This window comes from Dipodomys spectabilis, unplaced genomic scaffold, assembly GCF_019054845.1.
Source record: "Dipodomys spectabilis isolate Male_0828 unplaced genomic scaffold, ASM1905484v1 ptg000069l, whole genome shotgun sequence".
In the NCBI taxonomy this organism is placed as follows: domain Eukaryota; kingdom Metazoa; phylum Chordata; class Mammalia; order Rodentia; family Heteromyidae; genus Dipodomys; species Dipodomys spectabilis.
Genome location: NW_024870746.1, coordinates 11668064 through 11956421, shown reverse-complemented (window position 1 = coordinate 11956421; position 288358 = coordinate 11668064). Strand labels below are relative to the sequence as shown.

At 40.9% G+C, this 288358-nt stretch overlaps 7 protein-coding genes across 13 annotated transcripts; 4 read left to right on the top strand and 3 right to left on the bottom strand.

The window, feature by feature from the left end:
• Positions 1-12186: 12186 nt before the first annotated feature.
• Positions 12187-12702, top strand: LOC122109520 (translation machinery-associated protein 7-like). The gene has a single exon (XM_042681963.1). The coding sequence runs from the start codon at positions 12187-12189 to the stop codon at positions 12379-12381; it is 195 nt and encodes a 64-aa protein (XP_042537897.1). The 3' UTR covers positions 12382-12702.
• Positions 12703-80206: 67504 nt separating this feature from the next.
• Hhipl2 (HHIP like 2) lies at positions 80207-96404 on the bottom strand. The gene is made up of 9 exons (XM_042681528.1): positions 96084-96404; positions 90810-91462; positions 89810-89953; positions 86670-87001; positions 85380-85506; positions 84581-84726; positions 82978-83059; positions 81513-81595; positions 80207-80487 (listed from the first exon to the last, which is right to left on the bottom strand). Exons 1-9 carry the CDS (start codon positions 96402-96404, stop codon positions 80207-80209), a joined length of 2169 nt encoding a protein of 722 aa, XP_042537462.1.
• A 5174-nt stretch (positions 96405-101578) lies between these two features.
• On the top strand, positions 101579-105274 carry LOC122109279 (alpha-1,3-mannosyl-glycoprotein 4-beta-N-acetylglucosaminyltransferase-like protein MGAT4E). Its single transcript, XM_042681527.1, has 2 exons — positions 101579-101717; positions 104118-105274. Exons 1-2 carry the CDS (start codon positions 101579-101581, stop codon positions 105272-105274), a joined length of 1296 nt encoding a protein of 431 aa, XP_042537461.1.
• An 11352-nt stretch (positions 105275-116626) lies between these two features.
• Taf1a (TATA-box binding protein associated factor, RNA polymerase I subunit A) lies at positions 116627-148973 on the bottom strand. Its single transcript, XM_042682334.1, has 11 exons — positions 148891-148973; positions 146949-147084; positions 143801-143970; positions 142716-142829; positions 139375-139573; positions 134363-134493; positions 132959-133117; positions 123116-123182; positions 122335-122458; positions 119681-119835; positions 116627-116890 (listed from the first exon to the last, which is right to left on the bottom strand). The coding sequence occupies exons 2-11, from the start codon at positions 147070-147072 to the stop codon at positions 116778-116780; spliced, it is 1356 nt and encodes a 451-aa protein (XP_042538268.1). The 5' UTR covers positions 147073-147084; positions 148891-148973; the 3' UTR covers positions 116627-116777.
• A 10369-nt stretch (positions 148974-159342) lies between these two features.
• Positions 159343-208513, top strand: Mia3 (MIA SH3 domain ER export factor 3). 6 transcript variants are annotated; one of them, XM_042681342.1, is made up of 29 exons: positions 159343-159497; positions 162618-162751; positions 167978-168064; positions 170788-173569; positions 175552-175710; positions 179059-179204; positions 185747-185878; positions 191530-191551; positions 192265-192353; positions 192604-192681; positions 192994-193104; positions 194743-194814; positions 194979-195083; positions 195663-195785; positions 195886-195997; positions 196829-196884; positions 196972-197062; positions 197226-197364; positions 200501-200602; positions 201282-201342; positions 201822-201857; positions 201937-202004; positions 202115-202215; positions 202362-202499; positions 203802-203870; positions 203963-204042; positions 204210-204281; positions 205878-206028; positions 207200-208513. In XM_042681342.1, the coding sequence occupies exons 1-29, from the start codon at positions 159359-159361 to the stop codon at positions 207511-207513; spliced, it is 5769 nt and encodes a 1922-aa protein (XP_042537276.1). In that variant the 5' UTR covers positions 159343-159358; the 3' UTR covers positions 207514-208513. The 6 variants fall into 6 exon arrangements, with proteins under 6 accessions (XP_042537276.1, XP_042537275.1, XP_042537278.1 ...); XM_042681341.1 differs by having other exon boundaries at positions 179053-179204; XM_042681344.1 differs by lacking the exon at positions 204210-204281.
• A 1870-nt stretch (positions 208514-210383) lies between these two features.
• On the bottom strand, positions 210384-244897 carry Aida (axin interactor, dorsalization associated). The gene is made up of 10 exons (XM_042682272.1): positions 244502-244897; positions 236463-236532; positions 227755-227808; positions 227325-227379; positions 223135-223198; positions 222785-222891; positions 217640-217762; positions 215699-215821; positions 212279-212396; positions 210384-212157 (listed from the first exon to the last, which is right to left on the bottom strand). The coding sequence occupies exons 1-10, from the start codon at positions 244609-244611 to the stop codon at positions 212061-212063; spliced, it is 921 nt and encodes a 306-aa protein (XP_042538206.1). The 5' UTR covers positions 244612-244897; the 3' UTR covers positions 210384-212060.
• A 269-nt stretch (positions 244898-245166) lies between these two features.
• Brox (BRO1 domain and CAAX motif containing) lies at positions 245167-265037 on the top strand. 2 transcript variants are annotated; one of them, XM_042682270.1, is made up of 13 exons: positions 245167-245266; positions 247654-247770; positions 248416-248522; positions 248861-248957; positions 252985-253080; positions 254283-254355; positions 255563-255668; positions 257369-257458; positions 258894-258979; positions 259927-260008; positions 260272-260422; positions 261993-262152; positions 263080-265037. In XM_042682270.1, the coding sequence occupies exons 2-13, from the start codon at positions 247670-247672 to the stop codon at positions 263164-263166; spliced, it is 1236 nt and encodes a 411-aa protein (XP_042538204.1). In that variant the 5' UTR covers positions 245167-245266; positions 247654-247669; the 3' UTR covers positions 263167-265037. The 2 variants fall into 2 exon arrangements, with proteins under 2 accessions (XP_042538204.1, XP_042538205.1); XM_042682271.1 differs by having other exon boundaries at positions 245199-245270.
• The last annotated feature ends 23321 nt before the right edge of the window (positions 265038-288358 follow it).

Sequence of the window (288358 nt, the reverse complement as noted above, 5' to 3'; positions counted from 1 at the left end):
TGTAATAACTAGAATGTGCCTATAATCTACAAGTAAACCCAATGGACAATAAACAACAAATAATTATACCTAGACATGATTAATGAAACAGCACTCTAAACATTCACATGGTGAAAATAAAGGAGGATATTCTTAGGAGAGGATTGCAAGGGCTCAATAGCTATGTGGGTAAGATCATATAAAATGATGTGTATTGAAATGAACTTCAAGATATGGAAGAGGTTTTTATTATACTATTTGCAGTTCTTTTTCTTTTCTTTTTTCTTTCCTTTTTCTTGGGTTAATTCCCTTCCATCTCTGTTTTTTTTTTATTTCTGTACCCTTTGTCATATATAAGTTTATCTGATTTGGGGAGGGGAAGGGGAAGCACAGAAATGGTTGAACAAAGGGTAAAACAATTCAACAGTAAAATTCACTAGACACTATGCTGGAAATGAACTATAAAACTTTGCAGGGAGATCAATAGAAAGCCCACAGATTGAGAGACATACCACAGACAACCTGGAACTCAAAAAATTAAATCCCCAACAACAAATCCTCAAAGAAACAACTGCCCAATAAATAAGTGTCTGAAGAGGAAAGAAGGATGGCCAATAGACACAAGAAGAAATGCTCAACCACCCTAGCCATAAAAGAAATGCAAATCAAAACAACATTGAGATATCACCTCACTCCAGTTAGAATGGCTATAATCAAGAACTCTAATAACAACAGATGGTGGAGGGGATGTGGAAGAAGGGAACCCTACTGCATTGTTGGTGGGAGTTTAAACTTGTTCAATCACTTTGAAAAGTAGTATGGAGGTTCCTCAAAAGACTCCACATAGAGCTCCCCTATGACCCAGTAATCCTACTTTTGGGCATTTACCCAAATGATCACAAACAAGACCATACTAAAGCTACCAGCACAACTATGTTTATTGCAGCATTATTAACCATAGCTAAGATATGGAACCAACCCAGATGCCCCTCCGTAGATGAATGGATCAAGAAAATGTGATACACACACACACACACACACACACACACATATGAATTCTATGCCTCCATCAGAAAGAATGCCATTGCCCCATTTGTTAGGAAATGAAAAGACTTGGAAAAAAATATATTAAGTGAAGTAAGCCAGGCCCAAAGAAACATAGGTCCCATGGTTTCCCTTATTTGCAATAACTAATATATGTCTGAGACAAGCAGAAACGGTCAGATAAGTTGATGTTAGGCTAAATGAACCTCAAGATAAGGACTCAAATGGTTTTTCTTTCTTGCTATTATTTCTAACATATTTATAAGATGATTTCTTTGCTGCTTTGTATGTCCCTCCCCCACAGTATAACCTGTTTTCACAGTATTTGATGTTGGTATAATTTGGGGAGGGGAAGGGAAAAAACAAATTGTTTAAATAGGGATACAGGTGGACCCATTGGAACAATGAGATGTACAAGACATTATGTCGAAAAACGAACTTTACAACTTTGGCTCAGGGAGGGGAGGGGAAAATGGGAAGGGACGGGAAGGGGAAACAAAGGAGGAGGCAACAACTTGATAAAAAAAAAAATGCACTCATTACCTTGCCCATGTAATTGTAACCTCTCTGTACGGTATTTTCACAGTAAAAATAATAATAAAAAACTTTGCGAGAAGGGAAGTCTAGAGGGGAAAAACTCGGCGAGAATGAGGGAGGGGTAACACTATTCAAAAGGAAATGTACTCATTACCTGACTTCTGTAACTTTAACCCCTCTTTATATCACCTTTACAATATTTTTTAATTTGTAACTATTAAACATCTACTATGTACCAGGCTCCCTAAGTGTCAGTTGGAAAATTTGAAAATGGATATCTTGACTGTCAGGTGAAGATACTATTCAGCAGTTTAAAAAAGATGTATGAGATACATGTTTTATCAGCATAAGGAGAGATGTAAAAGAATGAATAGATAGAACACTTCAATGACATATGTTTCAAAGTCTTGAGAAAAGTTCTGTCCAAACTGTAAAATTCATAACACTCCTAGAGGCCCCATGAGGATCTCAAGAATTGAATAATGGATTGTTTGCTTCCTTCTGAGGAAAGATGGGAAAATGAAGACAGGGAAGTAAGATATTTCTTCAAGAAACACAAAGTAATTCCAGTTAACACTTGGTCCCCTGGTACCATCTTGCCTCCCAGCAACTTGAAACTCACCCTCTCTGATTCTTCTCTGACCACCAAGGTCAACCTCATTTATCTATAGTCAATTTTCCTGTACCATTAACTCTTCCATTCTTATTTCACTGGGGTACTGAGATCTTTATCCCCAAAATCCAGATTATTAGCATTCAAATTTACTATGCTCAAAATCAATGTTTTAGAACATATGCCATATGTAGCCTAACTTACATCAACCTATATTTAACTTTTACCAAGCCTGGCTAAGCACATATATCAGAATCTCTAATTAGTCCTTACATATACCCAGAGATGGGCTCTATTCTTATCATTTCAATTTTATTCATAAGGAAATAGAAACCGAGTGTTCAGGTTATCTGTTGCTACATGAAAAACCATCTTCAAGCCATGGTGGCCTAAAATATCAATTTATTTTCACTTCTCATTCCGATTTGAGTGGATTGGGCAGTGGCCTCTTGGAGTCTTTCAAGCAGTTATGGCCAGATATCAAGCTGGGGTTATGGTTCAATGATGCCTCATCCAGGCCAGATATCCAAGATGGCATCTTTACTCACAAGTCTGTTGCTCCAGGATATCTCCACATGGCCTTTTTCTCCAGCTGAGAACCAAACTTTATATATGGCAACTCAGGGCCCCAAAAGACCAGGGCAGAGCTGCCAATGCTCTTGAAAGCCAGACCTAGAACAGTGGTGCATTGTAATGACCAAACTTACAATGATCCTAAACATTCTCTCAATACAAAACAGGAAATGGAAGTTGAGGTTGCATGGAAATAGAACCAAAAAAGAATGGGGAAAGAAAGATGCATGTTACAAAGGCATGAGACTATAGAGAAAACAGTCTCTAAGAAGAGGCAAAGGGACAGAATATCCTGAGTCAACCTGACCCAACTGGCCCTAATCATTCTTCCCCCCTCCCCCGCAAAGAAAAGATTCTAAGTCTATGGTATCCACCAGATTCCTTGGTGTTACACCTATGATGGGGCACACCTTTTCAAGCACCATTCCTTTCCTCCAACCTGCATTATCATTCTTCCTTATCTCTTTAGAGCCAACATCTTGGTCACACTGCTTTTCATTAATCATTTTTCAGCTCTCCTTGTTCTGCTGAGGGACATCACTGCCTTCTATAAGAGCCCTCTGCCCACCCATGGTCATTACTAGCAACCCACAAACTGCCACACACATTTTCATTTGCTCAAGGCAGTTGTTTTTATGAACAGTGGTGAAAACAAAATTCCATTATGTCAAAGCTAATTCCTCTGCAGTACATCGAGAGATGTTCCTTGGAGGCAGTACATTAGTCCAGCTGCAGCCAGTAGCTTAGAGGGCTGATGAAATTAAAATTTCTGGGAGGCATTCACGGTTAGAATCACAATAATATCCAGTTCTTTCCATTTATCTGGGGCTGCCTCATTTCAATGAATCCCAAAACACGTCACTACCTACCTGTGTATCACTCATCCATCAGATAAAATGGAGAACCCATTAGCTAACCCCAGCCAATGTGCTCATTCCTCCATTTAAGACCAAAGCAGTATGACCTAGGGGATAACTAACACAGAACTAATCAGCTCTGACTCGCCTTCCTCTTGCCTGTCAGTGCATTCTCATAGGAATACTATTTAGCCATCTCACAGCTGCTTCCCACAGGCAGCTGGTATGGTTACACAAAGCCCTGCAAAAGAGGGTAGCAGGTGTGGATTCTGCTGTGCAGCTGATGGGCTTCCTATAAGGTAAGCGTTTGAGAGGAACAGTGCCTGTGTGTTTTCTATCTCCATGGGAAAGAAAACTGGGAATCTGATGAGAGACGAAGAGAGAAACAACACAGAGGAAAAGAGAAATGATAGGACACTAATACCTCATCCATTCACAGTGGAGAAAGATGCTTCTATTGGTCAAAGAATACGGGGTAGCTCCGAGATTAAAGTATCCTTGCCTCCCTTCACCATCAGTTTGCTCTATAAATTCATTCTGAAAAGATCATTTCAACCCAACCATATCCATGACTGTTTCTCATAGAGCCACCTAAGGAGATCCCAATGTCACTATTTTATTACACTGCTAGAATCAAGAATACGAATAACATTTGTCAAGGAAGAATGACCTCCACTCATTAAAAGGCAAAACAATTTACTCCTGTGAGGAAAGGAAGATTGCTTACTATGTTCAAGTCATCCTGATTGGCAAGCAACAGTGGAAAAAGTTATTCCATCATTTCTTACCTCTATGTGTCCCTTTTCCTCATAAACTTGAACAAGGTTGCATTCCGTAAATATCTGTAGCCCAGTAGCCCGAGAATAGTAAAAATTAAGAATGATAGTTTAGAAGCTGGGGCTTTGACTGAGTCTAAGAGATGGCTATGTATGCACAAGAATCTGTGGACCAGTAAGAAAAACAAACATTTGTATAGGGCCAGCTGCTATGTGGTAGCTGACAGGTTATGCTATGGCCTTGAGAAATTAGGTTGGGAAAAGTCAGCTCTAGAGAGTTAGAGGGATTCTTTTGCAGATACTGAAATAGTTGAAATTCACCACCCAGTCTATCTATGGTCATTTATTGCCATACTGAAAAGCAATTGAATGTGATTAACTGAAGGTAACCTGAATTCAAAAAGCTAACAAAGGAAAAGGAATGCTTCCCAGAAATTGTGGGAGTTACAAAACTATTTAGATTACCCTTTCCTGCTAGAATTCTGAATAGGAGAGTACTCAGAACAAAATACAGTTTTGTTCAGAACTCTGAATACAACTTAAGATCACCAAAATGCAGGAAAGGCCAAATTAAAGCATATGGTGCAAGACAAAAGACTTCAGTAGGACTGCCCACCTCCTTCCAATGTCCTGCTTGAGTCTTACATGCTCCAGGAATAAGAACTATGGAAGAAATATACAAGAAGTCTGGGAGTTGTTGAAAGAGACTGGATAGTAGTATGCCTGGCTGACAGACCCAGTGGATGCCCTGCACACTGGCAATCCCTTCCTTGCCAGGGGTTAGAAGACGGATGTAGAGCTATGGTGGGGATGAAGAGAATGTGAATGTGTCATTAGTTCTTGCCCAAAATAAGGAGAGGGCTTCCATCTGTTGCCTTCTATTAAGAAATATTGAAAGGTGAGGGAGGGGGGAAAGCCAAAACAAATGTCCTATAAATTAAAATGTCAAGAAAGTCTCAGTCTCTCTTTGCAGTAGAGAGGGCCTGTGAGGACATAATTGACCAATAAGCCATAAGATGCCTGATAGGCCTGCCCAGAACAGCCCCGCCCCTCTTCCTCTTCACCTGCCTGAAACCCGTAATCACCTAGCTGTCAATCACCTGATTGTGAGTCAGCAAAGGACTCCAGACTCTGAGGTCACTTCCTCAGACTCTGAGGTCACTTCCTCATCCGTTGAGGCCATTTCCTGAATGGCCGTGGTCATGTTTCCCTCAGACAGTAAGAGGTTCCTCAGGCTCTGAGGTCACTTCCACATCTCCTGTGATCCAGACACCCGTCTTTCCTTATATAATCTGGTTCAACACTAGTCCCCTCCTCTTTTCTTCCTTTTCTTTCTCCTCTGTCTCTGCACACCTCCATCTTGTCCAAGCCTGCAGTTGGCTCTCCCCCACCCCCACTCCCAATAAACTCTTTGCTGCCTGAACCATGTGGCAGTTTTCCTTTTGGCAAACCTTACGATGCCTTCCCCAATTGCATAAGAAAACACCAGAGCTCAAGTTAAGGTAATATCTAGTAAGTGCAGGGAACAAAAAAAACAACCAAATGAAGACTGGTAAGAAATGATTTAATTGTGGACTAAAAGGGCTGTGTCTAGACATTTAGCAACTGAACACAAATCCTCAAGACTTAAACATATTATTCCAACTGGATGATGGCAAGCAGATGTTTAATGCACACCTAGCCCATGTATAGTTGGGGAACCTTCAGCCATGCTTTAGTGCTTTTTGCCACTGACACAGGAGAATTTGATGCTCATGAGATATGCTGACTACCTAGGATAGGCTCAGGGCTTGGTTCACTGACCAGCTAACCTGAGAGTGGGGATGTCCTTATGTGTTCTGGCCATAAAATAGCAAACAGTGGAGTAGCACAGAGACTACTCATCTACCTACCAGATAGGTGACAGAACTCAGGAGGAGGTAAAGAGAAGGAGGAATAAAACCTCTTTGCCCCAAACTTCTATCCTCAGTTCTCTAAGATATCTCGATACTACTTTGGGAGCAAAAGAAGATGGAGCAGTAAAGTTCCATATATTCTTTCAATCACAGACACCGATTTTATTTCACTTGGCCAAAGGAAGAAGTCTTCTGAGCAGCCCTGTTTTAGAGAGAATAGGCATTCCTGATGTAACATGAAACAAAACTCTTGGTCTCCACTTCTACAGATTAACGCAATCATCATTGGCATTAAAACTGTTATCTCTGACTTCTTACTTGCCCTCTTATCTTCTGTCTATAATCCCAAGATTATAGACAGAATCCCAATCGCAAGATTTTTATACCACCAATCCCACCAATCCCAAGATTTTGTGGTATAAAGGAAAGAATGCTAGCCTCAGGTATAAGAGATGTGATGGGAAGCTTTGCTTCTTTTGTTTGATAGGCTGTGTGCAAATAACCCAATTTCCCTAAGCCCCCACTTTTTCTTAACCATAAGAGCATATTAGGATTCATGCTCTTCATGCCTTCCAAAGTTATGTACATAATTCATGTGAAAGAACTTTTTCCTCTGATTTTCTTAGAAGAAGATCACAAAGGTTTAATAGCTATGGGATATGATCATATAAAATCATGTTTATTGAAATGAACTCCAAGGAATGGAAACAAGAGGTTATATGTTATTTTGCTTCTTGTTTTGTTGCTGTTGTTGTTTTCTCCTTTATCAGTTTTTTTTTTATTTCTGTACCTTTTGTATGGAAGTTTATGGTTTGGGGGAAGGTAAGGGGAGCACAGGAATGATGGAACCAAGGATGAACAAATGCAGAAGTCATACTCACTAGACACTAGGTTGAAAATGAACTATGAAACTTGTGGGGGAGGGGAGTCAGAAGGGGAAAACTGGGAGAAAATGAGAGAAGAGGTGACACTGTTCAAAAAGAAAAAGAAATATACTCATTTCCTGATTCACGTAACCGTAATCCCTCTGTAAATCACCTTTACAATAACAACAAAGTTTTTAAATACCATTTTTCCTCTGAAAGCACGCTTTACAAATTCTGTTTATTATCATCAGAATATTTTGTAGCACCAATGCATTTTCCATGGGATCGGTACATTCTAGTATATAATCCAGCCATAAAAATCATTTACTCAGATGAACCCAAATCCCTGCCACCTGCAGATGAGCATGAGTATGTGGATGCACTAGAACCCTAAGTGCAGGGAATTGGTACTAGGGAAGTCACAGGATAAAGAATTCAGAGATCCTTATTTCTTCCACTGCTCTTATGAGAGTCCTATGTGATCTGAAGATCACATAAGCAAGAATTAGAAGAGGCGCACCCCAACTGCCTGTTGAAGAGGACCTGGCCAAGAATCCCGCCCTTCCTTGGCTCCCATGAGCAGCAATCACACTAATTACTATGCTCAGGGACTGCCCCCAGAGCCTCTGACAGCCACAGAGCTTCTTGTACCCTATCCAGGCAAGCTCACGGCTCTGTGCCTTAACAGCCAAGACAGTGCATATGGAAGGCAGGAGAGCCCAGTGACTGGGAGGAAGTTGACGACCACATTCACTTATTGATCCTCATTCAGTTCTCTCTGGAACCAGAGCAATGGCTGTGAGGTTCAAGCAGAAAAACAAGTGACTGCTTCCAGCTAGAGCCAGACAGAAAAGAAAGAAGCTGCCCTGTTGCTAGGAAAATATCCCTAAGTCATTCTCAGATATGCAGATCCCAGGACTACAAATGATCTGTATTAGCAGATGGCAACAGTGCCTGCCTAAAGCCTCAGAGATTCTTAAGCAAAAGAAACCCCAGCATCAAACTATCAAATCCACTTGCCCATGAGTGCTCCTGACTGCTCTTCTGTCCACAGCAGCTGCAGATTTAAACATAAAAATGCCATTGAGTGCTGCAAACCGTCTGTTTTCACACTACAAATTAAACCCTGGCCCAGAGGCAAGGACCTTACCTTAAAGTGGAGAAATAGATGTGGCACTTTTAAATGCTTTGTCTCAGGCAAATGTATATCTTACAAATCATTGTACTCATCTTCATTAATGACATTGAGAAGTAAACGTGTTCACCGAAAGAACCAGTCTCTAGGGTGTAAAATTGAAACCAGATCACTGAACAGCAAGCTGGATAACAAAAACCAAAATAAGTCAAAAAAAAATAAAATAAAACAAACAAGCTGCACAGGAAAGCATGCTGCTGTCCACTGCATAAAAGGCAAAGGTTGATGAGATAAATGGCTGCCTGAAATCATGAAAAAAAGTTTAAAGGAAACTGAATTTATTTATGATCATAGTAGACCTTTAAATATTGCCTTGCCATTTTCTTTCACATGCTACTTACAAAAAAAATATTTTGTATGCCCCAGTCCAGGGGCTTAAATTCAGGGCCTGGACAATATCCCTGGGCTCTTTTTTGCTCAGGGTTAGGGTTCTACTTCTTAAGCCACAACTCCACTTCTGGCTTTTTTTGGTGATTAATTGGAGATAAGAATCTCACAGACTTTCCTGTCTGGCCTGGCTTCAAACCATGATCATCAAATCTCAGCCCCCTGAGTAACTAGGGTTACAGGTGTGAGTCATTAGCACCCAGCTACTTACAAAATTTTGAAAACAGGTTATATACAGGTGCAGTTCCCATTTGATAGATGAGCAAACAAAAGTCCAAGATGTTTTATGACTCTCCTGTGGTCACACAGCTGTGAAGTGGCAGGGTTGAGCCATGAACCCAGGACTTTGAGCTTTATCTTGGTGCTTTCCTGTTTGTAAAACCTGAGAGCTAAGTAAAAGCAAATGGACATCTTAGAGGACACATCAGATTGGCAAACTTCTCTGAGCAACATGTCAGAGACAAACAGACCCAAGATGAGGGTGGAAAAGTGAGTCACGGTGCCAGAAGGCAATTTCTCAACGTCTCAGTGTTTCAAATCCACACAGTCTCTATTCTCATTGAATTGTTTCCCATGTGACATATAGATGCATAGGGTTACAGAAAGACAGGTTTGGTATCACTTTAGTCCAGAATAAACTGAGAAGATGCCAAGGTTTTCCCAGTCCCATGTTAAACGCCAATCTGCTACATCACTAAATACCCATTGGACGCAAAGACCTAAGAAAGAAGGAAGGAGGACCCACAAATTAAGCAGAAAACAGTCCTACCCTGGGCTAGCCAGCTGAAACAACTCTCCCAAAGCAAATAAAACAGGTTGACAGAGCCAATGTCAACCAATATGGAGTTCTTCCTCATCTCGTTGAAAACAGATCTATCTCTTATTGAGTCCTCATTCTCTCTTTGACTAATTTCACAACCCACTTCACCATTTTCTTTAATGGATGATAAGGAACCATTTTTATAAGGCTTTGAACCAAATTTTAGAATGACTATTTGCCAAGTTCCCTCAAGTTACCTACCTTCTGGGTCAGAAGGTCCCATGTCCTTGCATGGATGCACAATGCCACTAAAATATTCACACTCCTAAAATGAAGCAAACCCCACAAAATTCAAGCAAGAAACACTATTTTTACAATTATTGTCCAAATTATTACCCTAGAATACAAGGAAATCAGTGCCTGAGCTCAACAAAATCTACACTCATTAATAAAGATTTCTACCCAAAGGCATGAATTAGCTATCTAGGCAATGAAATGATATATATTTACCAAATAATGAACCAGTAAATTGCACTTGTGGCTTTTTGCTTTGAGCAAGATTTCTCTGCCCAATACTTTACTTTTCTGATTACAACCTTGTGGAATGTTTTTCTTTCTAATTCTTGTGAAATACTACTTTTTGGTTCAGGGTAAAATACAGTCCTGAGCCATGTGAAGTAAATGGAAACTAACAAAATAGAATGTGACATTGCTGGGGAAGCTTCAGACTACCCAGCCAATGACTGGAATCCAGAGATGTTCAGAAGGCTTGGAAGAGACCTTATGAAAACGACATGGTGATCCATCAGCATGGCTCCAGCAGCTTCCTCTCACTCCCTTGGCATATCAAGGCTAATTAAGCTGCCAGATGAACTAACCATGTTAAACATTTTAAGAGACAGATTTCTACCCTCTGAAACAGCTTGCGCTGCTAACCCCTGTACTGTAGAAATGAAGGCATAACTACTTCCAACTTTCCCAAGCATGTCAAAACTCTTTGCCAAGCGTAGGGAAGCATGGTAGTCTCTTCATGCAGGGCTTCTCAACAATTACACTATGAACATGTGGAAAGCGGTAATTCTCTACTGTGAGATGTATTGGCTTGCTAGCATGGCCATAACTAAGCACCACAAACTGAGTGGCTTCAAACACTAGAAATTTCTTCTCTCATAATTCTGAGGGATAGAGGTCTGAAGTCAAGCGATCTTTAGGGTTGGTTCTTCCTGACGGTTCTGAGGGAAAATGGGGTCCTGGACTCTCCCCCTTTCTAGCAGTTTACTAGCAATTCTTGGCATTCCTTGGCTTTTCGAGGCATCATCCCAGTCCTTGCTTTCATTTTCTCCTGGTGCACCTGAGTCTCTATGTCACCACAATATTGTCTTCTTCTAAGGACACCAGTCATATAGGATTAGAGGCCCACTTCTATAATACTTAATGCATAAAATCTACAACATACCTACTTCCAGTCAAGGTCAATTCTGAAATACCAAGGTCTAGGATTTCAGTATAACTCTTGAGAGGGACACAATTCAACCCCTGTGCACACATATCCTGAGCAATGAATGTAGACTGTTTAACATCATCTCTGGTTTATACCCACTTGATGTCAGTATATTCCCTGTTATGACAACAAAAACAGTTCCAAACATTGTCAGATGACCCTTTCAGACAGAATGGGTGGCTAATCAGCATCTTTAGTCTTTGGGTCAGTAAGATGAGAGTTTGGCTCTATAATTACTGGTGCTATGACCTTAGAAAGCTGGTTAGACTCTCTAATCTTCACCTTTCCTTACTTATCTCATGGAGTAACAAAGTTGTTGAGATTTAAATGAGATGGGAGGGCTAGGAAGGTGGCTCAGTGGTAGAGCACTTGCCTTGCATGCCTGAGGCCCTGGGTTCGATTCCTCAGCACCACATAAGAAAAAAGAAAAAAGCCGGAAGTGGCACGGTGGCTCAAGTGGTAGAGCACTAGCCTTGAACTGAAGAGCTGAGGGACAGCGCCCAGGCCCAGAGTTTAGGCCCCATGACCGGACCCCCCCCCCAAAAAAATGAGATGGGATAGGAAAAGTCATTGCTGAGTAATAGTACCCAGTAACTACTATACTTCCTATAACAGGAAAATTTTCTTTGCAGAATTTATCATGGATATTGGTATACACTGTCTCTGGTCCTTGTCTCTGAGACCATCAGAAGAAACAGATATCTAGTTCATCTCTAGATCCACTGCTAGGGGCAGGGAGTCTCTTTACACCCTAGCTAAAGTCTTGCCAGTATCTGTGGCTGTGACACCAAAGCTGAAGATAGCCATATATTATATCCAAGGAAGTGGAACCTCTGATGTGATCAGAATGCTAATATAGTTGCCTTGCACGATGAGTAGTATCATCCCAAGTGAATGCTGCAAAAAATCAACTAGAGAAGATGAAGAAATCTGGACCTTCGATTCTGATTATGGTATCTCTGAGAAGACCTTGCTGCCCTTGCCATGACAAGACAACCTATGCTCTGATGCTCGGTATTCATTTTAAAACATCGTAATGAACTCTTACTAGTGAGTTACTTGTTAGTTGCCACACCAGAGGTGTGGAGGAAGATCTTTCTCCAGAGGTGGAGAAAGATCAGAACATCATCTTATAGACCTGTCTACCTTGTATGCTCAAAAATGTACCTATTAGAGGGTCTGGGCGAAGGCACGGCTGGCATCATGTCCGGCTGCAAAGGTGGCAAGAAGAAGCCCGTGAAGCAGCCCAAGAAGCAGGCCAAGGAGATGGATGAGGAAGACAAGGCCTTCAAGCAGAAACAGAAAGAGGAGCAGAAGAAACTCGAGGAGCTGAAAGCGAAGGCCGCAGAGAAGGGGCCCCTCGCCACAGGTGGAATTAAGAAATCTGGCAAAAAGTAAGCTGTTCCTTGTCCCTGAGATGATGATGACCCTTGATTCCATTCCCATTCAACATCTGGATTTCCTGTCGTAACATTTCTGCCACCTATAGGTAGAATGAAGTTTTGTCTAGGACTCTGAACATTAAGAACAACCTTTAAAAAAAAAATCCTACAGTGGCTCAGTCTCTAGTTTGTCAGCCATTGTGTCAGCCATTGCTACCTCAGCTGTAAATTTCAAGTAAACCCAGCCTAGGTTCCTGCCAGAGTCTGCTCTTTGTTCTACTCTTGCATTCTGTATCATCTTGAAAGTAAACCAACTCATTTAAAAGGCAAAAAAAAATGTACCTCTTAGCTGGGCATCTGTGGCTCACGCCTGTGATTGTAGCGACTCAGGAGACTGAGATCTAAGGATCATGGTTTGAAGCCAGCCAGGACAGGAAAGTCCATAAGATTCTTATCTCCAGTAAACAACTCAGAAAAAGCTAGAAGTGGTGCTGTGGCTCAAGTGAGAGAGCACTACCCTTGAGCAAAAAGAACCTCAAGGACAGAGCCCAGGCCCTGAGTTCAAGCCTCAGAACCAGAAAAAAAAAATGTACATATTGTCAGGGACCAATAGCTCTTGCCTGTAATCCCTAATCCGGAGGCTGAGATCTGAGGATCAGAGCTCAGAGCCAGCCTGGGAAGGAAAGTCCATGAAACTCTTACCTGCAATTAACCACACACAAAAAAAAAAAAGAAAAAGAAAATGGAAGTGGAGCTGTGATTCAAGTGGTAGAGCGGTAGCCTTGAGCAAATATGCTCAGGGATAGTGTCCAGGCACTGAACTCAAGACCCAGAACCAACACACACACACACACACACACACACACAAAGTGCCTGTCACACATAAAAGAAACAATGAAAGCATGGGGGTTGATGAATGTGCCACTATTGTGTCCCCACGCTCTTTAGTCATTATGACAGCACTTTTCTATAGAACTTCTATACAACTAATCCAAGCAAATATCCCATGGAGCTGGATAATTTCCTTACTTTTCAGATTTCCACTCATCAAGTCATTTCTGAGCCTTCTTAAGGAATGCTAAGATTTCCCACCATTCTGTCTGGTTGACACATATCACTTGCACCAGAAATCCTCAAGGTTACTTATCATCTTTTTATTGGCTTTTGAGGCTCACTCTAAATAATTCCAAGTGAAGCATGGATCCTCACTTCCACCACAATTCCTCAATGTACTGTTAAGAGCAGATGCATAGCACTCAGCAGATCCCTTACTAGAAAACTAGGAGGTAACCAAGGAGAGTATTTGTTCACAGAAATGTGTGACATGAAGTTCTACACTTGTGTTAAAAGGCCATGAATTTGTGAACTTCTAGCTAGGATTTTTCCATAATTTTTATCCACATTCATAGCTTAGACTTTTGTCACATAGAGCACATTTTAAGTATAAAAATATAGGTGCAGAAATGATTATAATGGCAATATAGAACACCATCTTCTAAATAAAATTTTTAGCTTAAAAAAAACACTAATCTCTTACCAAAGACTCCAGTAAAACAAATGCCAACACAAGTTGTTTCCATCTGCTATTTCCTATGGGTATTCTCAAAGTTGTTTGCCTCTATTTGACTTATTATTACTTCCTATTTCCTCACAGACTACATTTGGTGGTATGTGGGGATTCCATATCACCCATGGGAATCTCTAGGCCTTCCTCTTCACAAGAGTATGGCTCTATCCTAGTTTTGGCCCAGAAAATGGCACAAAGTTCTCCTTCTCCATCTCATATCCTGTCTAAGGATGACAGAAATGGTATCTCCTTCAGAAACGAGTGATACTCTGATCCCATGGTCCCAGAAAATAATCCATTACATTTATCAACATTTTTGTAACATTACTAGGGCTTGAATATAAGTGCCATACCCTTGCTTGACATACCTCCACTTCTACCTCTTTGCTTGTTAATTAGAGATAAGAATCTCAGATATCTGCCTGCCTGTGTTGGTTCTGAAGTATAATCCTCAAATCTCAGTGTCCTAAGTAGCTAGGACTCCATGTAGGAACAACCAGAACCCAGCTATCAGTCATTTTTAATGTGGACTTATTCCATCTTAAATCAGACCAATGCCATTCTCAGCCAAATTCTTTTTTTTTTAGGGGGGGGGGGGGTCCAGTCGTGGGGCCTGAACTCTGGGCCTGGGCACTGTCCCTCAGCTCTTCAGCTCAAGGCTAGCGTTCTACCACTTGATCCACAGCGCCACTTCCGGCTTTTTTCTTTTTGCTTATGTGGTGCTGAGGAATCGAACCCAGGGCCTCATGCATGCAAGGCAAGCGCACTACCACTGAGCCACCTTCCCAGCCCTCAGCCAAATTCTTATGCCTATCATAATCATCCTTCTATATTGAGGCAAAGAAAACATTGGGCCATTGCCATCTGTCTTGACACAGTCTGGTTCTGGGAATAAACCTAAGTTATAAAAATACTTAAATCACCCAAGGAAAAAGACAAGTCTTCCAACGTGAGAATTTTCCATTTCTACAACAAAACAGAGGACTTACCATCTCAGTCTTTAGCACTTCTTCCTATCTTAGCTAATACAGGTTTACCTCATTGTACTGGGTATATTTACATCTCAAGTTGGCCTAGAGAAAGGTTCTTAAACTGTAGATGTATATTAAGCCTTTTTATTTGCTCACTAACCATGATGAGAGGTTGCTTCCCAGACTTCCTTTGTGAAGATCTACAGAAGCTAAATATAGGTGGTTCTCATTCATTCCACAACTTAGGAAGAAAACCATTTGTACACTCAAGGCCACACTGTGGCTGTGCTTATTTTTACAGTGTTCACCACTATGCCATACACATGTGGCCACCCTTTGACTTGTACACTTACTACAACAATATTCCAGTTGATGAGACTAAAATGTCTGGAAGGATGTCTTTCTATAGTTGGCATAAAGGCTCTAGTTGGCCTCCTGGTGGTCCTGGTTCAGTTTCATCCAATACTATAAATCATAAGCAAGTGATATAAAAACCAAAGTTTAGGGAGATTAGCTTTGCACTGGCTATGATAGTTGAATAGTTCTGGGTCCTTGTCTAGAAATTGTAATGCCTAGCTGTGACAGCATCAGAACTGTATATCAGTACATACTTATTCTGCTGAGCATCAATTGGTCATGCTCTATATCCACACCTGGTTTTCCAGCCTCCCCACTGATTCTGTGAGAGCCAAGACTTTCCAACTCCACAATTGCACTGAGCAGACACAGCTGAAGAAAGACTTAACTTTGCAAAACTGCCTGGCAATCAGTGTTCCCATGGTAAATTTACTTCACCACTCATTGAGATACTATTTCATATTTTTTTCTTTCTCCTCAATGACTGTGAAATCTCCTTTCATGTCTCCTTTCTCCATGCCAATCTGATAACTCCATGCTTCATTTCACTAAAAGAATAACAACAATAATAATAGTGATGGAAAAATTCTACCTCACTCTTCCAGTCTTGTTAAAATGACTGGACCAGCCATGGTCCTTAGCCAGCCCTTCATTTGTTTACTACAGTTCATTTCTGTTCACCTACTGAAAGGATTACAATCCTGTAGTCACAACCTCTCTCCCCTACATTGTCAATTCTCCCTATCTACAAAATATCATCATCATAACCTGCTGTTAGAGATAAATAGTCCCATGACATCAAACACAAAAACAGAACCTCCTTCAGCTCACCAGCAATACCCTACTCAGAATCCTCCCAGGGTCAGTGGAACAATCTATAGATTTTGCTTATATTGGAGCTTTCTCATTATGAGCGGCACCAACTTGTTCTCACGACAAGTGATGCTTACTTTTTTGCCAGTTGTAGGGCTTGAACCCTGGGTCTGGGCTCTTTCCCTCAGCTCTTCAACTCAAGGCTAGCGCTCTACCTCTTGAGCCACAGTGCCACTTCTGGCTTTTTCTGCTTATGGGGTGCTGAGGAATCAAACCTAGGGCCTCATACATACAAAGCAAGCACTCTACCACTGAGCCATCTTCCCAGCTCCAATGCTTACTTTTGAACATGGATTTGCTTTGTCTACCTCATCCATGATGACTCTGTGAGTATATCCACTGGTGACTTTCTGTATACCTCACTCACCATGAGGTGTCACAAGAGTTTTACTGATGACAGATACAGGAAAATAAATGACCTGGTTGATGTTCTTGACACTTAATGGTATTCTAATGGTACCCCATTGCCTTGAATGGTATGAGCTTAGAAACACTACTGTAATACAGTAGTGCCATTCTACATGGTAGTATACATGATCTGAACTAGCAGTTAAAATGTAGTGTTATGTCCACTTCAGTCAAAGACACAAAGCAATGAATTGCCAAGGAGTAAAAGATTTAGCAAAAGCATCAATGTCCAGTAGTTGTGGGTATATCCCGTAGCAGCTGAGTTCAGAAACAGTAATATCACCAACTATAACAGTATCTCTACTCAACTGGTTAGGTCTGCTCCCTTGCCACCCTTGCTTCTTTCCAAAAAGAAAAAATTATCTTTCAGCCTAAACTATTTAGACTTGGTTTCTATTTCTTGAAACCAAACACCTACAGCGTCATGGAATGCATTACACAAAGATAATACAGAAGCTGCTTGCAATCCCCAAAATGGTAGTTTTCCAGCTTTAAAAAATTGATACCATCAGGTACCACAGTACAAATGAATGAATGGGAAATGAATGAACTCCAGCTTTCATCTCCTCAGTGTAGAAAGCAGTGTGTTCAAAGCCCCATACTGTAAAGCTGAGCATCCCACTTCCTTACACTGCTTGGCCTGTTAGTCTTGCCAGCAACCAAAGTGATTCATGGGACCAATCAGTAACCCAACAATGTAAGGGATTTGGATTTACTGGGGGAGGGGAGGATTGCCCTCTGAAGATGGAAAATACCCGAACACAGGCCCTAAACCATTACCAATTATAAGAAATTCTTGGATTAAAATTAGTATTATTTTTGAGATATAAATTGATGTAATGCCTTTCTACCATGCCAGTCTCCTCAGAGAACTTCCAGGATTTAAAAAAAAAAAAAAAAACAGAATCACTAAACTTGTCTATCACCACTTTTGCCTATTTAGAACTTCCTTCACATCTGTACCCCCACTACCAGAAAATAAAAGCCAAAATGCTTTTCGTCAGAGGCTCTCAGCTATCATTATGAATTACATTATAGCAATCATGGCAAGATAAATGGCTCTGGTGCTCTGTTCACTCACAGACTTAGGACAAAAACATTGAGCAACATACACTTTCAATGTGCCTCTACCAGATAAAAACAAGTCTTTCTGACATCTACCATACACAGCATCCTGTGATAGATTCATGGCAGTATTTGTAACTTATTACTCAGGCATGGCAAACCAACAGATCAGGAGATGGAAGCTATCAAAACAAATAATTGTTAATAAGGATTCCTAAGAAAAAGAGGCATCCCCCAGAAGCCCAAGGATGAAAGAGAAAGAAAGAGCATTGGGAAAGGGTGAGGAGGAGCCTTCAGAGTCTCTTTAACAGAAAAGGTAGGTTGGGATAAAAAAGCTTAGAGTCAACTAATACAAGCAATTTCAGGGGGGATCTGAGTTATAGGGGTCATTTGGTTGTGTAGTACTTACGCTTTGGGTGACCAGGACAGAGGAAATGGCTTCCTCAAACAGAGGACACGGCTCAGGATTAGTTCCAATTGTATGTGGAAGACATACACTATTCTTGGCAAGTCAGTTGCTGTCTCAAAAAGTTTGTTTTCCCAGGAAGGGGCGGTCTCTCCCCTCAGCAATGAGAGTCCAGCTGTTAAAGTATCGTGGGGAACTCCCACCATCAGAAAATGGTGTCCCATGGAAGGGATGACATTAACCAAGTTGGATTGCACTCATAAGTTGAAGCGAAACTCCTCTGTACAACTCCTTAAAGCTGATCATTTAAAAATTAAAAGAAAATGACAATGTAAGCCATGACACTTCAACTTCCTGAAGGCTCTTCTGACTCAACAAACTATAGCCTAACTCTTATTTTTTTAATTAAGTTTTTTATTGTGAAAATACGGTACAGAGGGGTTACAGTTACATGAGAAAGGTAATGAGTACATTTCTTATCCAGCATTGTTGCCTCCTCCTTTGTTTTTCCCCTACTATCCCTTCCCTCCCACCGCCTCAACTAAATTGTGAAGTTTGTTTTTCGACATAGCGTCTTGTACATCTCATTGTTGCAATGGGTCAATCTGTATCCCTATTTAAACAATTTGTTTTTTCCTTTTCCCTGCCCAAATTATACCAACATCAAATACAGTGAAAACGGGTTATACTGTGTGGGAGGGACATACAAAGCAACACAAAAATCAGATGGTACCTTATAAATATGTTAGAAACGATAGCATGGAAGAAAAAAACCACTTGTGTCCCTATCTTGGGGTTCATTTCACTTAACATTATCTTATCTGACCTTTTCTGCTTGTCCCAGACATATACTAGTTATTGCAAATAATGGAAACTATCATCATGGTTATAAGACCTTTGACTTTTAGTATCCCTAAACATTACAATGAGTTACAAATAACCATAAAACATCAGTAATTTAGAGAGGGGATGTATTTGCTCATGAATCTTAAGCTTAGGAGTAAGGATGGCATCTGGCATATTTGATCCAAGAATCAGGCCTAGATTTTCATCTCTATCTCTCGTTTTCAAGACCCATCATTCCTGGGCTTCAATAACAATAGGAATTTCAAACTTACATCTCCCCTTTCTACTGCTGAATTCAGAGGAAGAGAAAGAAGTTCATCTTCTCAGAAGTCCCAGCACATGTCCTTTTGATTCCCATTGGGTCTGGTTAGAGCGCTTCACCATCTTTAAACTTCATCACTGTGACAGAAAAGGCAAACTACGTGCTGGCTGAATCACTCAGGATACACTTCCCTAGAGCTAAAGGCAATGTGACCCAAATGAAACTCCATGGCTGGGAATGAAAATGATGCTTTACTAAAGGAAATATGAACTGCTACCAGAAATAGAGAAAATTCGTTTGTAATCTCAGATATATTTCTGTTAAAACATGCTTCTTTGTATTGCATATCTTTCAGTGATATATATTATATATACATATATGTGCAATTTACTAAAAGGAGAAGAAAGGGGAGGAAGAGAAGTGGGAGGAAGAAAAGTAGGAGGAGGAAAAGGGAGAAAATAAAAAGGTTAAGAATCCAAGGTCCTAGGGGAAGGGGGAAAAAAATTGTTTAACTAGGGATACAGGTGGACTCATTGCAACAAAGAGATGTACAAGTCGTTATGTCCAAAAACGAACTTAACAACTTTGGTTGGGGGGGGGGGGGGAGAACATGTTGGGGGAGGGGAGGAGTATGGGAAGGGATGGGAAGGGGAAACAAGGAGGAGGCAACAATGCTTGATAAGAAATGTACTCGTTATCTTGCCCATGTAATTGTAACTCCTCTGAATGGTATTCTCACAATTTAAAAAAAAAAAAAAAAAAGAATCCAAGGTCCTTTGGCATAATCCTGGTCACTCTACTTGCATCCCAGCATTAAATTTTCTATTGTTAGTGGCTGTCTAATTTGAACAATAAATCTTCAGTATTTAAAACTTGGTATCTGGGGCTGGGAAGGTGGCTCAGTGGTAGAGCGGTTGCCTTGCATGCCTGAGGCCCTGGGTTTGATTCCTCAGCACCACATAAGCAAAAAGAAAAAAGCTGGAAGTGGTGCTGTGGCTCAAGTGGTAGAGTGCTAGCCTTGAGCTGAAGAGCTGAGGGACAGTGCCCAGGCCCAGAGTTCAAGCCCCATGACTGGACCAAAAAAATAAAATAAAATAAAATAAAACTTGGTATCTATTATTATAATGTTATATTATATTTATATATATTAGTATATACTATTAGTGAAGATTCAAAAAATAATTTATACAAGTATTGCAAATTCAAGTTATACAAACTCATTTTGCAGTGCAAACCTAATATTATGTTAAATAAAAACCAACAGAAATTGTTAAACTGGAAATTTTACCCCAACCCATAATAGCTATACTTGATATCTGCTTTCCTCTTAGAACTTAACAACACTAGTTCTCTTGCTGTATATTAAGGGAATGTTGAGGCATTTGTGGAAAGAAATGATCAAAATGAAATCAAACAAATCTAGAGCTAGGTATCAGTGGCTCATGACTATAGTCCTAGCTACTCAGGAGTCTGTGATCTGAGGATCACAGTTCAAAGCCAGCCCAGGGAGGAAAGTCAATGAGACTCTTATCTCCAATTAACCATCAAAAAAGCCAGAAGTGGAGCTGTGGCTCAAGTGGTAGAGTGCTAGCCTTGAGCAAAATGAGGCTCAGAGAGAGCACCCAAGCCCTGAGTGCAAGCCCCAAGACCAGGATAAAAATAAAAATAAAACCATCTCACCCCTCCTCCCCCCAGCCTTAAGAGATCCTCTACCTCAAAATCTGGCAAATAGTAGGCACTGCCAGGTACAGGGCCCTCCTCATTGCCTCTGCCCATGTCCCTTCAGCCATATCAAGAAAAAAAATAAAGTATTGTGGATTTGTATTTGTCTGCCCTTCTGACCAGAATTGATTACTCTAAGTTTCAGATTCTAACCATCAGCAGTGTTAATATGGTTTGGTAAAGATAAAAGTAAGGATAATTGAAACCCACAGATACCATTCCTTTGTCTAGAAACATCCAAACCCATTCTGGGTTTGATCAGTTACAGAAAGGAATAGTCATTACTGTAATTTTTTTTTGGGGGGGGGTCCGGTCTTGGGGCCTGAACTCTGGGCCTGGGCACTGTCCCTCAGCTCTTCAGCTCAAGGCTAGCGCTCTACCACTTAAGCCACAGCGCCACTTCCAGCTTTTTTCTTTTTGCTTATGTGGTGCTGAGGAATCGAACCCAGGGCCTCATGCATGCAAGGCAAGCGCTCTACCACTGAGCCACCTTCCCAGCCCCTCATTACTGTAAATTTAAAAGTCAGATACATTTTCTTTCTTCTTTTTTTTTTTTTTTTTTGGTCAGTTGTGGGGCTTGAACTCTGGGCCTGGGCTCTGTCCCTCAGCTCTTCAGCTCAAGGCGAGAGCTTTACCACTTGAACCAAGTGCCACTTCCAGGTTTTTCTGCTTATATGGTGCTGAGGAATCGAACCCAAGGCCTCATGCCTGCTAGGCAAGCATTTTACCACTGAGCCATCTTCCCTGCCCCATTTTCTTTCTTCTTAAGTAATACCTCAGAAGTATGAATTAAAGAAAATTAACATATATTACCTGTAACCCAGGAACCAAAAAGTATATTAAATTATATCATAAAAGTTTTTTTTTTAAAAAGTCTGGCCTCTCATCAGAATTGGAGATTGGAGTGGAGATCAGATGAGAGCATGCTAACATAAGAAAACTATGTTTTTTTTCTTTCAGGTGATTGTTTCTAACACATTTATAAGATTATTTCTTTGTTGCTTTGTATGTCCCTCCCCCATGGTATAACCCCTGCTTTCACTGTATTTGAGGTTGGTATAATTTGTGGAGGGGAAGGGAAAAGAACAAATCGTTTAAATAGGGATACAGGTGGATCCATTGCAACAATGAGATGTACAAGTCGTTTTGTGGAAAAACGAACTTTACAACTTTGGTGGGGGGAGGAGGATTGGGTGGGGATGGGGGAGATTGGAAGGGATGGGAAGGGGAAACAAAGGAGGAGGCTACTATGCTTGATAAGAAATGTACTCATTATCTTGCCCATGTAATTATAACCCCTCTGTACAGTATTTTCACAATAAAAATTTTAAAAAAAGAAAACTATGTGATTCTTCATGCAATTCTTCAATTGTATAGATGTATTTAATTAATGAAAAACATAAAATACAATGTATGATTTAATGTTGAATGCTATTGCTATATAGCACTCATCCATCAAACCACACAGAGGACCTATTAAACCCCAGTGCCTGAGCCCCTTCCCCCAGACCTCCTGATTCCATAGGTTTGGGTCCAACCTGTGACTCTGCATTAGCAGATGTTAGCATTCAGGGAATCACACTTGGAAAATCACTGGTGTCCAGTGCATGTTTCTTATTACTGCTAGTCATTCACTATTAAAGACCATGCCATTCTAGCTTATAGAATTCTAAATCTGGCCTTTTGGATTGCTAGTGGAGAGCTTTACTATCAAGTAAAGCTTTGTATGAAAATAAAATGTTGCCAGTTCATGAGACACTGGGTGAGGAATGTGGAGAAATCTACATTTGCTCCTAGTCCAAGATGCTCAATCAAGAAAAACCTTCCACACATCATGATTTTAAGGATTGAAGCAGCAAGCATAAGAATGTAGACACAGATATTGCTCCAGGAAAGAAGTGGGTAGAGAAAGGACTTTCTCCAATGATTATATCATCATCACTATAGTCATTGTTGCTGAACTTAAAGCCGTGAGAACTCCAGTTTACAATTATACCAACAGGGGAAAAAAATGAACATAGTAAAAATGTCAATACATTCTTCTTGGTTTGGGCCATGAACCTTCTAGGACTGTTCTATATTCCTGGCTCATTAGTGATCAGTGGGTTCCTAAATGCCATTGGTTTACAAAGGGACTGTTGTTGGAAAAGTCCACAAATTATTCCTGACCTGAACCCCTCTAACCTTAACCATGACCACCACCCACAACCTTCAAACTCCATTTTGGCTGGATTTGTGCTGTTAGGAAAGTAACTCTCTCCAGAAGTGTCACAGTGTTTCCCAACTAGGAAAGACTCCAAGGAAAAGGGCAGCACATTTTGCCAGCCATGGGAGGAAAAGAAGGTAATACATTTTGCACACATCTGGTTTCTATAAAAGTGTTGTTTTTTTAACATTGGGTTTGACCCAGCTCTCTGACTAAGGATGACAGGTCCCGAGAACCTACCTTTGTCCCAAGCAGCAACTTCCCTGGGCTTGATTTGTGGCTCTTAATGGAGACCTGTGCTGTGTGTGGTAATTTTTATACTCTTACTTTGCTGACTTCTCCCAAGCTATTCTCTCCACACACAAACTAGCTTCGAGGGCTTGCAAGCTGGGTGGTAATCTGGAATCCATAAATAATAAGCATCTTACCTCCCTAACATAGAAAGAAACATGGCTCACAAGATTGGAACTGTTCCAGAGGTTTGTGGTCTCTCTCTCTGAGACAACATGGCTGCCACGGAAAACTTCACAGCCAGGAGGCCACATGTCCAAATCGGACAAATAGAGCTTATGAAAAGTAATTCAGAAGAGTTGAGTACATCTCCCTATGCCTACTGAACCTGCAGTGGAAAACTGAGCTAGGACAAAGTAGTCTCTACACATCTGAGGTAAAGTGGGTCCAAACCTACCTTACCTTGCCCAGCTATCCCTCTGAGAACTCTGGCTCACTGCCACACAAAAGCTCTTTTGCCTCTAGGAGCCCAATGGAAAGGACTATTAATACCGCAAAATAATCACAGGAACATTTGGCAGGAGATACTTTTTTATTGTGCTTTTGACTGACAATAATTGGATCTTTATGTGGCATGGTGTGATGCTTATATCTATGTGGAGTGTGTAGAATGATTAACTAGGAAATTCAACACATATATTGGGCTGGCAAGGTAGGTCAGTGGCAGATCACTCAATAGCATATATACAGATTTGGGTTCAATCCCTCACATTGAAAAAAGAAAAAAGAAAGAAAAGGAGCCAATCATCTCAAATACTAATTTGTCATGAAAAATAATAGTTGAGGAAGTGGAGTTCAAGTGGTAGAGCACTAGCCTTGAATAAGAAATGCTCAGGACAGCACCCAGGCCCTGCCTGAGCTCAAGCTCAGAACTGGCAATAATAATAATAATAGAAATCTATTCTTTAACAATTTTAGAAAATATATGCATTATAACTTTTAATAGTCATTAGTGTTTGCAACTGATCACTAAACTTATTCCCCTTAACTGAGGCTTTGCACTCTTTGACCAACATCTAAGGTTACCCTGTCCCCTCCTCCCCACCATGTTGCTGCTCATTGGTACTAGGAGAAGGCAAAAAAGTATAAAGATGAAACTCAAACCCATAGATGTAATTGGGTCCAGAAAAACTGGGATAGAACAAAAAGTCTCTCCAAGCCAGAACCTCCTTCAAATACATCTCTTATGACCCTTGTTTCGGATACCATTTTGCCATCACTCAAGTAGTGAACAGGGATATAAATGATAAGGAAGGTGGCCTACAGACACCTCTCAAAGATGATGTGGTTCTCTGACCATAAAGGAAATGCAAATCTAAACAACAATGAGATCCTCTCACCCCAATAAGAATGGACATCATCACGAATACAAACAACAAATCAATAGAAAGATAGGAAAGAGAGAAAGATTAGAATTGTACTTATCCGTTAAGAAGGATAACATTATATCATTTGCAGGGAAATGGATGGACCTAGAAAAGATTATGTTAAGTGAAGCAAATCAGGCTCAGAGAGTCAAAAGGCACATGTTTTCTCTCATGGTTGGATCTAAATTATAAACACATATGAAAACATACACAGGGCCATATGCCAATATGTAGAAAAAACTGACTAAAATATGATATACACAAGAGTAGATCCCAATAGTATAATTACTTTGTAACTTACAGCTGAACAAAATGAATATCAGGAACTTGAAACAAACTTTGGTAAGGAAAGGAGGGAGCAGGCAATGGAGCCAGGAAGGGTGGACAAATACAGTCACAATATTCAATGTACAGATGTGAAAAACAGAACAAGGAGGTAACGTGAGGGGATGGTTGGGTTGGAGAAAGATGAGGAAGAATGATGGAAGGAGTGACACTCATCAAAATGAATTGTGCTCATAAACTGGCAAGTTAAATTGACATCCTTTTGTACTACTTAAAGATATATTTCCTTTAGAAAACCATGTGGTAGATGAGACTTCTCATGACTTGCCCCATTTGTATTCTCAATACCAGGTGGTTAGCTCCTAGGGCCAAAATTCTGTCCTATTGTGTCACAATATATATGATACCATGTGACAAAACCAACCTAGCACAAACTAAAAGCATAAAGCAATTTCAAGAGTTTCTTCTTTCCTGGTTCCTAAGTTCTCCCCCACGCCCTTCATATCACCTCAACCTCCTTCTTTGTGTTAGCTTTTCCTGACCCTGAAGATGGGAAGCACTTCACTGCCAAACCTCCTTGCTTAGCCTCTAGGCTAAAAGTATTCTTTTCACAGGCATTGACCTTCATAGCTAACTTGGGCAAGATTTCCCATCTCTGAACATCCCTGGATAGGATTCTCTACCTCTTCTAAACTCAGACAGAATACTCTGTTTCCTCTTGATCTCTAAACTCACATTTCTACCATCATAATACACCCTCAAATGCCTCCTTGTTCTTCCTTCCTCCATTCTCCCCTGTTCCCTCAACACTCACTCTGGTACATTTGTGGGTAAAGGATTCAGATGCCCTTTTTTAAGACTATGTACATTAACCAGGCCTCTATATCTCCCTAGATCCAACTGATCAGCTAGACCCATGTTTTCTATGGGGGATCTTTTGGTGCCTTTCCTTTACCATATTTATTTGGGAGATTTCCTTAGTGAATTGTAGGGAAAAGGTAAAACAAGGATGAGAAGAACTCTGCACACTATGGTGAAGATTCAGGGGTAGTCTTTGCTCACTAGCCATCTTATGGTTCAGTGGGAAACCCTCCATCAAAATAACTTTGTCTCATAGCTGACAGTTGCCATTCTCCGTCACATTCATATCACCAAGAACTAGAGACAATAAACTAGATTTCAGTCCAGTGATTTTGACCTTTTCTATGTATCTGGTTTCTAGGGGTAGTCAGTGAGCTCATTCTGTTTGGGTTGAATTTTGTCTTCATTCGCAACTTTTTAGAAAATGGTTTAAAAAAATTAACTTCTTCCCCAAGATTATTTTCTTTTCTCATCAGTTCCTCTGGACATAGGAGAAGAAACTGAATGTAACAGCTAAGGAAAAAAGACTCACTCAGCAAGGGAAAAGCCAAGAGTCGCTTCCATCTCCCACAGAGATCATCAAAGGAGACTGTACCAACTGAAGGGGAGCTCATTGTGATATTCCACTTCTACTTCAGAGTGGTCACACCTGCCCCATTATCTCCCTCTCTGCTAAACTTAACTCTGGGAACACTTTCTGCTGGGCATGCTCTTTTCCTCACCCTACCATGTTTCTCTCAGCTCAGCAGTTTGATGCTCCCTGAGCAGGTCCTTCTCTATTGAGACTTTGGCTCTAGAATTAAAAGGTCCTTTTCTTTACTGCCATCTGTGCTGCCCTCTGCTCTCAGTCAGACAGATATATGCCCAGATTTCAGAGATATGCACAGAGAGAGAGAGAGATGCACGAGAGAGAGAGTAAAGATTTACTACTCTGAAAATTTATTTCCACTTATATAGATTTATTCTTTGAAAAGTGAGAGCATCTCCTCCTAGAATGGATCTGGAAAGAGTTGAGGGGGATTGAAAAGGCTACATATTCTGGCAGCCCACCCAAGCTGGAGGCCTCTGGTTGAGCCTACAAAGAAAAGGAAGACTAATAGAAGTGGGAGGAGCAGCTATAAATCACAGAGACATCTCCAGGACAGGAAATAACCACTCATCCTCAGAGAGGTCTAACATTTAAGAGCTACTGCAAAGATTCAGATGCATTCAGAAGATTTATAATAACTACATCTGGCCTATCTGCAGGTGTATTAGCACCTAGATAGGAAAGCTCCCGTTTCTAGAAGCAAATGCTACACAGCAGTGAATTAACTGCTTACTAAATTACCTGAGGAGCATGTACAAACTATATATGCCCACACCTGGGGATCTACGAGGTACAACAGAATTCCCCTGAGTCCACTTGCATAGTTTTAAAAAGCTCCCAGTGATTCTAGGAAGACATCACTATATCTTAGATGTTTAAGACTGAATAAAGCAGCCATAGTTCCTGTCTCCTAATGCTCACAGTGGGGCCACATTCACATGGAACACGCCAGAAAAGATGATCACAATAAGAATTTATTAATAGTTTCTATGTATAAACTTCCTTTCGAACATTTTTCATGAATTAATCCATTTAAGCCTCCCACCAAATCTGTAAGGTAGGTACTAATCACATCCTTCATTTACAGGTGAATGAACCAAGACCCAGGCAAGCTAAAGATCACGAAGCTAGTAAATGGCAAGAACCAGGCCTGAGCCCCACCATTGTGCACAGTGCTGCCTCAATGTGGTGGACAATGACAGGGCAGAAATCATGAGTATCCAAATCCTGTTTGCATTGAACAGCATTAGTTGAAAAGAGAGAAATGACTCTGTTTAACGTATGCACCATCACTAAGTCCAGGCTTCACATGTCCCTAATGAGAGCATCCACAGCCCTTGCCAACCCAGGCACAGACATGGATCAGAACATAGCAATGCCTCTGTCTGGATCTGATTCTTCTGTTCCTCTGCCCTTCTGCTGAGACTTTCCTATCCACCAATGACCACACGCCTCCATGACCCTACCCCCAGCCATTCAAAAAGAGACTGTGTCTGTACAGAGTGATCATGGCTCTGAAGACTATGAATTACACTTATAGGCCACATAATAAGTTTTGGTCAACTATGGTGGTTCCATATGATAATGCCATCTAGGAAAGTTTATCTAATTGTACTTTATGGCGTTGGCACAATGGTGAATCATCCAACAATGCACCTCTGAATACATATCCCTGTGATACATGGCCATATTGATGTTCTGATGGAGACTGGCAGGTGAGATCTTAACTCTAAGGGGGAAAAATCATTATGCAAGGCAGAATAGTTCTGGAGATTCTTCTTCCTTCAGCAGCACCTGCCTAAGTTCTTCATAAGGGAATGACATGGTTCAGTTCATAAGTGTAGATATTTGGTTTCAGATTGAGGCTAATCTGATCCTGATAAAGATCAAAAGACCCCTCTTTAAATTCGTGGTCAAAATGAAGATAAGATTGTGAACTTTGCTTATCTGAAAGCCTTAGGTATGAAGGGGAGCCATCCAAGAAATTGGCTTTGAAAGTTTGTCCACTTTGTCCTGTTGCCCTCTAGTGAAATGGCTCCAAAATGACTCTAGAGTAATACAAAAGTGGTGATGTATTTTTTAAAGATCCAGAAAAAAAAAAGAAGAAGAAAGAACACACTATATAGATTTTAGTGACACGATTCTACCCTTCGGACAGCATTCATATCAAACAAGAAGCATAGCACAGGGCTAAGTATGAGTGCAGAGCAGTAACCGCAGCTATGCCAGAGGCACAAGGAAGAGGAAGAGAAGATGGCCTGAGGTTGGGTCAGGCTAAAACAGGAGACCCTACCTGAAAAATAAAAGAGTGACACCCCTCTCCCCAGGAGGAAAACAGGCCATTTGATCATGACCTGGCGGAAGACAAAGATTCATAGAACCTTGTGTCCTTTTTAAGGTGTGGAGACAAGAATTATCTAGCTACGCTTTGTGGAAATCAGCTTAAATAGAACAGCGGTCACTCACACAACCATCCTCCCATGAAACAGCCTTACTTCTCCCTGCAGGAGAGCAGTCAGAGGCTTGATGGATTAAACTATACCTTGTGACAGCCATCAAGGAGTCAGCCCTGCATACAGAGCACAGGAGCAGTGTGACCAGCATACAACATCGATATGGCTGCACTGGACACTCTTCCAGTGAGCATGAATTACAACGATGCTCTTCACAGTGTCTTTGCTTCTACAATCTCCAAAATCAAATGCAACTCAAAGGTGAAGTATTGAAGGAGAGCTTAATGACTATGTGGAATGAGTGGCAACGCTCCATCTGTTTTTAAAAAGCATAGGAGAGAAGTACATACATTGTGAAAGTCCATAATTGAGGGTTAATTTTTGGAGGAGAAGCCAACTTTGATGTGCAATGTCAGTTCTGGATTCTACGTGAAAATGAAGATTTAATGAGAATAAGGCCCCTGGCTGGAAAAAAATATTTAAAATAACAACACTGGTTTGAAAGAAAAAGACAATAGTCATCTCCCTCTCCCGAGGTTTGGCATTGCCACAGGCTGGCTGTGGGAAAGCCAGAGCTCCACGTGTATTCAATGAGATGGGGAGCAGCATCTTCCTAAAATCCATGCAAAAAAAAAAAATCCATGCAGATTTATCAGACTTTCCAAACAGACTCTGTCAATTTCTAAGTCTTCTGACTCCTAATCCTGTTTTCAACTTGGTAAGGTCACTCAGAAAAGTGAAGGATACTCTTTTTGGGAGATTCTCACTTCATAGAAAAGGCACCCATGTGGTCAGCCATAAACAGGTGTCCCTTACACACAAACTCCTCCTCCTTACACATAGGCAATACATGCATCCCCACTGTGGGGGAGGAATTTTAGCTTCAACACAGGCCGCTCATACAACACATATTTACACACATACACACACACACACAAATTACAGTCAAAAACAAAGACATGAGGCTTAGTTCACTCAGGAGAGGGACTCCCCAATCACGGCTGACAAATATATCTTAAGGTTTTTGGTTTGTTTGTTTTGTAATCTTGCAAAATCACAACCCTGGCCAAGAATAGTGGTGTGTGCCTATAACTCCAGTTACTCTAATGGTAGAGATAGGAAAATCATAGTCCAAGGTCAGACTAGGCAAAAGCATGTGTCTCTGATACTGGAACAAAAAAAACAACTAAAAGCCAAAAAGGACAGGGAACATGGTAGAGAAATTGCAGTGTTTCTTGCTTGTGAATTGGGAGTAATGATGTCTGCCTTAGCTACTTCACTGAATCCTCATGTAAACCACAAAGACAATGATTTGAGTGATTCTTTATTCTTCTTAAGGAATACATAGGACACTAACATGCAAGAAGATACTACCGTATAATTGTCATATGTAATGTATATGTATGTGAAGGAGTATAAATTGTCTCCTTTAGGACATTATGACTGACTGGGTTTCCAGTTGAGTAGAGTAACAAGAATGCAACAAATGAAATTACATGATGCGTACAACATAAATGCAACTAAAAAGCAAGATTTTCTCTTATCCAACTTTCATTTTTCTTAATTCCATATACAAAGCCCTTACCTGGATCATGCAGGGTGTGATTCTAACTGTAAAGATAAAGTGAGGTAACACCAGGCCTGTGAGGACAGGCTGGGTATCGTGTGGAGAACTGAGTCTGGCCACCATTCTAGTCAAGCTTTCATCTGTCTTCATTCTCCTCAAATCTACTCTTTTCCATCAAGAACTTAGGTCATAAAAACCAAATGAGATTGAGATTGGGAGGATAAAGGAAGTTGTAGGTCATGGAGTTCCACTCCTGAGACTATTAGATGAGCTGTCTCTGATAGTCCTTATGTGAGTATGATTTCTGAAAAGACTAGAATGATAATATTATTATTTATTATTGATGTCCCCATAGTGTCTGTTTCTGTGCTGAGCACTTTACCTATGCAATCTCATTGGATACTTGGAATCAACTGGAGATATAGATATTAAATAGCTACTTTATAAATAAAAGAAACAGACTCAGGATGGGTAAGCCCTTGCTCATGCCATACTACTAGCTCTCTGCTTTTCAGTGGCTTTGGCCACAGCAAGCTGCAACTCCAGGATCTCTCTGTGAATGCTTCCTCTGGAGGTGACGGTGAGCTTCATGCTCTCTGGAACAGTGTGGTTGACTGAAGAAAGACAGAAATGATATATGAAGCCAGCCTTGACCCTAAGTCTCATGCTAAACTGTTGTGGCACAAGCTGTGTCTTGAACATGAAGAGCTGGTGCTCCGAGGTGGGTGCTGTGCTAGTGGGTAGGACTTACTTTCTCTATCTCCCTAATACATGTGTGATCTATACTTGGAACATGGGGACAGCTGGTTCTGAGTTAATAAGGAGATTTGGACCATAGCTAGGGAGGTGGTATGTGTTTGTGTGCTATGCGTATGTGTCCTGTGTGTATATATAACTGTGTTTACTGCTTTTAACAAAATCTCACTATGTAGCTCAGTTGGATCTATAACTATAGATCCTTCCTCAGTCTCCCAAGTTTTGGGATTATGAGTGAGCACTACCTGACTCACATTGTAATTGTGTGTGTGTGTGTGTGTGTGTGTGTGTGTGTGTGTACGCGTGCATGCACACCAGTACTAGGGCCCAGAGCTTGGGCACCATCCCTTAGCATTTTTACTCAAGGGTGATGCTCTACTACTTGAGCCACAGACTCTACTTCCAGCTTTACAAATACATGTATATATCAAAGGAAGTCCACTGATTAGAGCTTGACCTGCAAGCAAAATCTACAGTGGTAAATCACAATGCTTGAATTTTCAACTGTCATACTTCATACTTTTTGCATTAAGATATCTTTCAAAGGGGCTAGGAAGGTGGCTTAGTGGTAGAGTGCTTGCCTTGCATGCATGAGGCCCTGGGTTCGATTCCTCAGCACCACATAAGCAGAAAAAGCCAGAAGTGGTGCTGTGGCTCAAGTGGCAGAGCATTAGCCTTGAGGTGAAGAGCTGAGTGACAGTGTCCAGGCCCAGATTTCAGGCTCCACAACTGGCAAAAACAAAAAAGAAAAGATATCTTTTATATTATTATCTTTAAGTAGTTCTACAAAGGGATTTCCATTCAACATGTCAGTTTGTGAGTACAATTTGGATGTTTTGTTTATTCCGTGTACAGTTATACATTTAAATAGTTATGCTTTATACAAATGCATTTGAGCATATATATATATATATATATATATATATATATATATATATATATATATATATATATATATATGAGACCTAATATGTACATTGGTAAGGCTTAAAGCATTTTTCATCAGAGGTCCACTCACAAATGCTTAGATTTTATCCTACTCTAATATTTTATTTGCATAAAATTCTATTATTGATGCTATAATAACTCTGCAATATATATGCATGCTATTTGAATCATTTCCAAATGTTTGGTGATTACTAGACTCAAGGTTTAGTCTTCTGAATTGAGTAATCATTATAATTATCAAAATATACTTGATCAAAATAGCATGAAGATGCTAAATTTTGACAGTTATTAAGCAAAACATAAGATTTTAAAATAAAACTGCATCTGTTAAGATTAAGGGAATTGCATTGTTTCTCTTTCATTTCAATTTATTCATGTCTTTGGATTAAATATTACTTTTTTGCTAAAACACACAGAGTTTAGGATTTTGAAAAAGATGTTGAGAAAGCTTACTGAATGTCTTTGAAATAAAAATTATAGTACTGTCTAACAAGACCCCACTCCATCTTGGAAGGTGTATAGGATTATGTGCTTTGGATGGACTTTGCCAGTTAATGTTAGAATTCTGTCAACTCTAGTAAATTTAAAGAAATAGTTCCTGTGCATGGAAATAGGAGCTAATGTGTCTACAATTGATTCTGCCCTTTAGAAAGCATAGGTCTGTGCATTAGATTTTATTGACATACAATTTCACATCTATTGGCCAACTCCTGTCAGTGTGGGTGATTATCTATATATGTGTGAGAGATTAATTCACAATTTGACCAGCTGTCCTCCAGATCAACAAAACTGCAGGCTATAGTAAATAGCTCATGATACGTAGAGGATGCAGAGATCATGCTTTCTTTTATTATTTTGTGTATGTGTTTTATTGCAAAAATGCTATACAGAGGGGTTACAGTTACATGAGCAAGGTAATGAGTACACTTCCTATTGAGCATTGTTGCCTCCTCCTTTGTTTTCCCCCTACCATCCCTTCCCACCCACCTCCACTACTGCCCCACCCACCCCCACCGAGTGTTTTATACATCTCATTGTTACAATGGATCAACCTGTATCCTTATTTAAGCATTTTGTTTTTTCCCTTCCCCTCCCTGAATTCGAGAAGTGTATATACAAGATGCAGGGCACTGACTTCTCCCTTATTTGCAACAACTAGTACAATTAGTAGGACATGCAGAAAAGGCCAAAAGCCATGTACCTATGACCATATAAGATGATGTTAAGCGAAATGAACCCCAAGATAGGGACACAAATACCTTTTTTTCTTCCTTGCTATTGTTTCTAACGTATTTATAATGTACCATGTGATTTTTTTGTAGCTTTGTATGTTCCTCCCCCACGGTATAACCCCTATTTTTACTGTATTAGAGATCATGCTTTCATTGAGACTTGTCGGCAGGGAAAGAAAAGTCAGCCCTCCTTTGAAATAACAGCTTCCCTCTGAGCTTTGCTTTGAGAGCCCCTGAGTCAGCAGAGCTCTGAGGAAGACTATCTGTTTTGGAAGTGGTACGAGAAACACAGCGTCTTCCTCATCAGACGGGACAATGTCTTTCATTCCTTTTTATCAGAAACAAGAACCATATGTTCCCTCTGTTCCTGGTTTCAGAAGGAGAAATAAAAACAGCCTGTTATTTTCATACCTCCTCTGCATAATGAGAAAAAGTAACAGCCCCAAAGAGAATGAACATTCTCTTCCAGGTCTTGGAATGATGCAATTGGCAATATCCTCACAGTTCAGCAGCAGAACAGCACCTGACCCACAGGTTTATTTGCTCTTGCTTTCATGGATTAGAAAAGTCAGTACTATTGAAATACCCATATAACTCATACATTCAAAGTTTCTGTTTATTTATGTATATCTTTGGTAATACTGGGTTTTGAACTCAGGACCTCATACCTGCTAGGCAGGTGCTCTACCCCTTGAGCCACCTTCCCCAGCCTTCCTGTACAACTCACACAATACCTATATACATGCAACATGGTTTCTAACAAAATCTCACAGGTATCTCTCATGGAAGCAGATAAAAGAATTCTTACCTTTATATAAAACAAAACAAAACTGAGTAACCAAAGTAATCTTGAGAAAGAAAAGGTTAGTGATATCACATCTCCTGATTTCAAATCATACTAAAAAATAATAATCAAACAAAAGGCTGGCATCTGCATAAAAACAGATTCGAAATATGAACTGATGGGCTAGTTCTTGGATACTGAAAGGACATTAAAAAGCAAAATTTTGGAGCTGGGCACCAATGGCTCACACCTGCCATCCTAGCTACTCAGGAGGCTGAGATCTGAGGATCACAGTTAAAAGCCAGCCTAAGAAGAAAAGTTCCCGTGAGACTTTTATCTCCAATTAACCACTCAAAAACTGGCTCAAGTGGTAGAGCACTAGCCTTGAGCACAAAGAGGCTCAGGGACAGTGTACAAGCCCTGAGTTCAAGCCCCACAATGGATTAAAAAAAAAAGTTTGGCGGATTGGGAGAAGATCTTTACTAGCCATACAACGGACAAGGGTCTCATATCTAAAATATACTTGGAACTCAAAAAATTAAACCACCCAACAACAAATCCTCAAAGAAACAACTGCCCAATAAGTAAGTGGGCGAAAGACTTAAAGAGAAGCTTCTCTGAAGAAGAAAGAAGGATGGCCAATAGACACATGAAGAAATGTTCAACATCCCTAGCCATAAAAGAAATGCAAATCAAAACAACATTGAGATATCACCTCACTCCAGTTAGAACAGCAAAAATCAAGAACTCTAACAACAACAGATACTGGAGAGGATGTGGACAGAAAGGAACCTTACTTCATTGTTGGTGGGAATGTAAACTTGTTCAACCACTTTGGAAAGCAGTATGGAGGTTCCTCAAAAGACTCCACATAGAGCTCCCCAATGACCCAGCAATCCCACTTTTGGGCATTTACCCAAATGATCACAAACAAGGCCACACTAAAGCTACCAGCACAACTATGTTTATTGCAGCATTATTTACCATAGCTAAGATATGGAACCAACCCAGATGCCCCTCAGTAGATGAATGGATCAAGAAGATGTGGTATATATACACAATGGAATTCTATGCCTCCATCAGAAAGAATGACATTGCCCCATTTGTTAGGAAATGGAAAGGCTTGGAAAAAATTATATTAAGTGAAGTAAGCCAGGCCCAAAGAAACATAGGTCCCATGGTTTCCCTTATTTGCAATATCTAGTATAGGTATGAGTCAAGCGGAAAAAGTCAGAGAATGTGATGTTAGGAAAACGAACCCTCAAATATGTATTTTAATGTTTTTGTTTCTTTCATGCATGTATTTCTAACGCATTTATAATATTATTTCTTTGTTGCTTTGTATGTCCCTCCCCCACAGTGTAACCCCCGCTTTCACTATATTTGATGTCAGTATAACATGTGGAGGAGACGGGGACAAACAAGTCGTTTAAGGATTCAGGTGGACCTGTTGCAACAATGAGAAGTACAAAATGTCATGTCAAAACCAGCTTTACAATGTCGGTGGGGGGGGGGGGGGAGGGGGGGTATGATTGGGTGGGGGGGAGGGGGGAGGCTGGGAAGGGAGGTGAAGGGTAAACAAAGGAGGAGGCTGCAATGCTTGGTAAGAAATGTATGCATTTTCCTGCCCATGTAATTGTAACCCCTCTGTACAGTATGTTCTCAAATAAAATAAAATAAAATTAAAAAAAAAAAAAAAAAGATCCACACAAAAGATGTAACTAGTTTCTTAAAAGATGGAAATGTAATAGAGACAGATTCAAGCCTATCCTAGCCCTTATCACAAGATATTCTGTAACTATTAACATATTGTTTTCCTCCTTGAAAAAAAAAAAAAAAAAAAAGTTTGGAAAATTACTTTGAAATTAGTGGAATAAGTGATTGAATGTAGTTAGGTAATTTAGTTTGAAACCTAATAGGGATAAAATTCTTACAGAGCCAGGCCCAAACCCATTTTCACACTGTTAGCCACAGTGCTACAAGCAAGGTGGCTGATATTAGTTCACTTGTGTATTCAGCAAACATTGGACACCTTTTATCTTTTAGTGAAATCAATGATTATGTATTATTATAGTACAAATATAGAGAATAAAAGACCATTCTTGGCCTTGGCTCTACCACTTCTTACTGTGTCTTTGCTATATTTACTTACTAGCCATCATTTATGACTTTCCTAGGGAAATATGTGCATTTACCTTGTCTTCATGGTGTCTGGATATAGTTCCTGACCCCATCAATTTGGTCTTGGCCACATGACACAAGCAACAGCTCTAGTTTCTGCCATGGCTATGAGAAGAGCTGAGAAGAGCTTTTCCCCAAGAGATATCCTGACCCTTCAACATAAATACAAGAGTGAACATATGGAGAGCCAATTATAGATTCTGCCATCCCCTTTCACTTATCAAATCCAGACCTAGAGCTGCCAGTCTACACTCCTGTAACCTGAAGAAGAGCCACTGAAAATCAGCAAGAAATAGGGGCCATTGTTATATGCCCCCAGGACTTGTTTGTGTTTCTTTGTTATACAGCAATGAATGATTAATACACTAGATCCCAAGGCCTTTCCTAAGCAAACCTCAATCGACATTTCCAATCTCACATCCAGTTCTCTCTTACACATATTTTAAAGTTGAAACAAAGTAGACTCTTCACTGTGCCCACACGCAGCCTGGTTTTCCCATTTGTGTTAGCTTCTAGGCACTGTAACAAATGCCTTAGAAAGGAAAGAGGTTTGTTTGACTCACAGTTTTGGAGTCTTTGGGCCATGCTTTGCTTGTCTCACTTTTTGGTCCAGTAGCAATGCATCATTGTGGGAGTACATGGCAGAGAGAAACTGTTCATTTCATGGCAGAAAGAAAGAAGGAAAGACAGGAAGGAAGGAAGGAAGGAAGGAAGGAAGGAAGGAAGGAAGGAAGGAAGGAAGGAAGGAAGGAAGGAAGGGAGGAAGGGAGGGAGGGAGGGAGGGAGGGAGGGAGGGAGGGAGGGAGGGAGGGAGGGAGGGAAGGAAGGAAGGAGGAAGGAAGGAAGGAAGGAAGGAAGGAATGAGAGGAGAGAAAGAGAGAGGGAGGGAGGGAAGGAAGGAAGGAAGGAAGGAGGGAGGGAGGGAGGGAGGGAGAGAGAGAGGGGGAGGGAAGGAAAGAGATTAGGGTCCCCTAGTCACCTCCAGCATACTCCTCAATCACTGGGAAACCTTCCACTAGACTCCATCACTCAAAGTTCCCCCCACCTCTCAGAAATATCTCATTAGAACCATTCGTCTAACGAGAGACCAAGCCATTAACATATGGGTCTTCGGGAGACATTTAAGATCTAAACTGTAGCATCGCCTTCCTGTCTGTATTTCAATTTATCAACATCCCTCTTTCAATACCCTACCCATCATTTCTACTAAGAGATACTACTTATAAATGCACTGGGGTTTGGTGCGATTATGTCCGTACATGTACACAGCACGCACTGATTGGACCTTATCCAACCTCCCCTTTTCCACACATTCTTTCCATCCAGCCAACCTCTACTAACCACGATTCTACATTCAAGTAGATGTTTCTAAGTCCCCACAGGAGAGAGAACATTCAGTGCTTGTCTTTTCTGTGTATGGCTTTTGTACTTCGAATAACGTCCTCCAACTCTATTCATTTTGCTGCCTATGATAGGATTCTGTTCTTTATGGTTGAATGATGTTCTATGGTACATACATACCATATTTTCTCTGTCCACCAATCTGTTGAGGGGTAACAAGGCTGGTTCCACAGGTTTGCTATTGTGTCATGCCCATTCATCATTCTAAGTGGCATCCCTTGTGCTAGCTTCTCAATAAACCTTTTCCTCATCCTAACTGCATAGATGTGGACCACCTTGGATTTACTGAAACCTGACTGTTCCTTCATTCTTATTATTATTTGTCTCATTTTCTGGCCAGAATGGCCTTAGGGACGGCTAATATTGCTTCACCAATCATACAACCCAAGCATTATGACCACCACTTACTATGAACACTGGACAGAGTGGACCTGTGGAATTTCCGGCCTCCCCCAGTGAGGGCGAAGTAACACAGTTCACAGCTGTGAGGACGTTAGCATCACTGGAACACACTCTGACTTAATGGGAAACAGGAAAGATGCAAGAATCAGCAAATACATCCTCCCTCTTTCCTCTACAATCAGACATACTTAGGTCTGAGAGCATGGCTCAACGGATAAGAGTACTTGCCTAGCATGCTCAGGCCCTGGATCTAATCTCTAGTACTCAAGAAAGAAAAAAGAGAAAAAGAAAGAAGAGAGAGAGAGAGAGAGAGATAGAAAGGAAGAAACAAGGATCAGGAGGAGAGAGGAAGAGGAAGGGAGGGAGGGAGGGAGGATGAGGGGAAGGGAGATGGAGAAAGAAGAACCTGGTTTAGCATTTCTCCATGAAATCTCTCTGGAGGTGACCTATGTGGCTGAGTAGTCCTCAGCTTGCTATAATCCGCTATCCTGCATTTCTTCTCCCTTCTCACCTGACTTCACTCTTTCTCATCACTCTTTCTTCCCTCCAGTAAGGTAATACAGTTTTGTTACAGACTCTTTGCTCTAGAGAATACCATTGACACACAAAAATCGCTATGAGGTAACATCTCTTTTTGGTAGTACTTAACTTCATTCTGGTTTGCGTGAAAGCTATTTCTGATGAGTCCACCCATGCCACCTGTTCTGTGCTATGTGCTTTATACATAGTTGGCATTCATTAAACACTTCCATTAAGCATAACTACTGCCTCATTAGATGCAAATCCGTAAGTAAAGACAATCATTCCAAGGATCAAAATGTATTTGGCCCCTCGGTTCCATGAAATATATTACTACAAAAATCTTGATTTCAATTTGTGCTTTTCACATGAGCATTGACATAAAACAGCCTTTCTTCCTACTGTATCTCACCACCAGTAGAAGATGAATACTGCAGTAATTCCCAGTAGATTCATAAGGCAAAGGAAAAACAAGTGGTTCCTGAAGGATACAGGGATTCAGTCTGTATTTCTAAGGCTTTAATAGAATACCACCCTCTGGCTACCATCACTACAACTTCCTTCTCCCATGCCTGGGGAAAGAGGACACAGTTTCAGACCCTACCAAATGCATTGTGTCCTCATAAGTTACAGTGGCATTACTCAATCTACTTAACTCACAATATATCCCCATAGGGGAAAATATTACAAGATCCTTCTTGTACGTTATTGATGTACTCCATAACAAATGCCCATTCAGTAATTACACTCATTCCTATTTAAGATGCAGAAACATATGTGTGACCAGAATGGAAATGTTTCTTAGCAGCAGAAATAAATGTGAAGATTTTCTGACTTGAATGTGTTATGGTTGTAGTTGGAGATATTTACCCATGGATACTTACAAGCACCAATACCTTTGCATAAATGGTACCCATATCCCAATTGCTCTTACCATCTCTCTATAACCTACTTTCCACACCCCCACCAAATTCTTTCTTTGGGCCACACTCATGCACGGGATTCCCCTCCTACAGCTAGAGTCTTAGAACATGATAAAGTGAGCAATGATCAAGTCAGACTTTCAAATAGGAGTAAAACAGGGAAGACTTGCAGAATACTATCTTATCTTTTCAGCAGAGCCTTACCTAGAACTGCGGTAGTTAGACAACTGCTGTTTATCTGAAAATTCCCCCCTCCAACTCCCCTCCCTCCTTGCCCAGCTGCCAAAAGTTGCCCATGAGATTCTTTCCTAAATTTTGTCTGTTCTAAGACCATCAGAATGATTGTTTATAAGGGGAAGTTCCAGGAAAAATTTATAAGCAAGATTTTTCACCTATAAGGTTTTTTAATTCCATATGGTCTTCACAAATATGGTTTGCCATTGCCCCAATCTGACCCTTGAGGAAAGTCATATGAGCAAATGTAATTGGAAACTATGTATACTCTGAAAAACTTGTACCTGTTTGGCCCCAAGGTGCTTGTGCATTAGATATATGTGTTAACCTATTTGCATTTCTGATTTGGTCTCTTTATACTGGAAGTAGAGTGTGTCTGAATTTTCAAAGTCCACACCAATTTATTTTGACAAGAGGAAATGTTGGAATATGTTACTGGTAATAGAAAATTGTGCCTGGTTTACAGATGGATCATCAATTTTAAATTACAAAACAAAATCACCCTTCTGCATCAGGAGACAAGAAAGCAAGGCTCTGATTCCTACAGGATGCTCTTTAATCCATGGTTAGAGAGCTTGTATGTCTTGCTCCAATAGTTATCTAAAACCTGTCAAGACAATTCTTGGCACATTTTTGGTTGCTTTTTCTAGCTTTGAAATAAAATGCTATTTGCATTCCTTAAAATATCGAGGGAATGAGGAAGAGTAACATGTCTCACAATTAATGAGTTGCATTCAAATGCAAGGCTTGCATGAGCTCCAAGTCTTGTAAATGAGATTGCTATTCAACAAGCATGTGTCCTTGTTGGTCCCTAGTTGATAAAAGTCAATGGGAGAAAAAGTGCAATAAAAACCAACTATTGAAACTTGTACACTAGGGAAGACTACATTCAGTCAATGTGCAGATTTTCCTAGTACAAATGAAAAGAAGGCATTCAAATGGTTTAGTTTGCCACTCTTTTTACTGATGACTTCTTGCAAGCATCAAAGGACAGTGTGAGAACAATAAGAGGACTTGTGGTCACAGCCAGATTATTTCCAACCTCTGATTTAAATTACTTTGTCTCAGCATTACTGTGGCAAAACAGTACTCTCTAGTAATTGGAGTAAGAATGCTGAGTCCTGTTTCTCAACGGGGTATAAGATAACTCAGTTCTGATCCTGCCTATCCAGGTAGCAAGTGAATTTCACAGGTTAAAAGGTTCAGTTCTTTACAAGACTGCTCTTACTTCCAGTGGTAGCCACAAGTTCTGGGGATCTCTAAGGTCCCTCACACTTCTGATGAACTGGCTACAAACTCAGGGGTTACTATGATCTCTGCATGTCTGACAATTTGCTTTTATTCACAGTTGGGTACAAGGTGGGGCCTGGGAAGAAGGAAGTACAGGGCTGCTGTGCCCCTCACTTGCATACACACACACACACACACACACACACACACACACACACTTCTATGGAAGCAAGGCATATTGCCCTCTGTTCACCAACAAGGAAGCTCCACTGAACTTCGGTGTCCAGAGTTTTACTGGATTTTCATTACGTAGTGATGATTGGTTAAGCCTACAGCCCCATGATTGAACTCAGTCTCCTTCTGCTCTCCCTCCCACAAAAGTTAGGCCAACCCTTTTATCAGGTGCTTGGCCTTTCTGCAGTCCCAATCCTGTTACCCAAGAGTCCACTAGTGAGTCACTTCATTAGCACAACAAGGACACTTCTATCACCCAGGAAATTCAGTGCATTTCTGGAGCTCTGCACCAGGAACAAAGAGTAGATATATTCTTTATTATATTGTATTCACTTTTTCCTTACTCTGACATGAACACTTTGGAAATGCCCTCCTTACCTTCACAACCTGTTCTACCTTTCTATAAGCAAGGGCACAGTAGCAAAGGGGAAAGGGACGGAAGATTGAGCTGGAGTCTGTCTTCTCCTCTCACTTAGGATCAAAGGAGGACAGACATCGTAATAAAGACCTTAGTTTATCCTATTGGTAGACATGTAGTTCTGGCAGGGTTTTAATGTAAGTAGGCAATCCTGTTTATCAGTAATGCTAAAAAGAACAGCTACCATTTATTGAGCATTTAGTATGTGCTAGGCAGTATCTTAATGTGTGTGTGTGAGAGAGAGAGAGTGTGTAATCTAGCTGCTCAAAAAACCTTTGGGAGGGGTTGGGAAGGTGACTCAGTGGTAGAGTGCTTGCCTTGAGCTGAATAGCTGAGGGACAGCACCCAGGCTGAGTTCAGACCCCATGATCAGAAAAAAAAAACAAAAAAACTTTTCTGAAATTAACCTACCCCTGCCTCTTGATGGACATCTAAATTATTTTCTTTTTTTCTTCATAAAACACTACTACAATGAATGACAAAGACAAATCAAAAGGTTCAAATGTCATAAACCAACATTCCATTTTCTCCTCATCTCTCACCTAAAGACGGGATTAGAGTCACAGGATGCAGTGTTGTCAATGAGATAGCTTTAGTGTGTGCTCTCATTAGTGTTAATCATAGTATGCAGGAAGCGTATTGCATTTCTGTCCAGTGCAGAGGCTCAGACCTCAGTCAGGGAGCTGCTTCTCCCACCAAAAATATTATGAGTAGAAGATAAACCTCCCCAATACCAGAGGGCAGCAGAGAGATAAGCACACAAACAGCCACTGTAGTAAAATCCAAGACCTATCCTGGGCTGTTAGGGAGGGGGTATTTCATCATCAGAAGTCATAAGCAACTTTGCCTTTGAACAGTGATACCGACTGAGCAAAACCTCCACCTGCTGATGTACAAAATGCACAAGGTATAACAGTCAGGAAGTAAAAGAAAGACATAGGAAAAAATGCTTAATAAATCAAATGTCCACCTATTAATACCTTGTGAATCTTTCCACTCACATTCCCAAGTGATTAGTGAGGGTGTTTTTTTATCTTATCTCTATAAATATTTCATTCTGGTAAGCATCATTCACCTCTTCATAGGGAATGAGGTTTAGGCAAAGCAACGTACCCTAGCTCATGGTTTGCCAGGCACCATATCTAAAAGCAGCAGGCTTTCTGTCAGAACAAATTAGCTCCTGTCGTTGAAATCCAGAGTAGGACTAAGGCATGCTTAGGGCTGGCCTCCCTCTCTGGGGCATCACTTTACCTGGTCAGCAGGTAAAGAGATCATCATGGTGAATGCTCCTTAGGTACTTAGTATGGGCACTGATCAGCCTTCTAAAGCTCTTGGCAGGACCTTTGCATTGTTACCATATATATTTTGGTTAGGGGATTTTTTGGGGGGTTGGGGGTTGCCAGTCCTGTGGCTTGAACTCAGGGCCTGGGTTCTGTCCCTGAGCTTCTTTTGCTCACGGCTAGCACTTGAGCCATAGTGCTATTTCCAGCTTTTCTGTTTACATGGTACTGAGGAATCCAACCCAGGGTTGCATACATGCTAGGCAAGCACTCTACCACTAAGCCACATTCCCAGTTTTACCATATGTTTTCAATAAAGGCACAGGGGCTGGGAAGGTGGCTCAGTGGTAGAGTGCTTGCCTTACATGCATGAGGCCCTGAGTTTGATTCCTCAGCACCACATAAGCAGAAAAAGTTGGAAGTGGCGCTGTGGCTCAAGTGGTAGAGCACTAGCCTTGAACTGAAGAGCTGAGGGACAGAGCCCAGACACACAGTTCAGGCCACACAACTGACCAAAAAATAAATAAAAATTAAAGAAAGGCACAGCAGATTCAAGACATGCTTGCCTAACAAGCCCGAGGCCCTGAATTCAAACCTCAGTACCACACAAAAAGAAAGAGGACTATTACTAGATCAGGACAAATCCAACACCTCTTACTGATACTGTCTTGTGAATTGTTAGCAAGGATTTGCCAGTATGCACCAGATTCACTTTAGTGAATTAAAAGGAGAAAAATACTTTGTTACATCTCTCCAAAAATCAGTTCATCTAAATATTATTTGTAATACTGTGCTTAAAGTTTAGGGCTAGATATGGCAGTTCATGTTTGTAATCCCAGCTACTGGGAGGCACAGGTAAGAAGAGGGTGGTCTGAGTCCAGTTTAGGCAAATATATATATATATATATATGGCACCCTACCTGAAAAAGCAGAAAGGACTTGGTGTGTGGCTCAAATGGTAGACTTCCTTCCTAGCAGATACGATGCCCTGAGTTCAACCCCAGTACCACAAAAATAAAATAAACGCATGAAATTAATATATGCAAATATATTCCTTAGCATGAGATCAAAACGTCCAGTGTGGGACTGACTAGTAGATACCTAATCAACCCCCTGCCTTTAGACAGCCCTTCATTTAGTGTAAATAAATAATGACCTCTCCTCAGGGAATCCAATGACCACAAGCCCACGACTTTCCCCAGAAATTTCCAGTGTTGACTGAGAGCAAAAACCAACAAACAGAATGGATCAAGAAAATGTGGTATATATACACAATGGAATTCTATGCCTCCATCAGAAAGAATGACATTGCCCCATTTGTTAGGAAATGGAAAGACTTGGAAAAATTATATTAAGTGAAGTAAGCCAAGCCCAAAGAAACATAGGTCCCATGGTTTCCCTTATTTGCAATATCTAGTATATGTATGAGTCAAGCAGAAAAGGTCAGATAAGGTGATGTTAGGAAAATAAACCCTAAGATATGTATTTAAATGTTTTTTTCTTTCATGCATTTGTTTCTAACGCATATATAAGATTATTTCTTTGTTGCTTTGTATGTCCCTCCCCCACGGTATAACCCCTGCTTCCACTGTATTTGATGTCGGTATAATTTGTGGAGGAGAAGGGGAAAAACAAGTCGTTTAAATAAGGATACAGGTGGACCCGTTGCAGCAATGAGAAGTACAAGTTGTCAAAAACAAACTTTACAACTTTGGTGGGGGCGGGGAGGATTGGGGTAGGGGGTGGAGGCTGGGAAGGGATGGGAAGGGGAAACAAAGGAGGAGGCTACAATGCTTGATAAGAAATGTACTCATTATCTTGCCCATCTAAGTGTAACCCCTCTGTACAGTATTTTCACAATAAAAAACAAACAAAAATTCCTCTTTCTGGGAATTGTTCTCAGTTTGAAAACGATCACTCCCCCACCCCATGCAGCCTCCCTCCTCCGTTCAGCCCGGATCCCTAGACAGCATCCTAATGTCACTCCCCTGAAGTACATCTTCTTTTCAAGGGCATCAAAGCAGGGACTGTATGTTTAAAGATGTTTGCATTGGAGGTCATGCAAACAGCCAACTCTAAACCTTACTTAATTCATCAAACAGGACGCTCCCAGCATCTACTTAGAATGAACACACAACTGGAACTGAACAAAACCTATATTAAACAGTCCCGTCGAACACATGGTCTGGGTTAAACAAAGAGGTGAAGAGTAGAGTCCAGGAGAGCTTGCACCATACCACCAGTGGCAAAGACACTCAGCACTTACTCTCTCCTCTGCTGTGAGTCCATAAACCAACCACACCAATGCTACTGAACCCATCCCCAAAGACAGCGCTGGGGATACAGCCACTCTCTCCCCTGGAAAATGGATCCCCACAGCATTTGTGCATTGCTACTAGATCTGCATTCTTCCTTAAGTCAGTTTGAGGAAAGTGCTAGACTTGTAGATTATATTTAGAGGAAGGAACCTGCTCCCAATCTCCCCAAACATCCAGTCCTCACAAATTTGCATGCACTCAGAAGCTCAGAGATGAACTTTTCTGTCCATACTTTTCTGGACTACAGAGGTCCAGACTGCATTTTGAATACATTTGTAAAGCAAGAATCTATTAATTGTATAGCATGCACACCAGCACCAGTGGCTCACGTCTGTAAATTCTAGCTACTCAGGAGACAGATCTGAAGATCACAGTTTGAAGCCAGCCCTGAGAAAAGTCTGTGAGACTCTTAACTCCAACTAACCACTAAAAACCAGAAATGGAAGTGTAGCGTGATAGAGTGTCTGCCTTGAGCAAAAAGCCAAGGAAAAGTGCCCTGGTCCTGAGTTCAATCCCCAGTGCCTGCACAAAACAAACAAACAAAAAGATATCGCATGCATATTACCATATTTCCCTTACAGGCATTTCTTCTATGCAGATTCATTTACTCAACAGAGAACTAGTGGTGGTAGCTAATAGTCACACTCCCTGGATGCCTCCTGTGTGTTATATATTGTTGTAAGGATTTGGCACATAATTTCTGACTCTTACATCTACTTTTTGGCTGAAGGTTTGCTTTTTCTTCTTCTAATGCTAAAATGGAGGCTCAGAGATGCCTGGACAATACTCAAGGTCGAGCTGTTCTCCGGCTTCGTGACAGAGCCAGGATGCAGGCACGGGTCCATCTTGGTCCAGAGCCTGGACTCTTCGCACTGCGCCACAGTGAGAACAAAGTGGAGAAAGAAACACGGCTTCCAAGTCCACCGTGGCAGTTAGCTAATCGCCTTGGAAATAATTTATGACCCAGGGTATTTAGTTGAAATAGAGTTGGCTTCGTTTATGACTTTTTTCTCCCTTGCAGACATTCTGGCTGTCTTCTCTGAATGCTTTTCTCTTTGCTTAATCCACAGTTAGCATGTGAACATTGTACATAGTAATCATGCCTCTTCATTTGTACCTCACCAAGACAGGAGTCAAAATGCTCTCAAGTACACTGCCTGACTTCCAGTTTGCTCTCCTCTGCTGGGCCAGCTCAATGGCTGGTTGTTTTTTCAACTTGGTTGTAGCAAATAAAAAATGCACTTGCTCGCTAATGGAAAACGGATCTGGAGAGAAGTTAAGTCAAGCAGTATGTGAGGAGTACAGGGTTCCTGGAGAACATTATCTCTTCAAACCCTGCACTAATTGATTTCACAATCTGTTCTAAATATGAAGATGTCAGTTAACAGCCCCCCCAGGAACCTGAGCTCATTCTAAAAACTTTCAATTAAAAAAATAACAAAATAGGGGCTATTATAAGTAGTGAGAAGCTAGGCGCTGTAATCCTAGCTACACAGGAAGCTGAGATTTGAGGATCTTGGTTCTTCACCAGCCCAGGCAGAAAAGTCTATGAGAATCTTATCTCCAGTAAACAACCAGAAAAACAAAGAAAGAAAGAAAGAAAAACAAAGACAGAAGTAGAGCTGTGGCTTAAGTGGTAGAGCTCTAGCCTTGAGAGAAAGAATCATAGGGGACAGCACCCAAACCTAAAGTTCCATAACCAGCACATACAAAAAAAAAAGTGGTAAGACTGACCAAGCTATAGGCCATGCTATTTTAGTAATACATTCTGTATTTCCAGATTCTTTCTTTTTTGCTTCTTTCATGTGTGTGTCTGTATAGGAGCTTGAACTCAGAACCTTACACTCTATTTTTTCCCTCTATCTCTTGAACCATACCTCTACTTTGAGGTTTTTGCTAGTTCATTGGAGATAAGAGTCTCAAGGACTTTTCTGCCAAGGCTGGCTCTGAACAATGATCCTCAGATCTCAGCCTCCTAATGAGTTAGAATTATAGGTACCACCAGTGCCTGGCTAGCTTTCACTTTACAAACCCAGAGACTTTATAAAACATGGATCTGTTCATCAGTCTACATACTCTACCTGTAACAATTTTCCCTTCCCTTCATTCTCTTCCCTCCTCTGCTTCTCCCCTCTCCTTTATCTTTGAGGGCACATGTCACCTACCACTTACCCCAAAAAGCTGATCTGACTCTACTATTCTAGATTCAAAGACTCACCTCTGATTCTCCAAAGCACTGAGGCTTCACCACCCACCATCACTGTTTGAGCCCTCCCTCATAGTGATCTTTTTGTTTGTTTGTTTTGGTGCTGACACTGGTGCTTGAACTCAGGGCTTGGGTGCTACTATCCCTTGCTTCTCACTCACAGCTGGTATTCTACCACTTAGGCTACAACTTCACTTCCAGCTTTTTGGTGGTTAATTGGAGATTAAGTTTTACAGATTTTCCTTCCGTGGCTGGCTTTGAACAGTGATTCCCAAATCTTAGCCTCCTAAGTAGCTAGGATTACAGGCGTCAGCCACCAGCACCTGGCTTTCACAGTCCTTTCTTTTTTTTTTCTTCCTTTCTCCTCTTACTACTGAGCAAAGCCTGGTAGACACATGCCTGTGGTGGCATACGGCTTATGGAATTGTTGTACCATAAATTAGATACAACTCCAGTCATGAGAAAACAGAGAAGCCACATTTTGAGAAGTCGAATTTAGAGTCTTTATTGGAGCACCAGTGGTCTGCAGGCCAATTGTCACAAAAACCTGAAGACAGCAAATACACTTACGAAACTGAGCCCTGAGGACTGGGGAGAAAAACATTAATACCAACAAACTAATTGAGCTACAATGGAGAGCTGAAGTGGGACGCCATGTAGACTAGAGGACCAGGAGACAGGACTAAAGCAGACAGGAGACACAATAGCACTTGAACTGGCTTCAGCCTAAATAGTATGACAGGCAGGGGGCAGGGTCTCAGGAAACTTGAGTCCCAGGTTTAGTAAGCTATCATCTAAGTCCCCTCCCCTGAGTCCAGGGATTCAGGCATGCCTGGGAGGTAGGGGCTTCACCTTCCCCCACCATGAAGACAAGATACCAGACTCTATCATCCACCATGTAGCCAAGATGGCGCCTGCCAGACCCAATCTCCCCACTTTATAATAAGCCATCCAACCAAGAGATCTTGAAATCTACCAGTCTCCCTAACACTACTCACAGTACTACTCACAGTTAATCCACCATACAGAGCCCAGCCATCCTTACAAGTCATACTCGGGGTTCTGTCATTCAAAACCCTTGTGCCCTGATAGTCAATTCTGCTGGTGATATTCTACTACCTTCTGATTCTCTCATCTCTTAATTCCTATTACACTTGATCCCTGTGCCCATCACCTACATGCTGCAGATAAAACCCAGCAGCTCACAGGATTGGCTCCCCTACATAAGTTTGGCTTCTAGATTCATCTGAAACCTACCCGGCTACTTGTCCTTGGTCATCACTCACTACCATGTCCTGCCAAAAGTATTCCAAATTTGTCTTGCTGGTTCCTTCTCGTCCCTTAGATTTCTTTCAGTGGATGAAAGTTCTTTTGCCTCCTCCTTTATTAATGACCCTGGGGTCATGAAATGTGTGTCTGTCACCCTTGCTAATTAGTCACTCATGCCTAATTATTCAAGTACAGTATATTAGACTGCTAGGGGTGCCATAATAACATGGCCTTCACGATTTCAATACCAGACATGCATTTTTTTTTATCATTTGTGGAGAATAGAAAGTCCAAGACCAAGATTCTGGTGGAGTTTGCCTTCCAGTGAGGGCCTGATTCTTGGCTATCAGACAGCTGCCTTCTCACTATACCCTCACATGGCCTTTCTTCGATGTGTGTGCGCAGAGAAAATGAGCAATTGGAGGGGTTTCCTGGTGTTACTTGTTATCATAACACTAATCTTAATGGGTTAGGGACCCAGGCTATGATCTCATTTAACCTTAATCACTTCCTCATTCCAAATCCAGCCACATAGGGTTGGTACTACAACAGATGAAGGCAGAAGTAGGGGCACACAACACACAGCCACAACAGTATTCATTCTTCTCTGCTTGCATCCCTCATCAATAACCAACCTTCCACCTGGGACCTTGTCCCCAGGAACCCCTCGAATCTCATTCCAATGCTTCTGCCCACTTCCTCTCCCCTCCATGGAGAACAGGAAAGAAGCACAAGGCAGAATCACAGAATCTGTGTGGAGAAACAAAATGAACACACATCAGACCAAGTATTAAAGTAAATGGCAAGCCAGGTAAAATCCCCAGGCTTGTAAGTCTCATGAATCTACCACCTAGACATAAATAAAACAGGGCTGGATATGTGGCTTCATGGTAGAGTGCTTGCCTAGCATGCATGAAGCCCTGGGTTTGATTCCTCAATACCACATAAACAGAAAAGGCTGGAAGTGGCGCTGTGGCTCAAGTGGCACAGAGTTAGTCTTGAGCATAGAGAGGTTCAGGGACAGCACCCAGGCCCTGAGTTCAAGCCCCAGGACCAGCAAAAAGAAAAAAACAAAAAAAAAAAACAGCATTGGAAGCTTTCAGATGAATACAAGGTCATCTAATACTCCTTTTCCAGGCAGACATCCAACTAAATGGACCAAGAAAGATGGTCATCTAGCCTCTCATTAAAACAGAAATTCCAACAAGTTTCCATCCTGAATTGGCAGGTGCCCTGCCCATAGGAGTGTTCAAAAGGGTTATAAGTTGATGGTAAGCCAACCCTTTCTATTTTTCTTCTATCGCTTAAAATGTCTCATACAGAAAGACATAAGACAATTGACTAAAATGACTTTCTGGAAATGAGTAATGTGAAACCCAGGGGAAGTACAGTGAGCTCCAGCTCTATCAGAGTTCCAGTAATTCAGTTAGTCTTTAGAGGACTAGCTGGCTCTCTGGGTTATACCTGAAAGGAATAAAGTACCTTTTGCGTGGCAGCCTAGAGTAAGCTAAATGTTTCTGGAGGGTAAGACACACATACACACACATAAAACACACACTCTAACACACTACAAGTTGTTCTCCACCAGAATTTTTGATGTCTCTTCCTGCATCTGCTTTTACCTTTTTCCCTATGAGGCTCAGTCTAGAACTGTAAAATAGGCATGGTTAGTGTAATGGAAATCATCCAACCCTGTCTCAGGGACTGACAAGCTTTGCAGCAAGGTCATTAATCTTGGAAATCAATCTAGTCAGATCCAGGAACCACCAGATTGATGGTATCCATTGGCCACAGAGCATCTCCACTTTTCCTCATCCCAAGTAAATCCTGGAACCCAAGAATAGGGACCACTTCACGGGGGCAACCAAAATCCCCAAAAGAAAACCCCTGACAATGGATGTGAAATTGTCTTCAACAGTTATTAGTACAGCTCCTGCTTATAAGTGTGTCCCTATAATATCACCAAACTTTATGTCCAAGATTTATAGCCCTCAGATTTTCTACTCATAAATTTGTTTTCCTTTTGGGGACAATTTAGTCACTTCAAATGTATGAAGGAGGCTTGAAGCTGTTAGAAAACAGCACAAAAATATATTTTAAAGGCAAACATGGACAAGACTGAAAGTGTAGATATGCCACCAACACTACTGATGCAACAAGGAGCAAACCCAACTCTTGAGTATCCATGATGACAGCACAGAGGGACGTCACAGGCTAGCAGCACAATGCAGCTCTTTGGAATGGTTGGGATGGCTATTGATGACATTGCTTCTATCGCATTATTTATAAAAATGGACTTCACTTTTGTGTGTGTGCTCATCCTAGATTGTGAACTCTAGATTGTGAACTCAGGGCCTGGGCATTGTCCCTGAACTTTTTTGCTCAAGGCTAATGCTCTACCACTTGAGCCACATTTCCACTTTGAGCCCTTTTGGTGTTTAACTGGAGATAAGAGTCTCAGACTTTCCTGCCCAAACTGCTATTCTCAGATCTCAGCCTCCCAAGTAGCTGGGATTATAGGCCTGAGCCACCAGCACCCAGATGACTGCACTTTTAATAAAAGAAAATACAATAACTGAATGACTTACTTAAAATCATCAGCTTCCCAAAGCTCAAGAAACATATGGCATAGCAGGAAAGGAAAATTCTATGAACTTAAAGGAAGTCATTTCTCTTCACCAAGTGAGAAATCAAGGCTAAGCAATTTTCCCAGGCTCTCACAACTTTTAAACAGCTAAGATCAAACTCCCACTCAGTTCCACTTGACTCCCCTTCAAAAATGGCTTAATATTCATGGGCATGTAGCTTATCTGTGAGACTTACAAGTGTACTGTCCTTTCTGTAATATTCTTCCAAATTAAAATATCATATATATATATAATGGAATTCTATGCCTTCATCAGAAAGAATAACACCACCCATTTGTTAGGAAATGGAAAGATTGGGGGGAAAATCATATTAAGAGAAGAAAGCCAGACCCAAAGAAATATAGGTTCCATGGTTTCCCTCATTTGCAATAATTAGTATACATCTAGGATAATCTTATCAAGTGAGCAAAAAGCTCAAAAGCCATATGACCATATAAGATGAGGCTGAGCAAAAAGAACCCCAAGATATGGACAGAAGAGGTTTTTCTTTGTTGTTGTTCTTTTTAATGTACTGTGGATTTTTTCTTTCGTATGTTCTTCCTCCTATAGTATATCCCCTGTTGTCACTGTATTTGATTTTGGTACCCTGCATCTTGTATATACATTTATCTAATTTGGGGAGGGGAAGAGAATAACAAAATGCTGAAACAAGGACACAGGGTGACCCATCGCAACAATGGTACTCACAAGACACTATGTTAGAAAGGAACTTTACAACTTTGCGGTGGGAGGAGGAGTAGGGAAGGTGGGGAAAGGGAAGGAATAGTAGGAGAAAAACAAAGCAGGGAGTAACAATGCTCAACAAGAAATGTACTCATTACCTTATTCATGTAACTGCATTCCCTCTGTACAGCATCTTTACAATAAAATAAAGTTTAAAAAAAAAGAATGGTATTAAAGCCAAGCACTGGTGACTCACACCTGTAATCCTAGCTACTCAGGAGGCTGAGAACTAAGGACTGCAGTTCAATGCCAGCCTAGGCAGGAAAGTCTGTGAGACTCTTATCTCCAATTACTAGAAAAAAAATGGGTGGAGCTGTGGCTCAAAGTAGTAGAGTGCTAGCCTGAAGCAAAAGTACTCAGGGATAGCACCCAGGCCCCAAGTTCAAGCCCCATGACCAACAAAAAAAGAATGTTATTGAAGACTGGAAGTGGGGCTCTAATATTTAGAACACAAACCTAGGACTACTAGGCACCAAGTTCAAACCCCAGTATCACCAAGGAGAAGAGGGATGAAGAATGGGTTAAAACTAGTATTGTCCAATACAAACATAGCATAAGGAACTTCAAATCTTTTAACCATTTATTAAACGAAGAAATAGCTAATATATTTTAACACTATAACAAATGCAATTCAATAGAGGTAGAAATAGTGATATTTATTTTGATTTACAATAAACATAGACTTTTGTTTATTTGGTTGGTTATGGGGCTTCAACTCAGGGCTTGAGTGCTGTCTCCAAGCTCTTTTGCTCAAGGCTAATGCTCTACTACTTTAAGCCACAGCTCCACTTCCATTTTTCTATGGTTAATTCAAGATAAGAGTCTTACAGACTTTCCTGTCTGGGCTGGCTTTGAACAGTGATTCTCAGGTCTCAGCCTCAATAGCTAGGATTACAGATATAAGCCACCAGCACCTGGCCATAGAAATGATTAATAAGACAGTTTACATTCTTTTTATATTAAGACCAAGACTTAGAGATATAGACTAGCCTCGTTTCAAATGCTAAAAAAAAAAAACAGCAGGTTTTAAGACATCTACTCACTCCATGATGCAATTTTAGGAGGTAAAATGCAAATAAAGGGCATTACATATTAAATCTCATAATTGGGCATTAACAGGTCAGCAAAATGAGTCCTTAGAATTTTATTTTAGAAGAGAAATTCAGTTGATTTAACAGTCAAAGCACAAGCTTTTAGGATAAAGAAAATGTTTATATTTTATTCACCTTACATAAAGACAAAACAAATTTGGGGAATAAGTTATTATTCAAATCTTATGGTTAAAGAATATTAGCAAATCAGAACCCACTTCCTCTCCTCCCTCATCTAAAGAAGCTTCCATCACACCTTGCCTCCTGTCTTTCCAGATATAACAGATACTCACAGGTCAGTCTTTCCCCAGGAGTTTCATTCCATCCCTACTGCATGTCTTCATGGAACATTTTATATAAAAGCATCAGAATTTAAATAGTGGATTAACAGCAGGGCTAAAGTAAGAAGACACAGGCTTGTTGAAGTCAAGCCCCCAGGCTACTCAGTAATAGGCAGCAGAGTGACTGATAGATATGGTTCTCAGTCTGATAAGTGAGGCCCATTAAGCCACACCCATTCAAGTCAGAGAGCAGACAGGAGCAGAAATTGTGCAGGAAAATAAGGTACCATTTGATTCTTAGGATGAAAGAATATTAGAGGATTGAAATCACTTGCTCTCCAACCTCACCTAAGGAAAGAAGAAAGTCCAAGGAAGTCTCCTGCAAGGTCCTTGGGTTCACTCTGACATCCTATGCCTTCACACCTGCAACTCACCAAATGATGGTGTAATCTTTGCTTAGCACAAGTGGCATGGAAGACCATGTTCACAATCCTAAAAACACTAATATGTCCTAAAACAAAAGTCACCTGGGAAATTTATGGAAATGAATTAGAAAGAAGAGTTGGCTGAGTAGCTAGTTCTGCATTCCATGTCAGGGAGGAAAGCAGCTCCCTGACACCTTCCCTTAAAAAAAGGTAGTTGTACTCCACTCAGAATCTTTTTTTCTAGAAAAGTATACTGCTGTAGGCAATGTAAGAAACTTCCATAAGCAAATCAGTCCATTCAACAGCTATGCCAACTTTTACTTCTAGCTGACTTTCAAACTAACATACATGAGAGTGGGCTACTATATATAATACTGTCTGACTGGACTCGGACAGTAGTCAATCAGCAGGTTGATTTTAGGTAAAGGCAACTGTATATAATTGAAGTCAAAGTAAAATGAGCAAGGTAAAAAGAAGAGTAGAGACTGACAAGTAACATCTCCTCCTACTAGAGACTGATAGGTAACATCTCCTACTAGAGACTGACAGGTAACATCTCCTCCTACTAGAGACTGACAGGTAACATCTCCTCCTACTGAGACAGGGGCACTGCCTGCTGTTGGTTGTGTGCTGTCAGCTCTGGGCCTTTCTTCCAGAAAGAGAAATAGAGACCAATCCAGAGAGGCAGAAATACAGAGATAGAAAAGGAAACACAGAAGAGAGTTTATACAAATACAAGCATGTGATTTAAGAAACCCACTGAGAGAAAAAGCATTATTTTTTTTTCATTTGGGATCTTCTGGTGTCTCCCTGTGGTAGTACCACTGAGACATGTTAAATCCAGTGATAAGTGTCACTCAAAATCTGGGGCTGGGAAGGTGGCTCAGTGGTAGAATGCTTGTCTTGTATGCATGAGGCCCTGGGTTTGATTCCTTAGCACCACATAAGCAGAAAAAAGCCAGAAGTGGTTCTGTGGTTCAAGTGGTAGCGCTCTCCTTGAGCTGAAGAGCTGAGGAACAGCGCCCAGGCCCAGAGTTCAGGCCCCACGACTGAAAAAAAGAGAGTCACTAAAAATCATCCTTGACTCACTTAAGAGTTTATTTTGAATCCATCATTCATTCATTTGCCTGAGGTCTTGAACTTTTCTTGCATTTCATTCTGTGCTACATTTTAGAAAATTAATGTCCTACAAAATAGATTGGATGGAGGCTTTCCTCCTGTTTACTCTTATGCTGCCCATCTCAAGCTTCAAGGAATGCCTATAAACTCTGTGATGATGAGATCTGAGATCAAGTGTACATTCATGCCAAGTCTGTCCTAATCTTCTAAACTTCTAATTTACTTTCTTAACCTCTATGGACAGGAAAGCCAGAAAACAAGCAAGACTGAACTAACTCTTATTGTCTCTGCCTAGGAGGTTATACTCATTCTTTGTTGTTACTCCTATACCAACAAACTCATAGTTTGGTCAGTTAAGGCCAAGATCAAGGCACCAGTAAATATGACCTCTACTGAGGGCCTACCTCCCGAGTTCAGAGATGGCCACCCTCTTCCTGTGTACTCACATGGTGAAAATGGGCAAACAATCTCATCTCATTTATGAGGGATCCACCCTCATGACCTACTCACCTCCTAAAGCTCCTCCTCCTAATATTGTTATTTTAGAGTTGAGGGATTAACTAAGAATTTGGGAGACACACCAACTTTTAACCCAGTGAGTTATTTTCCACTAGAAGTGACTTTAAGAATGTTAACCTCGCTGACTTCACTGTCAAGTAGGTCTATAAGACACTTCCAACAAGAAAAATGGAATGCAAAAGTGTTGACCAGAAGTGAAAGTGTGGTTCAAGTGGTAGAGCATCAGTTTTGAAGGGGGGAGCGGAGGAAGAACAGCAACATGTCCCTAGGAAAATAGCGCCTATCCAAAAAATTCTTCACTAAACCCTAAGTTCTTTGTCTTCTCCCTATTCATCATTTAATTTAAAAGCAAGTATTGCTTTTGGCAGAAAGCTCCATGACCCTCCAGGTTTGGGTTATATGCCTTTTTAACCACACACCATAATTGCCTTTGTTCCCCAAACCAGATCTTAACTCCTACGGCAGCCTTGCTCTTGAATATGTGCCCAATACCTAGCACAGAACCCAGAATAGCACAATAAATATGCAAAGAATGTACAGATGAGCTACATAAATAACATTTTTCACTGACAAACCAAAAATATATAATACGCAACCTAGTGATTTTATCGTCTATTTGTGACTCAATCCCATAGAAACCTCCATCCTACCACAGTGGTAGCAGGACTTGCCACTTCCTACACCCCAGAAATCAATTCATCCCACTTCATAGTCATTCGGAAAAAAAGAAAGAAAAAATACTGAATTGATGATGTTATGGAAAAGCAAGGAAGTTTATATTCTTGCAAAACTCTGCTGTATACTTTGTTCTTCCCCATGAAATGTTCCCTCTTCTCCCATCACAACCCTCTCTCTGTAGCCTTGGAGCCCCCTGAACACAGTCCCTCCTTCCCACAGGCCTTCCCTACCTCTTTCCAGTCTCACATCCTATGGAGAGATATTTCACTCTCCCTTAATCTGTCCTTCTTCATCCAGTCCTATAAACTCTTCTGCTTGTATTTGCCCTTGTCAAATCTGCTCTTGTCCAAAAACAAAACTCTATATCTAAAATAAGAAAGTAGTCCATGATATATTAAGTGAGGGTAAAGGTCATGTCCACTTAACAAGCCAGACCAATTCCATAGGCAGTCTACTTTCTGATCTTCCAATCCTAAAGGATTAACTTTAAAAGATTTCATTTTATTCTGAGAGTTCTCTATCACCTATTTCCTCAGAAATGGAGGTGGGAGGGCAATAGTTTGAGCAAATATTATTTTAAAGCATGTTTCATAAGAAAAGAACCAACCCTCTGGAGGTATGGCCCAGTTGATAGAGCACTAGCCAGTGAGTGAAAGTGGCAGGTACTGAGTTTGAGTCCCAGTCTCGAACCTAAAACAAAAACAAAACATGTTTGAGTCACCTTGAAATACCTCCTGCCATGTGGATATAAATAGTAGGCACTCTCATCGTCTTAGTAAAGACTCAACCAAGGGAGCAGAAGTAATAGGGAAGGGGTTGGGAAGGTGGCTCAGTGGTAGAGCGCTTGCCTTGCATGCCAGAGGCCCTGGGTTCCATTCCTCAGCACCACATAAGCAAAAAGAAAAAAGCCGGAAGTGGCACGGTGGCTCAAGTGGTAGAGCACTGGCCTTGAACTGCAGAGCTGAGGGACAGCACCCAGGCACAGAGTTCAGGCCCCACGACTGGACCCAAAAAAAAAAAAAAAAAAAAAAAAAGTAATAGGGAAACATTTTGAAGGGGATTTATAATACAGAAATTGCTTGTACACTTGTGGAGGGAGCTAAACACAACTGACATTGCTAGGACAAGGGATTAGCAAGGAAAGATCTTGATCAGATTGGAACCCTAGATCAAAATCAAAGGTTGGTGCTACTATCTGATCTGGAATGTTCCCCAAAAGTTCATATGTTAAAGACTTGGTTCCATCTTAGCACTTTGGGGATGTATTATGACATTTAAGAGATGGCACCAAATGAGAGATTGGTCATTGGGCCTTGCCTTTGGAGGGATTTATGGGACTTTATCTCTTCCTGTTACCTCATACTATGAGGTTAGCAGGGTGGTTGTTTGTTCTGCCATGTTTTTTCCTATCATGCACTACTGCCTCACTATAGGCCCAAAAGAATGGGGCCATTCACTTATTGACCCAACCCTCCAAGACAAAGCCAAAAGAAACCTTTCCTCTTCGTAAGTCAATTATCTCCAGTCTTTGCTGCAGTAAAGGAAAGCTGCCTTATCATCTATGACCTGAATTCCTCCTTTTCACCTAAGGGAGCCTCAACCCAGTACTCAAGGTTCCCATCTGTTTCAGGCTATTCATCATTCTCTCTTCCCTGAAATTGCCTAACTATCGGCACCAAGTATAGTTGCAATATACTGGCAAGACTTAGCTGAGCACTTGATTAAACAACTGAGTCAAGAGCCTAAGCAAGTTAATACATCAAAAGTACATAATGCTGAGTAAAAAAAAAAAACATAAGGTAAAGAAGCACTTAGGAGTCTTCCATGCTAAATGATCGCTTATGTCGATTCCTTGGCTTGTCATGATCATTGGCTGAATATTATATGATGATCACCACTGTATACATTTCTTCAGGTTTTGTTGCTTTTGTTTTTCTTTGTTAAAGTACTATTTGAAGTAACCCCTCTGTACAGTATTTTCACAATAAAAAAGTACTATTTGAAGCAGTAGCTTCTATCTTAACCCATTTTAGTCATTAACCAACTGTTCTATATGAATATCTAGAGGACCATGAATGGAGAAGAGAAAAATCTATACTCTAATACCTAGCAAGCATAGCTGAAAAAATAGACTGTGACTGGGGCCTCCTTATCCCATCCAGCCCAGGAGGATGTACCTCTCCCTTCCTCCCGAAATGCTCACCCAAGGACTCCAGAAGCCACACATTCGGTAGAAATATAGTGCAGGCAAGCATTTCTCAGTAGCACCATTGACATTCAGGGTAAATAATCCTTTGTCATCAAGAGCTGACTTGTGCATTGCTAAGATAGTTAACAAAAAAAAAATTCCCAACTGGTACCAACTAGATGCCAGCTACACGCCCAACCCTTCAGATGTAGATATTGCCCAATTCCCTAGGAAAGAGGTGGGGGTGAGCAAAACGCTCCAGTTGGGAACCACTGGTATAGATTAAAGAGTTCAACAAATTATTTCTAAAGAAAATGATCAGGACTTACAGAAAGGTCATTTAGAAACTGAGGACCAGTGGTCTCCCTCCAGTGGCCTCCCTCCAGTGGCCTCCCTCCAGTGGTCCCCCTCCAGTGGTCTCCCTCCAGTGGCCTCCCTCCAGTGGTCTCCCTCCAGTGGCCTCCCTCCAGTGTTCTCCCTCCAGTGGTCTCCCTCCAGTGGCCTCCCTCCAGTGGTCCCCCTCCAGTGGCCTCCCTCCAGTGGCCTCCCTCCAGTGGTCTCCCTCCAGTGGCCTCCCTCCAGTGGCCTCCCTCCAGTGGTCTCCCTCCAGTGGCCTCCCTCCAGTGGCCTCCCTCCAGTGGTCCCCCTCCAGTGGCCTCCCTCCAGTGGCCTCCCTCCAGTGGCCTCCCTCCAGTGGTCCCCCTCCAGTGGCATCCCCCCAGTGGCCTCCCTCCAGTGGTCCCCCTCCAGTGGCATCCCTCCAGTGGCCTCCCTCCAGTGGTCTCCCTCCAGTGGCCTCCCTCCAGTGGCCTCCCTCCAGTGGTCTCCCTCCAGTGGCCTCCCTCCAGTGGTCCCCCTCCAGTGGCATCCCTCCAGTGGCCTCCCTCCAGTGGTCCCCCTCCAGTGGCATCCCTCCAGTGGCCTCCCTCCAGTGGTCTCCCTCCAGTGGCCTCCCTCCAGTGGCCTCCCTCCAGTGGTCTCCCTCCAGTGGCCTCCCTCCAGTGGTCTCCCTCCAGTGGCCTCCCTCCAGTGGCCTCCCTCCAGTGGTCTCCCTCCAGTGGCTCCCTCCAGTGGCCTCCCTCCAGTGGCCTCCCTCCAGTGGTCCCCCTCCAGTGGCCTCCCTCCAGTGGTCCCCCTCCAGTGGCATCCCTCCAGTGGCCTCCCTCCAGTGGCCTCCCTCCAGTGGTCTCCCTCCAGTGGCCTCCCTCCAGTGGCCTCCCTCCAGTGGTCTCCCTCCAGTGGCCTCCCTCCAGTGGTCTCCCTCCAGTGGCCTCCCTCCAGTGGCCTCCCTCCAGTGGCCTCCCTCCAGTGGTCTCCCTCCAGTGGCCTCCCTCCAGTGGCCTCCCTCCAGTGGTCCCCCTCCAGTGGCCTCCCTCCAGTGGCCTCCCTCCAGTGGTCTCCCTCCAGTGGCCTCCCTCCAGTGGCCTCCCTCCAGTGGTCTCCCTCCAGTGGCCTCCCTCCAGTGGTCTCCCTCCAGTGGCCTCCCTCCAGTGGCTCCCTCCAGTGGTCTCTGTTGGGATATGGTGTTCTCTTTTTCAACTTCAGGCATGTGAGCTTCTCTCCTTTCCCTTCCTCTTGGCCTGGATAATATCTGTTTATCCTTTGGCTCCCCTGACCCTCTCCAGTCTGGGAAACGCTCTCTTCCTATGTCTTCTGAGGAATCCAGAGCATGACTTCCCTGCCTATACCCACCACCTGATGTCAGTTCCACAGCAGAGCGAGCTGCAGCCTACCTTGCACTCTACTTTCTGCATCTCTTCCAGCACCTAAGGCTCTTGCTCACTGTGTGTGCTTTCTAAAATAATAAAAATCTAATTTATATTTGATACGTACCATTTACCAGGCATCGGGTTAAGAGTGAAAATATAAACGATGACTATTGAGTGAAAACATCAATTAAGCTATATATTATCCATTATGTCCAGAATTGCACTAATATTCTTGATATCAAAAGTATTATGAAATGCATATGCAAACACCAGAAAATTTTTAATGTTATTGTATGGAATGCATTTTACATTACAACTTTCATGAGCGTCATGTGTACATCTGTGATCTACAGGGGCCCCTGTAAGACATTTCTACCTTTAGGAGTCATTTGGAGAATCGACTTGCACATCATAGATAGAGGAAAGATAGCTTGACATTCAGTACTTGACACAGAAGCAGATACCCATGCCTTTTCTGTGGCATAGACATGGTTTTAACATACAAGGAGTCACTTTCAAAGCCGCAGACCATAGTGTAAAGGTTTCATTCCCGCGGGATTGGACTACAGTGAGTCCAGACAGTCATTTTTTTGTTACTTAGGTTGGATTTGTAACCCCAGGGATTAAAATATTGTGGTATTTGAGTCAAATCCAACCTAACTAATGAGCCCTTTGCACTTTATGGCCATCATAGGCTATGACCAATGACCCTAGGAGCCCTCCCAATTCCAGGGCTGCCCAGGGGCTCGGCCACCCACTCATGCTTCCTTAACTTTCTGCAAACAGCTCTTCATTTCTATGCAGATTCCCAGGCTGGAGTCAGTTCATCAGATGGCTTCCCAGAGCAATCTGGAGAGGGGAAAACAATCCCAAGCACAATTTCTTCAGCACCCTCTGTTCATCGTCAGCCCAGTCCTTTGGTGGTAAAGAACTGACCTAGAAGAAGGGAGCCAGGCTGGATTGCATTCAGTCCTCAGTGGCTATTTTGAAACCACAGAAGGAGAACAGATGGAAAAGTAACCTCACATGAATATTCATAAAGAGAAAATCAATTATCTACCTTCTGTGCCACCTGCCCTTTCAACCCAACTTAGCCCACAGCTCTGAGAGGCAGGGAGGGAGGGAGGAAAATACACCCCAATCACCTCCAAGGCATTCAGAGGCCAAGAGTTCAATGCCAAAGCTAGAATTTGGGCACTCTTGACTTGAGAAGGTGGAATGTTTTGTGCCTGTGACCTTTAAAAAAAAAAGAAGAAAGAAAAAAGAACTAATACCACCGAAAATGGCATGGGGTGGTAGAATTAACAAAGCTTTCCAAGTTGTGCTGGCCTGGGCTCAAATCACAGCCTTTACCCTTGCTTGACTCTTTAGCTCTGATGGCAATGGGCCAGTCACTCCACTCAGAGCTCATTCTACTTTACCAAACTCAGGAAGAATAAGACTTGGGTGTATAAGGGTTCTAGGACCTTAACAAAGGAACTGGGACTGCACATAGATAGCACTTACACATGGGGCAAATGAAGATTTGTTCCTCCTACCTCCACAGACGAAGTGTCAAAGGGAAGAAACCACACGTACAAAAACCAAGTCTTTTTCAAGAAATTGCCTAGTGACAGACAAAGATTTGTGATTCCTAGGGCCTTGCCTTTAACCTTCTCCCTCTCTTTCCAGGGTCGCAGTTGCATTCATAAGAAAATCCTCTGGGGTGGGGGAATTTATGACCTGATCCTAAGCTGAGGCTCCAATCCCATACTATCCCCAGGCCTTGGAGCCAAGAGAAACTATCACCTAGACCTTATGACACTGGATATTTATCTGCAGCCACCCCTCTAGGTTTTAGAGTCGGAGTGTGGATTCATCGTTAGGAAGCTAGAGCAACCTTGATTCGGTTTTAATGAGTCCAACCCTAGATCTACCTCTCAAACAGCTATCTTGATGTGAGCAGAACTTGATATCCTTCCAGGGTGGGATCAAGTTCTTTATCTTTCTCCCAGGTACTCTCTCTCTCTCTCTCTCTGTCTCTCTCTCTCTCTGTCTGTCTGTCTGTCTCTCTCTCTCTCTCTCTCTCTCTCTCTCTCTCTCTCTCTCTCTCTCTCTCGTGTGTGTGTGTGTGTGTGTGTGTGTGTGTGTGTGTGTACACATGCGCCAGTTCTGGGGCTTGAACTCAGGAACTAGGCACCATCCCTTAGCTTTTGTGCTCAAGGCCAGTGCTCTGCCATTTGAGCCACAGTGTACTCTGGCTATTTTGGTATGGGAGATGAGTCTCACAGGCTTTCCTGCCCAGCTATCATCCACATGAAATTTGGTTAACCCTGGAAGGATTATGTACTGGGTCTTTCCTCTCCTCTGCTTTCTTTAGGCTTAGGAGTTTACAGCTCCCCCTCACTGACTTGGAGACACCTATCCAAAAAAAATGCCTGGAAGAGTTAGTCACTGGTGGCTCACAAGTGTAATCCTAGCTACTCAGGAGGCTGAGATCTGAGGACTGCTGTTCAAAGCCAGCCCAGGTAGGAAAGTCCATGGGATTCATCTCCAACTCATTACCAAAGAGCCAGAAATAGAGCTCTGGTACACGTGGTAGAACACTAGCCTTGAGCAAAAAAGCTCAGAGACAGCACCCAGGCCCTGAGTTCAAGCCCCAGGACTGGCATGTTCATAGACACAAAACAAATTAGTGGACCATTCACTCACACACACACACACACACACACACACACACACACACACACACACACACACACACAAACAGAGGTATCCACATGCGTGCATAATAAAGTTTTCATTTAGACATGTAAAGTGTATCTAAAAAGTGAGAAAAATCAAAATCAGCAGTTACTAAGTTAGAGTACTCTCAGACATGTACCTCAACATTCTCTCCAACAAACGCTATGGAGACTGCCTCCTTACCTCCCCGTCTCAGTTTCCCTAGGCCTAGAATTCTTGTCCATTTTCAGCAGGTCTCTGTGACTAAGTTTTCCTATGTACTCAACACCCTCCCCGATTACAGGTTTTTGTGCACCATATTATACTGAACCCTCTCCCATACTGGAGATCCTTTGCACTATCCAATATCGCTTCCTCCATCTCCAGTGTTTCATTCTTGAGAGAACACAACTGGATGGGGACTCTGCTCTCACTCCACATCTAGGACACATCTCAGTCACATACGCACACACTTGACCCACTAGAAAACACCCAACCACCACCAATACAGTACTGAGAGCCTGATTTTTCCTCCCTTGGCCCATGAATGAAGTTACCTGGTTTATTGGGGTACCTGCTTGGGCCCCTTCCCGTCATTGCTCACTAACCTTCGATTTTGAATCTCTTGTCTGCCTCAAGGGAATGCAGGTTTAGTCCAACCTGAAGGGCTGATGTAACAGGGCAGCAGAAAGTACCTCCTCCTGGGGGGCTGGAGGTGACGTAAATGATTCCAGATGATTTCTCCAAGCGACTGGAAATGTCTCAGGAAATTGGGGTGTCCGGTAGGGAGAAGAACACCAACTTGAAAAGAACTCAACAAGCAAAGTTTACTTGTACAGAAGAGCATGCTACTGACAGGAAGCCAAGTAAGCAAGTACACAGGTGGTGTGCCTCAGTTTTAATCCCTAACCACATTACTGCTCGTCCTCTGATTGGTCAGAGTCCCAGTCCTGCATGTTTGTCTAATTTGAAAGGGATTTCGCCTGAGCAATCAACTAAAACCATGACACCTTTCCGAAGCATGAACTCAGGAAAACAGTTCTTCAGCTGATGCTCTACCACTTGAGCCACACCTACGGCCCCTAGAAAAATAATTCTCATAGTAGGATGTGGCTTAAAACAGCTTCTTGTAAGATGGTGCTACCCTTAACGTGGAGGTGCTTGTGTCAAGCAACTACTTGGACAGAATGGATTCTAACTTCTACAAACAGCAGAGCCAAGATCAAGCACAAGGCCCCTGATTCGCACACAGGCCTACTCTCTGTGGCTACACACTTAGTCATACACTGATGTATCTGCCATTTTTTACCTTAGAGCCCCAGGCCCAGTGAGAGACAATGGAACCAGTTTCCACTTTGCTTCCCCAGGCTTATATTCCTTGGCCCAACCATTTCATAAACCCATCCCAAAAGCTGGACTACAGCTTGCTACGATGAACTCAGGTTTTCAACCTAGTCCTCTTCCTGTGGGAAGGGGGCAGAGGTGGCGAGAGTGGCAGTTTAAAAATTGGGGTCCTCTTCTTTGGAAGAAAACCATTTCTATTCTTGAGTGCTCCTGATTTTCCTCTAGGCTATCTCCTTTTTTCTGTCTATTTTCTTTTCTTTGTAACTCTGAGTGTGTGTTTGAAAAGCAGAAGGTAAATGGAAAAGGAGGAAACATGTATGTGATTGACTGTCCCATCAGATAAACACTGGGGCCAAGGCCTCTTGATTTAATTGTGCAGAGAGAGAATTGAAATATTCTAACCAAGGGCTATAAAACAGATTCCCTAGCCAAACTGCAAGCAGGAAGCAAATATTGGAGTCACCCAGGTCCCTTTCTACCTTTCAATCAGGTGGCCATCTACAAGCAAGGACATGACCTAACATTCCAGAGCCATCTGCCATGGGGGGGGGGGGGGGGGGTTCTGCTTCAACATCACAAGATCTCTCCTTCACAGGCTATGGGACAAAGCTTGACGGTATTGCAAGCAACGTACCTGTTTTCCCTCCTAGCCAGTCTACCATCACACTCCACACTGCCTCACAACCCTCAGGCAGACCCAGCCCTCTATAAGTAGAGACTGATGTCTTGGAAGAGAAAAGACAGACAGGAAAATCAGGAAGCCATTCCCACAAGCCTCCCTAACCCCAGGGAAGAAGTCCACACACAGACACATCATCAGAACTCTGAAGCTCTATATCAAAACCTCAGCTTCCAATCACCAAAAGTCATGTTGGAGATGAGAATCAAGGGCCCAATTTTCACTAATTCCTGGAGTAATGTGGGGGTGCCAGAAGGGGCGGGCACAGCCGAGAAAAGGAGCAGAAGAAAGAGGTAGGAAAGGAAAGAACGCTGCTGCTTCTGGGAAAGCCCCCAGCACATCTTTCCCTTTATGCTCATGACTTCTTCTAGGGTTTGAGTTTTGTTTTGTGATGGTGGCCATGACCCTGGGGTGTGAACTCAGGGCCTGGGCATTGTCCTTGAGCTTTTGTGCTCCAGGCTAGCAATTCTACCACTGGAGCCACAGCTCCACTTGAGCCTTTTGGGTAGGTAACTGGAAACAAGAGTCTTACAGGCTTTCCTGCCTGGGCTGTTTTGGATCACAATCCTCAGATCCCTGCTTCCCAAGTATCTAGGATTAGAGGCGTGTGAGCCACCAGCACCTGGCATCTTCTAGGGTTTTTGAAAAGAGTCCTACCCAAACAAACTCTCCTTGCCCAGAGTCCCCGAGAAGCCTCCCTTCATCTCTCCCCAGCCTGACCTCCAGGCCTCACCTGGAATGTGCACTTTTCCCTTTCCTTCCTCCTTTCGGCCAAGCCCCCTTAGGGTCCCTCTTCAATCCTCCCTCTTTCTCACTCTCCAATCTACTCAATGCCACCTCCATCAATTACATGCCCCCATTTCACCTATCAGAAACACCTGCCCGACCCAACACATTCAAAAATTCCCTCCTTAGCAGTCTTGAGAATGACCTCTAGACAAAGCCCAAGGACAAATCCATTAGGCTGCCAAGCTGGTGTTTGTCAGCATCACACCTGGGTCTCTTCCATCGAAACCACCCTAAGGAAAGCCATAGAGTACTTAAGACAAATAGGGGAAAAAATGAAAATAAAGGCAAACAAGGTGCTGGGGGATGCTAGTCAGAGTCCTTGGAAGGCTTTTCCTGTGCCCCACTGACTCAGGCCCAGTATTTCTCAGCAGCACTGGCCCCGCTGGAGTGTCAATGAGAGACTGGAGGATTATACAAGGGCGAGATAGATTGCCCCCTGAGAGCCGTACAGAGGTCAGCGAGTCACTTTGTCCAGCTTTAAATCTATGGGGTGTGACATCTTGGCAGACAGAGAGATCTCCCTTATTTTCTTTTTGATAGCAACCCTGGACATATTACAGCCTGGCTCACTGTATGTATTCAGGCCTCGACAGCTCTGCAGAATGTCTCTCTCCACACAACTAGGGCATTCTCCCTTGCAGCAGGCAACCTGAAGCTGGACACAGCTCGCATTCAGGCTCCAAGAGAAAGGCCCCTTAACCACAGCTGGGGGGGCGGGGGGGGAAGAGTTCATTTTTCTGCTTGTGAAGATTCTAGAAGTTGGGTGGGGGGGAGGGGGGAGGCTAGGAAGGGAGGTGAAGGGCAAACAAAGGAGGAGGCTGCAATGCTTGGTAAGAAATGTATGCATTATCTTGCCCATGTAATTGTAACCCCTCTGTACAGTATGTTCACAAATAAAATAAAATTTAAAAAAAAAAAAGATTCTAGAAGTAAGGACTCTACCCACCCCCTCCCCCCCACATCTACAGAGTGACTGGTTAAGAGGGTGAGCAATTGTGTTCATGTCCAACGTCAGAGGCTGGCACTTGGCTTTGACCGAGGTGACCAGGGACCCCATCAGCCTGTCCCTAGACTGTCATTCAGGGAAAACAGATTGAGGAATTGAATTAGTAATCCAGCCCAGGGTGCTCTCCCTGCAGAGCTCGTCTGCAGGGCGACTGAAGGAAACATGTACAATTCCCAAGGTAGTCAAGCCTGCAGAAGTGTTTCTCCCAAGCTTCTGTACTGGCCTCAAGGCTTCCTTTCTCCTTTTCCTCCCCTCCCATCAGCCAAATGGAGAGCCTAGTGATTTCCCTCTGATGGGAAGTTCCTCCCTACCTCTCACTAGCTATGGAAATCTCATAATTGCTTTTGCACGCACTATTACCTCTGCTTGGAATGTCCTCTTCCTCGCTGCCCTTCTGTCCAAAAAGACATTCTCAATTCTGTGCTCAGTTACCAGGCCTCTCAGGCCTCCAAGGTCCTGTGGAACCCACTGCCCCACCCCACCCTGCCCACCCTACCCAGTAAGTCCTTCTCACGAAGCCTTTACTGCACTTATTTGCAACCACACAGTCATATGAGTCCCCCCAAGAGACCAACCCTATTCATTTCTGGAGTATTCCGTTCTATTCATCTTGATTTTTATGAGTCTCTGAACCTCGGCCAGTATAAGCATTTCAGCTGAACTGAAGGCACTAACCAAGGCCATATTCTCTCCACTGAATTCAAATCTCTCCAGAGTCCAGTATCTTTCAGCCAGAGGGATGTTCCTACCCCTGCTTGTCAGCATGGAGCTCATGAAGGGTGTCCATAACCCCTACTGGTTTCCTGTCAGACCTCTCTCTTAGTTAAATGTCTTGAATAGGCCACATAAAGAAAACTTTTTTAAATCATGCTGTGAGGCCAGGATTTGGTGGCAAAGCCCTTTGTAACACTGGGAATGCTGAGAACATGCTGGAAGAGAGTCAGAAGATTCGGCAGGTCAGCCTCGGGGTTGACCTCTTGGTAAGTGATGTCCTCAATTCTCTAAGCATCAGCCTGGCATCCCCATCTTCAGATGCTACCATGAAGCCTAGGTCGGCCCTAGCCTCCGACATCTCCTGGGCAGAAGTATTTCTCATGAAGGGAACTGGGAGGGAGGAGCAGAGATTGCCGAGGAAGTAGGGTGCTTCATCAGACATTTTCCCCTTGTGGGATTCTATTGGCAAAGTATTTTCTGGCAGAACTTGGGGTACAATTTATAGCCCTCCAGAGTATCAACTGATAGAAAAGAGGCAGGAGAATTGCCTAAAAGGGGAGTACTAAGCTGGGCATTGGTGGCTCATGCCTGTAATCCTAGCTACTCAGAAAGCTGAGATCTGAGGATTGAGGTTCAAAGCCAGCCCAGGCAGGAAAGTCCTTGAGACTCTTATCTCCAATAAACCACCAGAAAACCGGAAGTGGCGCTGTAGCTCAAGTGGTAGAATGCTTGCCTTGAGCTGAAGAGCTGAGGAACAATGCCCAGGCCTAGAGTTCAAGCCCCACGACCAGCAAAAAAAAAAAGGGGGGGGAGAACCATAATAAAGACTAGGGGATTCCGTTACTCCATCTAAACGGCACTGGACTTCAAGCCTAAGGACAGTCAGCTCTTCCTCACAATCCTCCCAGAATGTATAGGGTCTGGCCACTTTTCAAGCATTTCTCTTGGCAAAGATCCCTACAAGGTAGATGATCTTGAGTGTATCTACAGGAGAGAAAAAGAATATTCAACTTGCACCTGACTTAACTAAGTCCCAGCCCAGCCCTTCTATGCCTCCTTGGTTAAAAATGAGAGAGGCATTATGAAGTGTGAAAGAGAAATCTGACCTGTAGTTACACGGATCTGAACCAAGTTTCAAATCTCAGCCCCACTATTGACTAGCTGTGTGACCTTGAGCAAGGTCAGGGAGTTTGTTTAAGCCTCAGTCTCTTCATCTGTACGATGAACAGGGGGAAAAAGGCATAGTTCAGGAAGCTCACATAAGAAAGAGTTCAGATCATGTATACAAAGCCTCTAGAGAGGTTCAATGTATGACTCTTCAAAGGTGTTATAGTCTAATAAGCCTAGAAAGTCCTTAATTAAGCAAATTTAAGTCTCCTCCTTCTTACAGTACTTCTCAGAGGCTTTAACGTGCTAACATGATCTAGAAACTTTCATGAAGTAATTAAGTCTTCAGGTTTCCCAGACCAGTGTGACCACAGACTCCTCAGCATGAGCAATACATAGGGGCCAAGTTCCTTGTTTTTTAGGAAATGATGCTTCACCTGAAGAAGAATATGACATCTCGGATGATGCCCTTATGTGGAGTTTCTGTGCACATTGTTCCCATTTAGGAAAACTATAAGCAAAAGGAGACTCCAACTCAATTTCCTTTTCCAAAATTAAAACCCTCTGATCATAGATCAGAATCAACTCCAGGAAATGAAAACAAGAGGCTTTTTTTTTCTTGCTTATTGCTTTTTTTCCTTTCTTTTTTGTTCTGTTTACTTGTTTATATGTTTTGGGGAGTGTAAGGGGGTGCAGAAATGGAGGGACAAAGGGTGAGCAAATGAAGTGAAAGTACTCACTGGACACTAGGTTAAAAATGAACTACACAACTTCTGTGTGGGAATGGGAGGGGAAAACTGGGAGAGAACAAGGGAAAGGGTGACATTGTCCAAAAAGAAATGTACTCTTTACCTGACTTATGTAACTGTCACCCCCCTGTATATCGGCTTTAGAATAACAACAAAAACATTAAGCCCCATTAAGACATGCAGCATCCAGCATTACCCCTGCCTCAGTCTCCACAGTTCACCTCCCTGCTGATGGGCTCAGCACTTGCTGCTCCGGAAAGAACTAAAGTGGAAAGCAGGGAATTGTAAGGCCTTGGTTTAGTCTGTGTCTGAGTTTACCTCCTACCTACCTGGGCAGGAACACCTGGGACCATTTGTGGCTGCAAGGCATTAACTAACTGATTAACTCTGCACAGCCCTGGAGAGGAAGCAAATTAAAGATGCTACCACCAACCAGCTAAGAAAGGAATCAAGAACCAGAAGGGTTAAGCGAGACAGGAAGCTACCATCAGAAAAGGGCCCAGGATCCTGAACCTGAAAGTTCACCCCACAAAATGAATTCTGTGAGCATCACTCTGACTCATCAGCTCTGGGTCCTAGCATGTAGAGAAGACACCCGACAGAGTTGTCTCCAAGGCGATGTCAGTTCACAGAGGAAGGGGACCCGGAGGCTCATTGGTCCTCTCATCACTATCAGGAATGAAGAGCCACTTTTGTCCAAAAAATTAAAAAAGGCCTGCCTAGAGTCTTGCCTAATCCCTTTCTGCCTTAGTTTTTGGATTAGAGTCAAGGACAGTTTATCCCTGAATGCAGATGACAGTACCAGCCATCTCACCTTTACCACTGAATACAGGGCCACATTTAATCCTGTTACTAAGTCAGATGCAAAGCACAAGAGCATTGACCTGCGGAGACAGGGGAATTGGGGGAAAGGAATTATAAGAAGCAAGGTCAAGGTCACCAAGGTTGGGACTCAAAATGTTGCACCCTACCCCCACCCTTGCCCTCACTCCCACATCTCTGTTTGCCTCTCCCTGTTCCCACCAGCTTTTAATAATGTTCACCTCCTTGCCCTGGACAGCCCTGGCCCCCAATAAGGCCAACGATCATTAATTCAGAGTGAAGACCCTTCTGCGAACGTCACTTGAGAAACCCTGAGAAGGATCTTAGCCTCACACCAATTCCTCAACTAGCTCTCCATGGCCAGATGATTCAGTCAAGGTTCAGACTGGTCAAACCCTATGGAAGAATGTCCAGGAAGCATGCATCTCCTGCGTGAGGCTAAAAGTACCTGGGACAATGTAGCTAACCTACCTTTGTTGCTGGCATCTGCCTCAGCCATTGTCATGTTGTCCTCCAAGAATCTTTTCATTAGCACTGGGCACGTCAAATGTCAAGCTCCTGTGACAAATGCTTCCCATTTGCCAGGAAGCGCTTTACAAACAGGGAACTACCATCGCAAGACTACTGCATCACAACACAACTCCATCTGAGAACACAGCCTGTGGGTCTGTGCAACCTCTGGCTCCACCCACATCAGCATCATCCTCGAGGTTCAAGAATAACTCAACTTCCCACCTGCTCCATGACCCTCTCCTTACCTCCCAAATGCTCATTCCTGAACTGAAGGACACACACCATCTCCTCCTACTGGACAAGATGACATTGGTGACTCTTTCTTCATGTCATTCAATGACATCTGTCTGCAGAAGTCTTCCAGACTCAATGGTTTTATAATTGGACAAAAAGCAAGGATCATGGGCTACACTTCCGTGCATCGTCATTGGTTTCAGCACTTCTTATAGAAATGATTGCTAAAATAACTATTCATTAAGACCTAACGATCTCTAGTAAGTCACACTAGGAAGAGCCTGGATCTGAGCTTAAAACCCTAGGCGCACCTTTTTCATGCCACATGATTAGAGACAAGCCGTCCTTGAAAGTGGCTCTGAATCAAGACTAATTTCAGCCACCTGATGGAGGTTGTAAGTAATGAGATCAAATGTATAACGCACCTAATCAGTACCTGAAACATAATGTGCCCGCAACAGATATTAGTTCCCAATCACCCTATCTGAAACTGATGACCCAGAATGACAAGGGACAAACTTGTCAGGACATAGACAAAGTTGTACAATACACCTTCCATTGTAAAACTCAGCGGTCCCATTCCAAGTGTTACACTGGACAAGGTGTGCCAAAACTAGAAAAGGGACTGGGGGACAGTGCGGTGCTAACAAATTACGTCAGGTAGCATGTCCAGTCGATGTCTGACCTCAGAAAGTACAGGAAACTAACTGACTGCCCCTCTGATGCTTCAAAAACAGGAGAGTTCAGTCCTAAAGAGTCGCTGGTCCAGAAAGCTCTGTTTATTTACCCCATGTTTAAGGGGGATGTGGGGGAGCTAATCTGATCTAAACCAAATGGGGAAAGATTGAGGGTTACTCAGGTCTGGACCTGCAGGCTCACATCTGCCACGGATGTTGGCTAATTTAATAACTCACCATTAGGAGAGGCACCACGTGGCACACACGGTCAATCCCTGCTTTTTATAAGCTGATGAACACGTACAACTCAGCATAAAAATAACGCTGCATCTTCTTGAAGGAGAGAGAGCACAGAGAGAGAATCCAGCAAGGCATATAGGTCCTTTGAAGTATCCTTAGGGACTGAGTGAGAACTCATAGTCCATTCTTTACAGAACAACCCCAGGTTCTCATAGGGTTCATTTCCTGCCACCTGCTTTATCCAGTTGAACCTGAATTCGCCTCCTGATTCTCACCCCGCTATCCGTGGATTTTGAGGGGAATGTGCCTTTGCTTTCTCATACGCACCTCATTGTCTTGACACCTTGCCAAGGGCTGTAACCGCTACCCGGAGGAAGTTCTGTTCCCCGAATACGGGGGCCAGACCAGCTGCTCCACTATGATGGCCATCCTTACCTTATTCCAAGCCAAAGGACTGAAGAGCAGGAGGGTAGACGTTTGTAACCATCCACTAAGCATGCGGAGTAGGGAGCAAGTAAGAGCACACATTTGCAAAAGTGAAGAAGTGATTTAAATACTGGAGTGGGCATCGCCCATCCCCACCTTGGAGATATATTCTCCCTTTCTCTCTCCCTCTCCCCCCTCTCTCCATTTAACAGCAATTTGAGGGTCACAATGGCACATGGCTGTGTGTGTCAGCCTTCTTCATTTCCAGAGGTGTGGGCTCATTTGAAGCAGTTCATGGGCAGCCTTCCTTCCCCTTGTACCTAAAGTGACAGCTTCCAGAAACTGAGATTTCCGGGCTCACAGGGCTCAAGGGTGGCCCGGCCAGGCTGCAAAACTATTCATTCTGAAGGTGCCATCCACGCCCTGTCTCACCCCACGCTGGTGGGTACCACGTGGGAAAAGCCAGCCCATCAGAATCCAGCAAGAGTCAGTGGGATCCTGAACACAGGGTCCTCAGGTTACAGCCGCACCTTGACACAAGTCACCACACAGTGGCCAAAGCCCAGCCCCAGCACTGACAGGAAAGCTACCTGAGTGACAGGTCCCTGCACTCTCTGCACGTGTCACGACAGAGGACGCTCAGTGGCAGATTCCAGACACCTACAACTGAGCCCCAGCTGGTTCACATTTGCTGGGGAGGCCAGGCCTGCTGTGAGACTTCATTTACTCATGCATTTTTAATCATTTGGTATCTGTCGCCAGAAGCCTGCCGGCAGTAAATGCCCTTTTTCCATCAGTTCAAGCAAGACGATGTTACCTGCCATGGTCATGTTTGCTTCTACTTATTGTAAGGTCTAAATCTTTTCCTGTATTTTTCACTTCCCAGGGTGTCTGTACTCTTCCCAACACTGACAGGAATCATTTGCAGGAGGGACAGGAGCATCCTCTTATGTGATGACCTAGCGCCACCTAGTGACCATGCTCTCAACAGCAACCAAATCGAATAATGTGCCTCCTGAGCAAAAATACTGTGTGCTCTTCAGCAGAGGTTTTACATGCATTCTTCTCACCTAACAGAGCTTGCCAAGAACCATTGTTTTTGTTTTCTTTTTTTTTTGTAATATATCAACTAAGACACAAGGCATCAGCAAGAAAGCTGAGGGAGGGTTTCACATGCCAACCCTCTTTCGTACTTTCCCAACTTGGGTGGCTGTCATTTATAAATGATGAGCTCATGAGAGACGAGTTAATGCAGCCACCAGGTGCCCAAGGCTCAGCCGTGGAGAAAGATGGCTTTCCTGCAGGATATGATGCAGTCATCCTGTCTTTATTTAACCTTGCAGACCAACATCTCTAAACTTGGGGTGCAAGGTTGTCCCCACAGCATCTTTATGCTATGGTCTGCAGGTTAGCACAGCACGCACCAGCACATGACCGAGATGGGCTTTTCACAGCCCCCCAAATTCATTGCACCTTTTCTCACTAGTTCTAGGAGCAAACCTTGTCACCCTGGCTCCACACAACAGCTCTAAACCTCCAAACTCCCCATCCTGAGTAGGTTTTTAGACTGGGATTTCTTGGCCTTGGCATCACTGGGTAAAATTAGATAGTGTCTTGGAAGTTACATGTTCACTGTGACATTTTGACAGCACCTATGACCTCTGTCCCAGCCCCCCAACCCCACTCCTGTTATAACTATTGAAATAGCTCTAGACATCGACACACTGTCTCCAGGCGGGGGTGCAAAATCACCCCTGAAAATCACTCAGATACCTGGGCTATCTCCAAACAGTGATCCTCAGATCTCCGCCTCTCAAGTAGCTAGGATTACAAGCATGAGCCACCAGTGCCTGGCACGTGACATTTTTATTCAAGTAGCCGGTAACACTACCCAGTAGCCAGAATTGAGGCCTTTGGGACTAGTGAACCCTGAGTCTCAAACTCCTGTTTCTATCCTAGGAGCCCACTCTCCTGGACACAAGGCCATATCTTCTTCCTTATGAGGTCACTGGGATCTTGGGGACACAGAGCTATTCTGGGGAGGAGTGGTTAGTTTCTTTGTGTCATGCGATTGTACACACACACACACACACACACACATCTTGGAGACTTCCCAGCCTCTCATTTTCCACCACAAAAAGGCCCTGGCGCATAACCCATGTGCTGTGGTCCATTGGGTGTGGAAACCTGAGGGAACATGACAGAAGACAGCTGCGTGCCCCTGAAAGGCGATCTTCGTGGCCTGGTTGAACACTTGCTGTCTGACTTTAATAAGGTTAATTCTAATCCACAGTCTGACAGGAGGTGAGCGAGCCCGCCCCCCTCCCCCACCCTGCTTTCTGAATGCGACTTCTATTTCAGGCCTTCTATTTCAGGTCTCAAGGAGAGTGCTAACGTCTCACTCAGCAGGTGTCTCTGGGCGCAACTTTGGCCACATCTATGGGACTCTGAACAGGAGTCCCCTGGTCTTCATTCTAACCCTGTCAGCAGCCTTCACTGCTTCTGCCAGTGACCTGCCTGTCCCGGGACAGCTTCACAGGGCATTCCCAGATACCTCCGACAATAAAAGCTGTGAGGGCATTAGACAGAGGGGCCAGCAGAATGAGGGGAGCGAGGAGCAGAAGTGGGGGCACCACACAGAAGCAAGGGAGAGCTTGTCTCTTATCATTTTATTTCTTCTTGGTAGACACTTAAATATGTCCAAAACTGATGGGAGGGACTCCGTTGAGAGAAATAAGCTGGACACCCAAAGGACAAAGGATGTTAATGGCCTTTGGAGAAAGATTAGGTAAAATCATGAGCGTAGAGCCCCCAGGATCATGAGAGAGAAATACGCACTCACTCCCACCGTGATGCGATGCTGTCAGGAAAACCCTCACAAAAGCCTCAGCCGTGATGTTTGCACTTCCAGCCTACAAAACCATGAGCTGGATAAACCTCTTTTGTTTACAAAATTAGCCTACCTAAAGTGTTTCATTCAAGTCATGGAAAGCCAACTCATTCACTAAGGCCTACCCGATCCTGAAGCCCCAAATCTTCCCATTGCCTTTGCCTCCCCTGGGCAAACTTGACTTCACTGTCTCAGAGCTCATAAACAAGCAAAAGGTTCCAGAGAACCCATCCAATGAAACATTATCTGATAGAGTTAACTCTGCCTGTCAGGTGTCAAGGTGGTGGAGCCAAAGGTGTGCGTTCTCAATGCTTTTCAATCTTCAGTCACTGACCCCTCTCAGAACAACTTACACACAGCAGCTCCCATGACTCTGCCCACTGGCCCAACCCCCAGCCCCAATGACACCCTACCATGTCGGTTGCACAGCTATCTCCAGACTCAAAACTAAAGTCCATCCATCAATCCCATCTAAAAGTCTAACAGTCTGGTTAAAAACACATCCAGAAGAGGGTTCTTTGGTGTGGAATAGAATCAAAGACCAAGAGGAAATTTTTGTCGGTCATTTTAGTGAGTGGGTAATTCTTCGGGGCCCAAATAATGCAGGGGGAAGTCACCATGGAGGTGTCCACAAGACACTGATCATCGCTTCTTGCAAGGACATCCATCTGGAGACAAGACCACTGGGGTGGAGAGAAGGGCTGCGTGCCAAGTCTTTCTGGAGGCTCCTGCAGTCCCTGCCACTAAGGATCTAGGCCAACAGAATTGAGAACCAACTGGGACCAGAACTCCTGACCTGGGAATCCCAGCTTCCAAGAGTCCCAGGTGCTTTGGGTTTATGTAGCCTCTCTGCCAAGCTCTGGAGCCAACAGAATAAGCCATAAGACACCTGGACCAGGCAGCCAACTTTACTGGATACTAAAACCAGTGACTGATTTTTGTCTTCATTCATCCCCTCTAAAGCCAAATGAAAACCTTCAAGTCCAGGATCATACACAACTTGTTCTTGAACATCCATGACACCATGCCTGATCACATGCATGTTCTATGCTGCTGGAAACACACGGATACCTCCCTAATCCTACTACCTCCCTGGGTTTGGAGTTTAAAAAGAAAGAAAAAATGAAGTGTCCTCTACTTCCTGCCTTTCCTCTTCTTTGTCCATTGTCCCTCCTGCCCTTTGGGCCATCTGTTCTGGGTGAGCTCCCTGGCATCGGGCTGAACATCTAGCTGGGTTGTAGGAGGTCTTAAGAAGGTATTAAATTCCCTCCAATCCTAATACATTTTGGAAGTACTGAAATGCAAGGGGAAAGAAGTGCTGCTGGCAGCCAGGGCATCTCTCAGAGCACAGGAATGAGATCCTGGGGTTCTAAGGATCATTTCTAACCCTTTCCCTGAGGTGTATCTGTGGCATTAAAAGCATGAACTTAACTCTGGGCAAGGTCCAGTGGGGGGTGAACCTGCAGTTGCACTTTGAGACCAGTGTGGGGCGCTGTGGCACCACTCCCAGTCTCTGCTGCCTGCAGCAGCTGGTGCAAGTCCCACTCCCTGCGCAGGCCTGCGTGTGGCCAGCCAGGCTTGGACACCTGCCCACCCTGTGGCTGACACGTGTCAGCCCGGACCTATGAGCCCAGCTTAAGTACAAGGTCCTGCCCTTCAAAAAGATGGGGGAGAATCACAAAAAAAAAAGGCCTAGCTACTTGGGGAGTTTGCAACCTCTCCTTCTTCTGCCTGGATTCCAGACAGAATGACAGTCACTGAAGGAGAGATGGAAAACGCAGAAACAGGAAGAAAAAGAATGCAAATTACCCCCACGAAATGATTTTTGATTGATTACATGTTGAAGCCATAAAATTCTTCAACATATTGGATTAAATAAAATACATAATAAATAATTGAGCCTTTTTTGTGTGTGCTGGTCCTGGAGCTTGGATACAGGGTCTGGCTCTTTCCCTAAGCTGCTTTTGTGCACAGCTAGCACTCTATTGCTTGAGCCACAGCTCTACTTCCAGCTTTTTTGGTAATTTAGTAGAGCTAAGAGTCTCAACCAGGAGGATGGGAAGGTGGCTCAGTGCTAGAGTGCTTGCCTTGTATTCATGAGGCCCTGGGTTTGATTCCTCAGCACCACCTAAGCAGAGAAAGCCAGACGTGGCGCTGTGGCTCAAGTAGAACATTAGACTTGAGCTGAAGAGCTGAGGGACAGTGCCCAGGCACAGAGTTCAGGTCCCACGACCTGACTCTCAAACGTTTTCCTGCCCCAGCTGGCTTTGAACTGCAGTCCTCAGATCTCAGCCTCCTGAGTAGCTAGGATTCCAGGCATGAGCCATCTGGACCAGGCTGAACCTATTTTTAATGTGGCTATTAGTAACCTTCTAACTACCTCTGTGTTTCTCCTTGAGCCAGAATTATCTTTCTGTTGTGTGGTACAAGTTAGGGAATCGGAGTCCTGTGACCTTGTCTTCAAGTTAATTCTTAACCCATGTTCACTCAGTAAACAATGATAAGCAGAGAGTGTGCAAGAGTTCATACAGGGCCAAGCAAGCAGTAAGTACTACCTTAGTTGAGATGAAATTCAATATTTCCTCAACATAATCTTCAGTTCTCCAAAGAGCCAAGATATCTCTTGAATATGACTGAGCTTGGACAGAGAGATGTAGCTGGAAGGCTTACAAGACTACCCTGACCCGCAAGGTCTGAAGAGCACACTCTACAGGGCCCTATGTTGCAGGTTATTTGGCACCTTCCGTGGTCAGGCGACCTGCTAGGAGTGCTGTGGAGTGATGTGTTCAGAATGCCTCAAGGAAGTGAACAAAAATGATCCAAGAATCTATGATGACCGCAGGGGAAGGCTAGCGCTCCAGTGAGTACCTTTCTACCAAGCCATCCTAGATCTTCCAATACCTGAAGGCCAAGACCACCTACCTTCGGCCATGAAGCAAGAGAGTTCGTAATTGTGAGATGGCTTAGAAGCCTTCCAAGTCCTTGCCATTTCTTCCCCATTCCTCCAACACCAGAGCAAACGCCTGCACACCTGTATTTTTTAACTTTCTGAACTTTGCAACACCATAGGCTATCTGGAACTGAACTCTACACGTTGGCTATGCTATGCTGTAAAGTTTTTCTGACAGTCCTATCTCCATCCATGGCATCATTAGCCAGCCATCTTCCAGAATATAAAGCCACTTTGCCAGAGAGAACGCTGTCTCTTGCCCAGATTCCTAACATGTCAGAAACACCCATTCATTTCCCTTCTCTAGACCCACTGTCCTCCTGTTCAAAACCTGTGTGAAAATGGCTTGGGTTTGGTGAAGAGGGCCTTTTATTTGATACTTGAATTTTGAACCCTTAGCCCCCCCTTGAAGTCTTTCAAACCAGACCCTACCTTTGCTGTATGTGTTTGAAGAAAGACTAAATGGGCAAAGTAAACCAGAATGGATGAATGAAGCAGAGTGAGTGCAAATATTTGGTCCAGAGGAGAGAGCCGATCTCTCTGAACCAGCACAATTTTCAGACATCTTTCAATAAAGTGACCCAGGATTGAATCTCCCCCACCTTTTTGATAATATCTTCATCTGAGAAGAGCTAAAAGTGGGAAATATTACAGCTGGTCATTAATCAATTTCTATCCTGAGAGCACTCCTAAGGGCTACAAAGGATCTGGGTGCCAGTAACTCATATCTATAATCCTAGCTACTCAGGAAGTCGAGATATGAGAATACAGGTTTGAAGCCAGGAAAATCCATGAGATTCTTATCTCTGATTAAGCACCAAAAACCTGGAAGTACAGCTGTGACTTAATTTGTACAGTACCAGCCTTCAGCAAAAAAGCTAATAGAGAACATCTGAGCCTTAAGTTCAAGCCCCAGTACCAGCCCAAAGAGGGAGGGAGGGAGGGAGGGAGGGAAGGCAAGGGAAGGGAAGGCAGAGGAAGGGAACAGAAGGGATAGAGAGAAAGAGGGATAAAGAAAGAGAGAGAAAAGGAAAGAAGAGAGAAAGAAACAGAGATAAAGAGAGAAACAAAGAAAGAGAAAAGGAAAGGAAAGAAAAGGCCAAAACAAAGATGGACAAAGTAAAGAAAAACTATGAGGAAAAAGAATAAAATATGTAAAAAATGATTTGCAAAAAAAAAAAAAAAAGTAGTGCTGGTGAACAGCACTACTTCTTTTAGAACACAGGAGAGAAAAAGAGTCAGAGTCTTCCCAGGTGTGGGCTAGACAAGATTAGGCAACCTAAGGGGGAAAAAATGCAATCTGCTTCTAGAGAAGTCTTTAAAGAAAAAAAGGTCTATCTGGAGTATGTCAAGCCCTATCCAAAACAGTGCTCAGGGAAATCCAAAGTCCTTAACCCGCTGGTCCCACAGGCTTTTCTCTGAAGCCTGATAACCAGCACTGGACTGGTCGCTCTACATGAAGGGAAGAAGCTCAGGAAGACAGACGTTTCCTCTCCTACTTCCTACTTCCTCCAAACCCTGCAACAAAAGCTATCATCCTTCACCAAAAGGCTGATGAAGGGGCCCAGGTTCCAGTCCAGCTGATCTGTTCCCAGTGACCTGGGTACTGTGGCCAGTCAGAGAACCTCAAGTAGCCTCATCTACATCTGCAGTCATACAGCAACAGTTAGGGAGCAAGGTTTGGAGGTTTCAAGATAAAGCAGCAGAATAGAAGGCATCTCTGTTTATGGGAAAGCCAACTAGGACCCGGAGGCTCAGAATTGAACCTCCTTTTTTATTCTCTTCCTGAGTTTCAGACTGAAGGAAAGGAAGTGACCATTTCAGGGGGACTTTCCTGAGAAGGCTGACACGCATGGGCCTGCTCCCAAACTCTGCATTAGGCAGCAGAGGGCAATATGATCCTTAGGTAGCTATGAGGAGACCTGCTAGCTTCCCTGATGCCAGAAAATCATCCAGGAGCATAAAGAAAATGCATGGCTTAAGCAAATGTGGTTTATTATCTCGGGCTGTAGGACTTTGCAGGACAGATGGAGACACTCTGGTAGAATTTCCAGGAGGTGTACAAACTACGGCATGGATGGCGCACAGGCCCTGAGGGAGGCTCGGCCTGCCCCATCTCCAGCCAGCCTTCCCAGACGCCATGTTTAGAGCAGTTTTCATTTTCCAGGCAGTCTGCCTCTTTCGGGTCACTGTCGATCCACTGGCCTCTGCTGTGCCAACTCCTTCAGCTCACCACTGTGTGTTTTCAGCCTCTGCTTCCTCTTGCCCTGGGGACGTGGGGACCACACTCTGGCTTTCTTCCTTGTTCCTGATCCTTGCAGTGTTTTCTTGCTGCTCGTGGCTGAAGCTGGCTTCTTGGAGGAGCCTTTCCTGGGTAAGGCCCAGGCTGGGCTGGAAGGTAAGGTTGCATTTGACGATGGTCTAGCTGCTTTGTCTGACTGCTCCTTCAGCAAGTCCAGGACTGTCTCTGAGAGATACACACTTACTTAGGAAGTGAGTTAAGTCTGAGAAAGAAGTTACAGAAAATGCACCACCCAGGAAACCTTTGAATATTATAACCTTTTTTTTTTAAGAGACAAGAGTCTTGCTGTGTTGTCCAGGGTGACCTCAAACCCCAAGGCTCAAGGATCCTTCTGCCTCAAGTCATCCAGTTAGCTGATACAACAGGCACAAGCCATTGTGTCCAGAATTGCATGAGGGCTTGTCCATACCAATTATCTGTATTAACATTTGTAATTCCCTTCTCTGACCTACATCTAAATATTTCCCTTTTTTGATGGGGTTTCTCTGGACAGATCCATCAAGATGGATCTTATGGAATCTTATAGAAGAGAGTTCCCTCTTTATAAGTCGTGTGTGTATGTGTGAATTTGCTGGTACTGGGGCTGGAACTCGGGGCTTCCCTTGAATTCTCACTTGGCTTATTCACTCAAGGCTAGCACACTACCACTTGAGCCGTGCCTTTTCATCCCATTTTTTTTGCTAGCTACTTGGACTTTCACAGACAATTCTGTCTGGGCTGACCTCAAACCTAGATCTTCAGATCTCAGCCTCCTGAGTAGCTGGGATTACAGGCATGAGCCCCCCAACACCTGATTCACCCACCTCTGTACATCTTTCCTGATTCCCTACCCTACCCTACTCAAGGGTGAAATCTTCACCCCAGGGTCCCCTAAAGTGCCCTGGTCACCCTTTTTTTTTTTTATAATATCCTCAAGGCTATATTTGTTTCTTTGCCATCTCTCCTCCTGTTTGATTTTGTGCCACTACAGGTCAGAGATTTTAAGTAGTCAGTTTAGCAGAGTACTAGCCACAAATTCAGTACTAATAAATACTTGATGCCAAATGAATGAATATATGGATGAATGGATGGATGGATGGATGACTAGAGGACAAAGGTCAAAGTAGAAGTAGGTGTCACTATCATTTACTCTGGCAACAGAGGAGGAGATACAACAAGTAATCGCTGGTCCTCCCCAGACTAAGACTCACTGGTGAATGGCCTGAACTGGATCCTCTTACTCTTGGTTTTCACCGGCACTGGCTTGTATTTGCACTTGCCCGGGGGTGCTCTCCTAAAAACCAGACAGGAAGAATGAGAACACAAGACTCTGAAAATCAAGGCCACTAGAAGGCACACATTTGCAAGAAGTGAGGTCAGACCTCAGATGGCAAGGAGAAAAGCGTGGATGCCTTGGGGCCCTCCAGGTCCTTGGGAGACAGTGACGGGCTATGGGATCGGAGGGTGGGGGAACCGGTGACACATGCCATCAGGTTCAAACTCAGGTGCCCCAGGCCAGGAAATCTTACCAAGTGTGAAATCCTACATCTACAAAGTTGAAGTACAAAGTAGGAATGCGTATTCTATTTTACGGAATGAAGTAGTGGCCAATTCTGGGATCAAAAATAAAACCGAAGGTGGGGGGAAATAACCAGCCCTTTCAACATGAATGGGGAAAAGAGGGAGAATGAAGTCAAGAATTCTTTGTTTATAACACAATATTAAGAAAAGTAAGAAAGCTGGGCGCCAATGGCTCATGCCTGTTATCCCAACTACTCAGGAGGCTGAGATCTGAGGATCACAGTTCAAAAGCCAGCCCAGCAGGAAAGTCCATGAGACTCTATCTCCAATTAACCACCAGGAAACCAGAACTGGCACTGTGGCTCAAGTGGTAGAACGCTAGCTCTGAGCTGAAGAGCTGAGAGACAGCGCCCAGGCCCAGAGTTCAGGCCCCACGACTGACAAAAAAAAGAAAAAGAAAAGTAGGTCGAGCTGAGCATGTTGAAAGGGTGGCACTGATCAAGATGCGTTGTACTCATACACTTTGTTAAATGGCACCTCCTTTGTACAACTACTTAAAGATAATAAAAATAAATGAATACATACATGCATACAACCAGGAGCTGGTGGTGCAGCTCAGTGGTAGCGCTCAGACATGAAGCCCTAGATTCCATCTCCAGCCCCCCCCAAAAAAAAAATCAAAGAAATAAATAAAATGTGAAATAATACTAACAAATAATAGTACCTATCTTTCAGAGAGATGGGAAAGACTAAATGGGGTCTGTGTGCCTAATACCCAACCAGAGACTGATGAAGAATGAGGAGCCAGGCATGGAGGTACCAGCTATGATCCCAGCACTCAGGAAGCTGAAACAGGAGGATCAAGAAAGATTTCCCCTCCCCTTTTTTTTCTTAAAGAACATAGGAACTCCAGGGGCTGAACTAATACGGGTTGTGAAAAGAGTCTCGTTCCAATTGTAAAGACACTATGTTCCAAATAGCCCATCATTTCTACTGACACATTGTTCTACACAATGTGTTTGCCCAGATCCCTTTTCATCTGGTGCCTGGAAGTTTTGGTAATTCTGGGGGACTGATTACTGTTTTTATGACCTGCCATGGAGAGAAGAATTAAGAAAATACACCAAATGGGAAGAAAATGACCCCAAATCTCACCTTGAAGGGTCCACGAACTTGTAAATAGATCCATGTGGCGCATAGGCACTTGGGTAGGTGGTGGCCAAGAAGTACAGCTCCCCTAAGGAAACAGGAATCACACAGCTGGAGGACCAGAAAACAACCCAAACCAGGCTGCAGGACACCCCACCCCTGGGGCTCTGGACCCCTGACTAGCAAGATACCCCACCCACGGCACTCTGGACCCCTGGTTGGAAGCCAGGCCTTAATTGGCTGTAAATTCCTTGGGGGGAAATTCTACATGTGAAGTCCAGACTACCAGCTCACAGGCTTACGAGCTCAAATACAAAAACAAACAATAATAAAGGCAGAGTTTGAGGGTTCCATTAAAAAGTAATTTCATCTAAAGCCTGTGGCTCTTATATAAAATAATGAAGGAATGCTCAGATCTAAAAGATGCCTCTGCTTGGGAAAGAACAGGTTACGTGCAGAACGTGCAGATTCATTCATGAACCACAGGAAAGCAAACACCTCTAGAAGGGGAAAAAGAAAAACAAAACACTTGCCTAAGGAGCAACTGTACTGGCTCCAGCCCTGCCTTGGGCTCAGCCTGGCTTGAGAACACCTTGGCAAGTCTCCTTCTCAGAATTCAACCAAGGACACTGGGTCCTGTTTGCCCAAGTGTACTGACTGGTTTCAAAAGTGTCCTGTTTTGTGAAAAGCCTACAGGCACAAGCCAGGGCCACCAGAGCTGGAGTTCTGGGGCCTCCAAGAGAAGAGCAAGTCACAGAAGACAGCAGCCGGCATCTCTGGGCAGGCCTACCTCTGGGCTCCACTGTCCAGAGGGCTTCACCTTCTGAGAAGATTCTACAGAAGAGAGTCTCACCTTGGTGCTAACTTCACAGGATCCATCCGCTCTCCTGAACAGCACCCTGCCAACCTGTGGTTTTGCTGTATTTTTTGTACGTTTGAACTTAGTTGAAACTCGCCTAGACTTTTTTTCTCTATTAAAATGGTTTGGATTTTCCAAAATACCCTCTGTTCTTATACAACTAAATAAATAAAACATTCTCCTCAACCTATCTATGCATCAGCTGGCTGAGCAGGAAGATGCAGTAGCTGGCTGGATCTCTTTATAGCCCACCAACTGAAGGTCCCCAAAGCTGAGAACGGAAGGAAAATAAAGACCTAGGAGTTCTTCCAGGCCTGACTTTACACCTACAGAGAATCTGAGGACCGAAGGGATTCTGGGAGATCATTTTATTTTATTTTTTGGCATGGCTAGGGCCAACTATTGACTCTGTAAAGAGCTCTGTATACACCTGTGTAAAACAAAATGGAATTTATTTCAAATTGGAATGTTTTAATTTTAATCTTCAAAACGTAAACATAACTTTTTGGGACCAGCGGTTCACACCCATAATCCTAGCTACTCAGGACGCTGAGATGTAAGGATGGTAGCTCAAAACCAACGCCGGGCAGGAAAGTCTTGGAGACTCTTGTTTCCAATTCACCACCGAAAAAGTCAGAAGTAGAGTTGTGGCTCAACTGATAAAGGTCCCCATGGCTAAGGAAACCTTTTCTTGCCTATGATTACTGAAGTTCAAGTGAGCAGAAATCAAGTGCTGTGTGCATGTGTTACCTGCTTCATCTTCAGCGAAGGAGATGATGAACTTGCTGTAGGTGCTGCTCAGCCCTGGGAAGGCGCAGGACGCGCTGCTGCCCAAGCAGATGTCCCGCTTCTTCCATTTCTTGGTTTTCCTATCTTCCTGCAACGCCATAAGTCGACTAGATGAAAAACAAAACCTTGTGTTTTAGGAATCCATTTGCACTCTGCAAGATCTTTCTCCAATGAGAGCCAGAGAGTCTTGAGGACCAGGACTGGTTCTTTCATAAAGACATCAATAGCCAGCTGCCCTACACACATACCCCACACACACAGCTGCTTCACGGATATTTTAGACACACCCTTGTCCTGGAAGGGAAGCTCTTTTGCTTTTATTTTCATATTTTTGTTGGTATAATTAAGAGAAAAATTCGATATAATTTTACAAACGTACACACTATTACCACTAACCATCTCAGGGTATAGAACATTGGCTTCATTCTTTCTTTGCCTATTGCCTGTAAAGTTCCCCCTGTCCCTGTAGAGCTAAAGGTGGCCACTCATGGCAAATTAGTGACAAGGGGGGAAAACGGGGAGGGGAGGGAGATGGGAAGGGATGGGAAGGGATGGGAAAGGGAAACAAAGGAGGAGGCAACAATGCTTGATAAGAAATGTACTCATTACCTTGCCCATGTAATGGTAACCCCTCTGTATGGTATTTCCACAATAAAAAGAAATGGACGCCTTACCTGACTGACGTAACTGTACCCTCTGTACGTCACCTTTATAGTAACAGTAATTTTTAAAAGGGAAAATAATGTCGGCACTTCCTTACCCACTCATGAAGTCCCCAAAGATGTAGAGGCCATGAAGGTTTGGGGACTCACACCCACGGTAGACAAAACCGCCAGTAACTGACTTCCCCACTGCATGGCCATACGCATAGATGGGCAGAACATCATCTGTCCAGAAACAAGGAACGAGAATGAGCATCAGGGCCCAAAACTGGGAATCTTTCCCAAAACTGGGAAAGAAGAAAGAGGGAGATGGTTAGTGTCATTGCCTGGTGGGCAAATAAATGATGTTAATTTTTCTCAGCAGAACAGCTACAATCTTTATACCTCCATGATTGTTGGCTAAGCCAAATCTCTCTCCTCCACGTCTCGATCTACCCATCCCCCACTCTCTCTTGCTCATGCACACCACACACACACACACACACACACACACACCTTAATTAGCTTTATCTTCTATTGTAAAATCAGGCAGCAGCGACTCAGAATTACACCAGCCTAAAAAGCATGAGGCCTTGAGTTCAAACACCAGTACCATCAAAAAATAATAAAATGAAACAAAATGGTAACCCCTTCATATAACTAAAGATAATAAAAATATAATAAAATAATCAGGCAACATAGCATTGCATAGAATAAATGTTCCAATGGTCTGAACAGAGGAGGTTGATTTTATAGAAAGGGAAGGGCTTTAAAAAAGCTGAAACATGAAGGAACAACGGGTGAACAAATGGACACCAAGTTGAAAAGGAACTATACAACTTGTATGTGGGATGGGAGGGGAAAACTGGGGGAGAGAAAGGGAAGGGGTGACATTGTCCAAAACGAAATGTACTCTTTACCTGATTTATGTAACTGCAACCCCCCAGTATATCACCTTTATCATAACAACTTAAAAAGAAAGCTGAAACAAAAACAAAATGCAAAGCAGCAATTTGAAAGTTACTCTTCTTTTGTGTGTGTGCAGGTGCGTGTATGTGCACCAGTAATGGGGCTTGAACTCCAGGCCTCACACTCTCACAAGTCACAAGGTTTTTTCCCTCAAAGCTGGCACACTTGAACCACTTAGGGCTTTTTGCTGGCTAATTGGAGATAAAAGTCTCACAGACTTTTCTGCCCTGCTGGCTTCAAACCTTGATCCTCAGATCTCAGCCTCCTGAGTAGCTAGGATTTCAGGTGTGAGCCACCATAGTAGTCATTTCTGATGAGTATCTCCAAGGTGTCTGGGGTTAGAGAAGCACATTCACAAACACCCTCAGGTCTTACTCCCCTCCCTCCACCTCCAACCCATTCATTCATCCAAGAAATCACGCAGATGGCTTCTTCCTTACCCAAAGAGGCGTTGTGACAGAGTTTTTTGTCATAACATTCAAATCCTTCCTTGGCCCTCCAGCCGTAATTCCCGCCTTTAACAATGAGGTCAACCTCTTCGAACTTGTTCTGGCCGACATCCCCACAGAAGATCCGGCCTCGGCCCTGGCGGGAGACTGGGTCCCCTCGATCCACAGAACAGCGCCACATATTTCTGACCCCATACGCATAGATGGCAGGGTTGGCCCCTGGCTCAGAAACAAAGGGGTTGTCCCGAGGGATGCGGTACTGCTTGCCGTGGGAGCCAGCCCCGTTCACATCGATCCTTAATACTTTTCCCAACAAGGAACTTCTGAAAGACAGATGGCCAAGAAACAGGTTCAAGTAAGCAAGGACACCATATCACAGGAGACTCCCTGCAGCTTACCTGCTGGGAATCGGATGGGAAAATGCAACTTTTTGTTTGTTTGTTTAATATTCGCAAGATATAGCTGGATGCCAGTGGCTTGCCAGCCTGGGCAGGATAATTTATGAGAACACTATCTCCAAAAGAGCCAACAAAAAGCAGGACTGCAGTCATAGATCAAGTGGTAAGAGCACCAGCAATGGATCCTGGGGGCCCATGCCTCCGCCGTTTCCTTAAGAATTAACTTGAGATAACCAGGTAAACAGGAGCTGAGCTTCCATGAACAGCACTGAGATGGCTTACTTCTGAGATTTCCTCTCATGAAAATGTCTCCCTCTTCCCACTTCCCTCTTGCATGAGTTTTTTGGGTTTTTTTGTTTGATTTGGTTTGTTTTTTTGTAGGTCTTGGGGTTTGAACTCTGGGCCTGGGCTCTGTCCCTCAGCGCTTCAGCTCAAGGCTAGTGCTCTACCACTTGAGCCACAGTACCACTTCCAGTTTCTAGTGGTTTATTGGAGATGAGTCTCAAGGACTTTTCTGCCCAGGCAAGCTTTGAACAGTGATCCTCAGCTCAGCCTCCTCAATAACGAGGATTACAGGCGTGAGCCACCCGCACCTGGCTTCTTTTTTTTTTCATATATTTTTTTTTTTGTAAAAATACTGTAGAGAGAGGTTACAGTTACATGAGTAGGCTAATGAGTACACTTCCTATGGAGCATGGTTACCCCCTCCTTTGTTTTTCTCCTACCATTCCTTTCCACCCCACCTCCCCAACTCCTCCCTCCCCCCCTACCAAGTTGTAAGGTTTGTTTTCAACATACTGTCTTGTATATCTCATTGTTACAATCGGTCAGCCCGTATCCTTGTTTCAGCATTTTGTTATTTCCCTTCCCCTCCCCAAATTAGAAAAAATGTATATACAAGATGCAGGGCACCAACATCAAATACAGTGAAAACAGGGATTATACCATGGGGGAAGAACATACGAAAGAAACAAAAAAAAAATCACGTGGTACATTATAAATACATTAAAAACAACAGCAAGAAGGATAAACCACTTGTGTCCCTATCTTGGGGTTCATTTTGGTTGGCATCATCTTATATGGTCACATGTATCATCTTATATGGTCATATTGTACATAGCTTTTGAGCTTTTCTGCTTGTCCTAGGCATATACTAGTTATTGCAAATAAAGGAAACCATGGGACCTATGTTTCTTTGGGTCTGGCTTACTTCACTTAATTTTTTCCAAGTCTCTCCATTTCCTAATAAATGGGGAGGTTGTCATTCTTTCTGGTGGAAGCATAGAATTCCTGTGTGTGTGTGTGTGTGTGTGTGTGTGTGTGTGTGTATCACATTTTTTTGATCCATTCATCTACTGAGGGCATCTGAGTTGGTTCCATATCTTAGCTATGGTGGATAATGCTGCAATAAACATAGCTGTGCTGGTAGCTTTAGTATGATCTTGTTTGTGATTGTTTGGGTAAATGCCCAAAAGTGGGATTGCTGGGTCATAGGGGAGCTCTATGTGGAGTCTTTTGAGGAACCTCCATACTGCTTTCCAAAGTAGTTGAACAAGTTTACACTCCCACCAACAATGCAGTAGAGTTCCCTTTAGCATCTAGCTTCTTGCATAAGTTTTTATGTATTTATTAATGTGTGTGTGTGTGTGTGAGAGAGAGAGAGAGAGAGAATGTGTGTGTGTGTGTGTGTGTGTGTGTGTGTGTGTGTGTTTGTAGGATAATGGCTTCCCCATTTGAGGCTCAAGAACTACTAGGCAAAGTTGGATGTGGTCCTGTTCTAAGTAACCCTGTCCACTTTTTTAACTATGAGGATGGTTGCGTCCAACCTGGTCTAATATGACTTCTTTGTAAATTAAAAAGCTGATCTTATTCTTCTTCAGATAGCCATGTAGCCAGAAGGAACAGAAGATTTGAAAGCTCTGCCAATAGCTCTGGCCTCTGGGCTTCCATCTCCTCATCGATGAAGCAGATGATAGAAACGCTGCATTGTGGTGTGATTGGGATCCTAGGGATGGGTGTAGAATTTCATGCACTTCCTAACTCATAGTAGGCATTGGACAAATGTTAGCTTAGTGGGAGTTTTGTTGTTGTTGTTCTTTGGTTTTATGTTGGTCCTGGGACCTGGACACACACTTCACACTCAGTACTTTTTTGGTGGTGGTGGTGGTGGTCATGGGGCTTGAACTCTGGGCCACTTGAGCCCTGGATGGGTATCTGTACATATACCACTTGAGCCACAGTACCACTTCCGGTTTTCTGATGATTAACTAGAGATAAGAATCTCAAGGACTTTCCTGCCCGGGTTGGCTTTGAACTGTGATCCTTAGATCACAAGCATGAGCCACTGGCTCCTGGCCATACTCAGTACTCTTGACCTCTCATGTGTTTCCTAGGCCTGATACACCCAGCTCAATGCCACTGTTGAGTTGAACTGAACTGAGGGCTTGGTGTCATATATACTGTTTTATTTAAAATTTTGAATTCTTCTCTGCATGGCACTATGAAAGTCACAGTGAGCATTCATGTAACAGTAACTACCAAAATATACTGTGTCCATTCATTAGAGGACAAAACCACAAAGTCTTCTCCTCACACTTGCCTCAATGCAGGAATGACATTATTGCCCTGAATGATTTGGGTTTGACTCCCATCTTGGGAAAAATACTGTACCTGGGGCTCGTTCTCAAAGAGCAGAGGCCCAAGCCTCCCCAACACCATCCCCATCCAGCTTACTTGTTCTGAGCATTCCCAAACTTGCCAAAGGGATCTCCAGCCTGCCCTCCATCCCCAGTGAATATGTACAGATACCCGTCCAGGCCAAAAAGAAGTTGTCCACCATTGTGGTTTGAAGCTGGTTCTTCTATTTCCAAGATGAGCCTAGAAAAGAAAATAAAACTAGGCATTAGGCTCTGGCACAAACTAATGCTGTCTCTTCTTGGAATGTCCAGAAGTGCTGGGACACACCAATAAGACCAAGCCAGCCAGGATCTAAAGGTCCCACCCAAAGCTGTAGCTTTTGGCTCTTATGTCCTTGTGTAACTTTCTTGGGCCATTTTTCTTTCATATCATGACTTCATGAGCTTAGACTTGGCCAAGATTAACAATCACCCCTTTCTAGAACATGTACCTTACCCTCTGTTCTACCACAATTCTCCATCCCTTCCTTTGAGAAAGTTATCCTGGCTTCGTCTATCACTTCTTCATGCTCTTTCCAATCTGTCAACCTGTCTGTGATAGACAAGCCAGAAGGAATATTGGGGGGAGGGGGGGCGTGTAGCATGGTGGAGTACATTGAGCATGCATTTAGGGTCAGCCAAGTCCCTGTCTAACTTGCATTAGTAGCTTTACGGCCATGCACTACTGTTACTATAAGAGTGAGAAATACCACATTGGAGGTAAAGGGACTGGAATCTGGGCCCACATAATAATCAAAAACTGTTACTGTGTTCAACGTGTTAATATTATCTACAGCCATTTCTACAGCCTTATGGTGGCTGGCCATGGCTTATCTCCTGGAAAGGCAAGCAAGCACGGTTCTAATTAGAGTACTTCACACTGATGGCCACATCTCATGAAATGCTTTGACTCAACCATCTAACTTGGGCTGTCCTCCTTTCTCAGCATCTTAAGCCAGTGCTCCAAAATCAGTCAAGCCCCCTCTCTGTTCTCTCGTAAGACAGGCGTGGCATCATGTACACAGCACAGCATTTGAGATTCTCCCAAGATGTCTCACCTTTCTGACTTGGGGTCAGCTCTGTTGGGATCTGTCTGAGAAACCTTCATCTCACTAATCCGGATCCTTTCTACCTTGTTCTTGCCCAGGCGTGAATAATAAATATAGAACTTGTGGTTGCGGCGGAACTGGGGATGGAAAGCCAATCCCAAGAAGCCTCTCTCATCCCCAATCCAGGGTGTGGTGAGCACGATGCTCTTGAGGTCCAAGAAGGGCTGGAGCAGGCGACTCCCATCCGGCAGGTACACCCATACCACCCCCACCTGCTCGGCCACAAAGAAGCGGTGGGTGCCATCTCCTGCATGCACCATAGAGACTGGGTTCCTCAGCCCATTGGCTACCTCGGCCAGACAGAGCTGCAGGCAGCCCTGTCGGTCCTCAGCCACCACACCTAGGTTGCGGTTGAGATGGTCATTCCTCAGGACATTGGGGAAGCAGTAGTCCTGGTCAGGGAGGTTGAGGAGGTGACAGAAGCGGGCACCATCTTTGTCATGGGAATCCTGGAGGCCATAGTCACCGGTGAGCAGGGAGATGGCAGAGTGGCAGTTAGAATGGAAGGCAGAGCAGTAGTCAGAGCAGAGACCTGGCAGGTTCCGAAGGGGCGTCTTGGGGTTCTCAGCGTCGTAGAGGTGGGCTGCATAAGGCGAGCATTCCTAGGGAAGAAAGGGAAGATTGGTCTCAGTTTGAGCAAGCAAAAGAAGAGAGAAAGAGGGGGGAGGGAGGGAGGGAGGGAGGGAGGGAGGGAAGGAGGGAGGGAGAGAGGGAAAGAAATAGCCTGGAGAAAAGAAAAGAAATGGCCTAAAGAATATCAGGATTCTTCAGATTTTGTTACCAATTACTGGCAAATCACTTCTCTGGGACCCAAATTCTCTATTCAGTTAATATTTATGGAAGGAGAAAAAAAGTCAAAAGCCTCTTAATTGTCCCAATGAAATCCTCTTGGATTCCTCAGGTATGCTAGTTAAAAAACTACTACATTCACTATATTGTCTAGCCTTTCAGCTAAGCTCTTAACACTTAAGATTATAGGAAATGATGAATATTTTTAAATGACAATATCGTCAAGTTCTGGAAGCCTATAATCCTACTCAGGAGGCTGAAATTAAGATTATGTGAAATGATAATGATGAATAAATACTTTTAAAAGAAGAGTTCATGTGGCTCAAGAGGTAGAGCGCTAGCCTTGAGCTGAAGAGCTGAGGGACAGCGCCCAGGCCCAGAGTTCAGGCCCCACAACCGGACCCCCCCCCCCAAAAAAAAAAGAAAGAAAGAAAAAGAAGCGCTCACCAGGCACAAGTGGCTCACCCCTGTCATCCTAGCTACTTGGGAGACTAAAACCTGAAGGTTGAGATTATCATCCCAGGCAGACAGATCCTCAGATTCTTATGTCCAGTTTACCAGCAAAAAAGACAGGAAAGGCATGGAGGCATAACTCAAATGATAGAGTGACAGCTTTGACCAGAAAGAAAGAAAGAAAGAAAGAAAGAAAGAAAGAAAGAAAGAAAGAAAGAAAGAAAGAAAGAAAGAAAGAAAGAAAGAAAGAAAGAAAGAAAGAAAGAAAGAAAGAAAGAAAGGAAGGAAAGAAGAAAGAAAGGAAGGAAAGAAGGAAGGAAGGAAGGAAAGAAGGAAGGAAGGAAGGAAGGAAGGAAGGAAGGAAGGAAGGAAGGAAGGAAGGAAGGAAGGAAAGAAGAAAGAAAGGAAGGAAGGAAGGAAGGAAAGAAGGAAGGAAGGAAGGAAGGAAGGAAGGAAGGAAGGAAGGAAGGAAGGAAAAGAACAGGCACTTATGTTCAAGCTCTAGTACCAGCACAAACTAAATGAAAGATTATAAAATTTCTTAGTGTTTCTCTTTGTCACAAATGAAACAATGTGACAAAAGTTTCATCTTATTAAATCGAGACACTGTATATGCATTTCAGTTATTTCATTTTCCACCTTTTCCCATGTTTGAACTATTTCATGAGTAAAACAATTTCAATAAACATTTGCTATATCACTCCCAGAGACTGAATTCTAGTACATTTTTCATATATTAATTTTTGTAGACTTTGTATTTAATATATGTAAAACATTCTGCTGGTAATAAAACATATTTATTGGTTGGTGCTAGTCCTGGGACTTGAATTGAGGGCCTGGGAGCTTTTTTACTCAAGATTAACACTCTACCACTTGAGCCACTGCGCCACTTCTGGCATTTTTTGGTGATTCATTGGAGATAAGAGCCTCACAGACTTTCCAACCTGGACTGGCTTCAAACCGTGATCCTCAGATCTCAGCCTCCTGGGTAGCTAGGATTACAGGCGTGAGCCACCAGTGCCCAGCTGAATTAAACATATTTGAATAGTGGCTTTGGGTGAATGCAATTGCTTTGAACAAAAATTGCAAGGACCAAGGGCTATTTGGCCCTCCCTTGATGATAGCAATTTGTAAGCAGTTTAAAGGGCAGCGTTTGGGGCTATGCAGTGGAGGCAAGCCCACCAGCCCTACAGCCCCTGATAACAGCAGCGGTTCCTGCAAGCCGGGGGCCTGTGCAGACCTAACTCACTTATAGTAAAATGATGACACTTCCTTCTGAGTTTTTCTTCTGTTCTTACTTCCCCCTGACTGAATGTCTCAGAGCCAGCCCTTGGTTTCCCAAGCAGAACCCAGAGACACCCCACACCACCCCACATACACATCACGACTCTCCATGGGCTGTCTGCTTCAACTGAAAATACTTGTGTGCTCTGTTAGTACGAAGTCAAAGAACTTGCTCTTGAATCCATCTGAATCCATGCTTTCTGGAGAGACAAGCAGACTGAAGCAAGGAGGAAATAATGACAAACTAGGGGACAGAGGAAGGCTGTGAAATCTCATGACACTTTTGGACAGCCATTTGGAGCATGCAAAGTTGCTTCTACACGATTAGCTCAACAGTGAAATGTTTTTCTCACAAGGCAAGAAAACTCATTATTTAACTCAACTCTTTTTTTTTTTTCTTTCATGTGTGTTCTGGGACTGGAGCTTGAACTCAGAACTCAGGGCTGTCCCTTAGCATTTTCACTCGAGCCTTTTACACTTTACCACTTGAGCCACACTGCCACTCCCAGTTTCTTTGCTGATCCACTGAAGACAACAGTTTCCCAAATTTATCTACCTGGGCTGACCTCAATCCTCAGCATCCTGAGTAGGTACAATTACAGGCATGAGCTACCAGCACCTGGCTTCTAATAGAGTTCATAGGAAACTGCCAAGTAAATTGGCCAGGGCTGCTGTTACTCCACTAGTTAAATGAAGGGAGGACTCGGGGCCTGCTGGACAAGCACTCTACCACTTGAGCCATGTCCCCAGCACTTTTTTTTATTTAGTTTATTTTTTGGGGGGGGGTCTGGTCGTGGGGCCTGAACTCTGGGCCTGGGCGCTGTCCCTTGGCTCTTCAGCTCAAGGCTAGCGCTCTACTACTTGAGCCACAGCGCCACTTCCGGCTTTTTTCTTTTTGCTTATGTGGTGCTGAGGAATCGAACCCAGGGCCTCATGCATTCAAGGCAAGCGCTCTACCACTGAACCACCTTCCTAGCCACTTAGTTTATTTTTTTGATAGGATCTCAGTCTTGTCTGGCAATGGCCTCACACCACGATCACACTACCTCTGCCTACCATATAATTGGTATTACAGGCATACACCACTACCTCCATCCCCTAAAATGATTGTTATTCCTCAGGTACCTAAAACAAGAGGGCTGCTGAATGTAGCTTTCTAAAACCTCACCCACATTGATCAAGATGCATTGTATTCATAAACTGTTTCATTGAATGGCTCTCCTTTGTCTTAAAGTTAATAAAAATTAATCATTATAATAATTATAATTATAATAAAAATTAAAAATAAAAGTTCACGTAGCTGTAAAAGACTACAGCTAATAAAAATACAAATGATCTGGGTACTGGTGGCTTGTGCCTGTAATCTTAACTACTCAAGAGGCTGAGATCTGAGAATCACAGTTCGAAGCCAACCTGGGCAAAAAAGTCCCCAAGATTCTTATCTCCAATGAACCACTCAAAAACTAGAAGTGGAGCCATGGCTCAAAGTGGTAGAGCACTAGCCTTGAGCAAAAGAGCTCAGGGACAGTGCTCAGGCCCTGAATTTAAACCTCACAATCTCTTTCTCTCTCCCTCCCTTCCCCCCTTTCTCTCTTTCTTTCTCTCTCTTTCTCTCTGTCTGTCTGTCTGTCTGTCTGTCTGTCTGTCTCTCTCTCTCTCTCTCTCTCTCTCTCTCTCTCTCTCTCTCACACACACACACACACACACACACACGCAAATTAATAAATAAGTTAAACTTCACCCAAGAGGGAAGGGGAAGAGGGAAACATTTGTACCAGAAGCCATCTCAGAAGTAAGTAATCTCAGTGCTGTTCCTGAAAGCCCAGCTTCTGTTTTCCTGGTTATCTCAAGTTAATTCTCCAGGAAACAGCAGAGGGATGGGCCCCTGGGCCTGTATTCTATGTAAGGAGTCAGGATGGCCAGTGCACTGTGGAATAATGACAATAGTGGTAGAGGAAGAAACAGGGACATGAAGAGATACCCATGGACAGTTGCATAATTGCACTGATGTTCAAGAAGGTCTCATGCACAGATCAGAGACCTGCTTATATCCCAACCTTTCCCATAGTCGTTTCTTTCATCCACTCTCTGCACCCCTAAACATCTGCTTCCCACAAAAACAGTGTGTGCAGCCTCACCCTGTTACGTTTCTCAGCCCAGTTCAGCTAAGTCAATGCCTCCCAGAGATGTGGATTTTGGCTCCTGGTGAACCCAGGAAATTGGAAAGCCTGAGTCATCACCAAGCCGTGGCTTAAAGCTTTCTCCATCCAGTTCTGTAGTACTGGGTAGACAGAACCCAGAGGAACCCCTCCAACCCCACCAACTTCCACTACCACCACCATAATACTAAAGTGCCCCTGAGAACTGGACCCTTTAAGGTGCCATGTCCCCTTCCCTGAGGTGCTTGGCCAATGCCACAGATGTGCCAAGCCTGGCTCTCCTCTCTAGGCAGGAAGGATACAGCCCATAGCTGCTCCAATAACTCCATGAATACCCTCAGCTCTGGCACCTGGAGAAAAACCCTGAGGCAGAGCCTTGGGGAACCCGTGGCCGCCAAAGGGTTGACCATGGCCTCGCTGTCCCTGTCTAGAGCCTGCAGCTTAAAGGTGAGACACCAACAGGCGAGCTTCTCAAAGGCTCCATGTCCAAAGCTACTTCTCCAAACCCTCTCCCTCCTGGGCACTCACTCGGGCCTACCTGGCAAAGGATGTCTTTAATGTACCCTCCACACAGCTCATGGCCTCTCAGGTCAAAGTAGTTCATGATATCCCAGTACCGGGCAGCGATGCGGTGGTCCTTGTGCTGGTCACAGCAGCCGAAGGACTGGTAGTCAGAACAAAATTCAAGATGCTGGGAGGGCCGGAAAGGGGGCCCATAATCCAGGCACTGGGGATGTCCCAGCAGCAAACCCACCTGACCCAACAAGAATGCAAGGTAGAGGCAGAAAATGCCAGGAAAGAGCCAGGGGGACCAGCAACTCAGACCCCCATACCAGCTAGGAGGGGACTTGCTCGGCATGTTGGCCTTGGCACACTCCGGGGGTGGCTGTGTTTGCTCAGAATGTCTTCCCTGCTCTGCCCAAGTTCCCTCCTCTTCTTCCCCTCCCTATCCTTCCTTCTCTTCCTTTCCCTGCCACCCCCGCCCCAGTCCCTCAGCTCCGCCCTAAGTTCCCTGAGGTGGTTTCTGAGTAGTGTCTGTCCTATGGGAAGGTGGCCATCTCAGTCCCATCTAAACACAAAGCTGGTGCCAAGTCTCAAGGCCAGCACCCAGTCCCTGGGGCTGCTGGGCCAAAAGGAGCAGTGGTGTCAGTAGAAGGGGTGCTGTGATCCTCAGCACTGTGCAGAATTCCTGCCATATTGCCGGAGGGGGAGGTCAAGAAGTTCCCACTTGTTTACTGTCTTTTCACAGGCTGAGCAGCACACAGCACAACACACCCCAGAGGACAGGCTTTGGAAGGCAAACACCTAGCATTCCTGCAGTGATGAGGGCAACCACAAGGGGGCAGTGTGGAGCTAAGAAAATGGAAGGGGAGCATGATGGGAGGCCAGGTGTGCTATCCAGTGTGTATTTGGAGAAGAGAGGAACGTCTGGTGAATTCCAAGGCACAGTGCAGGAGAGGGGAGAGGAGAAAGTGCAGGAGAGGCAGGACGGTCTTAGCTCATACTGCGGTCATTCATTCTGCAGACTCTGCTCCTCAGCTTGTTGGTGCATCCTTACCTGGTAGAAGGAACAGAAGGGAAACAAATATACTCCCTCCACCTCCTAAAGGTCACACACACACGTGTGTGTGTGTGTGTGTGTGTGTGTGTGTGTGTGTGTGTGCTGGAAATTGAACCCAGATCCCTCTCCACACCCATTGCACCCAGCCCACCCCCACCTACCCAGGTACCACCTCCCTTCTGCCAGACCTGGGGTTTGACTTTGGTTTCCCTGGTGCCCAGGCTAATCCATCTGAACTTCCCTCCAGTTCAATGCTATCATCTCAACTAGCCACCTCTAGTGCTTTGGAATGCTCCCTGTATGGTGGCCCCTGGGAAAACACACAAACCACTGGACTTGTGTCCTTGCTTTTTGTGTATTGTTACAGCGTCTGGTTACTACTGCATGTCACCAATTATCACTGTGCTTTTGGCTTGGTATTTATTTATCTTTTCCCCCTGCTTTCTCCCCATCCATAAGCCTCCCCTCATTCCTTCCCCCCTTCCCAGTGGTGGGCTGTGGCTAGAGGGAGGAGCAATCTCTTGTGCCTAGCACCACGTAACCGATTGATAACTCACCAGTATTGGTTAAAAGGGAGTGACACCACCACCCAAGCCCAAATTCTTGGAGTCTCGTGTTTCAGGTCCAGCCACAGGTCCCCATTTGCCAAATAATGAGACATGGTCAAGGCAGGGAAAGATTTATTACATGGTATGAATAGGCCTTGGAAAGAACTCTTATCAGTACATTCTCAGCAGGAAGAATTAGGAAAGAGAATGAGAAAGGTATACATAATTAAAACACCCACAGCTAGATCACACAGGCATAGCCTGGTTGACCATGATCTTAGTCTTGGTTTCTGGGGGCCGTTCTGAGGACCTTCCCTTTTCACCACTTAAAAGAGGTTGGAGCAAATCATTCACTGTTGCTGGCAGATAACAGGTGGCAGGTGGTAGGTGGACTGACCTGGGCTTTTGTTTTCTTTGTAGCAGTTCTACTGTTTGACACAAGGTGTTTATTCCTGATCAACCCTGCCTTTCCTGGAGCCCAGAGGGGATTGTAAAGTCACTACAAGAAGGAATGGCTTCCATCAAAGGGCACGGGTGCAAAGGAGAGGGGGCTGCCTGGGTGCCCAGCTTTTATCCTCCTTTTACATAACTCATGGGTCCAGTGAAAGCAGCTTCTAAGTTGTCTCTTACTGGTGGGAAATTGTATACTGGTGGAGCTTGTATGATTCCAAATGACTGAGGATAGAGCTTTAGGCAGGAGGAGAAGCAGAAAGGAATCTCACCACAGATCAGAGGTAGGGTTCAGGGGGAGTCCACACCGTGGGTGAACATCACAGCTCACATAAACTGTCCTCCCTCATTCCTCTGCTCAGAGTGATTCCTGGGAACCATGAGCCCTTCCTTTGTTCTCATCCTGGTTGGTTATTTCTGAGGGACTTCGAAGCTTCCCAGTTCCCTCTCACTTCCACCTGGGGGCGCTGCAGCCCAGGAAACCAGTTTTGGTCCTCAGGGAGAAGGGCATTCAAAACCCTGTCTCAAACAGACAAAACCGACCCCAATGCCAGCAAGGGCCAAACACAAGAGCGAAGTCAGCCAGAAGAAATCTATGGAGAAAGAGAGAATGCATGTCCAATTTCTGGGGCCATCAAGACTCAGACCAGACTTGCAGCAAATTTCAGTTTTCCAAGAGAAACCCATTATTTTAGGCTTTTTAATGAATGCTCTCCCAACTTTTAGACATTCAGTCTCCAGTCACAATTTTCAAACAGGGTGTAGGCCAATTGGATACAGCTGTGTCAGATGGCTTTAACTCAGGGCCTGGGTGCTATCCCTGAGCCTCTTTGTGATCAAGGCTAATGCTCTACCATTTGAACCACAGTACCACTTCCAGCTTTTTTTTTAGTTGTTTATTGGAGATAAGCATCTCATGGGAACTTTTCTGCCCAAGGTGGCTTTGAACCATGATCCTCAGATCTCAGCCTCCTGAGATCTTAAATTTATTACTATCCATAAAATATATTTGAGGAAAAAAGTGTATATATTTGGGGGCAATAGTTATGCATATTATTTACCTTTTTTATCTTAAAGAGCCAATATTTAAATTTTAAGTGTATTTTTTATGTAGCCCCAGCTGGTAGTTTACACCTATAATCACAGCTACAAGGGAAGCATAGTAGGAGGATTGTGGTCTGAGTCCAGTCCTGGGCAAAAGGCTGAGAACCTATCTAAAAAAAAAAACCTAAAGCAAAAGAGCTGGAGGCTTGGCTCAAGTGGTAGAGCATTTTTCTGGCAAGCATAAGGTCCTAATTTCAGAGAAGGAAGAAGAAGAGGAAAGAAGAGGAGGAGGGGGGGGGAGGAGGAGGAGGAGGAGGAGGGGGAGGAGAAAGAGGGAGAGGAGGAGAAGATACAGTATTTGCTGATAGATAGATAGATAGATAGATAGATAGATAGATAGATAGATAGATAGATAGATAGATAGATATTTCAAGCCAGGCAGTGGTGGCTCATGCCTGTAATCCTGTCTGAGATTTAGTTCTAAGCAAGCCCAGGCAGGAAAGTCCATGAGAGTCTTTATCTCCAATTAATCACCAAAGAAGCTGGAAGTAGTACCGTGGTTCAAATGGTAGAGTGCTAACCTTGAGCACAAAAGCCCAAGGACAGCACCAAGGCCCTAAGTTCAAGCCCAGGACAAGCGCGCGCGCGCGCGCGCACACACACGCGCGCACACACACACACACACACACACGCGCGCACGCGCGAGACAGTATTTCAGAACTAGAGGCATGGCTCAAGTGGTAGCGCAACAGCAGGGGGATGGGGAGCAGTGAGAGCACAGGCCCTACGCTCGGGCTCCAGCACATACAGCACTGCTGCTGGGCTGCAGGGTGAATGATCATTACTAGGCACTGATTGTGAAGCATGCACGTATCACAGGGGGGTCCTGGACATGGGTCCCTCTGATGCTAGGGCCAGAGGTGACTGGGACATAAGAGGGACATCACAGAGGGAGCCAAGTTCAAGGGGCCTCAGAGTGCTGTGCCCAGACTCACTCATCCTCTGTTCAAGACTTGTAAGGTAACTAGCCCTGATCAGCCCAGCTTCTCTTATCCATTCACTCCCTTTCCCTCTCCTTCTCCCTCCCTCCCTCGTCCAGGAGCCTGTCAAATTCAGAGCTGAATCAAAACAATTGGTCAATAACACAGGAGAGTCAAAGGGGGACAGAGTTATATTCCAGGTTTATAAAAATCAGTGTGACTTGCCAGGTGCCAGTGGCTCACACCTATAATCCTAGCTACTCAGGAGGCTGAGATCTGAGGATCGCAGTTCAAAGCCAGCCCGGGCAGGAAAGTCTGTGAGACTCTTATCTCCAATAAACCATTAGAAAACCGGAAGTGGAGCTGTGGCTCAAGCAGTAGAGCGCTCGCCTTGAGTTGAAGAGCACAGGGACAGCACCCAAGCCCAGAGTTCAAGCCCCACAACCGACCAAATAAAAAAAAAAAAATCAGTGTGACTGGGATTGCAAAGCCTTTTCATTCAGGGTTGGCATCTATATGTTCCTGGTCTAGAGAAAGCTATTTCCTTTCAATACAGGCTTGTTCCTGAATTGTTCCTGACAATTCCTGAATTACCTATGTGACAAAACATCTCTGCTTAAGGAAGCCAGGTAAGAAAAGGTTTAATCTGTAAAGTCCTATTACTATCAATAAGTATGTTTTATGTCTTATTTAAAAATTATGACTTGAGAAGAAAAGTAGGTTCACCTCTATCAAACCATTTACTGGGAAGGCAACCGTGAAAATGCACTCAAGCTGGGGTCAGGGCAGAGGTCTTGACTACGGCAGTTTTCCTAGATGAGAGTCGTGCCAAGGAAGCAGGTGATGTGTCCGTTTCCCTGTCACACGTCAGTCTTGGGGGCACAGGTGAGGTGATCACTTCTGATGTGATCCATAAGCTCCTGAGTCCAGTGTGTCTCACATGATCTGATGCACTTGTGGCTATCATTCTTTATCGATGCAAATAAAGTACATTTAAGTTTGTGTTGCATGATGTGCTGGCAGATGGTGGTACTTGGATGGACAAGTACCCTCCTGCTCCAGAAGTGCCATTCTGACTTGGCACTTCTATTTAACATAGAGGAATTTAGGTCGAAAGTGTTGCTCTATAAGATGATGTCACTTGAAGCTAAGCATAGCCTTGAAGGTTCTGTCATAATAACAACATGGAGAAATGCTAAGCAAACCTAGCTTTCTCCTCAGTGGCCCTCTTTCTTTAGGTAGAGAATAAGACTTAACATTTCATCTGATTCCTAAACCAGATAAAGGGCAAGTTTAGGCCTAAGTGAATCATGATCATGCTCTCAGATAGACTATTAGGGGAAAGGGTGGGTGAGGATGGAAGAGAAATTCTAGGCATCAGCAAGAGGACAAAAGTCCTCCAGTTGTATGTGTTGACTTCTTGTTCTAGGAACCCTATCCCAAAGCAGCCATGACGTGGTATCCCAACAGACACAGCTTCCTAACTGCAGTGGGCTTCCTACTCCTGTGGCTCTTCATCACTTTGAAACTCTTTGACGAAATTGAGCATAGTCAAAACCTGGTGATTATTAAAGACCAAGTTGCAATGTGTACTGTAGTTTGCAAACTGGGAATGGAGGGAGGGTAGGAATGTAGAGGCCAGGAAGATCCACCCAATGCACTTTGGCTCTCCTTCTTTTACTTTTCTGCCTGAGAGGAGGAAGCTCTAGGGTGGATGGGAGTGTGGACTTGAACCCCTTAGTCCATAAAGAAGCTGCATTTATTTCTCATGTGTTTAAGGTAAGGGAGAGAATGAATACTGCTTGAGCCCTGGGTCCCTTGGCCAATGGCCAGGCATCCTCAGACTGGCTTCACTTTGGGAAGAATAATTCAATCTTTTCCCCCTAGAGAAACTTATGGGATGACACTGGGGCATCAATTCTGTTCTTTTGTGAAAAGAGGTACATATTTTCCTTTTCTATCATCCCAGGAGGACAGCTATAACAGTAAGAAGAGCCTACGGCCACTGGAAGACTGGCACACCATCACCTTGAAATATTTAAGAAAAAACCAAAAGAGAAGAAAGAGTGAGTGCTAAGGAGGGGAAGGAGTGGAGTATCTCAGGGAAGTAGGGTAATATAGCTGGGAAAGAATGAAAAGAAAGGGAAAAGAAAAGGCAGAACCATGCCCAGCAGTATTTGAATCTGATGAACAGTTCTTTCCCCTTTCCCCAAGATGTTCACATGTCAGAAGTTTGAGGAAGAAAGGAAAAAATTGTTTGTTGTAGTAAGAAAATGAAATCCAAGTTAACCACTTCTGAACACTTGTTAGTGTCATCCACAGAACATAGTTGTATTGGGTAAACAAAGAGCATGACTCATCTTACTTTATGTAACTTAATATTTGGGGCTGCAATGATAATTGATTCCCTGGACATAGAAGACTGTAGCTTTATGGCATAGAATTGTAAAAGGAAAAGTAGTAAGTAAACCCTGTAAAAGGAAGAGCTGTGGTTGAAGTTGTTTATGTACACGTTTAAGTAAGGGAAATCAAACAATAAATAAAATGTGTAACTAAGGAAAAAGAATCATTGAATTATTGAAGGGTAAAGAGTAATTAAGAAGGTGCAGACAGCCAGGCACCAGTGGCTGTAATCCTAGCTACTTAGGAGGCTGAGATCTGAGGATCACAGATCAAAGCCAGCCCAGGTAGAAGAGTCCATAAGACTCTTATCTCCACTGAACCAACCAGAAAACTGGAAGTGGCTCAAGTGGTAGAGCACTAGCCTTTAGCTGAGGGACAGTGCCCAGGCCCAGAGTTCAAGCCCCACAACCAACAAAGAAGAAGAAGAAGAGGAAGAGGAAGAAGAAGAAGAAGAAGAAGAGGAAGAGGAAGAGGAAGAGGAAGAGGAAGAGGAAGAAGAAGAAGAAGAAGAAGAAGAAGAAGAAAGAAAGAAAGAAAGAAGGTGGTGCAGACATTAGGTTCGATAGAGGAGAACATTTGTATAAGAGGGTCTTGGAGTTGCATCGTCCAACTCCCTTAGCTTTATGTATTTAGACCCAAACCCTGCAATAGAAGTATCTGCTCAAGATTACGCATCCAGTGACAGAATTGAGTAGAACTGTAGGCTCCTGCACTGAGGGCATAACTCAGTGGTAGAACACTTGCCTAGTGTGCTTGCCAGGTTCAATTCCCCAGCACTACAAAAACAAAAAAGCTTAGGCTCCTGATTTCTAGGTGAATCCCCTCTTAAGATCTTTCTTCAAAGGAAACCTTTTGGAAGGTGAGCTGAGTAGAAAAGAAAAAGAAGTATACTCACTACAATAATAGTGCTTATTGAGTACTTAAACTATGTGCTTCAAAGTTTGAGGTTCAAATACTCCAAGAAACCCACAAGGACTCAGCATCATGTAGCTAGTACTTCTCCAACTCTAATATGCATACAATTCTCCTGATTTCATTAAAATGCTGGGGTTGGCTGAGAATGTGGCTTAGAGGTAGAGTGCTTGCCTAACATGCATGAAGCCCTGGGTTCGATTCCTCGTACACATAAACAGAAAAAGCCAGAAGTGGCGCTGTGGCTCAAGTGGTAGAATGCTGGAATTGAGCAAAAGAAGCTCAGGGACAGGGCTCAGGCCATGGGTTCAAGCCCTAGGGCTAGCAGGAAAAAAAATTCTGGGGTTGAGATTCTACACATCTAATAAGCTTGAAGTCGAGGATGATGTTGCTAAGTTATGGGGCACGCTTAAGAGAAGCAAGGATGCAAAAATTCCTTCAGCCAAAGAACAAATGAGAAATGGGAGAGGGTTGAGAGGGGGTCCCAAATAACACCTCCCTCTCTATAATCCATTTTTGTCTAGAGAGTCTCTTTTGAAGCCCAAACTTGTAACCCTCCTGCCTTAGCTTCCACAGTGCTAGAATGACAAGCCTCCTCCACCGTGCCAGAACCCTATAACAATCCTCACCACTACTGCCCGCTGACAACTGTACCTGCTTTCCCCTCTTCTTAGCATGGCTGACAGTGGGGATCTCCTCAGTGTCACAACAAAATCAAGGCCACCTGTTGGACACCTTGGCTTCACTATATCGCACCTGTTCCCCAGCTGAGAAGAAGCATCTCACAGTGCTGCTCCACCTAGCAGATGCCAACTTCACCTGGCTCCGACAAATGGTCTCCCACATTTCAAGACTCTACAGCTCACAGATCTTGGCAGGGAAGTTGCTAGTGATCCATGCTCCCCCTGACGCCTACCCCACTGTGGATGGCACCCAGAACGAGACCTCACAAGGGCAATTCTACTCCAAGCAGAACACAGACCATGCCTTCCTCATGAGCTTCGCCCAAAACCTCTCTCCTTACTTCCTGCTACTAGAGGACAACGTCTTTTGTGCCCCCAACTTTGTCACCCATATTTATTCAACAGTGGCCACCATGAAACCCAACCCATGGGTACTCTTGGAGTTCTCTAACATGGGACTCGTTGGCAAGCTCTTCCACAGCAGGGATCTTCCGTTCTTGGCCCAGTTCCTGCTCCTATTCCACAAGGAAAACCCCCTCGACAGGCTGATCCTTCACTTCCGTACCCTCCTGGGGCAGAAAACCCCTCTGCTCTACAGACCATTCCTCTTCTATCACAGGTTGTACCGTCACCCCTTTGGTGACAAAAATGCCGTGAACATTCAGGAGAATCCTTACGGTCCACACATCCTCCCTGCCGCTGTTTTCACAGACATGAAGGTTTCTGATGTTCATGTGCCCTGGGAGGCTTACACACTGGATGAGTCATTTTTTTGGACCTACAACGTTAGCACAGGGAACCACTTGACGGTGCTTTTGAACCATCCAGCAAACCTGAGAAGAGTGCAAGTGATAACAGGAGCCATCGTGGATGGAAAGTATGCCCTACGGAAGGGACAGGTGGAGATAGGCTACCACCCTGATGGAATGCCTCGGTCCTGTACCGACTTTGTCCTGCTGGGCCGTCTCCAGCAAGGGCTGATAGATCGGGAGATTCTTGGGGACAGTCTGGGGAAGCACGTGAGCTGTGTGAGGGTGGTGGCAAATGCTAACCAGGCTGGTGGTCTCATAATTAGACACATTTACCTCTGGAAGGAAAATGCCAATGAAAGAAAAAGGATGCTGAAAGTTAATGATAAAGCAGTATGACAATTTAAAAGTGCCAAGCCATTTTGTTCTAAGCTTGTAAGAGTGACGGGGGCGGGGGGGGGGGAGAGAGGGGGGGACAGGGGCTGTGGGGAGAAACATACAGTGAATGAAAGGTAGAAAGAGAAGAATTCATCTTTCTTTTGGTACCACTGAAACTCATTCCTCCCTTTTTCTATCTAAATGGATAACTCTTTAAGAAAGCTTTTGCTAGGCAAAAGCAGCTTAATCTAATTTGGGGAAGGATCTTGGTTAGGCCCAGAGATTTTACATTCCTGGGATGTTTCCTTCAGCTAAAATAGTGTATGTGCATGTGTGTATACTTTCGTGTTTGTATGTTCACAGATAGAGATGAGGATGTAATATGGTAAAAGGATAAATGGGGGAATCCTTTTAGAGGGTTTGGGGGAACAAACTCAGGGCCTTGCACATGCTAGGCAAATCTCCTCCACCAAGGTACATCCTCAGCCCATAGAGAGAGCAGAAGGGTCTTTTCTCTTTTTTATAAGACAAGGTAGCCTCCTGGGTGGTGTGATTACAGGCATGAGCCACCTTTCCAATACAAAGTATATATAATATTTATACAGAATATATAGATATGCATGCATGAGAAAGAGATTACATGAAACTGTATAGGTCCAGGGGACTGTTCAACCTTATCCTACCTAAAGTCAATGATTCCTGCTGCACTACCGCGTGCAACCAAAGGTGGCGCACCAGCAAGAAGCTTCCTCCAGCTGTGCAACGTGAGTTCCGAGAGTTCTGGAGTCACCACGAAGCTGCTAGCAGGACTCAGCCCCTCCTCTGCTCATGATCTCTGTCATCACACCTGATTTCTGACCTTCCACCCTCAGATCAACCCTTCTGGGTGTATAGCCTTCCCTCACCCAGGTGGAAGACTAAGGTCATCTCAGACAGCTGTGGAGGCTCAAGTGTTCTGTTACCAGCCACTTAACCCTGGCCAATTTGAATGGTAGCTCCTGTGGGAATGGAGACAGTGAAGGGAGAGTACAAGCCCCTTCTCAGGCTGGTCCAGTAGCTGTCTTCCCCAATGGGCCTCCTCTCTCTCTCTCTCTCTCTCTCTCTCTCTCTCTCTCTCTCTCTCTCTCTCTCTCTCTCTCTCTCTCTGTGCTAGTTACATCCTTTGTTCAAAGTAAATGCTTTGTATTCCCCTGGCTTGCCTTTTTTTTGGTGGGGAGAGGGAGTATTTGTGCCCCTTGGTAGTCAGTTCCTGCTGAAAGACAATGCTAGGAAGTCCATCTCTCCTAGATACCGAGGAGCCCACATAGCTGCTGGGTACCACCATGAGACCATAGACCCCTTGCCCTACCTCCTGAGACCCAGCAGTAACCCCTTTTTTTGTAACCCTTTTCCTTCCAGGTTTTTCATTCACCAGATTGCTGAGTTCCAAATCTGTACCAACGCCCTCGGAGGGAGGATCTCCAGGTCTCCTCTGTAAACCCCGAGGCTCTCAGGGGGTATAAGTAGGCACTTCTTTGGTGACTGAGGTACAGTGGGAAATACAAAGGTTCTGGTGCCTCTCAAACTGGAATTTCAACCCTGGCTCTATTTATTAGCTGGATGACCTTAAAATGGTATTTAACCTCTCTGAGCCAGTATCCCATACCTGTAAAACAAGGATTGCACCTACCACACCAGGTTGACACATGAATTCAAGACACTCAGGGGACCCTAGCACAAGTGTTAAGTCTTCAATGTTTGCCAAGTATGGCACCCTCCCACCACCCACCTCTCCAAGGGAACCTCTTGAAAGGACCCACTACCCCAGGATCTTTGTTGCTCCCTGTGATGCCTCCTGAGGCTCCAGGGCAAATGCACACCTGGCCTGGGGATTTGGACTGCCCTGGATCTGAATGGGTCTGAATGGAGAGCCCCAGACAAGTCCAGGCAGGTTAGGTATCTCTATAGATGCCCCTGCCCTAGGAGAGAGGCCCGTTTGTCTCCCTCACTGACAGGTCTGCAGGATTCTCCCCTTTTCTGGTTGGGCTACTGTAGGAATCCTGAGCATACAATGTTGTGACCACAGGATTAAGAGATGGGACAGAGACAGAAGTCTGGGTTTCTGGGGTTTTCCATGAGCAGTATCACCCCCGCTCAGGGAGGTAATGCCTGGTAGAGGAAGTCCAAGGGGTAGGGTGATGTGTTCTAGATGTGTGAAACCATTGCCCTTCTAGGATTCCAGATGTTCTTATTCATGAGATGTCTCCACAGGGTTGCTGTGGCAAACAAATGAAATTATAGCTCTAGTGGTAGAGCGCCACCATTAGCAACAATGCTCAGAGACAGTGCCCAGACCCTAAGTTCAAGCCCTAGGACCAGCACCAAAAAAAAAAAAATGCTGAGCTTGAGTTTGGCTTTTGATACGAGAGTCTCCACACTCATATACCTACTGCTTTGGTTCCTTCTACCTGAATGGAAGAGTGCTGTGAAATTTCCCAAAATGCCGTAATAATGTACACTTGACCTTGTCTGAAACACTGTTTTCTCACTTTCTATTGGTGTTCATTTGGGTTCTGAGTGGGGAAGGAAACACCACCTCTCTAGTTAGTAAGCTGCTGCCACACTGTGCACAAGGCCCGCACTTAGTGGGGGCCCTTCCATGCTAGAGATGCTAAAGAAGGAAGTTTGGATGATAAAGTTTAGTTAGTCCTCTCTTGGATTTTAGGCCTCCAGAGGAAGGGATGCTGGGAGGATCCGTGGCACCTGGTTATAGCGATTCCCTCTGGGATGGTAGGTCACTGAGAAGTGACCTGGCCCACCCATGGAAATCATGTCAAAAACTCCAATAAGTTTGTTCTTAAGAGCCACAGAAATTCAAGCATTTTGGTGGGGGGAAAAAGTTTGTATTTTGAGTTATTATCAAGATTTCAGTGGAACCAAAGCTCTGAGTCTTGGTTTACTGAATATGGCTATATATTCATAAATGGTAATTGTGTGTGTGTGTGTGTGTGTGTGTGTGTGTGTGTGTGTATCTTTCCTTGAGCCAGGCACCCATGGCTCACGCTTTTACTCCTAGCCACTCAGAAGGCTGAGATCTGAGGATTCCTATTTGAAGCCAGCTCAGGTAGTAAAGTCCATGAAACTCTTATCTCTAATAAAACTACTCAGAAAAAGCCAGAAGTGGCACTGTGGCTCAAGTGGTAGAGTGCTAGCCTTGAGCACAAAGAGGCTTAGAGACAGAGCCCCAGCCCTGAGTTCATGCCCCAGGACCAACAAGAAATAAAATAAAAAGTCTTTCATAAGAAGAAAGGAAAGGGGGAGAGGGGATAGGAGTGTGGGAGCTGAGGGAGGGAAGGGATGGTGACAATAACAAGGAAGGGAAGGGGTAACAATGATCCACAAGTAATGTTCTCATCGCCTTACTCATGCAACTGTAACCCCTCCATACAACATCTTAATAAAATAAAATTCAAAAAAAAGAAATGAAGAAAGTTACCTCTCCAGATAAGATGAGCTCTAAACACAGGTATAATTTGGCAAAGGTCTATATCCTTCGTATATTCTGATATATAGCCTAGTAAACAATTAGGGCTGATTTTCCTTTGGGGTTTACAATCTGATGTTTGATGTCCAAGCTGTAGCAGGGAGGAACTAATAAAGAGAAATTACATCAAAATATGAAGGGAAGAAGGGCCACATTCATCTTCACACTAAATGTCGATATCAACCCAGAGCAAAGGCTCTCAAACATGCTATCTGAGATGCATCCAAAGTAATCCAAGGAGTGGGTTAACTTCTGTAACTTTTTTTTTTTTTTTTTTTTTTGGTTGTGGGGCTTGAACTCTGGGCCTAGGCACTTCTTCCTAAACTCTTCAGCTCAGAGCTAGCACTCTACCACTTGAGCCATAGCATCACTTCCAGTTTTCAAGTGGTTCATTGGAAATAAGAGTATCACGGATTTTCTTTCCCTGCCTGGCTTTGAACTGTGATCCTCCTAAGTAGCTAGGATTACAGGTGTGAGCCACCAGCGCCCAGCAACTTCTGTAACTTGAACAAAGAAGAAATTACTGTGGATAATTAGGTGAGCCATGCAACCAAGCCCCTCTTGGGTACTTATATACGTTCTTGAATTAGAGAAACAGATAGCTTCAATGATCAGCGTGAGCATCTGTGGTCCTGTGTCACCACGGTGGATATTGCCCTGGTAGAGAAAGAAGGGAAGAAAGGGAGCCTTAGGTAGGAAAGAACCTAGGCAGAATGCCAAAGAGGAAGAAATATGGTACTGTAAAGCTGGGAGGAGTAGAAGGTAGGGCATGGATGCACCATGGAGTAGGCAAGAGGCACACTGAGGTATGAGGGGAGCAGCACTAGCCCTCTGCATGTCCTGGGACACATGATGATGCTCATACCTGTATTAGCACAGAGAAGGCAGCACAACAGTCACACCCCGCCAAGGCTGGTTCTCGTGGGAGAGCTTTTATAGTTGGGGTGCAGCAGTTACTCATGGGAAACCTGTTCCAAAGCTACTTAGCAACTGTTCTTATCATCTAAGCAATGCCAGCCAATGGGTCCAATCTCACCCTCTAGACAGACCAGAAACTTTGATGTTGCTCACGTCTTTGGTGAAGTGCACATTCTCCAAGATGAACATGCCAGTCACTAGCCAGTGCTCTGCAGGAGACTGCCGGCAGGGTCGGCATGGCTGCCAGCAGCCAGCACTGGCTTCTTTCTCTTGGAGGGAAGGAAACACTGCAGAGGAAAAGATCACAGGAATGTCAAAGCTGAGCCAGCTCACACACTTTATCATGCTCATTCTACAGATGCTTCCCACTGCTCCCTGGCAGCTTTCTATAATGGGAAAAGGAAAGAAGCTGGCCATCTGAATAGGGTATAGATAAGGATGTAGGCTGCCTCTTCTGATGCCTGCCCTGATGCTTCGATATTGAAAGCAGCACTATGGCTGACGGCTTCCCCGCTGCTCTTATCAGACTGCAGACCTGACACGCTGGTAACCATGCCTCCTCAGCCAATGTGAATCTGTTCTGTCCTCATTTCAACATGGCAGTCCCACCATGGGTATTTAGCTTTGAGGTGATCTTCTCAGGAAGTCTTCCCTAACCAAAAAATCTGAGTTAGCTTTCCATACTTCCTACTGTATCTATTTTTTTTAAAGAACTGAGTATAAATGATATATAAACCATGCATATATAAATTGTATGGCTTAATATGTTTTAGCACACGTATATGCTGGTGAAACCACTACCCTAATGAAGAATATGAACACATCTATCACTTCTAGAAGGCTCTGTATATGCCACTCCTGCTTTTTAACTTATCATTTTCTGAAATTTTCTTAATTACTGTTTCCCTCTGTTACTGTATCTCCATTCACAGGACAGTAATTGTTATAGAGCAGGAACTCAGTCATTTGTTAAAAGAATGGCCAGGAGGAGATCTGGCTTTGATCTGTTCTGCCATTGTGATAAATAACACTATATTTACCTTATAAAAAGGAAAATCCAATGTGGTTTATATATACAACGGATTTCTATGCCTCCCTCAAAAAGAATGACATTGCCCCATTTGTTAGGAAATGGAAAGACTTGGAAAAATTATATTAAGTGAAGTAAGCCAGGCCCAAAGAAACATAGGACCCATGGTTTCCCTTATTTGCAATAACTAGTATATGTCTGAGTCAAGCAGAAAAGGTCAGATAAGTTGATGTTAGGCAAAATGAACCCCAAGATAAGGATTCAAATGTTTTTTTCTTTCTTGCGATTGTTTCTAACACATTTATAAGATTATTTCTTTGTTGCTTTCTATGTCCCTCCTCCACGATATAACCCCTGTTTTCACTGTATTTGATGTTGGTATACTTTGTGGAGGGGAAGGGAAAAAACAAATCATTTAACTAGGGATACAGGTGGACCCATTGCAACAATGAGATGTACAAGATGTTATATCAAAAAAAGAACTTTGGGGGGGGGGTGTAGAAGCGGGAAGGGGGGGCTGGGGGGGAGAATGGGAAGGGATGGGAAGGGAAAACAAAGGAGGCAACAATGCTTGATACAAAATGTACTCATTATCTTGCCCATGTAATTGTAACCCCTCTGTATGGTATTTTCACAATTTAAAAAAAAAAAAGAGGAAAAAGCTAAAAAAAAAAAAAAAGGAAAATCCACCTCTAGATCCTCAGGATCTTGTCACGTCCAATCTACATGAGTTTTCTTGATCACTGGGAGAAAGCCCCAGTGTGCGGCACATGCTCACAACACAGACTGCTGTAATTTCCTCCGTGTGAGGTGTTGGCACACTTGTAACAGCCCCAGTGACTGGGAATCATACAGCTGCTGTCCTATCACTTCTCCCCACCCACCTTACACTCTGAAAAACTCAGCTGGGCACCAGCGATTCATGCCTGTAATGCTAACTACTCAGGAGGCTGAGATCTGAGGATCACAATTCAAACCCAGCCAGAGCAGAAAAGTCTGTGAAACTCTTATCTCCAATTAAGCACCAAAAGCCAGAAGTGGAGCTGTGGCTCAGCTGGGTTGAGCACTAGCCTTGAGAAAGGAAGAAAAAAAAAAAGCTCAGGGACAGCGCTTCATGCATTTCTCCAGACTTATTTCATGGCTGGAGCAATCCTTTGGTCCCTGCAGAGATGAGTAAGTTCTAGCCTTCTGTGATGAGCTGCCAGGAAGCTTTATGGGCTTCAGTTAAGGAGTCTGATGCCCTTCAAGTTGAAAACGTTTGTTCTCTGTAAGGGCAGGAACTTGCTTTGGGTTTTGGTTATTTTTTTTTCCTTGAAGTATATGATACACAGCAAGGGAGATGGAATAGTAACTGGTTATGTCTCATGAGATTTTTTTTAACTTCCTGTCCACATCATATTTAGAAATTATGTTTTCCTAGATTTAGTATTCAGGGAAGTAAGGTGAAACATGGCTGGGAATGTGGCTTAGTGGTTAGAGTGCTTGCCTAACATGCATAAAGTCCTGGGTTTGATTCCTTAGTACCACATAAACAGAAAAAGCCAAAAGTGGTGCTATGGCTTAAGTGGTAGAGTGTTAGCCTTGAGCAAAAAGAAATTCAGGGACAGGGCCTAGGCCTTGAGTTTATCAAGCCCAGGACTAGCAAACAAACAAACAAAACAGTAAGGCAAAACACAATGACTGAAATAAAAGGAAAACTGGGTTTAATTAGTTGAGTTGATAAAATCCAGAGGGAAGAACATGATTGTTTCCAGTATCCTTGTCAAACAACAGGAAATTTCCAGAAACATTGCAGTCATGGGAAAACACCCTCCCCCCCACCCCCACCCCCACCCCAGACACACACACACACACACACACATGAAAAAGAAAAAGGAAGAAAATCTCTTCACACTGTTTTAAAAGAGAGGAGGGACAAACATGCATAAACACAATCCCTAGGCTCCTTTCTAGAACAGTAGCTACTCTTTTCAGAAGCATGAAGATTGATATATAACATGAAGACTTTAATTTGCTCATGGTTCTTGGCAACACCAATTTGAAATATGGTATACAAAAAATTAAGAATTTAAAGATCAACTATAAATTCCTCTAAGAAATCTCTTAGAGGAATCTGTTCATTTATAAAGGTAGACAATTTTGTCATGGGAGGGGTCCAGGAAGCCACCTCCATTATATAATTGGCACAGTGCTAAATGTTTTCACAGAAAGGTTTTCCTCTCTGTTCTTCATTTTTTCAGAATAAGCAACCTGAAGCTCACAGAGGTGAAATAATTCTTGCACTGTTAATGAGGGATAAAATCACAATTCGATGCCAAGTATGTGTTAATTCCAGGAACTGTGTTCTTTCCACCATTCCATGATTCCCCTAACTTGGTAAAACAAACTTGACTGGGAGGCAGAGGCAGGAAGATCCACTGTTTGAGGACACACAGCCAAACCCTGTCTCAAAGCAAAACAAAATGAACAAAACCCTTGGAGAGCTATATTCCACTCGTTGGAACTCTTACCAAGAGAACTGGGGAGCACCATCTTCTCTAGACTGGAAGTCACCAAAACCTCACAGAACAAGGACAAGAATAGTCCTCTTCCTTCATTTCTCTTTATTTCTTTTTTTTGTTTGTTTGTTTCTTTCATAAAAGGAATCAGCTTTTGGAGGAATAGGTGCTTCTTGCTCCTGGACTGTACACTTCACCATCACTTCAACAACACAAAATAATAAAATCATCTGTATACTTTTAGAAATCATTTTAAACAACAAGTGGATATGATTATTGTTAGGTTTTTAAAAAGAGGTAGCCAAGTAAGAACAGCACCAGCACGCACGTGGTATTCAGGTAAGGGGTAGGTTTATTCAGTAGACCTGCTGGGACCATGCAAGGTTGGCACTCCATGCGGCTGGGAAAGGCCAAGGAAAGAGAGAGCTGGGAAAGAGAGGAAAGAGAGAAAAGAGATTGAGAAGAGCTAGACAAGAGCAGAGAGAGAGGTAGCCGAGTAAGAACAGCAGCACTCACGTGGTATTCATGCAAGGAGTAGGTTTATTAAGTAGACCTGCTGGGATCAGGCAAGGTTGGCACTCCACGTGGCTGGGAAAGGCCTGGGAATGAGAGAGCTGGGCAAGAGAAAGAGAGAGGAAAGAGCTAGAAAAGAGCAGAGAGAGCAGAGGGAGAGCAGAGAGAGCTAGAAGAGAGCAGCAAGAGAGCAGGGAGAGCTAGAAAAGAACAGAGAGAGAGATAGCCGAGTAAGAACAGCAGGGAGAGCTAGAGAAGAACAGAGAGCACAGAGAGAGAGAGCCGAGAGCAGAGAGAGCTAGAAAAGAACAGAGAGAGAGCAGAGAGAGCTAGAAAAGAGCAGCGAGAGCCTCTGGGCCTGGGCTAGGCCTTATCTAGGGTATGGGCGGAGAAGGGTGTGGCCACATCAAATTCAGATGTGACCTCAGCGGATGCAGATGTGACCTCTTCCAGGTGTCCCAGTTGCCTAGGTGATGCAGGTACTGAGTGGAGACTTTGCTGTGAGGAGGGTGGAGTCTGCTAGCCATCTGGGAGCAGACCTTACAATTATATGTTCTAGCTGGGCACAGATGGCCTATAATCCTAGCTACTCAGGAGACTGAGAGTTGAGGAACACAGTTCAAAGCCAGTCAGGGTAGAAAAGTCCATGAGACTCTTATCTCCAATAAGCTATTCAGAAAAAGCTGGAAGTGGTGCTGTGGTTCAAGTGGTAGGGCACTAGCCTTGAGCATAAAGAGGCTCAGGGACAGCGCCCAGGCCCTGAGTTCAAGTCCCAGAACTGGCTATATACATATATATATATATATATAATTTATATTATATTTATTTTGATAAAACTTAAGTTTTATTTTAATAAGTTTTAATTTTAATAAGTTTATTTTAATAAGTTTACCAAAAGAAAAATTTTAGCTTTCTCACTTGTAGGAATGGTGGCAGGCTCCACCTTTAGCTACTTGGAAAGCTGAGAATAGGACTGTGGTTAGACGTCAGTTAGGGTGCACATGGAAAACTTCTCAACCTATAACTGGGTGCAGTGGAGTGCACTTATCATCCCAAGTTACGTGGGACGCTGAGATCAGAGGCCTGCAGTCCCTGCCAGCCTCGGTAGACTCAGTCTTCACAGAGGAAAGCTCGCAGGGCCTGTAAAGGAGTGGGAAGCACCTCTGTGGGGGGAAGGGCGTGGCCCCATCAGGCTGGCAAGCGGCAGGTGATAGCACCCCCTCCCTTCAATAAAAAAGACTAACTTGAAGAAAAAAATGTCTCAGAGATCTTTTTCCAGGATTTCAGATATCTAGCCTACATGAAATATGACTCATCTTGAACTGATCTTGAATTCGCTGGCTGTGTACCCTGGAAAAGTGTGCACCAGGAGTTTCCTCCTCCTGCTGACGCACGCCCCTACTTGTGAGTAGGGGCGAGGCCTTAGGAAAGCTAGGACGTTTGGCACCGCCTCCCCTGCGGTTGGGTATTCGCGTAGGCAACCTCCCACCTGCCTTACCGGTCTGCCTGAGAACAGAGCGGTCCCTGGCCACAGCACCAGTAGACACAAGCTCTTCCTGCTGCTCTGCCAATTCCATCCCCTCCCCCCTCCCCCTTCCCCCCTCCCCCCCTCCCCCCTCCCCCGCCGCAGCCTCCTTGGCCAGCACTGCGCACGCCCAGTCTGTCAGCGCACTCTTTCCGGCTCCTGCGCCTGCGCCTGAGCCCAGCGGGTGCGGGATGCAACCTGTGAGCACTGGACACTGCTCAGCCTGGAGTGGCTGGCCCTGGACCCTGCTGCTCCATGATCAAGACACTCATCACTCAAGGATGGCCATGCCTTTGGCGTTTTTTGAGACTCAGCAGTCTTAGGAATAAATGGGGGTGGGAGGTAGTGCGGCGGGATCTGGGTCCCACATTACCTTGGTCTATAGGTCGCAAAAAGGGAAGGCCAAAGATGTGTGAAAGACTTAAGTGCTAATCTCTGTTCTAATCTTAGTGGCCATTTATGATGAAGAAAGCTTTGGGGAATTTGCCAAATCGTAATTTTCCTTACAGGATTTACATTCATGCTATTCTTAGTTACTTTCAATGGTCTATGGATCCAGACCAACTCTAAAGCCACTGCTCTTATTTACTCTATATTCTCTTTGCACCACATCTCCAGCTATGAGTTCTGGTGCAGCTGGCCATAGGGTTCCTGAAATGGGGAGGAGGAACCGAATGAGCCAAGACACCTGTACTGAATGTCTCACCTACTCAACATCTCCTGCACAGTTTTGTTCTTCATCTCTCATTAGGTCCACATTTGGTAACAATGTATCACACATTATGCTATATCCTGAGAATTCAGTGACAGGCCCTTTGTGTATGAGATTATAGCCTAAAATAGGAAGCCAGAGCCAAAGCCAGTGGCATGTGTTTTAAAAAACAATTATCACATTACATGCTGTAACTTTAGTTGTGATGTACTAACCCTGTCACCCTACAAGAGTACCACAGGAACCCACTGGGCCTCCAAAGTTCTGACAGGGTTCCGCCTTTGTTTTCCTCTAGACTGGAACTGGTGCCCCCAGTAACCTATAGATTAGAAAACATATTTGTTCAAATTTGGATTTTACTCTGCTTACCCAAGAGTAAGGCCTAATAAACTTGCCAAGACACTGCTTTAGCATTGTGCCTTGTGGTGCTAAATCTAACATAGGCCAATTAGAATCTAAAAGAAGAATACAAATTTGTTTTACAGCAACACAAAATTTTATTACAGAACACTAAAAAGACAATCAGAAAATAATTATTTCTATAGTTACATTATCTAACAAACTTTGTCCTTTGAAGAATCATTCCTTTAAAAAAATGCTACCTGTAACATTACCAAATATATATGTGTGTGTATATATATATATATCAAAGAGCAATCAGCTGTAACTAATAAAAAAGGAAATATAAAAATACAAAAATAATTATTTATACTCATATAAACAATATCCAAACAGCAAATAAATACATTCAATATCCACCTAGTGAGCTACTACACTTAGCTCCGACTATGAAATAAATGTAGTATCAGATGCTCAGATTCACAATACTGTATTTTTTCACCGATTTCTTCATTTGCTTAATTTTCTTCCTTAACACTTGATGATCTTGTTTTAAAATATACCGAAAATATCTACAACCTAAAAAATAAGCAAATTAATACTCAATAAATACTTAAGTGAATAAATTAATGAATTAATACTTAAAATTTTAAAGAATATGTCTTCATCTCAAAACTTACGCTTCAACTTTGGCATACTGATTATGAAATACTTATTTATATTGTCTATAACACAATAGCATAGGCCTTAGCATTTTCTAAGAGCTGTCACCAATAAAATGTATTATTTCCTACATGTTCTGATCCATCATAATTAAAGCATATACTTTAGCTTGTGTCCTACTCCTCCCCTAATATGTTGATATGCCTTATACATACATAAGTATATATACAGTATATACCTTATGCTATACTATATACTATAAAATGTATACATATACATTCATATATGAGCCTCTCTAAAGGCAAATTAGCTTCTATCTCAATGTTAGCTTGTAACTCAGTCACAATGACATCTATCATAATGTTCTTGGTTCTAGGGTTTTACTAGTAATTTATGGGGTTTTGATTATTTTTTAGACAGTCTTACTATGTTGCCCAGATTAGCTTTGAATATTGCTAAAGCGATATTCCACCTCAGCCTCCTGAATAGGAAGGAGTTACATACTAATTCTTATTTCTAAACATATCACTTTAGTTATAACAAAGAATTTCATCATATCCACATTTCAGCTTACACTTACATAGAAAGCTGGAAAGAATGTCACTCCTACCTTAACAAAAAAGAAAAGCTAAGCAGTGTGCCAGTGACTCATGCCTATAATCCTATCTACTTAAGAGGCTGAGATCTGAGGATCATGGTTCAAAGGCAGCCTAGGCAGGAAAGTCCGTGAGACTCATCTCTAATGAGCCACCAACAAACTGTAAGTGGAGCTGTGGCTCAAAAGCTCAGGAACAGTGATAGACCCTGAGATCAAACCCCAGGACTGGCACAAAAAAAACAAAAATCTAAATAAACTATAAAATTTTAATAATTTTTTAACTCAGTATACTGAGAGCTAAAAGTAGCAAGGTGTCTCTGCTAGGAGAAAGGGACCTTGTTTGTTTTTCACATGAAACAGAAACAGCTACTACATCCCCTGCTAAGAGCAAAGCAAAAGTAGACCACCACAACTAGAATTTGCATCTTATGGTATAAATAATTATAGTCAAAGCAAGAAGAAACCCAATTCAACTCCCAAAAAGGCTATTCACTCCACACTAACACCTGGACAGAAGAAGAGGTATGCCTATTTTCAAGCAGGAGATGTCTTTCTTATATTCCTAGAACAGTTTATAATTGATGCAGACGGTACTGTGATGAGATGGTTACTTGGTATTTAAAACAATCCCATTAGCAAATATGGAAGAAACAGTTTACAATGCTCACTTCACACAGAAAGCTGCCAAAGGTCAACTGCTTGACCTAAGTATGTGACAAGTGAGTGACAGTAATGGAAAAATTAGTGCAAATACAGATACCCCCAAATATGTGCACTACCCTAGAAAGCATAGAAAATGACAATTCAAACCACAGTTCTGTCCCTAGCCATTTTCCATAACATTCTTATTTGTTAATCCCTCTCTTGCATAAAACCAACATTTTATTAATCTTAGTAACTATCTGAAATATATGCTGAATACTAATTCCAAAATAAAATAAGCCATCAGTATATTAAAGAATCTCTTTAGGACACCTTAAATTTCCTAGCAACATGTGTCTTAATTGTATCTTCATTTCTGAACATATTTTGTGGCAATTCTATTCCAGTACTGGCCACTGTTTCATATTCAGTGGCAGTGAAAAGTTGTACTGGCTAAACACTTCTGGACCGTATGGGTAAGAGCAAGTGAAAAGTTTTATCAAAGAAAAATCAATTTTCCTTTCTTCTTTTTAGGGGACTTTTTTATATGCTAACAGGAAGTATTTTTTCTCTTCAGGAGAGAAAATGTTCCCTCCTTATAGAAACAAATAATTACAACATGCAGCTATTAAAGAATAGTGAGGTCATTAAAGAACACTTTTGTTGTTGTTGTTGTTGTTGTTGGTCATAGGGTTTTAACTCAGGGCCTGGGCTCTATCCCTGAGCTCTTTTCTTCAAGGCTAGCACTCTGCCACTTTGACATCTCTTCTGGTTTTTGAGTGGTTAATAGGAGGTAAGAGTCTCACGAGGACTTTCCTGCCCTGGCTGGCTTTGAACATTGACCCTCAGATTTCAGCCTCCTGAGTGGCTAGAATTATGGGTGTGATTACTGGCACCTAGCTAAAGAACAATTTTGTCCTTTTACATCTCAGTAACCTTTCTACAGAACAGGCCAAAAACCCAATTATTATTATTATTATTTAGAGTAAGCACTGTGCATCTTAATGACCCCAAACAACACTCAGTCAGAGCATGAAAACCAATCATAAGCAACAACTAGAAATCACTGTTTCCAATGCATAGGAGCCTTCACATGCACATCACCTGGGCCCAACTCAAGATTCATTCTTCCATTCACCAATTATTTCTCAAGCACACAGAAGCTTTAGGCACTATATTTGATAACCTCTAAATAAATCAATTATACTGTGGAATTTCAACATTCGCCAAAAGCCATGTTAATTTTTTTTCCCCCCAGTCCTGGAGCTAGCTCATGGCCTGGGCACTGTCCTTGAGCTTCTTTTTGCTCAAGGCTAGCACTCTACCACTAGAGCCACAGCGCCACTTCTGGCTTTTTCTGTTATATGGTACTGAGGAATTAAACCCAGGGCTTCAGGCATGCTAGGCAAGCACTCTACCACTAAGCTACATTCCCAGCCCTAATTTTTTTTTAAATGTAAATGTACCTTTTCCTAACAATATCCCAGCCACAAAAGCTTTCTCACAAGCCAAATCTGTGTCTTCTTTCCAATCACATTTTGCCCAAAAGTAGCTGAAGTGAAAGGCTGGCCACCAGGTTTTCCTGGAGTTCCATTGTTCTTGAACCCATGTAGGATGATTTCTGGGAAAGAGAAATATCACAAAGGGAAGGTCAATGATGCAATGAGGGGACAAATCTGCAGAGTCAGAATTAGAGAATCTGTGACGAGTCTGAGGAAAGATGACAAGGAAGACGTTTCCACACGAACTTCTGAGTACACACATGGCTTGGCACATGACTGGCAGTAGCATGAAGGCAAATCCTTTTGTGTTCTCTTTACTCTCCAGATCCTATTTCAATTCATTAACAGTGTAAAATTCTGGATTCAAAGCTCAGATCATTCATTTACCAACTGTGTAATCCTAAGTAAATTGCTTAATATTTCTGAATCTAAGTTTCCTTGAGGATAAAAATGGTACTGATTCAGTAGCACCACATGCTTCACATAAAGCTTCTTACAGTGTCTGATACACAGTAAATGATTTAAAAAAAAGTTAGCAGTCACAATTACTTAATTACATATCATGTAATTACTTTAGCCAGGCCCTAGTGGCTCATGTCTGTAATTCCAGCTATTCAGGAGGCTGATATCTAAGGATCATGGTTCAAAACCAGCCCAGACAAGAAAGTCAGTGAAACTCTTATCTTCAACAAGCTTCCAAAAAGTAAGAAGTAGAACTGGTGGCTCAAGTGGCAGAGTGCTAGCCTTGAACAAAAAGGCTCAGAGACAATGCTCAGGCCCTGAGTTCAAGCCCAAGGACCAGCAAACCTCTGTCTCCCCTCCCCCCCCCTCCCCCGCCCCGCCCCAGGAAGAGTTACTTTAGAACCTTCCATAAAGTTATATACACTACTGAGAATTGCAATACAAATTCAGATACCATTTTCATACAAATGCTTGAGTACATGATTATGATAGCAGCACTGAGGCAAGCTAAACGTTGATCAATACCTTGATTAAATGCTTATTTAGCACCTACATGCTCTCTGTGGTAAAACTTCTAGAGATTAGAAAAATGCACAGTATATTTCCTGGCTATCAAGAACCCTATGGTCACATACAAGAAAGATTACGTGTAAAGAACAATGATAAATTTTATTATATAAAATTTAAGCTAAAGAAGTGGGCTAGAGTTCAATCAAACTAGCTAAGTTACTTTTAATACAAAGAAAGAAGTAAATATAAACTCTATTTACTAGAAAATTAGTTCTTTTCCTCTCCACTAAAAGTCTTTTTTTTTTTCTTTAAAGAAAAGGAAAAAGAGAGTCTATAGTGTAGTCAGTGGTGAAACAGTATGTTAGAATTGGAAAGTGGTTAACAATAAATGTACCAACATATCACAATGCAATGTTTCCCTTCTCCCAAATTCACATGTGAAACCTACAGGCCATTATGTTGATACAAGGAGGTAAGGAAATGGGAAACTCTAGAATGTGAGCTTAGTCATGAACTAGATTAGTGCTGTCAGGAAAAGCCCCAGAGCATTCATTGCCTTGCTCCCTTCCACACATCAAGAAGGCACTCGATATGAACCAGGAAGATCGCCCTCATCAGGCACCAAATATGCTAGCACCTTCACTTTGGACTTTGGACTTCTCAGCCCCTAGAATTTTTAAGAATAAATTTGTTCTCCACTTGCATGTTTTCTTATAAACTCTCAAATAGAGTAAGACATACAAATAGAGTAAGACATGTTTATAAAAACATTTTATAATCAGCATGTACTATTTCCAGCATCTAGTCAGTTCTGAAGTTTGACACAACAATTAAAATGGACAAAATATAAAACTAAAACTTAACATTGTGATATTCTTTCTTCTCATATAAAAAATAAAAACCAGCTCCTTGGGGTTGGGAAGGTGGCTCAGTGGTAGTGTTTGCCTCACATGCATGAGGCCCTGGGTTCAACTCCTCGGCACCACATCAACAGAAAAAGCTGGAAGTGGTGCTTTGGCTCAAGTGGTAGAGCACTAGCCTTGAGCTGAAAAGCTGAGGAACAAGAATTTCTTTTTAAAGCAAAAAAAAAAAAAAAAAAAATTAAAAATTGAAAGATATTGCAGGATGCCAGCAACTTACACCTATAATCCTAGATACATGGAAGGCTGAGAAATCTGAGGGAGGCTTGTGGATGGAGCCTAGCCAAGACAGAATCACTAGACCCCTTCCGAACCCATTGTCGGAAGCAGTAGTGCATGCCTGTCATTCTAAACTACTTGGGAGGCTGAGATTGGGAAGATCATGGAGCCATGCCAGCTTGGGCAGAAAGGTTCCCAAGACTCCATCTAAGTGGAGAGAAGCTAGATGAGAAGGCACCCGCCTGTCACCCAACAATGACAGAAAGCCTGGAATAAGCAGATTCCTGTCCAGGTGGACACCTGGGTAAGACCCAAGACCTTTTCTCAAAAATAACCAGTGAAAAGCAGAGCTCGGGGCATGGTTCAATGATAGCAAGTGTGTAGCTCTGAATTCAAACCCTAGTACCATAAATTAAACAAGAAAAAAAACCAAGTGAAAGACATTAGCTAAAACATCCATTAGTATTATTTACAATGTTCTGGTAATGAATGTTATTTCTTACTTACTGTATTAATATTTGTTTCAGATATTTTGCCAAATATTTCCAAGCAGTTATGTTCTTTGTGCATCCAGCAAAATCCAAAAGCCCAAATAACACTTCCAAACCCAGTTTACGGTGTTCTTCTTTTTCTGCAATATTGGTAAGTCCAAGTTTACATACATTACTGAATTAGTGCACAAAGCTAAAAAGATATAAAGTTGATCAAGTATTACTGAATCACAAGCTTCTGTCTGATTAAATGTTTAAAACAATTTACCATGCTCATTCTCCTGTGATGAATCAGAAGAATTCATGCTAATGAGAACAAGACAGTAAGTCTGATCCAAATACACTCTTCTACTTATATACTAAGAACCTGCCCTATTTAGGCTTTTTTGTCATATTCTCTTCTCTTAAGGAGAGGGATTTGCATAGTTTTGGTATAATTACCTTAGCAAGTTGACTTCCTTCTAGTAAGTATGTACTTTTCTATACCTAGCTGAAGCTCTACAGGAATTAAAATGAAGTGAATTATATAAATGGAAGTCATTTCTCTTTTGCTACCCATTGCCCAATGTTCTATCAGAGCAGACAAACTTTTTCTGTAAAGGAAGAGTCAGAAAACGCTTAGTGAGGCATGTAGCCTCTGCACAATTCTGCCATTGAAGTGCAAAACCTAAAGGAATGGGATCCTGTTGAGCTTAATTACAAAACAGGGGATGGGGAGAGTGGCCCTTCCATCACTGCTTACTAATTTCCTAGTATATAGAATATCTACATAAAGATATATTAAAAAAATTATTTACCTGATTTTCTAAGTAATACATGGAATTCTAACATCAGTTGATGAGATGGAACAATCTCATATAAAATCTAGAAGAAACAACAACTGGTAATTTACACATAATGGTGACATTTCTCAAATTTCAGCTCAGTTTCAAATAAAATTTAAGGGTGTGTGTACCTAAGTGTATTATTTAGTATGCAACTCAGATTGGCCTTAATTCAGTCTTCCTGTTTCTGTCTTCTAAGTACAGTGAAAAATAAAGTCAGGGCTACTGGGGAAGATAAATGAAGACTTTTCATTTTCATCTTATACATATTTCTGCTTAACATACTTAAAAACTTAAAATATTTTATTTTTGCCCACCATAAAATCTTAATTATCTGAGATAGGCAAATGATTCTTATTCTAAGAATAAAATATTTTATTTATTCTAAGAATAAAACCCATCAAAATTAGAAATGTCTGCTCTTCAAAAGACACTATTAAGAAAAAAGGGGTTGGAGTATAGTTTATTAGTACACATGCTTAGCATACTCAAGGCTTGAGTTCAATCATCCCCAACACCTGTAACATAGAAAAGAAACCAAAAAAAGAGAAGCAATCCTCTGTGGGGAAAAATTCCCAATCCATGGAATTTTATTCAGAGTATACAAATTCTTTTAAATTGGGAAGATAATACTGCTTAAAAAAAATTAAAGATGGGCTGGGAAGGTGGCTCAGTGGTAGAGTGCTTGCCTTGCATGCATGAGGCCCTGGGTTCAATTCCTCAGCACCACATAAGCAAAAAGGAAAAAGCCGGAAGTGGTGCTGTGGCTCAAGTGGTAGAGCGCTAGCCTTGAGCTGAAGAGCTGAGGGACAGCGCCCAGGCCCAGAGTTCAAGGCCCACGACCAGACCCAAAAAAAAAAAAAAAAAAATTAAAGATAAAATATCTGGATACTACAAAAAAGAAAAGAGAAGTAGAGGACACAAGATGGCCAAGTCATATTAAAAAATAGTCAACATTAGCCTTTAGATAAATGCAAATAAAAGCTATGATTAGATTTATCCTAATGTTGACACTGTAATGGTTGCAAGCCACTCAGTATTAAATGTTGGCACAGATGGGGAAATTGAAGTTTCACACATAGATGGTAGGAATGTCAATAGTACAGTCATTTCAGAAATAGCTGAGTAGTTTCCTAAGAAGTTAAATATGTTTTCCTTATCCAGCAATTCCACTCTTAGTTTCCCAGTGAAAAATAAAACTACATGTGAACACTAAGACTTACACATGTATCGTCTTAGTAGCATTATACACAATAGTGAAAAAGTAAAAATAAGTGCTGGAGAGATATATCAGTGTTACAGGTTTTGTCTAGCATGAACAAAGCCCTGGGTTTGCTCCATAGGACACACCCTTAAAAAAAAAGCCCATCAAGAAATGTATGCATAGTTGTGCTGGTAGCTTTAGTATGGCCTTGTTTGTGATCATTTGGGTAAATGCCCAGAAATGGGATTGCTGGGTCATAGGGGAGCTCTATGTGTAGTCTTTTGGAGAACCTCCATACTTCTTTCCAGAGTGATAGAATAAGTTTATATTCCCACCAATAGTGCAGTAGGGTTCCCTTTTGGCCACATCCCCTCCAGCATCTGTTGTTATTAGATTTCTTGATTATAGCTGTTCTAACTGGGGTGGAACCAACCCAGATGCCCCTCAGTAGATGAGTAGATCAAGAAAATGTGGGATATATATAGAGAGAGATATAGATATAGATATATATATAATGAAATTTTATGCTTCCATCAGAAAGAATGACAGTGCCCCAATTTGTTAGGAAATGGAAACACTTAGAAAAAAATCATACTAAGTGAAGTAAGCCAGACCCAAATAACAATCCCATGGGTTCTCTCATTTGCAATAATTAGTATATGCCTAGGATAATTTTATCATATGAGTAGAAAATCTCAAAAGCTATGTACATATGACCATATAAGATGATGCTAAGCAAAACAAGCCCCAAGATATGGACACAAGAGGTTTTTCTTTGTTGTTGTTGTTTTTAATGTACTATGTGATTGTTCTGTTTCCTTTGTATGTTCTTCCTACTATGGTATATCCCCCTGTTGTCACTGTACTTGATTTTGGTACCTTGCATCTTGTATATATATTTGTCTAATTTGGGGAGGGGAAGGAAGAGGAAGGGTAATAACAAAACGCTGAAAGGACACAGGATGACCCACTGCAACAACGATACCCACAAGACACTATATTGGAAATGAACTTTACAACTTTGGTCGGGGAGAGGAGTTGGGGGGAGTGGGAAGAGATAGTGGGAGAACAACAAAGGAGGGAATAACAATCCCTTGCTCAACAAGAAATGTACTCATTACCTCACTCATGTAAGTGTAACCGCTCTGTACAGCATCTTTACAATAAAATAAAATGTTTTTAAAAACCAACCAAAAAATGTATACATAAAAACTCAGCTATAATAAGTTACAAATATACATGCAGCAGCATGGGAGAAATTAGAAAACATTATTCTGAACAAGACAAACCATACCATAAAAAGCAAAAACTGTTCAAATACTGGAATAAAAATTCTATACCTAATGGTATATTGAAAATGAACTATACAACTTGCAGGTGGGAGAGGGAAAAATTGGGAGAGTGAGTGAGGGAAGGGGTGACAATGTCCAAAAGGAAATGTACTCTTTACCTGACTTATTTTAACTGTACCCTCTGTACATCATCTTTACAATAACAATTTTTAAAAAAAAATTCTATACCTGGGGAGTTCTCAAGATGGCGACGGGGCAGTAGGGAAACGCCACAGCTCTCTCCAACCAAAAAGAGAGTTCGAGTTCCAACCTTTAATCTCCCCAAGAGACCGACAACAACAAAAAGACGAACACTCAGAGAAAAACCAGAGGTGGAAAATAACAAAAAAAGAAAGAGAGGAAAAGAAGAATTTCAGAACAGAGAAGAGCGAAGACCCCTCCCCCAACCTTTACTGGCCGCGCGGCAGTGCGCCAAGCCGCCGGCCAGCCGGCCCGGCGGGGGCTGCCTGAGCCACAGAGACACAGGGGGCTGCTTGCAGATCACCAGGTACCGGATTGCAGAACAGCGGATCGCCAGGAACAGAGAAACCTACCAGCCGGGAGTCTCCAGGAGGATCCCACCCCACCCATCACTCTCCACCGGAGCGGAGAGGCTCCATCCCGCCAAAGCCGCCCGGCACCAGCAGCACCACAAAGGGACCTGTCGCGATCGCAACGACCCGGCGGGGGGCCGCCCAACCCAGCCCGCAACCACCCCAACTGAACTCGGACTGCAACAACAACTGACGGACTGCAACAACAACTGACGACCTACAGGGTGAGTACCCATCAGGGGACAGGGAATCCATCAAGGGAGACCAGAGCTGGAGGGAATCCCCAGACCCTGACCTAGACTCCCTACCCCAACACCCGGACCACAGGACCCACTAAAACTGGGAACTGTTCGAGAGCCCCACCAGCCGGTGGAGCACACTCTGCTGGCCAGGCCAGAGCAAGAGCGCCCCGGGAAGGGAGCTTAAATGCTCAAGCCAGGAACAGTGCCCCTGGGTCAAGACTACCAACAGTAGAAGAAATTTGAACTGTGTCCTCCAGGCTGCATAACCAAGGTGGTATACACATTAGCACAGGCCTAACGAGCGCGCTCCAGGCTGGGGCCGGAACCAGGCCAGGGGACCGGCGCCTGAACAAAGCAAAAAGGGTCAGAAGTGGGGCTGTGGCTCAAATGGTAGGGTGCCAGCCCTGAGCTGAAGAGCTGAGGGACAGCACCCAAACCTAGAGTTCAAGCCCACAACCAGCCCAAAACAAACAAAAACACATCAGGAGCCCATAGCAGACTCCAGTATTTGGGAGAGTGCATCCAGAGCATCTGATCTTCCCAAGAGCACCCGCAGGAGCAAACACAAGCAGTCTAGGCTGCTCAACCCTTCCAAAGGCGGGAATTGCTACAGCAGAGAGCTGAGAATCCTAAGTGAATAGCAGCTGGAAATAGGCTCCCAACAGAATCCAGATCAGACACAGACTCTCTCTACCAATAGAGAATCAGCAACCAAGCAAAGACAGGCACACCAAAACAAGATTGAAGAGCAGTCTCCTGAACCCCCATGCGAAAATCACAGAGAAAAATCACAAGGTTTACCACTACCCAGGACAGCAAGCTCACCTCAAAAGCCAGCAGCCACGCAGGGGAGAGCCCCAGTGGGAGCAAAGCAGGAATGGAAGACAAAAACTACATCCAAGGGTTGCTGGAGGCAATGACTCAAGAAATAAAGCGAGAAATGGATCAGAAATTGAAAGAGCACAAGGATGAACTATCAAAAGATATACAGGATATCAAACAAAAATTGGATGCAAAAATAGAAGCTGCACAAACCTCAGTAAGAAGTGAGATAAACGCCAAATTAGAGGTAATGCATACTGATATCACCTCATTGAGAGGTGAGATCAGTACTCTGAGAACCAACATTGAATCCATAAAGGGATCCATTTCCATCATGCAAACCACAATAGAAGCCACGGTCAACAGAGTGAATGAAATGGAAGGTAGAGTGTCAGATACAGAAGACAGAATACACCAACTGGACCAAAAAGTGACAGATATGGAAAAATCACTCAAATTAAACCAAAGGGAAATTCAAGAGCAAGCAGATAATGCTAAAAAATTTAACCTTCGCATAATCGGAGTGGACGAAGGTGAGGAATTCCAGAGCAAGGGAATGCAACACCTATTTAACAAGATAGTCAATGAAAATTTTCCCCACCTCAAAAACGACCATCTTAACTACATCACAAAAGCTTATCGAACACCCAACAAGCAAGATCCCAGGAGAAACACTTCTAGGCACATAATAGTAACAATGATGGATCTGAATAATAAGGAAACAATCCTGCATGCAGCAAAAATGAAGAAGGAGCTATACTACAACGGGAAAAAAATTAGAATCACTGCAGATCTCTCCACACAAACAATGAATGCAAGAAAAGCCTGGGAAAGCACCATACGAGCCCTGAGAGCCAATAACTGCCAACCCAGACTGATATACCCGGCAAAGCTAGCATTCACATTCGATGGAGAACTGAAAACTTTTAATAGCAAAGAAAAACTAAATGAATACATAAACATTAAGCCAGCATTACAAAGAATTCTAAGAGGGGGGACACAACCTGAAGAAAGCAACCAGGAACTGGGACCTGCTCCAAACAGGCATTACTCAAAGTCTAACTGAGCAAGCACAGGAGGAAAGGAAAGAAGAAAAACTTAGGAAAACGGAATGGCAGGGACAACAATGCATCTCTCTATACTTTCTCTTAATATAAATGGGCTGAATTCGCCAATTAAAAGAAAACGAACTGAGGACTGGATCAGAAAACAAGACCCATCCATCTGTTGCCTTCAGGAGACCCACCTCTCAGCCAAACATACAAACAAACTCAGAGTGAAGGGGTGGAAAAGGATCTACCAATCAAATTCCCCCAATAAGAAAGCAGGTGTAGCTATCCTGATATCTGACAAAATAAACTTTTCATTAAAATCAGTACAGAAAGACAAGGACGGACATTACATATTAATAAAGGGAACAATCCAAGAGGAGGATATAACCATCATCAACTTATATGCCCCAAATATCGGTGCACCCAGATATGTTAAACAAATGCTCTCAAACTTACAGAATAAAATAGATCCCAATACGATAATACTAGGAGACTTTAACACGCCACTCTCACCAAAGGACAGGTCTACCAACCAGAGGATTGGCAAAGAAGCTACCGAATTAAGTGAGGCCATACTTCAAGCGGAATTAACTGACATCTACCGAGTATTTCACCCTAAAACAACACAGTACACATTCTTCTCAGCAGCTCATGGAACTTTCTCCAAAATAGACCATATCATAGTTCATGCAAGGAACTTAAGCAAATACAAAGGGATCGACATAATCCCCTGTATCCTATCTGACCACAGTGGAATCAAGCTAGCTCTCAATAACAAAGCATACCGCAGAAATTTCTCTAATACATGGAAATTGAACAGCACACTCCTTAACAAGGCCTGGGTAACAGAAGAGATCAGAGAAGAAATAAAGCATTTCCTAGAACTCAATGAAAATGAAAACACCTCACAAAGAAACTTGTGGGACACAGCAAAAGCAGTCCTGAGGGGCAAATTTATTGCCCTCAGTGCCCACATCAAGAGAATGGAGACAGACCAAGTAAATAATCTCATGTTGCAACTAAAACAGCTAGAAAAACAAGAAAAAATGGGACCTAAAGCTACTAGACGAAGCCAGATAACCAAATTGAGAGCAGAGATTAACCAATTAGAAAATCAGAAAACCATAACCAAAATAAACCAAACAAAAAGCTGGTTCTTTGAAAAAATAAACAAAATTGATGGCCCGTTGGCAAGATTAATTAAAAAAAGAAGAGAGGAAACCCATATTAATAGGATTAGGGATGCCACGGGAAACATCACAACACGTACCCAAGATATCCAAACAATTCTAACAGACTACTTTCAAAAGCTATACTCTCTAAAGGAAGAAAATCTGGCGGAAATGGATGCATTTTTAGAGAAATACAAGTTACCCAAACTGAGCAAAGAAGAAGTTAACCAATTAAATAAGCCAATATCCTATAATGAGATACAGGAAGCTATCAAAAGTCTTCCAACAAAAAAAAGCCCAGGACCAGATGGATTCACAGCAGAATTCTATAAGACCTTTAAAGAAGAACTAATACCCATACTCCTCAAGCTCTTCAGAGAAACAGAGAAGGAGGGAGCTATCCCAAACTCATTCTACGAAGCCAATATCACACTCATCCCCAAACCAGGCAAAGACCCAACCAAAAAGGAGAATTACAGGCCAATCTCCTTGATGAACACAGATGCAAAGATCCTTAACAAGATTCTAGCTAACAGAATCCAGAAACACATAAAAAAAATAATACACTATGATCAGGTAGGCTTCATCCCAGAGACACAGGGATGGTTTAACATACGTAAGTCAATAAATGTAATCCAGCATATCAACAGAGCCAAGGTCAAGAATCACATGATTATCGCTACAGATGCAGAAAAGGCCTTTGATAAAATTCAACATTCATTCATGCTAAAAGCTCTGGAGAAAATAGGAATAGAAGGAACATTTCTAAAAACAATAAAAGCCATTTATGACAGACCAATAGCCAATATTATACTTAATGGGGAAAAGCTACAACCAATCCTCCTAAAAACAGGAACAAGGCAAGGATGTCCACTGTCTCCACTCCTCTTCAACATAGTCCTAGAACCCTTAGCCAGGGCAATAAGGCAAGAAAAAGACATTAAAGGGATCCGCATAGGGAAAGAAGAAGTGAAACTATCCCTTTTTGCAGACGACATGATACTATACCTCCACGATCCCAAAAACTCCATCCCCAAACTTTTAGAAATCATAAGTCACTTCGGCAAAATAGCAGGATACAAAATAAACCCACAAAAATCAGTTGCCTTCCTATACACTGATAACGCACAGGAAGAGAGGGAAATAAAGGGAGCAACCCCATTCACAATAACCTCCCAAAAAATAAAATATTTAGGAATTAACCTAACCAAAGATGTAAAAGAACTATTTAATGAGAACTATAAAAAGTTAAAGAAAGAAATTGCAGAAGACACTAGGAAATGGAAAGACCTCCCATGCTCCTGGATAGGCCGACTTAATATAGTAAAGATGGTGATACTTCCAAAATTAATATACAAATTCAATGCAATTCCTATTAAAATCCCAATGACGTACATCACTGAAATACAGAAAACAGTCCAAAAATTTATATGGAACAACAAAAGACCTAGAATAGCCAAAACAATTCTAGGGGATAAAGACAATATGGGAGGGCTATCCATGCCGAACTTCAAACTCTACTACAGAGCTATAATCACAAAGACAGCATGGTACTGGCACAAAAACAGACCCGAAGACCAATGGAACAGAATAGAAGATCCAGATATAAATCCACAGGCCTACAGCCAGCTGATATTCGACAAAGGAGCCAAAGACATACAATGGAAGAAACACAGCCTCTTCAACCGCTGGTGCTGGGAAAACTGGGCAGCCACATGCAGAAAACTAAAAGTGGACCCCAGCCTATCACCATGCACCAACATCAACTCAAAATGGATTAAAGACCTTAACATTAAACCTGAATCTCTGAAACTACTGCAGGACAGAGTAGGAGAGACACTTGAACTAATAGGCACAGGAAGGAACTTCCTGAACAGAGTCCCAGGGTCACAACAAGTTGGAGAGAGACTCGACAAATGGGACTACCTTAAAATAAAAAGCTTCTGCACAGCTAAATCTATCGCAACTAAGCTAGAAAGACAACCAACTAATTGGGAAAAAATATTTACCAGCAATATATCAGACAAGGGGTTAACATCCTGTATATACAGGGAACTCAAGAAACTAATCCCTCCCAAACCTAACAAACCAATTACTAAATGGGCAAGGGAACTAAAGAGGGACTTCTCAAATGAAGAAATAAAAATGGCAAAGAAACACATGAGGAAATGTTCATCATCCCTGGTGGTGAAGGAAATGCAAATAAAGACAACCCTGAGATACCACCTTACCCCAGTCAGAATGTCCCACATCCACAAATCAGCCAACGACAAATGCTGGAGGGGATGTGGAGAAAGAGGAACCCTATTACACTGCTGGTGGGAATGTACACTTATACAACCACTTTGGAAAGCAGTCTGGAGGGTCCTTAGAAAGCTAAAGATTGACCTCCCTTACGACCCAGTCATACCACTTCTAGGCATCTACCCTGAACAACAGGAACCAATATACAAGGACACGTGCACCTCCATGTTTATTGCAGCACTGTTCGCAATAGCTAGGATATGGAAACAACCTAGGTGCCCCACCACAGATGAATGGATCCAAAAATTGTGGTATCTATACACAATGGAATATTATGCAGCCATTAGAAATGGCAAAATAATGGCATTTGCAGGGAAATGGATGGAGCTAGAAGGAATCATGTTGAGCGAGGTAAGCCAAGAACGAAGAGACAAACGGTACATGGTCTCCCTCATAAGTGGATGCTAAATCCAAAAGGTTAGTGATACGACAAAACTAACAGGACTTAAGAAACAAAGAACTCCCGCTCATCTGGTTGAACCACTACTAAATATCCTCATGCTGCTGATCACAAATATGGTATATAACATGTGAACACTGTTATATATTACAGACTGTGGTAGACAATTTGCTCCAGGGAAGTTAGAATGAACTTGTGACTTTGAAATTATGTAATCATTTAATCACAATCAAAAAAAAAAAAAAAAAAAAAAGAACCTCGGGGAAGGGAGGGAGGGAGGGGATGGTAGGGGGAAAACAATGGAGGGGGTAACAATGTTCAAGAGGAAGTGTACTCATAACCTCACTCATGTAACTGTGACCCTCTGTATAGTAGCTTTACAATAAAAAAAAAAAATAAATAAATAAATAAATAAATAAATAGGCAGGTGCCGATGGCTCATGCCTGTAATCCTAGCTACTTAGGAGGCTGAGATCTGAGGATCAAGGCTCAAAGGTAGCCCGGGCAGGAAAGTCCACGAGACTCTTATCTTCAATTAACCACCAGATAACCAGAAGTGGTGCTGTGACTCAAGTGGTAGAGTGCTTGCCTTGAGCTGAAGAGCTCAGGGACAGCACCCAGGCCCAGAGTTCAAGCCCCATGACCAACCAAAAAAATTAAATTAAAATTAAAATAAATAAAATTGCCTAATTATTGCAAAAAAAAAAAAAAAAAAAAAAAAAAAAAATTCTATACCTTAAGCACACTTAGAAGTTTTGCTTTTGGTGCCTTCTCTCGCTTTAGAAAGTTGTATAAGTATATGTGAGCATTGGGATTTGATGGGAACTTTGCATCATAGGCATAATTGGTGAGAACCTTTCTGGCTCCATCATGATCACCATAGAATTCCAGCATCTAAAAAAAGTAAAGTCATGATGTCTTAGCTGATTCTTTCAGATGTCTCTAAAAAGGTAAGATACAACTTTACCACTGGAAAGCAACAATAACTACAACAAAGCATCAAAAAATGAACAAATAGTAACTGTTTAAGGAATAACAGTTATTATTCTTTGTTTTCACTGTCACTGTTACAACTTGTAGACAGACAAGATCACTTAAGATAGAGGTCTAGGCCAGGCACCTGTGGCTCATGCCTGTAATCCTAGCTACTCAGGAGGCTAAGACCTGAGGATCACATTTCAAAGCCAGCCCAGACAGAAAAGTCCATGAGACTCTAATCTCCAATAAACCACTCAGAAAACTGGAATTGGAGCAGTGGCTCTGAGCGCTAGCCTTGAGCTGAAGAGCTGAGGAACAGCGTTTAGGCCCAGAGTTCAAGCCCCATGACTGACCAAAAAAAAAAAAAGAGGTCTGTGGACTCCCATTTAAAATTGGTATTTTGTTGCTAAAACTTTAAAAACCATTCCTACCAGAAACAAGTCCTCAGGCTGAATTTGGAGGATCATAGTCCGAAGCCAGCCCAGGCAAGAAAGTCCTTAAGACTCTTATCTCCAATTAACCACCAGAAAATCAGAAGTGGTGCTGTGGTTCAAAGTATTAGAGCACTAGCAATACTAATGTTCATGAATAAGATGTACTTCAGTGTCCTACCACAAAATGTGCTATAAATCTGCTCCCATCCTTACACAGGAATTCAGAGTAGGATATAGTTTTGGAGACTATCTTCATAAAGTACTCAAATTCTTAAAAGAGCAAATATATTCCTATAGAACAGTGCCAGGCTGTCTGTCTCCTTTTACAATGACATGATAGGACACCTTATAAACTTTCTGAAAGCTACTAATCATCTTCTCATACATTGGGATCCATATAACCAATATGCAGATTTTTCCATTTCCCTATTACACCCCACCCAATCTTCCTACTTTTCTTTTAAGCTCAATAAGAATAACAAGAATTGATATATACAATCACATGCTATTTCTATTGTAGGTATTTGATGTGAAAGGTTACGCAGTGATAAAAATAAACAAAAATAACTTTGATAGCACATTAATAAAGACCAAAAAAAGAAACATCCTGTTTTTCTTTTTTAAAAAACTATCTTCTTCCTTAGTTTCCATCTGAACATGGGGCAAGCTATCTTTGCACAGGCTTAATACAAAATAAAACTAACAATTTTCTGAAAAGTCGACTTACCTCTACATAACTCTTCACAAAAGGATCCCAAACTCCTGGAATTTTAATCAATGCACCAATATGTGTAGATGTCTTCCAGCTCTGGTTAAGTATATTTCGGGATTTTGTGCTGTAAGCATAATCATTCTTATCTGTCCAAAGATAAATGATTTTCATTTTTTTTATTTTTTGTGGTCATGGGGCTTGAACTCGGGGTCTGAGTGCTGTCCTTGAGCTCTTCAGCTCAAGGCTAGCACTCTACTACTTAAGCCACAGCGCCACTTCCAGCCTTTTCTGCTTATGTGGTGCTACCAAAAAGCTGTAAGTGGGAGCTGTGGCTCATGTGGGAGAGCTTAGAGCAAAGGGAGCTTAGGAGCAACACCCAGGCCCTGAATTCAAGCCCCAGGGCCTGCACAAGAAGAAAAACAGAAAACAAAAATTTGACAAAAGGTATCTATGAAACACTCACAGCTAACATTGAACTTAATCATGAAAGATTATATAGTTTCCCCCTAAAGGAACAAGACAAGGATGTTTTCTCTGACCACATCTATTCATTATGCTGAAGGTTTTACTCAGGGCGAAATAACAGAAAAGATGACCAAATTAAAAAGAAAGTAAATTTTATCTCTTTTTGTAGATAATATGATCATGTACATAGATACTCTGAAAACTTATTAGAACTAAAAAATGAGATTGTCAAGGATGGAGGGTACCAGATAAATACACAAAAATCAAATGTATGCATACACTTGCAAGAGACAATAAGAAAATAACACTGTGAAAAGAAAGCCATGTACAAAAGCAACAAAAACAATACTTAGATATTATCTTTAATACTTAAGAATCATCTGTATATCTATAATCAATTATCTATATTTACCTTAACTCTAATTAAAACCCCAGATGATCTTCACATGAAAACCCAAGATCCTGAAAATAGTATATCTACATCCAGATAGAGAGAGAGAGAAAGAGAAAGAGAGAGAGACAGACAGACAGACAGACAGATATAATTGTTATGAACAAGGGGCTGGTAGCTCACGCCTTATAATACTAGCTACTCAAGAGGCTGAGATCTGAGGACTGCAGTTCAAAGCCAGCCAGACAGAAAAGTCCATGAGAATTTTATATCCAATTAAACACCCCAAAAAAATCCAGAAGTAAGCTGTGGCTAAAGTGGTAGAGCACTAGCCTTAGCTCAAGGACAGTGGCTACACCCTGAGTTCAAGCTCCATGACCAAAAAAACAAAAAACTGTTACAATACTTCTGACTAGATTTTATAAAGAACTCTTACAATTCAATCATTAAAAGACAAATAATTTGCTGGTGTGATTATAACATTACCTACTTGGGAGGCAGAGATCAAGAGGATCTGTTTGAGGCCAGCTTGAACAAAAAGTTAGCAAGATCACTCCATCTCAACTAGAAAGCTGGATGTGCTAGTATGAGCCTCTGATCCCAACGATAAGAGTGGAACAGGTAGTAGGATTGCAGTCCAAGGCCAACCAGGATAAAAGCATAAGACCCTATAATAATAATTAATAACAGCAACTAAAGCAACACAAATGGGTGGGGATGTGGTTCAAGGGGTAGAGTACTTGCCTAGCAAACTTGGAAGCCCTGAGTTCAAATCTCAGTATGCCAGGAAAAAAAAAAGGTATTCAATTAAAATTCAAACAGAAGATCCAAACATAAATTTTTCCAAAGAAGACATATAAATGGCCCACAGGGACATGAAAAAATGCTCCACAAAATGATAAGACTGCTAGCCTTGAGCTCAGGGAAAATATCAAGGCCCCAGAGGCAAGCCCTGAAACCACCACCACCAACAAGAATAATTAACAGATTAACACCAGGAAGTAAACCTGAAAATACCAGAGCAGTTAGCCCCCTCCTGCCATCTAACTTTAGATATTGTTATAAGAATAGGAGACAGAAAAGGACTATCTAACTTTTCACAAATGGGAAAAGTTAACTCTGGTGGCTCATGCCTGTAAGCCTAGCTACTCAGGAGGCTGAGATCTGAGAATCAGGGTTCAAAGACAGCCCAGGCAGGAAAGGTCCTTAAGACTGTTGTCTCCGATTAATCACCAGAAAACCAGAGGTAGAACTGTGGCTCAAAGAGGCAGAGTGCTAGTCTTGAGCAAAAAGAGCTCTCATGGACAGCAACCAGGCCTTGAGTTCAAGCCTCATGACCAATAAAAAACAAAAAACAAAAACAAAGAGGTTAATTTCAAAAAGCATTATTTATAATACTACAAATGATATATTCTAAATAGCCATCAATAGTACAGGAATAAATTTGTGTGAATGTCATACAATGAAATGTCTTACAACTACAAAAATGAATAAACCATGGCTACATTTAACAATGTATGTCTTAAAAATCAATGGTAAACAAAATGTGTAAGGTCCAAAAGAATGCACAAAGTATGAATCCAAATATAAAAAACTTGGCTTGGGCTGGGAAGATAGCTCAGTGGTAGAGCGTTTGCCTTGCGTGCATGAGGCTCTGGGTTCGATTCCTCAGCACCACATAAGCAGAAAAAAAAAAGCCAGAAGTGGCGCGGTGGCTCAAGTGGTACAGTGCTAGCCTTGAGCTGAAGAGCTGAGGGACAGTGCCCAGACCCAGAGTTCAGGCCCCACGACCGGACCAAAAAAACAAAAACAAAAACAAAAAAAACAACTTGGCTTGTAAAAGGGAGGAGACAAACATAGTGGAGGGGGTTAACTTGCTCAAAGTACACTGTTTGCATGCATGGAAATACTGCAATGAAACATCCTATTATAAATAAAACTAAAAACTGATATAACCCCAAATTAAAACATTAAAAAATGTATTACAGAAAAAAAGTATAAAAACTCAGATATAGCCAGGCGCTGGTAGCTCACAGCTATAATCTTAGCTACTCAGGAGGATGAGATCTGAGGATCACAGTTCAGAGCCAGCCTGAGCAGGAAAGTCTGTGAGACTCTTATCTCCAATTAACCACCAGAAAACTGGGTTCAATTCCTCAGTACCACACAAATGGAAAAAGCCAGAAGTGGTGCTGTGGCTCAAGTAGTAAAGTGCTAGCCTTGAGTAAATGAAGCTCATAGATAGTGCCCAGGGCCTGAGTTCAAGCCCCAGGACTGGCAAAAACCAAAAACAACAACAATAAAAAATTCAGATACATACTAACGTTATTTATCTGGAACACATGGATTTTCAATCTATTTTAACTAGTTTTATTGCTATCTTTTATAAAGGAAAGAAACTGTTTTCATACATTATTGAAAAAATTTCAGATACAGACAAAACAAAACTACAGTTATGTATACAAAAAGGAGGAGTATAAAGAAAAGCAAGGAAGGGATTATCATAAAAGTCCATAGGTTACTATGGACTTATTACTTATTAACAAGGCTTATGAAAGCTAGACATCTATTCTCCCATAGAACCTGGGTGTCAGGGACCCTGCCTTCTGGCATTGACCAGAACAGAAAATTCTTAGTAGCTATTTTAAGGGGAACAGATCATATGGGGAATACAACCTTGAGCTGTTAGAAATTACCTTAGGAGCTACAGGATTCGCTGCACTTTTCCTTTCTTTGTATAGTTTTCCTCCAGGTTCTTTGGGATAAACCCTTTCTTCTTTACATCTTCATCCAATTTTGTCCTCATACTTACTCGTAGGTAAGGACTACTTCTGTATTATTCATATTTAACAAGTAGTATTTCTGAGGACCAATTTATTTCCTTTCTTCTTTAAGTCTTCCCTTTCTTTGCTTCCCAATACACTAGAGAATTGCTTTATTTATGTTAATCTTGTGAGTATCTTGCTGGCTCCATATCTGGAATGTCCTTTGCCCTTTAAGACTCACTGGTCTTTGCCTAACAACTCCTGGTAATACCTTAGGCAGTCAGTGGCAGGTTTAGCCTTTAACTCTTGTCTTTTATTCTGGACATTTTCAGGTGTATTTTATGCTGTCTTCTCATTAAGCAATCTTTTGATATTACTTTTGTACTTTCTATTTTCTTTGCCATAATTTCTGATAAAATTTCCCGTTTTAAAAAATGGCTTATGAAGCACCCGGTGTGGTTTGTGGCTGCACTCGCCACATTCGGGAGGCTGAGGTGAGGGGTTCATGAGTTTGGGGCCAGTTTGAACAATGTATTGAGGCTTCATCTCAAAAAGCCAAAGTGACCCAAAAAAAACAGATATATGGATATTAATTGACGAGGTGAAATTCTGAAAGAAATCATTTGGTGACTTACACATGTGGAAGCTGGCATTTAGACTACCACTCCCATGAATAAATACTTCTGTACTTTTCTGTAGTTTGTATTTTTTTCTATAGCAATGATAGATGCAGACTGGATCACATGTGTAGCTTTCTAAATGATCTTTAATGAGAAAAACTTAGGATTAGATCTATATAGCCAAACTCATGAGATCTTCACATGGGAGCATGTACCTGTTCCCTATAATATCTAATGTCACTAGGATTACTAGATGATTCTGAAGACTCCTTCTAAGAGAAATTTGTTTCTTTTTTTGTTGGTCATGTAGCTTGAACTCAGGGCCTGGGCACTGTCCCTGAGCTCTTTTACTCAAGGCTAATGCTCTACCATTTTTAGCCACAGTACCACTTCCAGTTTTCTGGTGGTTAACTAGAGATCAGAGTCTCAAGGACTTTCCTTCCCAGGCTGGCTTTGAACTGAAATCCTCAGATCTCAGCTTCCTGAGTAGCTAGGATTACAGGTGTGAGCCACTGGCACCAGGCTAAAAGTTTATTTTTTACAAAAACAGTAATTATATACTTTAAAAAAAAGTTTATTCAGCTGGGAATGTGGCTTCGTGGTAGACTGCTTAGCATGCATGAAGCCTTGGGTTTGATTACTCAGTACCACATAAGTGGTGCTGTGGCTCAAGTGGTAGGGTGCTAGCCTTGAGCAAAAAGCAGCTCAGGAACAGTGCCCAAGCCCTGGGTTCAAGCCCCAGGACTGGCAAAAAAAAAAAAAAAAAGTTTATTAATATTCACTCACCAAGCTTTGACAATTCCATCTTCTTTTTAGACCATGTATAGTATTGCAAAAGCCCTTTGTAGGCCTGAACAAGGTTCATTATTATTTCCTGGGAAGCTGACTTTTCACCGTATCTCCATGTTTCTGCCTGACTTAGATTTCTGTTTGCATCTTCAAGCATTCCATGATGTAGAAGGTACAATGCATGTTGTAAGGAGATCTGCACCAATTTAAAAAAAGCCAATTGTCACATAAGTCACTAAATAAACATTAGTCAAAAAGCTCAGCAAATATATAACATATGCAAAGCTGAGTCTTGGTAGGATACAAAGGACATGATACTGCCCCTATCATCAACATGAAACTATTAATGCTATGTAAATGCGAGCTAAGTTATATAGACTCACAAACAGAAGATAATGTGATATAAGGGGTGGGAGGACAGGTTGGGAACGGCCTTAAGATCAAGTGTTCTGGTTCAACTAAGCTCAGGAAAACATGTTGAGGAGTGTTGAAGAGTAATGAAAAGTATATCCCTGATACATTCAATTAAAATAAAAAAAGAAGGAACATTTCAAATATTGAGGACACTAAAGAGAAATGCAATTACAATCATGGGAAATACAACTAAAGCATAGGCAGATCAAAAAGTTCAAGACCAAAAAAAAAAAAAAAAGTTCAAGACCTTCCTCTCAAACTCTTGCAATGATTTCTCAACTGGTCCCTCCATTTTTGCCTCCCACAATCAATCTTCCATGTGGCTACCAAAGAAATTACCTCATTTGGCAAAACCCTGTACAGGAATCTCCCACTACCTACAGGATCAAACTCAAGAGTCTCCTACTACCTACAGGATCAAACTCAAGCTCCTTAGGTACAGAACACAGGGCCAGGTTTATTTCCCCTGATTTCTACCTAAGTGATTTTTAAAGTAACAAAAGCACTGAATGCAAGGCTATCAAATTATTACCCTCTGATATACCAGGCTACCCTTTCCTCTAGTTTTCCTAGAGAAACAGCAATGGTGTCCTTCATAGTAATAGTAACCAAAAATGTTTTACTGCTTGTCCTAGCTACTGGCCTCAGACTCTGGAGTGGAAATGAGGTTCCTCCGTTCACTCACTGCATGTCTGGGCCACCAGAGGATAAGTCTATAAGGAAACACCTAGCACCTAAATACACATTCAGGAAAATTTTCCTAAAGTTACAAGTAACAGGTAAAAATAATTCTAAACCGAAAAACATCTGTTCACAAAATTAAAAACAGATGTGACACAGTGTAACCACTATGGCAAAGAGTTTAATATATCCTAAAAGCCTTAAGCAGAATTTGGGGTATAGAGTGCATAAACGACTTAGCAATTCTTCTCCTAGGTATATACCAAAGAAACTGAACACCGAGACACAAATGGATACTTGTATACCAATGCCCACTGAAACATGATTCAAAAGCCAAAACACGAAAATAATTCAGCAGCAGATAATAGATACTGAACATGTAAATACACAGCTATACAAAGACATAAGAGTTCTGATACATGCCAGATAGAGTTCTGATATATGCCACAACATAAATAAAGCTTAAAAACATACTAAGTGAAAAAAACAGACATAAATGGACACATGGATATTGTGATGTATATATTATCACAATAAAAATTGAGTACAGATGGGAGAGGGAAACTGGGAGAGAGCAAGAGAAGGGGAGACGTTGTCCAAAAAGAAATATACTCATTACCTGACTTATGCAACTGTAACCCCTCTTTACATCACCTTTATAGTAATTTTTTTTTTAATTGAGGAACAGAGAAAGTAAAAACAAAGCCAGAGAGTAGTTCAGGCTTTGCAGGCTATGTGGTATCATCACAATTACTTTAACTCCACCACTATCATTCACTCAAAACCAGCTATTGACAAAATGGAGACCAATGAATGTGGCTATATTACAATAAAATGTTATAATCATGCAACATTAAAAACAATTTATACAACATAATTGAACAAATGTTCTTTTAGTTAAAAATATACCACAGAAAGTAAGATCTAATATTTGGGAATGTCTCAATTATCTTGGGTAAGACTTTTTTTTTTCTTTTTTCTTTTGGCCAGTCCTGGGGCTTGAACTCAGGGCCTGGGCACTGTCCCTTAACTTCTTTTGCTCAAGACTAGCACTTGACCACTTGAGCAACAGTGCCACTTCCAGCTTTTTCTGTTTATGTAGTACTAAGGAATCAAACCCAGGGCTTCATGCAAGCACACTACCACTAAGCCACATTCCCAGCCCAGTAAAACTATTCCTAAAAGACATATAAATTTGGACAGAAGATTCCACACAAGCATGAGGAGAACCAAGACATTTTCTTTCTGAAGGACTCATTTGAACAGCCAGACAAGACAAATGTGTTTGCTCAGCTTCCTTTCTTCCAGTCAGTTTTTTGCCAGTGTATTTTGGTAATGAAGTGTTTGTAGACTTTTCTGCATAGACCAACTTCAAACTGTGATGTTCTAGATCTCAGCCTCCTAAACAACTAGGATTTTATTTTCAATTAGAAAAGTTACAAGCCAACAAATGAAGGTTCTCACAATACTGCTCACTTTTTTTTCATATAAAGAGAAAATTTCCTTATTAAAAGTAACAATTAGGAAATGCTCAGTTATTATTTAGCTTATTATTTTGAAGTTCATTCTGCATATTTTCAAAAACTTCATTTTATTTATTTAATATACTTTATTATTATTGCAGAGGTGATGTATAAAGGGGCTACAGTCAGGTAATGAGTGGAATTCTTTTTGAGCCATGTTTCCCCTTCCCTCACTCTCTCCCAGTTCTTCTCTCCAGACTCTACCTACAAAATATATTGTATTTTACACATAGTGTCTAGTGAGTACCCCTGTTGTTCAACTTTTGTTCCATCTTTTCTATGCCCCTCTCTTACCGTCTCAAAGACAGATGTACTAAAACAAACAAGACAAAAGGCAAAGACAACAAAAACAGCAACAACAAAAATCTTGTTTCCTTTTCTTGGAGTTCATTTTGTAAAATATTATTTTATATGATCACGTGCACATATTATCATATAAAATATTGAGGCTTTGACAACACTGCTTTCAGTTTCTCTTATTTGTCTGGATATCTTATTCATTTTTCATTATTGTCTACCTTACCACTCATATAAACAATTTTTTAAAAAAGCTAGGCACTGTGGCATATGCCAGAAAACCCAGCCCTAGGAAGGCCTCAGGACTTGATAGCCTGGGCTACATAGAGAGATCCTATCACAAAAAACAAAAAAATGAAATTCAAAACAAAACCAAAAGTAAATGCTGTGCATTTAAGTTTGCCTACAGAGCTACATACTCACCTTTAGATAATTCAAGACACCAATGTTTTTCATCCGGTCAGCAAAGGTATTGAAAGTCTCCACATTGCTTTTGGGATGATAAAATAGAATTTCACTTCCAAGCTTCCAAATAATCTGTCAAAGCACAAATTACTACCAAAATATAAAGATTTTGCCTTATACAATTTCTGCCTATAATTTTTTTTTTCTGATTACAACATGTAAAAACAACCTAGAATTCCCTTTTCAGTATACTGAAAGATACTTTTCAATATGCTGAAAGTATCTTATTCCACTTTACCCAGTAAAGTTAGTACTACATATTAGGTGATAGACTTTTCACTCATTTAAATTACTAGGAAAGTATAACAGTACTATTATTAATTTCATAGGCTAAATAAGTAAGCAGTTAAGATATTAATATATTACATGTTTCATATATTTAGCTGTACTTTAAATGAGAATTTTATATATTTAGTACATATTAAACATATTTAATAATATTTAATATACTTTAAATATACAAATTTACTAGCATAGGAAGAGTAAGTCAGAATAGGTTCTGTTGCAGTCAGCAGTTAACCTTGTATTCAGATTTTTGTTTCACCCCATTAGATATGTTTGCTATGTTAGTAAAAGCTATCTGAGATAGTTTAAGTGAAATTATCTATGGATAAATTGTCTTTTCTGAGCAAGTTTAACTGTACATGCTAGGCATTTTTTCACCCCTGCCCTCTGAAATGGACTTTCTGTTTGGACTTGTAGAGACAGTTAACAAGAACCAATGATTAAGTTGGCATACATTCTGGAAAAAGATATGGAGTTGAGGAGTACTGTCCAAACACAGAGATAAGGCAGTAAGAAATGTACATCACCACTGTAAAATAAGATAGAATTCATAGACCTTGCTGAACAGGTGTTCACAGGAGGGTGGCCAAAGTGATAGCCAAAGACAGACCCTTCCCAGGAAAGGTAATAGATAAGGCAAAGCACCCAGGTAGGCACTCCTGCCCTATCCTAGTAAGAGAAAAGCCAATGAGGCTGGAGAAGAAAAGCCAGAAACACTCAGGAATCTGCTTTTCTTCCAGCAAACTCACACTATTTACCTCAGGTGCAGCCTGTCTTTTGTGGCTGTCTAAATCTTCCAAGACCTGCAAATAACTGTGCATGAACTCTGCAGCTCGCTGCCACTGGTGCTTCAGCAGAGCTTCTTGGATAAAACTTAAACAAGCACTTGTTGTCTGAGCAAAATCCTTCTTCTTTTTCCCTCCAGTCACTATGAAGATAAAAGAGCCTTTTACCAACCATGACTCCTATCGAGCTATTCAAAAAAGCTTACTTCTGCTAAGTACAAGTTTTAATATGGAGAACAGTAGGTATTACTTAACCTAGCCCATCGCCAGTATCAAAGCTAGTCTCATTTCAAACAATATCTGCCATACTACATTATTTTTAGTGAATAAAAGATATCCAAGTTGGTACGATGGTACAACCCTGTACACTGGAAGGCTGAGACAGGAGTATCACAAGTTTGAGACCAGATTGAGCTATAAAGTGAGAAGCTGTCTCAAAAACCAAGTAAGAGGTAGGTATAAATTTATTTTGATTCAATCATCATTTTCTCTTCCCACTAAGATATTTGGGGAGAATCTTTCAAAGAGGTTCTCTAAAGAATAAGCCCCACTACTCAGGAGGCTAAGATCTGGGGATCATGGTTCAAAGCCAGCCCGGTTAAGAAAGTCGATCAGACTCTTCTCTCCAATAAACTACCCAGAAAATGCCGGAAGTGGCAGTACGGCTCAAGTAGTAGAGTGCTAGCCTTGAGCACAAAGAAGCTCAGAGATAGCACCCAGGCCCTGAGTTCAAGGCCCCAGAACTTGCAATAATAATAATAATAATGATGATGATGATGATGAATAAGACTCAATATTTTAGATATTTTAGATGGGTATAAAAAAAATCCTCAAGGTCATCCTAGGCAAGCCTGGCCTTGGTTACCTAACACTGTTTTGAAAACTTCAGGCCAGCTTCCATTTTTTTAAGGACCAAATTCTCAGTAACTCAGTGGCTGACATATTAAATGCATGTAAAATTAAAACAGTTATAGACATCAGCATTTTATCTCTATAAAATATGGACAATGCCCACATTAAGGCAGGTATTAGGGCTTATTTACAGCTCTATTATGTGAGTGAGGGGCTCCACTGTTATCTTCTCGTCTTTCTACCACAACCACCAGGTCCTGGGCTCAGACTTCCAGCTAGGTATCCTTATGCTAGGCACCAATACCCTTCAAAGATACTTTTAAACACCCTGAAGGTTTTCTACTTTCTTAAAATTTGTCTTCTAGAGAATTGTGCCTATAGCCAAAACTTTATAACTGAAATCTACATATTGTCTACATGTACAAAGACAACAAGTGTTGAAAGTGAAAGATTCTAAAATCTTCGTTTGCAATTGATTTTCAATTCGTTGCTCATCAAAACTGCAGAAATACCTAATTTTTTGGGGGGGAGGGGGGGCCCAGTTGTGGGGCCTTAACTCTGGGCCTGGGCACTGTCCCTCAGCTCTTCAGCTCAAGGCTAGCGCTCTACCTCTTGAGCCACAGCGCCACTTCCGGCTTTTTCTGTTTATGTGGTGCTGAGGAATCGAACCCAGGGCCTCAGGCATGCAAGGCAAGCACTCTAGCACTGAGCCACCTTCCCAGCCCCTAATCATTTTAAAATAGATCATTATGTAACTTTTTCCACAAATTAGGAGTCAAAGACCTAAAACACTTCCATCTAATTCCTCATTCCTAAGGTAATGCACTTCAGAATTTACATCTCTTAAAACAGAATTTAAGAGCTTACATGGTAATTTGTTAAGCATGCGCAAGTTCCTGAGCTCAAACCCCAGTACTTCCTCCAAAGAAAATCCAAAAATGATGCTAAATCTTTTCTCATTCTAGAAATATATTAACAGTCCAGTTAAGCCAGCCATAGTGCCAGATGTGTGTAATCCCAGCACCCAGAAGGATGAGGCAGGAGGATCCCAAGTTCAAGACCAGCCTGGGCTACCTGGTGAAACTTTGTCTTGTTTTCATCCTAGCTGCTCAGGAAGCTGAGATCTGAGGACTGTGATTCAAAGCCAGCCCAGGCAGGAAAATCCATGAGACTCTTATCTCCAATTAACCACCAGAAAATCAAAAGTGGCACTGTGGCTCAAGCTTTGAGTTGAATAGCTCAGGGATAGTGCCCATGCCCAGAGTTCAAGCCCCATGACCGACAAAAAAAAAAAAAAGTAATATATAATAGTCATTACAAAAAAGTGATACAAGGTTCTCCACTCCTGGCTTGGGCTTGCTAGGCAAGTATTCTACCACTTGAACCAGATTTCTTGCTTTTCTGTCCTTAAGTTACTTTTCAGATAGGGTCTTGTGATTTATTTTGCACCGGCCAGCTTCAGACTGAGATCTTCCTACCTATACCTCCCACATAGCTGGGACTAAAGGTGGGTACTATCGTACTCAACTTACCTGTTGAGTAGGGTTTTGCTAACTTTTGCCTGGGCTGGCCTCAAACCATGATCCTCCTGATCTCTAGTCTTCCAAGTAGACAGTATTACTGTGCCCAGCTAAAATTTACATAAAATTTTCTTTGACTTTGATCACCTGTGTAGACTTATTAGATATAACCATGGATCAACTTAGAAGAAATTTTAGTATTTAAAACTTATAGGATGCTTCATTGGTGTGGTAAGCCATGCCTGTCATATCAACTACTTGGGAGGCAGACATATAAGAACTGTGGTTTGAGGCCAACCAGGACAAAAAAAGTTAACCAGCTATTTAGATTTCACTATATGTCTTTCTAAAGTAATATAATTTCATTTTAAAATTCCACCAAATGCTAAAAACTGTACATGGCACTTTAAAACTGTATAAGAGAGCACACAATTTGGGGTAAAAATGAACTAGGAGATATATAAGCAAATAAGATACTAGAGATGAAACGTGCTCAGTAAACACTGCCAAAATATACATGGATCCACTATAGTGCTGGCTGTTTTATTTCTTATATTAATTCAAAGCCAAAGGTTTCAGAAAAAAAAAAATCAACTTCTTACGATTTCATTTTTACTGACAACCTAAAAAGAAAGACTCACTGAACATTACTATTTTGGGGGAAAAAAAGCAGCACGGGTCATTCACTTTGCATCCATGTTGAATCTTACCATTTCCTTGCGTTAAAATGGTTCTACTGTTTCACTTACCTACAGTTTCTAATTTGTTTTGAAGCCAAGGAAAATGCATTCCTGCACTAGAGACAACTGAAGTTTCCATCTCGTCATCATCTTCTGTTGCAGGCCTCGTCAATTCTTCACTGCAATCACTCATATCTGCTCCAAACTGAGAACATAGGTTCCTTTTTACCACATTTTAAACCATAGGCTTCTGAGTTGTCCAGAAAAAGTTACCTTTTCATCTAAGACATATCATGTGACCAGCAAAATCATTGTGCCTGACAGCTTTTTAAAAAAAATTTTGTGGGGCTTGAACTCAGAGTCTGGGCGCTATCCCTGAGATTCTTTGTGCTCAAGGTTAGTGCTCTACCTCTGGGCCACAGCTCCACTTCCCACTTTTCCTGAGTAGTTTATTAGAGATAAAGAGTCTCATAGACTTTCCTGCCCAAGCTGGCTTCGAACCACCACCCTCAGATCTGAGCCTCCTCAGTAGCTAGGATTATAGGGGTGAGCCAGACACCCAGCCTTACAACATTTTTAAATTTTAAAAATGGATTTAAGGCTAGCAACAGCCAAAATCATTAATCCATTTTTAAAGGCAACTAACAAATACAAACACAAAGCTAAGTAAAAACCCTTAATTAAAAAGTAAAAGCCTCAGGGGGCTGGGAAGGTGGCTCAGTGGTAGAGCGCTTGCCTTGCAAGCCTGAGGCCCTGGGTTCAATTCCTCAGCACCATATAAGAAAAAAGAAAAAAGCTGGAAGTGGCGCTGTGGCTCAAGTGGTAGAGCGCTAGCCTTGAGCTGAAGAGCTGAGGGACAGCGCCCAGGCCCAGAGTTCAGGCCCCACAACCGGACCCAAAAAAAAAAAAAAAGTAAAAGCCTCAGAAGAGGGGCCAGGCCTGTAATTCTAGCTATTAAGGAGGCTGAAACCTGAGAAAGTTTTGAAAACAGGCAGGAAAGCCTGTGAGCCTATTATTTCCAATTAGCCACCAAAAAGCTGGAAATGGAGCTCAAGTTGGTAGTAACCGCTTTGAGCAAAAAAACTAAGGGACAGTGCCCAAGACCTGAGTTCAAGACCCAGTACCAGCACATACACAAACACACACACACACACACACACACCTCAAATATAGAGAAATAGCAAATTGTATAACAAGAATAATCAGAATAGTAGTAGCTGCTACTATTTATTAGACCCTTCCTATAAAGCTAGTGTACTGATTAGCTAATTTAATCATCAGATCAATCCTGAGGTAAGAACTATTATTTTCATTGATGCTAATGTTGAAAAAAAAAAAAACAGACTTAAAGGATGTCAAGTTTTCTAAGGTCTCACACACACACACACACACACACACACACACACACACAAAGGTGAAGACAAGAGTGGAGGGACAGCGAGAGCACCAACTACAGGCTTGACCAGAATAAAGCGGAATGACTGTCTGTGGGAAAGGAACCCGCCAAGCCCACCCTGAGTGTAAGCGCCGAATCCACCCTCCAGATGGCTCAGCGTCCCTCACCCCGGGACTCCCCTCTCCCCACAACAAATCGAGTGACACTTCAGGTTCTCCTCGATTCCTTCCCCATGTTCCGCCTTGCTGCAGAGCTGCGAGCAGGACCCCAGTTCCGAGCCGTCTCCAAACTGCCTGGATGCGCTCCTCAGCTTTCTTAGTTTTAGCCCCAACTTCTGCCGGGCTAACACCTCTCCAGATCGAGTTTAGTGGCTAAGCCAGCGCGTCTGAGGAGTCGTAAGCCTCACACACAAAGCCTTTGCTTCCTAAACCCCCAGGCCCAGCCGGCCTGCTTGGTCTCCCGCGGTTGCCAGGGTAACCACGCTTGGCCGTTGGGGGAACCCCGAGGTTTTAGCACCGTGGGAGAAAGTATCTGCGGGCCAACACGGTGGACCGTACACACCTCTTCTGGCTCCTCTGTAATCTCAGCGATCAGGAACGGACGCGCGGCACTTACCTTCCTAACCCCCGGGGTAGCTCCAAGCCCCGACGGCGCCTCCCGCCTCCGGAACGGCGCAGAGGAACTCCCGCCGGAAGTAGGGTCCGCGAGCTTTGGCTTCGCCGGAAATGGAGTGCGCTATTTAGCGGTCGCTGTGGGCATGCGCACAGCCTGCCGTGGGCGTTCTAGCGGCGCGCAGACGTAGCCCCGCCAATAGCGCCGCGTGAGCACTCCAGCCCGGAAGTGATCGTGATGTGGTGGCTTCTACCTCCTTTGCGTTGGTTTCTGCCTTGGATTTCCACCCTTCTCAGAACACTTGCATTGCAAATGGAGTGTGCGCCCAGGGGATGATGGCCCAGCGAAGGTATCAAGTATCCAGTGGCCGCACGGCTTCCCTTCTGCTTGCAGACAAGCTACACAAACGGACGAGGGCTGTGCCTGGTGACAGGAAAAACCCACATACATCCTCTTGTTTCCTTGAAATTTCTTTTCTGTTTTTAGCTTTCGATGTACGTGACTTACTGCCTTCACAATTTGGTCAGGAGTCTTTTACCTTCTGAACAGGGATCCTCATGTAGTCAACTTTCAAGAGGGCCATTGAACACCATCTAGGAAAAACAAGCTCGAAAGTAGGATGATTAAATCAAAATGAAGGGCAAGGCCTCTTGAGTCAGAGGTGCAGTACAAAATGCTGGGAGAGCCAGACTACCAGAAAAGAACCAGCCGTAAGCGAGTGAGAGTTAAAGGGAGGCATGTTAAAGTCATCGCAAGAAAGAATTTTATTCATAACAAAAGCTGCACAGATAATGGCCTAGACCCCACCACAAGTCTCTGAATTTTCCCTAACCATGAACCACTTGAGAATCTGAGTATTAAAGATTAAGGTCCAGTATCTAGATTTCTTTAAGTGCCACAAATAATTGATGCTGTTTACTTCATAAACAATATACGATCATTGGCTTGAAAGGAAAGGTCTTTCTGCTGATCTTTGTGTAATTAGTTCTCACCTTCTACCTGTGCTCTAATTATGCAGGCTAGACTAACCTAAGTGCCACACACACACACACATACACACACGTCATTAGCTCCTAAGCAAAGGCTCATTCATGGCTGGTTCTCTACCATTTGAACCAAGCCTCCAGCCTTTTTTTTTCTGCTGGTTAATTGGAGATGAAGTCTCACAGCATTTAACCCAGGCTGGCATTAAACTATGAACTATGATCCTCCAGATCTCAGCCTCCTGTGCATGTAGGATTAGAGACATGAGCCAATGCTACCTGACTTACTCTGGTTACATTTGAGATAAAGTCACCCAGTTTTTTGTTTTGTTCTGCTTTGCTTTTGCCATCCTCCACCACCCCACTAGATTATGATCCTCCTACTTACACTTTCTGCCACAGCTGAGATGACAGATATGTACCACCATGCCCAACTTTTTCTGTTGAGATGGGAGATTGTGTGTGTGTGTGTGTGTGTGTCTGTCTGTCTGTCTTTCTGTCCTGGGGCTTGAACTTGGGGCCTGGCTTCTGTCTCTGAGCTTTTTGCTCACAGCTAGTGCTCTACCATTTGCATCACATCTCTTCTTCTGGCTTAAAAAAAAAAGTTAATTGGAGATGAGTCTTATGGACTTTCTTGTTCAGACTGGCTTTGCACCAAGAACCTCAAATCCCAGGCTCCTGAGGAGCTAGGATTACAGGCATGTAGCTACTGGCACCCAGCTTTGAGATGGGATTTAAAGAACTATTTGCGCCCCACCTCCAGCCTGGAACTGTGATCTTCTCAATCTGAGCCTCATATGTAGCTGGGATGACAGGCATATGTCACCATACCCAGCTACTAGTTGAGATGGGAGTCTCACAAACTTTTTGCCTGGGCTGGTCACAACTGTTATCCTCCAAATCTCTGCTTCCTAGTTAGCTAGGATTTTAGGCATAAGGCAAAATAACCAGTTTAAAAATTACATTTCTGTAATTCCAGAAGCTGGGAGCCCATGCCTATATTACTAACTATACAGAGGGCTCAGATTTGATTAATGAAATTAGAAGCCCATTAGAACAGACAAATCTGAAAGACTCTTACCTCCGATTAACAATTAAAAAGCTGGAAGTGGAAGTGTAGCTCAAGTGGTAGACCACCAGCCCTGAGTTCAAGCCCCAGTACCAGCACACCCAATAAAAAATTACATTCCCTAGACATCCTCCAAATATACTCACCAGGTGTTTTTTTGTTTTTTTTTTTGGGGGGGGGGGGTCCAGTCATGGGGCCTGAACTCTGGGCCTGGGCGCTGTCCCTCAGCTCTTCAGCTCAAGGCTAGCACTCTACCACTTGAGCCACAGCACCACTTCCAGCTTTTTTCTTTTTGCTTATGTGTTGCTGATGAATCGAACACAGGGCTTCATGCATGCAAGGCAAGCACTCTACCACTGAGCCACCTTCCCAGCCCTATTCACCAGGTTTTATTTGGTTTGAGTTTTTAATTTTTTGTTTGTTTTTGTTTTTGTCAGTCCTGGAGCTTGAACTCAGGGCCAGGCAATATCCCTATGCTTCTCTTGCTTAAGGCTAGAATTCTGCTACTTAAACCATAGCACCACTTGTGGCTTTTTCTGTCTATGTGGTACTGCGGAATCGAACCCAGGGCTTCATACGTGCTAGGCAAACACTCTATCACTAAGCCACATTCCTAGCCCTCATGAGTTGTTTATAACCTTTGACAAAATACAGTACCAAGGTTTTTTGGTGTTGCACACTCACTTTCTACAGGAAAGAGACATTTTTCTTGACAACAGACCCCTGAGCCACACAACCCATGCTAGACATAAAAATGGAAAAAAAAAAAACAATGTCTGTGTTTTTATTCTGCTGACTTTTAATTTGCAGTCTCGAGTCAGCAAACATGTTCTGTAAAGAGAAAAGTAAATACTTTGGACTTTGGAGAGTATACAGTCTCTGTTGCAATTCCTCAATGATGCTACTGTAGCCCAAATAGCAGCTGAAAACAATATGTAAAAAGATGAACAGGTATTCTATGAAAACTTTGTTTATGACAGGAAGTGTTATTACTCGACATAGTGGTGTACACCTAGAGTCTCGGCTACTTAGAAATCAGAGGCAGGGAGTATCCTTGAGCCCAGGAATTTGGGGCAACATGAAAAGCCACTATGTCTTACAAAAGGAAAAAAAAGTAGTCTTCTGCCATGTGAGAAACAGCTATCTATGAGTAGGCCTCCTTAGCACCAATCTGCTGGCATCTTGCTCTTTGATTTTCCAGCCCCCAGAACTTGATTGTTACAGCAACCTGGGGGAACTAAGACATTTCAGGAGGTAAGGGGGGGGGGTGACTCAGTGGCAGAGTGCTTGTTTAGCATTTGTGAGGCCCTGGGTTTGATCTCTAGGACTAGGGAGGAATATATAAAAGACATTCTAGATGAAAAGATATGCTAGATCCCCAAGGGCTTACTTTTGGGTGAGCAAACAAATCAAGGGAGATTGGTAGTTCTTGTTCTCTCCTGCTAATAACTCTCATAGCCTCACAGAGTCTCCTGCTTATTATATTTACTTCCTCACAGATCACTGTGGAAGGCAGTCTGCGCTGTCTGGTTACTCTTTATGATATTGCTTAGGGCATAGATCCTCATGTTAATGCTGGAGAAGAGAAAGGTTTAATTTCTTTTGCACTCTCTTTAGTTGGCTTGCAGAAGCCACCTTCTGGTGATCATCTTCCCACTATTCAAGGACACAAATGGAAATGTTCTATGGGTATGGTTTTAACCTTCCATGACAGCTATGCAAAGGAATCTGTTGCTAAGAAATGGCTGCATTATGGATGAAAGGAAACTTCTCCATCCCATTTGCTTTTGGCTAATGCAGAAGAACATACTTTTATATTGCAAGTAAGTTCTGGATTCTTTGGTTTTGAATATATGTGCACATTCTTTGTTTCAGGATGTACCTAAAACATGGCAGCCCAGTTAAAATGTGAGGGATTACAATGCAGTTCTCACAAAGGATATATGCCAGAGTGAAGTAATGGCTTATTCCTTACAAAAGACTTTGATGCTCTTCTTTTGGGCTCCATCAAAGACATTTTGTCCCAATTTGGAAGGGAAATTGTTACCCTATAAACATCATCAATACTTTAAAAAATGAATTATTATCTACCATCCCCAAATAGAAGTTATCCTGGAGCTTACCTGAACTCTGCCTGCTTTGGTGTGGTATCATGGGAATGGGCCATCTGCAAATCCTGTAGGTATGTGCACAGGCCATGGTAATGGTCCTCTGGCAATAGTGCTGAAAATCTGAGAGCCAGATGTCATTGATGGCCTGTACAAGGCTCTCCCTTCCTTCTGATTATCTATTAACTATGTAAAACACTGAAAAATCACAGAAGAAATTAATACTTTTTATATTGATTGCAAGCTGGTAGCTTTTTTGATATTCCTGAGTTAAGTAAAAATACATCAGTAAAAAGTAGGTTTATTTGTTGCACTTTTAAAAAATGTGGCATCTAGAAAATTTAAATTATATTTATAGCTGATATTATATTTCTATTGGACAGCATGGTTTAATAAATCAACAAGAGAGAGGAGGGAAAGGCCAGGTGATGTTTAAAAGCTCTGCTTAATTTGGGTTTGATTCTCTCACATATTCTGCGCTATCACATACCACATAAATTCAGATTGGAATGGCTTTTCATATTACATAGAACTCTTATTTTTCCTGGTTATAATAACTTCACATGAACTTTTATTCATTGACCATATATTGCCTATAGCAGCCTAAGATTTCCTTACATAAACAACATTACTGAGCAATGCTTTCCTATTATCTAATATTATAGGTTTTAATTTGGCCTTTTTTATTATTGAGGAATTTTGCAACTCAATGGCTAGTCATACGATTAGATCTCTGATTCCTGTTTCATTTGTTGCGCTACATTTCCATTCTCCACTGTTGTTCTGATAAGGGGGTAATTCATATCTGAACTAAATTCATATCTGAGCTAAATTCAAATTGAGCTGTACAGGACATATCCTGAAATCTGTTCTGCATTTGTTTCAAAATATCAAATATTTAAGTTCTGTGAAAGCAGGGCCAAAGTCAATTAGGCAGCACCGGAAGCAGGAACACATAGATACACCTGTATATTAGTCGTAATTGCAGCTCTTTGTATAATAGGTGGAATAATATTTGCCAGAGTTAGACAAACAGAACATGCTGGCGGAAGACCTTGCCTTGCATATGACTCATTCCCTGTAGAACATACACGTTGACAGCTTTTTAATTATAGAAAGGGAGTTAACCCTTTTTGTTAAACACAAATCTCCTTCTCCCTGCTTTCACAACAGGATGCTTGCTTAAGTTCCACTAAGTTATATGACCCATGTACCTTAAGTCTGATATAGTTCTACATTTTTTTTTAATTCTGGTAAGTCTAAATTTTTATGCTTGGTTTTCAATGATTTTCACAATCTGCCCTATATCCGCCACCCAAATTTGTCCTCTCAAATCCTACCACTCAACCTTACTTTCCTCTCAGAATGCTCAGAATTTTTACCAAAATAAATGTTAGTGCTTATTGTATGACAATATAAGGTCCTCCTTCAACCCTCCCAGCTGCCCTTATTCTTACTAGCAAGATAATTAGCAAAGGAGGCCTTTTATCTTGGATGAGTGTATTCTATAAAGAATATAATCTGTCTTTGAGGGAGCCAATGTTGGGGTTCCTTAGGCACAGCTGTAAAGGTGGACTCACCTCCTAAACACTAGTATATGAGATATATTGGACACAAAAGAAGCCAAAACTCAGGGAAGAAGGAAGAAAGGAGACCTCAGGATATCCGAGCAGGGAGTGATATTGTGTAGCTTGACCTGATAAACATATCCTTGCCATTTCCTGACTTATCAATCATAGTGTTTGCATTTGGCCTAAGTCCTTTGCTAGGTTTTTGCCTGGTTTACAACTCATTGGCTACTTTTATTTTGATTTGTTTCATTTTGTTTGTTTTGTGTTTTTGAGGTTGGATCTCACTAGGTAGCCAAGGCTAGCTGGGAATTCATGATTCTCCTGCCTTTTGCATTCTGACCTGAGCGCTGGGTTTACAGGTGTTGCTTTCAGCTTTTTTTCAGTTATGTTTAAAGACAGGAGTCTGGTCTCTTTCTATTTAATATTATGCATTTCCTCCATGTAACTGTGTATTTAGGTATTAGTGGTACTAAAATGTTTAAATTATACCATTTTATAAGTTTAGGCACAGGCAGAAACACATGAACTCAGACAAACCATGTCACATACCCATCACCCCAAGTTTCTTTGTGTCCATTTCACCCCTGCCTGGCCTCCATGCCCCATTACCAGGCAACGCCTGATTTGTGTTCTGTCATCACAGATGTTTGAATGTTGTAGCACCTTATGCAAATGAAACCAATATGACCATTTTTATTCAAGTGTTAATATACACACACGTATACTTTTGTTTCCCTAGGGTAAATACTATGAAGTACAAAAACTGAGTGTCTGTAGTAAATGTGTTTTAATTTTGAAAGAAACTACGAGACTGTATCCCAATGGTTTGGATTGCTGATGGTCTCATGATCTCATTTTAAACCAGAGCTGGAGATGCTAGGAGAGATCCGGTAGGCTTCATATTTGTCAACAGCCTGTTCTGTGGACAGACATTTAACTGTTAGCCATTCTGGTTGCTTTGATTTACATTTCACTATTGACTCAACAATGTCGAGTATCATTTCATGTACAAATTGCCATGTGTATATATACTTTCCATTTTTGTAACAATGAGTGTAGAAGACAGAGCCTGTCTTTATTTTGAGACAGTGAGTGTCCCTGTGAGAACCATGACAAGGGTTAGGGATCCATGGAGGCTGCAGATCAAGATGCAGGAGTTTATGTGGTTGGTGCTGATGGCCAAGGATGCCCTGGTAGCCAGGAAGCCCAGGTAGTGCAGAGGAGATGGGTATCCACAGGCAACCAGACATCACAGGTGGCATGAGCCCTTGATATTTCTAGCCCTGGGAAAGATTCCCTGCCAAGACTGAGATGACAAACTGTCCAGAACCCAGTGGACATCCTGTATCAGGCGGAACACTATAGAAAGTGATTAGATGGTTGCTCTCAGCTCACATTTGAAGATCTAGGAAGCCAATCACTCCTTTTCATCCTCATAGAATTAGAGATGGCTTTCCAGTTTCTGTCTCCACATGCCAAGTCACTCAAAGTTTCAATATAGAAACAATACAGTATATGTCAATATATCTACCAGCTATCTGACTATTGAAGGCTGGGGACAACTCTTATTTCCTTTATCTCATGTCTGCATCAGCTTTTCTGGTTGGTGTATACTATGTAATGCTTTATGTCTCTTTTTTTTTTTTCTCCTTGGGCTCAACCAGCAATAGGAGGCTAAGCTTAACATCCTGTCCTTTCCTAAGTCATGCATTCTTCCCTAGAAAATCAGCTATGACAGGAGCTTCCACTTTATTAAGGGGACCTAGTTGTTTATTGTTGAGTATTCTAGGCCCTGTTGTCTCCTTGTTGGAGGAGGGGTGTGCTTAAATATTTGTTACAAAGGAAATGAAACTAGTCTGCATCTGGGTTTCTGTTAAGCATCTGTGCCTCCATAGTTTCTTGCCTATGCCCTGTGTTGGAGGTAAGGTTCTCAAATTCATGTTTTCTAGAGTGTCCAAGAAGACAATCCAGAAAAAGGATGAAATGTGAATTGATTGTGTCCTGTCCTATAGCATTGATTACAGTCATTGCTATAGAATTACTATAATTCAAATTCTAAAACTATTTAACATGAGTATTTAAGAAATTCTTTAAAAACTCAGTTGATTTGAACATATTTATAATTCATGAAGGGATTATAAAGTTTTGTTATCTTGTCTGACTTATCAATTTTTTGGGGTGTTTGTACTTTTTATGTAGTTTTTTTTTTTTTTTTTAGTTTGGTTTTTTGTTGGTCATGGGGCTTGAACTTGGTGCCTGGGCTCAAGGGTCTACCATTTTGAGCCACAGTACTACTGGATTTCTGGTGGTTAATTGGAGACAAGAGTCTCATCAATTTTCTTCCAAGGCTGGCTTTGAAACGTGATCCTCAGGTCTTAGCCTCCTGAGTAGCTAGGATTACAAACGTGAGCCACCAGTCCCCCCCCCCCCCCCCCCCCGTGTGTGTGTGTGTGTGTGTGTGCGTGCGCGCACACACACTCGGGCGCGTGTGTGCCAGTTCTGGGACTTGAATTCAGGTCCTGGGTGCTGACCCTGACCTTTTTTTTCTTCTTTCTTTCTTTCTTTCTTTTTTGCTTAAGGCTAGCACTCTACACTTGCACCACAGTACCACTTCCAGCTTTTTGGTAGTTTATTGGAGATAAAAGTTTCACAAGCTTTCCTGCCAGGGCTGGCTTTGAACTGCAATCCTCAGATTTTCAGCCTCTTGAGTAGCTAGGATTATGGTGTGAGCCACCAGATCCCAGTCCCACCTTTTTCTTTACTCAACACTAGGGATTGCCTTGTGGATGATGTTCTTTTCCCTTTGCCTTTAAAGAATCCAGTCAGTTTGTCAACCCAACAGATAATATTGTTTCTCAAAGTTAAAATATTAATATATCACTCAATACAAAAAATTAAAATATAATTCCTTAGCAGAGACAGCAGTGAGAAGCTGCTGGTCTCATACAAGAGCAAATACTCCTACAAGTATTGGAGTGTCTGAGCTACTCTTCCTTGGGTTGACCTGCCAGTGTGTTTTACACACACAGATATTTCAGTTAAATTATGATTGAAATGAGATGTTGTTCCCCTAGTCAGTAAGATAGCACACAAAAAATAGCTTGTTGGTTGAAGAAGGCTTTAGAGTTGTGATTAAAACAGAGAATTATTGTCTAGGCACACCTGTAATCCTAGCTACTCAGGAGGCTGAGATCTGAGTATCAGTGTTGAAAGCCAGCCTGGGAAGGAAAATCTATGAGACTCTTATTTCCAGTTAACCACAGAAAACTCGAAGTGGTGCTGTGGCTCAAGTGGTAGAGTGCTCACCTTGAGCTGAAGAGCTCAGGGACAGTACCCAGGCCCAGAGTTCAAGCCTTGCAATAGAGAGAGAGAGAGAGAGAGAGAGAGAGAGAGAGAGAGAGAGAGAGAGAGAGAGAGAGAGAGAGAGAGAGAGGAGAGATTATCTGGGTTTGAATCTTAGCTCCATCACTATGCATCTGTAGCCTGAGGACCATAATGGAATCTACTATTGTTAGTTACTTCTGTTGTGTAGATTACATAAGTGATCTACATAAAGACCCCGAGCAATAGAGAGAGCACTCTGTAAATGTTAATTAACTACCATTGACCAGCTTCCTTTCTCTGACTTTTACTCTTTATTCTTTTCTAATTTTTATTATTTTTTTTATTGCTGGGGCTGGGGCTTGAACTCAGGGCCTGGGCACTGGCCCTGAGGCTTTTCACTCAAGGCTAGCACTCTATCCCTTGAGCCACAACTCCGTTTTTGGCTTTTTGGCAGTCCATTGGAGACAATGTGGGTCATTCGTTTTCCTGCTTCAAGCTGGCTTGGAACCGCGATCCTCAGATCTCATCCTCCTAGTAGTCGTTTGTAAGCCTGTTGGTTTCCACTTTGAAGACAAGGCTTTTGACTTTTAACTTCTGACTTTTTTGACCTCAGCCCTATCCCACACCACCATGCCAGGTGCATTGTCCAGCGTCTGGCAGGAATAGAAGCACAAAACGCAAATCCAACCCACTGGGGTTGAATGAGATGGGAATCTCATTCTCTTTCTGAGGAAGTCCCAAGCCCACGTCCACCTGGAAGACTAAACAGGCCTCTGTCTCTCAAGTACATCCTCGCCCATCCCTCGATTCCGCGTCCCTAATCAAAGAAGATTCTGGGATGAGGGCTCCAGGAACCCTCGAGTGTCTGAAGTGGGAGGTCGGGTAGTTGGGAACCCTGGACGAGCTGTGGCAAAAATCTTAGATGGCATTTGGTAGGTAGCTCAGAACCGAGAACCAGGGGACTTGGAGGATGGTGGCCAAGTGGAAGATAGCCTGATATCAGAAGCTACCAAGGAAGGAGCCAGAAGGGACCTGTTGGGCTGGCGCGGGGTGGGGGTGAGGGGGTGAGGGACGGTCGGAGTCACGCGGGGGAGTCGCCCGTGAGGGGACGGGCGCCAAGACAGGCGACTGGATCAGGGAGAAGAAACAGAATCTCGGTTGCCAAGGCAGCAAGCAGAGGGGAACGCCTGGGGAAGAAGGACGCAGGGCTCTGGCCTCCTCAGTGTCCCGGTGCATCCCTCCAGAGCCCGGGGCTGACGTGTCACTCGGGAACTGCTGAACCCATCCGAGGGCGCCGCCCCTCCGCGCCACGCTCCCCGCCGCCGCCCCCTGCGCTCCGCCTCCCGGCACCGCCCGCCCGGCGGCCGCCTCCTCCTCCTCCTCCTCCGCGTCACCGGCTCCCGAGGTGACCACAACATGGCTGCGGCGGCGGCGCCGGGGCTGCTCTTCTGGCTGCTGGTGTACGGGCCGCCCTGGTGGGCGGAGGGGCAGCTAGACCCCAGCCCCGGCCGGCGCTTCTCCGAGTACAAACTCTGCGCGGACGACGAATGCAGCAGTGAGTGCACTGCAGGCCGAGGGGTTGGGGGGGGGGGGGTCCCGGGTCACCGACTGCGCCGCGCGGGGCGCCAGAGCCCCGCCGCCGGGCCGTTGGCCTAAGGGGGTCTCCAGCCCCTCGGGTGGAGCGCGGGGCGGGGCGGGGGGGACCAGCGATCCTCAGGCTCGTTAGACCCCCCTCCCGCTCTGCCGACGCGTGGCCGGCTGGCCCTGGTCGTGGAGAGGGGGAACTGCACCTCCCACTTGTTGCCAGCGTTGTCTTTCTTTCTTTCTTTTTTCCTCTGCTGGCTGAAGCCGGGGTCTGGGCTGGGGACACTGCGCCCCCCTCCCCCCGCCTCCACCTCCCCGGTGACAGTTCCCTCCCCGATCCGCCTCGGTTCCCTGGATGCTGGGGTTGCGCGCCGCGCGCCCTGGGCTCCCCGGGCTCCCCGGGCTCCCCACGCTGCAGCCTAGCGCTTTCTCGCTCCCTCCGCGGGAATCTGGGTGGGCGCGGGAGCGAGAACTCGGTGGGCGTAATTCCAGTTGACGGTGTGGGGTTCCTTTGGAAGGGCGCCCTTGGGAGCTGGCCCCTTAGCCCTTCTGGCTGCACTGAGATTTGGGCTCCTCTATCTGCCTTTTGAACGGGGATTGGAGGTTGCTTTTTAGGATAAGCCCAGTGTTTTGCAAGGTCTCCGCCCCGACTCTGAAACGAAACCTGTCATTTCTGTGCATGGAAGCCTCCTTGCCAAACTGCCAGGTTAGGGCAGCGGGAAGGCCCAAATCATTGAAAGAGGCCAAGATCTGCACCGGCCACCTCGGATCCGCATCCTCAGTCTTCGGTGCGCAGGAAACGGAATTGAGCCTCAGTCCCGGCTTAGAGGTGGCGATGGGAAGGACATAGACCTTCAAATGCTGAAGAGGGTTATTACAGTAATAATAAATACTCCAAGGGTCTTGTAAGCCATTCCACCTTTAGCCCAGCTGCTTGGGTTGATGGAATATCTTCCTGGGTGTTTGGCCACCCAAGAATAATTCTTCTGGCTTTCAGGGTAGGTGGTCTGCAGTAACCTTGTAACTTGCTGACAGTGTTATTCATGATGATGAATAGATGTAGAAAAATATTCTAAAAAGGCCAAAATGCCAACAGTTTTAAGTCATCTATATTCCAATTGGTGTTATCAAAGACAAAGTTCACAACCCTAATTATTTATAAACACTACAATATCTGTAAAGAAAATGGAAGGTGGCATCTTTCAGCGATTTCCAGAGAAAACCCTAAGGCCCATGCAAGAAAACACTGCACACACAGAGCAAACGCCACGAATTTTTCCCAGGCTATTCTTTTACCATTGAACAGGGCAGGATGTTTGTTGTTCTTTGCTGTGGCACACTGCCCTTGGATGCCTCAAAACAAGTTACCTGGTGTCTCAAATGACTGATACTTTCTTAGAATTTACACACTGTTGGAACGGCTGGGGGTTGTAACATAACATGAGAAATAGCCTGTGTCCAAACAGAAGCAACTAAACAATGAGCAAAAGGAGGAACACGGCTTGGGTCTGTGTTGTAGAAGTGTTTGGTCAAGTGTGTGTGTGTGTGTGTGTGTGTGTGTGTGTGTGTGTGTGTGTGTGTGTGTGTGTGTGTGTTGTCCTTGAATCCTTTTCGTATAGGTGTTCCACAGTGTGCTTTATGTTGTCATTGGATACATTACTACCAAACCTTAAGAATCTCCATGGAAACAAGAGAAACATGCCATTTTCAGTTCTTACAGAATTCTCAGCCTTGAATTCCTTCAACCTGGCCTCTTACTCAATTATGTCTGTATTAGGATGCTGACATGTCTGAAAATAATCTGATCTTAGTTTCAAAAATCAAGATATCTCTCCAAATCAGTACAGATTCCTAATACATTTTTTTCCTAATGCACTTTTTTTTAGCTATTGTGTGTTATTGATAACCAGCATTTATTTATTTATTTATTTATTATGTTGGCTGTGGGGCCTGAACTCTGGGCCTGGGCATTGTCCCTCAGTTCTTCAGCTCAATGCTAGCGCTCTACCACTTGAGTCACAGCGCCACTTCCAGCTTTTTCTGCTTATGTGGTGCTGAGGAATTGAACCCAGGGCCTCATGCATGCAAGGCAAGCACTCTACCATTGAGCTACCTTCCCAGCCCTTTAACTGGCTTTTAGAAACAAGTTTTATTTCCATTTCTCCCTTGTGTCTACTACTTAAATGCATCTATTGTCCATTTCATCTTACATCAGAACTGTGTATTTGGTCAACTAAATGGAAAATACAACTTCTACTAGTTTATAGATTGAGTGTGATTCAAGGCCTGCATTTTAAGCATGAAGATAATTCCTGACCTGTTCTCATGGATTTGCTTGGTCCCTGGCACATAGAATGTCCACTTTTGGTATTTTTTTCTTTTGTTTTGAATTCTTAATGTTGAAAACACCCACTATTATTTGCTTTGAGAACATATTGCTTTGTGATGGATTGCTTTGGATTCTTATTATAATGTGGTATCTTCTTAATTTACCCAGATACTGTGCAGAGGCAGCAACTTGGCTCCATGAAATTGAGTGTTTACTGATACATAGTAGCAGTTGCAGACACTTAAAGATAGAGCTTTTTAGTGGTTAGATCAAGTTAATTGACCCCTTGGGGGATCCTGGAGGTTTGCAAATCCCAGTTCCTTATTATCTTCCCAGTAGCTGCCGTTAAGCCAGTCAGTGTCTGCACTTATCCATCTGCAAAGTGAGGTTTTTTTATGATTATGAAACATTGAAAAATTGTGGCCTAAAAGATTTTAGATGGAACCAAGAGTTTGACTGGAGATCATCCACATGCTGCTGGTGGTGGTAGACATATTGTTCTTTGCTTCCCAGTATTAGCCACACACACAAAAGAGGTTTTCCTTGTCTAATTGTGGAAGTTGGTAAGATTTCTAGCAATAAAGCTCTAAGGATTGCAAATTCTTTGAGAATGTGAGTTAAAAGCAATTTCAGAAAGTACTGGGGAAAATATTGTTTATAGTGGGATTAGTATTTCAATGATAAATGTATGGGACTGTGAACAATATCAAATCCTATTATCTGGTTACTTATTAGTTTTTTTTTTCCTGTGTTTATGTGCAGTGTTAATGTTCCGAGGTGAGGCTCTGGAAGATTTCACAGGCCCTGATTGTCGCTTTGTGAATTTTAAAAAAGGTGATCCTGTATATGTTTACTATAAGCTGGCAGGGGGATCCCCTGAAGTTTGGGCCGGAAGTGTAAGTAAAAACTTAACTAAACTTTATTTTCTTACATAGATAGGATTGCTTATTTAGTATACTACAATGGCTGTTTCCTTAGGGTCTTTGATGGATGTAACCTATCCTCTCTACTAAACTGAATAAAGATGGTCCTATGGGTTCAAAGCCAGCCCCGGCAGAAAAGTTCCTGAGATTCCTATCTTCAAGAAGCTGGAAGTGGAGGTGTGGCTCAAGTGGTACAGTGCCAGCTAAAGGAGAATACTGAGTTAAAAAAAAATATGGTTCTGATCATAGCAGAACTTCTCAGAATGGGGACTCAGCAGAGATTTTTGAAACAAAATCAAACTGATCTGGCCACTGCCCCTCAGTATCAACTTCCAGGAAGGTTGCCCATCCTGGGGCTTGAACTCAGGGCCTGGGCACTGTCCCTGAGCTTCTTTTGCTCAAGGCTAGCACTCTACCACTTGAGCCACAGCACTACTTCTGGCATTTTCTGTGTATATGGTACTGAGGATTCGAACCCAGGGTTTCATGCATGCTTGGCAAGCACTCTACCACTAAGCCACATTCCCAGCCTTTCTCTCTCTCTCTTTTTATATATATGCAGTGTATCTTAAAGATGCAATGGACATTAGACTTAATCTTGTAAACTTTATGAGAGATACTGTTTCAGATATGTAAGTTTAAAGTTGACTTTAGTTTTGACTTTTCTATGTTATTACACTTTGCGAAAAAAGAAAAGGTGTCTGTCCTGAGAAGAGTTACCTAACATTTGTATAGTTCTTAGTCTGTTTAACAGCAAACTGCTGTGTTCCCTGTATGCTTTTTTGCTTTTTGTTTGTAACTTCTGGGTCATCCTTTTCCTGCTTTTCTAATATTTAGTGTCTGGGAGTTTCCCCAGGGATTCTGTTCCCAGCCATTTTCCTGGATGTCCTGATTGCCATCATATGTGGCAGTCAATGTTTTTAATCAGGAGATTCATTAGCAGTAATTTGACTGAGAGCCTGAGTGTGATGTGGACTATTGGTTTATTTACAGTAGTAGTCCTTGATGACTTTAGGATTATTTCAGTTTAGAAGTATTCCCAGTCCCAAATGTGAAAATTCTCACCCTCAATATAACACTTAACAAACAATAGAAAATAAGTCTCCAGAAAGCCCCATGGGGAAAATAAGTTTATTTTGTTGTCATTCCAAATACTCTTCTATTTTAGACAAATCTGGTTGTATTAATTCATATTAAAAAAGCTATTTATTCTTTTCATTTAATTAAATAGAATGTCTTGATAACCTTTACATTTGGAACTGTCTTATGTAGACCTCTGCTTCATTTTTCTTATAGCAGTCAATGTCTTTCTTCATTCTTTGTCTTTAAGCTTTATTTTTTTTTTTTTGGTCGGTGGGGCTTGAACTCTGGGCCTGGACGCTGTCTCTCAGCTCTTCAGCTCAAGGCTAGCACTCTACCACTTGAGCCACAGTACCACTTCTGTCTTTAAGCTTGTGGATACAGTTGCACTTAGTTTTCCTCTGACTACTCTTACTCATTACCATACCCACATCTAGAAATTTTGTCATTATTTCTGGGTCACAGCTCTCCTCTGCCTTCTCTAGGCACTCACCTTTAATACTCAACTGGCAGAGATCTCTCCTGGCAGTGGACTGTGTTCATGGGATATTCATTTTACTGCTTTACATTGCACTCAGTTTATGTACTATCTTAGTTCAAATAAAGTAAAAAAAAAAAAAACAACTCTGTAAAGGAAGCCTTATCTTTTTTCCTTTTGGTATTTTGTTACAGGATAGTGACCTTAATTATATTTGTTCTGATTGTAGCATATGTAGAATTTGTTCTTTCCTTCCCTACCCTCAAATCAAATCAACAGTACCTTGGTGGGGATGATCTGTGGAAACAAAATTAGACATAACCATTACTTCTAGTCACGAGGCTCAGTGGTTCTGCACCACTTTTTGTCAGATAATAAGAAATGGGATATCACCCAGTGTATAATTTTGGAGCTTTATATAACCTATGGTCTCAGTGGACAAAGATTAGGCAAAGAATTTGTCTTTCCTTTCTGCGTGTATCTCTGGTTTCTTTGTTCTTTCTAGAGTTAAGCTTAATAGAATCTTCCTCAGAAAGAATACCCCTCAGATTTCCCTCCCACTTTATGAAACTTATACTTAGGAAATTAAAAACTCTCCAGAGTTTTCAAAATGACTCTTATTTCTGATTCTTAGTTCTCATTCTGCAATCTGTGTGTGTGTGTGTGTGTGTGTGTGTGTGTGTGTGTGTGTGGTTTCTTAAAGTTTCAGACTTTATCAATAATGCAGCTTTTAGTTGTCCTGTCTTATCTTATTCTATTATCCACACTGGCTTTCAGATGGTTTGCAGGTATAACAAGAGCATTCACAAATGAGGATATTTTAGAGCTAGTGATAAGATGTCCCTTTTATCTTTTTGTGCACTTGATTTGCAGATCAGGCACTTTTAATGGTGTGGAAGAAACTTACTACTGCTTCCTTTTAGATAATAGCTAGTAAAAGGCATGTGTTTCTTAAGGGAACTTTTATGTACCCCATATATACTTTATATGGCATAGCTGTTGGTGCTGAAAATTGTTTTTTGTTTTTGGTGGTGGTGGGGCTTGAACTCTGGGCCTGGGCACTGTCCCTCAGCTCTTCAGCTCAAGGCAAGTACTCTACCACTTAAGCCACAGCACCACTTCTGGTTTTCTGGTGGTTTATTGGAGATTAAAGTCTCACGGACTTTCCTGCCTGAGCTGGCTTTGAACCACAATCCTCAGATCTCAGCCTCCTGAATCGCTAAGGTTACAGGCATGGCTTTAAAAATTTTTTTTTTAATGATGTTATTTTCTGTAGAGAATTTATTTTACCTGGAACCAAGGCTTGGTATGAAGATAAGCACTGTAATATTTTTTTAATTCTTTATTGTGATTAAGTGATTACCTAATTTGCCAAATTTCACAGTATTGTGGGATAGTGATGCTTAGTTAAAGTCACAAAAACATTCTAACTTTCATGGGACAAATTGTCTATTGTGGTCTATAACATTTATGAGTTTTATGAGCTTTGCAATACAGTTATTTCTTCCGCATTGGGTGGTATGTACATTTCTTTTGTTTTGCATAGCATCAGCTGTTCCCTCTTTCCCACTTGTTCCCTCCCTCCCATCACTGCCATTGAGTTGCTTAGTTCATTTTGATCAATGTCCAGTGCAGCTGATGGGTACTGCTGTTGTATGTTTTTCCCTGATTCCCTCTAGTTCTGTGTCCTCCTGGTTTCCCTCCAGTAGTGTGCACATATATACCATATATGTGATCATCAGCATGGGTTATTTAGTAGTGATTTGACCACATGAGTGGAAGTCCTTTGTTTCTTAAGTCTTGTTAATTTTGTCGTATCACCTTACATTTTGGATTTAACATCTACTTATCAGGGAGACCATGTGCTGTTTGTCTCTTTGCTCTTGGCTTACCTCGCTCAACATGATTTCTTCTAGCTCCACCCACTTCTCTGCAAATGCTATTATTTTATTCTTTCTAATGGCTCCATAGTATTCCATTGTGTATAGATAGCACAATTTTTGGATCCATTTATCTGTGGTGGGACAGCTGGGTTGTTTCCATATCCTGGCTATTGTGAACAGTGCTGCAATAAACATGGAGGAAACACAGTAATTTTATTTTCAAAGAATTTTCAATGTAAAGTTGTTGGTTTTTGGGGGAGGATGGGCTTTGAATGCAGGGCATTGTGCTCTCACTTGGCTTTTTTGTTCAAGGCTGGTATGCTGTGCCACTTAATCTACACCACCACTTTCAGTTTTTTGTTGGCTAGTAGGAGATAAGAGCCTTATAGACTTTTCTGGCTTTGGCTTTAAACTATGATCCTCAGATCTCAGCCTCATGAATAGTTAGGATTAGAGGAATGATCCACTAGTGTTGTATTCAGTGTCATTTTTGAAAAACTTGGTACAGGGGCTATGAAGGTGGCTCAGCAGTAGAGTGCTTACCCCTCATGCATGAGGCCCTGGGTTCAATTCCTCAGCACCACATAAACTGAAAAGGCTGGATGTGGCACTGTGTCTCAAGTGGTAGAGCACTAACCTTGAGCTGAAGAGCTTAGGGACAGTGCCCAGGGCTAGAGTTCAAGCCCATGACTGATCAAAACCCCCAAAAAACAAAACTTGGTACAGCATATAATATCAATAAATATTTGCTATTTGTTATAGTGGCCATATATTTCAGAAACTGTATACTCTTTTTACTTTTTGATTTTCACAATTATTATTTGTTGTTCCCATTTCCTGGAGTTTACTTTGATAAGTATTATATGATCAGAGACACATTCACACTTTTTTTTTAAAGGAAGGTGAGCATTGTTCATAAGTACTTACATATGTACTTTTTTTTTTTCCTGTGCTGAGGCTTGAACTCAGGGCCTGGGCATTGGCCCTGAATTTTTTTGCTGAAGACTAGCATTCTACCACTTAAGTCACAGCTTGGTTTCCAGCTTTTTTTTTTTTTTTTTTTAGTTATTTGAAGAGTCTTACAGATTTTCCTGTCCCAACTGGCTTTGAACTGTGAGGATTACAGGTGTGAACCACTGGTTCCCAGCTCCTATGCACATTTTATTTGCACAGTTAATGCTTGCTGGAGATCATTTGGAGGTTTTGTTTTTTTATTTTTTTGCTGGTCGTGGGGCATGAACTCTGGGTCTGGTCACTGTCCCTCAGCTCCTCAGCTCAAGCCTAGCGCTCTACCACTTGAGTCACAGTGCCACTTCTGGCTTTTTCTGCTTATATGGTGCTGAGGAATTGAACCCAGAGCCTCATGCATGCAAGGCAAGCACTCTACCACTGAACCACTTTCCCCTGGAGGTGTTTTTCTAATCAGCTTTGATTGACATAGTTTTACTTATATAGTACACAATATTCTTCTGTTATGCAGATCTCTCATTTACTTCCAAATCAAACTTAATGTGCCCAGTGTTTAGAAGTAAAATGGATATGTAAAAGAAAAAAAATGAATGGTTTTGGAAATGTTGGTTAATTCTTACTGGAATAATAATATCAATGTAATTGCAATAGCAAATATATATCAACCTATTCACTTCTTCTACCTACTTACTTCTTTGTGTATTTCCCTTCACTGCTAAGAAATAGCTCATTTATATTCCTTGTTTGGAATTTGATTGATGTTGTTCTTTTGCCTATTCTTTCATATAGGTTGGGCGTATCTTTGGATATTTTCCAAAGGATTTAATCAAGGTACTCCATGAATATACAAAAGAAGAGTTACAGGTTCCAGCTGATGTAAGTTGTTGAGTTCTTTTTTGTTCTCAGTTATAAATTGGCTTATCAGTTAATCAGCTGTAGTCAGTCAACTGTTTGTGGCAGTCCTTGAGTATGTTTTAGTCAGGGAAATAAAACATTCAAACATTTATCAGATTTAATTTGGACTCTAACTGTAAGAAAAGTTTGAAAAGCATTGAAAGGGGATTATAACCTAACAGTTACCTAACATGTTTAAACAGATATTTTTAAAGAACCTATATACTCGTATAAAGGTTTTCCTTTATTGTTTTATATGTGAAAATTTGAGATGTTTGTATTTTAAAACAAAAAGATGTGTCCCAGTATGAAAACTACTCATTTAATAGGCATTAGACATTTTAAATATATAGAAATGAAGTCAACTAGGTGCAGGTGGCTCACACCTATAATCTTATCTATTCAGGAGGTTAAGGTCCGAGGATAATGGTTTGAAACCAGCCACGGCAAAAAAGCTGGAAGTATAGCTGTGGCACAAGTGGCAAAGTGCTAGCCTTGAGTGAAAAAAGCTAAGGAATAGCACCCAGGACTTCAGTTCAAGCCCTAGTACTGGCACGCACACGCGCGCACACACACACACACACACACACACACACACACACACACACACACACACCACATGCAGAAACAAAAAACACAAGGAGAAGAAAAGAAAAGAAATGAGGTTAAATGAATCCTACTCTAAATTACATATAGGTCTAGAAAAGCAAATGAATAGGGGTTTTCTTATTGCCTATAGTGCTTTGAGAAATCATAATAGGTTATAAATTCAGAAAATGGACCTAAGGTTTTTGGGTGGGGTCTAGGCTCAAGTCCGTAAAGGCATCAGGCATACCTCTGAAGCAGTCATCTGTGCTGCATGAACTGACAATGTTGTCATGGCCAGAAAGGCTTTATGTTCTAGACTCCTTATTCCAACTGATAGTTTTCTGGTGTTTAAGCCTTACAGGAATTGATGTTCACCTCCATTGAAGCATCTGTGGTCAGCATATTGTGTGTGTGTGTGTGTGTGTGTGTGTGTGTGTGTGTGTGTGTGTGTGTGCGCGCGCGCGCGCGCGCGCACATGTGTAGGCCAGTCCTGTAGCTTGAACTCAGGGCTTGGGCTCTGTCCCTGAGTTTATTTTTGCTCAAGGCTAGCATTCTACCATTTGAGTCACAACACCACTTCTGGCTTTTTCTGTGTATGTGGTACTGAGGACTCGAACTCAGGGATTCATGCATGCTAGGCAAGCACTTTACCATTAAGCCACATTCCTAGTTCCCTGTGGTCAGCATCTTTGGAACAAGCTCCCAAGCTAAAAGATGGATAAAATGGATAAAGTCACAGAGCTATTGCTGCTCTTAAAAATTTCTTGATAATCTCAAGTACCATAACATCAGTGCTGTTAGTGACTGATGGTGATTCTCTGTTGATAAAGATACTGGGCAGGATTTAAGTGACTGCTAGCAGTTCATTAGTTGCAGAGAATGGATTCTGCCTTCTCATTATACTTCCCTTGAGATATGTTGTATGTGTTAAGAAATACATATATGTGTATGTGTGTATATTAAAAATATACTACCCTCAGAAATGCATGTGATGGATAGAAGAAATCAAGATATTATTCATCACTTCTACACTGCAAGGGTATCACTAGAATATTGTAAAGGTTTGCTTAAGAGATTAAAATTATCTTTTTTTAGTTATTCACTCTGTAGGATTCTTTTTATACCAGTTTGCTTACTAGCACAGAAAAGATGAATATAGATTTGAGTAGCCCTGAAGGCAGATCGTAATGACTGACTGAAACCTTGTTTTAGAGAAAGGCACATTCACTGTGCTGACTCTTGTTTTCGAGTCATTCTTATGATAGTAATAAGAGTAGACTGCCCTTGTTACATTATCTTTCGCTCTCTAGGTTTTTTTTTTTCTGCTTAGCCCCTGTATCCCAGTAAGATTCTTGTTAATCTGATTTATCTTCATCAGTCCAAGGAGAATATGTGTCAAAAATAGAGTGTCAGCAAAGTGGTTCTGCCTATTTCCAGCTGAGGGAGAGGAGAGGATAGCATAGATGATATAGGAATGGAGAAGCTACCTGACCTTCTGGCTGCTCCAACACAGATCCTTACAAGAGGAATTGCCAAAATATCAAGTGCAGATACAGTGATATCCCACTTTCCTCCCTCTTTTGCTCAGAACAAATGGAGAGACATAGAGCCAGGAAGATGGACCCAAATCACTACTACTTGCTCATTAAACCGTTTAAAGAATATGACCTATGTGTTTTGTCTTGTTTTAATTAAAAATGCAGAAATAATAAGCTTTCTAACTTTGCAGTCTAGAGTAAGACTGGCAGACCCAACTGGGAGTCTACTCAGGGAATTCCGTTCATATAAATCTCACAGCATGGAGGAACAGTATTTGTTTACTGTATGGCTGTCCCAGTTAGTAAACAGAAAAGAGGGATGGGACTCAACAAACTCACCAGCCACATCATGAATCATTCTTTTCAGGAAGAGAGGATGAGGGTAAGTTAGGAGTATTTCTTGGGTGTTAGCCTCCCATCTCCCAATGATCAAGAACCATCATAACTCAAGGTTGGCCAGAAGTTGGCTCCTCTAGAGCTAGGCATCAATTTGGGATTCTCTCTGTTATTAGCATAAACATGAGATGCTCTCATGACACTTGCTTGTTAAAATAATGAATGTTTTTCTTTTCCTGACAGGAGACAGACTTTGTCTGTTTTGATGGAGGAAGAGATGATTTTGATAATTATAATGTAGAAGAACTCTTAGGGTATTTGGAATTGTATGATTCTGCAACTGATGCTTCTGAGAAGGATGTAGCAAAGGTTTCTCAGACTGAATTATCTAAGGAAAGTGAACCTGAACCTGAACCAGTAGAAGCCAATGCAGAAGAAAGTAAAAGTGCATTTCCAGAAAGCACTGAGGATCTAGAGGAACAGTTTTTGGCTCAGAAGAGTCACCCACATGCAAATAGTCAAACAGATAATGCTCAGGGACAAAAATCATCATTTGACTCTTTCGAAGAAATGCTGAAAGATAAACTAAAAGTACCAGAAAATGAAAACAAAAGCAGCCATAGTTCTCAGGTCATAAATGAACAGGAGAAGATGGATGCATATAAACTTTTGAAGACAGAAATGACTCTAGACTTGAAAACCAAATTTGGCTCAACTGCTGATGCTCTTGTATCGGATGATGAGACAACTAGACTGGTTACTTCATTAGAAGATGATTTTGACGAGGAATTGGATGCTGAGTATTACACAGGAGATAATGAAGAAGAGGAGAATACAGACAACTTTGATGAATTACCATTGCTAACTTTCACAGAAGGAGAAGATGAGGAAACATCAATAAAGTCCAGAATGGAAAAACATTTAACTGATAGAGAACAAAGTCTGAACAAAGAGGGTAAGGTTGAGATGACTATGCCACCTGGCATCAGCAATGATGACAAAAATGTACTGACAACCTGGGGGGATAGTTTCATCTCTATTGTCACAGGTACTGAACAAAAAGCAGGTGTGATGACTTCAGAGAGTTCTAATTCAGAAGAAGAAAAGGAAAATGGTGACACTCGAGTACCAGAGAGCAAACAGGGCAAACTGCAATCAGCTGTTGATGACATTGACCCTGAACATACAGAAGATGGTCTTCTTGTAGAAGCCTCTAAAACAAATGATAAAGATGACTCAGAGGTTCACATTAAAGAAAAAAGGGAGGATGTCCAGAAGCCCAAGATGGACCTAGTGCCAGACCAGTCAGAATTAGAAGATGTGAAGCAAGAGGGGGTGACTATTCACAGTTCTGAAAACAATGAGCTCAACTCTTTGCCAGCTGCTGAAAAGGGTAAAGATGTTTGGAAATCAGTGTTCAAAACCAAAGAAAATGACCTAAAAGAAACAATCATTCATGTCTCAAAAGAAATGTTCAATGAAGAAAAACCTGGAGAGAAGATTTTGGGGGATGGCCCAGAGATCAATCAAGCTGTGGAAAATCAGATGACTGAAGGAAAGAGTGAGCAGAAATCCATGGATATCATACCACTCTTGGGAGATAATCAGCAAAATACATCAAAACATAGTATGGAAGAAGTAGATTTTTCAGTGAATGGACCAAGTGTGCACACACATTCAGTGGAACATCAACATAAAGAGGAAGAAGATGCTCCTAAAACTGAAAGTCAACCAAGGTTCTCCTCTCCAGAGAAAATTGGTTTGCCAAGTGAACTGAAAGAAAAGATTCCTACTTTGGGAAGAAATCTTTCTTGGCATCAAGACAAAGACATGACCACTACAGTCAGTAAGCAAGTGAATGAGAAGTTAGGGCTCTCTGAGCAAGAGGACAAGGAGGACCCCACAACTGCACAATTGGTTCATCAAAAGGCAACACAGGGAACTCAGGAAGTTGAAACACCCGAGCAAGATGATCTGGTGGAAGTACCAGGTTTCCATACTGAAAAACCAGATGCAGACGAGGATGATATTCTCCCTGAAGAACTACTAGAGGATGAAAATGCTCAAAGTGCAAAACAATCTAAAGAGACACACCCTAACATTTGGGAAGGGAAGTCAGATGTTAATTTACAAGTTAATGAAAAAGTAACTTCAGGGACCATGAATCCTGATCCAGAAACTGACGGACATAAACCTTCAAGTATGGTTTTGGAGATGAAGAATAGTGATAGTGCAGTCTCAGGGGTAGACAAATTAGGCAGGGAGCCAGGTACTGTGGTGGTGGGCAGAACAGACAGCTCTCTGGAAGATGAGAAAGCCCAGAGATCATCAAAAGAAGGTGACTTTCTTGACAAGAAAAAGACTCAGCTTCCAGGGTTAGAAGAAATATTTCTGAATAAAGATGCTGACAACCTGGAAAAAGGCAATCTTGAAGAAAACCTAAACACCCCAGGACTTGTAGAGATGACTGATGGAGAAGAAATCTCAGAAGAGGAGCCTAAGAACATAGAGAAACTCATGGACTCAGAAAGCCAGGGGCCTGGTTCTGTAGACCTTGACCATGACTTGTTCCCTGGAAGCTCACACACAGCTCTGGAGCCAGAGCTCAGCACCTTCAAGGAGACTTTGCCCATCATAACCAGCTTCTGCAGAGAAGTTCAATCTCTGCAGCGGTTCCTGAAGTACTTAGATGTCACTGAGTTAGAAGCTATGCTACGTGAGATGTCATTAAAGCTGAAGTCAGCACAGCAGGAGAGCCTGCCCTACAATGTGGAAAAAGCCCTGGATAAAGTCTTCCGGGCTTCAGAGTCACACATTCTGAATGTGGCAGAGAAAATGCTCGATACTCGAGTGGCTAAAAATAAAGATCTGGGAATGAAGGAAAATAACGTATTTGAAGAGGCTGCGGTGATGGATGACGTTCAAGACCTGGTCTATTTTGTTAGGTACCAGCACTCCATGGTGGAGACGGCCCCACTCATCACTCCCCCTCCTCTAGAGGAAGGCTGGGCTGGACCAACGGAAGGTAAAGTTCCTGCCTGTGGCCTTGTCTGGGTTGGGCTGGAGAAAGCAGGTGGTGGTACTGGTCACCGAAGTGCATATGTATAAGGTTCCTAGATCTAGTTTCCATGTGTTTAATAAAGAAGGCTCTTCTTTCAGTCTAGAACATAAAAGGGAGATTTTTTTCTTATTGTTTCCCTTAAGGTAGATTAGTCAATATTTCAAAAGGAAACTTTATAAAAAGCTAAAGAGGAAGCTACAACCAGAAACTTAATGTACTAAGTAGATTTCTTAACAAAGCACAGATCTCAGATAAGATTAGGGAAAGTCTTATGGAACCCAATTTCTCCATCATAAAGTAACTGCTCCCTAACCAACGACTGACAGCATAACTTTGTGTGTGTGTGTGTGTGTGTGTGTGTGTGTGTGTGTGTGTTGTGTGTGTGTGTGTGTGCATGCGCACGTGCGTGCTACTGCGGTTTGAACTCAAGGGTTTCTGCATGTTAGTGCATGTACTCTTATCTACTACTTGATCTATGTCCCCAATTCTTAAGTTATTTTTAAAATTGGGTCTCATGTTTTTTGCTTGGGCTAGGCTTGGACCATGGTTTTCCTACCTATGATGCTCACATAACTGGGATTATGTTTGTACCATCATGTTTATCCTGTAGAGATTGGGGGAAGACTGTGTCTTACTTTTTTTTTTTTGCCAGGACTGGCCTCAAAACAATCTACCAATTTCCACCCCCCTGGTGGTTGGGATTGTAGGCATGAGCCACTGATCCTGGCCCTTAGCATAACTTTCCCCCGCCAGGTTCTAGGATTGGACTCAGGGCTTAGGCATCATCCCTGAGCTTTCTTGATCAAGACTAGCACTCTATCACCTGAGCCACAATCTGCTTCCCATTTTTGGGTGGTTATTTGGAGATAAGAGTCTCCCAGACTTTCCTGTCCAGGCTGAGTTTGGTCCTCAGATCTCAGCCTCCTGATTAGCTAGGATTATAACTGTTCGCCACTGGCCCCCCAGTGGCATAATACAGTTATATTCTATGGGTCCTTGGTTTTTAAATTTTAGATTAATTAAGGATGATTAGCATATGCAATGTTTGGGTTATCCCAGTACTGCAAACAAGCAAACAGATTAATCAAGGATGGAATCAGGATGAGGAGCTTTCTAATAACATACACTTGACAAATGAAAGCCAGTCAGTGAATATTTGCTAACCAATATGGCCAATATCCTGATATAAGCTTTTTATTTCCTAGTCCCATGTTTTATCCTGTGTACCTGTGCTTTTCAGACTGAAGCATATAGTAGAGGACATAAAGCCACAGGAAAATTTATCTGCAGAGAATGCTAACTTTTCTTGAGAATTGGAGGAAGAGAACATTTTTACATTTAACCAAACCAGCTATAGTTTGGATAAGAGTGAAAAAGCCAAAAGAATTTTCAAGTTACAATATGTGAATACAAAGAAATAATCTTTGTTGTGGATGACAGTGGACAATGCTTTGAACTTCTTAGGGAAAGAGATATGTTTCTTCTTTGGCCATTAGAGGATCTAATGTTTGAAAGGCACTTGGGCAAGCTATTCACTTGACACTGGCTCTGAGACACAAGCTCGCCTGTGAATAGAGGAGAGAGTTTGTGTTGTTTCTAAGTAGAATAGGCTTTTCATATTTCTTGACTGGAGTTCTTTACTGTACATTTATTTGTGTGGGTATACATTGATTTGCCAAGAGAAGTTAGGCTGCTGAAGTCCTTTCCATAAATGTATGGAATTTATTTATGAAATACTTTGGAATAAGGCTCCCTTTGTAAATTTGACAATGCAGCTCAGTCATATTTCAATGGTGTAAGAGAAATGGAAACTCTTTATCTCTCTGCCTGGTTATACTCAGGGGGCATCTGGACATAGGGGCCAGTGCCCTGGAACTGTGTGCCATGGGATGGGCTGAGTGGATGGTATCAATCAAAGTGGCTCACTGCATTCTTTTCTCCTGAAGAGATACAGCCACCCCATGAAGATAATTTCCCACAGGAGAACACAGAGCTTAATATACAACTTCCTGAAGAGCACAGTCTCTTGGATCAACCTGTGACTGGAGACATAGATTCCTCACAAGTGTCCCAAAAGCTGGATACTGAGAAAGATATAGTCCCAGGTAAAGCTTTTACTTTTTCTATACAAAGTAGAGGCTTATAGAAATAGTTGTCACTAAAGGTAAGATCAAGAACTAGGTGCAGTTGCTCACTCCTGAAATCCGAACTACTTGATAGCAATCAGAAAGATTGTGGTTTGAAGTCAGTCTTGGGGAAAAAGTGAGATCCCTTTTCAATGAACAGGCCTGGAATGGGGTATTCACCTGTCATCTTGGCTATGCATAAGGCCATATATAAGAAGATTTCAGCCAGAGACCTGTCCCAGACAAAAACATTGAGGCTCTACCTGAAAATTAACTAAATAAAAAAGGGGAGAAAGGGGCTAATGCTAGAGCACCTACCTGCCTAGAAAGTATGAAGTCTTGAGTTTCAACCTTAATACTTCCAAAACAAAAAGCAAAAGTAAAATAAAACAAGGTAGGAAAGAGAAGAGAAGAGAACAATCTAGATGCGTATGAGTTAAAAACAAAACAAAGCAATCCCAGAGTAATTGAGAGAAAAGTGTGATAGAGACCCAAAATAAGAAAGAGACCAGAGGCTATAAGTAACCTACAAACCAGTTTGCCTATATCTGGGTTTTTAATCTAAAATATCATTCTTCAAAGGCTGAAGGTGCAAACACTTTTCAACTAGACCAAGAGCATCAGGAACTTTGGGGGTGGGGACAGTAATTTGTGGTTAAGGAACCCTCTAAGTAAGTCTGGCCCCACACAAGTTTAGAGTTTCATGTCCTAAAAACACATATTTTGTGGTGGTTTTTTGTTTTGTTTTATTTTTGTCCTGGGGCTTGAACTCAAGGACTGGGCTCTGTCCCTGAGCTTCTTTTTGCTCAAGGCTAACACTCTACCACTTGAGCCATAGCGCCACTTCTGACTTTTTCTGTTTATGTGGTACTGAGGAATCGAACCCAGGGCTTCATGCATGCTAGGCAGGCACTCTACCACTAAGCCACATTCTCAATTCTATGTTTTTCACTTCTTTATTTCCTTCAATTGGATGAAATTATAATGTAGCTCAGATTCTTTTTTTTGATTTGCTGATTCAGCAAAACAGCACTTTTTAGGATACAGTGAATAGCCCAGATATCTTTAATTCTGTATCCTTATAGGAAACAATACAGAATTTTGAAGTCCAATATAGACTGCCACTTGTCAATAGTCCTTGAGATGGATATTTTCTTTAAAAAAAAAACCAAAACCCAGTAAGCTGTGGCTCATGCCTGTATTCCTAGCTTCTCAGGAGGCAGAGATCTGAGGATTACAGTTTGAAGCCAGTGCAGGCAGGAAAGTCCATGAGATCCTTGACTCCAATGAAGCACCAAGAATGTCAGAAGTGGAGCTGTGGTTCAAGTGGTAGTGCTAGCCTTGACCAGAAAAGGCTCAGGGACAGCATCTAGACCATGACTTCAAGCCTCAGGACCAGCAAGAAAACAAACAAGAACAAACAAAACAAATAAACAAAAACACCAAAAATCCTCAGTAATAGAAATTTTCTAATTCTGTGAAGCCTCTCATAAATTTATTCTCATAAATCAGAATAATATGATGACATGATTACAGTTTTGTGTTATTAGTAGTAGTAGTAGTAGTAGTAATAGTAGTAGTAATAGTACTGTGGGTCAAACACAGTCTTGTGTATGCTAAGTGGCAGCTCTTTTACTGAGCTGTATCCTCAGCCATTTTTGTGTGTGTATGTGTGTAAAGATTCTGGTCCATAAGAACAGTTATAATATTAGTGTGAAGAACTGTAGTCCTTATAACACTGGGCCCCAACCACCACTGCTATGGAAACATGCACAAGTATAGGGAAATTAATAGTGAGAGAAATTTGAGAAGGAATGACATATCAAAGGTCTCCCATGCCCCAGAAGATAATAGTCCAATATATTACCTTCTGTTACTGAATCCTGTTTGAGCTCAGAAAGGTTCTGTGCACTGAAAATGATTCCTCTACCATTAAGATTTGTTAGTATCTTGTTCAAAAAAAATTTTTTTTATAACAGGAACAATTCTGCTTATAGAATTAAGAGCAACACAGAATGTTATCAGTCTTTTTTTTTTTTTTGGCCAGTCCTGGGGCTTGAACTCTGGGCCTGGGCACTGTTCCTGAGTTCCTTTTTGTTCAAGGCAAGTGCTCTACCATTTGAGCCACAGCGTTACTTCTGGCTTTTTCTGTGATTAATTGGAGATAAGGGTATGATGTACTTTTCTGCCTGGGCTGGCTTCCAGCTGTGATCCTCAGATCTCAGCCCCCTTAGTAGCTAGGATTACAGGTGTGAGCCACTGGCTCAAATCTTTCCAAATGTCATATCATGCATCTCAACATTTGACAGGCGGGGATACTTACCACTATACTAACGAGGACAACCCCTCATCTCAACATTTGAGAAGCTGACCCAATTGGAAAATTCTCTCCAGATGTGAAATTCATAGACCTATAACAAGAGAGCCACTAGAGATTCTCAACTTCTCACTAGTCTCATGTTGGACTCTCGGCTGTTTAACCAAATGCATCTAGCTCATGTAACTCATACTGAAATCCCATCCCTCCCTTCTCCTGTGAAAATCCTCTCAGGTAGACTGGAATTCAAACTCTTTCCCAGAGCCTTTATGGCAGGATCCGGACTCTTATCTCCAATTAATCACAGAAGAAGCCAGAAGTAACGCTGTGGCTCAAATGGTAGCGCACTTGCCTTGAACAAAAAGGAACTCAGGTACAGTGTGCAGGCCCAGAGTTCAAGCCCCAGGACTGGCAAAAAAAAAAAAAAAGACTGATAACATTCTGTGTTTCTCTTAATTCTGTAAGCAGAATTGTCATTCACCTTAGATTCTCTTGGCAGTCATTTACCACATTCTCTTATATGTTAGGGTCACATGTCCATTCAGTAAGTAATTACTGAGTACCTGCCAGGTGTCAGGTCAGAGGTTGTGCTAATCCTTGGTGAGTTCTACCTGCAAGTCTATGGAACAAGTCTCATTCTGTCAACTCTTCTGAAGTTTCTAATACAGTGCTTTTCAGCACAGAATCTTTGCTGAATGAAACTATGGCTGTATAATGAAAGCGTAAATTTCAGTTGCTCTCCTCCCATTTAGCATGAGTAAATATTGTTTTAATGGCAGTTACATGGACAGGGGAGCGCTGGGAGGCTAGGGAGGGCAGTAGAGTAGCTGGAGAACTGTTTATTTTATAAACCGAAGGGTCTGATGGCTCTTATTAAGATTCTGAAGTTTCTTTTCTCTGTAGTTTCTTTAGGAGAACCACATATCCTTTGCATTCTGACTAATATTTAGCAAACTGTCAAATGAACTTAAAGCATACAATAAAGTATTTGTTTTCTCCCTCAATTTTAGGGCTACTTACAACTGAAGTTACTCCTGTTGATTCTGTTGACACAAAAAAGCAACTAGAGACAATTGTGGAAGAGCCAGCAAGTGTCTCACCTTTGGAGAATGCAATCCTTTTAATATATTCAGTCATCCTTTATTTAACCAAGATGGTAAGTTTGATACAGTTTCTTAAGCTACAATGTTCCTTAAAACTATTTTTAATTTGGTTTTGAACATGCATGTAATGAAGGCTTTCATATGTCTTTATAATAGCAGCTCCTGGTCCTCTGAAGACAATCCTAAAATGAATCTTAGGTAGAAGGCTTTAGTTAAGGATTCTTTTGTGTGTGTGTGTGTGTGTGTGTGTGTGTGTGTGCTTGCACATGTGTAGTTTCTGGGGCTTGAACCTATGGCCTGGGCTAGCTTTAAAGATTCTTTGTGTGTGTGTGTGTGTGTGTGTGTGTGTGTGTGTGTGTGTGTAGGTGTATGTTGGTCCTGGGACTTGAACTCAGAGCCTGAGCATTGTCCCTGAGCCTTTTTTCCTTAAGGCTAGCACTCTACCACTTGAGCCCATGGCTCTACTTCTGGATTATTTTGGTGGTTAATTGGAGATAAGAATGTCATGGATTTTCCTGCCAGCTTTGAACCGTGATCCTCAGATCTCAGCCTCCTGAATAACTAGGATTACAGCTATGAGACACTGGTGTCTAGCTCAAGTTAAGGATTCTTGATTTAGTATGTGAGGAGGATTTGCTCCCTGCCAGGGTTGGGCAGATACACATCTATAAAACATGGTTCTTTTCATCAGGACATTTCAGTCTATAGCAGGGAGATAAAGGCATTCACAGGAAAACACGATACGACAGGGGCAAGAATAGAAGTGTGTATCTGATCATGGGATAGTTTATTATGATTTGAAGATGATAAGATTAGAATTAGCTGAGAGATACATTTTAAGAGATTCAAAGGACAAGTGGGAGTTGTCATTTGGTTTGTTGTTGAATAGAAGAGCTCAGGTGGAGATGGAGGCAGTGGGCAATCAGAACAGGAGACATGGGCTGGAAAGGTGGCTCAGTGGTAAAGTGCTTGCATTGCATGCATGAGGCCCTGGGTTCGATTACTCAGCACCACATAAGCAGATATAACCGAAAGTGGCGCTGTGGCTCAAGTGGTTGAGCGCTAGCCTTGAGCTGGAGAGCTGAGGGACAGTGCCCAGGCTCAGAGTTCTGGCCCCACAACTGACCAAAACAACAACAACAACAACAACAAAATAAATAGGTAACACATTCTGAGAGATGGAGGCTGAAGGAAAGATGGAGAGATTAGGGAAGTTGTAAGGTGAATGGTAGCTATTGGAAGAGGGCAAATAATGAAGAAAGTTATGTGCAATGATGTGTGATATTAAGCTGTTCATGGAGGGAATCTTTTCAAGATTTCGGCAGGAATCAGATCTGTTTCTTCGAAAGAGTCATTGATGACAGATGATTTATTCGGACTGATCTTTTGAGAAAGTGAGTCAGGATCCAAATGAGACATTTAATATGTTTAGAAGCTTATCTAAAGCTTTTTTTTAGGAATTGGCTCCCTCTTCTGGTATTTGTTGATATTGGACACTTTTTTTCTGGTTCAATTGGAATGAGCAAGCTTTCAGAAGTTGAAGGCTAAGGACAGCAGGACTGCAGAGCTAGTGGTTTTTCCAGCCAAAGTAGTTTCTTGAAGGTGCTGTTATTTCAATGCTTGTATAGGAAAGAGGGTTATTGTCTTCTCTGTAAATGAGTTGTGACTCAGAGTGATCTGGTTTCTGGTCCCAAAGTTATAATTTAGAAGTTTGGGCAAACTACTGAACTTTCGTTGTTGTTGTTGTTATTGTTTTTAAATTGGACTTAATATTTTTACATTTGAACATTAGCATAATTCAATATATGTATACATTGTTTAATGATCAAATTAGTGCAATTAGCACTTCAGTCTCTTCAAGCATTACCCTTTTTTGTGTGTGTTTGGAATTTTGTACTCTACTAGTTATTTCAAATTATACCATAGGCTTTTTTTTTTTTTTTTTGCAGGGCTGGGTATTACACTCACTGTTTTGTGCTTGCTAAGCAAATATTCTACCAATTGAGCTATACCCCCAGTCCTTTTACTTTTAAGTTCACTTTACAGATAAGGTCTCACTTTTGCCTAGTCTAGCCTCAAACTGTGATCTTCCTGTGAAAACCTGCCTGCTAGTTAGCTGAGATTACATATATGTACCACTGTACCTGGCCTTATAAGTTGTTTTAACCAATGGTTATCTTACTGTACTATAGAAAACCTAGAACTTACTCCTTTCTTAATTGTGTTTTGGTGCCTCTCTTCTAACTTCTTTCTGTCCTTCCTACCATCCTTCCAGGTCTCTACTGACTGCTATTCTATTCTGTTCTCTACAAGATTGATATATTACAAATTACTAAACTTTAAATCCCAGCTTCTTTATCTGAAAAAAAGATGAAAATATTCATATTTTTCTTTTTTTTTTTTTGGTCAGTTGTAGGGCTTGAACTCGGGGCCTGGGCACTGTTCCTCAGTTCTTCAGCTCAAGGCTAGTGCTTTACCACTTGAACCATTGTGCCACTTCCAGTTTTCTCTAGGGGGGGGGTGTTATTGGAAATAAGAGTCTCACAGAATTTGAACTGTGATCCTCAGATTTCAGCTTCAGCCTCTTTAGTAGCTAGGATTACAGGTGTGGGCCACTGGTGCCCACTACTCCTCTAATTTTTTGGGTTTTTTTTGGTCGGTTGTGTGGCTTAAACTCTAGGCCTGGGCACTGTCCCTGAGCCCTTCAGCTCAAGGCTAGCACTCTACCACTTGAGCCACAGTGCCACTTCAGGCCTTTTCTGTTTATGTGGTGCAGAGGAATCGAGCCCAGGGCCTCATGCATGCGAGGCAAGCACTCTACCGCTGAGCCATCTTCCCAGCCCCATCCTCTAATTTTTTTTAAGGAATCAAATGATTTGATAAATGTAAACTGTCTGGTGATGCACCTGACAGTTTAATCTTCCTCCTTATTTTTATTTTGATCATCACATTAAGCCAGCTAGAGAAGTCATACTTTATCAGAATGAGCCATCACTTGAAAAATTTAACAGCCTCCAGATGTGGGAGGAATTCTTCATCATATATTTCTAGGTATATGCAGCTTTCTCCTCTAGGTCTAGATTAGGAACACACATGTGAGATAACAGAGGGAGAAACAGACATAAATAGCAAAAAGAGGCCCAGTATTACAACATTACCAAAAATGCATTTTGATGGCTTAATACGTTCAGGACACAGTGGTAGTAATATCTAAGACAGACAAAGCATAATTCTGATTTTTGGAAGGCTTAAGAGCTTATTAAATATAGATGGTAACTGGAGAAGTGGAGGCTATGTGAATTAGTTAATGTGAAGTTTCAAAGAAGTAGTTTTAGTTATCTTTCAAAGAAGTAGTTTTAGTTATCTCGTAGGACTTGGGAGAAATGGACGCTGGCTTGACTGAATGAACTGCACCAGAGGTCAGATTCATAGGTCAATTGCTGATCACTACTCAGAGTCTTAGGGTTAGGAGAGATGTTGGCAGGACTACGTCATTGACAAGAAGTTATGAGACCTGTGCATCTATCTGTTGTTCCCAGTACAAAGTCACTGATCTTGGCTGGGTAATTCATTCTTATATTGACCCATATTTCCCTCTGTGTGATATCCCTTATAAAATCTAATTCAACCTAGCTACTTGGGAGGCAGGGTCAAGAAGTTCAAGTTTTGAAGCCAGGCTGGGCTAAAGTTACCAGTGAGACCCTACCTGAACAAACAAACAAAATCCCCCCAAACTAAAAGTAAAATGATGGGGGGAGGGTGTTAATGGCTTATGTGGTAGAGCACTTGTCTAACAAGAGGCCCTGGGTTCAACTCTAAGTAACACACACACACAAACACACACACACACACACATACACACACACACACACACACACACACACACACACGCAGATTTCTACAATGTAATCCTTTAAATATTTGAAGTTATATCTTAATTCTAATTTTTTTTTTAGTATTTACCATGGAAAATGTTCAAACCACCACAACAAAAAAGCAGAGAGAATAAGGTGACTCTAAATAATAATAACAACAACAACAACAACAATAATAATGTGGTGTACATTTCCAAAAGCTGGAAGAAAGGATTTCAAAAGTATTTGGCCCAGTCATGGCTCACGGATGTAATCCTCCCCCCCCCTCCCCATCTCAGTCTTCTGTGTAGTTTGGGATGAAAGGCGTGCATCACTGCAGCCAGTTGAGAAAAGGGTCTTGAGAAGAGGGTGTCAACTTTTTTTCTCTCCAGGCTGGCCTCCAACTGCAGCGCTCCAGGTCCTCAGCCTGCCAGGTAGCTATGGTTACAGACCTAAACCACTGGCATGGGGCTAAGGCTTTTTAAAAGAGTGACCAAGTGGAGGTCAAGAAGGGAGAAGTAAGCAGAGGGCTCAAGTGGGCTGGGAAGGAAGGTTTGGTCCATTCTGGCTGGTGGTCCTTCAGAATGGGGCAGGAGAATCGTCTCCGGTGTGGACATTTGGGGGCACGCTGTGGCATAAAAACAATCCATTCTCAAAGGGCCCGAGCCCCAGCGCATCTCCCCGGCTCCCAGCCTTTGACCTCTGGGTAGCTCGCTGGCTGCCTCAACGCCCTTTAAAATCACAGGTTGTCAATCCTCACTGCCTCTGCCCCACCCCGCCCCTCAGCTCCCACCCCCGCGCCAGGAGTTGGTTGGTTTCACCCAGGCCCCGCCCCCCGCCGCCCTGGCTCCGCCCCCCAGAAGCAGGCGCCTCGACGTCCGCCCTGGGCATTATTTGATGACGCATTATCCTGGTGGCGGAAGGCGGAAGGTGCCGGCTTCTGGGGAAGGCGAAGTTCATTCCCGGTGCCCGCCCCCCCTGGCCGGCTCCCTCCGGAGGAGGAAACGGGAAAAGTGGAGGTCCCGGGCCGATCCGCAGGGACGCGTCGCCTCTGCCCCGCCGTCCCCGCACGATGGACGCGGTACCAGCCACCGTGCCGTCTGTCACTGCCTCTGCGGGGGATCCGGAGCTTCTGGGCCCCCTGTCGGTGCTCTACGCCGCCCTCATAGCCAAGCTCCTGGAGGTGATGGTCCCCGCACCCGGGGGGCGGGGGGACACCCCCGGCTCGGGCGGGCAGGCGGAGGGCGGAAGGACGGACGGGCCGACCGACGGACAGGCGAACGAGATGGCCCCCCCCCCCCCGATCGAGAGGGCGAAGAAGCGGCGGGCAGGATGTTTCTGGGCTCTTTAACGAGGGCTGGTACCTGTAATTTGAGAAGCTTATTTATTTATTTATTTATTTAGTAACGGAGCACAGCGTCCGGCGCTGTGTCAGGTTCTAGAATGCAGTCGCAATCCAAACAGCGTAATGTCCTGTGGGGGGGGGGGATGGGCCAGTCTGACAGTTAGCAGGGCACGACAAACCGGCTGGGTGATTAACCGGCTAGGTGCTGTTGTAACGCACTGTCTCTGAGGAAACAGTTAAGGCACTGAGTTTTACCTAGGACAGTTACCTTCGGAGCAGTCCAGCTGGACCAAGTTATCAAAAGTTGGCTGACAAAATTCTTGTCCACTTATCCAATGTTTATATAGGTTAAGAGCCCCCTAACCAATGTTTAAGAACAAAACGCCTGGAGGTCTTTCGTGCACATTTTATACATTGAAGACATGTCATGGTGCTTCACGTGTGAATGTAGCATGAGAAGAGCTTTGTATAGACAGGTAGCATTTCTATTTCTCAGTGATGAAATGTGATGACACCTCTTCCATCTAACTAGAAGTCAAACCTATCAGATTTTATTTTTTTAAAATAATTTATGGAAGGTCAAGTTTAGGTACTGGCAGACTTCTAATTGGCTTCTTCGGATCCATTGATTTAAATGTAACCAGTCTGTTGGAATTTTATTGTTGAAATTCTATTTGTATATATACCTGTTAACTAATCCGTAAATTGTAATAAATATATTTGCAATCATTAAAAAAAAGTTGAGTGAACTTACTCAGCACTTGTTTATATAAGAGTAGAATGGAATGAAGATATAAACTCTTAGAGGAATGACACATTAATTGGGCTTTTCAGCATCATGTTGATTTTTGGTTTTATTTGTACCCATAAATAATATCTATTATACATTAAAATGTGTGTGTGTGCATGCGCGCGCACCCTTGCTTGCTTGCTTCCATTCCCTCCCATCTCTTCACCCCACCTCCACTCCCTTTTTCTATTGGAGTTTTCTGCCCAGACTGGGGCCTTTGAACTGTGATCCTTAGATCTCAGCCTCCCCAGTAGCTCTTAAGAGGTGCAAACCACCAACACTTGCTTGTATGTCTCCCCCTTCCCTTCCTTTCCTCTCCTCTCACTTTTTTGTAATAATAATGAATCTAAGAGCAAAGTACAATTCAAGGCATTTCGGCCATCTATTAGCTTATTTCGAACTGGAAATATAACTTAAAAGATGTTTAGATTTATTATACTTCAAAACAATGCAAGCCAAACAGGACAGGGCCTTGCTCTTTATTGAAACAGGAACTATTTGAGAAGATTTTTGAAGTGGTGGTTTTCTGAGTTTGGTTTAGAATGTAGAAGGCTTTGTTGTAAATGTAAGGTTCCCCATTTATTTTGTCTAACATGTCTATTTCAGCTAGTTGCCACTTTGCCTGATGATGTTCAGCCTGGTCCTGATTTCTATGGACTACCATGGAAGCCTGTGGTTCTCACTGCCCTCCTGGGAATAGTTTCATTTGCCATTTTCTTCTGGAGAACTGTTCTTGTCGTGAGTAAATTAAGTGAATATATACTTTGACTCATAAATACATGGAATATTTTGTAATCAGACCTTTTCACTGATATTTTAAGTTACTGACATAAAAACATAAAATGGCTAAATTCAGATTAACCTTGTAAAATAATTTACTGTAGTTTTTGTGTTGATAAACACCTATGAGAACAGTGGATATATAATCTCAATAGAAAAGCCAATTTATAAATCTCTTCTATTAAAATTTAAAGGATTAAGTAAGATGAATATGCACATGTTAGTGCTTTGGGGGATTTTTTTTTTTTTTTTTTTGGTGTGGGTCCTGGAGCTTGAACTCAGGGACTTTGGCACTGTCCCTGAGCTTTTGTAGCTAAGCTAGCCACTCAACCACTTAAGCAACAGCTCCAGTTCTAGCTTTTTTGGTAGTTAATTAGAAATAAGGAGGTTCATGGGCTTTCTTGCCCCTACTGGCTTCAAACTGTGGTCCTCATATATCAGCCTCCTGAGTAGCTAGGATTACAGGTGCCCTGTAGCTTTGGGAATTTTTATAGCCATTCTGAAGAGTAGTTTAATACTATCTATCAGAAACCTTGAAAATGGGATAGGATATATAAAAGCAATGCATATTATCCTGTCTAGTAATCTATCTTAAAAAGAGATGAGTAATCTTACATTTAAAAACCTTGTATAAGAATGTTCAGTATAACAGTGTTTATTAGAGTGAGAACTTGACACAACATAAATAACCCCCAGTAGGGATTATTGTACATCCATACAATGGGGTATTATTAGACAACTTTTTATGTTTCAAAGTCATGGAGACACAGAAAATGCTCATAACAAAGTGAAGTAAAAAAAAAGTAATGTAATTAGGAAAATGTAATTAGGGAAAATTATTGTGTATAAATGAACTTTGTAGACAAAAAGCTTTCAGGTTGAAACTTTGTGTCTCAGCATTAGATGAAAAGTATTCATTTCTAACAGTATTTTTTTTTTTGCTTATGTGGTGCTGAGGAATCGAACCCAGGGCCTCATGCATGCAAGCCAAGCGCTCTATCACTGAGCCACTTTCCCAGCCCCTTCTAACACTATTTTTTCCTATTTTATCAGACCTATCATTGTTAATAAAATTTGTCTCCTATACAATTGACTGTAAATATTACTTAAAAAGAAGGGCCTTTGTGGCTCAAGTGGTAGAGCGCTAGCCTTGAGCTGCAGAGCTGAGGGACAGTGCCCAGGCCCAGAGTTCAGGCCCCACGACCGGACCCAAAAAAAAAAAAAAAAGGTCCTTCTGTTTGGGTGTGGTATTGGTAATTCAGACCTATAATCCTAGCACCAGGCAAGCCAGGGCAGGAGTATCACAAGTTCAAGGCCAGACTAATTTCTGGGTCAGTATGTAGATAGCGAGTTTCAGGATTATATGGTGGGATCCTGCTTAAAACAACAAAAACAAGGACAAAAAAAAGGACAAAGATTTCTTTTGCCCGGATTGTCTGAGGGCTTTTCTAACCTCGTTGAACTTTTCTTCAAGTATGGCAAAAAAGAACAGAAGGGTAATTGGAAGTGGTAATTGGAGTGTATTTCTCATTCTTGTTTCTCCTACCTCAAGAACTGTAATATCCATTTCAGTCTGCACTATGCCATGTAGGCTCCGTGTCCTAACTACTCCTCCTCCAGTCTCAGCATTTCCTTGTGGTATCATGGTCCTTGCCTTGGAAGACTGCCTTTGCTTCTTTGTGTTTTCCCCTGCTTGTTAGTTTGGTGAAAGGGAGCAAAGAAAGTGTATTACTGTAGGAACATTAGTGCTAAGTGTCCAAATATACTAACATTAGAGGAATAGCCATTTCTTTCTCTATATTGGAGTTTTCTGTGAATGCATTTTCCTATGTTGATATTTATTACAAGTGGTGTCTTAGATACTTAATGCTGAAATGCCATGGTTGTGAATATTCCATCACCATTTGTAACATTGAAAGGAGAAATCTAACCAAAGTTATGAGGAAGTGTAGCAATACTTTTTAACTAGTTAATACTTAGGACTTATTATCCTAGAATTCATTGCTATCCTTGGAGATTCTGTTTTTGCCCTATCAAGATGTCAGCTGTCAATTCTCATCTATCATACTGGTATTAGTGGTATGTGAAATCATCTGATATAGATCATGTCTAAATTCAGCCAGTAGCCAACTTCTTTCCCCTTTTAAAATTAGCATATATTAATGATATAAGTGGTTTCACTGTACTATTTCCATACATGTATATAATGTACATTGGTCAAATTCATCCACTATTATTCTTTCTTACCCTCTCTCCCCCCTTTAAAAACAAATTTAATAGATAATACCTCTCTTCACCCTCTCCTTTTACCTCTTTGTTTTCTCCTCTCCTTACCACAGATAGTCCCCCCGCCCATATTGCAGTCTTGTTCAGTTTTTTAAAAAATAGGTTTATATTCCACATATGAGAAACAGTATGTAATATTTGTCTTTCTCTCTGACTTTTTTCACTTAACATGATTTCCAAATTCATCCATTTTCCTTCAAACAACATTATTTCATTCTTCTTTACGGCTGAATAACACTTCTTTGTACATAAGCACTACATTTTCTTTATCCATTCATTAGTTGATTGATACCTAGGTTGATTCAATAGCTTTGCTCTTATGAATAGCACCGCTATAAATCGGTGCGCATATAATCTCTATTTTATCCTAACCTACATTCCTTTGGATGTATGTCCGGGAATGATATAGCAGGGTCATGTAGTGGTTCTATTTTCATTTTTTTAAGGAATGTATTTACTGATATCCATAGTGGTTGTACTAATTTACATTCTCACCAGAAGTGTGTAAAGGTTCCCCATATCTTCAGTTTTTATTGTTGTTCTTGAAAATTGTCATTCTGACTAAAGTGAGATAGTATTTTAGTGTAGTTTTGATTTGTATTTCCTTTATTGTTAAGGTTGTTGAACTATTTCTTCATGTACTTCTTGGCCATTTTATACTTCTTTTGAGAACTATGTTCAAGTAGCTTGCCCATTTATTAATTGGATTTTTTGAGTGTTTAATTTTTGGAACTCTTTATATGTTGGATATTCTCTATCCAGTGGATAGGTGGCAGTTTTTTTAAAAATATTCTGTAGGTTGCCTTTTGTTTCTAGTAATTGCTTCCTTTGCTATGTAGGAGCTTTTTAATTGGGTACAATCCCATTTGTCAATTCTTGTTCTTATTTCCTATACTTTTGGAGTCCTGTCAGAAAGGTGTTACTTCTGCCTATATTTTCAAAGGTCTTCCCTCTTTCTTCCTTTAGTATTTTCATACTTTAGGTCATAAATTTAGGTGTTGATCCATTTTGAATTTATTTTTTATAGGATAAGAAATGTGTCTAGCTTCAGTCTCTCACATGGAAACATCAAATTCACATGTGACTATCCCAGCACCATTTGTTGAAGAAGCTGTCCTTTTTTCAACACATTTTTGGTGCCTTTGTAGAAAATAAGATAGCTGTAGCTATGTAGACTCATTTCTGGATTTTTAAATTCTATGCCACTGTTCTGTGTATCTGTTTTGGTGCCACTAACATGTTGTTTGTTACTATGGTTTTGTAATATAATTTGAGATTAGGAATTGTGATACTTTCAATATTACTCTTATTCCTCAACATTGTTTTGAGAACTGGCCACTGGTGGCTCATGCCTATAATCCTAGCTACTCAGGAGGCTGAGACCTGAGGATAGTGGTTTGAAGCTAGCCTGGGCAGAAAGTCTTTGAGACTCTGGTTGCCACTTAAATCACAGAAAAAGCTAGAAGTGGCACTGTGGCTCAAGTGGTAGAGTGCTAACCTTGAGCAAAAGGAGCTCAGGAATACCACTCAGGCCGAGTTCAAGGCCGAGGACTGGAATAAAAAGGTGGTTTTGATTATTCAGGGTCCATATGAATTTTAAGATTAATTTTTCAGGCTGGGAGGTGGCTAGTGGTAGAGTGGTGGAGTGCTTGTCTCACATGCATGAGGCCCTGGGTTCAATTCCTCAGCATCACATAAAAAAAGTGGGAAGTGGCACTGTGGCTCAATTAGTAAAGCACTAGCCTTGAGTTGAAGAGCTGAGGGACAGTGCCCAGGCCCAGAGTTCAAGCCCCACAACCACCACCACCACTACCAACAACAAAAAGATTAATTTTTCTATTTCTGTGAAGAATGACATTTGGATTTTTCTGCAATTGCATCGAATTTATTGATTGTTTTCAGTAGCATAGCCATTTCATAGTATTAATTTTACCAATCCATGAATATGGACGTTTTTTCCATCTTCTAATGTTTTTAGTTATCATTGTAGAGGTTTTTTATCCTTTTGTTAGGCTTATTCTTAGATACTTAATATATATATATATTTTTTTTTGGGTCCAGTTGTGGGGCCTAAACTCTGGGCCTGGGCACTGTCCCTCAGCTCTTCAGCTCAAGGCTGGCGCTCTACCACTTGAGCCACAGCGCCACTTCTGGCTTTTTTCTTTTTGCTTATATGGTGCTGAGGAATCGAACCCAGGGCCTCAGGCATGCAAGGCAAGCGCTTTACCACTGAGCCACCTTCCCAGCCCCTACTTAATATTTTTGAGGCTTTATAAATGGGATTGTTTTCCTGATTTCTTTCTCAGTCTGTTCATTATTGGCATACTGAAAAGTTACTGATTTTTTTTTTTTTTTTTTTGGTGGGTTGTGGGCTTGAACTAGTGCGCTGTCCCTCCACTATTCAGCTCAAGGCGAGCGCTCTACTGCTTGAGCCACAGTGCCACTTCCAGTTTTCTAGTGGTTTTATTAGAGATAAGAGTCTCACAGACATTCCTGCTCGGGCTGGCTTTGAACCGTGATCCTCAGATCTCAGCCTCCTGAGTAGCTAGGATTACAGGGATCTTATTTTATTTGTATTTGTTTTTTTTTTGGCCAGTAGCTGACTTTAAATATAATTTATGTTTTCTGGTGAGTGAAAGAGGAATGTTTTTGTAAAAAGATTCTGCCCTTTTGTTTTCTCAATTTTTTTTTTTTTGTTGATCGAGGGATTTGAACTCTGGACTTGGGCACTGTCCCTGGGCTCTTCAGGTCAAAGCCAGCGCTCTACCGCTTGAGCCACCATGCCACTCCAGTTTTCTAGTGGTTTATTGGAGATAAGAGTCTCATGGACGTTGCTGCCCAGGTTATCTTTGAACTGTGATCCTCAGATCTCAGCCTCCTGAGTAGCTAGGATTACAGGTGTGAGCCACCAGTACCCAGCATTCAATTTTTTTGAACAGTCATTGTTTCCAGACTTTATTCTGGCTATTGGGGGTTGACAAATAAGTGAAATTGATTAAATAAAGTGTTAATATATTTTTATGAAGATAGTAACTACTTTTTTTTATTAAAAGTTTTCATGTCATAAGATTGTAATCATTAGGTATGTCTTTAGCTGTAAAGTAAAATGTTTATGTTTTGTTTGTGTCTTGAAGCTGTCTATGGTATATCAATATCAATGAAATCTAAAATGATTTTTTATTTTTCTGTATTTTTTAATCCTCTAGATTTATTATCCTGAGCCAAATGATTATTCTTAGTTGTTATACTTTAATTGTATTAATAATAATAAACTTCTGTTTATCCAATGTTTGACATCAAATTGAATTTTATCTCTCTCCTAGGTAAAGAATAGAGTATATCAAGGTAAATTTTTAGACTTATTTTATGCTCTTATCCATTGTATTGGTTTTGATATGAATTTGAGGGGGGCAGAACTATAGTTTGAACCCAGGACCTCAAGCTTGTTAGCAGGTACTTATCACTTGAGCCATGCTTCTAGCACTGATTTTTGTGGTTTGTTTTTGAGATAAGGTTTCACTTACTGCCTAGGCATACACCTGTGTGTGAACCAGCTATGCTAGGCTTTTAATGTATCTAGGACAACAGGTGTGCACACCACATACAGCTCTCTTCATTGAACAAGTGGTCTCTCAAACTTTTCTGCTAGACTGGCCTCAAGCCAAGATTTTTCCAATCAGCTTCCAACTAGTTAGGCGTGTGTCACACCTCTGTGCCCTGTTTATAAGACGGTTTTATGTAAGCTAGAAGTAAGTAGGATTTTTTTGGGGGGACACTATTAGTTTTAACTTAACAGCCTTATACTTAAATGCTTACCACTTGAACCATACTCCCAGCTGTCTTTACTTTTTATTTATATGATTTAGTTCATATGTTTCTCTCTGATGAAGAAATTTTTATGCCCTTACTGCTATTACTAACTTGCTTTTTAAAGGCAAAATAGGTATGTTAAGATGTTCTTTTACTTCATAGTGGTAGATAACATGTGTTTGCTGTTAATATGTTTAATAATTCAATTTTATTTATCCATAATAATCTTATGGATTTTTCCCTTTTAGTCACCGAAGAACAAATTTCTGAAAAGTTGAAGACTATCATGAAAGAAAATGCAGAACTGTTACAAAAATTGTCAAATTATGAACAAAAGGTATAATTACTCTTTTAATCTTTTCCCTCTAGTTCTAACTTGAATTATTTCCATATGTCTTACAGTTTGGTTATTGTATTTTTTCAAATTGTATTTTCTCTTTCCAGTATTTCCTGTAATCCATTCTAACACTTTAAACAGTCAATAAATTTATAGAGCTCTGTTTTTTTCTATAAAGAGCCACCTACTTGGAAATAAGTTTTGGTAGCACCATAATTTTTCCTAATTCTCAATGTTTTATTTTATGTAGATCAAAGAATCAAAGAAGCATGTTCAAGAAACTAAGAAACAAAATATGATTCTTTCTGATGAAGCAATTAAATATAAGGTAAAAGTTTCTTGCCATTTGGGGATTTTTTTTTTTTTTTGTCGGTCATGGAGGCTGAACTCTGGGCCTGGGCGTGCTGTCCCTCAGCTCTTCTGCTCAAGGCTAGCACCCTACCAACTGAGCCATAGTGCCACTTCTGGCTTTTTTTCTGCTTATGTGGTGCTGAGGAATTGAACCTGGGGCTTCATACATGTGAGGCAAGCACTCTACCACTGAGCCAACTTCCCAGCACTGGGGATATGTTTTAAAAGCAAAAATAAATGTTAGTAAGTAATTTTTACTGTAATTTCAATATTTTGTTTTTTTTTAAAGGATAAAATCAAGACACTTGAACAAACCAATGAAATTCTGGATGACAGAGCCAAAAATCTCCGTGTTATGTTAGAAACAGAGAGAGAACAGAATATCAAGAATCAAGACTTGGTAAGTGTTTTACTGCTAATGGTTACTGTAATAGGGCTTTTGAATTATTTTGGAGATTAAGTTGAATTTTTCCTATGCTGTTAATTTAAAGTAATATTAGGGTATGGAAGGTGAATCTACTGCTCACCTTGTAAAATTTTAAGTACTAATTCAATGTTACTTTTTTTTTTTTTTTTTTTTGTCGGTCGTGGGGCTTGAACTCTGGGCCTGGGTGCTGTCCCTCAGCTCTTCAGCTCAAGGCGAGCGCTCTACCACTTGAGCTACAGCGCCACTTCCGGTTTTCTGGTGGTTTATTGGAGATAGGAGTCTCACGGTCTTTCTTGCCCGGGCTGGCTTTGAACCGCGATCCTCAGATCTCAGCCTCCTGAGTAGCTAGGATTACAGGCGTGAGCCACCAGCGCCCGGCTCTCAATGTTACTTTTAATGAGCCTAGAAAGTGTTTTTACATTCAACCCTCTTTTATTTTCCAATGGATCGATTCTGCCCTCTAAAGCATAGTGAACAGCTAAGAAACTACCACTTAGTTGAAGTCATTGTATTTTATTTTGTTTTATTAAAAAATATCTTTTTCTGGTAAACTTTTTAGTTTTAGAATTACATAAAAGTAGTTTATTTATTTATTTATTTTATTTTTTTTGGGTCCGGTCGTGGGGCCTGAACTCTGGGCCTGGGTGTTGTCCCTCAGCTCTTCAGCTCAAGGCTAGCGCTCTACCACTTGAGCCACAGCGCCACTTCCGGCTTTTTTTCTTTTTACTTATGTGGTGCTGAGGAATCGAACCCAGGGCCTCGAGCATGCAAGGCAAGCGCTCTACCACTGAGCCACCTTCCCAGCCCATAAAAGTAGTTTTAAAGCCGGTGGCTCACACCTGTGTACTTTGCACAGCTAAGGAGTCAAGACTTAACCTCCTTGAGGCAGTTAGTATCTTCATAAATGTTTTGGAATTCTTCTGTATGTGAGATTGTCTATTCTACTCCTGTTCTACCAATTTTAATTTAAGCAAGAGAAATGTAACGCGACTTCAGGGTTTTCTTCTATCACTAGTGGAAAAAACTAAAAACAAAGTAAAATGCAAACTAACTACTGATGTGAACTATTTTATTTGAAAGTTTTTTCATTTTCTTTTATGTTTTTGGTGTTCACCCCACTACATTATCTCCTAACCAAGAAGGTTGTAGATACTATGAAATATTTATAATCTCACTTATTTTCCTTTAACCCCTGATTTTTTTTGTGTAGACCCAAACTGGATTTCTTTCTTTCTTTCTTTCTTTTTTTTTTTTGTTGGTCTTGGGGCTTGAATTCTGGGCCTGATAGCTGTCCCTCAGCTCTTTAGCTCAAGGCGCGAGTATTCTACCACTTGAGCCACAGTGCCACTTCTGGTTTTCTGGTGGTTTAATTGGAGATAAGTGTTTCATGACTTTGCCTGCCCAGGCTGGCTTTGAACCACAATTCTCCGAACTCAGCCTCCTGAGTAGCTAGGATTATAGGCGTGAGCCACCGGCACAAGCTTGGATTTCTTTTATCTGGAATGCATGGGATGGCTCAAGATATGTTTGGTAATATTTCTTCATGTTAGCTTATATGTACATAATTTTACTGAAATTCAATGTGTTTTGTATTATATTTTCACCTGGCAGATACTGGAAAAAAAGAAATCTATCGAGAAGTTAAAAGATGTTATTTCAGTGAGTGCCTCAGAATTTTCAGAGGTAAAGCTGCCTATATTCCTGTACAATATCAATACTTTTTGTTTTGAAAAAGAGCACAGATTTCATGTGTGCCTAAATGTGCAAAGATGAAAACTGTGATGTTTGGGAAAATGTAACTTATTTTTCTTTGGAATTATCTTAGTAATTAGAGTGTTTTACATTAGGTTCAAATTGCTCTCAGTGAAGCTAAGCTCAGTGAAGAGAAAGTAAAGTCTGAATGCCATCGGGTTCAAGAAGAAAATGCTAGACTAAAGAAGAAGAAACAGCAGGTAAAGAAGAGTTCATGTCATGGATAGTATAAACTATAAAAACAGTTGTCATTATATCTCAGTGATCTTTACTCAGAATTGCTTTTAAGGAAAGATAGTATTCATGGAGGGACCTGTTCTTAGATTTTTTTCTGTCTGTTCTATGCTTTTCTGCTCTGTACAAGTTACTACAGCTCTCAGTGTTTAGTTTATGTTTTCAAACACCAATCAATATAACTTGAGTAATCTCTAAGGGATTTTTAGAACAAAGACACTCTGAGTAATTACTGCTTTTCTGGCTAAGGAAGTTATTTGACCTGGTGTCTGGATTTAGTACTCAGTAAGGGGCCAGTCATTCCTACTGGAAATAAAGTATTTGAATTAGAAACAGTTTTCTGAAGGATAAAGTAAATGGGGCCAACCTGTTTGAGAACTCTTGACTTTATTACTTTATTACTGACTCCCATAATGCAGGTCTTAGTCCCTCATTAGTGACCAAGAAGAGCTTGTTTTCCTGTTCTTCTATCTCATTTACATGATACTGATGTCTCCCATGCAAAATATCTAACCCATAGTAATTCATGTGTTTTTAATTTTCAGTTGCAGCAAGAAATTGAAGACTGGAGCAAATCACATGCTGAGCTCAGTGAGCAAATCAAATCATTTGAGAAGTCCCAGAAAGATTTAGAAGTAGCTCTTACTCATAAAGATGATAATATTAATGTAAGTTTATTCTCATTATGCATGCTTAGCATCACAGATTCTTCCAAAATATACCAAATTAAAATTCAGAAGCTCTTGCCCATTTGTGCTTCTTTTTTAGGCTTTGACTAATTGTATTACACAATTGAATCGGTTAGAGTGTGAATTTGAATCGGAGGATCAAAATAAAGGAGGAAATGAGTCAGATGAATTGGCTAATGGAGAGGTAGGAGGTAAGATCAGTCTCAGGAAGGTTGGACTCTTTTTATCCTCGTGTTTAAGTACACTGATTCTATGTGTCAGCTGGATGAATATCTTCTTAAGCTTTAAAGTTGTAGACACTATCACTGGACATATAGATACGTCTGTCTCCATTTGGCAGAAGTGGCTGCTGAGTTGTAGTGTGGCAGTTAAGCATACAGAAGGCACTGACTGTATTTTCTCATCCCATTGAGAACTAGATACCTATGCCAGAACTGCATTAGTCATGTCTTTTACCTGTAAATATTGAACACTGTTGGAGAAACTTGTTTCTTCTCATGTTTATGGAGATATTGTATTAATATTCACGTGTCTATACTTCTGTGCTTCTAAGGCCCACAACTCATTTCAAAGTCCTGGGGTTAGAATCATAATCTAATGCTATCAAAGCCGAGGTGTAGGGTGGCCAGAAGCTAGAGAGTAGTGTGTGTACTTATGAGGAAAATAACTCCCAATATTGTTTCTTGGGTTGATGAATGCTTTAAACCACACCTCGTAGAAGATTCAAGGGCAGAACAGAAAAGTGAATCTTAAGTAAAACACTTGCCCAGGTTGAGTTATGCCTGAGAGAGAAGAAAGGACTTTATTCTTACACATGTCTTCTTGCTTAGGGACAACATTTTTTATTGTACGAACAGAACTTTTTCTTCTAAGTTTGTAATTCTTTTAAAGTCAGTTTTGTTGGTTGGTTATTTTTTTCTCCAGCATTTAAACATAATCATTATTTAGTTTTAAGGAAGTCAAGAAAATATCGAGTTTAAAAAGCAAGGGAAAAAAAAGCAGTTACTACCTATGTTTTTCAGGTGGCCAGAGTGAGAAGATAAAAAATCAAATTAAGCAGATGATGGATGTTTCTCGGGTAGGTCCTTTTTATAGAGTTGAATTAGTGTCTGAATTCTTACCATGCCTCACTTGTAAGAATACATCTGTTTTCTACAATTTTTAGACACAAACTGCAATATCAGTAGCTGAAGAGGATCTAAAACTTTTACAACTTAAACTAAGAGCCTCAATGTCCACTATATATACCCTGGAAGGTAGGTTCTTCTTGAGAAGAAATTCCCACATGCTGGAGAGTTTTACTGGGAAGATATAGACTAGGTTCTTCCTTTTATGCTTCTCAACCCACCCAGCACTTAGCTCAACCAAGTTCTCCAGTCCTCTGCACACATATAAAGGTAACTGTTTTATCCTTTATAGAACAAATAAAGAAATTGGAAGATGATCGCAGTGCACTGCAGTTCACTAAAGTTGGACTGGAAGATGAGTGCAAAACTCTGAGACAGAAAGTTGAGATTCTTAATGAACTCTACCAGCAGAAGGAAATGGCTTTGCAAAAGTAAGGTTTCACTCCATGTTGTTTACATTTACATTATTGTTTACATTATCATTACCACTCAGTGGATTAGTTATTTTTGAATAGGCTCTCCAACTTATGTCTTGTCCATCCTGGACCATGATCCTTGTATTATACTTCTCCCTTAGCTGAGACAACAAATACATATGCCTAGCTAGTAGAGATTTTGAGTTGTTATGAATATAGGTGTGAGCCATACTTCATTAAGATTTTTTTACGCTCCCACCTCCATTTGTGATAGATATTGGTCTTCCTTTGTGACTTGTTTCCCATAGCTTCTTTTTTTTTTTTTTTGTCGTGGGGCTTGAACTCTGGGCCTGGGCACTGTCCCTCAGCTCTTCAGCTCAAGGTGAGCTCTCTACCACTTGAGCTACAGCGCCACTTCCGGTTTTCTGGTGGTTTATTGGAGATAGGAGTCTCACGGTCTCTCCTGCCCGGGCTGGCTTTGAACCGCGATCCTCAGATCTCAGCCTCCTGAGTAGCTAGGATTACAGGCGTGAGCCACCAGCGCCCGGCTCCCATAGCTTCTTTCTGCTCTAATCAGCAGTCAGATAATGTTTCTGTAATTTATATGCAGGGAAGTAGTTGTAGGTACTAACAGCTGGTTTATTCAACTTCTCTCTTGGAAAATCCATTCTGTTTCTTTGCTATCTTTCCTCAGCCACTCTCAGTTTAGACCCATACCATAATTAATCACCTGTCTCTAGTATCCCTTTCTTATGAAATATCTCAAACTTTAATTTTCTTTACAGTTGATTGAGTGAATTTTCTAAAGTCAACAAAGGATTTGTTGTTTGATGGCCTATTCTGTGTTCATTTTTTTTTAATCGGTCATGGGGCTTGAACCCTGGGCCTGAGCGCTGTCCCTCAGCTCTTCAGCTCAAGGTGAGTGCTCTACCACTTGAGCTACTGCGCCACTTCCGGTTTTCTGGTGGTTTATTGGAGATAAGAGTTTCATGGACTTTCCTGCCCGGGGTGGCTTTGAACTGCGATCCTCAGATCTCAGCCTCCTGAGTGGCTAGGATTACAGGCATGAGCCACCAGTGCCCAGCTCTGTGTTCATTTTTGTGTTCATTTGTATGTGTGTGTGGGAGTGATGGTAATGAGATCAAGATTACTTAGACTCAGCCTCCCAAGTGGTAGGATGAGTATGTGCACCACTGTGCTTGGCTTGCTTTCTTTTGGATTGTGGGAATATTTTTAGTTACTCTGCTGATTAAGCTTGGTGAAGCCATAGATTGTTTAGCTCATCTTTTTAAAGCTCACAACATATATCCTGTACTTATTAAAATGTACCTCCCCTTAACAACCTCAATGCCACTGGTCCAAGAGGCTATTTTTAGACTCTTTATCTCTGCATTGTTGTCTTCAATATGTAGAGAAAAAGTGGCTTAAAATGTCAGCCTTGCCGGGCATCAGTCAGGAGGCTGAGATCTGAGGATCATGGTTCAAAGCCAGCCCAGGTAGGAAAGTGCATGAGACTCTTATCTCCAATAAACGACCAGAAAACTGGAAGTGGCACTGTGGCTCAAGTGGTAGAGTACTTGCTTTGAGCTGAAGAGCTGAGGGACAGCACCCAGCCCCTAAAATGACAAAAAAATTAAAATAGAAATGTCAGCCTTGCATGTGATTCTGAGATTCTTTTTTTCTATTCTTCTTGAACACAAACACATGTCTTCACTGCCTTATTAGCTCTATGCCTTCAAGGACATTCTTTTATTTTTTTCCAGATGTTCTGATTGTTCATAGTATTTTGACTTAACTTATCATCCATTATTGGAAACAAAACTCTCGGGAGTTTGAGACAGGGTCTTACTGTATACTTGGTGCTGGGATTACATGACCGTACCACCATGCCACATTTGGTCTTTTTATAAGCCTTAGTTTTTTTCATTCTTTTTTGAAAACATGTTTTATTCTTATTATAAAGGTGATGTACAGAGCAGTTACAGTTAAATAAGTCAATTAATGAGTACATTTCTGTTTGGACATTGTCTTCTCACATTCTTTCTTAAACCAGAGTCAGGGAGAGATTATTTTGTTTTTGCATGTATCTCTTATCCATAAAATTGAACTCTCAGTGCAAGAAAAATGCTTTATCTATACTTTTATCTTTAGCATCTTACAAGTTAACTAGTACGTTACAGTCACACATAAAGTATTAGCCAAAGTATTGAATGAGAAGCTATAAAAGATTGAACAATTTCTCCTTGGTGTTAGTAATTCTTTCTCTTAACTTTTAAAATTCTGCTTCTGACTCGTACAAAATTAAATTTCAAGTTATTATCTTTTGAATCGGAATTGTGTGTAAGGTAATACAAATATAAACAAAGTAGATTTTGTTTTGTTTTGAAACAGCCTCACTAGGTATCATAGGCTGCTCTAAAACTCATGACCACCTATCTCAGCCTCCCTAGTGTCAGGATTCAGAAAAGAGCATTTAAAATACATGAAATACTTCTGTCTTTACAGTCTATAAAGATTAGTAAGATAGTAGTTCACACTTGACCTTCGTGATTGGGGCTGACTAGTTTTCGGCGTGATAGATATTTCCAAGTGCTCAGATATGCCTTTTCTTAATCATAGTCCCATTGAAATAGTGTGCAAATGTTTTGTGGTTATTTTCATATTTAGAAGACATATCCTGAAAGGATTTCTTTGACTGACAATATGTTTAAAATGTACTAGTCTTGGATTGAGCAATAGTTTTTCAGTGACAAAATAAGAAAAGTATTTAGTGCCCTTCCCATGGCAGAATAAGAGAAGTAAATATTCCCTCTCCTCTCCTAGTAAAGTTCATTTGAATTACGTTGGTCAGTCCTGGCTTTCCACATTGAAATAAAGGGACTTTTCATCATCCCAAGGATAAGAGACTCACTCATGGACCACAGTAGTGTTTAATTTTTTAGATATGTTTTGTTTACTAGTGGCTAGAGAATTGTGTAGAGAGGTGACTTGTCAGAAAGCCAGAGTCCAAGTTCCGACAGAGCAAGTTTGAATTCTTTCCTATGATTTTATGTTTGCACTTTTGAGGATGGGAAGTAACATTTGGACAGAGCATTCAGAGTGACTTCTGTAAGGAAAGAGAACTTTCACTTGACAACTGGTTTTATTTTAGGAAACTGAGTCAAGAAGAGTATGAGCGGCAGGAAAGAGAGCAGCGGTTGTCAGCTGCAGATGAGAAGGTGGTTTTGGCTGCAGAGGAAGTCAAAACTTACAAGTGAGTTCAGCTTTTAAAGAGGGGCCAGTGGCTTGGGATAACTTGTGTTCACTTCATTTTAAATTACCTTTACTTTATGTAGAAGAATTAGCATAGAAGACTAAATCAATGGTAAATATACTCAGTTTATACAGGAAAAAAATACATTTTCGTTGACTGAGAAAAAGTTAACTGGAATTTACTTCGACCAATATTGGAAATACTGTAGAAACTTGGTTTATATTAACAGTTTGGAGGTTTTTGTCTACTGAGGTAATTAAAAATAATTTTTTGTTATTGTAAGTTGATGTACAGAGTTAAGGTAATATTTTAAGAAAGCAATTTAATGTGAAATATATAAAAAAAAACTATTCAAGTACTTGTGCCATTTAATAGATTCAGTAATCACAGCTTTGTGAAATTGCCTTTGGATATAGTAAAGGGAAAAATAAGGCTGTGTGGAAGAAGATATTCCTAGCAGAGTATTTGACAATAAACTGAGGAACAGTTACAAAAATAGTAATTGATAAACAAGGAAACTATGATTAGTTTTGATCATGTTATACTTTTATTGTAACTATATGAAGTACATGTCTGTTGAAATCTTTAAAAGTGCAATTGTTAAGAGTAAATGAAAAATTTGCAGATTGTTTCAAATTTTATTCAGTTGTGTTTTAACTGATAAAACCATGTATATTAGGCGGAGAATTGAAGAAATGGAGGAAGAATTACAAAAAACTGAGCGCTCATTTAAGAACCAGGTAAAAATTTTACTATACTGTAGTTTTAGAATTCTTTGATATCTAATACAGGAAATTACAAAGGCTATAATGAATTCGTGTGTGTGTGTGTGTGTGTGTGTGTGTGTGTGTGTGTGTGTGTGTGTGTGTGTGTGTGTGTGTGTACTGGAGGCTATAATGAATTCGTGTGTGTGTGTGTGTGTGTGTGTGTGTGTGTGTGTGTGTGTGTGTGTGTGTGTACTGGAACTTGGATTCAGGGCCTGGATGCTGTCTCTGAGTTTAATTGCTCAAGGCTAGTGCTTTACCACTTGAAACAGGGCTCCATTTCTGGCTAGTTGCTGGTTGGAGATGAGAGTCTCATGGACTTTCTTGCCTGGGTTGGCTTTGAACTGTTATCCTCAGATCTTAGTTTCCTGAGTAGCTAGGATTTCAGGCATGAGCTATCAGTGCCTGACTCTAAATACGTTTTTGATGTGAGTTGTTTTTTTTTTTTTTTTCAGATTGCTACTCATGAAAAAAAAGCTCATGATAACTGGGCAAGTATTTATTTTCTTCTTCTTCTTTGTTTTCTGCCTTGCTTATCACATCTGAATTTGAATACTTTCCCTTCAACAGCTCAAAGCCCGTGCTGCAGAAAGGGCTATGGCTGAAGAGAAAAGGGAAGCTGCTAACCTGCGACACAAGTATGTGATTTTGATATCTACATTTCTAGTGCTTTTAGAATGCTTTACGGCTGTGCTAAGTGATAAAGATTGATATTGTATATTTAAGTCCATTTTTTCAAATATTCAAGATTACTGGAAATGTCTCAAAAGATGGCAATGCGACAAGATGAACCTGTGATTGTAAAACCAATGCCAGGAAGACCAAATACACAGAACCCTCCACGAAGAGGTAAGGGAACTTTGCCAAGTGCTGCAGTCTGTTTTTGTTATGTCTGTAAATTACTATTTATTTCTATGCCTAGAAATAATCCAAAGAAGTTACTAAATGAAATAAAAGAAAGATGGTCTAAAAGTAGTAACAAAGCATTTTTTCAGGTCCACTGAGCCAGAATGGTTCTTTTGGCCCATCGCCTGTGAGTGGGGGAGAGTGTTCCCCTCCCCTCACTGCAGAGCCACCAGGGAGACCGCTCTCTGCCACTCTCAGTCGAAGAGATGTGCCTAGAAGTGAATTTGGTGAGCATTCTCATGGTACTTGGCAATAAACTGTTTCAAGGGTTTTCTTTCTTTTTAGCATTCACATTTTATAACTTGGGTCAATTAGGACACAGAAGAAAATGTTTTAATTTATCTTAATGAATAGATAGTTTATTGCAAGATCTACTGTACAACAGAAACTATGCATATTCCGAGAGGCCTCTTGTTTTTTAAGTTATGTACTGGGAAGTATATTTATTTTTAAATCTCTATGGGGCTGCTCAATGAATATTGTAAAAAATAGCCTTAAAACCTTATAGTTTCGAGCTGGGAAGATGGCTCAGTGGTAGAACGCTTGCCTTGCATGCATGAGGTCCTGGGTTTGATTCCTCAGCACCACATAAGCAAAAAGAAAAAAGCTGGAAGTGGCGCTGTGGCTCAAGTGGTAGAGCGCTAGCCTTGAGCTGAAGAGCTGAGGGACAGCGCCCAGGCCCAGAGTTCAGGCCCCATGACCGGACTCAAAAAAAAAACCAAAAAAAAACCCCTTATAGTTTATGTAGCATATATACTTTTGTTACTCATTACTGCAATTGAAATGCTTAATAGCTCTTAGAGCCAGAGTACATATTTTCTGCAAAAAAAAAGTGCTAGCCTGAAATATAGGATATTACTTTTTCTTCTTCAGTACTGGGGTATGAACTCAGGGCCTTGTGCCTGCTAGGCAGGTACTCTACTACTTGAGCTACATCCTTATCCCTTTTTTGCTTTCATTCTTTTTTAAATAGGGTCTTCCTTTTCCCCTGGACTGCCCTTAACATCCTATATATGCTTACTGCACAGCGGGGATGACAGGTGCATGCCACTGTACCCAGCTTTTTATTGGTTAAGAGTGGCATACCTTCTTCTCTAGGCTGATCTGGAACTGTGTGAACCTCCTAGAATCAGTCTCTTGAGCAGCTAGGGTTACAGTTGTAAGCACCCACGTCCAGCTGGTACTCTGAAATATAGGACTAGTATTATTAATATGCAGTGTTTATTATCTTTCAATCCATGGCAGTTCTTGTTTTCTTTTGAGTCTGTACAGACAACAAATTGTTACTCATCTGTATTGAGGGATACCTTCCTCCTTTTTAGAAACAGTCTTTCTGTGTAGCCCAAGTTGGTCTTGAACTTGTGATCCTGCTTCAGTCTCCTCTGAGTGCTGGGGTAATAAGCATGTACCACCATATCCAGCAGGAGATCTATTTTTAATGTTGCCTTTTCTAGTTAAGAGTTGAGCTGTGTTGTTTCCAGTTAGTTCTTAAAAACATACATGCCAGGGCTCTATATTTCTTTCTCAAGGAACAGTGGATGGGCCTTTACCTCGTCCTCGTTGGTCATCTGAGGCATCTGGGAAACCCTCAGCCTCTGGTAAGGGACCTAAGTAATTTCATGGGCACAAAATGTATTCTCATAGTATATAGATCAGAGTGAGTCTGAGTCAGTTTTCTGGCCTCCCATAGACCCAGGATCTGGTCCTGCTCCCATTATGAACAGCAGCTCCAGAAGCTCCTCTCCGGCCAAGACGATAGATGAAGGAAAGGTAAGCTCTACGCTCCTGCTAAATTACCACAGTGCCTGAACACATAGGTTTTCCCACTAGATTATAACAGTGACAGAACATGTAGGTTTTCTTATAGCATTTTCTCTTTACCTCATCTCCAGTTTGTATGTTCTATTTGTACTATCCTCTTTTGTTTTTTAAAAAAGCAAACTGCCCCCCAAGAGCTTGAAGGCCCCTCAGTTCCCAGCCTGGTCTCTTTGGCTGAGCATCCAGTCACAGTGAGTACTTAGAAGCAGAGGATTGGAGCTGGGAAGGTGGCTCAGTGGTAGAGTGCTTGCCTTGCATGCATGAGCCCTGGGTTCAATTCCTCAGCACCCCATAAGCAGCAAAAGCCGGAAGTGGCACTGTGGCTTAAGTGGTAGAGCGCTAGCCTTGAGCTGAAGAGCTGAGGGACAGCGCCCAGGCACAGAGTTCAGACCCCACAACCGACAAAAAAAAAAAAAAAAAAGAAGTTGAGGATTGAACTGGGTTTTTATTTGGTGTATTTCTGGAAAGGATACAAGAAGCATGAGATTAATCTCCATTTCTTTAACTTGCATGGCAGTATTGATATTACACTTCCCCTTAATTTGGGAGCATTGAACTGGTTGGTTGTCGGTTTCTTCTCTTGTTTTGGTTAGATGATTAATCAGGTTAGAGCATCTACTTGTAATTCACTATAGAATGTGAAAAGTCCACTCCAATTTAATATTGTGTGCTTTGTGTTGCATGCTGAGGTAAAATGAATTGATTATAAATTATATAATTCACCATTACTTTGTGTTTGGAAGTATGCTACTCAAAAATTTCTTCATTTGAATGTTAGGCAAGGCTTGAAAAGTTAGATTGTTAACAAAATGTCTGCTCAAAGTGAATATTGTATACAATTGTATTCTCTTGAAACTTGTGTAGCTATTGTAGCTGCTAAGTCTTTGGATCATACTTCTCAGTGCTACTCAGTGTTGAAATCAAGATGCTTATTAGTTTCCAACCCAGTGTCCCATAGAAAAGATGTGTCCCATACAATTTACTAGCGAGTGAAGGTATATATTTGCCTTGCTAATTCATGTGTATAACATTGTGTTGGGAAATACTTCCAAGTTCCAACTCCTGGGACATGTATGTCTTAAGAGAGCTTTTTATCCAAGTGCAGTTTGTATAAGACCCAAGATGCTTCTGTACTAAAAGGCTTTATAATAAGAGAGTAGCAACCACTTTACTAGATGCAGAAGTAGGAGGAGCATATGCTTTGAGTCAAACCTGGCATTGAGTTTCAACTCAGCCTTTTATGTGCTGTGTGAACTTGAGTTAAGGTCTTGCCTCTGTCCCTCATATTTAAAATAAGATCATCATGCTTCAGTTTCATCATGTGAGCATTTAACTAATATCTGAAAGGCCTATTGAAGGTACTCTTGAGTACTGATGGTCATAATATATAAAGAAGGGATTTTCATTCTCTTTTTTTTGCTTTCTTAACATAGAAAGAAATGAGCTATTGTGTTGATGAGAGGGACATGAAGAAACTCCTTTGGAAATCTTAGTACGCAGGGCATAGCTTTTCTTAGAAATCACCTCTTAATGAGCTGAGTTTCTCATTTTCCCTTTTCCTGTACAGACAGTAGTAATACACATTCAATGAGCCTGCTTACTTGGGTGGCATCCTTCTAACCTCTCTGAACTGACAGTGGGAACCTGGTGCTGGGAAAGGGGGTGTTTTGTTGCAGTTTTTGTTCTTTGGACGGGTTGCTGGTATCTGCTTGAACTGTGTTTTTGCTTTTCAGGTGTTGGTGCTCTGACATGTCAAAGAATTTCAAAATAGGAATGGTCTCTTGCAGGTTAATATGGCTACAAAAGGGCCCCCTCCTTTCCCGGGGGTTCCTCTGATGAGTTCTCCCATGGGAGGTCCTCTACCACCACCCATTCGATATGGACCACCTCCTCAGCTCTGTGGGCCTTTTGGGCCTCGGCTACTCCCTCCACCGTTTGGTATGATGATCTGAACAGTATTAATTTACTGTAAAGCATATTCACCTTTTCCTTTTATTCCTTGCTAAAACAGTTGCTATTGTAGGGCTTTGCAATACAAGAATAAAGCTGACTGAGTACATTTTATCTTTCCCCCAAGTTTCTTAGGATACATAGAGCATTACATAATCTTCCTATACTGAGCTGTGCAATAGTTATCTTTTGCAGACAAAACAAAGGGGTTTATATAGAAAGCAAGAAATGTTACTTCTGTAGATTTTTAATACTAATGGCTATGGACTGCAATGGATGGGAGCTGAATGACATGTGCCATAACTTAAGATGACTTTTAATTCCAGATGTGTACATCCTTTAGCATAAAGATAGAAGCACAAGCAATAAGAAGGTTAAAGTTGCTCTCCTCACCTTGAGAGTACACAGCAGTGAGCTTTTAAAAAGGACAATGTAACAGGGACCTAATGAAGGCTGCATTTATTTAGGTGTAACTAGAAGGCCTTTTCCTGCAGTGTAGGTACCTTTTGTTAGCAGATGTTAGGAGCAAGCTGAGATACTTACTATGTAAATTTACTTTTTGGGGGGTTGGTCCTGGGGCTTGAACTCTGGGCCTGGGCACTGTCCCTCAGCTCTTCTGCTCATGGAGAGTGCTCTACCACTTGAGCCACAGCAGCCCTTCCGGTTTTCTAGTGGTTTATTGGAGACAAAGAGTCTCACAGACTTTCCTGCCCGGGATGGCTTTGAACCATGATCCTTAGATCTCAGCCTCCTGAGTAGCTAGGATTACAGGTGTGAGCCACCGGTGCCTGGCTACATAAATCATTTTTATTGATAATAGTAGTAAACATTCAGATTTCCTTTATCAAAATTCATTTTTTGGAATAAACTCTTATTTCATCATCCATCATGAACAAATAGAACTGTTATTTGAGATGTAAAGCAAACAAGCTTTAGAATTGAGCCATGTTAAGTCCCATGTGTTGATTAGTGGCTGCTGGCCATATGCTGGAAGTAAGACTTGCTGAGCTTCAGAATTTTCCTCAGCTAGTGAGCATGCCCATCACTTGACTTTCTGGATTTGGGAGATCATAGAGAATATATTAATATACTTTTAGTAATTTTAGTTTTAGTATGTTCCCTGATATTTAAAAATGGCTTATGTAATTTTGTTCTGCAGTTCCTGGTATCCGTCCACCACTAGGCTTAAGAGAATATGCACCGGCCGGCGTCACACCTGGGACACGGGACCTGCCTCGTGACCCTCGGGAATTTTTACCAGGACATGCACCATTTAGACCATTAGGCTCACTTGGTCCAAGGGAGTACTTTATCCCTAGTGCCCGATTACCACCCCCAACCTATGGTCCCCAGGATTACCCACCACCACCTACTGCAAGAGACTCACTGCCTTCGGGTTCCGGAGATGAGACACCATCTGCCTCTCAGGGCAGTGGCCAGGACTGCTCTCAGGCTTTAAAACAGAGCCCGTAACTATGACCTCTGACACTTCAATCAGAGAGAGAGTGGACTGTATACTATTCACAATGATAAAGGATTTCATTGGCTATAAAATCAAAGTTTATTTTAAAAGGTTTTTAAAACTAAGCTGCCTTGGCAGTGTGCATTTTTGAGCCAAACAATTAAAAAATATTTTCCTCTCTAAAGAAAATCACCTCTTATGCTAGAGTGTCTTTCCAACTTTGAAATGTGCAATAAAGAATACCTGTGTTTAGTTAATGTAGCATATGTAATTGCTAAATGATTTACAATGTCAAAAATATGAACATTTCCTGTGGAAATGCTTTAAGAACATGTGTTTCCATTATCCTATTTTTAGTGTGTACCAGTTGAATACAGAGCAATGGTGTTTACAGCTTGATCTTATTTTTCCTCCAATATCTATCTGGTCGCAGACTGTTACGCTGAAAATGTTTACTGAAAGATCATAAACTTTATCCTCCTTGTTGCTGAAGTTCTTTGTAGTAATAGTTCATAAAAAATTTGTTTATTAATATTTCCCCAGTGTCTGTTCATTCACTGGATTGTCATGAGATGTGTGCCATTTGGGAAACATGTAAGGCAGGCGCTCAGAACTGAAGACCGGTGACTTGGCAACAGCTCAGTGTTGCTCGCTGCTATGGAGGTTCAACCTCAAAATCACTTGTGAACACTGTAAGGAATTTCTTCCTTCAGTTCACAGAAATCAGTCACTCTACTGGCCTGGCATTCATGTGGTTTCTTATGATTCTCACTGCTTATTTAAGGATGGTTTTATGAGGATGAATTCATATTAGCAAGAATTATCTGACCAGATGTCTTAATTGCTTTTAACTTTATTGCAATGAAGGGTACTTAGCAGCAACATGAAAATGACGTGTTATGACCCCACAGTAAGGAAATTCCTTTTAAAAATGTTAACAGTCTATTCTTCTTCCACTACCTTGCCACTCCTTTTCAAGGAATATTAAAATGTGTCAACAATCATAGACTAAATTCTATTCTAGTTTTGTACCCATTACTATATTGCTTTTAAAACAAGGTTTCTAAAAACTATCTCTTGGGCTGGAAGCCTGGCTGAAGTGGTAAGAATGGGAGGCCCTGAGTTCAAACTCAGTTACCACTAAGTAATGATAAAATAAAAATAAAAACTAGCTCTTCGGATGTCTTAATTACAGTAACTTCAGCAGCATACTTTAAGAGGTTTAAGATTTAGATTAGGAGCTGGGAAGGTATCTCAGTAGTAGAGTGCTTGCCTTGCATGCATGAGGCCCTAGGTTCGATTCCTCAGCACCACATAAGTAGAAAAAAAATAAAGCTGGCAGTGGTGCTGTGGCTCAAGTGGTAGAGCATTAGCCTTAAGCTGAAGTGCTGAGGGACAGCGCCCAGGCCAAGTTCAGGCCCCACAACCGACAACAAAAAAAAAGGTTTAGATTAAATTAAAACTTTCACAATGCTAGATAATGTTAATTCCATTTTTTGAAGTCCTATAAGGTAATATTATTGAAACCTAATCCACTAAGAATGCTATGCAAAAAGGAAAGAAAAGCTTCAATATGAAACAGTAATTCAGAAAACAGGATCTCTGAAAGACAAGTCAAAATTCCTAATTGAATATATGGATCCTTCATGAAAATTCAATCTTATGAATCAACATAAAAATTAGCTAGGTGTTATGGTATATACTTGTAATCCCCAGTATTCTGGATGTCAAAGCCAGGAAGACCACAAGTCTAGGTTAAGTTGAGCTAACAGCACAACACCATCTCAAAAAACCAAGGTCTAATGGTAAACTCAGTGGTACAGTGCTGCCTTAGCGTGTGCAAGACCCTGGATTTGCTTAAGAAGCACTGTGAAGAAGAAAAGCAGAAGCAGCAGAAGTCATATCTGAAAGGAAAACTTCATTTTTAACCAGGAAAATTGTCACAAATACAACTTTTATATGTGTGTGTGTGTGTGTTGATTGCTACAAAACAAAACAATGTGCAAGTTAATATAACTTTTGATGTTAATGGACTTTATTTTTCTTTTGAGATGAGTTTCACTTAAGTAAGTGTATCCCAGGCAGTCCTTGAATTTGGGATCTTCCTGCCTCAAGAGTCCTGAGTGCTAACACAGACATGTGCCACATGCTCCACTAACTTAAAACTTTAAGTGACATTTAAATAAGGCATGCTATGTAGGAAAGTAAGAAAGGTAAATTTATTTCTAAATTCAAAATCAGAATGTTTTCCCCTTTAAAGCCACTTTGATATCTATAGCTTATATCATAGGAGAATCAGCAAGACGTGTAGCTCATCTGAGCAGTTCAAAACGAACCTGTAACTGCCTCTTCCTCATCCACCAACTGCACCACTTAAGCAGAAAAAGCTGCCAATGTATGGATGAGGTCAAGTACATTGCCCCCCCCCCCCCCCCAAGTAAAATCAGACATTTCAGAAGGCATCTACACATAGTTGGGTTTCAGGGCTGAGTGGCTAAAATTGTCTTTTATGAATCAGCAGTTTTTCATCCTGAAAGCAGTTCTACTACAGTTGTGGTTATTATCCAATGCCTGACTCTCCCCCACCCCTCTCCACCCTAACTGTTAATTAAAATAACTTAGGGGATGTGGGATATTCTATGCCAACTGCTTCAAGATGTTATCTTTTTGTCATTTCATTGAGGTTTGAATTAAAACTAAGTTCATCTCACAGGGTTCAATTTAGCATCTTCAGTATGAATGAAAGGCACTTGCATACTTAGGTGGATATAAATGATCACTTTGGTTATGAGGAAAGAAAATACATGAGTTTTGCTATATTTTAATATTAAGTTTTTTGTTTTGTTAATTTTTATCAAGGATTTATTTTAATATAATGGTTAAAGTAGAGAAAGAAAAGTATTTCCTGCTCCCCATGCAGGAGATGAGAGTTAAAGAGGTAAGGTTAAGGGGTTCGTTTTTTAGGTCTTAAGAATAACATCAAACAAAAGGTACTAAATACTCCACAGGGTGCACAGTACCGTCAAGCACCTTAAAGTTTACATGGAGGAGAAATGGTTTTTGACTGCGGAGGCGCCTATGGCCAGAGGACCTGACAACTCTGGAGTTTAAGAACTGAGTGAGCAATGCAGTAATCTACCAAAGTAAATCAAGAGCTACTGTGGGCTGAATTAGCTTAGTACTTGGAACTAATCCAATCAAGATGAAAGACAAAGACTAAATTTGGTTGAGAATTCTTTCAGGCTCATATAGTTTTTATTAACATTCATCTAGTAAACAATTGACCTAACAGACAACTGAAAATAAGATACTAACTCTCTTGAAGTGCAAGGGTTAAAACAACTGTGATTACTTATTTAAAAAAAAACAAACATATTGACGGGTTATTACACTAGTTCAAAAATAGGCCACATACTGACACTGCATTCCCCTCATGCACTGTTCATTTAAAGGTATTAAAATATGTGGGTTCTATATTGACCCACAGAAAGCCCACCACAAATTTAATGTTCTGTGTATCAAATATCCACCTCATGTGTACTATGAAAATTTTATGCATCATTAAGCCAAAAGTAAATAACAGTAAAAAGCTGCAAATTTTCATATGGATGGATGTCAGTATATCTAAATAGGAAATAAATGGCAATCCTATCTACCTATATTAAAAAAAATAGACTATCTTTTCAGATTTTGCATACCCATCAGGATTTCAGATTTTATGATCAATTGCCAGAAAAAAGTCAGTTCCTGCAGTATCACATTAGCATTTGATTTTAGTTTATATGGTTTATGAGACATTGTAAATCCATCTAAAAGTATAATTGTTCTGAGATAGTTCCAATGTTAACCCTATAATCTATCAGGAAGAATATCAATGTGGTGTAGAAGATAGCTAATCAGCATTGACTACAAATATGCTCACTTTTAAGAGAGACAATCTGGTCATCCAGAAAAAAAAAAATCACAGCTACAAACTGGGAAACACGCTCATCTAGGATACTTATCTGGCCAAGGCACACAAGTTCTAGTCAGAACTGTTGGTCAGGTTAAAGTTAGGCCACATTTAAGAAGCAACCTGTAAACTTCCAAATTAACCTTCCAATAACAGTATAACAGGTCCAATTCTTCCGAAAAGTAGTTTGGTACTGTCCCACCCACCTCAACCCAGAATCTGAAGTTAAATCAAAACAGCAAATGGGAGAGAAAGTGAGCAGATGTGTAAACTCTTAGCACATTCTTATTGCTGTATTAAGTTTTGAAGATGAGCACACCTGCTACAACAGTATTGTTCCAGGAAGCAGAGTAGGCGCAATGGCATTTAGAAAATAGATTGTTAGAAAAGTAAAAACGTTTCAAAATCTACAATAAACCTGTATCCAAAGGAGTCTTATATGTCAGTAACATGCTGAACTTTTGAGTTCTCTGGTACAGCTTTGTAAAGGGCTCCCTTGGGCACGGCTCATTTCCTGCCTGTTGAGGGGGAATATGCTACACAGAGCTATGATGGTTTCTATTGAGTGGTAAAATTCACAGATGTTCCAGGTTATTCATATCAGGATCATTCCTTGTGCAATGTTTGATGTAGATGAAGATAGAGTGGTTTCTTGGTCAACAGTTGTAATTTCTTTCGTTTAAAGTCAGTGGGTTTCTTGTATCTGTAACCATAACAGAAAGAGATTATTGTTTAGATAATTGATGTATTCTAAGGTTAAGTTTAAAAGACAAACATACCAGTAGCCATTAGAATAGTACAAATCCCACATGCACGTCACTTACAGTTCTATTACAATTGGTCCAGGTTTTATTTCATCCATCTCCATGAAAGCAAAACACTTGGTGCTGGTAAACCTTTTTTTAGGCTTGTAGTGTTTAAATTCAAAGAAGATAGCTGCACCTAAGGAATTAAAACAAACCACCTAAACCCAAGGTACCACTCTGATCACCAATAAAAAGCGTATGAATACACAATGGCTCGCCTAGAATGTGTTATAGAGGAACTACTATGAACCACTAAAGAATATAAAAAATAGACAAGGAACATAGATTCTTGTTAAGTTTCATCAATATCCATAGATACTGTTTCAAAAAGCAATGGACAAAAAAAGCATTGAAAAATTTCTTTAAAACATTCAAGCTTGGGGCTGAAGATGTAGCTCAACAATAGAGTGCTTGCCAAGCATACAAGTCACAAAGCTGCAGGTTCTGTCTTCAGAATGATTGATGCGGGTGCATGCATGCACACACGCACACGTGCGCGTGCACGCACAGACAGACAAACACATACACACACACACACACACACACACACACACACACACACACACACACACACAAATTCAAGCCTGAATAATTTCTCTCCTCTCTGAAGCCCCCAAACTGTACATTTGGAGGCCCAGAAACCAAGCATGAATAGCATACTGGTTTAGTTGTCAAATATCAACAATTTCCTACCATTTTCAGAGTTGAAAGCCCTATCATATTTGTAATTATATTTGATCAAGGCAGAGCTTTGGAAGGAAAAGGCCTAAAAGCTGGCTCTTCCATTGCTTCCCTCAACAATCAACTGATCAGGAGGATTTCTGGCAATTCTGCATTCCCAAAGCCCAACAGATAAGCTCTCCACCCCGCAGAGAGAAAAAAGATAAAAATAGAGAATTAACTTGTCTCACCAATGTAGCCAAGAACAACTGATTTCTATAAAAGGCATAGAAACTGACAGCAGGAAATTGGGGGTCTTGCTCAACTGGCGGCAACTTAATGCTTCCTTAACCAGAATGGTGCTGAATACTGGCTTTTAAAGAGGAGCAACAGACATGCAATACTTTTAATGACAAAACTCCCAAGTGATTAAAAGTCTAACAATTTTCAGAAATCTGTGTACATCCCTGGTACTTTGGTCTAAATGGAGGCCCTCCCATGTCAGAGGAGAAAAAAAAAGTCCCTCAAGAGACAATGGGGAGGGAGGTGTGGGGATGATGGCGTTCTTAGACATGTACTTCCTGCCTCACATAAATGATCACTAGTGACCAATCCACAGCACCATATCCACAGAAGGGTGCTTTTTCTCTTTTCCCTCCCACAGCATAGTAGAGACATTTGGTTATTAAAAAAAAAAAAAACAACCCTCCATTTGAAGACAGCAAATCATATTTTTTAGTCTCATCAGCTAGGAAAACCATCTCCTTTGCACAATGATTGTGTCTGAACAAATGTGGAAGTGGCATATTTAAAACAATGTAAAAGCTCTAATGTTACCATCACTTTGACGAAGTTAAAAAAAAAATACCTTTTTTTTTCTTGCTCCTGGTATGCATAGCTTTCTACTCCATGAAATTGATAAGAATGAACTAAATGTGAAATGTGAATTTCCTAGAATAACTGAGAAGCTTATAAACATGAAAGTATGTTCATTAGTATTAATATTAACTAAAATCAAGTAACTATAACTTCAAAGATAGAGAAAAGGAATACACATATTAAAATATTAACATGTAAGTCAATTTATCAGGAAAGAATATAGCATAATAAAATTGAAAAGTTAGCCCACAAAACACTTGACCTTCTCCCCTTCATATCAGGAACATTTTTCAAAGCAATGGAGACAAGCAGAAAATTTAATATTTTTTAGTACTTTTAGGCATACTTCAATACTAAAAATGTCAACATTATTTAATGAGTGTATTAACACATTCTTCTAACAGTGACAAGCTCTGGTATATATCAGAAAGACTAAGACAGACGGCTGAGGCTGCCCACGGTTTGACTCAGATGAGCTGGGCCAACACTTGCACTTAATGAGGTTTTAGGTATGACTGCTGCTCTGGGGGCACTCAGAACCACTGTGGTGCCAGGAGCACTGTTGTTTTTTCATTTTTGCCAGTCCTGGGGCTTGAACTCATGGCCTGGGCACTGTCCCTGAACCTCTCTGTGCCCTACCACTTGAGCCACAACACCACTTCCAGCCTTTTCTGTTTATGTGGTACTGAAGAATTGAACCCAGGGCTTCATGCATGCCAGGCAAGCACTCTACTACTAAGCCACATTCCCAGTCTGTGCCAGGAGCACTGTAGATGGGTATCTGAGTGGCCAAGCACCAGATTAAGAGATGTGAAATATCAAATACTGTAATGTCAATTGCTTCAAAAGTTACTGGTCTCACCTTGTGTGTGGAGAGGGGAGGGGGGAGTTAAGTGGACAAGATATGAGACCTGTTGAAAATGGGGATTAAGTATTCAGGCCTAATTTATAATACTTCTGTAAATCAAAACCCACACTATTGTAATTTATTATAAAAATAGCAAATTATATAATTAAAAAAAAAGAATTCAAGCCTAGCAAAAGCGAAGGAGGCTCCCTTAGATATTATCTGTGCACTGGGGAGAATGAAGAGGAAATGGTCTGAGGATATTCCAAAATAATGCTAATTTGAGAAAAATCAAACTTATAAGTTTTTTTTTTTTCCCGTTGGTCATGGGGCTTGAATTCTGGGCCTGGGTGCTGTCCCTCAGCTCTTCAGCTCAAGGCTAGCGCTCTACCACTTGAGTCACAGAGCCACTTCCAGATTTTTCTGTTTATGTGGTGCTAAGGAATTGAACCCAGGGCCTCATGCATGCGAGGCAAGCGCTCTACCACTGAGCCACCTTCCCAACCCCAAACTTACAAGTTTTTTAACTGAGAAAATTAGTAATTGTGTTATCTAGTTTATAATCACAAACACTGTAATATAGTAAAGTGTTCCTTGTTAGGAAGGCCGTACTTAAATAACTTGATTTTTTTTTTTGGTGTGTATCTGTTGATATATGAATGAGGTTATTTTGTTTTCCAGGTGCCTATTTGGTCCCTGTTTGATATTTATTTCTGCCAGATACCAGCTGCTATGTCAATATGCGCACAATCCCAAAAGAGGGCTCTGTCCATCAGAGGCCAATGACGTCTTTTTGTTGTTATTGGTTGTGGGGCTTGAACTCTATGCCTGGATGCTGTCCCTGAGCTCTTCAGCTCAAGGAGAGTACTCTACCATGAGCCACAGAGCCACTTCCAGTTTTCCAGTGGTTTACTGGAGATAAGTGTTTCATGGACTTTCCTGCCCAGGCAGGCTTTGAACCACGATCCTCAGATCTCAGCCTTCTGAGTAGCTAGGATTACAGGTGTGAGCCACTGGCGCCTGGCTGAGGCCAATGACTTATGATTACAAACCTTTGGTTAATTTTTCAACATGCTTCTGGAGCTCAATATCCACATTAAAATGGACATATGTGTCTTCTTTTCTTGAAGCCACAGGGGTATCTTGCACAGGAGTTAAATCTATGCCATTCAAATCTAGAGAGAAACAGAAGTTTCTGCTTAGGAGTCCTGGCATTGCAGACTGCACAGTTATGTTTCTGACAAAGGCCTGGTGAGAGCTGAAAGGCAATTCTCAAGCTAACAGAACTCCCTAGCTGGTGTAAGCAGGGGTCTGGGAGCTCTTGATATCCACTGGGGTAGGTGGAGGGAGGTGAGCAGAGAGGATGAGAAACCTTATGGAGGTGAGGAAGGTTTGCCGGGGCCAGGTGGAAAATGAAGTTTGTGGAAGACAAAGCTTGATGTTTATGGTTAAAAGTTGAAAGGAAGTTTCTGCTTTCCTGGGGAATAGACCATTCAATGTGCAATAAAAATTTAGAATGTATATAATACGCCACAATGTGGTTCCTGTCCCTATTTTCCAGCCTTAATCCAGAAAGGCCTTTGAATCTAACATCAGAATTTCCCTGTAGTATTCAAGTCAAATGGACATGAGAGCTGCCAAGGAAGCTCTTTCATCAGCGAACAAAATTATATATATAAACTAAATACTGGTTTATGTCCACAGCCACCAGATGGTATTCTAAGTTATTATGGTTTTAATTTTCTAAATCCAGAAATCCCAGTTTAGTTCAATTCAACATGGCTTCTCTAAATACTTAGTATTTATGTATTATTCATCAGAGCTGTCATAGGGAACTTAAAAAGAATTTAGTATATTTATTTTAATTCTCAGAGATATTCACACAAAAAATTTCAGTTCAAGATGCAAAGGTAACAATATACACATTATCATTACTTTTTTGTTTTACAGTGTATATTTCTGAATGAGCTATACAGGTTTTTTAAATGGCCTACCAAACAATGTATATTTTCCCAATGAATACTTATCTGATAATTGGTAACATCAAAAGTTAAATATCAGTTATAGTTCTGTTGGTGGTAATCTTTTTTTTTGTTTGCCAGTCCTAGGGCTTGAACCCAGGGCCTGGGCACTGTCCCTGAGCTTCTTTTGCTCAAGGCTAGCACTCTACCACTTAAGCTACAGCACCACTTTTGGCTTTTTCTGTTTACTGAGGAATCGAACCAAGGGCTTCATGCATGCAAGGCAAGCACTCTAACACTAAGCCACATTCCCAGTCTGGTAATAATCTTTACATATTAAAATCTTTTACTATGACTTAATTCCTTTTTTATTTTTATTTTTTTAGTGCCAGCCCTGGGAATTGAACTCAGGACCTGGGTTCTGTCTCTGAGCTTTTTTGCTTAAGGCAAGTGCTTTACCACTTGAGCCACAGCTACACTTCTGGCTTTATGGTGGTTAATTGGAGATAAAAAGTATCACAGACTTTCCTGCACAGGCTGGATCTTCAGATCTCAACCTCCTGAGTTACAGGCATGAGTCATAGAAACCTGGCTTCCCTTTTCTTTTAATCAATATCAAAAACTCACAGATTTGAATTTATGACTAATAAAAGTACCATTTAATTTCAGCCCATTTGTCTCAAATCGTAAGTTAAAGTAAATCATTTGCACCAACAGTACAGTTATTACTTGGTAATTATATGGTAACTTTATCATTAATGATCTAATCATTATTCTTAATCTTATTAAGTCTTTCTTTTGAGGCAGTGCCTCAGAAACAAAACAAAATTGGGTATAAGTTATAAACAGGAAAATATTTTCAGTAGATCTCTGAGAGGTGTTCAATGGAAGAGTGGTCATCTTTTATAGGGATTTTGTTTCATTGTAGAATTAATTAAGATATCATATAAAAATGAAAAAGAATCCAAAAGGAGAGTAGAACCTAGCATAAAACTTGCTGGGGGGGAGGAATATAGATAGAATGTTATTTACCTTTTACACTAACTGTAATATAGGGATCAATACACTGCCCAGCGTCTTTTAGACCAATTTTCTCAATTCTGATAGTGAGTAATGTCATTCCAGGTTCTGATGGCAATCTGGGTAATAAAGTACCTGGCAACAGAGAAACAACAATAAATGTTAGCTCTACCAATAATTTCATAGTAAATATTTTAACAAGCAGAAAAGATACAGACTTGCTCTTAAATAAGTAGCCAGACATTATATATTTTGGTTTCCAAAAGTCCCAAACACTTGCTCTTATTCACTTCAGAAAAATATTAAATTACAAGCAAGATAAATCTGAAATTCCATACCTCAAAACACCATATAGTAGATTTATTAATTCAAGCTTGTTAAAAAGTCAAATTATAGTCAGGCACTGGTAGCTCATGCCTGTAATCCTGTAATTATTTAGGAGGTTGGATCTGGATATCATGGTTCAGATCTACCCTGGAAAGTCTGTAAAACTCTTTTTTCCAACAAACTACCAGCATCCAGGTCCTGAATTCAAGCCCTACGATTGGCACACACACAAAAAAATTCAATTCATTCAAGGAAGTCCAATTATGAATTACTACAAAATTGATAATATACTCCCATAATACATTCCATGAACTTAAATTTTATACTTTAATATGAAGAACAAAAACAGGAAAAGTCTTTAAGACATTTGTTATACTATCCTAAAGCTTGAGAGATTTCATATCAGAGTTATTAATAAATCTTTCAGTTGCTACTAATAATATATATATACTTTAATACTTGTGGTTAATTGTTGAATTTTAGTAAAATTTTCTATTCTTTTCCTCATCCTGTATGATTGATTCTCTCAGAATTAATACTACAGAGTATCACATAAAATCCTAAAACCAATTTGTATGTTTGAAATCTTCTCTATACACAAATTGAAAAATTTAAAACTAAAGGCCCATCCAGAATGAGATGAGAACTACCCCACCTCTCCAAAATGGTATAAAATAAGAAATAACTGTAGAGTTTGTGTCTTTCAACAAGATGAAAACAAAAGCTGAAGCTGGGCACTGGTGGCTCCTACCTATAATCCTAGCTACTCAGGAGGCTGAGATCTGAGGATCGCAGTTCAAAGCCAGTCCCAGAAGGAAAGTCCATGAAACTCTTATCTCCAATTAACCATCAGAAAACCAGAAGTGACTGTGGCTTAAGTGTTAGAGCACTAGCCTTGAGCTGAAGAGCTTAGGGACAGTGCCCAGGCCCAGAGTTCAAGACCCATGACCGACCAAAAAAGAAAAAAAAAGAGAGAGAGAGAGAGAGCTGATTTTAATCCAGTATGTACATAACATGTCAAACTACAGAAGGATTGCAATTTCCAGGCAGAAAAGTTCATGAGATTCCATCTCAATAAAATAATCTAGCCACAGTGATTCATAATCTTCCCAGATACAGAAGACATGATCTGTCTAATACAGGCAGATCATGGTTCAGGCATGTATCAAGGTAGGAGGGCAAGACTTTATCTCAAGAATAATCATTGTGAAAAAGGGCTATGAGTGTGCTCTATTGTATAGTGCCTGCCAAGCAAGTTCAAGGCTCCCAGTTCAAACCTTAGTACTGGTCAAAGAACAACAAAACAAAAAAGGAAGTGGAAAGCATCACCTATCACCAATATACTAAACCACACAAGAAAGAATATCAGGGATTGAAGATAAGGTCTAGCAAGTACTATATTAGGATAGCAATACAGAAAAAAAAAAAAAACAAGTCAGAAGACAACTTTCAAGGACACTGGAGTAATACCAAGAGATTAAACTGAAGAATTTCTGCAAGAACTGAGATAGAAACTAAACCACAGGAAATTTATTGAATGGAATTATAGGAGAACATTTTCCATATCCAGGAAAAGACTCAGATGCATATAGAATCCTAAATAGACTACCAGAAAAGAAAATATCACATTATATTTCAAGTGTGAAATCTAGAGACCAAAGAGAAGATACTGAAAGCTGAAAGTGAAGAATGTCAACCTAACTTTCAAAGGTAAAAATATCAGTTTTACATTAGACTTCTTAGCAGAAACTTTTTCTTTTTTCTTTTTCTATAGAAACTTGGAAAACTAAGAAAGCATGGGTTGACATATTTCAAGCCCTTGAGAATCAAGACCGGCCAATTAAGAGTATTATATCCAGGTTCATTATCTTTTAAAATCCAAGGAGAAATGAAGACAAATATAAACTATAACAATTCATAACCAATAAGTAAGAATTGAAAACAACACTTAAAGGAATCTTTCATAGATCTCAGGAAAGAGGCAATTTCACAAAAGAAATTAGGAAAGAATACATTATGATCAATTAAAAAAACCAGCAACCTCTAAACCTGCAAAGAGCAAAAGAAGAAAACAAATAGATACAACTCTTTCTTATACTCTCTGCTACTCCTGATCTTCTACCGCTAAATCTTTCTGAGCAACTAAACACATACCTAAAAGTAGATTAGCTGAACAGTATTTACTCTTGGTATTTGTTTTTTGTTATTTACTTTGTTTAAATTCACTCTTTCTCTTCCCTCCTTCTTGATCATTGGTGTTGCCCTGTTTCTTTTATATTTGTGTTATGCCTATACCTACTCATTTCCAACTTCACCTTCACTAATGTTCTAATCCTACACAACTTATTTTTTTTCCTACTTATCTTACTTCATCTACTTATTAACCTCTCCCATAGGGCTTAGCTTTCCACCCTATGTAACAAATGACATAGAACTATTCCAACAGGACTACCCTCTCTATTTCCTTACTACAATCTTGGTTAAGGAACATGAAAGCTGTTCATCAATAGAGGAGTACAGACAAGGAAAGAGAAATAGACTATTGAGGGGTAGGTACTTGAGGGAAGGGACTGAGCTAACAAGGAGGATGAAGGAGGTTGGTTACCATCAAGACATAATTTACACCTATGAAACTAAAACAATGAAACCTGTAGAGATTGTTTTAGGAAGAGGGGAAAGCACGAGGGAGAGTGACTGAGGAATACATTGTAATGGTGTGGGAATGTTACCATGAAATCTTCTCCCCTGGGCTGGGAAGGTGGTTCAGTGGTAGAGCGCTTGCCTTGCATGCATGAGGCCCTGGGTTCGATTCCTCAGCACCACATAAGCAGAAGGAAAAAAAAAAGCCGGAAGTGGCACATGGCTCAAGTGGTAGAGTGCTAGCCTTGAGCTGAAGAGCTGAGGGACAGCGCTCAGGCCCAGAGTTCAGGCCTCACGACCAGACCAAAAAAAAAAAAAAAAAACCAGCAAGAAATCTTCTCCCCTATGACTAATGTAAGAAAATTAAGAAAAAAAAAAATCTATCTTCAGTGGTATACAACTTGTGGGTGGGGACAGGAGAGAGCAATTGGGAGAGAGTGAAGGGGTGACATTGACCAAAAAGAAATGTATTCATTACCTAACCTATGTGTCTGTAACCCCTTCTGTACATGACCTTTATCATAACAATTTAAAAAAACAGAAACATATGGAAGATGTATCATTATCTCAATTTACAGATGATGAGGAGAGGATAAGAGCCTCCACTAAATTGGCATTATGAAAGGTTATCATGTAAATGCTTTATATTTAAGGCCTTCTTTAATCTTCATAGAGACGCTACAAGCTAGGCATGGTCATTTTCTCATTTCAGATAGTAATGTGTGTAGTGTAACTCAACTAGTGCCTGGCAGAAATTAAGACTTCTGCTCATTCAACCATACACTGTTCATACTACAAATGTTTCCTCTCCAAGGAGTCTTAAGAACAGTGGAATATTACTTTACTTATGAACTCATCTGAATGACACACATACTGAATTCAACTACATTGTAAAGCATAGTCTATCCTAAAATTCCTCACAGTATTACAGCATCTTGCTACACTTCCTAAAGTGACCTAGTTTTCCAGAAAGAACAGTGCAGAAGCAGGTGTGGTGATGCATGCCTGTGATCTCAGCAGTCCAGAGGCTAAGGAAGAATGATCACCAGCTTGTGCTACAAAACCACACTGTTTCCAAAACCGTATTAAAAAATAGTGCACTAAGAACAGAAGAGAATAAAGAAGTAACTGTGAAAACCAAAAATTTTACCCAGGGTCCTTGTAAGATTATTTATTGAGACCCTTATAAAGACCCACAAATAAAAAGGCTTGCTGTATATTCGCTGTTTCCCTTAAACAAGGGAACTTAAGTAGTATATGTTCTTCCTGGTAATGATTTTAATAATCATAATTTGACTAATTAAAGGACTTAGGATAATATATATTAAAGGAACCTAGAAGTTAGCCTAGAAGACTTTAACATGGCCTGTTTGTAAGGCTGGCCTGGGCTGCCATTTGGGATTTTGGATTTGAGAAAGGTTCCCTTCATTCTCTTATAATAGTACAACGTCTAAACCATTGGTGCAAATGATATGGTTTTCGGTTAATAACTGATTTCCTTGTGGAGTTTGGAATTTTGGCCTATGGTAGGCAGAGGGTGCTAGTATTTCACAGGAGTTGTCACAACCTGTCACTGGGGGAATGAAACACATCTTATGGAACTCCACTGGGAGAGGTCTCTTGGAAACTCATACTGGTTTCCTCTGGACTTCACCCAAGTGCCTTTCCCCCTTGCTAATTCTGTTGTGTTTTCTCCTAATAATTCACAGCTGTGAGTACGACATACACTTAGTCTTGTGAGTCCTAGCCATTCAGTGATGATGTGGGTGGTTTTGGGGATCCCTGACACAGGTGATGTTTCTACACTATATACTTAAGTAGCTACTACCAGCAATCTGCTTAAGATTTTGTGGCCTCTTTAGGATACTAAAGCTGTGGATTTAATTCCCAAAGGCTCTGTTGGGTTGGGGTTATCAGCAAGAAGGGGAAGGATGAAATTGTTGAAATTATTTTGAAGGAAGGAGGTAGATAAGGGAGAGTAACAGAGGGGAATGACATTGTATGCATCTATGACAATGTCGTAAGGAACTCTCTTTCGTTATATAATTACTGTATGCTAATAAAATTGTTTAAAAGAAACAAAAAAAGACTGCAGGGCCTCTGGAGTTTTATTCTCCACTAGTGAGTAATCAGTTCCAAGTACCTTGACCTTTGATGAAACAATAAATATTCTTTCTAAGTAATACTCACCGGGAACTCGGGCAGGAAAAGAATCAGGAGACCCTGCTCCAGCACCACCTTCTTCTTCATCTTCTTCAAATTCCAAATTCTCTTCTTCACCAGGTGCTAAAATTCTTCTATTTAAAAAAACATAATAAGCTATAATACTCAATATGTTAGTAAAGCCTCATAGCTACTCGTTTTCCAGGAAAGATACTGAAGGTTTTAAACAGTTGATGTATTGGTATCAATGGCTCTATTGTAATAATTGTTACCACTAGTATCAATCATACAAATGCCATCAAAATTTGATATTAAAGAAGTATTTTAAAAAAGTTATAGATGATAAAATGAGAAGACAATATGGACATTTATTTTACCTTAATGGTACAGGCTGAACATCAAATGGAAATTCTTTATTATATGTAAGAATATTCTTTAGTACTAGAATAAAAAGATAAGTAAATATAAATTCTTCCATTAATTAAAACCAAATACTGCATCTTAAATGGCTAATTTTAGCCATTTTTACTATGTATACACTCTCCCTTTTCTCCCCCACCCCCACTTCTCTTTGAAGGTCTTAGAAAATGAATTCCCACACAGTACAAGTAGAGAAGGAGAATACCTCCTCTCTGTGAGACTTTAATTAAGACTGACATAAAAAAAAATGACAACTGGGGAAATACATGAACACATGCTTTTCTGTCTTGAATCAATCTGTCCTCGATAACATCCTATAGGCCAGTCTGGTAGCAGCCAAGTTATAATTTTTGTCTTCCATTTATGATTAAATTTATTATGAAATACATTTATGTATTTACATATGTAGACACATAGAGTGGGATTTACCTTCAAGAGAAGTCTTCACACATGACATTATGTCCTGGCTGTGATCTATATTCTAATGGCTATATTCTGGCACATAAGCTTAGAGAAATATGTTTTACAATGCTATTTATATCTGGAGAAATACATTAAGTATGTAATTTAGTGTCTCATTTCTGGCCTTCTGTATTCCTAGTAATTACCTGCAATCACATCAAGGCAAACTCACAGTATTAACAAGCTACCCAAAAGGGATCTGTGGTACTCAACTTATTTAACCTTTCATTTTGAAGTCCTGCAGTTTAAAGCTAAAAGAGAAAGTGTTGTCATTAGCAAAACTCAGTTGAGAGGAATTATCTGAGTGTTTGGCATATCGCTGCTACACTTAAAAAAACCCAAACAAACACTGTCAATTGGTGAAAGATCTTGTGAGACAATAGGAGAAAGAGTTGAAGACTTTTATAGGAAGAGATAATAAATACCCAAGGATAGTTTATAACCTTTATAGTTACCCTTGTAAGTATCTGTAATTTTTTTTTCCTTTTGACAATGCTAAGCGTTGAAACGAGACACTTGTGAATTCAAGGCAAGCGTTCTACCTCCCGGTCTCACCCTTGGGCCTCTGTAAGATTCTCAAATTTTGTTTGTAACCAACAAAGCTGCTGGAAAATAGTGACTAAATAAGAAACCAAACTTCTTTTTAGTTATTTTTTGTGATCTACAGTTGTAATATGTATGTGTGTGTGTGTTTGTGACCTACAGTTGTAGTGTGTGTGTGTGTCACTGAGGATGGAACCCAAGGCCTCTCATATGCTAGGCAAGAGTTCTACCACTGAACTACACTCCCAATCCTACAGTTGTAATCTTTCATTTAAAGGCACCAATGTGCTTTTCTCAAAATAATCTTATGCGTAGCTAGTCATAAAAGCGATGGATCATGATTCTGTTTACATAAAATGCTCAGAATAGGCAAATTTATAGACAGAAATTAAATTAATGGTTGACTAGAGCTGGTAATTGGAGGCTTTCAGGGTGGGATGAGAAAAAAATGACTGATTGCTAATGGGTACAGGGTTTCATTTTGTGGTGATGAAATATGTCCTAAAATAGCTGGTTATGATTACATAATTGTCAAAATACAAAACAATAAACTATACTTTAAATGGATAAACTGTATAGTATGTGAATTATATCTCAATAAAACAAGGTGTTATGAAAATAATCTTACAAAAAGAGAAAAATTATCTTATATGAAGTATTTTTACTACCTTTTTCGAAAGTCATCAAGTTAAATTGTAGACACAAGAAAATGTGTTTAGGGGCTGGGAAGGTGGCTCAGTGGTAGAGCGCTTCCCTTGCCTTGCATGCATGAGGCCCTGGGTTCGATTCCTCAACACCACATAAGTAGAAAAAAAAAGCCGGAAGTGGTGCTATGGCTCAAGTGGTAGTGTGCTAGCCTTGCGCTGAAGAGCTGAGGGACAGTGCCCAGGCCCAGAGTTCAGGCCCCATGACCGGACCCGCCCCCCCCCAAGAAAAAAAAAAAAATGTGTTTATAACAAATAAAAATTTGGCCGAGCGCAGGTGGCTCACACCTATAATCCTAGCTACTCAGGAGGCTGAAATTTGAGGATCGTGATTCAGAGCCACCCCAGGCAGGAAAGTCCCTGAGACCCTTATCTTCAAGAAACCACCAGAAAACCAGAAGTGGCGCTGTGGCTCAAGTGGTAGAACACTTGCCTTGGGTTGAAAAACATAGGGACAGAGCCCAGGCCCAGAGTTCAAGCCCCATGACTGACAAAAATAAATAAATAAAAATTTGTAAAACATGTTTTATTATTTGATTGACATTCTTATTTATACTGTAAATATATAAAATTTATTTTGAATATAGAATTATATATCTTGTAACAAAAAGTTTATGAGCTGAATTATATAAAGCAACCAAAACTATTAAAATGACAGTTCAGCTGGGTGCCAGTGGCTCATGCCTGTAACCCTAGCTACTCAGGAGATCTGAGGATTGAGATCTGAGATCTGAGGATTGTGGTTCAAAGCCAGCCCGGGCAGGAAAATCTGTGAGACTCTTATCTCCAAGAAACCACCAGAAAACCAGAAATGGTTCTGTGGCTCAAGTGGTAGAGCACTAGCCTTGAGCTGAAGAACTGAAAGACATTACCCAGGCCCAGAGTTCAAGCCCTATGATCAACAACAACAACAAAAACAATACTAAAATAAAATAAAATAACAGTTCACCATAATTCTGGCTATATGAGGAACAGTGTTTAGAAGAGACAAAATATGATAACAACTTTAGAAAAGCCACCAGAATCACAACAAATATGCTATGTGTTCTGATTTTTTTTTGTTGCTTTTCTCTACTACCCAAACAATAGAAATCAGATCCCTTGCAGCTTAGACTCTGGGTCCCTCCTTTGTGGCCTCTGCCTGTAATTACATTCACAGTTCAACAGCTCAATAACAGAAGTCTACCTTTCTTGAACTTCCTATAAACAGGTTAAAAATTGGCAGTCTGGGGAATTTTCATGAATAGTCTCTTCAGTTCTTTTACTTCTTATCCAAGGCATGGACACCTGTCCTGAGGTATCCTGAGATTCAGGCTATTCAGCTACTAAGGGCTGAGGTAAAGAGTAAATAAAATATATTCTTCCCTATTTACATAAATAAGTTTAAAGTGTACAATCTACTCTCAATGTTATAATCACCTCTGTATGGGGATCCATATTGCAAACATATCTCCCAAGAGAGCATTTCTTTAAACAAGCAAGAAGGCTTTATTTGGTATTGTCCTAACCACCAAAAAATTTGAACTCCTTAGTTTAAGAAGTTTGTAAGAAGAGAGAAGAAATTGAGAAAAAGAGTAAATATTTTGTAGTGTTGTCTTCACAGGGAGTCTGTTGTTTCCAAAGAAGCATAATGTGAATGGCATGGACAACTATAACTTTATATTCTCCACTCTATTCTACTGTAAATGTCTGTCATAGTAGGTATAGTCTTATAAAAGCCATCAAGACAAAATAAAGGCTATTTATGTATTTAGTGCTAGACCTGGGGTTTGAACTCAGCTTGGGTGCTATCCCTGAGCTTTTTGGATCAAGGTAGTGTTCTACCACTTGAGCCTCAGTGCCACTTCCAGCATTTGGTGATTAATTGGAGATAAGTGTCTCACACACCTCACACACCTTCTGGTCCGGGCTGACTTCAAACCATGATCCTCAGTTCTTAGCCTCTTGAGCAGCTAGGATTACAGGCATGAACAATGGATGCCCAGCTTAGTTATTTTTGTATGCTACTACTGGAGCTTGAATTCAAAGCCTCAGGCTCTTGTTCAGCTTTATCTCTCATGTTTAGTGTTTTACCACTTAACCCACATCTCTACTTTCAGGGTTTTTTTTTCTGGTAAATTGGAGATAAGAGCCTGCTTGGGCTGATTTTGAGTTGCAGTTCTCAGATCTCAGCATCTTGAATTGCTAGGCTTATAGGCATGAGCCACTGGTATCCAGCAAAGCTAATATATACTTCAATTAATACAACCTCATACGTTCTATAAATGAAGGTAAAATCCATATGATAGTTACTATGAATATTGTAGGAATTAAAAGAGCACCAAAAAGATCATATAGGACTACATACTAAGAGAAGTGAGTCTAATTACCATCACTGCTAGTGATAAGGAACCATTTTCCTAAAGTAGTACCACTAAAAAATATAAGATTAAACTTACTTGGTTCTAGCTTCTTCAGGTCCTCCAGTTTAAATTCTTCTTGGGACTGTGTGGACTGAATTTAAGATATGCACATTATATCTTTTTACTACAAAGATTTCAGTGTATTCTATGGTGTTTAAATAATAAGAACCAAATAGTCAAAATGAGTCTATTTCTTGAGTTCAAAGTAGATAATGAAAAAAAATTTTTTTTTTTTTTGCTTTTGAATTCTTGGAACGTTCAGGCTAAAAGTAACAGAAAAAAAACTAAAGTTATATCTTTTATTTCTAAAGCTTATAAAATATAAGTGATATAATTTAAGCATGAGTTCAATGGATGAATTCTTATTGCTATAGAACCCTAATAGCGCTTTGGGCACTAATGTCTATAATGTTTTATCAAAATAATTATTCTTCTTGTGTTAGAAAAAGAAAAACAAAATATCTACCTGTAAAGCTGCACTTCGCAATTCCAAGCATGTTGCAATTTTGCCTATGGTTTTCTGTAGGAAAAAAAGTTATAATTACAAAATTATTATAATTGCCTGTAGTTACAATCAAGTTAATTTTTGTTTTGTTTTTGGAGTGGGGGGGTCGGTCATGGGGTGTGAACTCAGGGCCTGGGCACTGTCCCTAAGCTTTTTCACTAAAGGCTAGCGCTCTACCATTTTAAGCCACAGTACCACTTCTGGTTTCTAGTAGTTAATTGGAGATTAAGAGTCTCACAGACTTTGTTGTTTGGGCTGGTTTTGAGCCGTCATCCTCAGATTTCAGCCTCCTGAGTAGTTAGGATTACAGGCATGAGCCACTGGTACCTGGCACAAAGTTAATTTAAACTGACAAAAAGGTCTATAATGCATTTGAACAAGTTAAATCTTATTTCTACCACCTTGCAGACTTTAGAGAAATAGGAGACAAAGGGCTGAAGAAGAGACATTGAACTTGTATTCTCTTCTGATCTCTCATGACAGATCAATTCTAAGTCAAGTTTGCATTGGTTAACAACTTTGGGTACAACTTAAAGAGCAATGAATACAACTGTTATGAAAAGGCATATGGAGGTTCCTCAAAACAGAGCTACTACACAATCCAGCATTCTACTCCTAGGTATATTAGGCAAAACAAATGAAATCAGTATGTCTGAAGAGACATCTATACTCTCACACTCATTGGCAACACAACTGCCATAAAATGGAAACAATTAAAGTGCCCATCAACTGATGAATGGATAAAGAAAATATGTACACTTATACAATGGAACACTATTCAGCCAGTATCTAAAAAAGAAATCCCAACATTTCCAAAAACAGAGATGGAACTGGAGATGATTATATTAAGTAACAAGTCTTAAGAGGTTGCAGAAGAATGGAGGGAACAAAGATTGAATAATGGGTACTAGTACTAGTTACAGGTAGAAAGCAGCACAAAGTCTGGTGTGCCACAGCACTGGATGACTCTGAATAACAATGTACATTTCAAAATGTAATAAATTTTTGGAAGTTGTTAATATAAGGAAAAGATAAACCACTGAGTAATGTTTAACTTGATTGAAATGTTAAACAATGTATTCATCTGTCAAAATATCATTGTCTCATTCATATACTTAATTATTGTTTTTAATCTATCAGTTAAAAAGTAATTTAAAAATAATAGCAAGAAACTTTCTAAAAAGAAAACAATGAAAGAGAACTTCTTAACATGTTCCCTCTCAAACTTCATGTGTTTTCCTCCATAAAGCCTGAAATGAACCAAAAGATTTAAATGCACAGTGGTGTGATACTTTTATGGTATTAAGGAAAACCAGTATTTATAATGGACAGTAGCAAAAATGGATGTTAATGGTAGGTTATAGTCCTTGCCTTTAATAAGCTAATTTCTTTTATTACATGAGAAAAGACACATACAGAATCAAGTAATGGAAATCAAAGACACTCATTTCTATAAAATTCAACAAAGTCCTTCTATTTACATATACTAAAGAAACAGAGTAAGATTTAGTTTTAGGAATTAAATCCCAAAGACTAGAAGGATTTCTAAAATTTAAGGAGGTTAGAAAACTATCAGGGCTTCAAGCTCAAGCAGAATAGGTAAGAAAAGTAAACTGATCATCTAGGAATCTGTAACTGTTTTACCAATAGGTACATGGGAGGTTTCTGAACAGGACTTGGTTAGATCTGTCATTAATGAAGACTATTGTGAACTGATCTGATTGTGTACTATTCATGATCCCAGCTATTTGGGAGTTTGAGGCAGGAGGGACAATTCGGGACCAGCCTGGAAAACAGCAAGATTATCTCAAAAATAGGAGAAAAAAAAAAAAAAAAGAGACTGTCATCAGAAAAGTATACAAAGCAGATATAGGAAGAGATTAATAAAAGAAATGATCAGGGAAGGGAGCTGAATTTTATATTTTCCAAAAAAGGTATTTCTTAGATGTTGTTAGAAACAAATCCTGACTAGTAAAGTATGTATCTACAATGTTCTCAATGTCTGACCAAGGGAATCTTTCAAAAAAATGGCATATTTTTCTAACTGTACTGATAAAGTTGCAAAAGATCAGTAAACTAGACTTGGTAGGTTTCTCATTGGTTATTTTTTCTGGGCAGTAAATGAGCGGTCAGGTAGTAGGGCAAGTATAGCATCTATAAAAACAGCTGGACAGTAACTCAAACCAAACCACTAGTAGCAAGATATACTTCCCAGCCAAGGAATAAGGAACAACATTTAACCATATCTACAACATTTAAAAATTCTGCTTAATTCAAATTTAAAAGTTTATAAAATGCCCAATTTTATTCCAAAAATTTGCATGAAAATTAATTTGTACATACTAAATGCAAAAAGTATTTAATATACTCCTAGACTTATCACCCTCTGAAACATCTGTTCTGTATATCAGTATTTTCTTAATAAAATGTAATATCCTCATATACATCACTTAATTTTGACAACACTAGTAAATAATTTTAAGCATAAATCTGTAAATCTAATAATAATATGATGTTGATGGCAGAGACTATTGAGTATTTACTAACAGGCCCTCTTAAGTGCTTTACAAACATTAATTCATTTAACCCTCATGATAACCCTAAGTAAGATGCAAGCATTTTATTGGTGTGAAATCTGAAGAACTGAGAAGATCTAAAACTCATCCTCAACACACCAATGCCTTCTATATAACATACTAAAACATACAACAAAGTTTACATTTATATTAATGTTATCAGCTATAAATTCTTACTGTTTTAAAATGGATTTAAAAAAAGACTTTTACGTGTTAAAACATATCAATGAATTAATCTTTGAAACTAATAGCTAACATCTTTTCTTTCTTTACCACAAAATCCATTTAATTGCATACTTTAAATACATTTTAGCTTAACAACTATAAACTTACTAATAAACTATTTTATATTTAGGCATTTCTTCAAGTTAAGCAGAAGCAAAAGCTTTGTAGACAGAAATGTACTCAACTATGGCAAAATACCAAGAGGCATTATTCATAGCTATTTTAAGGAACCACACCCAACTTCAGTATTAAAAAAGGAATGAAACACTATCATTGCAGCAGCGGCAATAACTTTTAAAACATGTAGAATTTTTCAATGCCAAAATCAAGTGCTTGCTACTGAAATATTTTCACATTTCTTAGAAGTAAAAATGATCAAGAAGCTCAAGTTCACACATACCAGGGGAAACAAGCCTAAGTACTGACTACTAATTAACATGCATTAAGACGAAGTACAAGCCACCTATGATCTTAGCGCCAGGGTGGTAGGTAGAAGGACTGTAAGTTCAAGCCCAGCCTAAGGTAGTCAGGCTGATGAAAAAAAAAAGTTTAATTTTAGGAAAACTTAAAAGTTTAACAATTCATTTAAATCAATTGCTCACATATAAAGTAATACAGAAATAGAAAACAAAAATTTTAAATATGGGTTATTTTATGTAGGCATTGCTAGGGAAATTGACAGCTCAAAAAAATCAGCTAAGCCGGGCACTGGTGGGTCACACCTGCAATCCTAGCTACTCAGGAGGCTGAGATCAGAGAATCCCAGTTCAAAGCCAGTGTGGGCAGGAAAGTCTGTGAGACTCTTATCTCCAATTAACCACCAGAAAACCAGAAGTGGCACTATGGTTTAAGTCGTAGAATGCTAGCCTTGAGGTGAAGAGCTCAGGGACAGCACCCATGCCCAGAGTTCAAGCCCCACAACTGGAAAAAAAATCAGCTAAAGGAAAAGACAAAATCAAAGTAGATAAAGAGTTGAATTAACTTTGGGAAAATGTATTGAACTTACATAAGAATAAATAAGTTAAAAAACATGAAGTAGTATAGTTTCATGTAATCCAGATTTAATTTAAATAGGCTTCTATCTGGCTGGAAAGGGAGGTGGAGTTAGAAAAGGGCAGGGTTGGGGGCTGGGAATATGGTTTAATGGTAGAGTTCTTGCCTAGCATGCATGAAGCCCTGGGTTCGATGCCTCAGTACCACATAAGCAGAAAAGCCGGAAATGGAGCTGTTTTTCAAGTGGTAGAATGCTAGCCTTGAGCAAATGAAGCTCAGGGACAGTGCCCAGGCATGAGTTCAAGCTCTGGGACTGGCCAGAAAAAAGAGGGGAGGGACAGGGGTTCTGATAAAATGCAAAACAAGACTATAATGACTAGAATATAGCTGGAATTCTCATTACTACCCAACAAAAATTAACTCAAAACAGAGGAAATCTTTCTAAGTGTTATGAGACAAGATGTTCTTCTCTGTCCAGAAACTTACATGAGAAAATCTACTACACCAAAGTAGGGAGGGAATTCAATGGAGTGAAAGCTCTTGGCATCTTTTTTGCTGGCTACCAAACCCAGTTGTTATAATGACAAAACTATTGAGAACGGAAATGAGTTAAGTGAACTCATCATGAAGATAATCTATTAAGAAACATAAACTTACTCGAAACCAGAATTTGAGGACATTAAGAATAAAAACTAGGAAGTAGTGCTGTAGCTCAAGTGGCAGAATGCTGGCCTTGAGCTGAAGAGCTGAGGGACAGTGCTCAGGCCCAGAGTTCAAGCCCCACGACTGACAAAAAAATAAAATAAAATAAATAAATAAATAAAAACTAAATATAAAAATTTACAGTAAACCCCATTAGTAAGACTAGTTGTTCTTTACATTTAAAGTAAATATAATAAACACATAGCTATTCAAAACTTATGTTAATAATCTAGTATCTAACAATAAATGTATCCATCAAATATCTTTGAGAACTCTCTGTGAACTAGGAAGAAAAAAGTTTCATAATGTTTCATAAAGAATCTTGGCATAAGCCAGGCACCAGTGGCTCACGCCTGTAATCCTAGCTACTCAGGAGGCTGAGATCTGAGGATCATGGTTCAAAGCCAACTGGGGCTAGAAAGTCCGTGAGACTCTTACCTCTAATAAACCACTAGGAAAAAAAAAAGGAAGTGGCTCTGTGGCTCAAGCTGTAGAGCGCTCGCCTTGAGCTGAAGAGTGCAGGGACAGTGCCCAAGCCAAGAGTTCAAGCCCCACGACCGACCAAAAAAAAGAATCTTGGCATGGTGGCAAATACTTGTAATCCCAGCTATTTGGAGGCAGGAGTAAGAACATCAGTGAGACCCTCGCTACAAAACAACTAAAGCAAAAAATAAAACAAGAGGGCAAGAGAGAAAAAGTACTTTATTTATTTATAGTTTTTAGTTCGAAAGGTTGGTACTGGGCTGGGAAGGTGGCTCAGTGGTAGAGCACTTGCCTTGCATGCCTGAGGCCCTGGGTTCGATTCCTCAGCACCACATAAGCAAAAAGAAAAAAGCCGGAAGTGGCGCTGTGGCTCAAGTGGTAGAGTGCTAGCCTTGAGCTGAAGAGCTGGGGGACAGCACCCAGGCCCAGAGTTCAGGCCCCACCACCGGACCCAAAAAAAAAAAAAAAAAAAAGAAAGGTTGGTACTGTTAAGGTTAAGTGTGGTGGTGCACACCTGTATTCTCAGCCACTTAGAAGGCAGCTCTTAGTTCAAAGTTAGCTGGGACAAAAAGTCAGAGAAAAACCACCTTTACCAACAAGTAGAGTGTGGTGGTACATGCATATAATCTCAGCTATGTGGGAGATATAAGTAAAAGAATCACAGCAGAAGTCCAGTCCCAGGCAAAAAAACTGGACCTTGTTTGGAAAAGTAATTGAGAAAAAAAGTCCTGGAGATATGGTTCAAATAAATATCTAAACATCTATCTGGCAATCTGGAAGCCCTGAGTTTTAATTCCACTAGAAGAAAAAAAAAAAGAATGCTACTATTATCAAAACACAGAAGAAAGCAAAAGCAAACAGAATACAATTCAAAATAAAAAAACTAGTTAAAAATGAGGTAATAAACAGTCTCCATTTTTCTTTCTTCCTTTTTTTTTGGGGGGGGGGGGAAGGAAAATAATTTGAGACTTGTGTCTGCCTTATTTACCAAACATAGCATTTCATTAATTTTGTGACAACAGTTTTTACTAAAATTTCTCATGCTCTTCAGAACACTAGACTCAATGAAATTTTTTATAAATGGAAGAGGGGAACTTCCAAAAGCAAGTTTTAAAAACATTTAATACTCAAATCCTTTCTGGATTTTCTAAGCATTTTCTAGGTTGGAACCTCTAAAATCTTTTGCCGTAAATGACATTCAACAAGGGCGTTATGTCAGTCTGAGCTTTCTGGTCTTTTGTGAATGTATCACTTAGATTTTTCAAGGAAACGAAGCTCTTAAATGCCTACAAGTTACTGCATATACTGTATATATTGAATAGTTCTAAGAACAAAGAACAATAGTCAGGCACAAGTATTCCTTGGAATCACAACTAGCAGATACATAAGCTCTGAAACAAGGATTATAAGTACATACCTCAGAAATCAGGTTTCCAGGAAAGGAGGTAAAACTACTTCAAAGGCAAAGGTCATTAGAGGTTTAGGGGAAAGATATCTTTGAAGGTCATCTTATATATAAAGAAATTCAAGCCCAGAGCCATAGCCAGAATGTAAGACTCTAGTCTTCCATCTCCAGATCTCAGCTCTCACCTCTATGTCTCGTTGCCTCCCAGTCCTTTGGGAATACTAGATCTGGTGGTATTTAAAAGATAAGCCACGTGGCTACTAAGGAATAGCTATATATTAGAGAATACATAGCATTCATTATTAAATACCAGCTTTGCCTTCAGAAGGTTAAAGACAATTACAAAACAGTTAAACTTGTTTTTTAGTAAAATAATATGAAAGACTCATTTCCTGATGATATATATATTTTCAAAAATATAAAAGTTTTACTACAATGTTAAAGACTTAATGCTGGGTATTGATGACTCATGCCTGTAATCCTAGGAACTCAGGAAGCTGAGATCTGAGGATCATGGTTTGATGCCAGCCCAGGCAGTAAAGTCCATGACACTTATCTCTAATTAATCACCAAAAAAGCTGGAAGTGGATATGTGGCTCAAATGGTAGCATGCTGGCCTTGAGCAAAAAGCTCAGGGACAGTAACCAGGCCCTGAGTTCAAGCCCTAGGACTAATACGAGTAACACAGACACACACTGACACAAACACAGAAAAGGACTTGATGTATATTATACGATGTCTCTTTCTTCTCTCCCTCTCTCTCTCTCACACACTCTCACACACACACACACACACACACACACACACACACACACACACACACACACACACACACACACACACACCACACACAGATTTGGTTGATAACAAGCTACATTGATGATATTTTTAAAATTTTAGTGTGCTTTGGATAGTAAATCATCTCTGAGGTCATGTGACTCATAGGTCCTATTCATACTTTGCAAGAGATAATGAAGACAAAGCTCATAAAGTAACTTATAGTGAATAGGTGACTGAAACATGGGCTCTTGGAACTAAAGGTGTGGCTCAAGTGGTAAAGCACAAGCCCTGGGTGAAAAAGCTGCAAGAAAACTTGAGACCCTGTAATTAAGCCACAGTAATGAAACAAAAAAATAAAATTTGTTCAACCACTTTGGAAAGCAGTATGAAGGTTCCTGAAAAGACTTCACATAGAGCTCCCCTATGACCCAGCAATCCCACTTTTGGGCATTTACCCAAATGTTTACAAACAAGACCACACTAAAGCTACCAGCACAACTATGTTTATTGCAGCATTATTTACCATAGCTAAGATATGGAACCAACCCAGATGCTCCTCAGTAGATGAATGGATCAAGAAAATGTGGTATATATACACAATGGAATTCTATGCCTCCATCAGAAAGGATGACATTTCCCCATTTGTTAGGAAATGGAAAGGCTTGGAAAAAATTATATTAAGTGAAGTAAGCCAAGCCCAAAGAAACATAGGTCCCATGGTTTCCCTTATTTGCAATATCTAGTATATGTATGGGTCAAGCAGAAAAGGTCAGATAATGTGATGTTAGGAAAATGAACCCTTAGATATGTATTTTAATGTTTTATTCTTTCATGAATTTGTTTCTAACTCATTTATAAGATTATTTCTTTGTTGCTTTGTATGTCCCTCCCCCACAGTATAACCCCTGCTTTCACTATATTTGATGTTGGTATAATTTGTGGAGGAGATGGGGAAAAATAAGTCGTTTAAGGATACAGGTGGACCCGTTGCAACAATGAGAAGTACAAGTTGTCATGTCAAAACGAACTTTACAACTTTGGTGCAGGGATGGGGGGGGATTGGGTAGGAGGGCAAGGGGGAGGATGGGAATGGATGTGAAGGGTAAACAAAGGAGGAGGCTGCAATGCTTGATAAGAAATGTACTCAATATCTTGCCCATGTAATTGTAACCCCTCTGTATAGTATGTTCACAAAAAAAATTAAAAAAATAAAATATTATTAAAATATTTTAATATTTTTGATATTTTAATATCATTAAAAATATTTTAATTCCCTAAGTTTTCATTTTGCTTCCAGATTTATAGCACACCTTCTTAACTATTAATTTATATACTTGGATATATAAGATTTGGTTCATAAAAGTTTAGAGTATCACTTAATGTCACGTAAAGCATAATCAGTATGATCTTTTGTTTCATACAGTTTTGCTTTAATTTTTTTTAATGAATCCAAAAGAACGCTTTTCATATGGAATCAGATATATCAAGAAATTATCTTATGGTACCTTTTGTTCTTCTGTGAATTCTGAATTGTTGTGTTGAGCTTGGGCCTCTTTTTGTAGATGTCTTGCTAATCTGTTTAAGAAGAAAAGGTTCATCAGAATTGGAAGAAAGCAAACTATCTCAACTGTAACAAGGTGAAACAATTTAAATCTTTAAAACACTGTGACTTACAGTAGTACTTTGTGCTGTTTTTCAAAGTGTAAGTGTACATGACACTTTTGTCAAACTCCACTCTCAGTGATGATAAAAATAAGATACAATACTTTCATGTTATTTCACTGGAACACATTCCAGCTCTAGGAAGTAAAAACAGAATTCTAAAGCTGGAAAGAATCTCAAAGGGCATCTAATCCAACTTTCTATGGTATGTATGAATTTCTTCTGTAACTAGACATAATTTTACAGATTCTACTTAAACACTTCTAGTGAGCACAATAATGGTATCAACCAAAGATAGTTTACCAGTCTATCATTAATTTGCTGCTTACTCCAAACCCAAATTATAACTAAGACAAAATGACAATATTCTATCAAGACATATTTTGGAAACATTTTCATGAGAAAATTCCTCCACCAATCAGAAACAAAAATCATTGCTTGGCCAATAATCATTGTATTTTAAAACAGCAATGAGGCCTCAGGTAAAATTTCAAGGATGGATCTGTGTTAATACTAGTCTAAATTCATCAATAAAGAGCAAAAGTTCTCTCACTTGCTCACTCTCACTTTTCTCCCTCCTTTCCTTCTCTCTCCTTTTTTTTTTTTTTTTTTTGGTCCGGTCGTAGGGCCTGAACTCTGGGCCTGGGCGCTGTCCCTCAGCTCTTCAGCTCAAGGCTAGCGCTCTACCACTTGAGCCACAGCACCACTTCCGGCTTTTTTCTTTTTTTTTTTTTGCTTATGTGGTGCTGAGGAATCGAACCCAGGGCCTCAGGCATGCAAGGCAAGCGCTCTACCACTGAGCCACCTTCCCAGCCCATCTCCTTTTTTTTTTTTTAATAGTACTTAGGTTCATACTTGCTAGACAGGCACCTCTACCTTTTGAGCCACAACCTCACACTATCAATACTATTTCTGAGATAACAAAAATCAAAGGATTGACAGTTGTACAGTTAATAATAACACACCAATTTTGAGTAAATAATCTGGATATTTTGGAAAGATTGAAAAATGAATAATATGTACATGAAGAGATACAACATTAGATTAAGAAATATATCAAAAGTATGAGATACCACTTCACACCAATGTGGATGGGTGGATATAATTTAAAAAATAAAAGTGAGAATAATAATGGGAAAAATGGAACCTTCATACATTGCTAATGGCATGATGTAAAATCTGTTCCTCTGAAAATTAAAGAAATATCATGATGACCCCAAAAATTTAAATTCCTAGGTATATACCCCAGAGAAGTAAAAATGTTACATTCACACAAACCACCTGTATACACAAATGTTTATAGTAACAATATTCAAAATAGCTCAAAAGTGGAAACAACCAACATGTCTAACAACTGTTAGATAAACAAAATGTGGTATATCCATTTAGCTGAATATTATTAGGCCATAAAGAGGAATAAATTCAAATAAAATGTTATAATATGGATGAAACTCAAAAATACTACAACAGCTAGGTACTGGCATCTTATGCCTATAATCCTAGCTACTAAGGAGGCTAAGATCTGAAGATTGCGGTTCAAAGCCAAATAATAGGAAAGTCTGTGAGACTCTCATTTCCAACTAACCATCAAATAAAAATGTTTTTTTAAAAGAGGCCAGTGCTGGGAAGGTAGCTCAGTGGTAGAGTGCTTGCATTCATGAAGCCCTGGGTTCAATTCCTCAGTACCACATAAGCAGAAAAAGCCAGAAGTGGAGCTGTGGCTCAAGTGGTAGAGTGCTAGCCTTGAGCTGAAGAGCTGAGGGACAGTGCTCAGGCCCCGAGTTCAGGCCCCACAACTGACAAAAATACATACATACATACATACAATAAAAAAGAGGCCAAAGTGGAAATCTGGTTCAAGTGGTAGAACACTAGTCTTGAGCAAAAAAGCTCAGGGATAGTACTGGGGCTGAGTTCAGGCCACAGGACCAGTGAGTACACACACATGTACATGTGAGCACACACGCGTACACACACGCACACACACACATCAAAACAGAAAATGACTAATATAAAAGATGATATTATAGGATTCCATTCACATAAAATGTATTCAATCCATAGAGACAAAAAGCAGGTTAGTGGTTGTCAGGAAATGGAATTTGAATTGACTAATACTGAGTATGGAGTTTCTTTGGGGGATGATGGAATGCTTATGTTTAGAATTAGAAAGTGATGACTGCACAAAACAGTGAACACACTAAAAAAATCCTCAACTGTACCTTTGTAAGTTTTGTTATATATTTATCTCAATTTTAAAAGTTTCAGGGAAAAACTGGCAAAAGAATTTCCACATATACTATATTATTCTGGGTAGGAAATAAAGACAGGAATATAAAGCATAGCAAGTGCTAGCCATTCCACTACACAACTGAAGACATTAAAAAAAAAATACTAAAACAAAAAAACACTACCAACAACAAAAACCACAAGTGCTAGATGGCAGTCTAGGCTATGCAAGCATATCTTTAAAGATCAGATGCTATATTTGGTGGCTATAAAATAATCACAACAGGGCTGGTAAGGTGACTCAGTGATAGAGTGTTTGCCTTGCATGCATGAGGCCCTGGGTTCAATTCCTCAGCACCACATAAGCAGAAAAAGCCAGAAGAAGCACTGTGGATCAAGTGGTAGAGTGCTAGCCTTGAGCTGAAGAGCTGAGAGACAGTGCTCAGGTCCAGACTTCAGGCCCCATGACTGACCAATAAAAAAAAAAAAAAAATCACATTTGTCTAGGATGATTCCACCATATTAATCAAACTGCTTTCTCTCCATAGTAGTGTCTCCAAAAATGTAAAAAACACAGCTTGTGTATATGTATGTGTATGTATTTATTCTATAAAGACAATGTTCCATTCTCCTTACTCTTTTTTTCTAACGCTTACTATCACCAATAGGAGTACTTTATAGAAATCCATAGTCTCATTGTCTTTAGCAATATAAGCTCTATATCCCTGAACTTAGGGAAGTTACAGGGTGACAAGATTCTCTATTTGAGTAATTCTACACATAACTTGCTAATTGTAGCTACCAACTAACCGAAGTAGGGTCATTGTTAGAAAAAAAAAAAAAAAAGTATAGCAAGAGTTACTCCTGCTCAAAAGTTAGCAGAAAGGAAACTAAATTCAGTGTCAAGTTTTTAAAACTAGGCAACAGATTGAGAGGAAATATTGCAAAAATCAAAGACATATCCAGAACATTTAAAGAACTACAACCCAACAGGCAAAATATAATTCAAAAATTAGCCAAAACATTTGAACAGACACATCACAGAAAATTTAGAGAAGAAAATTAAGTTTATGATAACACACCATCATTACATAGTGCAAAAGGTCACATATTGAATGAATCAAATTACATGAAATGCCAGAAAAGACAAATCTATAGACAGAATATAGAATAATGGTTGTCTGGGACTAGAATGGGAATATGGAAAAATTGCAAATGGGAACAAGGAATCTTTTATAGGTGATGGAGATGTTCTAAAATTCGATTGTAGTGATAGTCGCATAACTTGGTAAATATAACTAAAGAATCATTAAATTAACTGGGTACCACTGGATCATGCCTCTAATCCTAGATACTCAGGAAGTTAAGACCTGGAGGATCTCAGTTCCAAGCCAGCCTGGGAAGGTCTACAAGACTCCATGTCAATTAACCAGCAAATAGTGAGCTGGAGATGTAGCTCAAGTAGTAGAATACCAGCAGAATGCTGAGTGAGCACCAGACCTCGGAGTCAAAGGCCTGGAACCAACATACTTCCATTCATACACACATACATACATCATTATATTGTACATTTACAATGGATGAATTTCAGTGTATTAATTATGCCTGAGTTTTAAAAATTTATGTTTTAAACCTTACAAAAAAACTTTATTTTTTAAATCATGAAAGATATTTAAGATACTTTAAGATATTTAAGATATTTTAAGATATTGCTCACTGAAGGAAAATCAACTTGCTCTGAATACCAGCTGAACAAATACAAGGTGACATTCTACTTGTAAAAGAGAGAAAGCTTTGAAATTACTTCTCTATAGGTTCTTTCCACTCTACATTAAAGTACCTAAAACTACCCTAGTACTGTTCTTAAGGGAGTGTCTTAAGTATATTCTAAACACTCAAACAACTGAGGGATGGAAATTCTACATCAGTCTAGTGATGCAGAAACTAGTGCATCCCAAACTATCACTGTGCTAGAGAAAGACCAAGTTTGGCTGAGTGAGTTTCCATTCTACTATACAAGTTAGGAATCACATATGCCCAGGTAGCTGGAAGAGACAACCTGCTCAATGGAAATATTTTAAAAACTGTCCATGTATGTTTTGGATAAAAATTTTCGCCTAATCTCTTTGTTTTACAGCATTTTAGCATCAGCCTCTTAATGCTTCACAGTATACTCTTGAATATAATTATGTAATATCTAAACAATTATGAACTCAGAATCTAGTATTACTCTGGATATTAAGAATAGAACAGACACCATCCTTCCCCACCCCCATCCACCCTCCAAGAGTTTACATTCTGGAAGAGAAGGACAATTAACAAAATGAATACATAAGATACATTTTATATCATCACCAGTGCCATGGAAACAAATGAAGGAGGATGGGTGGAGAGGGGTAGGGTTGCTAGACTGAGATGCAGGGAGTCAAGGGTGGCTAGGAGGCTTTACAATTTTAAATAGGTGTCCAAAGGGGGTCTCCCTAAAAAAGTAATATTTGAACATACCAGAAGTAGGTGACCAAACAGCCTGAACAGATAATAGGGGATAGGAGTGTTCCAGAAAGAATACTCAAGTTCTGAAGTGTGCTTTGGGAAACATTTTCTGTTCATATTTTGGAATTGCAATATTCAAGTCTAAAACATTCCATTAAACTTTGAGTGCAGAAATCCACTTATGTTGTGTTTTAACTCCACCCCTCACATTTGATGATGAAATTTGATGTTGAAATTGTGTAAGAAACACTACAGCTAGTGTAAGGTTCCATCTTTCCAATGTCCCCCTCCCTTCATAAACCAGTTCCTGAACCGTTGTATGACTATCTACACTATTAGAACCCTTAATTACCCTAGTCTTCCTGCTTCACTCTTAATATCCAGCTGGAAAGAAAATTCTGTCGGTAATTGCTCACATCATTAAGAGAGGTCCCTAACTGGCCTCCTTGGCTGCAATCTTTCCTTCCAAAGAGCTCTTTTGAATACAAAAGCATTTTGTCTTCAACTCTAAATACACTAAACAAACCTAAACCATCGACCCTCATAGTATATTTACAAAGTTTAAGCCAACATCAAAAACTGTCTACTGAAATTTGAAGTTATTTCTTTTTTTCTTGCATTTTTTCCCTTCTTATGGTTTATCCCTTGTTGTCACTGTATTTGATTTTGGTATCCTGTGTATTCGATATATGTTTATCTGAATTCGGGAAGGGAAGAGGAACAACAAAATGGTGACACAAGGAAAGGGCTAGCCAATGCAACAGCAGTACTCACAAGGCAACATGTTGGAAATGAACTTTACAACTTGGGTGGGGACATTGGGGAGAAGGGAAAGTGGGAGAAGAAAAAGGGAAGGGATAACAATGTTTGACAAGAAATGTACTCACTACCTTACCTGTGTAATTGTAAAGCCTCTGTACATCGCCTTGACAATAAAATTAAATTAAAAAAAGTAAGTCTGACCTTTCAGTTTTATAGTAGTAAATGAAGGATTATTCTGAATTTCTCAAAATTCAAAGATTAGTATATAGAACCAACAACAGTTTTGTATCAGACTTTTAAGCTCATTCAGATGTTGCCACAAATTCCAGGGAAATAGTCTGCATATCCAATTTTCCTTTGTAATTTCAATTAGACACGGTATTCTTCACTTTCCATTGGGAGGTGTGTAGGCCAGTGCCAACAGCTTCCAGATCCCATCACATCACAAATGAGAGGCCATTTTATATTTCAAGCTATGCATTCTTCATTAACACACAGAATTAGAATACCTGTATGGTACGTTATTCATTAATAAAGGAAATCTTGAAAATTGACCATTTTATTTAGAATGACTCCATTAATATTTCATAAAAAATCACCTTAAACACTTAAGTATTAGAACAGACAAGATCGACATAATATTAATTAAAAAATTCTAAATTTTGGTACAATTTTGTGGTCCTAGTGTTTAACCTGAGGTGTTGTTTCTTCATTTGGTAAAATGAGAATAATTACATTCTCAGTGAACAGTTACAAGAGCAAATGAAATCATATGATAGGGCAAAGTAAGTGTTCACAGTTGTTAGGCACAGAGAAAAGGCTCAGAGCCTCCAGAAATGGAGGGACAAAGGGTGAGCAAATACAGTAGTGGTATTCAGTAGACATTATGTTGAAAATGAACTAAACAACTTATAAGCAGGGATGGGCAGGGGAAACTGGGAGAGAGTAAAGAAAGGGGTAACACTGCCCCAAATGAAATGTACTCATTACCTGACTTATGAAATGATAATCCCTCTGTACATCACCTTAATAACAACAACAACAACAACAACAAAAAAAGGCCCAGAGCATAGTTGTTTGCAGGTTTGGGGGAACTACAGGCAATTCGAAATCAGTAGTATGAAACAGAAACCATTTACATATCTAAATAATCTTATTGGTCAGATAAAAACAAGTAACTTTTGAAGGGCAAGAGTCAGAATGATATACCAAGTACTACTCCTGTATTATTTCCAGAAAGCATGGGTGTATGTGTGTGGATTTTACTCACACATTCTTTCTTACTCTGTGAAACCGCAAACAATAACTTGCTTTAAAACCAAGTACTTTAATGGCAACAGTTTACAAGAAATAATTTTAGGAAGCAAGTCTCACGTTCAGTGATATGTGCAAGAAATCAAGCAAGATGTGTAGACACAAACCCTTTCTCATTTATAAAACATCCCTAAAGCTTTTTAAATTTTTTTTTATTAAACCAGAAAGAGCAAGAAATTCAACTTAGGTGGATAAGGGAAATTGGTGCTCACATGTACCCCGAGGCTATATACTGTACACAGGAAAAGGAGGAGGGACTCAAGGAGGGAGTGGTGGCTCCCGTGCGTGGTCTATTAATTCACATTTTGCTCTCCTCGGTTCACATCCTGCGCGGACTCCACCCAAAGCAACTGAGCGAGGGGGTGGGTGGGACTCACAGCCTAGCAAATAACAGCCCCAGAAAGCGAAACGAAATCGAGGTGGAATTGTGAAAACAGAGCTCATCAGAAAAGAGGGGTGGGGAAGGAGCCCAAGAGAGGGGGACCTTTTTTTTTTTTTTTTCCTTTTGGCAGGAGTAGCATCCTTGGCCCTCACTGTAAATTGGGGAGCACTCCCTCCAATCACAACCACTTCCCTACTCACACACACACACACTCAGAGCAAGGCCACTCATCCTTTGAACGTGGGCGGAACACACACACTTATTCCTTAGAGATTTGGGGGGTGGGGGGGAGGAATCATCGAGGAGAGGCAACCCAAGAGAGGCGGAGGAAAAAAAGGAAAAGAAACTGAGGGGAAAGCGGGGCACCCGTGGGAAGCTGGAAAGGAACTAAGTAGGTAGCCTGGGAGGGCCGGCGCCCCCCGCACAGAGGGGGCTACCTGTTGAATGGAACTCGTCCTGCGGAGGTGGAAAGACAGGACCGCCCCCCCCCCCCGACCGGGATGCCCGGAGCAGCCTCGCGGGGGCCAGGGGGGACTCCCGTCCCGATGCCTGCGGGGCCCCACCCCGAGAAGCCTGGCTGCACACCCAGTGATGGAGACGCCGACGGAACACGAAGGGGGACGGGGCGGGGTGGAGGGTGGGGGGCGCGGGGCCCAAGGCCGGCGGGGGGGGGGGGGCCCGCTCCCGCGGCTCGTCACTCACATCTGATACTCGTCTATCGCCTCCACCAGCTGGCCCCACGAGTCGAAGTCGGCGCCTCTCCGAAAACTGGCGCCCCAGCGCTGCAGCAGACTCCGGGTCACCTCCGACATGGCCGGTCCCCGCCCCGGCCCCCTCCCGCCCCGGCCCCTCAGAAGCAAGGCCGGGCTCTAGAGCGCCATCCTCCCCGGGCCTGGCCCCGACATCAACAGGGCCAGCAGGAACCGCTACGGCCACCGCCACCGCCACCCGCCGAGGAGCCGCCCAAGCCCATTTGCCGCCACAGCCAAACTTGGCGGCTCCGGAGCGGCCGCCCCGCCGCGGCCCCGCCCGCCAGGCCCCGCCCCGCGTTAGGTTGAGGCCGTCCCCGCTCCGCCCAGCGCCGTCGCCGGCGTCATTGAGGCGGCGTCCCCGCTCGCCTCCGAGGCCGGGTCGCCTGCTTCCTGCCTCTCTTCGGACGAGACCCAGGCGGGTAAAGAAGGGCCGGAGAGGAGAAGGTAGGAAGGGCCGCGGCGGCCCCGAGCGCCCAGACGGGACTTGCAAGCGGCGTGGGAGCCCCCCGCCCACCGCGCGAGGCCTCGGGCCGCCGCCGCCGCTGTCATGGCCGCCGGTCACGTGACGCCGGCCGGGCCCCGGCCTGCTGCTCTGCGGTTCCGGCGTCTGTAGCCTGGGCTCGTCGGACTCCTCGCTTTCTTGGCTGGCTGACCCGGACATTCACCTTCTCTCCCCTCGGGAAGAGTGGCACCCCGACTTTGAGAACCCCGGCAGGTAAGTCCGAGAACGGCCTTTACTCGTCTTCCCCTTCCTGCTCGGCCGCTTTGCCATCCGTTTCCTTAGACCTCTGGATGGTGGTTTTGAAGAAGAAGAATGCCTCGTCATGAAAGCAGATGCATGCTGGTCCGTGAATCAATAGTACTAATAGATGAGTATCCCTCGCCCCGCATCTCCATTGGGTTTGTAAGCTAAATGGAGGGGGTGGCGGGGCGGGGGGGACCCGCTCGGTGGTGGCTTCCCCGCCCCTCCGGGTTTGATGGCATCGGCTTTCTACCGAGGTGCCTGTTTACCACGGGGCTCGCTGGGGACGACGCGTGCGTGGGGTCGCCGCCCGGGGTCTGGGGGTGAGGAAGGTGTGGGCAGGAAGTGGATGCTGGGGGCGGAGGCTCAGGTGGGTTCCTGCAGGACTCGGGGCTGGGGGCGGGGCTGGCGTGTCAGTAGAGTTCGTAGGCCTGTGGTGGTGGGTTCGGTGACCTCCTTCATCCTGACAGCTGGAGAGTGCCTGCCTGGTCATCCGTGGGTTTGGAAGATGGGGCAGAAAATAGGGTGGTTAAAGTCATCGCAGGACACTTTGCCTTCGTCCAAGCAACCCTTCAGAGAGCTTGATCTATGTGCAAGTGCAGGATGTATTTACCTAGTCATTAAGGTGGTTTATATGCACGATTTTTAGGTGATTGTTTTCTAAAGCGATTGAGAGTGCTGGGGGGTTGAACCTAGGGCCTTGCAAATTCTTGGCCAGTGGTGTTCTACCTACCGTGGAGCTACGGATCCCTCAACACTTCCAAAAGGACATGTAAAATGAACTTGTCCTGTTTTTCATTGAGCACACAATACATCCTCTGTTCATGAAATACTCGATACTTGTCAAAACCAGTTTGGCCATGAATAGGTAAATAACATAAGGGAGGTGCTCAACATAGATATTTCACAATGCTGTCCAGTCCACCCCTTTCCTCTAATAAGAAAAGTTGATGGCAGCCTAGTGCAGTGCCTTCAAATTAAATAAACCCTACCCGAATTTTCTTATATATTCTGGGAATGTAATTACTTGCACCAGATACTCAGGGACTTTTAAGCAGGAAATATACACTATTTTTTCCTGTCCACTATAGGGCTTCAACTCAGGGCCTGGGCACTGTCTCTGAGCTTTTTCACTCAAGTGCTTTACCACTTTGAGCCACAGATCCACTTCTGGTTTTTAATTGCAGATAAAAAGTCTCAGACATTCTTACCTGTGTTGGCTTCTAACTGCAGTCCTCAGATCTCAGCCTCCTGAGTAGGTAGGATTACAGGTGTGAGCCATTGGTGCCTGGGCACTTTTTTAAAGCCTAAACCTAAAATGAGTAAATTTTTTTTAAGTTGGCATTTCACTTTTAGTTTCTCAAATGTTGTTATTTTTGAGTAGTAATTGTCATTGATCAAATATTGTCTTTGCATTATAAAAACTGTGTTTTGTGGAAGAGTATGTTTGTTATAGAATACATGCTGTAATCCATTGTCAGCAATATGTGGAAAATAAACTTCAAACCTTGTAGAGGCTGGGTGTTGGGCACAAGTGGTAGTGAGTGCCAAAGCCCTGAGTTCAGACTCCAGTATTATCCAAAAAGTAAATACATAAAATAAATAAATGTATTTCAAGAATTGGTATATAAATAAGGATTTCCACTTAATCCTAGTATGGATACTAGATTTATCTGGTCCTGTAACCCTTTTCAATTACAGCTGTCCAACCGAATTCTAATATTTCACTATTTGTTAGTGTAGCCTGGGGATCTGTGATGTCAGCATCTCAGTTCTTCCCCAGACCGTTGAATTGGAACTTCCATTTTAGCAAGACTAATCCACTCCCAGGTGCTTTTTATGCAAAATGAAGTTTAACATTACTGCTGTAGCATATTGTTACGTTGAAGTTATGTTTCCAGAAGCTTGCTCGTTTTTGGAGATCTGATCTAAACATAACCATAAATGAACCCTCATTAAAAAAATTTGGTTTGGCCAGGCACCGGTGGCTCACGCCTGTAATTCTAGCTACTCAGGAGACTGAGATCTGAGGATCACGGTTCAAAGCCAGCCTGGGCAGGAAAGTCCGTGAGACTCTTATCTCCAATAAACCACTAGAAAACCAGAAGTGGCGCTGTGGCTCGAGCGGTAGAGCACCCGCCTTGAGCTGAAGAGTGCAGAGACAGCACCCAAGCCCAGAGTTCAAGCCCCATGACCCATCAAAAAAAAAAAATTGATTTGTAGAGATGAAATAATCTTATATGTTTCATGCTAATAGTTTATATGTAAATGTAACTGAAAAGTAACTACCATTCACACATCATGTGCTGGTCATTAAATATTTTGTCTTTAATTTTTATGTGTTTGTTTTTTGTATATAGAACACGTCTGGAGAAAATGACCCATTGGTTTCATAGGAACCCACTAAAAGCTACAGCTCCTATCTCTTTTAACTACTATGGTATGGTCACTGGCCCTTCTGCTTCAAAAATTTGCAAGTAAGTTTTAGTGAAATTCAACAGGTATTAATTGAGCAAGTTTCTTGGGTTTTTTTGGCAGTGCTAGGGTTTGAATCCTGGTCCTGTAGCTTGTAGGTAGATGCTTTTACTACTCTGCTAGGCCTCCAGCCTGGTTTTGCTGGTTATTTTGAAAGAGGGTCTTCCTTCCTGCCCAGCTACAAGCCTATATTAGACTCCCCTTTATAAGAGGGATAACAGGTACATAATATGATCCATGATTTGTTCCTTCAATTAGGCTGATTTTTTTTTAGTAGAACATTTAAATTATTGAAGGATATTTCACTTGTTATTAGCTATTGGTGCTAATTAAATTTATTCTTGTATTCTGGTATACATATCTACTAGAGGTAGGGGATGTAGGTGAGCGTTGTGTTTTAAAGCTCTTTATAGTAATATTTCCAAGTCATTTTTTTTTTATTGTGAAAATACTGTACAGAGGGATTACAATTACATGGGCAGCATTGTAGCCTCCTCCTTTGTTTCCCCTTCCCATCCCTTCCCATCCTCCCCGCCCCCCACCAAAGTTGTAAAGTTCGTTTTTGACATAACGACTTGTACATCTCATTTCAAGTCATTTTTGCTTAGAATCATATAATACAACTGAATTTTACTGTTTCATGTAAGTGAGTTGAGATCATCCAGGATGCGCCTCCTTGAACTCTTCACTGATTTGAGCTGTAATCCAGAAATGATGAAGAATGCAGCAGATTTGTACTTTTCACTTTTACAAGGTTAGTTATTTACATGAATTGAGTTTACATTTACTTTTAATTCTTAAATTTTCCACATTTGTACAATTTAGTTGTCTTTAGCTATTTTATATACTTAAATTTCAGAAATTTGAGATTATAATGATAGTATGTGATTTTTTCTAACATTTAAAAAATTTAAATATATGCATTTTTTGTACTATGTTACAGTAGGAGAAGGAGTGAGGTATTTTGGAAAACAGGGCCAGAAGTTTCATTCAGGAACCTAAAAAATTACTTGCTTTTCTTTTAGAAAGAATCCTTCTAAATAGAACAGGTAGTATATTTTTTTTCTGAGACTAAGGTGTATCTTTTCATAGGTTTCATAAATTCACCTGATGAATCTACCCAGGAAAGCAAACTAAGATATATTCAAAATTTCAAGTGGACTGATACATTGCAAGGACAGATTCCAAGGTGAGCAGTGCTAATGTAGTGTAAAATTGCAGCCAAGTATTCATCCAGTGTCTTTAACTTTTATCCTTGTATTGAAGAAAAGTATAAGACTGGTCAGCATTTTCTCTTAATCGGGAAGTTAATTAAAAGCATTTGACCTAAATCATCATACATATTATCAGTAAAATTAGGATGATTTTCTTCCAGACCAAGTCTAGTTTTTGTATTAATACAAATATTAACTGGAACTGAACAGCCTTGAGTATTTTAATAACATACAAAGAATGTTTTGGGGATTTGGAACCCTACGCTGGCATTCCATTTTTGCATTCCTTCAGCTGAACAGAATTTTAGTTTTCCTTGACTTCTCTTTTTCTGATTGATCACACTTTAAAAAGTACTTACTGTTTTATGTTTTTGTCCTGGGTTTTGAACTCTGGGCCTGGGCGCTGTTCCTCAGCTCTTCAGCTCAAGATTAGCACTCTACCACTTGAGCCTCTGCGCCACTTTCAGTTTTCTGGTGGTTAATTGGAGAGAAGAGTCTCACAGACTTCCTTGCCCAGGCTGGCTTTGAACTGTGCCCCTCTGATCTCAGCCTCCTGAGTAGCTAGGATTACAGATATGAGCCACTGGCGCCTGGATGTACTTACTGTTTTTTAAAAACACCACTGGATTGTAAGATGCCCACTATCTTTGTCTCAATTTTGTTTTGGAATATTTTTTCACAACAACAGAAAGGAAATGATTGGAGATTGCCAAATGATGGGGGTTGACAAGAAAAGGTATAAGCAGTGTTCATAAGTAGCTAGATAGCATTCCAGGCTTTCTTCCATTGGACATCTTCTTCAACTAGATTTTGCTTTAAGAGTTACAGATCTTTTTGTGAGGAATAGAGTAAGAAAATTGGTGTAAATGAATAACAGAATATTAGGCATTATAATAAGAGTAAGAAAATTGGTGTAAATGAATAACAGAATATTAGGCATTATAATAAGACAAATATTTTCCTTTTTTTACTTTGGAATGTCATATGTAGAATTTGTCATTTGACTCAATATGCCAATTAGGTAGAGGGTAAATTCTTTTTTTTTTTTTGTCGATTGTGGGGCCTGAACTCTGGGCCTGGGCGCTGTCCCTCAGCTCTTCAGCTCAAGGCTAATGCTCTACCACTTGAGCCACAGCACCACTGCCAGCTTTTTTTTTGCTTATGTAGTGCTGAGGAACCGAACCCAGGGCCTCATGCATGCAAGGCAAGCACTCTGACACTGAGCCAACTTCCCAGCCCCTAAATTCTTCATTAATTTTAATATTTTTGGATACTGAAATTTTCCAAGACTTCATTTTCTGTTCTTCTGTAATCACTTTCTCATCCCAAATTGAGATATTTTTCTTTTTTCATTAAAAAAAAATCTTACTTTATTGTAAAGATGCTGTACAGAGGGGTTACAGTTACATGAGTAATGTAATGGGTATATTTTTTTCAAATATTGTTACCCCTCTTTTTTTTTATGCTGGTCTTGGGGCTTGAACTCAGGGCTTAGGCCCTGTCCCTAAGCTTTTTTGCTCAAGGCTAGTGCTCTACTACTTGAGCCACAGCTTCTGGCTTTTTTGGTGATTTATTGGAGAAAAGAGTGTCAGGACTTTTTTGCTCAGGCTGGCTTTGAACCTTGATCCTCAGATCTCAGCCTCCTGAGTAGCTAGGATTACAGGAACAAGCCACCAGCACCTGGCTAAATTTGAGATATTTTTCTTAGTTGACTGTTTAAAGAATCAATCATCTGTCTTATTACATTACAAACTTTAATAGATTCTAAAATATTTTGTATTACACAAACTTGGGTCTTCTTCTCACCACGCTAAATTTGTATTCTATGTTTCAAAAGGTCTGCTAGACAGAATTATGTAATGCAGACAAACAACACTGTTTGGTGCATGTGAAACTGCATGCTTGATTGCTACATACTCTGTGAAAATTGTCTCTCTATACCACCAACAAAAAAGATAGAGAAAGAAATTACATTGTAGCTTAGTGGTAGAATTTTTACAAACCTACCATGTATGAAGCCCTGGGTTCCTTCCCAAACATTTCATGTGTGTGGGGGGGGGGGGGGGAAGGATAAGAAATTTATTATAAGACTTGATACAAATAAGCAAAATGGTCTTATTATTTAGAGTTATAAATTAGATATGCCCACTAGATTACTAGATACAATTCATTTGAAAGTTCTCAGTGATGAATAAGCTATTGACAATTTCTTAAAATTTGATTCTTCTGGGGGCTTAGTACTAGTGTTTGAATGTAGGCTTTTGAATTGCTAGGCAAAATGTTCCACCATTTGAGCCGCTTCTCCAGGCCTGTTTGCTTTTATGTTTTTTTCAGGTAAGATCTCACTGAGATCAGCTTTAGACTGAGATCTTAGATCCTCTTACCTATACTTCTGGCATAGCTTGGATTATAAGCATGTACTACCATGCCTGACTTGTTGGTTGAGATGGGTGGGGGGCTCACAATTTTTTTTAATTTAATTTTTTTTTTTTGCCTGTACTGGGGCTCAAACTTAGCTTAGCCACTGTTCCTGAGCTCCTTTTTGCTCAAGGGCCTACCACTTCAGCCACAGCGCCACTTTCAAGGTCTCACAGTCTTTTGCCCAGTTTGGCCTCTAATTGTGATCCTCCTAGGGTTATAATTGTGAGCCACTGTGCCCAGCCTATTTTTTTTATTTTTCTAACTTTTTTCTGTTTGACCAGAAAAGTCTATGCATTCTTGTGCTTTGACACCATCATTCTCACCCCAAGATTTCCTGCTTTCTGGTCGTCTTTTAAGGCACGATTCAGATTTTGTGCTTTTCATCATCAATTTCTTCGGAATTCAGTTTTTCTTGGTATGTTTTATATGAAAGAACCACTCTGATGAGTCATTTGCATACCTGTTAAAATTCAGATTTTGGGCCGTGTCCCAGACTTTCTGAATCTGCAGTCCCAGAAAGACCTATTTTTTAAAATGTAATTTTATTGTTACTATTAAGGTGTTTACAGAGGGGTTTCCACTTCATAAGTCAGATAATGAGTACATTTCTTTTTTGTCCACCTTCCAGTTTCCCCCTCCTGTCACACCCACAAGTTACATAGTTTATTTTCCACATAGTGTGTACTGAATACCATGATTGCATTTGTTTTACCCTTCTTCTCTCCCTTTCTGTGCTCCCCTTTTGCTTCCCCTAAAAAAGAAAAAAAAAAAGCAAATACCACCCCCACCATGAACAAAACCCATGTTTCTGTTTCCTAGAATTCATTTCAGTAAATAATATTTTAAATGTTATAATATTTTAAATGTTCAGAGGAGTTACATCTTTGGGTTCCTCCCCTAAGGGAATTCTCCTTTAGTCTGACTGTGAATGTCTAGAGTCCTATATAGGTTATCATGTCCAGTTATATTTTAGATCTAGCTTCCACATGTGAGAGAATACATGCACTGTTAATCTCTCTAAGCTTAGCTTACTTCACTGAGCATGATTTGTTCTAGGCCCATCCATTTCTGTGCAAATGACATTCTTCTAATAGATGAGTCCATTATGTATACGTACCATATTTTACTGATCCACCCATCTACTGAAGGGCATCTATGGGCTGTTTCCTAACTTGGCTAACGTGAATAGCACAGCAGTATATATGGATGTGCAAGTGTTTTTACCATATCTTGACTTGTAATGTTCTATTTAGATGCCCAAGAGTGATATGGCTGGGTTTTAGGGAAGTGAAAGGTGTATTTTTTTAAGATACTCTTTGTGCAGTAAACTTTGGGAACTGTTCTCTTATTTTTTAATTATGAAGTACATAGCACATACGAGGCCGCTATTTACCCATTCATTCATAACTATCTATATTAAATTACCTATATTAAACACAAGAATCATTTGTAAACATATACATAAACATGGTTACTTGCATATAACAGTTAACATATCTTTATAATTTCAGTGTCCAGTAGGCTTCATGTAGCAATGTTGTTAAGATTTACAGATTATAATGCTTATGCTTTTATCTCCAGTGTCCAGCAGGATGCTGTTTTTGAATTGATTTCCATGGGATTTAATGTAGCCTTATGGTATACCAAATACGCTTCAAGATTGGCTGGAAAAGAAAAGTAAGTTAAAAGCAAAAAATTAAATGCATGTGTGTTGTTTTGAATAATATTGAGATTCATTATTTGAAAGTCCAAGCTATTGATTAAAAAGTACACTTTGGAAAAATGAAAATTTTGCCCTTTTTTTTTTTTTTTGGGTATGGGGGGCAGTATATTGGAAGCAGTACCTCTGAATCTTTTTTTTTTTTTGGTATGTCGTGGTGCTTGAACTCTGGGTCTGGGCGCTGTCCCTGAGCTCTTCAGCTCAAGATTAGCACTCTACCACTTGAGCCACAGTGCCACTTCCACAGCTTGTGTCATCTTTTAAGTATTTGAATTACATAGCCTAGTGTTGACAGAAAATTTATTACAATTTTGCCATGCAGAGTTTTTCTAAATAAAACAACAAACCAAGAAAAATAGAATATATATTTGACTACATAAAATAGTATAAACAAAGTTTAGAAAATAGATGGCAGAATTGTCCAAAAACATTGTAGTGGCAGGGTACTGGTGGCTCATGCCTGTCTGTCTGTAATACTAGCTACTCAGGAGGCTGAGATCTGAGGATCATGGTTCGAAACTAGCCTGGACAATAACTTTCATCTCCAATAAACTACTAAAAATATTGGAAGTGGAGCTGTGGCTCAAGTGGTAGAGTGCTGGCCTTGATCAAAAAAGCTCACAGACAGCACCCAGGACCTAAGTTCAAGCCCTTGGAGAGAGAGAGAGAAAGAGAGAGAGACACACACACACACACCTGTAATCCTAGCAGAGCTGTGATCTCAGGATATTTTTTATGTACAATATTTTGAGTGTCAAATTTTTTTTCAAAAGAAAACAAGTAGGGAAAAACAACTGATTTTGTTTAATGATAGTTATGTATTAGTAATTTTGTTTAATGATAATTATGTATTAGTAATAGTGTAAAAGTTACTGGGTTTTTGTTGTTGTTGTTTATTTTCCTCTTCTGTTGGTTGTGGGGCTTGAACTCTGGGCCTGAATGCTGTCCCTCAGCTCTTCAGCTCAAGGCTAGTGCTCTTATCACTAGAGCCATAGCACCACTTCCAGCCTTTCCTGTTGATGTGGTGCTGAGGAATCGAACCCCCAGGGCCTCATGCATGCTAGGCAAGCACTCTACCACTGAGCCACCTTCCCAGCCCCAAGTTATTGGTTATTGATTCAGCTTCTACTAAGTAATGTAACCAATCACTGTCTCTAAGCATAACAGAAGATGAAGCCAAAGAAGTCCATCGAAGCCTGAAAATTGCAGCTGGGATTTTTAAACATTTAAAGGTAAAAAATATGTGTGTAGTCTTATACTTTAATACACAAATAATTCTTACTTTGGGTGTGGAAGGCTGAATAATTTTATTTAAAAATCTAGTACTAGGGTTGGGTGCCAGTGGCTTACATGTGTAATCCTGACTACTCAGGAGGCTGACATCTTAGAAGCAGCGACTTTCCACTAAAAAATTCTAGTTGTGATAATGTGCTTATTTTTTCTCTACCTTCTGAGAAGACAAAGCTTATAAATGAATCTTCCTGTCATTTCTCACTGTTCTCCACAGCAGTTTCCAAGAGTATTATATTAGATGAAGGCTAGTAGGGGTTTTTTCCCCCCATGATAAAATAACATGCTTTTGCAGTGATTAAAAAGCTGTGGTTCTGAATTAGGTGTAGAATTAGGTTTTTCAGTATGTCTTTAATTATTAATGTGAATAAACAATTAAAGCTGTCATGTAAAAAGGAATTTTGGTTACTATAACACTTAAGTATTTTCTGCGATGGAAATGTGGTTTGTTTGCATTGTGTTGTCTTGACTAAGCAATCTATCATGCTCTAATTTTTCTTGTATTTCTTTTTTTTTTTTGTAACACATGGAAAATCCTTTATTTTCCTATTTACATTAAAACACAGAAATCCTATCGCCTTGTTTTCAAGTCAGGTGCAAGGATACAATGACAAGATATTTTGAATTTGCTGAATTTCAAACCCTACAATGGAAGAACAATTTTGGAGGTAGAGGTAAAGAAACAGAGAGGCAGGGGCTCTGGTGGTGCTTAGGAGACTAGAGCCTAGGTTTTTAGGTGAGGTCTCCTACAAGTAGGGGTGAGAGTAGGGGATGGAGCAAGGCTTTCCTTTTCTTTTGGGTTAATATAGGGTCTTGCTCAGTAGCCCAGTCTTGCCTGAAGCTTGAAATCTTTCTGCCTCTGCTTCCAGAGAGTGCTAGGGATTACAGGTGTGTATTACATGCCTGGCCTGAGGTTTTCTTTTTCTTTTATTTCCAGTGCAGAGATAATCCTCAGCACCAACCAAGGATTTCTTATTCTAATAAGAGCTAACTTTTAGTCTAAAACTCCTTATGTTATTGCTAACATTTTATACAATTTTTGTTTGTATCCTAAATTTCTGATAAGTTCCCAAAAAATATCTCATAATTTTTCCCTTCATCGTTTCTAAAAACTGGATTAAAACAAAATTTGCTTTTTCTGTTTCTCAGGAAAGTCATATACCAAAACTGATCACACCTGTAGAAAAGGGAAGGGATTTAGAGACCCGACTCATAGAAGCTTACATTATCCAGTGCCAAGCTGAAGCTCAAGAAGGTATCTTAAACATTTTAAGATTGGTTTTTCTTTTTTTTATTATTTATTTGTTTTACCCATTTTGGGGCTTAAACTCTGGGTCTGGGCACTGTCCCTCAGTTCTTCAGCTCAAGGCTAGCATTCTAACAGTTGAACCACACCACCACTTCCAGTTTTCTGGTGGTGTATTGGAGATTAGAGTCTCACAGATTTTCCTGCCTGGGCTGGCTTTGAACTGCGATCATCAGGGGTGAGCCACTGATGCCCAGATGGTTTTCTTTTTTAAAGAATATCTTGGAGGGTAGGGGAAAAGCAAAGGAGGAGGTAACAATGCTTGATAGGAAATGTACTCTACCTTGCTCAAGTAACTGTAACCCCTCTGTACAGTATTTTTGCAATAAAAAAGTATTAAAAAAAGAAAATCTTGACTGAATTTAATTATTTTTTTAAATCACAATTTTCTTGAGTGTCAGTTTTTAAGAAATTTATAGTAAAGAGTAATTTTATGTATACTCTTCACTTTCATTCTTTGCTGGAGATGTCCTTCCTGTTCATTGACTCTTTTTGTTTGTTTTTGTGTGGGTACTGGGCTTGAACCTCTAACTTTTTCGACGAAGGCTAGTGCTCTGCCACTTAAGCCACAGTTCCACTTCTGGCTTTTTGATGGTAATTAGAAGAATCTCACAGATTTTCCTGCCTAGGCTGGGGTAGCCTCCTTTCCTTAATCCTAGCCTCACACGTAGGATTAAGGTATGAGCCACTGGCACCCAGTTTATTGGCTCTTTAAGAGAAGATTTTGATTCCAAGCCACTTCTGCCAGCAAAAAAGCTCTAACTCTTACCTTGCTCGTTCTTTTTCTACTTCTAGTGCCTAACTTACCTAAAAGTCTTCTTCTTTTTTTTTTTTTTTTTTATTTTTATTTTTGTGCTTGTCCTGGAGCTGGAATGCAGGGCATAGGAATTATTCTTGAGCAATGCCTCTGCACAAGACTAATACCCTACCACTTGAGATAAGGCTTCACTTACAGCTTTTTGGTGGTTAATTGGAGATCATATTCTCACAGACTTTATTGCCCGGGAAAGATTTCAGTTGTCTGAGTAGCTAGAATCATAGGCATGAGCCACTGGTGCTCTGCTAAAATCTTTTAATGGCAGGAATCAGTCAAACCTATGTGAGAATAACAAAGAAACCTAAGCTTTTGGGCTGGGAAAGTTGCTCAGTGGTAGAGTGCTTGCCTTGCATGCATGAGGCCCCAGGTTCAATTCCTCAGCACCACATAAGTAAAAAGAAAAAAAAGCCGGAAGTGGCACTGTGGCTCAAGTGGTAGAGCGCTAGCCTTGAGCTGAAAAGCTGAGGGACAGCGCCCAGGCCCAGAGTTCAGGCCCCATGACCAGACCAAAAAAAAAAGAAACCTAAGCTTTTGATTTTCATTATTTCAGACTCTACTCTCAGCTATGAAATTATTTTTCTTGAATTCTGTTTTGTAGTAATTCTCTGATTAGCTAATAATTAACAGGTGATTTATTTAAAGAACTTGTATCAGAACCAGAGTCAAATATTTTCTATTTATGCTTATGTTTTCTATAACTTGTAATATTAAAACTTGAAACTGTATGAAAATCTCAAGAAAACCTTGTCAGATTGTCTGTTGCTATTGTAATTGAACTTACGGTGAATGCAAATGAAATTAATTATATACACTTTCCTATTGTTGGTCATAGTAACAATTGCCCGAGCAATTGAACTCAAGCACGCTCCTGGATTGATTGCTGCACTGGCATATGAAACAGCCAGTTTCTATCAAAAAGCTGGTAAGCATAGAATTCTGCTGATAAACTTTAGTCTTTAGATTCTCAGATTTATTTGCTCTGAAAAGGGAAGCATCAAAAGGTTCTCAGATTTTTTTTTTTCAGTATTTACAAAACTGCAATAATATCTTCATTATTGATCTTGTTAAAGGATTAGAGCTGTTAACAGTTAATGTTACATAATTTCTAGTGGAAGAAACAATGCTGTTCTTGTAATCAGTTACAGCTAATGATTATTTAGTCCTTTTGCTTTTAAAATTGTTTTTGGTCTTTGTAACTATTTATTTTGACAAGAAATGAAACTAACATAGCAACTCAAAGCTGCCAGGTGGGAGCTGACTCACTCATTAGCTGTTATACACTGATTTAGGAGACATACCTACATTTCTATTTTGGATATGTTTTACATGCTGAGAGAAGTAGAATAAATTCACAGTCTAGGAAAGGAGACAAGCTCCTAATCACTTGAAACAAGTAATTGTTGTATCAGCAAAGTAAGAACCTGAACAATCTTGGCATGCTCAAGAAGTCTTTCTGAAGGAAGATAACTTCTGAAGGGAGATAACTTCTTAAAACATAAATAAAAGTTTCAAGTTACTTAGGAACTTTCAGTTTGTGGGAATAGGATGTCATGTACAGAGATAAAGAATTGAGCATATTCTGGGTCCTTGAGACAGCTATGTGCATAGCTGAAATACAGGATGAATGAAAGAAAATGCTAGGAAAGTTCACATGTGTGAGATCAAATCATAAGTCATATGGTTTGTTAGTTTCACCTTGATCCCATAGATGCTTGGTATTCAGGATCCATTCAAAAACAAAAGTGAGTGAATAGTTTTGTCCCTATGTTTGTAGTATGAAGGATGGGCTTGCTACATAAAAGAATTAACTGCTGACTCAACACTTAAATAAAAAATTATTACACCTTTTGGAGGAAATGGTGAAAACTTTGACAAATAACAATGGAGGAGGAAATGGAGAGGATGAACTAGATTTAAGAGATTTTTAGATATATATTTATGTATATGTGAAAGAGTGAGTATATTCTTTTGTTAATACAAGATAAAGATTCAATCATGGCAGGAGTAAAGGAGGTGAGACTCCTCCATCTGACTTAAGTGTCTGTAAGACCCTTTACATGGTTATATTACATAAATTTTTGAAGAGAAACAATAAAAATAGTATCTAATTTGTTACCATCTTCAACTCAGAGTTACAGTAACCAGTAGCTATACCATGGAATTTAATCTTTGCAGCTTAAAACATAGTTACGGAAAAATACATACCTTTAAATAAAGGGTTTTTGGTGGGTTTTCTAAATGTATAAATGCTTGAATTTGTACTTGATGGTACTTTGCTTTTATCAGCAGAACAAATGTACTAAAAACCTAGTGAATCAGGGTGAAATTATATTTTGCTTTTTAAAATGTACCTTTAGATCATACTTTATCCAGTTTGGAGCCTGCATATTCTGCTAAATGGAGAAAATATCTTCACTTGAAAATGTGTTTCTACACAGCTTATGTGAGTAATACACTGAAGACAATATAGTTTGCTGTCTCTCCAGCCCCCTGTAGTACCAGCCTCTCATCTGACAGACTGCTCCCTAGTTCTAAGTGTTCACTGACACTGGAGCCATTGTGAATTAACATGAGTAGAAAGAGATGATGCAGATTATAGACTGGAATTGCTGTTTTATTCGGAATCCACTTTCAGGCTAGAACCTTTGACCCATCAACAAGAATTTTCTCAATTTAATTGTGTTCAGTGTTAAAGACATTTACTAATTTTTATCATAAGGCAATACCATGCAGAGTAACATCTATATGGGAGAAAAACGATCGGTATGTACCATCTTAGAAGTTACTTACCAGTTTATTATACCCGCCAAACTTGGTTTACTGATTGCATCAGATGAGAGACTGAAAATCCCTTTTTCCATTTAATTTTATTTCTTACACTTTATAATAAGTTTTCAAAGATATTACCTAAGTCTATATACAATTGCTGTATTTATGTAGACATTTAAAGAGCCAGTTTTTAGGGTTTTATATTCATCTCCAGTCTTTGCCCAGCAAGGTACAGGTTACAGGCCTAACAAGGACCTTGGTAATACAGATCTATAATCTTGAAGTTAGGAGGTTAAGGCCGAAAGAGCATTAGTTCAAAGTGAGTTTGGGTTACAGAGACAGACCCTGTCTTTAAAAAAACAAACACTACAAAAACAAGGAAAAACCCTTTATTTACTATATTCTGATTAAAAAAAAAATTCAAGTTTTTTCATTTGCTCTGAGGACATGGTTAGAAGGTACAGTAGGATATAAGTCCTTTTATATGAGCAGAGAAGGGAAAATGGTTACTTACTGAAGAAGCAAGATATATGGGATTATACTTGAATTCATACAGTAACTAAAGGTACTTCTGACACAAGTGTAGGGAAAGATTAAATACAAATGTTTTTCTTTTGCCAGGCTTACTGTTATCATGGGCAGACTTTGCTGGCTAGTGATAAGTGTGGTGAAGCAATCAGGTCCCTCCAAGAAGCAGAAAAATGTGAGTTTCTGCTTTGAATTTTAACTCCTTTTTAAAAAGTAAACATTTTATCGTGAAGGGAAATAAATACGTTTTGGCTGAGTTCACAAAAGGGAATGGGTGCCTGTAGCAAGGCAATAGGGAGGAAGGAAAAAAGTTTGAAGCCTGGAGTCTGGTATTATTGGCATTGCAACAGAAGTTATGTCAGCTGATTTACAGCTTTTTAAGTATAAATAAGCAATGTTTACATATTATTGGATTGTTTGGATCCCTTTCATGTACAGTATATACCAAGGCAGAAGCACTGTGCAAGGATTATGGAGAAACCAAAGGACCTGGACCAACAGTCAGACCTTCTGGACACTTGTTCTTCAGGAAGCTTGGGAACCAAGTGAAGAACACCCTAGAAAAGTGTCAGAGAGAAAATGGATTCATGTGTGTACAGCTTCATCTTTAATACTAATGTTATATCAGTATCCACTATATATTAGTAGTTTAATATCATAATTTCTACTGGTTTGTATTCCCAGAAGTTTTTTCTTATATTACATATCAGGTTAGTGTTAGTTTTTTCTTTACATTAGTGATACAGTTCAAGTATATGTGGTCCAACTTTTATTCTATACATAATAACATATGAAAATTCTAAGATTGAAACCCGAGTTTTTAGTATACCTTTCTTGACCTCCCATGATATACTAATGTTTTCTTTGTTTCCCTGTTCCTTTTTTCCATTTATCACTTCTCATCTCCCTTTGCATATTCATTTCTTTCAGCTACCCACAAGCAAGAAAAATAATTTTCTTATCTCTTCTAGTACTTATAAGCAGCTTTCTGTTATCAAACCCTTGTTGGAACTGTAGGCCACTGCCTTTGTAGATTGGTAGAATCAGTCTTGGCCCTGCTTTTATCTCTGCATCCTTCCCTCATGTTCTGCATTGGTCATGCTGAATTGGCCCTTCCTTGAACTGGTCTAGTTTAGCGTTCATTACTCTCTGAGGCCCCTCTCCCCCCACACCCCCCCATAAGCCTTCCTTGTGTTCCATGACACTTCACATTCATAACAGCTTCTTTTTTCTTTTTTTAAAGTTTAATTTTATTGTAAAGATGATGTACAGAGGGGTTACAGTTACATAAGTAAGGTAATAGTACATTTTTTCTTGAATAGTGTTACCCCCTCCCTTGTTTTCTCCCACTTTCCCTACCCCTGATTTCTCTTCCCCCTAAGTTGTGAAGTTCATTTCCAACATAGTGTCTTGTGAGTATCACTGTTGCATTGGTTTACCTTTACCTTTGTGTCACCATTTTGTTATTCCCCTTTTTCCCCCTAAATTAGATAAACATATATACAAGACACATGGAAATAAAATAAAAAAGTGACAAAAAGAGATAAACCAAAGGGGAACAAAATGAATGAAAAAAGAAATAACTTCATATAATACATTTAAAAAAAAAACAAACTTCTTGTTTCCATTTCTTGGAGTTCATTTCTGTTAGCATCATTTTATATGGTGATATGTACCAAATAATCACAACCAAGGCTACACTATATCTACCAGCACAACTATGTTCATTGCAGCATTATTACATAGCTAAGATATGGAACTAACTCAGATGCCTCTCAGTAAATAAATGGATCAAGAAAATATGATATATATACACAGTGGAATTCTATTCTTCCATCAGAAAGAATGACATCACCCCATTTGTAAGGAAATAAAAAGTCAGGAAAAAAATATATTAAGTGAAGTAAGGCAGACCTAAAGAAACATAGGCTCCATGGTTTCCCTTATTAGTAATTATTAGTATATGTCTAGGATAGTCCTAGCAGAAGATCACAACAGCTTCTTTACATGGTAATCCATAGGGCTTCTTGACTTTCTCACCTCATCTATAAGCTATACCAGACAGAGAACCCATTACTCGGTGTTAATTTAGGCTTCAAACATTATGCACTCAAGTACTGAATAAATGAATGAACCACTATTTCAATTGCTTCTTGCAGTTACTTTCAGAAAATTCCAACAGACGCTCCACAGCTGGAACTCAAAGCAAATTATGGGCTGGTAGAGCCTGTACCTTTCGAATTTCCTCCTACGAGTCCTCACTGGACACCAGAAACGATGGCAGCATTTGATCTTACCAAGAGACCCAAGGATGACAGTGTATGAAACCTGGGTTTTTCCTTCACAAAGGTTTAAAAAGAGAGTTCAGAGTTAGCATTTTTATACATTTTTTAAGTAGGTAACTATATTTGCTATGTTAAATGAGCTAATTGAAGCATTTAATATTATCTGTTTGAGAACTCTTGGAGAGACAGTCTAGTCCTTCGGTGTCTTCTGATTTTCTCCTTTGTTTTCAACATATTTTCTCACCTTTTTACAACTTGACAATGCCTTTAAGAATAGTGTGGGAGAGAAGATCATGTCTGTTTCTATAGCGATATTCTACTTTGAGCATTGCCGGGTATTTGAAGATTTGATCTAATTTCAGCATGCCAGGAATCCTCCAGGAGTAAAATAATGCTTTTATTCATTTATATCTAAGTACATCTGGGTGTTCTAAATCAACTAACTAGTAGCTTAAGTGGATATTTTCAGGTTTAACTACCAAAAATCTAGGGGCCTGTAACAAAAGGATTGGGAATTATTTTGCAACTGTCCTTTCATCTCTAGAATTGCATTTATAAATATATAAATTTCTTTCCTATAGTAAAACCATTATTCCTTATTAACACCATTTTTATATCCTCTTCTGCCTCTGAAATAATACCCTAAAAGATAGCCTATCCCTATCATAAGTTACTTCCAAACCTTGGGGTTGTAAAAGCATGGATTCATCACTCAGTTTATCAAAAGACTGACTTGGAGTACCATTAGCTTGACTTTTGCCTCAGTGTGGGTTTTTGTCTTTAGTGATAACATCATCTGTATCTTCTAATGAATTTGTAGGTAGCTTTGGGAATAGCATGGTTAATGTTAGTGTTGTGTCATTTAGTATATCACCTTTTAAAAGTCTAAAGTGGAAATGGTGTAGTGTGTGTGTCTCTGATCTCAAGTTGTGTATTTACACTGTGTTTTCTCTCTGCCTAGGCCAAACCTAAGCCAGAAGAAGAAGTGAAGCCAGTGAAAGAACCAGACATCAAACCTCAGAAGGATACTGGGTGCTATATCTCCTAAATGCAGCGTACACTAGAATTTCTGCTTGCAGATAAGATATACCACAGAACTTCAGTTTCTATTTCTTGAAATGATACGTCTGACAACTATAGAATAATTATTAAATTCAGAAGGAATTAGCTTTCAGATTATTCTTGGTTTTTTTAATGTAGAAATGTACCATGCTTTGTCTCTGGACATTGCTTTTTAATAAGGATGATATGAAAGGTGGAATTGTGCTTCTCAAGAGTAAATGTGAGGGTTGTGTAATTTCTGAACTCTGGTGGTTTCTGGCTTCTCAAAAACATTTATTTTCCTTTATACTTGATACCAGAAGAACTGTTTTCTTTTGAATAGAAACAGTTGTTTCATCCTCTCTAATAATTGTAGCACAGACTTGTTACATTCTGTAATTTATTTTCTCTGGTAGGAACAAAAATCACACTTCCCTGAAGCATAGCCTAAATGATAAGCACTTAGAGACCCTGAGTTCAAAACCTAGTACCACAATAATAATTTTAAAACTCTTCACACCGGATTCCTTACACATACCAGAATCTGTCATTTATATTCTAGTAGTCCTGTACTTCATTCAGTCTCAATGACCCTACAGTGATTTTTACAAATATCTTTTCTAATGGGTTTTTTACTTAGAGGGTAGAACTTTGTAACTGTGATTAGTGTTCCTATGTTAGAGCAGATAGGAAGAGTGGAATTTTTTTTTTTTTTTTTTTTTTGAGGAAAAGAAAACAAATATTGCAGGCTATAAAGAGAAAAACTTGAAACTTGAATGAGATAGGCTGTCCTGAATTATACTGATAACTGCTTCTTTGTTAAAGAAGGGTTAGTAAAAGTTGTAAAAATATAAGTTGTAGTATTTGAAACAGTTTGGTACATACAAAAACATGGAAAATAGTGGATGCATACTCTTAACAAAAGTCTCATGTCTGTAGGTTTATCTTGTATTGATAGTCTCCTAGGTCTTGAATAATTTTCCTATTTGTAAATGTCAAATTGGTTCACTTAATAGGAATAGTACTAGTCTGGCTGAGGGTTTCCTATGTACCAAGCAATGTACTAAGCACGTACATAGATAAATCATGAGAAATTCATAAAATCTACATAAAGTGTTGAAATAGGAATAAATAAATCATTATGAATCATTAATAGATTATACCTATCTTTATCAAGATTGTGTTCAAATAAGTGATTATACTATACTTTTCACTCCTTCGAAAAAGCTATGTAGAATCAGGTTTTTAACTATATAGAATTGCTAGTTACTGCTTTTGGTATAAGATTCAATATTTGAAGCTGTAGTTGGGCATAATAACTGAACAGACTTTTTTTAAATTTGCGGTCTATAGAATATTTTATTAAATTTCACTGTTTCATGTGTTCCTTACTACAAATTCCTGTGTATTTGCCACCTAGTAACAAAACTTTGACAGTAATTGATGTTAGCTCACTCTGTACTCTCTGCCTCTGTTTATCTTAGGTGCTGGTTACTAAGTTTGCACATCAAGGCTTGTATAAAATGAAGACATAATTATGCTCACTACTTCTATGAAATGCAGTAAATAGTACTGATATTTAAGTCCATAATTGTCAACATTGGCATGATCAGATAATTAATACCCTCTTGGCTCACCAAGTTAACACTTTATGACAAATATATCCCACTGTATGTAATGCCTTTTGAAGTGGTATTGGCACTTTTGGGAAGTTGCCAAAGGGAAAGGAATTGCATGGAGGCTAAAATGAGTTGTTGGTATTAACTACAGCCTATCTTTCATACCAGGCCATGATAGCTAATGTTCTACTTCTGCTGAGTGTGGTTTGTATAATGAGTTACCTTTTTATTTATGAAAATAAATACAATTTTATGTACATTTCCACTGGAATTTTTTGTTTTCTTGTATTTTTACACTAATCCAATAACAATAAAATGAAAATTCTTAATTACAGTAATATTTTTAAGGCATCAGTTGTTTTTACTTCCTAAAGTAAACATTCATCACTCCTTGACCTGTTTGGTTTATGCTTCTGTTTGGTATCAGTCACTTCTTAAAAAGTATGATTTGTTTATATCTGAGGTGTTATGCCCAACATAACAGTACTGTGCGCTGTGGAAAGGTAAACTAGATTACTTAACATTACAGTTGTACAATATGCAAATCAGAAGTAGCACTTTTAGTACTATGTAAACATCTAGAAATGAAACCGTTCAGAAAATAGTTGCATATTCCTTTTCAGAGTATTTCTAGCACTTCAGAAAATCCTGAAGCACATTAGCTCTTTTAAAATGTATAAACCTACTGTTACTTTGGGTTACTATCACTTTGTGTTTAAAGACTTTAATACATTTGAGTAATTTGCTTATAATTGTATTTTAAAATGTCTTTAGTTTTAATTTTCTTAATGCGGAGAAGAGCTTACTTCACACTGTGGTTTACAGCTGAATGATGACCTGCTGGGTTGGGCTTAAGGTGGCTGGAGCTCTCAACTCATCATGTCCAGAATTGCAAACAATTTCCTTCACCATCTGCCATGAGGCAAACAAAGCTGTAGATGCCCCAATAGAACAGGCTTCTATGAGTCAGGCACTTGTATACAATTTAATTACTAAATTTAAAATCTTTCAATTTAAAATTTAAAGACAGAAAGACTTCCCAGCTAATCCAGTAGTAATTTTCAGGGAGCCGCAATGGTTTATATTTTCATGTGGATTCATCCGTTTTTCCTCACTTTCTTGACACTGCACACATGTCACTAGTTGCAGTGGGCCAGTTCCCTCGAAGCTCTGATGCAGGGGAGTGGGGCTTATGACAGCTCATCCATCTTGCTTTCTTACCAGATGTTAGACATTCAATCTCAGGAGAAGGACAAGGTAGAGGCAGGAAGGGGGTACCAATGCTGGTGTCGCCAAATAGTACAGATGTCCAAGCACTGGGCCTTTGCTACATTTATCATAAAAGGCTACTAAGTTTTACACATTCCTTTAAATGCTAAAATGTACAACTAGTATGTTGCTTTCTTAGTACAGATTACAGTGTGCATGTTTTAGTAAGGAGTTGATGAGTGAACAGGTATAAGGAAAATAACTATGAAGGAGTTTTTAAAATAGGGTGCATACAAGTCTGTCATTGTTTTTTCCAATATTCTATATAGTACCTTCTCTTTTTTTTTTTTTTCTTTTTTTAAGTGCAAACTGCATTGTAACATTTTGGGGGTGAAGATGCAGCAGGCAATATATAGGTAAAACCCTCCTGCTGAAGGACAGTGAGGAAGAGGAAAGGGAAGGAGGGACATAAGATGAATGTTGATGAGTATGTTTGATGTTGATACATACTGAGGAGGAAAATAAACCAAGGTAACGTTGAGTGGTGGAGTAGAGGTAAAAGGAATGGAAAGATCCTTGAAAGAGGTGGAGAAGAAGGGGATCAGGATAGGCTCTGTTTAAGTTACATCCCGAAGTAAACAAGTTTAAGAGAAGAAAGGAGACAGCAGCTGGCACAAAGATTCCTGGAGGGATATCATTGGGCAAGAGTTAGTAGGAGAGTTGGTCAGATGACACACTGTAGGCTATTGAGAGGACCTTGCCTTCTATTCTGGGTGATACACTGGAGAATTCTAAGCACAGTCTGACATGATTGAAGAACTTTGGCTTCCTTTTTAGGCGTAGATTGTAGGAGGCCCAAGAAGAACTTTGCAATAATACAAGCAAAAGGTGATGGCTTAGACCAGGGTGGAAGCAGTGAACTTGTGAGGAATATTGAAAAAAGGGATGGGAGGGAACAGGGTAAAGAGAGACGTGGGGGGTTGGGGAGGGATAGAAAGATTAAACCAGTTACCTGTGGCTCACACCCGTAACACTAGCTACTCAGTGCTGAGATTTGAGGAGCACAGGAAAGTCCATGACATTTACCTCCAATAATTACTCAAAAAAAAGCTTGAAGTGGAGTTGTGACTCAAATAGTAGAGCACTAGCCTTAAGCAAAAAAGCTTAAGGACAGCACTCAGGCCTGAGTTCAAGCTCTGGAATGGGCATCAATTTTTTTTTTAAGTTGAATTAAGGGACTACATGGTCACACATCCCTATCTAGGAATTGGTGTGAAGTTACCAATGCTACTATGAATTTTGAACATAGTAAGATTCCAAACTTCATTATTGAGCCTGCATATTTTTAAATGTCCATTAGGTGGCAGGAATTCACTAAGTCAACTGTAAGTTTAGTTTTCCCCCTTCCAATTTCCCAGTAAACCAAGAGACTCCTGCCTATTAATGACAACTATTATGAAGAACAGAGACTAGCATTTTCTTTGTAGATGCAACTGTTTTAAGCCTATGATAATTACAGGGTAAGTCTATTAGGGATTTAGCCAGGTATGTGGGAAATAGGATGTGTGTATTTCATTTGGTTTGAAAATAAATGTATGAATTTGGAGTGAACTGACTAATGAGACCATTAAGTCTTATTTTGAATTTTGGATATTTAACCTTTTTAGCTTGAGGTGGGACAGAGAAGAGTACTCAGGAAGGAAGAAACCTTGGAAAATAATACCCTCCTGGAACTTGCCTGATGTTTAAACTTTCTGTAACTCATCAATTCACTTGTTCTAGCCTTTCTGTTTCAACTTGGAAATGACTTCTAGAGCACATGTCTCCAAATTTAGCTGCAAATTAGAATCACCTGGACAGCTTTAACATTTTCTGATGCCTGTCCCACCCATGACTGTGATTTAAGTGGTCAGGGATGTGACCTCTGTTGAGGACTTTTTAAAAAAAGACCCAAGATGATTCTAATATGAAGGCAAGTTTGAGAGTCACAGGGTTTACTTAATGCCAGCTGTGTAAATATAGCAGACCTTCCCACAACTCAAACAAGTTCCACCCTTAAAGTCAAATGTAAGGGCGCACTTCCACATCAGCTTCCTCAGGGCTCTCTTTGGCCTTGGCCAAATTTGATTATCATTTATGGAACAACTAGCATCAAATGTAGGACTTGGAACACCCAAACGTAACTAGTGATGAAAGAAAGATAAAGAGGGATTAGGTGAGCTGCTTTTCAGAAATGTTTGAATTATTATAGAAAGTATTTTTATTATGGCACAGATAATAATTTTAGTTTCTGCTTATTGCTCTTTGTCATGAGAAAGTAAATGGTAACATCTCTTCCTGTTTCTTCTCCTTGGCTCTTCTGTGATGGGCAGACACCAAGTCATGAGAATGGGTGCATCATTCCAGAGTCCTCAGAAGAGGCAACTTAACCCTTTTGTCCCCCAGCCCTTTGGAAGGTTCACCTCAGTAATGGCATAAATTCATAATGGTATCAATGACATTTGGTTATTTATATATGAAACATTTGTACACATAAATATAAATATGTGCATTTATCCAATCATGATTGTATTGGCCATAAATATTGAAATTTAATTTCTAGTCTTCATTTTAATGGATGACAATCTTATTTACATTCATTATGATGATTTATTTGGAATTATTGCTGGCAATTTACTTAGTATTAGCTGGAGTGATTTTTTTCCTACTAGTTTTAAAGCTGTACATGTGATTCCATAATTTTTTCTAGAATCCTCTAGGTTGCTAACATGTATCCATAGTCTACCCAACCTTTAAACATAGGAATGCATAGAAGAGGTCACCTCATCTTTTTGATTAATGTCTAATAGTTAATACTGCTTTATCTTGAGAGCATCCTCATTGAAATAGTGTTGTGAAATGTTGATGCTAAGCTGGGCACAAGTGGCTCATGCCTATAATCCTAGCTACTCAGGAACCGAGATCTGGGAGATCAATACTCCAGACCAGGCGGGGCAGAGAATGTTATCTTCAAAATAACTAGGTAAAAACTGGGCTGGAGGCATGGCTTAAGTGGTAGAAAGTCATCTAAGCAAACAAAACAAGCAGGAGTCCTGAGTTTCTTTTGCATTTATCTATTTACTAAGGACAGTAAGGTGCTGGGTTTGAATCCAGAGCCTTGCCAAGGGTAGGCGAGCATTTTAGCACTCCATTTCCAAACCAACATTGAGCGTCTTCTCGTGTTTGTCATCTGTAAATATTCTTCGGTAAACCACTGAGAGCTTTTCACTCCTATTGTAATTGAGCTGTTTGTCTGCCAGAGGCTGTGAATTTTACAGTTATTAAAGATTTTTGTTTCAAGACTCCAGCATTACATTTTCACTAATTGAATATCTTCAATTTTGATACAGAAGTGAACAGTAATCCCTTGGCTTTGAAGAACTGATGAGATAGCAAATGTGATTATGTTTTAATTCTGTCTTTACCATTACTTGGGTATTATTAGGTACTAATATTATTATTAGGTACTAATAATGCCATTTATAATTGTTAATGTTTATTATATTTATGTGTCAACTAGACAGCCCTGGAGTGTCCAGGTTAAATATTATTTCTGTGTATGTCTATGAGACGAGCATTTGAATCCATGGGCTCAGAAGAAATGGATTGCCTCAATGTGGGTATGCTTCATGTAGTTAGCGACACTATGCCAGAATAGAACAAAAGCCAAGAAAGGAGAAATTTGCTCCTTTTTTTCTGCCTCACTGCTTGAGGTTGGATATTTTGTATACTGGGATTTATACTAGTTGGCCTGATTGTCCAGTTTGGGGCCTGGTAATCCTTACATGGATTTATACCACCAGCTTTCCTGGTTTCACAGTTAACATACAGATTGTGTTCAGCCTCCATCATCATTTCAAGCCAATTCCTCGTAATAACCTTACTCTTGCTTGTCTTATCAGTCTATCTTCCATCCATCTATCCATCTTACTGTCTCTGTCTTCATCCATCCTATTAGTTTCATTACAATGATGAACCTGGTTAATGTAATTTTGAGTGGGAAACCTGGTTTCATTGTGTCTGAATGGCTAGTCCTCCCTAAAGAGTTAATCTTAGTTCCCCATCTAATCTGAAAGTTGATGGTATGACAAAAATAGCTACATTTGCCAGCTAAGCACTGATTATGCATGTCTCAGGTCATAGTAAAGATCTGTTATTTGAATTACTTCCCATTTTCCTTCAGAATAAGCAAGTCCTAGGGATTTTTTTTTTTACTTTTGTACCGTTTTTTGAAAATTATCTACTTATTGAATATCTACTTGATGATTCTGGAGAACTGGGCAGACCAAAACGTGATACTTAATGTTTTTCTGGCAAATGTTATACCCTCAGACTAATTTCCTTTTCCAATAAAGAAAGGAAACTCACTTTTCCTTGTGGTCAGTGACACTATGCAAATGAATTGAGTCCTGAAGAAAATCTAAAAAGGAAGACAAATAGAACCTGATGCTTAGATCTTACTAGCTTGTGACTGCAAGATAACACAGTTCCTTTACTATCCAAGTTAACTTACTAATTTAATATTAACTGAGCATCTCAATATGGTTGTTCCTATTTTAGGTACCATCGAACAGATAAGAAAATTTTTACCTTCTTATTGGCCTTGTTCACCAATGGGACTTTTTGTTTCCATGTGACCAGCCTTTCAGATGGTCCCCAATGATCTCCATCTTCTGCTATGAAATATGACTATGTTATGGCTTCTCTCCTGTCATTCCTTTTTTTCTTGGGTTACTCAAGTCAAATCCATGGTGAGAACCCTCCAGCAGTACAGTAGACTGAATGTGTTCCCATGCCCGTTTCATGTATCAAAATCTTGATCTCAGTGTGATGATTGGAAGGTGGGGTCCTTGGGAAGCAAGTAGGTCATTAGGGCCAATCTGTCATGAGTGAGATTAGATCCTACATAAGAAGAGGCCAGAGATAAAACAGATAACTCCGTTTGTACTATGTGATCACATAATTAGAGACAACAGTCTGTGACCCAAAAGAAAACCCTCACCAGAGTCATGGTCAGGCTCCCTAAAGTATAAGAAATAAATTTATGTTGTTTATAAACCACCCAGTCTATGGCATTGAGTTATAGCAACCTGATGTGGCCGGAAAGTGTGCAGCAAACAGCCAGTGAAGAACTGAGGCCGGCTGCCAGCCACATGATAGGCTTGGATGACAGCCTTTCCCTATCCTACAGATGACTGCAGAATCATCCAACAACTTGCTGCAACCTGTAAGAGACCCTGAGCCCGAACCTCCAAGCTAAGCCACTCCCCGAATTCCTGACTAACAAAAAGAATGTGAGATTATAAACGTTTCTTATTTTAAGCTGCTAAATTTTGGTATAATTTTGTGTGTTTGTGCCCATACATAGGTCAATTTACATCACTTAGCTGCAGTTCTTTCATTGTTTAATATATATTTTTATTGTAAAGATACTGTACAGAGCGGTTACAGTTACATGAGTAAGGTAATGAGAACATCTATCAAGCATTGTTACCCCTTCCTTTGTTTTTCCCCTACCATCCCTTCCCTCCCCACCTCCCCAACTCCTCCCTCCCACCCCCCAAGTTGTAAAGTTCATTTTCAACATAGTTGGTATAATTTTTGACATAGTAATTGGTTACTAATATATTTTTTTATTCCTAAATATTCTTTGTGTGTGTGTGTGTGTACTAGAGCTTGAACTCCCAGCCTCACACCCTTTGTTCAGCTTTTTCGCTCATGGCTGGCTCTCACTTGAGTCCAGTTCTGATTTGTGAGTATTTATTAGGATTCCTAATGATATTTAAACTTATCCAAGCACCATAATGCTCCCAGAAGGTAGAACCATTGCCTCAAAGCACAGTTAAAATGTCAAACTGGCTCTGTAGGAAGGAGCCCTGCCACTAGCCATACACTGTGACCACAACCCAAATTCCTCACCAGTGATCAAGACACTGATATAATGCTTGTCACTGGTCCAGCCTCTTGCTCCTTCATATTAGGTTTCCTTTTGGGCCTTTATTATCCTGTCAGGCCACCTCATCTTGGTGACTGTCATCTAGTGCATCTGGTTCATGTTTATATCTTTGATCTTTGGAAGAGTCTCACTTCTCCTTTTTTCCTAGAAGGCATCTCTGCCCCTTGTAAATTTATGGATATGAATAACGTAGAGAAAATATATCACTCAATTCTGTCTAGCATCTGCCAAGATTCAAAGACATTGGGAAAGGCATAGCTAACTTCTTTCAGATGCCTATATGGCCAGGCCCTGATGGCTCACAACTGTAATCCTAGCTACTTAGGAGGCTGAGATCTGAGAATCACAGTTCAAATTCAGCTTGGGCAGGAAAGTCCATGAGATTCTTATCTGCAATTAACTGACAAAAGCCAGATTCGGAGTTGTAACTCAAGTAGTAGAGCACCACCCTTTAGCAAGTAAGCTAAGAGATAGCACCCTGAGTTTAAGCAGTAGTGCTGGCGTGCGTGTGTGTGTGTGTGTGTGTGTGTGTGTGTGTGTGTGTGTGTCTCTGTGTCTGTGTCTGTGTGTATAAGACTTGTCAATTCAAGAGTACCTTTAATTATGCAACGAAGTCTTTTTAATCTAAATTGAGGTGATTTCCTAATTCTTGATATTTTAGATTACTATCACCATACTTCATTGTGTTTAATACAGGGAAATGAAAGTTAATTTTCTAATGCCCAAGTCACCCACCCTTAACCTACAGAGTGGAAATTGAGAAAGTCTGCAGTGATCAGAGAAGCTCTTCGGCCCTTTGGCAACTGCACACAGGCATCCATCCTTTATCTCCATACATAAATTATCCAAATGTCTTTCCCTGAGCAATCCTGCCAAGAAGTGTTTGGTTCTTTTTCATCTTTGCATGCTCCTTGATGCTGCTGCTCTTCAATTATTCCCGTAAAAGTTTCTATCTCCTTGCCAAATTGCACCACCTCCAACTGCAAGATGTAATTATTTCCTATACTGACAGCAAAATGAAGCCAAACACACCCTTAACCATTTTTAGTCTCAGGTACTTTATATAGCTTTGCAATGATCTAGCAAGCACAGTGGTCAGATCTTTCACAGGAAAGTGTTGAACTCTCTAGGGAAAACCTTCCTTGTAAGTTCTCATATAAATGGGGACAGACAGGGAGTGGCATGGTTCTGTCGATCTTAATTCAGTTTGAGTGGGCAGCATTTTTACTGGAGTAAAAAAAGGAAAGCCCTCAGCAAATTTCTTGAAGACATAATATTTATCTGGAACATCTATTTTATGTCTTCTTCAAGGTTGTCCTCAGGCTTACCAGCTGTATAAATCAAGCCAAACTAATACACATAAAATTGTACTCCAAATCAAATGAATTTCTGTTTTTTAAAAAATGCATTCTGCCACATTATATCATGATGATCTTAGATTGTGTTGGGGGGAAAGTTTCAGTGACAGAGCAAGATGGTGCTTAAGAATGTGACAGTATGACGGAAAACCCTTCATCTTTAAATCTTAAGAAAGTAGTTCTTGAAGCTTTGTATATAATACAATTAATGCCAGTTTGGGATTGCTGATTGAAATATCCACCTTTCCTCATAGGCTGATAGAATAGTTGATTTCATGTGTCCAGTCAATGTAAAATGAAATCCTTATCTAATGTGTTGCTATGGAGATGTTTTGTAGACGTGGCAAATATCTGCAGTCAATTGACTTTCCATAAAGGAGATTATACTCAATAATGTGGGTAGACTTAATTCAATTAGTTGAAGACCTTAAAGAACAAAACGTTTTCTGGAGAGAAAGATACTTTGCCTCAAACTATACGAGTATTAGTAATCTTAGGTACTTGGTATGCTGAGATTTGGAAGCTTGCAGTTTGGGACCACACTGGGTAGAGAAAAAAGTTTGAGAGAGCCCTTCTCAACTCATAACTGGGTACACAATGGCATAGGCTTGTTGTCATCCCAAACTACATAGGGGGCTGAAATTTGAAGAATAGAGGTGTCCAATCTCCCAGAGAAGAAAAATCCTTGAGACTTCATATTCACAAAGGGAAGCTGGATGTGTGGCGTACACCTGTGATCCCAACAAGAACAGGAAGCCTAAATATAGGTGGATCTCTGCTGAGACATGGTCTTAAGGGAAAAGTGAGACCTTAAAAATAACCATTGCAGTGGGGCACTGGTGGCTCATGCCTGTAATCCTAGCTACTCAGGAGGCTGAGATCTGGGATCATGGTTCAAAGCCAGCCCAGGGAGGAAAGTCTGTGAAACTCTTATCTCCAGTAAACCACCAGAAAACTGGAAGTGGTGCTGTGGCTCAAGTGGTAGAGTGCTCGCCTTGAGCTCAAAAGCTGAGGGACAGTGCCCAGGCCCAGAATTCAAGCTCCACAACAGACAAAAATAAATAACCATTGCAAAACAGGTGACTCAGTGGTATTGTGCCAGCCTAGCAAGCACAAATGTCCTGTGTTCAAATCCCCTGTGCCACAAAACAAAAACAAAAATTCCAACACCATAGCATTGCCCTGTTGCAGTGACTCATGCTTGTAATCCCAGTTCAAGGCAAGTCCAGGCAAAAAAGTTAGCAAGACCCCATTTCAATCCATAAGTTGGGAATCATAGAACATAGTTTATGATCCCAACTACTCGGGAGGCTGTAGTTAAGAAGATCACAGAGCAGACAGACCTTGGCAAAAACAAAAACAAAAAAGCTTGAGACTTACCTGAAAAATAAAGAAGAAAAAGGATGGGGCTGTGGCTTAAATGCCTAATCAAGTTCAAGGCCCTGAGTTCAAACCCTTGTGTCAATCAACAATAACAACGAAACCACAGTATAAAATCTCATCCAAGTTTCCAGCCTGCTGACCTGTGTTGTGCATTTCAGATCTACCATCCCTCAAATAAATGCATGACCCAATCCCATGATATAAATCTCTTTCAGTCTGTTTCTCTGAAGAACTCTGCTGGGTACAGCTGATATCCAATGTACATTTAGGAAGTGACTGCTACCATATTTAGTGAGCTACTACATGGGCCAGTTGGCCCATATTAGCATTCTGTAATATGCAGGACAGCTCCCCTCCTCTCTGTCTCATGTTTCATACAATCCAGATGTGAACATACTTAACTCTACCAGTCTCATGTAAAACCTTTTATCTAGGCTTCTCATGGTTCACCAAATGACATCCAGCATTCTAATATTTATGAAGAAATATGTAGATCTGTGTTCAACTCACAGATTAATCACAATGAAGTAGAACTGACGAACTGAGAATTTAAAATCTCCCATCCAGCTGGCTCTGGGACAGTGAGTGGATGAAAGACAGGCCCAACAGTTCCCACCAGAGCTGGAAAGTTTTTTATGCTTGGAATCTGGGAATGGAGTATGTCTTGTAGTTTCAAGGCAGTGAACAGTAAATATCAGAGAGCAAGAAGACCTAGATTTTAATTCTAAATTCTTATCTTGGTGGTCATCCATATGCAGATACACATCAGTTTTGTCCTGAAAAGGAATAATAAAAACAGTGTTCCCATGTGAAGGGTGAGAATTGAGATCCTGCACATAAACACACTATTCAAAGCTCTATTCCAATGACACTCCCCTGGGATAATATCTAGAAAACTATTATCACAGGCAAAAAAAGAGAATAGATTATTTCCTATGTTTTTTCTCTAATTCTCACTAGGGGTAGGCTTTTATGGGAAATGAAATGTGTTAAATTCAACACCCGCCAATATTTATACACAGCTGTAGATGGTTTAACTTAGCCAGTATCTGCAACATGTGTCATTGTGTGGGAAACAGATATAGGACTCAAGTCAATGCTCCAAGCAAAGCAGAATCTTTGGAAATCCACTTCTACACCAAGGGCAGTGAAACAGAAAGATGTGATCTCAATAACCCAGAGGTGTAATTTCAATAACTAGAGTCAGAAAGCCCACCAATGCATGTGTCTTTGGCTGCTCTGCAGGAAGAAGACAATAGAAGGTGAGAGGGAGATGGCAGATGAGGGATTGGATACTCTTCATTGTGAAAGGAAAGAAGTGCATCTCCACAAAGGAGTGGACTAGTAACTATTCTGGCTCAGAGTGGCATGGAGAGATTTCTGAGGTCTCCACGTCCTTAGCTAGATAGGTAAGAGGGACAGCAGAGTAAAAGATGCAGCTCTTCACCCAACTTGGGAGCTTGACCAAGTTCCCTTCTAATCTCCAGGGGAAGTGAAGGTAAAGAGCAGGACAGGGCAAATGAAGTCTTGAACTCTCTGGCTAAAAGATATACACAGCATCTTCATAGTAATTGGAAACCTAGAGAGGTGAGAACACTGCGTATGTTTTAGATTCTCATCCTGATGCTCACAAAAAAGGTATGGCTTTGGAACGGCCTCTGATCTCAGGGGTTTTTTATGTATGGAATGAGGAGATTGTACTAAATTAGCTTTACTCAAAATGCCACATACACAGAGAGAGACAGAGACAGAGTAAGGAAGGAGAGAGAGAGAAAGAGAGACATTAATCTGGGGGAGGAATTTGGTTAGACAAAATTCAAAGAAGTTCTGCTCTTCACACATAGAATGTGTATGGTTAAGCTGCAAATGACAGATTTCATATACAATGCTTCCCAGACAATTTGGCTACAAAATGGTGTGTGCACCAAACATTTCTAGAAGTGGCAGTCTGAGGAACATATGTTGAAAAAATCATAAACTAGATAATCTGCAAAGTGCCTTTTCAATACCCTAGAACATTGGAAGGCTGATAAAGAAATGGACATTTGCTGGGTGTGTGAATGACATGGAAAAGTGGGAAACATTCTAAAATAATTTAACCAGAATTTCTATTAGCTATTTCTCTCTTTAATGGTGTCACCATTCTTTCTTTCAAGCAAGCCGAAAACTTGGACTCTCAGCTGCCAATCTATCCACTGCTATCTCTGGGCAATTCAGTCCTTATGGTGCCTGGAAGGCTCATTTTAATGTCAGTCATCCTTTCAGACTAATGATGGGCCGAGTTTCTAATTGCTGCTTTTACTGGTAGAAAACCTGAAATTCTCACTAATGGTGACATGGAATGTCTCCTTCTCTCTGTTTCTCTGTTCTTTGTCTTTATGGAAGAAGTTCTACTTCCTAACTCTGAAGCCAATCAGGTCACTTCTCAAAAACCTTCAGATTCCACAGGATTATAGAGCAAAATTTTAAACGTTTCACAGACATTTATGGCACTCACCTAATTTATCTTTCCTATCTCTACAAGCCAAGCTTCTTGCTTCATTAAAAAAAAGTCTTACATCATGCCTTTTCATCTGTTTGGATAATTTTTCTCTCCTTGGGCTTTCCTCCCCTTATCTCTTCCAACTGAAATATTTGCTTTCAATAAAACATTTGTATCAACTGACAATGATCAAAGTTCAGGTTCTGCCCTCCCATGGAATCTTGGAGACTCAACTTTCAGTAATTGCATAGAAGGTTGTGACCTGTGGAACAAGAGCTTAGTTTCACATTCTCATTCATTCATTCACTTATTCACTCATTAAACAAGTATTTCTTGCACATCAGACACTAGGGAACATAAATATAACTAAGACATTCCAATCAATCCCGTTTACCTGCTCAATCTGGTTCCAGATCCTTAAGATGAGAACTCATGAAAGTCCATCCCAGATCTTCCATACTCTTCTGTACCACCCTTAATGAGTGACCACTCAGAGTGCTGCTTTTGCCCAAGTGCTAAGCATTCTCTCACGGGAGATCTTTCATGTTCCTTAGAACCTAGTATTAAGAGACACCTGCCCTTTGATCAAACCTCCACAGCCTCATCTCCAATCCATCCCATTAAGGCTCTGAAACAAGCCAGCACTAAACACTCCACAAACCCTGGTGCACTTACTTGACTATTATTTACTATAACCTCCACAAAGTGAGCTGTAAACACACAAAAGTCTCCAATGCTCAAGGCTGGTAAGATGCAGCAGGATGATAAATAAGCTTTGATGATGATTTCAATGGATGGTAATTTCTTACTTCCACAGAGACTCCACAAACACAGCTGTCAGAAGTGCATTGTGTAAATCAGATGCTAATTAAATTAAATTCCCACTAGAATTAAGGCAGAAAAGTATTTTGCCTTGTTTTCTTGCAAACTAGGCCTCTCAATCAAGACATCTGGAGCACTGGCATTTCAGGTACACAGAGGAAACAGCTGTAGCAAAGTGAAGCAACTGCTTTCATAATTAAATTGCCACCAGTAACAGGAAAATAGATGCCATTTTTCACATTAGTAATGTTAAAAATGCAAGCAATCTAGTGGAAACTGAGTGGACTGGCAAAGAAGCGGACTGGGTTCTGATGTTTCAGGGAAACTATAACTCTAAGCTATTTTTCCTTGCTTTCTCCTACCTCCGATTTCTTTCTTCCTTATTTCTTCTGCTTTATTTATTTACATATGTATGTACATATGTATGTACACATGTGTATGAATGTGTGAATATATGTATGTATTTTGGTACAAGTACTGGTGCTGGAATTCAGGGTCTCTTGCTTTCACTTAGCTGTTTTGCTCAAGGCTATCATTTGTCACTTGAGCTCTATGTGCATTCTGGCTTTTTTTAGTGATTAATTGGAGATTAGAGTCTCATGGACTTTTTTTTGCCAGGTTGGCTTTGACCCTCAATCCTTAGATCTCAGTCTCCTGAGTAGCTAGGATGACAGGAGAGAGACATTTCTTAAATGTCAGCTATAGCCAGATGATATATTGGTTTCTGGAAACCTCAAAGTCCACAAGACACTGTCCAGCCTTCAGGTGCTTCTGGTTTCCTCGAAAGACCAGGAAGTGTGACCCTAGGACCTCAGCACCTGAGACTTGTGGCTCTAGGGTTTCAAATATGAACTCTGATTCCATCAGCTATCCCCTCTGTCTTTCAACACTCCATCCCATTTTACTGATGAAGGACATGGAAGACACATCTCTATCCCTGTCTCTAGGGTTGAGATTCTAGAAAGAAAGCAAAGTACATATGACAAACAGCATTTCAGTTATCCCCTGCCTATAGATAAGCAAATTTAAGACAATATTACCAAAGGAAGGAAGACAGAAGGAAAAAAGAAAGAAAACAAAAATAAAAAACACTACTTAAACTACATTAGCTCACGCATCTGGTTTCCTGTTTCCTGTAAGGCAGTGGTTCCAAATCATAGGACTATCACCAAATCACCTCCATGGGAATTTTAAAATCCACATATCATGGAAGCATCTTACAGATTGTGATTTTAGGAGTGAGAGTCTCTGCTTATTATCTTCCCAAGTATGCCTCATTCTCCAGGTATGTACGGACTCCTGGTATGATCTCCCACCACAAGAATGAAATTCTCGGCCCACCAAATGGGTCTACAATGAACAGCATCCGGCACAACAGCTTTCATAAGCACCCTCTGGGGACACACTCACCACACAGACAAGACTGGTGGTAATCACAGAAGATGGCGACGGTGAGGTGACAGCCTCTTCCCGTAGTGCCACTGCCCTGACGTGGGCACATTTGTTTCAGCCTACAAGCCAGAGAAGGCTAAATATGAGGATGCTGAGGTATCTCTTCCAGCTCTTCGTGGAAGGGCAGTGCTTATGAATGGTGATGAAGAGCAAAGAAGAACTTGGATGAGAAGTGATTCATGTGGCTCCAGGTTTTTGGAAGCATCTTTCTGCTCCCTGACTTCTAGGAAATTCTGCACTCAATTCTCTCTTCTTCCTTTTCTTTTCTTTTCTTTTTTTTTTCAGTGTCCTCTCCTTACCTCTCCTCCTGTCTCCTCTATCACTGTAAAATGAAAAATACCAAGATATACTCTTATGGCTCTGTCTATATCTCCTCTCGACCCTGTTTCTTTCTACTCAGGCTTTGGAAGGGCATTCTCTCTTGTTCACATTGGTACCACCCATAGGATCTAGTTCAAGACCCATGCAAAGGTGCACAGATGAATTTAATTCCAAGAAAGGACAAGCTAAACAAGTAAGGACTATTTCTACCTCATCTAAAGACTGACTGAATATTTTGACAGGTTTCCATGGCCTCAAGGGTTCTTCTGCGAGTCAATTCATTATTATTCATTATAATTCATTATTCTGTGTGTCATTCATCATTAGTTACTATTGTTCCTGTCTATCACATATTTTTATTATATATTTTTATTGTAAAGATACTGTACAGAAGGGTTACAGTTACATGAGCAAGATAATGAGTCCATTTCCTATTGAGCATTACATTCTCCTTTATTTTTCCCCTACCATCCTTTTCCTCCCCACTTCCCTAACTCCTCTCCCCCCACCACAAAGTTGTAAAGTTCATTTTCAACATAGTGTCTTGTACATCTCATTGTTACAATGGGTCATCCTGTATCCTTATTTCAGCATTTTGTTATTTCCCTTCCCCTCCCCAAATTAGAAAAATGTATATACAATATGCAGGATGCCTGAATCAAATACATATCACATATTTTTAAAAAATTTTTAAAGCCATGTGCTATCCAGTAGTGTCATTTAGTAAGATGATAACTTTTTCATGTGCATTCCTTATTTTCCAACACAGTTGAGAAAAAAAAAACACCTTGTGGTTCTAAGTTGATATTCTGCAATATCAAGGAGAAATGAAAAAGGATCCATCTTACTTCAAAGGGAAAAAAATAACCTACTAGTCTATATATGAAATCCAGCAGCCAAGGGCTGGAAGGTGGCTCAGTGGTAGAGCGCTTGCCTTGCATGCATGAAGCCCTGGGTTCGATTCCTCAGCACCATATAAGCAAAAAGACAAAAGCCGGAAGTGGCACTGTGGCTCAAGTGGTAGAGCACTAGACTTGAGCTGAAGAGCTGAGGGACAGCGCCCAGGCCCAGAGTTCAGGCCCCACGACCGGACCCCCCCCACCCAAAAAAAAAAGAAATCCAGCAGCCAAGCCATTTCCAACAGTTAGGCTGATGCCATTACTGTTCTCTCCAGTCTACTTTAAACTGTTATAAAGTTTGTCTTCGTGTAGGACTCAACTTACAAAAATATTAACCTCCATTTCATTGGAAGCTGCTATAGACTGATTCCTGTGGTGAACATCTGGAAATGTGGTCACAGGCCTGGTGAGAACAAGAAAAAAGAAAAATTTTCCATGGGTCATAGCAGAATTAAAGATGAAAAAATTTGGCTGGAGAGATATAAATTAGAGAGTGGACATAGGTATGGTATAAAGTGTAAAAAGTAGACGTTGTATTCATATACTGCTTTGTTAAGTGGCACTTGCTTTGTACAACTACTTAAAGATAATTTTTTTAAATTAAAGGATTTTTAAACTACAAGTGATAAAATAGGATCCAGATTATAGCTCAGTACATTGTCAGTACTTAAAACATGATGTAAGTAGTACTAAAGAAAAATAGCAATTTCTTCATCATATAAAGATAATCTTAGGCCAGGCGCTGGTGGTTTGTACTTGTAATCCTAGCTACTCAGGAGGCTGAGATCTGAGGATCGTGGTTTGAAGCCAGCCTAGGCAAAAAGTTTGTGAGACTTTTTTTTTTTTTATCATGGGGCTTGAACTCTGGGTCTGGGCACTGTCCCTCAGCTCTTCAGCTCATGGCTAGCACTCTACCACTTGAGCCACAGCACCGCTTCCAGTTTTCTGGTGGTTTATTGAAGATAAGAGTCTCCCAGCCTTTCCTGCCCATGCTGTCTTTGAACTGAGATCCTCAGATCTCAGTCTCCTGAGTTGCTAGGATTACAGGTGTGAGCCTCCAGTGCCCGGCATTGTGAGACTCTTATCTCCAATTAACCACTAGAAAACTGGAAGTGGCACTGTGGCTCAAAGTGGTAGAGCACTAGCCTTGAATGAAAAAGCTCAGGACAGCACCCAGACCCTAAGATCAAGTCTCACAACCAACAACAAAAAATGATCATCTTTATAGTCTTTCAAAAAAAAAAAACAAAAAGAAAAGAAACTCCCAAGAAACAGCAAAATAAATGGTTCCAAAATGAGTAGATACAACTGTGTGATCTGGAATACTAAGCCTGCAAAATGCTACACATTGTATACACACACACACACACACACACACACACACACACACACACACACACACACACACACACACACACACACACACACACACACACACACACACACACACACACACACACACACACACACACACACACACACACACACACACACCCTTACCAGATTCAAATAAGAATAGGAAATGCTCCCCATCATAATCTGATCTTGAATGTTTACAATATCTCTTTGCCACTGATATTTCTTGCAGTAACATTCATTTTGTGTAACTCAGAGAAGCCCAAACTTACTTGACATAGAAAGCAGCTATATACATAGTATGGGTTTAGTGTTCTAAGGAAATGTTTCTCAACTTCCTTGATATTAGAGACACCTATATCAGTCTGAGTTCATTCCCTGGCCTTTTCCAGACCATAGTTTTGAACTCAAAGCCTCACACCTGCTTACCCAGCTGTTACTTTACCATTGAGCCATGTTTCTGGCCTGGCTTTTTGCTGGTTAATTTGGAGATAAGGTCTCATAGGCTTTTCTGCTTGAGCTGGCTTTGAATTGTGATACTCCTGAGTAGCTAGTATTGCAGGCATGAGCCACCAGTAATGTGTAATTTTTAATATAAAAATCATTAATCCAACATAGAATTGACTAGTAAAAAGAACTCGAAAGAATGTAAGTGGGAGTGTGGCTTAGTGGTGGAGTGCTTGCCTAGTATACCTGTAGCCCCGGGTTTGATTCCTTAGTACCACATAAACAGAAAAAGCCAGAGGTGGAGCTGTGGCTCAAGTGGTAGAGTGCTAACCTTGAGCAAAAGTAGCTCAAGGACAGTGCCCAGGCCCTGGGTTCAACCCCCAGGACTGGCAAAAAGAATATCTATATCTATATATACATGTATATGAGCAGACACGAGGAACAGCTGCTAACTGCCCAGTTTTCTTACTCACAGCTGGCATGCTGTCACTTAAAGCCAGTTCTTGCTTTTTTGCTATTTAATTGGAGATAAAAAGTCTCTTAGATTAGATTTGTCTGCCTGGCTGGCTTCAAACTATGATCCTTAGGTCTCAGCCTCCTGAGTGATAGGATTACAGGTGTGAATCACCAGCATCCAGCACTGGAGTGCACATCTGTAGATTATCACAATCTAAATTATGCCACTTCATATATTGTATAAAAACCTTACAAGAGTATACCTCTACTCTCTCCCTCCTGGCCTTCAGCTAACATCATATACTGGTACAGCAAATAGACAGAAGGAAAAGTAGAAGAGGAGATAGTATCCAGAAATACACATCAGTACATGTCCACTAATTTAAGACAGGTCAAAAATGTTATTTTAAGTTCATGGGAAAGCAGTGGTCTTTAAATGTGTCATGACAGAAGTGACCTGAAGTGACCTGGAGGAAGGTAAAGTTGAGCTCTTGCCTTAAACCACATACAAAAAACCATCTTGAGAAAGCCTTTAAATACCTATGCAAACAAAAACTGCAGATCAACTTTAAGAGAACACATGTAGGGACTAGAGTTTAGAAAACCTTTTATAAAAAAGTAAGATGGGAGCCTAGAGGCCATAAAATATCAATCTATTTGCTTGCATGAAATACAAAAATCAGAAGAAAACAGATCATTAAAAATGTGCCACACACTTGTTCTACTTATATGATAAACTATATATTATAATGAGCCAATTTAAGGGGAAAATATGCTACAAATACGATTCATATAAGAGAAAAGAAGACCCAAGCCAGTAGGCTCTCACATTCTAATCAGCAAACACAAATACAGAGATAGAAACAATCTGGAATGGTGATTTACAGAAGAGAAATATAAATGGCCAATAAACCTGAAAAATAATTAATAAAATTATTAAAATTATTTTAAAATATTAATAAAAATAATTAATAGGTCTCCTCCCTGTCTTCTCAGGATGCCAGGAACAGAAGAGTGTCTGGATGCCACACCCAGTGAAGGCTGAGCATGGTAGCAATTCTTCTTCATCGTCTCCAGAAGAAATGGAAACAAGAGAGTGAACTTGAGTGCTATTGGTTATGTGCTAGTATCTACTATTTTATATTTATCATATATGTATATATATTATATATGTATATTATATATATTTGTATATATTCTATATTTCAAATATGAGTCTAGAATTCTTGAATATTCTGCCAGGCAGAATGCATGGTGCCAGAACCAGGAAGTTTCCCTGTTGAATCATAGACGATAGCTCTTTATCCCATCTTCTTTGGACCAAATAACTTACAGCCTCTTATAACTTTCCATTTCCAGGTTTAATCTTTCTATGAGAAAGAAGCATCTGAGAAGGTAGGCTTCCATTTCAGATCAGAGTTCCTCTACCCCAGGTCACAACCCCGTAAGGTTTGAAATCAATTACATGAGTCTCATACTGACAATCTTTTGAACAACAAAGTGTATTTGAAAAAAAAAAAGAGGTGAAACAGATAATCACATGAAGCTTCTGTTTGGGTTTTACAGATACAGGTATACATTGGGTCTCCGTGGGAAATGTATTTCTTTCTCAGGGTTAAGGTTAAAAGGTTTGGAGAGCACTGGGTATTTGAAATGTACAGTGGTTTCTACCCACTGGGTTTATCAAGAGTAAGTTACATGTGGTAAAATCTTGTTAAGTATAGGGGTCTAGCTATATTTCCTTGAGAATTGTGAAAAAGAATTCATAAAACAAATAGAAATTTGTAAGTTGATTGAAAGGTTTCTAATCAGACCAAATTTCTTTTTTCTTCTGAATTATCACTTCCTTGAAGGGTCCATACATGTGTCAGTCATGGAGCTCAGAGTAAACTATTTGTTCAAACATATAGCATCCCTTCACTAATTACACCTATTCACATGGCATTTCCTACATCCAGTGGTGATAAATCATTTTCTTCCTGTCCTCTCAGAAGACACCCTCACTTTATTTCTTAAGCCCACATGCAATCATTTGAAAATACATTTTATAAATCTCTAGAGTGAGGGATATAGTGGGGACAGTTGATAGACTTGTGTTATGAATTATTTAAGTCAGCATAGATCCCGAGGGACTAAAATGAGGATTTGATGGGTAGTTTAAAATCAAAATCCCAAGAAAGATACAATGTAAACAATGATATAATTCTTGTGTGCCTTATTCTCAAATAGAATGCTGACTTGGTTGTTCGTATAAATCATTCTTTGACACAGAAAATCAAGAGAATATTGCAGAGTATACGAATCCATTTCTTCATCCCTTTGCATGTGTGTTTTGATTTTGAAAATGTTGAGGATTGGCACTGTTGCAACTTTCAAAGAGATTTTCAAGATCTTATGCACTCTAGATGATCCAAGATGCTTAAGTAAGTCTATCATCAGTAAAGTGGGCCCAAGTCCCTGTCTATCTCAGAGACATGGACCAGAAACCAAGGTCTGAGAATCCAATTGTGCCAAGCACCTGGTCTTTTTCCTCTTCTTCTTTCAGCTTACATTAAAAAAAATTAAACATGCAGAGAAGCTGATAAAACAACACATTAGATGTCAACAGATGTTCCATCTCACTTAGTTCACCAATTATTAACATTTTGTCATCATTTGCTTTCACCTATATACATAGATACAAGGACGTCTCAGGCACCAAGAACATAGCCTTGAATACTTGGGCAACTGTCTCCTAAGAATAAGTATGTTTTGCTCATAACCACAACATTTAACATTGATTCAGTAATGTGTCCTAATGTAGAGCCTAATCTAAAATGTCCCAATTGTTCCAGCACCTGGTATTCTTGAGTCTAAGCCAAGACTGAATTTCTCAGCCATTCCAGTCCCCAGACTGAATAATTCACTTAAATTGGCAAGGGACCAAGTTCTATCTGGAACTATGTATTAATACTCAGATCCTTGACTCCCCTACTCTTGCACTGAGGGATAGAAGGACCATGTCTGAGAGTGGGGGCTCTGGCCTGGAAGTCCTGAGGGAGCAGTGTTCTTCCTTTACCCTGAGTGGATGAGCATGGGGACTTCAAGGTGCAGGATTTTCTTTCCAAACAAGTTCCTGCATTTGCCATCTGCCATGCTAGAAATGCACTGACATCTAATGTCAAGGCCAAGTTTGCCTTCTCTACTCTTGGTATTTAAGGCCCTCTGGAACTTGCTCCTGTTATCTCTCCAATCTCATCTCCATTTCCTCCTCATAACCCACCTTCCAGCTTCACACCACTCCTGTTAACAAATGAAGTTCACTTGGTCTTTAGACCCATTGCATATTTCTTCTTCCCAGATGACAATTTCTACAACTTTCCCCCCAGACTCCCTTCTACTGCCTCCTCTAAGCACCTCTATCCTCTCACATTTTTTTTTTTTTTGTTGGTCATGGGGCTTGAACTCTGGGTTGTATTGTTCCTGAGCTCCTCAGCTCAAGGCTAGTGCTTTAACACTTGAGCCACAGTGCCACTTCCAGTTTTTGAGAGGTTAATTGGAGATAAGAGTTTCTCATGGGGACTTTTCTGTCCGGGCTGGTTTTGGACTTTGATCCTCAGATCTCAGCCTCCTGAGTAGCTAGGATTATAATCATGAGCCCCGGGCAAGTGGCTTCTCTCACATTTGAGTAAGCTGTTCCTCCTCTAGATCCCATAGACTCTCACTTTTTCTGTGTGGAATGTCACACTTTATCACAATTGCCCATTTATTTTTCTGTGACCCTCAGACTGGAGGGACCCCATGGACAGACTTGGATCTTCTCAATCCCTAGCAGGGTGTTCACCCACAGTATGTGCTCAAATGGTTTGTATTAGGCAGACGTTTATGTGTTGAATGAACTCTACTTTATTGAGGAATTCAGTTTCTTGTAGCTTATGTTTTCCTCAATACCCGGCTTCAGGCTAAGTGTTCAGTGGATATTGCTAAGTATATAGGAAGGAATCCCCACTTCTACAAACTATGCTCTAGATGAGGAAGTGAAAAATAACAGTCACAACTATATCCCAAGACCCTGCTATGCACCAAAAACACCCTAAGGGATTTCTTAAAAATACAAATTCTTGATCTCATTCAGATTTCTGGTTTCACTTGGAGGTTTCAGTTGAGAAAGTCTAAGATATTTTTCCCCCCAATTGCTGAGCAACAAACCCACTTGCCTAGCAGGTGCTCTTCCATTGAGCTAAATCCCCACACTCAGGATTTTTTTTTAAATGCAACTAATCCCAAAAGCAAAGACTAAAAAAGATACCCAAGAGAGGGCATTCCCTACTCTAAGGGAGAAGGAAGCTCATTGTCACAGGCCTAATACTGAGCATTCTGTGAGATTATATATATACATATATATTTTTTTTTTATTTTTTTTTAATTTTTGGTCTGGTCATGGGGCCTAAACTCTGGGCCTGGGTGCTGTCCCTCAGCTCTTCAGCTCAAGGCTAGGGCTCTACCACTTGAGCCACAACGCCACTTCTGGCTTTTTTCTTTTTTGCTTATGTGGTGCTGAGGAATCGAACCCAGGGCCTCATGCATGCAAGGCAAGTGCTCTACCACTGAGCCACCTTCCCAGCCTGAGATTATATATTATTATCTTCTCTGAACTTCTGACTGGCAAACTAGGGCAAGAATTTGCTGAGAACTTCAAAAATAGAGTTGTATTTCTAAAGTACAGCTATTGCTGCTTTAGCAGAGGCAAATGAAACCTTGGCCTTTTCTCTTTTTATTTTAATACTGGAACGGTTCAAAAGCCTCCTCATGTTAGGCAACCGCTTTACCATTGAGCCACCTACACCCACACACCTTCAAACTTCTCATCCTTCTTCTTCCACTTCCCAAGTTCTAGGATTATGGGCATACATCGCCATGCCTGGTGTTCTGAACACACCAACCCATGTACTATTCATGTATGGTGTGAACGTGCAATATCCCCAACAGGCTATTGGTAAAATTTTGGTATCTGGCTGATGCTTTATTTGGGGAGGTTCTAGAACTTTTAGAAAGTGGTATCACTTTTTAGGAGGTGTTTAGCAATACTTAAACAAAACAAATGTGTAGATGTTTGTTAGAAGAGGCTCCAAAAAATTAAAACTTGGTCTTGTGAATATCAGTGTCTCTGAACTCAGAGGAAGGCTTTCATGGGTCTGAGAAGTAACCTCATCTAGGAAGATACAGAAAGTAAATGGTTATAACACAATTATACTAAAATGATAAAGATTGCTAAGGTTACTGTAGAATAGATATTTTGAGTGCTTGAGCCATAGTCACTAATTAAAACTTTACAGCTATGTTCTGTTATTATCCTCTTTCTATAAATGATGAAACAGAGACCCTAAGAGATTTAGCGACTAGTCTAAGGTCATACAATAC

Excerpts from the sequence above, each read along its gene's own strand:
- LOC122109520 (XM_042681963.1), top strand. The coding sequence starts at position 12,187 with ATGTCCGGCTGCAAAGGTGGCAAGAAGAAGCCCGTGAAGCAGCCCAAG.
- Hhipl2 (XM_042681528.1), bottom strand. The coding sequence starts at position 96,404 with ATGCCGAGCAAGTCCCCTCCTAGCTGGTATGGGGGTCTGAGTTGCTGG. Across the intron at positions 85,507-86,669 it reads CTGTCACAACGCCTCTTTGG|ATGATGTTCTGCCCATCTAT; the intron begins GTAAGGAAGAAG and ends GTTTCTGGACAG. Across the intron at positions 81,596-82,977 it reads AAGTTCGTGGACCCTTCAAG|GAGAGCACCCCCGGGCAAGT; the intron begins GTGAGATTTGGG and ends TCTGGTTTTTAG.
- LOC122109279 (XM_042681527.1), top strand. The coding sequence starts at position 101,579 with ATGACGTGGTATCCCAACAGACACAGCTTCCTAACTGCAGTGGGCTTC. Across the intron at positions 101,718-104,117 it reads TAAAGACCAAGTTGCAATGT|CATGGCTGACAGTGGGGATC; the intron begins GTACTGTAGTTT and ends CCCTCTTCTTAG.
- Taf1a (XM_042682334.1), bottom strand. The coding sequence starts at position 147,072 with ATGAGTGATTGCAGTGAAGAATTGACGAGGCCTGCAACAGAAGATGAT. Across the intron at positions 133,118-134,362 it reads TTGTGAAGAGTTATGTAGAG|ATGCTGGAATTCTATGGTGA; the intron begins GTAAGTCGACTT and ends TACTTTTTTTAG. Across the intron at positions 123,183-132,958 it reads AACTTCTAAGTGTGCTTAAG|ATTTTATATGAGATTGTTCC; the intron begins GTATAGAATTTT and ends TGTTTCTTCTAG.
- Mia3 (XM_042681341.1), top strand. The coding sequence starts at position 159,359 with ATGGCTGCGGCGGCGGCGCCGGGGCTGCTCTTCTGGCTGCTGGTGTAC. Across the intron at positions 195,084-195,662 it reads TAAAGAAGAAGAAACAGCAG|TTGCAGCAAGAAATTGAAGA; the intron begins GTAAAGAAGAGT and ends TTTAATTTTCAG. Across the intron at positions 202,005-202,114 it reads GCTGCTAACCTGCGACACAA|ATTACTGGAAATGTCTCAAA; the intron begins GTATGTGATTTT and ends CAAATATTCAAG.
- Aida (XM_042682272.1), bottom strand. The coding sequence starts at position 244,611 with ATGTCGGAGGTGACCCGGAGTCTGCTGCAGCGCTGGGGCGCCAGTTTT. Across the intron at positions 236,533-244,501 it reads GCGATAGACGAGTATCAGAT|ATTAGCAAGACATCTACAAA; the intron begins GTGAGTGACGAG and ends CTTCTTAAACAG. Across the intron at positions 227,380-227,754 it reads TGCGAAGTGCAGCTTTACAG|TCCACACAGTCCCAAGAAGA; the intron begins GTAGATATTTTG and ends TCTTAAATTCAG.
- Brox (XM_042682270.1), top strand. The coding sequence starts at position 247,670 with ATGACCCATTGGTTTCATAGGAACCCACTAAAAGCTACAGCTCCTATC. Across the intron at positions 253,081-254,282 it reads AGATTGGCTGGAAAAGAAAA|CATAACAGAAGATGAAGCCA; the intron begins GTAAGTTAAAAG and ends ACTGTCTCTAAG. Across the intron at positions 258,980-259,926 it reads TGTGTTTCTACACAGCTTAT|GCTTACTGTTATCATGGGCA; the intron begins GTGAGTAATACA and ends TTCTTTTGCCAG.